Source organism: Podarcis raffonei, chromosome 7 (genome assembly GCF_027172205.1).
Source record: "Podarcis raffonei isolate rPodRaf1 chromosome 7, rPodRaf1.pri, whole genome shotgun sequence".
In the NCBI taxonomy this organism is placed as follows: Eukaryota; Metazoa; Chordata; class Lepidosauria; order Squamata; family Lacertidae; genus Podarcis; species Podarcis raffonei.
The window spans coordinates 37,872,635-38,160,992 of record NC_070608.1 but is presented as its reverse complement, the minus strand read 5'-3'; the positions used below and the strand labels follow the sequence as shown (position 1 = coordinate 38,160,992).

At 41.2% G+C, this 288,358-nt stretch overlaps 11 protein-coding genes and 1 non-coding gene across 42 annotated transcripts in view; 5 read left to right on the top strand and 7 right to left on the bottom strand.

Moving 5' to 3' along the window:
- Positions 1 to 14,447: 14,447 nt before the first annotated feature.
- Positions 14,448 to 19,748, bottom strand: LOC128417452 (transmembrane protein 68-like). The gene is made up of 6 exons (XM_053396133.1): positions 19,392 to 19,748; positions 18,113 to 18,277; positions 17,545 to 17,735; positions 17,065 to 17,125; positions 16,455 to 16,594; positions 14,448 to 15,178 (listed from the first exon to the last, which is right to left on the bottom strand). The coding sequence occupies exons 1-6, from the start codon at positions 19,669 to 19,671 to the stop codon at positions 15,074 to 15,076; spliced, it is 942 nt and encodes a 313-aa protein (XP_053252108.1). The 5' UTR covers positions 19,672 to 19,748; the 3' UTR covers positions 14,448 to 15,073.
- A 31,720-nt stretch (positions 19,749 to 51,468) lies between these two features.
- Positions 51,469 to 59,041, top strand: LOC128417449 (transmembrane protein 68-like). The gene is made up of 6 exons (XM_053396129.1): positions 51,469 to 51,953; positions 52,989 to 53,153; positions 54,035 to 54,228; positions 54,773 to 54,833; positions 56,527 to 56,666; positions 58,148 to 59,041. The coding sequence occupies exons 1-6, from the start codon at positions 51,770 to 51,772 to the stop codon at positions 58,250 to 58,252; spliced, it is 849 nt and encodes a 282-aa protein (XP_053252104.1). The 5' UTR covers positions 51,469 to 51,769; the 3' UTR covers positions 58,253 to 59,041.
- Positions 59,042 to 63,778: 4,737 nt separating this feature from the next.
- LOC128417446 (transmembrane protein 68-like) lies at positions 63,779 to 76,522 on the top strand. 4 transcript variants are annotated; one of them, XM_053396124.1, is made up of 7 exons: positions 63,779 to 64,163; positions 64,991 to 65,369; positions 67,534 to 67,698; positions 70,176 to 70,369; positions 71,823 to 71,883; positions 72,451 to 72,590; positions 74,549 to 76,522. In XM_053396124.1, exons 2-7 carry the CDS (start codon positions 65,051 to 65,053, stop codon positions 74,645 to 74,647), a joined length of 978 nt encoding a protein of 325 aa, XP_053252099.1. In that variant the 5' UTR covers positions 63,779 to 64,163; positions 64,991 to 65,050; the 3' UTR covers positions 74,648 to 76,522. The 4 variants fall into 4 exon arrangements, with proteins under 4 accessions (XP_053252099.1, XP_053252101.1, XP_053252100.1 ...); XM_053396125.1 differs by lacking the exon at positions 63,779 to 64,163 and adding an exon at positions 64,208 to 64,353; XM_053396126.1 differs by lacking the exon at positions 67,534 to 67,698 and having other exon boundaries at positions 63,783 to 64,163.
- A 5,732-nt stretch (positions 76,523 to 82,254) lies between these two features.
- TGS1 (trimethylguanosine synthase 1) lies at positions 82,255 to 106,566 on the top strand. Of its 2 annotated transcripts, XM_053396119.1 has the most exons (13): positions 82,255 to 82,466; positions 86,510 to 86,574; positions 88,332 to 88,516; positions 88,997 to 89,828; positions 91,563 to 91,689; positions 93,405 to 93,491; positions 94,912 to 95,086; positions 95,921 to 96,263; positions 97,142 to 97,312; positions 97,520 to 97,663; positions 98,266 to 98,484; positions 101,264 to 101,340; positions 106,265 to 106,566. In XM_053396119.1, exons 1-13 carry the CDS (start codon positions 82,348 to 82,350, stop codon positions 106,379 to 106,381), a joined length of 2,661 nt encoding a protein of 886 aa, XP_053252094.1. In that variant the 5' UTR covers positions 82,255 to 82,347; the 3' UTR covers positions 106,382 to 106,566. The 2 variants fall into 2 exon arrangements, with proteins under 2 accessions (XP_053252094.1, XP_053252092.1); XM_053396117.1 differs by lacking the exon at positions 82,255 to 82,466 and having other exon boundaries at positions 86,280 to 86,574.
- A 17,801-nt stretch (positions 106,567 to 124,367) lies between these two features.
- LYN (LYN proto-oncogene, Src family tyrosine kinase) lies at positions 124,368 to 165,466 on the top strand. Of its 4 annotated transcripts, none has more exons than XM_053396122.1 (13): positions 124,368 to 124,667; positions 140,395 to 140,460; positions 144,202 to 144,244; positions 144,341 to 144,449; positions 145,040 to 145,138; positions 145,236 to 145,339; positions 147,325 to 147,474; positions 148,855 to 149,007; positions 153,862 to 154,044; positions 156,946 to 157,022; positions 162,887 to 163,040; positions 163,758 to 163,889; positions 165,247 to 165,466. In XM_053396122.1, the coding sequence occupies exons 2-13, from the start codon at positions 140,401 to 140,403 to the stop codon at positions 165,447 to 165,449; spliced, it is 1,467 nt and encodes a 488-aa protein (XP_053252097.1). In that variant the 5' UTR covers positions 124,368 to 124,667; positions 140,395 to 140,400; the 3' UTR covers positions 165,450 to 165,466. The 4 variants fall into 4 exon arrangements, with proteins under 4 accessions (XP_053252097.1, XP_053252095.1, XP_053252098.1 ...); XM_053396120.1 differs by having other exon boundaries at positions 140,395 to 140,523; XM_053396123.1 differs by lacking the exon at positions 124,368 to 124,667 and adding an exon at positions 125,744 to 125,845.
- A 1,253-nt stretch (positions 165,467 to 166,719) lies between these two features.
- Positions 166,720 to 190,906, bottom strand: LOC128417448 (kinesin-like protein KIF20A). The gene is made up of 18 exons (XM_053396128.1): positions 190,658 to 190,906; positions 189,904 to 189,981; positions 188,769 to 188,888; positions 187,476 to 187,614; positions 187,210 to 187,394; positions 183,732 to 183,828; positions 182,903 to 183,076; positions 180,984 to 181,095; positions 178,320 to 178,391; positions 175,613 to 175,756; positions 174,210 to 174,378; positions 172,260 to 172,430; positions 171,381 to 171,520; positions 169,935 to 170,100; positions 169,283 to 169,388; positions 169,146 to 169,201; positions 168,341 to 168,460; positions 166,720 to 167,887 (listed from the first exon to the last, which is right to left on the bottom strand). Exons 1-18 carry the CDS (start codon positions 190,766 to 190,768, stop codon positions 167,624 to 167,626), a joined length of 2,424 nt encoding a protein of 807 aa, XP_053252103.1. The 5' UTR covers positions 190,769 to 190,906; the 3' UTR covers positions 166,720 to 167,623.
- Positions 190,907 to 198,244: 7,338 nt separating this feature from the next.
- On the bottom strand, positions 198,245 to 203,054 carry RPS20 (ribosomal protein S20). The gene is made up of 4 exons (XM_053396116.1): positions 202,928 to 203,054; positions 201,409 to 201,508; positions 200,177 to 200,250; positions 198,245 to 198,469 (listed from the first exon to the last, which is right to left on the bottom strand). Exons 1-4 carry the CDS (start codon positions 202,928 to 202,930, stop codon positions 198,287 to 198,289), a joined length of 360 nt encoding a protein of 119 aa, XP_053252091.1. The 5' UTR covers positions 202,931 to 203,054; the 3' UTR covers positions 198,245 to 198,286.
- Positions 200,319 to 200,382, bottom strand: LOC128418134 (small nucleolar RNA U54). Its single transcript, XR_008331672.1, has one exon. It is a non-coding gene; the product is annotated as a small nucleolar RNA U54 (small nucleolar RNA).
- Positions 203,055 to 210,151: 7,097 nt separating the features above from the next.
- On the bottom strand, positions 210,152 to 212,432 carry MOS (MOS proto-oncogene, serine/threonine kinase). Its single transcript, XM_053394943.1, has one exon. It carries the CDS (start codon positions 211,332 to 211,334, stop codon positions 210,309 to 210,311), a length of 1,026 nt encoding a protein of 341 aa, XP_053250918.1. The 5' UTR covers positions 211,335 to 212,432; the 3' UTR covers positions 210,152 to 210,308.
- An 11,818-nt stretch (positions 212,433 to 224,250) lies between these two features.
- PLAG1 (PLAG1 zinc finger) lies at positions 224,251 to 254,113 on the bottom strand. 22 transcript variants are annotated; one of them, XM_053396095.1, is made up of 9 exons: positions 253,897 to 254,113; positions 246,205 to 246,338; positions 243,791 to 245,046; positions 241,534 to 241,610; positions 240,618 to 240,872; positions 235,058 to 235,167; positions 231,127 to 231,289; positions 226,499 to 226,857; positions 224,251 to 225,968 (listed from the first exon to the last, which is right to left on the bottom strand). In XM_053396095.1, the coding sequence occupies exons 8-9, from the start codon at positions 226,738 to 226,740 to the stop codon at positions 224,705 to 224,707; spliced, it is 1,506 nt and encodes a 501-aa protein (XP_053252070.1). In that variant the 5' UTR covers positions 226,741 to 226,857; positions 231,127 to 231,289; positions 235,058 to 235,167; positions 240,618 to 240,872; positions 241,534 to 241,610; positions 243,791 to 245,046; positions 246,205 to 246,338; positions 253,897 to 254,113; the 3' UTR covers positions 224,251 to 224,704. The 22 variants fall into 22 exon arrangements, with proteins under 22 accessions (XP_053252070.1, XP_053252075.1, XP_053252076.1 ...); XM_053396100.1 differs by lacking the exon at positions 240,618 to 240,872 and having other exon boundaries at positions 243,791 to 243,913; positions 244,971 to 245,046; XM_053396101.1 differs by having other exon boundaries at positions 244,971 to 245,046.
- Positions 254,114 to 254,255: 142 nt separating this feature from the next.
- Positions 254,256 to 262,020, top strand: CHCHD7 (coiled-coil-helix-coiled-coil-helix domain containing 7). Its single transcript, XM_053396115.1, has 4 exons — positions 254,256 to 254,454; positions 259,089 to 259,180; positions 260,490 to 260,588; positions 261,648 to 262,020. The coding sequence occupies exons 2-4, from the start codon at positions 259,127 to 259,129 to the stop codon at positions 261,750 to 261,752; spliced, it is 258 nt and encodes an 85-aa protein (XP_053252090.1). The 5' UTR covers positions 254,256 to 254,454; positions 259,089 to 259,126; the 3' UTR covers positions 261,753 to 262,020.
- A 15,183-nt stretch (positions 262,021 to 277,203) lies between these two features.
- SDR16C5 (short chain dehydrogenase/reductase family 16C member 5) overlaps positions 277,204 to 288,358 on the bottom strand; it is an 18,645-nt gene continuing 7,490 nt past the window's right edge. For all 3 annotated transcript variants that reach the window (XM_053396089.1, XM_053396091.1, XM_053396090.1), the window contains exons 4-7: positions 284,657 to 284,756; positions 282,904 to 283,048; positions 280,997 to 281,122; positions 277,204 to 277,696 (exon numbers count right to left, since the gene is read on the bottom strand). In XM_053396089.1, coding sequence (XP_053252064.1) covers positions 277,585 to 277,696; positions 280,997 to 281,122; positions 282,904 to 283,048; positions 284,657 to 284,756 — 483 coding nt within the window. In that variant the 3' untranslated portion in view covers positions 277,204 to 277,584. The remainder of the gene's footprint in view (positions 277,697 to 280,996; positions 281,123 to 282,903; positions 283,049 to 284,656; positions 284,757 to 288,358) is intronic.

Here is a 288,358-nt window from a genome sequence, read left to right as displayed (position 1 = left end):
AGCAGCCCCAGGAACACCTGCAACTCCGTCTTGTTCTTTGGGATGGGGGCCTGCTGGATAGCGCGGATCTTGGACGTGGTCGGGTGAAGGCCGGAGGCGTCGATAAGATAGCCCAGGAACTCTACCTGTGGCACAGCGATCTGGCACTTCTCCCTCTTTACCTTGAGCCCGGCCTCTTGGAATCTGGTCAGCACGGCACGGAGGCGCTCGAACAGCTGCTGGTGTGAGTCTGCAGACACCAAGACGTCATCAAAATATGGTACCACGCCCGGAAGCCCTTGCAGGAGACACTCCATAAGGCTTTGGAAGATGCCAGGAGCCACACTCACCCCGAACTGCAACCGGCGGCAACGGAATGCCCCTCGGTGGGTGACGATTGTCTGGGCTTCAGCAGTGGCATCACCGACGTGCAGTTGTTGATAGGCTTGGGCAAGGTCCAGCTTAGCGAAGACCTTACCCTCACCCAGGGAATGCAGCAGGTATTGGACAACAGGAACCGGATAAGCGTGCTGCTGAAGTGCCTTGTTGATCGTGCACTTGTAGTCAGCGCAGATTCTCACTGACCCGTCTGGCTTGACAGGCGTGACGATGGGGGTTTCCCACTTGGCGTGGTCAACCGGCTCCAAAATTCCTTGGGCGATCAGCTTGTCCAATTGTTCGTCCACCTTAGCCTTGAGAGCAAAGGGAACCCGGCGTGGCTTTAGCTTGATGGGGGCGACTTGTGGATCAAGACTAAAGGAGATGGGCGTACCTGTATATTGCCCCAAAGTGCCATCAAAAACCTCGGCAAAGTCTTTGACCAGACCCTCAGTCTCTGCGTTAGAGATGAAGTTGATGCCGGTGACTTCCAGGCCAAGGGCATCAAACCAGTCTAGCCCTAGGAGGCTTGGCTGCTGACCTTCGACCACCACCAGCCGGAGCAGGCCTGAAAAATCCTTGAAGGCGATCCGGAACCGGCCAACGCCTACCACGGGAATGTCGTTTCCCTGGTAGTCTCTCAGGTGTACGTGGTGAGAGTCGAGTTGCCTTTTGGACACTCTGGGTACCAGTCTTTTGATGGTGCTCCAAGACACGATGGACAGGGCAGACCCGGTGTCGATCTCCATGTCACATGGAGCTCCTTCAATGAGCACCGTGACGTTCAGCTTGCGTCGCGTAGGCAAGTCGGTTTGGCCAATCGTGGTTCCAGACGGGCAGCGGCAGTTGGTGAGAGCGAAACAGCTTTCCTTGGCAGACTGGAGTGAAGACTTGGACTTGCGAGTCGGTGAAGGGGGGGTGTCAGACGGAGCCGATCGGCAGACCTTAGTTCTGGAACACTTCCGACAGATGGCGTCTCTGAATCAACACTTGGCACGGGAATGGTTGCCTCCGCAGCCGGCACATTCCGGTTGGCCCTTGGACTTCTGTTGGAACTTCCTGCACTCCCGCTTTGTCTGGTGCACGTCATCGTCTTCACTGGAGGATGCCTCATCACTGCTGGCCTCTTCGTGATGCACTGGAACTGGCTTCCTGGCAAGACGCGGGCTGCTGGACTAGCAGATCTCCTGGGCGGAGCGTTCAGCAGCTTCTGAGGCCACAGCCTCCTCAATGGCTTTCTGTAGGGTCTGGCTTGGTGAGAAGACGCCGTTGCAGATGGATGTCCCGGACCCTGCAGACGATTCGATCCATCAGGGCATCGTCTAAGTCTCGGAACTCGCAGTGCATTGCAGCCTGTCTGAGGGCAGTGGTGTAGTTGTTGATTGACTCCCCCTCTGCCTGGTTCCGGTGGTAAAACGCATGGCGGGCAGCAATCTTGGACGGCTTTGGCGCATAGTGGTTGCGGAGCTTCTCTTGGATCGTGTCCCATGGTGTTGCCTGGACTGCTTCAGGCGCCACCAATGCTCAGTCCGTCTCAAACACCTCAGGCCCACAGCGACTGAGGAATAGGCCCTGCTTCCGTTCCTTTGATACTGCTGTCAGCTCGTTGGCTTGGAGGTAGCAGTCGAATCGAGCGAGGTAGGAGTCCCATGATTCAGAGGCTGGCGCAAATGGCGGTGGAGGCACAAGTGAAGCCATGATTCCGATGCCGGCGTGAAGGGCGATGGATGGAACACAGTGCTCTAGCCAGAACAGTCTGCTCTGAATTGGTTCTGTCCAGTGATTTCGCTCAGTGATTTCGCTCTGTGATTCAGCTCAGTGATTCAGCTCAGTTCAGAGGATGGCCACATCTGGCTGTGCTCTGATGTCCATCGATCCCACCTTTGTCGCCAGTGTTAAGTTGTGGGTTGACATAGCAGACGACACAGCGATTTCTCCAAAGCAGCTCTTTATTTTGTAAGCTGGAACAGAACTAAGCTGGTGAGCTCAGTCAGCCTGCTTATATAGAGCTCCAGAACAATGTAACTGTTGCCATTTTCTAAAACTATCCAATCACTGAACGTCACTTTTCAATCCTTCATTTGCATAACTATCTACAGTATCCCCCTGCTGGCCCAGGGTGAGAACTTCAGTACATAACAGAAATATTGCCTTGCAAGCTGTTGAGTCCCTTCCAGGCACTGTTCTACTTCATCGCCAGACACTCCTGAGAATATGAGGGAGCCCTGTTTGCTTCAGTGTTGAGGAAGGCACTTGAGAGTGTTGAGGATAATACTTAAGAGCCAAGCTGCCAAGTGCCTACCTTATTTCACGATTCTATAGCAAGATTTCGACAGAGGTGGTGAGCATGCCAACTTGAAAATTCCTGAGAGTATTCAGGAATCCACCAGATGCCATAAGTCTCTGGGAACAGACCACCTTAATGGATCCCCCCGCCTTATAGAGGGGCACTGCATCCTCACTTCAAATTTCACCATCAAATTATCCATCTCAGACAATGGGCTCAGCACAAACCTCCCTACCAATGAATCTCTATCTTCCTACAAGAACCCCTCCTCATTAGAATTGTCGGTTGAACTGACCCAAGCAGGATGATTAAGGTCTGTGTGGAGATAAACTTTAACCAAAAGTATGCTTTATGGAGATCGAGAAGCAATAAGAGCTTTTGGAATGGCGCAGCAATTAATTCGGAGTCGCCATCTTGCCAAAGGATTTATAGCCGGGAGGAGGAACGGACTTATTTTCAGACTGCATTCCTGGTGAATCTCCTCAGAGGTTTTGAGAAAGGAGGCAGATTGGTGAAGATTAATGACACTAAGACTGTTTTGATGTATGGAAGTGATGTTATATGGAAAACGTCTGGATATGGCTACTGGGTAAAAAAAAAGAAATATCCACGCAGGATTACAAACTGTTCTAACCAGCTTGTGGAGACTATCAGAGGTCACAAAGAGAAAGGAACAATATATGAAAATAACAACAAGAGATGTGGAAAAACAATAAGAAAGGACTGGATAGTACTGTGAACATCATAAGGTTAGATTTGTGGACATTAAAACAGCAGTAAGAAGCAAGGAGTTGATTGGATCTCCTTCGGAACTTGAAATATGGGTACCCCCAACAAAAATTTAAAATTCGGCTGTGTAATTTGGAATTTATGTAATTTGGTTTGATTTGATGTGATTGGTCGGTTAATAAAATATTATTCTTAAAAAAAAAGAATCTCTATCTTCCCACTCCCTTGGAGAGACCTGAACTAGGGTATGTTCCATCTCATATTGGCCCTTTAATTTACTGAGATGGTCTCATGGTTGCCACAGAGGCCATGAAGTCTGAGCTGACCCAGGACCTACAGGTTTTATGGTTTCTTCATCTGTATGAAGAAACCAAGCATTGTGAAAAAGACAGAGTGCTTAGTGACATAATGTATGGAGTCACACCTGTATTAGGATTCATATTTCAGAATAACATATTGTGTAACATAACTCCAGTTATTGTCTAAGAATTAAAGGTAGAAGCAATTACAATTAAAAAGAAAGATAAGGAATTAGAATGGGTCACATATAAAAATCTGATTATGAAAAAGACAATAAATTGGTAATTAAAGATTATGAGGAAATTAACCAATACCTTACGGGTTGGATCCAATACCATCAGTTGCATGAAATGTTCAGGACAGATAAGAAAAATGGTTTCTCAAACGAACCTTCATTATTAGAAAAAGTGTTATTATAAAACAAAACCAAGGTAATATCAAAAATGTATGATACATTATTGAAGTTGGAGGTCAAAGACGTCAAGGAAGTAATGATCAAGTGTGCTTTAGATATTGGGAAAACCATTAACTTAACAGCATGGGAAAAACTATGGAGAAAGAACTAGAAATTTACAGCCTGTGAAGTATTGAGGGGAAACCTAATCAAGATGTTTTATAGATGGTACTTTAACACCTACCAAAATAGCTAAAATGTATAAGACAAAAACAAATCTGTGCTGGAGGTGTGGTAAAACAGAGGGGACACATACATGTTTAGTGGACCTGTGAAAAAATCAAAAGCTTCTGGAACACAATATATGACGAGCTTAAAAAAATGTTTAAGTATAACTTTATGAAAAATACAGAAGCTTTCTACTAGGGATAATGGACACAGGTATAGCAAGAAAAGATCAGAAACTATTCCTCTATGCCACAGGAGCAGCAAGGATCCTAATTGCTAAAAACTGGAAAAAAGACACACAAAAAGAATGGCAAGACAAACTGTTAGAGTATATTGAACTGGCTAGATTAACAGAGGAAATTAAAGATCACACTAGAAAAGAGTTTCAAAAAGCATGGGGAAAATGCAGAGTATACTTCACAAAACAGTGCCCTAAAATACATACCTGGACTTGTTTCGATTAATGTCTGCAGGAGACTTTGTGGATATTTAAGTTGTAATTAGAAAAATCTTAATAATTATTCATAAAGGAAACAGTTTATAAGAAGTAAATAAGGAGGCCAGATACAGGATAAAGGAAGTCTTTTGTTTTGTTGTTTATATTGTTGTATGTTATGCTTACTGTATGTTATGTTCACATTTAGTGAGGGTGGATTGTGTATTGGGGGGTGGGGGGTTTATGTTATGTTGTAAATAAAATTCCAATAAATTTTTTTTTTTTAAGGTAGGATTTGTGACAAGTGTGTCACCTCCCTTTCCTGGTAGCTTCTCCCCCTTCAAGTAAGGTACAAGCAGTGCCGGATTTACAATATTGAATCCTAGTGCCTAAGTAAAAGCTCTTCCATTGGCACTTGTCTCTTTAATTCTACAGCAGCCTGCATATGTGGATTTCATCAACACCTTCTGTGTTTGAATACTGAATCTCAAGTAATCATCCTCAGTAATCTATCCTACTCCAATAAACTGAAAGCTTAGAACTATAACACATTCTTTTGAAAAGCAGGTTTCTCCTTTTCCTACTTATCCTGCTCCAATAAAGTTGACCAACCACTTGCTGGACCAGGGGTTGTGCTCCCTAGTCCCCAACCCAGATAAATAAGAGACCAGTAAAATTGGTTTGGATCAAAACAGGTCACAACTTTATTGAATACAGATGAAAGAGGTTTGGCTTGGGCATGGGGCAATCAAAATATTTCCAGCCCACCCGCCAGAAGTGACACATAGGTCAATCCAGATGGGGTTTCCTAAGAGTTACATCAAATAGGGTGAGCATCACAGGGACCGCTGTCTGGGGGAGTGCCAGTGTTTGGAGGGGCAGGTGAAGACAACGGATTGCCCCAATGCCCAGGAGAGGCGGGTCACCTGTGGGCCGGGACCGCCCCTGGCCTCAGAGAAGATAAAGGCCAGTTAGCCCAGTCCCAGGTTGCAGGAGCAACGACGTTGGAAACCTGTTTCTGCCAGCACCCAGACCTGTTTTTCCAGAGTTCCCAACCACGCCCGGCTTCTTCCTTTGGACCCCGCTTCGCTCATGGTGGACAGTCTCCAGACCCTCGGCCCAGGACTGGACTCTGACCACGCCTCACGGTAACCCCCCCTCCCAGGACCAGCACATCCAGCATGCATTTGTCAGTTGTCAGAGCAATGTTTGCATACACATATGATGGTCTGTTTTACTCTCTTTTCGAGAGGAGAGATATTCCTTGTAACAGAGAAGTAGTATTTTCCTGCATTAAGTGTGATTTGTCAACAGGGGAGAAATAATGTGATAGCTTCCCAGATCCCATTAATGGGATACACCAGTCTTTGGAGGGGCAGGTGAAGACAACGGATTGCCCCAATGCCCAACTGAGCAGACAGCTTGCCGAAAAACACATACATCTACATCCACGCCCTAATACCTTCAATTATATCTGGCAACCAAATATTGTTTTCTGATAAGGAAAGATGCGCGCCATCCGGCCTAAACAGGGTCTCATCTGAGAATGTGATCTTGGGGTGGTACAGGTTGTGCAATGTCTGCAAGTCCTCGATTATAACCCATGTTAGATCAATACCCTTGTGTTGGCCCACATCGTTTCCCCCCAAATGAATGAGCAAAGCATTCAGGGACCCTTGGGACTCAATTCTTGCCATGACTAAGAGCATAAATTCTGGCAGGTGTGGGCTGCTTAAATGGCCAGGGGGTGGACCTGAAGGAAGCCTTTCTGCTCCATCAGCACTGCCCCCTGGCACAGCCCAAGTCCCAGCCTGCATCCTCATTCACCAAAGCAGGGTGCATGCCAGGATCCGGCTCCTGATAAGCCCCCGCCACCTATCAGGAAGGGCACCGAATGCATGGTTCCCTCATTGGGGCCCCAGTGGATTCCTCTACCGTCCTGCAATGCTGCCACACCAAAAGGGGTGAATGGACTTGTGCTCCAGGCATTATCTGAGATCTCCAATACCATCCATTTGATAGTTGGAATTAAATTATGCTTTGCTGATTTTACTACAGACAGGTCGTCAAGAAATTTGAAGCATTGCCCCTATTAAATCTCCAGCAGCTAGATGCCATAGACAGCCCTTTCCTAAACAAACGTAGTCAAGTACAGTAAATTCTAAATAATATTTTTTGTTGTATGAGTCTTAGTCTAAGGTCCAGAGACCCCCATGTTGTAGAACTTAGCACAGGTTCTCATTGCTTGGCCAAGATTGACATCCCTAATTCATTATTCCGCTCCTCTCTTAATATTTGCCTATCAAACTGGTATGCTTATAAACACTTCTATAAGGTTATAGTGGTTTGTTTGTTTTTTGTTACATGTGAGTTGATCAGCTGTTTTAATAATTCTGGAACCTCTGAGGCTGTAAAAGCTGCTGGTCCATAGATGGTAGCTATGGAGTTTTATGCCAGTGTCAGTTGAGTAGGTTCTCTTTCTGTATATTTACTGGTTTACATTGATGATGAGAGAAGATTGGGGGCAGGCCGTGTTTATTTGCCTTTTATTGCCTCTGATGAACTGTAGTGAGATTTGTTTGAAGTTGGGGAAGGGTGTGTGTGAAATATTAGGTCAAGTTAGCCATATTGATCTGAATGCTGTTGGTATATCCCTGCTATCACTGTTGTCAGTTTGAACTGTGTGTGTAACAAAAGGGAGCCATACCAGAGTGAAGGTGTCCTCTTTTTTTTTGTCTTCATGTCAGTTTTAGTTTGTCAGTTAATTTTTCAGTGTCATAACTATGACGTTTCTGGCTGCTGAGAGTAGGTGGGTTATAAGCTCTTTGTGGTGTAAGTGAACATTATTGTTTTGGAAAATAGGGCCAATTCTGGAGTGGGTTCCAATACCTCCTTAGTTATGTTACATATTTTTTGAAGGACTGCTGTCCAAAAGGGTTGGATTCGGGAACATTCCCACCACATGTGAAGGTATGTGCCTGTAGAGGTACAGCCTCTTCAGCATTTTGATAAGGTTCCTGAATGTATTAACACCAATTTCCTCAGGGTCAGATTCCATCTATTGATAAGTTTCAAAGTGAGTTCTCTTCTTTTGGCTGAGATGGATTTAAAGGGAGGTTTGGACCAAATTGTAGTCCATTGGGTAGAGTTTATTTCGTAACCTATGTCAGGTTCCCATTGTTTTTTAATTGTGTCAAGTGAGATTGCGGGGTTGTGAAGTAGTATTTTCTATATTGCAGATACCACCCCCCTACCATGTCCCTCTGCTGACAAAAGAAGGCTTTGTTGTTGTTTAGGAATGTGTGCAGTTGATGGTGCGTTAGCCAGGAAACTTAAATGCCTCCTAATTTATCCTGTAATTCCTGTGTTGATATGGGTTTATTGTTTTTGTAGAAGTCTGCAAGACAGTATTGGTTTGCCACGTTTCTATGTGAAAGGTTTGGGCCGCATGACTGATAATGGATAATGAGACAAGGGGATTAGTGGGGATGGGGTTGGTGGCAATGTGACTACTTTTTCTTTCCAGGCCTTAAGCATGGATAGTGTGAATCCCCCTTCAATGAAGGAACCTCAACTCAAGCAGCTGTGATAGGTGGCCATCCAACCTCTCCCATAAGGCAGCCAGTTTGAATCTTCCCCCTCAGTTTACCCCATTTCTCCCTTTTGTGGCACAAAAGCGAGAAACTCATGTCTGGGAGAGGGAAGGCAATCCTGCTTTCTGCCTGCCATAGCACGCGCTCTATCTCACTCAGTCTCTCTCTCACACACACAAAAGTGGAGACGGAGCAGGACAATATTTTATTTCCTACTTTTAAGTAAATAACTGTTGATTCTTTTTATGGCTGTGGCTGCAGGAGGCAGGGGAGACTTAAGAAGGGCTGTGTAGAGGAGCGAGCAGCATGCACTTTAAAATCACAGGCAGCAGGTCCTCCCCAGCAATTGCCTCTAGCCCCTTGCAGTGGCTGGACTGTGGAGGGGAGGGTGTGGGCAGGAGTGTTGGGATACTGCCAACAACGAGGAGTAATCAGGAAGAAGGGAGGAGGCAGCCCATTTGTGAAGGATGGAAGCTGCAGGCAGGCAAGCAAGCAGGCGAGTACCTTCTCAGGCTCCTTCTGGTGATATGTCACAAGCTCAAAATGGTCATCGGGATATGCTCTTCAAACTGGTTTCTAAAGATTTATTGATATATTGCGCAACCCTACCTACCCCACATACAAACTGTTCAGCTATGTCTGCCCCCTGCTCTTTCTCTAGCACCCCACTCCATCTCAGATTCTGATCCCAATTTCAGTAATCCTCAGGTTTAAGATGCAAGTCTGGGACAGTTTTCTTTAGCTGTATAACTGCACGTGGATTGCCGAGACTCAGATTCAAAGCTGAGTTGGCTGTTTTTGTTAGATCAGTCACTTTTTTCACCAAGCCTGGCTATATTTTTATGTTCTCTACTTTTCTTGCTATTTGTTTATGAAGACTTGCTTTATAAGAAAAAGCGTTCGATAATGTTTCTTGGCATTTCATGAAAGAAAACTTAAAAGTATTAGGAATTGGTGAAAATTTTTTGAGAGGTATTGACACGATTTATTCGGACCAAAAAGCAAAGTTAATAATTAATTACAACATATCAGATAATTTTGAGATAACTAAAGGTACTAGGCAGGGATGTCCTTTATCTCCCTTGCTATTTATTACAGTCCTAGAGGTCTTGAACAAGAGGCTAAGAGAATCATCAGAAGTCAGAGGCATTAAGGTGGGACGAAAAGAATTTAAGTTAAGAGCCTTCGCAGATGATCTAGTCTTAACGTTGGAAGAACCAAGACAAAGTGTGAAAGAGGCAATAAAAAGAATGGAAGAGTTTGGGAAGGTATCAGGGTTTAAACTCAACAAAAACAAGACGAAAATGCTAGCAAAAAATCTGAAGAAAGAAGAGATGGAATAATTACAAGTAGACTCAGGAATTGCGATAGCTAAAAAAATAAAATATTTAGGAATTTGGATGACAACAAAAAATATAAACCTGTACAAGGACAACTATGAGGTGGTATGGAAAGAAATTAAGAAAGATATGGACATATGGAGCAGACTAAAATTGTCATTATTAGGAAGAATCTCTGTGATAAAAATGAATATACTACCTAGACTGTTATTTTTATTTCAAGCAATACCAGTGGTAAAAGGGATAAGACAATTTAAGGATTGGCAAAAAAAATTAGCGAAATTTGTCTGGCAGGGGAAAAGGCCAAGGATAAAAATGAAGATACTAGTAGATAAAAAAGAAAGAGGAGGTTTTGATTTACCAGACCTGACTTTATATTATGAAGCTTCGTGCTTGGTGTGGTTAAAAGATTGGCTGACTTTAGAAAATACTGACCTATTAGATCTAGAGGGCCACGACAATAGATACGGTTGGCATTCGTACCTATGGTACAACAAAGTAAAGGTACATAAAGGTTTTCTAAACCATGTGATCAGGAAATTTTTATATGAAGTATGGGATCGGAATAAAAACCTCCTGGAAAGAAAGACACCGTGGTGGATATCACCAATTGAGGTGCTGACAACAAAAAAAGTAAACATGGAAGGGGAAAGAGTAACATATGAGGATATTACTAGGAAAACAGACCAAGGGATAAAGCTCAAACCATATGACCAAATTGAAAAGATGTTAACAGGGTGGCTGCAATACCACCAGATCAGTGACTTATTAAAGGAAGATAAAAAGAGAAATGGGTTCGAAGACAAAAAATCGAAATTCCAAATCGAGTTAATAGACTGTAAAGATAAAATTTTATCAAGAATGTATAGCTTATTGCTAGAATGGTATACAAAAGACGAAGAAGTAAAGGAATCAATGATAAAATGGGCAATTGATATTGGGCATAACATTGAATTGGATGCGTGGAAAAGATTATGGAAGGAGGTGTAACAGAGAGGTAGTATTTTCCTGCATTAAGTGTGATTTGTCAACAGGGGAGAAATAATGTGATAGCTTGCCTTGTTTAATTTGTTTGACATGATTAGTTTATTCTAACTTTCTCTTTCACAATCTTCTAATGATTATTATTATTCACTCCCCCCCCTTACAATCCTTTATCACCAGCTTTTCAAGATTTCTGAGCATTAATAAAGCATCTCACCTTCCTTAGCCGCAAAAATGCTGTGTCTGCAATTCATGTCCCAAAAACATTAAAATCAAATATCCATGGGATGTAAAAGGCAAATAGAACTGGGACAATCTTCCCCTAGTCACTTCATGAATCACTTGAAGAAGAGTTAAAACCAATTAAAACTCATTAAAACCACTTAAAACCTACTAAAAGGCAGATAAAAACCACAGGCCTTCCAGAGAGAGATGTTGCTGGCCCAGGGGTTGTGCTCCCCAGTCCCCAACCCAGATGAATAAGAGACCAGTAAAATTGGTTGGGATTAAAACAGGTCACAACTTTATTGAATACAGATGAAAGAGGTTTGGCTTGGGCACGGGGCAATCAATATATTTCCAGCCCACCGGCCAGAAGTGACGCATAGGTCAATCCATATGGGAGTTCCTAAAAGTTACATCAAATAGGGTGACCCCAACAGGGACCGCCATCTGGGGGAGTGCCTTCAGTCCTGGCCCCACCTGGGCACGCAGATATAACCACACTCCCCCCAGATCCCATTAATGGGATACACCAGTGTTTGGAGGGGCAGGCAAAGACAACGGATTGCCCCAATGCCCAACCGAGCAGACAGCTTGCCAAAAAACACTTACATCTACATCCACACCCTAATACCTTCAATCATATCTGGCAACCAAATATTGTTTCCTGATAAGGAAAGATGCGCGCCATCCGGCCTAAACAGGGTATCATCTGAGAATGTGATCTTGGGGTGGTAAATCACTCAACAACCCCACTGTAGTATGCAGCACCTCACTGCGCGATTAACCTTTTGCCAAGCCCGGTTGATGCCCACTGAGTCTGGGTTCTGCCATTGTCTCTCCAGCATCTCGGACTAGCCTAGGCTTATGGAGGGGTACAGGTTGTGCAATACCCTTGTGTTGGCCTAAATCGTTTCCCCCCAAATGAATGAGCAAAGCATCCAGGAGCCCCTAGGACTCAATTCTTGCCATGACTAAGAGCATAAATTCTTGCAGGTGTGGGCTGCTTAAATGGCCAGGGGGTGGACCTGAAGGAAGCCTTTCTGCTCCATCAGCACTGCCCCCTGGCACAGCCCAAGTCCCAGCCTGCATCCTCATTCACCAAAGCAGGGTGCATGCCAGGATCCAGCTCCTGATAAGCCCCCACCACCTATCAGGAAGGGCACCGATGCATGGTTCCCTCATTGGGGCCCCAGTGGATCCTCTACCGTCCTGCAATGCCGCCACACCAAAAGTGGTGAATGGACTTGTGCTCCAGGCATTATCTGAGATCTCCAATACCATCCATTTGATAGTTGGAATTAAATTATGCTGTGCTGATTTTACTACAGACAGCTCGTCAAGAAATTTGAAGCATTGCCCCTATTAAATCTCCAGCAGCTAGATGTCATAGACAGCCCTTTCCTAAACAAACGTAGTCAAGTACAGTAAATTCTAAATAAAATTTTTTGTTGTATGAGTCTTAGTCTAAGGTCCAGAGACCCCCATGTTGTAGAATTTAGCACAGGTTCTCATTGCTTGGCCAAGATTGACATCCCTAATTCATTATTCCGCTCCTCTCTTAATATTTGCCTATCAAACTGGTATGCTTATAATAAACACTTGTATAAGGTTATAGTGGTTTGTTTGTTTTTTGTTACATGTGAGTTGATCAGCTGTTTTAATAATTCTGGAACCTCTGAGGCTGTAAAAGCTGCTGGTCCATAGATGGTAGCTATGGAGTTTTATGCCAGTGTCAGTTGAGTAGGTTCTCTTTCTGTATATTTATTGGTTTACATTGGTGATGTAAACCTTTTTTCCCCCCTCTATATGTCAGTTTTAGTTTGTCGGTTAATTTTTCTAATAAGGTCTTTTCAATTTGGTACCAGTGGTCCATGCTTACTCCAGACAATTCTCTCCAGTGTCTAACTATGACGTTTCTGGCTGCTGAGAGTAGGTGGGTTATAAGCTCTTTGTGGTGTAAGTGAACATTATTGTTTTGGAAAATAGGGCCAATTCTGGAGTGGGTTCCAATACCTCCTTAGTTATGTTACATATTTTTTGTATGACTGCTGTCCAAAAGGGTTGGATTCCGGAACATTCCCACCACATGTGAAGGTATGTGCCTGTAGAGGTACAGCCTCTTCAGCATTTTGATAAGGTTCCTGGATGTATTAACACCAATTTCCTCAGGGTCAGATGCCATCTATAGATAAGTTTCAAAGTGAGTTCTCTTCTTTTGGCTGAGACGGATTTAAAGGGAGGTTTGGACCAAATTGTAGTCCATTGGGTAGAGTTTATTTTGTAACCTAAGTCATGTTCCCATTGTTTTTTAATTGTGTCAAGTGCGATTGCGGCGTTGTAAAGTACAGTGGTACCTCAGGTTACATACGCTTCAGGTTACAGCCTCCGCTAACCCAGAAATAGTGCTTCAGGTTAAGAACTTTGCTTCAGGATGAGAACAGAAATCGTACTCCGGCGGCGTGGCGGCAGCAGGAAGCCCCATTAGCTAAAGTGGTGCTTCAGGTTAAGAACAGTTTCAGGTTAAGAACGGACCTCCAGAACAAATTAAGTACTTAACCTGAGGTACCACTGTAGTATTTTGTATATTGCAGATACCACCCCCCTACCATGTCCCTCTGCTGACAAGAGAAGGCTTTGTTGTTGTTTAGGGATGTGTGCAGTTGATGGTGCATTAGCCAGGATACTTGAATGCTTCCTAATTTATCCTGTAATTCATGTGTTGATATGGGTTTATTGCTTTTGTAGAAGTCTGCAGAACAGTATAGGCCTTTGGTTTGCCATGTTTCTATGTGAAAGGTTTGGGCCGCGTGACTGATAATGGATAATAAGACAAGGGGATTAGTGGGGATGGGGTTGGTGGCAATGTGCCTACTTTTTCTTTCCAGGCCTTAAGCATGGATAGTGTGAATCCCCCTTCAACTCAAGCAGCTGTGATAGGTGGCCATTCAACCTCTCCCATAAGGCAGCCAGTTTGAATCTTCCCCCCTCAGTTTACCCCATTTCTCCCTTTTGTGGCACAAAAGCAAGAAACTCATGTCTGGGAGAGGGAAGGCAATCCTGCTTTCTGCCTGCCATAGCGCTCTCTCTCTCTCTCACTCAGTCTCTCTCACACACAAAAAAAGTGGAGACGGAGCAGGACAATATTTTATTTCCTACTTTTAAGTAAATAACTGTTGATTATTTTTTTATGGCTGTGGCTGCAGGAGGCAGAGTGGACTTAAGAAGGGCTGTATAGAGGAGTGAGCACATGCGCTTTAAAATCACAGGCAGCAGGTCCTTCCCAGCAATTGCCTCTAGCCCCTTGCATTGGCTGGACTGTGGAGGGGAGGGTGTGGGCAGGAGGAGTGATCAGGAGGAAGGGAGGAGGCAGCCCATTTGTGAAGGATGGAAGCTGCAGGCAGGCAAGCAAGCAGGCGAGCACCTTCTCAGGCTCCTTCTGGTGATGTGTCACAAGCTCAAAATGGTCATCGGGATATGCTCTTCAAACTGGTTTCTAAAGGTTTATTGATATATTGCGCAAACCTACCTACCCCACATACAAACTGTTCAGCTATGTCTGCCCCCTGCTCTTTCTCTAGCACCCCACTCCATCTCAGATTCTGATCCCAATTTCAGTAATTCTCAGGTTTAAGATGTAAGTCTGGGACAGTTTTCTTTAGCTGTTTAACTGCACGTGGATTGCTGAGACTCAGATTCAAAGCTGAGTTGGCTGGTTTTTGTTAGACCAGTCACTTTTTTCACCAAGCCTGGCTATATTTTTATGTTCTCAACTTTTCTTGCTATTTGTTTATGAAGACTTGCTTTATAGGCTCAAATCTTGGAGCACCCATTTATAAACATAAAAGAAGTGCCACTGTTTTAATACAGGTGATTTATAGACATTACTCCTTCACATGTAATATTATTTTATGTTTCAGTTAAACACTCGCCTTCCCGTTATACTCTTTGATTCTGCCCCTACTAATGCAAGTTCCCACAAAAAGGGGATTCTGGGAGTATTGCAGGATAGGGCAGGAAAGCACTTGTACCTCTTCCAAACCTAGGACCTTCTGCACACACAGCAGGTGCTCAGCTACTGAGCTAGGGACCCTTCCAAATAATTCATATACAATCCAGCACAATTCTATGCATGTTAACTTAGCTTTAATTACATAATTATTAATTTTTCCTATTACAAACATATGGTTTATTTTATTTAGACTAGTTGGCTTTGTCATGCTTATCAAATCGTTCTAAAAGAGCTCTTAATATATTTCCTGGCCTCTTTTGGTGTCTATCCCGAAGATTTTCAAGTGCAGTCTTTGCCTGTTGAAAGAAAAACAAAGGACTACATTATGTTGTTGCAAAATAGATATTCACAGTTATTAATATCAGTGGGGAAAATGCTAAAGGCATCAGAATCTGTGGCATCCAGAATCTCCTTCTTTCCAGCAAAAATGTAAATGTAAGCAACTGAATTTATTTTGAGGGACGATGCTGCAAATGTAAATCCAGTCATTTGTATTCAGAGATGTGTTGCGTGAGAGGCCTTGTGTATCAACACTCAAGAGCGGCTTTTTAGGCATGGAGGGTTGAGCAAGAGGAGCCAGGGCCAGCAAACTCTACATTACAACCGCGCATCTCTCTGTGAAACCAGCCCATTGTATTCATGTTTACCCTGGTTTTCTCATTTAGGAAGGCCCCAAAATTGATGAGCTTAGGAAGCCCTAACCAACAGCAATCTTTAAGAATGAGTTATTGTCACATTATAATGTAATAGCAGAGTTTATCGTAGAGATGGCACCTGTGTTTAAAATTGTCTTCTGTGAAACAGCATCCCATTTAGGAGATTGATAATGCACAAGCAGTAACTAACGAAAAATGTGTTGGAGATTCAGGGCTGGTAGCTCATTGGATTGGAATCATGGCTGTTAAAGAGAGCTGTATCCAACAGTGCAGGTCGGCTCATGCAACACACATCCACGTGTACAATGAATTGTCTTCCTCTTCAGCCCTCTCACCACCCTCAAAAATTGGCACTGGGGTGACTTAGAGGGACCCTCTGGGACCCAGTTCTGGGGCCCATAGTGGGGGAGAAAAAGTTCCATTGTGTGAGCAGATCTCTCTTTGTGCTGCACTAGATAAAATGCATAGTTTCTCCCATTTAATTAGTCTGAACAAGTTAAGAAGAAGGAAAACTGAGCGAGAAAAATAATGCACAAAAGTGTATATAATGAACCCTATCTCTGGTCGTATAGAATGAGGAAGTGAATACAGTGGAACCTCAGGCTGCGAACGTGATCCGTGCGGGAGGCACGTTCCCAACCCGTAACATTTGCAACCTGCAGTGCCGTGTCTGTGCACGCACAGGTTGCGATTTGGCATTTCTGCGCATGTGCAAAGCGCAAGCGCCGAAACCCAGAAGTAACCCGTTCCGGTACTTCCAGGTTCGGCGTGGTACACAACCCGAAAACGTGTAACCTGAAGCATCTGTAACCCGAGGTACCACTGTATGCAGAATACAATTTAGAACTGAAAGAGAGAGAAACCAACAGAGAAAAAATATTCTGCTTCTTTACTTCCAAGTGTAGGGTTCACTTACTTTTTCAGCCAGCTCTGTGGCAGTTATATTTGGATCATATGGGATGGGTTCTCCAACATATGTCCTCAATTTCACTGGGAACCCTCCATAAGAGGGAAGGAATATACATCGAGTTTTCTCATACAGCCATTTTGTCAGCCCTGTGTATGAAATGGAAGAAGATTAGGAAAGAATTTCAAATTAGTTGGCATTCTGAGTATTTAGCAGTTACAATCCATACATTGCAGCGTGGAAGAGTTAAATAATATAAGTGCTTGGGGAAAGAGATGCAAGATATTCAGTCAGCTCTTCTCATACTTTGCAATCAGGGTCATAGGTTGTGCAATAGACTGCAGAATATGGTTTGTTTCCTGCTCAGTTCCCCTCCATGTTAGGGTTGCTACCACATTTATCTATTGTAGCTTTGTTTTAAATTTAATGGGAAACTAAGCAAGGACATGTTCACTCAGTTCTGAGGCAGGCAGCACAGCTTTTTGCAGATAAGTGTTCATGAAATAAACTCTATTAGTAGGTAATAAATAGATGTTCTTTTTTTAAAAAAATGCTAAAATGTTTATTGCCTGATATCAGAGCACTTGGTCAACCAAGGAACATAGGATATTTAGCTCACTTGTCTTTCCAATGGTCCTGTATGCTTCACACATGTTTTGGGTAAATATAGGGATGATGGGCTAAAAGATAAAAGATGGAATAAAAATGAAAAGAAACGCGAGAACTGGATAACTACTTCCCCCCAACCGTCCTGCCTTTATTTTTGTTAAAGACTAGGAAGAATGCTTCACATTTGGTATTATAATGACAGGCAACTCATAAATTATTTAATTGGCTTCAATTCAAATATCTCAGATGAAGAAACTTCACAAGCTAGCCCCCAGATTTTCAGGAATTGAAGAGAAAAAAGAAAGAAAAGCTGTTTTTCTTTCCAAATGCCATTGATTTGTGACTCTCCAGATAATCATTTGACATCAAAACAGGATGTTTGCCATTCTTGGCTATTTAGGATGCTAGATCAAGGATTTTAACACATTACATCATACGTCATTTCCAGGATAATCTTGAGGTCAATGCAAATTGCCCAAAGGTCACTCACCACTTTCGCCTCCAAAGCTATCCGAGCAAAACCTGTGCGGTTACCCCACATTAAGCTGTAATCAGTACTAAAGTTTGCTTCTCTAGCTCCACCAGGTATAATGCCCAATAAATAGCCTTTCTTCAGAATTTCCACACATTCAGCATTCGTGAAATCTCTCAAGAAGACAACATCACACATCATCTTCATCCCTAAAAAAATAAATCCCAAACAGAAAAATGCACTTTATATAACTCTTATTTAGGAAATAGTGTGAATAAGTGTCGTTATTCAAATGATATTGCACTATTATGGATCACAAGTACAGCTCTCTGCAAATCTTCTTCATGATTTCATGAAAGGTGACCTTTATGCTAGTTCCTCTTTTGCTCACATGTTCTTGGAGTAATCTTTTTCTGGTAAGCAATAGAGTGAGACTGAGTGCAATTTCACCTATTGGTGGTATTTTATTTTCTGTTGCTTTTTACCTGCTTGCCTGATGCACTGTTTTATATTTAATCACTTTGTTTTATGTCATATTTTATACATTTTTATCTAATAAGGCATGATTTGAATTTAAATCATTTACCTGGCGTCCAATACAACATGTGATCAATTACTGAATGGCAGTGTAACCCTGTCTTTCTATAAAGTTTAGTCAGAAATAATATATAGTTGATAGGAAAAGGTGGATGGTAGAGAATAATAATCCCTGGACCTTTAGGGAGACGTTCCATGTCCATAACTTCATAACCTGAAAATAATACAAAGTTTAACAAATAAATATTGCTTTGATGAAATTAAATACGATATCACCATCTTTTAGTGGAGGAAAACAATGTGGTTCAGAAAAACTAAAGGTCAGGTAAAAAGCTCTGCTATATGCTCAAGCATTGTGGGTGCTAGGTTGTCATCCACAGGAAACAGAGCTTACTCTGTGGTGGTCGCAGAATTAAAGAAGGGGAACACCTAATCTCCTGAAATGTTCTTTCCTTGCTTACGTTTGGGCATAGGTGGAAACATTTTTTGCCCAGCCTTTGAGACAGCTACAGTGGTACCTCAGGTTAAGAACTTAATTCGTTCTGGAGGTCTGTTCTTAACTGAAACCGTTCTTAACCTGAGGTACCACTTTAGCTAATGGGGCCTCCTGCTGCCGCCACCGCCGCGCGATTTCTGTTCTCATCCTGAAGCAAAGTTCTTAACCCGAGGTACTATTTTGCTGCTTCTTCCTCCTCCTCCCTCACTGCTGCTTCCCGTGGCTGCAGGGGAATCCTCCTGGAGGTGCTTTGGCATGACTCTTACAATGGCCAAAGTGCCTCGGCTCTGGCATGACTGCAGCCGAGGGAAGCAGCAGAGATTTTGGAGGAGAAAGCGGCAAAGGTGCAGGGGGAGTGAGTGGGGGATGGGCAAGTGGCAGCAAGATGGTGGCAGGGGAAAAAGAGGTGGCAGTACAACGTACCGATGATGCGTACCGACAGAAAAAAAGCACTGGGTGTAAGCAACATTCTCCCAAGTTTCTTTTGGAGACGAGACATGCTTTAAATGTGATTAAATGTATGGTGTTTATGCAGTCACCAACTGACCCTTTCTTCTGTGATATGTCTTAATTTCATACCTCATAAAAAGTTTTGTATTTCTTTATGATTGCTTATTACATAAATAAATATTGATGGCTTTGTTTTGATCCTTATGAAGCCAAACCAAACTTGTAGCTGTTGTGACCCCAAGGTGGGTTCAGAGCTACACTCCTGATGCACTGTGGCAACTATTGTTCCAGTGCTTGAAGCCTGAAATTCTGATGCTCAGTACTATGAAAGTATAGTGGCTCATAAGATGGAATAATTGGTATGAAAGAAACCTTTACTCACCATGCCATATCTTTCCATATGTATCTACAACTTTAGCCATAACTTGCTTTGGCTTGTCCCAAAATTTGCTATAAAAATCATTTTCTTGGTGGTTATTCATCTTCTTGTAAATATATAACAATAGTGAGGTACAAGAGGAAAGAAACCAGAAAACCAATATTTCTGAATAAAACAACATCGGAAGCACAAAAAACCACAGAAGGTGAACCACCGAGGTCAGGTAGTCTTCTAAATAAGGAAAACTAATCCAGTTTTCCAGCATTTGAGTAAAGCAGCTCATTGTTTCCTGATCTGAAGCATCAAGTGTATGCCAATGAAAGAAAGAAATCAAGTGGAATTTTCCACAGTCGTAATGGTTTTCCCACCACCACCACCACCATTTACCTGGAAAACAGAAAATGCAGTACATTAGTTTGAATTGCCACCCCAGAGATATTCATGAAATCTCATGCTATTTACTATTTTTCTAGTTCTCACATTATAACTTGCCAAGTAGACATATTGTTTTTTCAACATTCATTGCTGGGATGTACAATACAGTGGCACCTCTACTTACATGCCCCTCTTGTTACGTATCCTTCGGGATATGCACCCAGCAAACCCAGAAGTATATTTCCGGGTCTCGCCACACACGCATGCGCAGAAGTGCTCTGTCGCACCGCACGCATGCATAGAGCACGCATCTCCGGTTGCAGAAATCTTGGGATCTAACTGGAGCTCCGGAACAGATCCCATCCTCAACCGGAGGTACCACTGTATTAGTAATGTATGATTCATCACATTTCAATCAGAATGCAGTTCTGGCACCTCTCAGGTGGGCGCCATTGTGAGCTGATGCTCCTTCCACCTGCTTCTTGTCTTTATGTACTTCTGAGAAGCCCCAAACGAACAATTCGAGTCAAAACAGAAGCTGGCCAGCGTGTGCAAGTCTACCCCTTTTTTAAATCTATGACTCCACTCCTAGCCGTTCCTAGCCACAATTTGTCAAGCTACATGGAGGGGCCAATTCGTATATCCTTTTCACGTGTACTGGTGGTGGGCTTTAAGCATTCCAGTGAAGCCTCTACCATTGCACTCATGTGCGTTTATGCAAGGCCCTTCTGAGCTGCTCTCGTCATCTGCCTGAATCTAAGAAAACGAGGGGAGGTGGGGGCGCACCAGAACTGTTATGTACTGAAGTTCTCACCCTGGGCCAGCAGTGGGATACTGTAGATAGTTATGCAAATGAAGGATCGAAAGTGACGTTCAGTGATTGGATAGTTTGTATGCAAATGAAGGATTGAAAGTGACGTTCAGTGATTGTATAGTTTTAGAAAGTTGCAACAGTTACGTTGTTCTGGAGCTCTATATAAGCAGGCTGACTGAGCTCCTCAGTTCAGTTCTGTTCTGGCCTTTGAATAAACAAGAGCTGTTTGAAGAATCACTGTGTCGTCTGATATGTTCGCCCACAACTTAACAAGAACCATGGAGAACTGGCATCTGTTCAGGGTTGCCCTGAGTCGCCCAGTGACTTACTGTAACAACTTCATGGTTGGGTTCTTTCTTGGGAAAGAGCACTAGTCACAAAGCAAGCTGGTTTCATTCAACTGCTGTTCCATTTTCCCCCGGTACATTGCTCTCTGTCCTGCTATTTTCTATGGAGGCTTTATACATATGTATTGTCCTCTTTTTGTCATCATTATAAGATTTAAAACCAATTGCCTTCTATGTGTGATCACAGATGTCTGGAGGTAGCCCTGTTAGATTTTGGCAGCAAAAATAAAAAAATGAGTGTTGTGACACCTTAGAGATAAAGTTAATGGCTGCAAAACAAACCCCGTCTACTCAGAAGTGAGTACCACTGAATTTATGAGGATTCCCATCTCTGTGTTGGAAACCCTGCACATTAGTAAAGCAGCTCCCTTCACACTAGAGTCTTGCTGTTCAAATGGAATGCCCAATTAAGATTCAAATATATTGATGACCAGATTACCCTATGTCTAAATAGCTAGTTGAGTAAAAATATGTGGCATTATATTACTGCAGAGTTGTATATTTCTTCTGCAGATCTGTGTACAAACAGCTTCCCCTATGTAGCGCCCCCCCCCCATTTGTGGACCTTAAGGAAAGAAGCTTGCAGGGGGTTATACCAGATGATCCTCAGGGTCCCTTCCAACTCTGATTCTAAGAGACATGGGTGGTGCTGTGGTCTAAACCACTGAGCCTCTTGGGTTTGCTGATCGGAAGGTCAGCAGTTTGAATCCGCGCAATGGGGTGAGCTCCTGTTGCTCTGTCCCAGCTTCTGCCAACCTACAGTAGCAGTTCAAAAGCATACCAGTGCAAGTAGATAAATAGTTACCACTATGGCAGGAAGGTAAACAGCATTTCCATGTTCTCTGACTTCCTTCACGGTATTCCATCGCACCAGAAACAGTTTAGTCATGCTTGGCCATATGATCCAGAAAGCTGTCTATGAACAAACACCGGCTCCCTCGGCCTGAAGCAAGATGAGTGCCGCACCCCATAACCACATTTGACTGGACTTAACCATCCAGGGGCCATTTACCTTCTATGATTCTACTGGTATTAGAAGAATGATAAATTCCAATTGTGACTAAAACAAAGTGTTTTATATTGCATATATTTAAGTCTGGGTTTGCTCTGCATCCAGTGCTCTCCTATTGCTGGTTTGGAGATCTGTTTACTCATGACATTAGCCACCATCTATATGTGGCTAATGTCATGTTATTTCTTATGAAATACTGTATATTGGTTAGTTTTCCCCTAAACCAATTTCAGATAAACCCTGATTGAAAAAAGAACACCCTAGCTGTGTTTTAAGTTGACAGTTTGTAAACAGGCTATAGTTTTCATACAACTGGTTTTTACACACACACAAACATTCTGCTGACCCCTGTTCACGGACAGACAAATAACACAACTGCTAGCACATTTGCAATGCTTAGCAGGGTCTGGTATGGTTTCCAGTTTGACGGGGGTCCTTGTACTGAGATTCCTTGGGGTTCCTTCCAACGCTACAAGTCTATGAAACACAAACTTTTTACTTACGTTCCTGATAAGCCTAAATTCCCTTTACATCAGTTACCTCTCCATGGGACCAGCAGAAGTTCTCTCGTGGTTTCTTTCATAGGCTGTTTCACTCCTAATGCGATGCATCCCTTTGTGATATTTAAAGAGACTCTGATGGGTGTGACACCCTATGAAGAAACGATACAACTAGGTTTTATTCCCATATGCAGTTAAACATGCTGTGCAAGGTAATAGCAAGCATTGCATAGTAGCATGGTGAATCACATAAAGCCTGTTCTTGGCAAAGGATAAAAGGTAGTAATTCTGACAACTATGTTGTCTCCCTTTGCTTATAGCTCCCTTCTGCCTTGAACAGAATGAACAAGTCAAGGAACAAGCTACTTACACCATCCACCGTCAAGAAAAATACAACATTGATACAAAAGTCGGGTGCCTGCCCCCTCTCTGCTGAGGACTGGCAAGAGCCCATTGATTCCCAGGCACGCACACAGGGTCTGTGTCCCTTTGGAGAATAGACAGTGGAGATTCTCGTACTTTAATAAATTTGGTTTATTCACCTATTTACAAATTAACCCTAATGGAGGAAGTCTAGATCTTACAGCATGGCTCACAGCAGTCCAGGGAACCTAATATGTGGGGTTAGAAACTGAGAGAAATCAAAAATTGACAGATTCAGCCTACTCTGTTTGCAGCATATACCTTTTCCAGTTGACCCAGCCTCAAGGTAAACAGGCAATGCTTCTTGCTTTGCACACTGAAAATGAGCTATCCCAGAATCCTCAAATGAAACGTGTAGGAAAAAGAGATGTTTTAGCAATGTTATCCTTGTATCATCGTCTTCCAATCTCCCTTGCTGGGCTTTCAACCATAGTGTATTTCAGTCAGGATATTTGGAAAGGGAGGGGAAGATAAGTTGAATATGACCCAACCAATTATTTCTTCATCCGCCTCAATTTGTGTAATTTAAAAAACAAAAACAAAAAACAATTTTTGTTGGTTTTTAAACAAATACGAATACATTAACAATTACCATTAAACCCTTATCCAGCAGTACATCTAATAATGTTTGTTCTTTCCATTGACTTTAGACATAAGCTCACACATTCAGTGTTCAAACCTCTCCTCTGAGAAGATTGAGCAGCTGGTATAATCAGGCCTTGATTTTTGTCATTAACAGAGTTAAAGAAAGAGCTCCACATTTCTTGGAAAGTGTCTCTATTTGTTATGCCTTTAATTGCCCTCCTGTCTGGTGAGATGTTAAGGCATCACTGTATCTCAGATATTATTTTCCCATATGTTCAGGGGAATTTCTTCCATTGCTTGTCATGGCTAAAAATTGGCTGCTGTTTCTTTAATGCTAAAAGAACTAAGTCAGCATGAGTCAGCGGTCTACAATGACTCATGCAACCTTTCACCAAATTGTACCTGTATATATAGAGTGGTCAATGTTAGGGTTGGGTGTGGGTTGGTTGGAAGCTGGTTGCATTTAGTGTGTGTAAAAGCTGTCAGTCGTGGTTGGAAAAGAAGACTTTTTAAGAATAAAAGCAGCAATACTCTGAAAGAATACTCTTTCTCAAAGACTCTTTTGTGCCAACTAAGGTCTGAGGACTAGGCAAAGGAGTAAAAAGGAGGTCAGAACATTTTCTTTTTCAAACACTGACAGGTTATGGGCCCAGTGTTTCTGAGCGTGTGCAGAGTGCAAAACAACTGACAGCATCTGAGCAGGGAGCTGGTGAGTCCTGGTGGTGTATGGAGTCAGTGGCTGTGTGTTGGAGGAGTTGGTGGCAAGCTGTAACTGTCTGCAGCGACGCTGGAGTGGCTAGGATCTGAGGATGAGGAAACCACTCAGTGTCAGCTACTGGAACAGTTTGAACTGCTAGAGGACCACAGTAGGTGACTCACAGAGTGGCTACACCAGTTGCAGAGGCAGGCGGGACCTGAGGGTCAACAGAGGCAGCAGCTAGAAGCTGGTGAGTGCCACCCAGGACCGTCCAGTCAGACTTTAAAGAGAGAGTCAGAAGAGATTGCTGGAGGCCCCACAGAAGGGGCTCACCAAGCACCAGCAGAGATGGCAGATTTCCAGTCTTCCCAAGTCATAAATCTTGGGGGAGGCAGTCCTTCTGAACTTCTCTGAGAAAGCAACTGGCTGAGTTGGTTGATAAAAATGCAACAGTTGCTAAGAGATGGTTTGTGCGACTGTGTTGAAACTGAGGTTTCGAGCCGGGACTCTGATGAGAAAAGATGGCTGAATGAAAGGTTGTTGTTGTTGTTTAGTCGTTTAGTCGTGTCCGACTCTTCGTGACCCCATGGACCAGAGCACGCCAGGCACCTCTGTCCTCCACTACCTCCCGCAGTTTGGTCAAACTCATGCCGGTAACCTCGAAAACACTATCCAACCATCTCGTCCTCTGTCGCCCCCTTCTCCTTGTGCCCTCCATCTTTCCCAGCATCAGTGTCTTCTCCAGGGAGTCTTCTCTTCTCATGAGGTGGCCAAAGTACTGGAGCCTCAGCTTCACGATCTGTCCTTCCAGTGAGCACTCAGGGCTGATTTCATTAAGAATGGATGCGTTTGATCTTCTTGCAGTCCATGGGACTCTCAAGAGTCTTCTCCAGCACCATAATTCAAAAGCATCAATTCTTCGGCGATCAGCCTTCTTTATGGTCCAGCTCTCACTTCCATACATCACTACTGGGAAAACCATGGCTTTAACTATACGGACCTTTGTTGGCAAGGTGATGTCTCTACTTCTCAAGATGCTGTCTAGGCCTGTCATTGCCCTTCTCCCAAGAAGCAGGCGTCTTTTAATTTCGTGGCTGCTGTCACCATCTGCAGTGATCATGGAGCCCAAGAAAGTAAAATCTCTCACTGCCTCCATTTCTTCCCCTTCTATTTGCCAGGAGGTGATGGGACCAGTGGCCATGATCTTCGTTTTTTTTGATGTTGAGCCTCAGACCATATTTTGCGCTCTCCTCTTTCACCCTCATTAAAAGGTTCTTTAATTCCTCCTCACTTTCTGCCATCAAGGTTGTGTCATCTGCATATCTGAGGTTGTTGATATTTCTTCCGGCAATCTTAATTCCAGTTTGGGATTCATCCAGCCCAGCCTTTCGCATGATGTATTCTGCATATAAATTAAATAAGCAGGGAGATAAAATACAGCCTTGTCGTACTCCTTTCCCAATCTTGAACCAATCAGTTGTTCCATATCCAGTTCTAACTGTAGCTTCTTGTCCCACATAGAGATTTCTCAGGAGACAGATGAGGTGATCAGGCACTCCCATTTCTTTAAGAACTTGCCATAGTTTGCTGTGGTCGACACAGTCAAAGGCTTTTGCATAGTCAATGAAGCAGAAGTAGATGTCTTTCTGGAACTCTCTAGCTTTCTCCATAATCCAGCGCATGTTTGCAATTTGGTCTCTGGTTCCTCTGCCTCTTCTAAATCCAGCTTGCACTTCTGGGAGTTCTCGATCCACATACTGTTTGAGCCTTCCTTGTAGAATTTTAAGCATAACCTTGCTAGCGTGTGAAATGAGTGCAATTGTGCGGTAGTTGGAGCATTCTTTGGCACTGCCCTTCTTTGGGATTGGGATGTAGACTGATCTTCTCCAATCTTCTGGCCACTGCTGAGTTTTCCAAATTTGCTGGCATATTGAGTGTAGCACCTTAACAGCATCATCTTTTAAAATTTTAAATAGTTCAGCTGGAATACCATCACTTCCACTGGCCTTGTTATTTGCAGTGCTTTCTAAGGCCCATTTGACTTCACTTTCCAGGATGTCTGGCTCATGGTCAGCAACCACACTACCTGGGGTGTACGAGACATCCATATCTTTCTGGTATAATTCCTCTGTGTATTCTTGCCACCTCTTCTTGATGTCTTCTGCTTCTGTTAGGTCCTTACCACTTTTGTCCTTTATTATGGTAATCTTTGTACGAAATGTTCCTTTCATATCTCCAATTTTCTTGAACAGATCTCTGGTTCTTCCCATTCTGTTGTTTTCCTCTATTTGTTTGCATTGCTCGTTTAAGAAGGCCTTCTTGTCTCTCCTTGCTATTCTTTGGAAATCTGCATTCAATTTCCTGTATCTTTCACTATCTCCCTCGCATTTTGCTTGCCTTCTCTCCTACGCTATTTGTAAGGCCTCATTGGACAGCCACTTTGCTTTCTTGCATTTCCTTTTCATTGGGATGGTTTTCGTTGCTGCCTCCTGTACAATGTTACGAGCCTCCATCCATAGTTCTTCAGGCACTCTGTCCACCAAATCTAAATCCTTAAACCTGTTCGTCACTTCCACTGTGTATTCATAAGGGATTTGACTTAGATTGTATCTTACCGGCCCAGTGGTTTTTCCTACTTTCTTCAGTTTAAGCTTGAATTTTGCTATAAGAAGCTGATGATCTGAGCCACAGTCAGCTCCAGGTCTTGTTTTTGCTGACTGTATAGAGCTTCTCCATCTTTGGCTGCAGAGAATATAATCAATCTGATTTCGATGTTGCCCATCTGGTGATGTCCATGTGTAGAGTCGTCTCTTGTGTTGTTGGAAAAGCGTGTTTGTGATGACCAGCTTGTTCTCTTGACAGAACTCTATTAGCCTTTGCCCTGCTTCGTTTTGATCTCCAAGGCCAAACTTGCCAGTTGTTCCTTTTATCTCTTGCCTCCCTACTTTAGCATTCCAATCCCCTATAATGAGAAGAACATCCTTCTTTGGTGTCACTTCTATAAGGTGTTGTAAGTCTTCATAGAATTGGTCAATTTCAGTTTCTTCAGCACCAGTAGTTGGTGCATAAACTTGGATTACTGTGATGTTAAAAGGTCTGCCTTGGATTCGTATCGAGATCATTCTATCATTTTTGAGATTGCATCCCTGTACAGCTTTCGCCACTCTTTTGTTGACTATGAGGGCCACTCCATTTCTTTTACGGGTTTCTTGCCCACAGTAGTAGATGTGATGGTCATCCGAACTGAATTCGCCCATTCCCGTCCATTTTAGTTCACTGATGCCCAGGATGTCAATATTTATTCTTGCCATCTCATTTTTGACCACCTCCAACTTACCTAGGCTCATGGTTCTTACATTCCAGGTTCCTATGCAATATTTTTCTTTACAGCATTGGACTTTCCTTTCACTTCCAGGCATATCCGCAACTGAGCATCCTTTCGGCTTTGGCCCAGCCGCTTCATCAGCTCTGGATCTACTTGTACTTGCCCTCCGCTCTTCCCCAGTAGCATGTTGGACGCCTTCTGACCTGAGGGGCTCATCTTCCAGCGTCATAACTTTTATATGCCTGTTGTCTTTGTCCATGGAGTTTTCTTGGCAAGGATACTGGAGTGGCTTGCCGGTTCCTCCTCCAGGTGGATCACGTTTGGTCAAAACTCTCCACTATGACCTGTTCATCTTGTGTGCCCTGCTCGGCGTAGTTCATAGCTTCTCTGAGTTCTTCAAGCCCCTTCGCCACGGCAAGGCAGTGATCCATGAAGGGGTGAATGAAAGGGCTCGTGCCCAAATTATGCTGTGTTTGAGCAACTCTGTTATTGCATGTAGCAAATGCCAGCACAGTGTTTGAGTGCTAGAATTAAGGACAATGCATGTCAGAGAAACTGCTGGAACTATAATTTCTCTGACCAGAAGGCCAGTTATGAAAGAAGTTGAGAGTTTGGCAACTCATCTTCAAACGCTGAAATCTCTGTTTCTTCAACTACAGCAGAGAGGTAAGCGTTATGATGAGACTGACCAAACATACATTATCCTTTCAAGTTTGCCTGAAACTGATTGCCCGTGATTAACAGCATGGAGAGTATGCGTCCCTGAGGTCTGACCCTTGAGTATGTTGTCGGAAGATTGACCGAAGAAGCTGAAAGAAGGTCAGATAGACAGGCTGAACTCCAAGGGCAGAGAAGTTGCAGCTGAGGGGGCCAGCGCCAGAATCTGCCAATGGAGCAACACCAAGGTTTGGACTTGGCCATGGCAGTGAGGAGGTGCTATAGATGCAACCAACCCGGGCATCTCCAATGTCAATGCAGGGCAAAACCTCCAGGAGACGACATGGAGCAGAGACAGCAATCGACGCAGAAACATAAGCAGAAGGGGTTCTCTTCAGGGAAGAAGAACACGCATTCTGCTCAACTTGTGTCTGCATTTTCTTGAGAGGAGAGGAAGATACCTCGAGGAACATGGTTGCTGGACTCTGGCAGCAGCAGGATTATCTGCAAGAGTCGGGATGACTTTAAGACCCTGGGGAAGCCAGCCGACGGAAAAGACTCAATTTATCTTGCTGATGGTCGTAGAAGCAAGATTGATGGCCAGGGAATATGTTTCCTGCGGTGTTTGAACACTACTCTACCAGAGACTCTGTTTGTCAGCAGTTTGGACTATTGTTTACTGTCTGTAAGCTGTTTGATTAATGCAGGGTATAGTGTTAAGTTCATGCAGGATGGTTGTCTGATAAAGAATGGAACTCAGGTATGTGGCCATGCAAAGATGGAAATGGGCTGTATGTAATGCAGGACAAGTCTCTTAAAGCAGCTCAGATGGTTCAGGAGAATTTGTCGGTTCATAAGGGGTGTGTACATGAACTGCATAGAAAACTGGGTCATGCAAATTTTTGTGTGCTTTCTGAGATGCAAAAGGTGTGCAGGAATCTAAAGGCAAGAATCCCGACACAAACACATTGAGTTTCTTTTGCCATCTCTTTAGCTGAAGAGGATAGATGGGAATAGGCAAAACTTGAAAAAAAAATAGGAATTTAGGTAACACTGAAATTTTAACCACAGGTATTCGCCCAAGCCAGCTAAGGCTGAGATGTATCCATTTCCTAAGTTCTTGTTGAATGCCTTTATTCAGTCCCCTATAGTTTCTACATCCCAGTTGTCTTGTATCTGCAGTAAGGCTAATACCTAAGTACTTAAATTCTCCATGCATTATGACAAATGGAGAGTTAACTAGTAACCAGTCTCTCATAGTGTCGTCTAAATTGATAGGAAGGAGGGCAAATTTAGAATAGTCAGTTTGCAATCCTGCTACCCTGTGATACCTTTCTAACTGTTGCTTAAGTGGCTCAAGGGCTGTTATTGGATTTTGCAAAAATAAGAGGGTGTTATCTGCAAACATATTCACTTTGTGTACCTCATCCCACAGGATGACCCCCTCTATGGAAGTGTCTTTCTGTAGTTGGATGATTAGTACCTCTATGACCAATGCAAACAACAATGGTGACAGAGAGCAGCCGTGTTGGTGCCACTTGAGAGATCTATAGCCTGAGCATCAAAGCCATTGATTGAAATGATTGCCTTTGATTTGTAGTTTAGTTACTTAATGAGGTGCAAGAACTTAGATCCAAATTTCAATTTGTTTAGCAGGCATGACAAAAACAACGAATCAATTCTATCCAAAGGCATCAAGAGAGAGTAATATGCCAGTGCTTCTCTTTCTATTCAACTCACGTATAACGTTTACTAATCTTCTGAGAACACCTGAGATGCTGTCAGTGTTTGTAAAAAAAAAGGGGGGGTTCTGACCTCCCTTTGTTGCCTCAGCCTGGTCATTGGACCCTTGTCGGCATAAAAGAGTCCATGTGAAAAGTATCCTTGCAGAGTACTTTCTGCTTTTATTCTTAAAAGTCTTTCTACAAAAGCGACTGACCAACTGTACACATCAACACTACCAGCTTTCACCAACCAACAAAACCAACCCAACACCAAACTAACATTTCTCACTCTATATATACAACCCGGTGCAGGCCACTGACTCATGCTGACCCAGCTTTTTTAAGCATTAAAGAAACAGCGGCCATTTTAGCCGTGACACCCCTTCTGTTTCTTAAATGCGAAAAACCCCAACAGAAACAATACATACATACAATACATACATACACTATATACATAAACCCAGTTTTGTCATCAATTCATTGTGACATGTTGCTGGCAAAGGCTTGGTAAACAAATCAGCAATATTATCTTGTGATTGACAATACACCAATTTGATTACCCCATTCTGTACACAATCTCTCACATTCGCATGACGGATAGCAATATGTTTTGATGCGGATTTCATTCTTTCCGAGCCCGCTAAGCAATGCACGATTGGCCATCTTCATACACTTGGATAGGCAAATCTACTTTACAATCTAGATCTTTTAGTATCTGTATAAACCACATGATTTCATTGCATGCTAGCGACAGGCTCCCATATTCTGCCTTACAGGATGAGGTCGCAACAGACTTCCGGGGGCGGCGCGAACGGCAATGGCGGTCCCCTTTCACTTCTGAAGGGGAAGCTCCGCAGAAACGGGTCGTCCGCTACGGCGAAGCGGAGACCCTTGTCGGAAACCCACAGGCAGTGATAGCCTGTGGTCGTGGGACTCGGCGGGCACCTTCAGCGCCCCCCGAAAATGCAAAGGGACCCCGCAAGGGGCTCCAGAACGTGTCGGGGCTGGCGCGGTGCTGTGAGTCAATCGCTCTTTTTGCGGAGTGAAGCCGCAAAGCTGCTGTCGGTGAGCGCTGACCCTTTTCCTGGGACCATTCGGCTGAAAGAAAACTACTACCCGTGAGTAGGTGATCAAATTAGGACTAAAAATAAATTAATTTGGCATACAAGCGGGAGACGCAATCAGGAAGTCCGTCTCTCGGCTTTGTTTAAAGACTAAAGCAACGACGTTTAAACAACCTATGTTTTGGAAACTGGGAGTTTAAAAGAATTAAACTTCCACATCAAGCAGAAGACCCCACCTCAATTTATTTGGGGTGGAGAAGGTGAAAATTGACTCTTTCCTCTTTGTTTTTGGATCTATAAAATAACTGGACCCCCGGTTACCGGGCTGTCAACTCTGGAATTAGAAGGCTGTTTGGAACTGTCATTTTGTATCTCGCACTTCTCTTTTTGGGACATGGTAACTCTCCAAGAGTAACTTTGTGAAAATTTAAAGGAGTAAAACGATTCTGAGGGTCTTCTGGTAACTGGCTACTGTTATTTTGTTGGGGGCACTTCGTGACTTTGGGGAAAACTTTTACTAACTGCGACATTTCTGAACATAGTGTCCCTCTAGTGGAGCATTGAAGTTTGACAATATACTGGGGGAATTTTCCATCTGTGGATTTGGGGATTTTCATGAGAAAAGCAGACTGTGGGACTGACCTTGACGCTTAGACAAAAAGTGGGATGAGTGGGAAGACAAGATCAGCTAAAGCCAAAACATTGCAGACTACTATAACTTCACAGCTACGCAGATCATCTGTTCCCACGATTTTTGTGACACAAGAGGAAGACTTAGACCAAACTAGGCCTGAAGGAATGGCCTCAGGAGGGGACTTTACCTCAGTGTTAAATAAAATCTTTGAAAAATTGGAGGGTTTAAGCAACCAAGTGACCGATCAGTCAGCTAAAATAGACCAAAATACTGTTAGTATCAACAATCTGACTCAGCAAGTCAACCTAAATGCGCAAACCATTGGGAAACTAGTGGAAGACACTACTGCAAACCGTAAAACAGCTGAGGAGGCTAAGCAGAAAGTTGAGGAAGTTCAAGAAGAAATTAAACCTATGCGTAAACAGATAGGGGAACATCAGGCACTTCTGTCTATGATAGAGTTAAAAAATAAAGAAAATAACCTGAGAATAAGGTCAGTACCAGAACTTGATAAAGAGGACCTAACTAATTATTTGACAAAGGAATTTGCAGAATTTTGGTCTCTGGAAGAAGAGAAGGACTTTAAAATTGTAAGTGCATTCAGATTGGGAAAGGGAGGGAGGAAGATTAAGTCGAGAGACTGTCTGATCTCCCTCAGAACGAAGGAAGAAAGAGATAAGATTCTGAATGCGCACTTTAAGACGCCTATAGAGATCAAAGACTCAAGGGTGGAAATTTACAAGGATATCCCGAAGCATTTACTTGACCTCAGAGCGAACTACGGAGATTTGGTGACACTACTGAGAAGTAACAGAATTATCTTCAGATGGGAATTCCCCCAGGGGATGTCTTTTACCTTTAGAGGGAAAAAAGTTAAAATCAAATCTGTAGAAGACAAGGAAAAATTCTTGAAGGATTACGGAGAAGACCTTCAGAAAGGGATTGAAGAAGAATCAAGAGACTTAGGACCTGGACTATTAAGCTCAATACCTACACCTGGGGGATTGAAAGATCCGGAGGAAGAGACACCACTTTTGGGAGCAACAGGAGGAAAATAGAACTATTTCAACATGTCTCTGCAACTACTAAGTTGGAATATCCACGGTTTGAATTCCCCTGAAAAGAGGAGGAAAATCTTTCATTTATTAAAAAAGGAACAATTGGACATAATTTGTTTGCAGGAAACACATGTGACTAGGCTTCACAGGAAAGTGTTAATTAATAAAAAACTAGGCCAAGAATTTATTTCATCAGACAAAGTAAAGAAGAGAGGAGTGGCTATTTATGCAAAAGAAAGCCTATCACCAAAATTTCTTTTTAAAGATGAACAGGGAAGAATTTTGGCAATTGAAATCCAAACCCAAGGAGAAAAATTTTTGATTCTAGGAATCTATGCACCAAATGAGGGGAAATCGGAGTTTTACAAGAAGTTGCATGAGACAATGATGGACTTTATGGACTATAATAACATCATTATGATGGGAGACATGAATGGAGTGGTATCTACGAACATGGATAAAGCACAAAGACAGACTGTAATGAAAGAGGGCAGACTACCGAAAACTTTTTTTGAACTGACTGACAATATGGACTTGATTGACATTTGGAGAACCAAAAACCCCCTAGGTAGAGAAGGGACTTTTTTTCTGAAGCCAAAATGACATGGACTAGGATTGACCAAATATGGATAACTAGAGGACTGGCACCTAAGATAAAAAAGGTGGAAATCTGCCCAAAAACCTGCTCCGACCATAATGCGGTAAGGATGGAAATGAAACTAACACCCATCGGTTCCTTCAGATGGAGGATGAATGACACCTTGCTAAGAGATCAAGAGATTGTAAGGAAGGCCCAAAAGACCTTGAGAGACTACTTTGAGGTAAATCTGAAAACTACGGTGGAAAAAAGAGTAATCTGGGACGCAAGTAAAGCGGTCATGAGAGGGTTCTTGATTCAACAGAATGTAATAAAAAAGAGATCTCAAAATGAGAAAAAAGGGAAAATTTTGGAGAAAATAAAAGAAGGAGAGAAGAAGCTAAGATCAAAACCAAACTCAAAAGAGATTTTAAGAGAAATTAAGTTATATCAGGTACAATATATGAAACTGATTAACCAAGAAGTAGAATGGAAAATTAAACAAATGAGACAAAAGACTTTTGAGTCAGCTAATAAATGTGGAAAACTATTAGCGTGGCAATTGAAAAAAAGACAGAAGTTAAATACGATTACAAATCTTGAGATTGAAGGGGAAAATATACAGAACCCGGTGGAGATTAGAAGGTGTTTCCAGAGATATTTTAAACAACTCTACACGCAAGGGCCGCAGAAAGAAACCGACATAGATCAATTTTTAAGAACCAATGGATTACAAAAAATATCTCAAGAAAATAAGACAACATTAAACTATCAAATTACAGAACAAGAAATTGAAGGTGCCATTCAGAATATGCAATTGGGCAAGTCTCCAGGGCCGGACGGGCTAACCTCCAAGTATTACAGGACTTTGAAAGACTATTTAGTTCAACCATTAAAGGAGGTTTGCAATGAGATTATGGAAGGAAAGAAGGCGCCGGAGTCGTGGAAAGAAGCATACATCACATACATCACATACATCACATACATCACAAGACAGAATCTGAAAAGACACAACTAAAGAACTACCGTCCCATCTCCCTTTTAAATGTGGATTACAAAATTTTTGCAGATATTTTAGCTAATAGACTTAAAAAAGTGTTAGCTGAAGTAATACATAAGGACCAGGCAGGCTTTCTTCCAGGCAGACATTTATCTGACAATACAAGGAATATAATTGACATTTTGGAGTTGTTGCAAACGAATATTAATACAAAAGCAGCATTAATTTTTATTGATGCGGAGAAGGCCTTTGATAATATTTCTTGGAGTTTTATGAAGAAAAATCTTAAAGGAATGGGAGTGGGACAGGGGTTCGAAAACGGTATAGAAGCAATCTATTCAGAACAAAAAGCAAAATTGATAGTAAATAATGTGGTGACTGAAGAAATTAAGATAGAAAAAGGAACACGTCAGGGCTGCCCTATCTCTCCATTATTATTTATTTCGGTCCTGGAGGTGCTGTTGAACATGATCAGAAGGGACCGGTCTATCAAAGGAATTCAGGTCGGAGCTAAACAATATAAATTGAAAGCTTTTGCAGATGATTTGGTCTTGACAGTACAGGAGCCAGAATCTAGTACGAAAAGGGCTTTGGAACTGATTAAAGAATTTGGTCATGTGGCAGGATTTAGATTAAATAAGTCAAAAACTAAAGTATTAGAGAAGAATTTAACATCATTGGAAAAGGAGAGGTTTCAGAATGAAACAGGTTTAACTGTGGTTAAGAAAGTGAAATACCTAGGGATCAATATGACTGCGAAAAATTTGAATTTGTTTAAAGATAATTATGAGAAATGTTGGATAGAAGTTAAAAAGGACTTAGAAATATGGTCAAATTTGAAGCTTTCCTTGTTGGGTCGAATTGCAGCTATAAAGATGAATGTTTTGCCAAAAATGTTATTTTTGTTCCAATCATTGCAAATTTTGGACAAGATGGATTGTTTCAAGAAGTGGCAGAGAGATATTTCTAGATTTGTCTGGCAGGGCAAGAAGCCTAGAATAAAGTTTAAAATTTTAACTGATGTAAAGGAAAGAGGTGGGTTTGCCCTGCCAGACTTTAAATTGTACTATGAATCAGCAGCTTTTTGCTGGCTGAAAGACTGGCTGCTTCTTGAGAACACAGACATTTTGGATTTAGAAGGTTTTAATAATGTTTTTGGGTGGCATGCATATTTGTGGTACGACAAGGTTAAAGCACACAAAGTATTTAAAAACCATATTGTCAGGAAATCATTGTTCAATGTCTGGATAAGATATAAAGATTTGTTGGAGAGCAAAACCCCAAGGTGGTTGTCGCCAATGGAAGCTAAGTCTCAGAAAAAGCTCAATATGGAGGCCAAATGGCCAAAATATTGGGAAATTCTGGAGCAAGAAGGTGACAAATTGAAATTGCAGAGTTTTGAGAAATTAAAAGATAAAGTGCGAGATTGGCTTCATTATTACCAAATAAGAGAGGCCTATAATTTGGATAAAAAAATTGGCTTCCAGGTGGAGAAATCAAAATTGGAAACAGAATTGCTAGAACCAAAAACTAAGATTTTGTCAAAGATGTATAACTTGCTGTTAAAATGGAATACACAGGATGAAACGGTCAAATCAGCGATGATTAAATGGGCACAGGACATAGGTCATAACATTATGTTTGCTGACTGGGAGCAGTTGTGGACCACCGGTATGAAGTTTACGGCATGTAATGCCTTAAAGGAGAATATTATGAAAATGATTTACAGGTGGTACATGACCCCAGTTAAGCTTGCAAAAATTTATCACCTGCCTGACAACAAGTGTTGGAAATGTAAAGAAGCTGAGGGAACATTCTTTCATCTTTGGTGGACGTGCCCAAGGGTTAAGGCTTACTGGGAAATGATATATAATGAACTGAAGAAGGTATTTAAATTTACCGTTCCTAAGAAACCAGAGGCCTTCCTTTTGGGCATAGTCGGCCAATTGGTGCCAAAGAAAGACAGAACATTTTTTATGTACGCAACAACAGCAGCAAGAATACTTCTCGCTAAGTATTGGAAGACACAAGATCTACCCACCATGGAAGAGTGGCAGATGCAAGTGATTGACTACATGGAGATGGCAGAAATGACTGGCAGAATCCGTGACCAGGGAGAAGAATTGATGGAAGAGGACTGGAAAAAGTTCAAGAACTATCTACAAAAATATTGTAAAATGTTTGAGTGTTAAAATGATGTGGGATGTGAAGGTAACATGGCATTTGGGATATGGTTAAAAGAGTTATGAAAAGAAGATTTTTTAAAAAAAGAGAAGGGGGGTATGACTAGAATAATATTATGTCAAAGTATATAAGGTGGAGTAAAGGATCAAGATAAGGGAAATTAGAGACATAATAAGTTGAAATATATAATTACAAACGAGGTTGGAAAAAGGGTTAGAATTTGCTGAATTTGATGGAATAAAGAGGAACACAAAAAAGGGAGATGTGAGGAGGTCAGGAAAGAGGGATGTGGAATGTTGAAATTTAAAAGTGGAATTTTCTTTTCTTTTTTCTTTTGTTCTTGTTAAGTGTGTATTTTTTGTCTGTTGTTATTGTTCTGTTGTATGTGGTGTGATTTTCTGTTTTTTATGTTTTGTAAAACTTTAATAAACATTTATTTAAAAAAAATACAGGATGAGGTCGCAACAAATCCTTGTTTCTTTGACCTCCATCCAATTATGGAATTGGCAAACATCATAACCATTCCACTTGTAGATTTTCTGGTAGCTACACAGCTTCCCCAGTCCACATCAACAAATACTTCTAGTTTTTCGTCTTTTGTACTAGATATCTTCAAACATACATTTAATGTCCCCTTTAGATATCTGATAAGCCTTTTCAAAGCACACCAATCGGCAGTACTGGGTTTAGATACACGTTGGCTCAGAACATTTGTAGCACATGCAATGTCTGGCCTTGACCACTGGCTTAAATACAACAGTGATCCTATTTTTGAGTGATACAATTCAGGCTGATCAAATTCATCATCACACACTGTCTTTGGGAAATCTGGTGTCAGCACTCAAACACTGTGCTGGCATTTGCTACATGCAATAACTGAGAGTTGCTCAAAAACAGCATAATTTGGGCACGAGCCCTTTCATCCAGCCGTTTTTTCTCAGTAGAGTCCCGTCTCAAAACCTCCGTTTCAACACAGTCCCACAGTCCATCTCTCCTTAACAACTGCTGCATTTTTATCAACCAACTCAGCCAGTTGCTCTCTGAGACAAGTTCAAAAGGGATGCCTCCCCCAATATTTACAATTTGGGAAGACTGAAAATCTGCCATCTCTGCTGGTGCTTGCTGAGCCCCTTCTGTGGGGCCTCCAGCAAGCTCTCCTGACTCTCTTTAGAGTCCAACTGAACACTCCTGGCTGGAACTCACCGGCTTCTAGCTGCTGCCTCTGTTGACCCTCCAGGTCCCACCTGGCTCTGCAACTGGTGTAGCCGCTCTGTGAGTAGCCGACGCTGAGTGCTTTCCTCATCCTCAGATCCTAGCCACTCCAGCGTCGCTGCAGACAGTTACAGCTTGCCACCAACTGCTCCAACGCACAGCCACTGGCTCCATACACCACCAGGACTCACAACCTCCCTGCTGAGATGCTGTCAGTCATTTTGCACTCTGCACATGCTCAGAAACACTGGGCCCATAACCTGTCAGTGTTTGTAAAAAAAAAAAGGTTCTGACCTCTCTTTGTTGCCTCAGCCTGGTCATCGGACCCTTGTCGGCATAAAGGAGTCCATGCGAAAAGTATCCTTGCAGAGTACTTTCTGCTTGACCATTATTGCTGTGAACAACTTCGCATCTGCATTGATGAGAGTGATTGGCCTACTGTATATGACTCTACTCTCATAGGGTCTTTCCCTGTTTCAAAAGTTATATCAGTTTTTAAGAACGCCATATTTATGGTATATCCCCCAGTTCTAGGATTGAATTGTGCACTTCCATTAGACATGGGGCAAGCTCATTGCAAAAGCTTAATAAAATTCTCCTGTAAAGCCATCCAATCCCAGAGACTTTCCAGATTTAAAATTCTTAATTGCTTCTAGGACTTCTTCCTGAGAGATGAATTGGTTTAGGTGCTGTCTGTGCTCATCTGTTAGTAGCTGAAAATCTACCTCAGAAAGGTAATCATCTATTAATTTTTGGGGTGGGTTGTCAGATCAGTACAGAGAAGCATAATATCCTCTGAATATATTGCTGATCTCCATTGTGTCATTACATATCACCCCTTCGGGGTTGCAAATCCCAGTAAATAGATTTCTATTTCTACAGTTTTTGACAGTAGTTGAGATGCTTTGTTGCCAAATTTTTGTTTTTATTACTTTTCTTTCTATTTGTTTATAAAGACCTGCTTTATGGGGTTCAGATACTGGAGTACCCTATTATAAACATAAAAGAAATGTCATCATTTTAATACAGCTGATTTTTAGGCATTACTCTTTCAGATGTAACATTATTTCATGTTTCAATTAAACACTCGCCTTCCACTCTGTGATTCTGGCTCTACTAGTGTAAGTTCCCCAAAAGGGGCATTCTGGGAGTCCTGCAGGATAGGGCAAGACAGCACTTGTACTTCTTCCAAACCTAGAACCTTCTGCATGCACAGCAGGTGTTGAGCTACTGAGCTAGCCACCCTTCAAAATATTTCAGATACAATCCAGCACAATTCTGTGCATGTTAACTTAGCTTTAATTACATAATTATTAAAGTTTTCTATTACAGACACATGATCATAAACATTACAATTGTTTTATATGGACTAGTTAGCTTTGTAACGCTTATCAAATCATTCTAAAAGAGCTCCTGATATATCTACAGGCTGTTTCTGGTGTCTATCCCGAAGATTTTCAATTGCAGTCTTGGTCTGTTGAAAGAAAAACAAAAAACTACATTATGGGTATTGCAATCCAAGCCAGCTGCTCTCTCTTCCCCAGTGTGCACCCTGGTGCCATGTGCCTTGGCCATGCTTCACACTCCACAGCAACAGTGGCATGGGGCCATGGCTGGCTGGCAATGGCAGGGCATACGAGGGCAGCCCTGAGCTCTGCCAGCATGGGTGCCCACCAGCATGCCACGCACCCCCAGACATTGCCACTGCCACCTGTGCATTGCTTGGCTGAAAGGGAGGGAGGGCAAGGAAGGAAGGTGCCTGGGGGGAGGGGCCACTGCTCACCAAGCCCCAAACTTGCTGCATCTGTGCAAGGTGGTGCTAGCAGTCCTCTCCAGCCTCCACTGCAAGGAGCAGCTGAAGATGACTGAGGCAGTGAGAGGCTGAGAGGCAGCCGAGAGACTGAGCCAAAAGAGTGTGTGGTCACTGCCACCAGCAGCAGCAGAGCCGAGCCATGTGCCTCCAGGGCTCCGTTCACCCTCTGCACAGTCTCTCTCTCCAACTATATAAAGCTAATGGGTCTTCTGCAGGGCTTTTTTCCAGGGGGGAAATCACTGGAACTCAGTTCCGGCACCTCTCAGGTGGGTGCCATTGTTATTCTAAGAGAAAGAGGGAAGTGTTCATGGTGAGTTCCGGCACCTCTTTTCCTAGAAAAATAACACTAGTTCCAGAGACTTTTCAGGAGATAAAAATGCAGTAGTCTTGTGGCATGGTCCCCGGTTACCAAAATGGAAAGGATTTCTAGGGCCAGTACTATCTGTTTTTGGTTCCTGGAGGTGGAGGCAAACAGCATTTCGTCATACCTGGCAGCAGACTTGTTATCCCACATGACACCCCCAGAAAGAGGCACTTTGTAGTGCACTCCAGGATACTTCCAGCCTTCTGCTCACCGTTCTCCCCACCATCCCTCTCACCCTATTCATACGCATGTCCCTTGGAGGCCCTGGCCCAAACATCATGCACTGTGAAGGCTTCTTTCCTTAAGGCCTACAAAGGGGTGACTACACAGGGCAAGCTGATTGTACACAGGTCAGCAGAAGCAATATCAAGCAAGAAGATCCTATCTCAAGAATGTATTGTACCTTTCTTGAAGCTGGATGGTGTAAGTAGCTTGTTACTTGACTTGTACATTCAGTTAAAGGTAGAAGGGAGCTATCAGCAAAGGGATATAACATACTTCTCACAATTACTTCCTTTGATACTTCGGCAAAAACTGACTTTATCATTATGCTACTCTGCAATGCTTGTTATACATGTCACCCCACTTCATGTTTTATTGCAAATGACAGCCTGTATCTATCTAGTTAAAGGCTGTATATATCTCTTCCAGAATCTTCATAGAGATGGCACACCCATCAGAATCTCTTTAAATATGATATAAAGGGATGCATCACAAGAGGGCTGAAAATTAGCTGATGAAAAAGCGCACCAGACAGGACTTCTGCTAGTCCCACGGATGTAAAGGCAATTTAGGCTTATCAGGAACGTAAGTAAAAAGTTTGTGTTTCATAGACTTATAGAGTTGGAAGGAACCCCAAGGAATCTCAGTACACAGACCCCCATCAAACTGGAAACCATACCAGACCCTGCTAAGCATTGCAAATGTGCTAGCAGTTGTGTTATTTGTCCATCCGTGAACAGGGGTCAGGTGTGTGTGTGTGTGTGTGTGTGTGTGTGTGTGAAAACCAGTTATGTGAAAACTTTAGCCTGTTTACAATCTGTCATCTTAAAACCCAGGGGATCACAACACCACTCTGAACTGGTTTGGGAGTCTTCTCTTTCTAGACCTCTCCCCTCCTGACTGAGATGAAACTCAAGTAGATTGTGATCTCCTGGCACTGCCTCAGCCTCCTGGAATTTTGGCTTAATACTCTCACAGGATGTTACACACTGTCCTTCTCATTAAGCTCAGAAACTCCTTTCTCTAGCTTTAGACATTTTCCTCAAAGTGGATGTTTCTACCCAGAACCAACTGTCTCTCTCCCTTAAGCCATCACCCGCTCTGCCTCTCAAACTAAACCCTATCTCTATGTGAACTCTCTCTCAGAAACTGCTCCTTTTATTCTCTCTCCCAAAGTGCTGCTCCACTTTTGGCTTGCTGTCTTGGTAGCCAGTCAGAGAGAGGCTCCACCCCACTGGTGGAATTCTGAGGCATTGCACAACCAGATTCTGGTCTGGCTCTGCTGTCTGTCACACAGCCCTTCATCCGAAGAACTCGGGGCAATAGTTCTCAAGGTTAAGATACAAAATTAAAGCACAAAATAAATAGTCAAAACAAAACAATTACCTCCTCTCCCACAATCACATTTAAAAGGCCATATAATATTAATCAGCCAAGGGCCTGGTTGAAGAGGAACATTTTTGCATGACACCTAAAGATGCATAATGAACGTGCCAGATAAACCTCCCTGGAGTGAGCATTCCACAAACAGGGAGCTGCTGCTAAAAAGGCCCGTTCTCCTGTTGCTACTCTCTGGACCTCTCATGGAGGAGGGACACAAAGAAAGTCCTCAGATGATGATCGCAGAGAGCAGGATACTTCAATCTTTGCACATTTCGATGACCTGCACACTTCTTTCCCTTTTGATTCTTTTTTCCAATTTTTTTTATTAATTTTCCACATTTATAACAGAAATAACATACAAAACACACAAAAGAGAACACATTACAATACTAAAGAGAGAAAAAATAAAAACCCTTATTGCTTCTAAAACCTAAATTAACTTTCATTGTTAACTGACTTCCTCAAATCCCCCCTAACTGAATTTCATTGTATCACCTTGTAACAGTTCTCCAAAATTATATTTCTAATAAAATTAACTCCTTCAATTTACTATCCTCTTCTCTTTTCTTGGTATTCTAATCCTTAAAGCTTTACAATTCATTCTTCTTCTAATCCTAAACCTAACTGATACTTCAAAGTATCTTCTAATTATCTTATGTTACAATATTTTGACAGTCAGATTTTCAAGTAAGTATGAGGGCATTTACAGATGACCTGTTCATTGGGCCTTCATCCTGATTTGTTTGCAGGGAGGTTATATTATGTTATGTCAAGCAATTGCTTTCCCACATGTCCAGTGCACTTCCCTGTCACTTTCTGTATCGCAAAAAAAAATCTGATTTGGGGAGGAAGAGGGTTTGTTGTTTAAGAGGGTCAAATCAGTTTTTTATGATTTTCAATTTTATATATTTCAATAATTTTATTGAAATATATAAAATCATTTTTATTCAATTTTCCACTTTAACCATCCAATCAAATCACATTAAATATTCCAGATTATACATATACATATCAAATAATCTGAATATTCTGACAAATTATAAATTATAAAGTTCGGAGGGTTCTATCTCATACTTTTACTGCTTTTCATAGTCACTTCCAATAGTTCCTCTAATTCTTTCTGTTGTTAACCTTCCTTCTTTCACAGCCTCTGAGTTTTTCCCACAAGTGAGTTAAAACAAGCAATAATGTGTTTCTGTGTGGATTTTATGTCTAGGATTCCCCTCTAAAAGTTTGCAGCATCTCCTCACACACTGGTGTTTCTGCCAAATCAATCCAAAGGTCTTTTCGCTGCTGGCAGCCGCCATCTTCACTCACTTCCGATGAAATCAAGTCTAAGCGTCTGTGATTATATTGTATCCATGTATCAGGAAGCGATCAGCAACTCCTGGCTTGTTGCCCAGGAACATCCAAAGACAAGGGAATGTTTCTTATCACCCTCTTTTTATTCATTATTTACAGATAGAGGCTATAGAACCCAGCCTCTTGATAATGGCATTGCCCTATGTACTGCCTAGAATGTTGTTTTTGTTTCAAACATTGCAAATTTTGGACAAAATGGACTGTTTCAAGAAGTGGCAGAAAGACATTTCTAAATTTGTCTGGCAGGGCAAGAAGCTCAGAATAAAATTTAAGATATTAACTGATGTAAAGGAAAGAGGTGGATTTGCCCTGCCAGACTTCAAACTTTATTATGAATCAGCAGCATTCTGCTGGTTGAAAGACTGGCTGCTTCTTGAGAATACAGACATTTTGGATCTAGAAGGTTTTAACAATGTATTTGGGTGGCATGCATATCTGTGGTACGACAAGGTTAAAGCACACAAAGCTTTCAAAAACCATATTGTCAGGAGAGCATTGTTTAATGTTTGGATTAGATATAAGGATTTATTGGAAAATAAAACTCCAAGGTGGTTGTCACCAATGGAGGCTAAGGCTCAGAAAAAACTTAACATGGAGGCCAAATGGCCAAAATACTGGGAAATTTTAGAACAAGAAGGGGACAGACTGAAATTGCAGAGTTTTGAAAAATTGAAAGATAAAGTGCGAGATTGGCTTCATTATTACCAGATAATGGAGGTTTACAATTTGGATAAGAAGGTTGGTTTCCAGGTGGAAAAATCTAAATTGGAAATAGAATTGTTAGAATCCGGAAGTTGGCGCCATCGTCTAATGGCGGATTCCCTCCGAGCTCCGGAGGGAATCTGCTCAACAGGGGTCGGGTTCTGCCGCAGCGGCGACGCGGGGACCCTTAGAAACCACAGGCGCTGAAGCCTGTGGACCTGGTGACTCGGTGGGCACCATTTGCGCGCGCCCCCGACCCACAAAGAAGCCTTTTTAAAGGCTTCGGAACGGGGGACGGAGGGAGGTGTGGTGCTGAGAGTTCGACTGCTTCCCCTGCTGAGTGAAGCCGCATGCCATGGACAGAGAGCGTTAACTTCTTCTTTTGAACTTTTGGATCAAAAGTAACAACCCGTGAGTAACACGGTAATTGGACTTAAAAGGGAAAATTACTTCTGGGAATTCGGCAAGATCGGGTAAGGTGCTAAAAAGGAAGTCAATCTGCCCGCCTTGTAAACATCGTAAAGCAAGGATTTTGTTACTAAGGTTGTGTGAATGTCTTTTTTTGTGTGTGGAAAAGTGCAATTAACTTTATATTGGGCCAATTTAAGTGACTGTGCTGGAGGATAAGAGAACAGAATTCACCCCTCCCCCAAAACCCGGGAGCGATCGGGGAGAGAGCCTGTGGAAGAGGTTTATAGAATTTGACAGCTGTCAAATTAGCTGTCAAAGCTGGGGGAAAAAAGGAGAACTGTGTCTTTGCTGTCTTTGCTGGTTACATTTGATACAATTTGGTAACAAATTGTTAAAAACAAAGAAGAAAAGGTTAATTTGTCATTAAGTAACTAGAATCCCTCTAGAGGGGGTTCAGGACATTACAAAAATGGCTGTAAGTGGAAAAATACTGGCTGAACTTCCGTCTTTTGGGAAATCTACAGAAGCAGACAGATGTTTTGACTATGAGTATAATAACAATGAAGGGAACAGTAAACAAAATTGCTGAACCTGGAAAGGATGTGATTCAAGCTCCTGCAGATGAACAGGGAAGTGTTGTTGCTGATACAAAAATCCTTATAGCCAAACAGGAGAAAGAGTCTGAGTCATTTGAGATGCCATTTAAAGAATATGAGAAAGAAGGAGGCGCTGGGATGTTGCAGATGGCTAAAGAGAGCCAGAGGCCTGTTAAGTTGGAAACAATTGAAAATAAGAACATGACAATGAAAGTTTGGCTGGAAGAGAAGAATGGAATCTGGAGAGATCTCCTCTTATGGGGATCTGAAGACATATGGAATATAAATATGGACAGTACAGAGTTTGGAGCCTTTGGGACATTTGAACTTATGAGAAGCAAGAAACAAGATTTTGGCTCCATTGTTAAATATGGAGGTCTGGCTGGAAGAAATATGGATTTTACTGGAACAGAGCCTCTTCGAGATTCGGAATTTAAAATAAAGGACTATCAAGAAAACCGGCAGAGAGAAATTGAGAGAGGGTTAAGTGCCTCGGATGTGAGATCGCCAGGCTGATTTTGGATGGACTGATGGACTTTGGTTGGGGATCGAAACCGGGAAAGGGGGTGGGAGGGCTTCGGGAATTTAAAGGGTGTAAAAATATGATTCTGTTTTAATTAAGTTGGCTTTTGCCACTAACATAAAAATGGGGAATTTGGGGAGAGATTTGGGGCCGACCTTAGCAAAAGATTATCAAAAATAAGTGTTTCGTGTATAAAGATTGGGATTTTTAAGTTTAAATAGGTTAATTAATTTGATGGAGGAATTTAGGGAAAGTATGTTAAGAATAAGTTTTGAAATATAAAGATAGAGGTTTAGAAGTTAAAATTTGTTTAAGATAATTGAATTAGAGGAAATAAGGTAAAGTGGGGGGGATAAAAATTGCTGAGCTAAAAATTGGAATTGGAATACAAGAAGGGCAGGTGTGGGGAAGTCAAGGAAATTGGGTATGGAATGCAATTATGGTAAACTTTTTAAACTGCTGTTTTTCTTTTTCTCTTCTTTTTTCTTTTTCTCTTTTCTGTTTTCCTTTGTATTCTTTTTTGAAAATTTTAATAAACATAATTAAAAAACAACAACAGAATTGTTAGAATCCAAAACTAAGACTTTGTCAAAAATGTATAACTTGCTGCTGAAATGGAATACCCAGGATGAGACGGTGAAATCTGTAATGATTAAATGGGCACAAGACGTTGGACACAATATTATGTTTGCTGACTGGGAACAGTTGTGGACCACCGGGATTAAATTCACGGCATGTAATGCCTTAAGAGAGAATATTATGAAAATGATATACAGGTGGTACATGACCCCAGTCAAGCTTGCAAAAATCTATCATTTGCCCGACAATAAATGTTGGAAATGTAAGGAAAATGAAGGTACATTCTTTCACCTTTGGTGGACGTGCCCCAGGATTAAGGCTTTCTGGGAAATGATATATAATGAATTGAAAAAGGTATTTAAATATACCTTCTTGAAGAAACCAGAGGCCTTTCTCTTGGGCATGGCCAGCCAAGTGGTGCCAAAGAAGGACAGAACTTTTTTCATGTATGCTACAACAGCAGCAAGAATACTCATCGCAAAGTATTGGAAGACGCAAGATTTACCCACTCTGGAAGAATGGCAGATGAAACTGATTGACTGTATGGGATTGGCAGAAATGACGAGCAGAATCCGTGACCAGGGAGAAGAGTCGGCAGAAGAAGATTGGAAAAAATTTAAGGACTACTTACAGAAATATTGTAAAATTAAGGAATGCTGAATGATGTTGGATTGAAATTGAGTGGTTTCTAGCTGTAATGATATAAAGGAACATGGATGAAAAAAAAGGGTTTGGATAGAAAATAAGGTGATATTATAAGCTGTAATGCTTTAAATTAAGGATTTGCTGAACAAATAATCTGAAATGGAATACAAGAAGGGGAGGTATGAGGAGGTCAGAGAAATTTGTTATTGAAAAGTATGGTTTATGAACTATATGTTTGTTTTTAATCTCTTTGTTTGTTTTTTGTTTGTATAAAAAATTGGAAACTTTAATAAATATCTTTTTAAAAAAAAAAGATAATGGCATTGCCCTGAGTGAATTTCCAAACACCCCTCCGTCTCTCCCACTTCCTCATTCATCATTTCTATGTGTGCTGCTTCGTGCCCTCTGTCTTTGAGCTCTTTGCTCTCCTACTTTCAAGGCTCGCTGGGTTCTGAGATAGGGGGGTCTGGAATGTTTTCTAAAGACAGTGTGTCCGTCAGCTGTTGCCCCCCTACTGTTTCCTCCTCCACCACCTCTCCCTTTATTTCCTGTGCTGTGCTAGCTTAAAGAATAGGTACATCCACACCTCCAACTAAGCTGGTGTGGTTTTGAAATGGGGTGACACACCCTACTAAGGTGATTTCCGCCCTTGCATGCAGGAAGTTTCACTATATGGGCAGAAGTTAGGTGAGAAGTTCAGAAGGAATTGGTGCTGCTTTCCGAGTGAGACGTAGGCAAGTGACAGTCAGATTTTCAAGTAAGTATGAGGGCATTTACAGATGACCTGTTCATTGGGCCTTCATCCTGATTTGTTTGCAGGGAGGTTATATTATGTTATGTCAAGCAATTGCTTTCCCACACATCCAGTGCACTTCCCTGTCACTTTCTGTATCGCAAAAAAAAAATCTGATTTGGGGAGGAAGAGGGTTTGTTGTTTAAGAGGGTCAAATCAGTTTTTTATGATTTTCAATTTTATATATTTCAATAATTTTACAATCATTTTAACATTTCGAAACAACTTCCTTCTCCCTCTTTCTGTGGCTCCTTAAATTTATTTTGTATATTCTCTGCATATTCCAAATTAACTTAACTTACTCATATCCACATCTATTTTAAATATATACTCTTATAAAACTGCAGGTTATCGCAATAATCCTGCCAATGTTCTAATCTGTTTACCGTTTATTTGTAAATATTCAATAAATCATTTCCATTCCTTTATAAAAAGTTTCTTACTTTGATTTCTTATTTTTCCATTAAGTTTCGCCATTTCTGAATATTCCATAAATTTTTGTACCCGTTTTTCTTTCATTGGAACTTCTTCTTTCCATTTTTAGGCAAGTAATATTCTTGCCGCTGTAGTCGCACACCTGAATAAATTTCTATACAGTTTGGGTAGTTTTGTCGCTATAATTCCCAAAAGGAAAACTTCTGGTTTTCTTACAAATGTTACCTCTTATTTAATTCATTATATATCATTTCCCAGTAAGCTTTTTTTTTAAAAAAATCATTTTTATTCAATTCCCCACTTTAACCATCCAATCAAATCACATTAAATATTCCAAATTATACATATCAAATAATCTGAATATTCTGCCAAATTATAATTTTTTAATAGGACTTCCCATGCTTCAAGTTTGGAAGCTTCTATCTCATACTTCTACTGCTTTTCATAGTCACTTCCACTGGTTTCTCTAATTCTTTCTTTTGTTAACCTTCCTTCTTTCACAGCCTCTGAGTTGTTCCCACAAGCGAGTTAAAACAAGCAATGATGTGTTTCTGTGTGGATTATATGTCTATGATTCCCCTATAAGTTCACAGCATCTCCTCACACGCTGGTGTTTCTGCCAAATCAATCCAAAGGTCTTTTCGCTGCTGGCAGCCGCCATCTTCACTCACTTCTGATGAAATCAAGTCTAAGTGTCTGCTCAGTAATTTTCCCAGACCAGTTGCATCATATCCTATCTTTCTTAAATACTTCATTGAAATGATGATATTGTATCCTTTTATCAGGAAGCAATCATCAACTCCTGGCTTGTTGCCCAGGAATGTCCAAAGACAAGGGAATGTTTCTTATCACCCTCTTTTTATTCATTATTTACAGATAGAGGCTATAGAACCCAGCCTCTTGATAATGGCATTGTCCTGAGTGAATTTCCAAACACCCCTCCGTCTCTCCCACTTCCTCATTCATCATTTCTATGTGTGCTGCTTTGTGTCCTCTGTCTTTGAGCTCTTTGCTCTCCTACTTTCAAGGCTCACTGGGTTCTGAGATAGGGGGGTCTGGAATGTTTTCTAAAGACAGTGTGTCCATCAGCTGTCGCCCCCCTACTGCTTCCTCCTCCACCACCTCTCCCTTTATTTCCCAACTTTCTCCCTCATCTGCCTCTGAGTTGTGACCTTACTCAAACCCCTCTTGTAAATCTAAATTGTCTTCCTCTTCCTCCTCCCTGGAAAGGTCAGGCTAGGGAGGCAGTCTCCACCATTCCTCCTCTGCCCAGTCCCTGACACCATGTTGTTAATTTTCCTGATAAATCCTTAAATTCTTTTAATTGATACTCCCCTCCCTCTTGTTTTAAGAAATTTCTATAAGTTGTCCAACCTTCTATCATATTCTTTTTATTTACCACTATGGCTTCCAATGGTGAGAGCCAAAGTGGTGTTTTTGCCTCTAATAGATTTTTGTATTTATTCCATACTCTGTACAATTTTTTCCTAATTACAGTGGTACCTCGGGTTACATACTCTTCGGGTTACAGACGCTTCAGGTTACAGACCCTGCTAACCCAGAAATAGTACCTAGGGTTAAGAACTTTGCTTCAGGATGAGAACAGAAATTGTGCTTCGACGGCAGCAGGAGGCCCCATTAGCTAAAGTGGTGCTTCAGGTTAAGAACAGTTTCAGGTTAAGAATGGACCTCCGGAATGAATTAAGTACTTAACCCGAGGTACCACTGTATATTTGTAAATCCTTTACGTACTTTCACCTTTCATACCATAAATAAGTGTGCCAACTGAAAATATTATCATGACCTTCTAAGTTTAAAATATGTGAATTCTCCAATGTCATCCATTCCTTCAACCAACAAAGATGCTTCATAATATAGTCTCATATCTGGCAGGGAGAACCCTCCTCTCTCTTTTGCATCTATCAATATTTTATTCTCATCTTTTCCCCTTGCCAAATATATTTAGAAATATCTTTTTGCCATGTGTTGAAACAATCTGTCTTGCCGATGATCAGAACTGATTAGAACAAAAATAACATTCTAGGTAATGCATTTATTTTTATAGTCGACTCTGCCTAATAGTGAAAGATTCATTATGTTCCAGGGTCAAATCAGGTTTAATTGTGCAACCTGAATTTGTTGGTATGTGAATGAATCCCACTTGAAAATTGCAACAAGTATGATTGATTTTCCCTTGACGGGATCTTGATCAGTGGATATTTCCTGTGGATATGTCTGCAGATTTCATTATTCTGTGTGGCTTTTGCACAGGACCCCTGGTCGTTCCATAGACTATTGACCCTGCACCACTACAGTTTATCTCTTCCACTGTCACCAACCAGGTTTCAGACTCAGTCAGGTTGTAACTTATTAACAAAGATTCCAGTTTATTGTGAACGCAAACAAATTTTAAATACTTTGAAGAAGAAGAAGAAGAGAAGAGTTTGGATTTGATAACCTGCTTTATCACTACCCGAAGGAGTCTCAAAGCGGCTAACATTCTCCTTTCCCTTCCTCCCCCACAACAAACTCTCTGTGAAGTGAGTGGGGCTGAGAGACTTCAGAGAAGTGTGAATGGCCCAAGGTCACCCAGCAGCTGCATGTGGAGGAGCGGAGACGCGAACCCGGTTCCCCAGATTACGAGTCTACTGCTCTTAACCACTACACCACACTGTAATCCAATTCACTCTCTTTGTCTCCCCTCTGTCTCTAACTCACTCTGTCTCCTATGCCTCCCACCCATAAGAACCAACCAAACTAACTGCCAAAGCCCCTGTGTTGAGCCTTAAACACAGTTAGGCTCCACCCCTGGGCTTTCTTATTGGTCAGCCTATTAACCCTTTCTCTCCCCCCCAAGTACGACATCTCCATTTAAACTATTATAATCCACTGTGGGACCTGCTGCTTTAGGGTGGATAATTAATTCAATAATAGTAGTAGTAATAGTAATATAGAAGCATTATATATCATTTCCCAGTAAGATTTAACCTTACTACAAGACCACAATGGGCAGGGCGGTGCAGCCTTTTTTGCTGCTTGAGGAAACGCCACCCTGCTCTGCTGCACCACCTATCCTTCTGCCTCCACTGCCAGCACGGCCACTGCATTACCCATCTCCACTGTCCCCACTACCACCCGCATTGGTGCCGATTATTGGTGAGATCTCACAAGGTATTTTACCATTAAAAGTATAAGCCAAACTGTGTCTTTATTTGCAAATAAGGCTCATGGAACAAAGTGAAACTTTTTTTAAAATCATTTTTATTGATTTTCCAATAAAAACAGCCAATCAACATATCCACATCATAATCCAATTAAAAACAAGAAACTGAAATTTAAAAAGGACCAAATTGTAATCCAAATTGTAATTATTAATTTTTCCGGGCTCCCCATAGTCTGGACCTCTAAAGCATATCTCCAAATCTTTAGTCCTGCCTCTTCTCATTGTTTTCATATTTTCCGCCTTCTGGTCTTAACGCTTTAAAGTTCTCCATTCCTGGCTATGCGATTCCCAATCATGTCAAAAAATCATATGTCCTTTCATCCACCGAATACAGCTTTATTTGTAAATATATATTTTTTCAACTGTCTATTTACCAGCGCAGCTTTTCCTGACTTCATTACAATCTTCCAATCCAGGCTGTTGCCCAAGTTTATCCTTTGAAGTTTAACGACGCAGCATCTCGCAAGTTGTTAAATCACTCCAGAACAGAGTGAAACTTAATACCCCAGTATGTCTGCTTAGGATTGCAGCTTAAGCCAATTGGATTGTTGAATTTCAGAAAGAGCCATTTCTCGTTTGACTCTTTGTATTCTAGTACAATCATGAGTGGGTGGGTGGGTGGGTTTGTTCCCCCCCCCCCGCCGCCCCCAGCAAATACATTGCAGTTTTGACTGTCAAGATCAGCTATAATTGAGCAGGTTCTGGAGCAGCAGAAAGCATTTCAGGTACATTCTAGCCCACAATTAAAATCAGCTAACTTATATTATTGTCTATAAACAACTATGTATGGAATTGTTTTAGAAAGGTGTTTTTGTTTTGGTTTTCTGCGGAAGGGGAACAAGGTTAAATAGCATAGAATTCTGTGTAAAAATTAATGCAGCCTCTGGGATGACAGTTCAAAGTTATAAATTGTCTTCTGTTTTTTTCTTGTAGAAAAGTGAAGAAGCAACATCACTTTGGAGTAAAAATAATCATTTGTTTTTATTTATTTCATTACAGTGGATGAAATTATTGCTATCACACCAGATGTTTCAGGGCAAGAAAATGTGGCTTGGTTTACTCACGTGCTGAAAAACTGGATTGGTTTCGGATACCTGGGAGAAAATGCAAGCTACGTGGGTTACATTTTCGGACTGCTATTAATGCTTTTAATGCTGTCACAGGCAATATATATCTCCATGTTTTGCATGATGTACATTTTTAGCTTTCTTCTCTATATTTACAAGAAAATGAATAACATAGTTCAAGACACTTCTACTGAAGCATGGGTCACACCAAGAAGGTGGCTTACAAGTGCTTTGGATATAATTGGAAAGATATGGCATGGTAAGCAAGTATTTCCTTAAATAACAATAGTGACAATGTTATCAGTGCAGGTTTGTCCTTTACACCAAATGAGGCTCTGTCCCAGCAGCCTTAGTATGCCATCAGCCAGCCCACATTTTCCTGCCTTCTTACTTATATCTAGTCCAGAGGGTGGCACAAGCTGCCAGCTTCTTCTTTCTTAGCCCCAGCGTTACCATGGAGCATAGGGCCACTCTTGACCTCTCTGCCTTCTGCCTTGGCAGTTCAAACAGGCACAAGTAACCACTGAATGCTATAAACCACTTCACTTCAGAAAACTGAACTTCAGGATTAAGCTCTGAAGCAAAAGCATGAATATTGTCACTGTGCAACCAGGAACTCTGGGGTCAATATCATCAGCAGAAAAAGAAACCTCAGCTTGAAATTGTTTTTATAAGCCTGACAAAATGAATAAGTCCATACCTGTGATTAAATTACAATAAACGGGGGGCCAGATGAACCTTCCTGATAAGGGTATTCCACAAGTAAAGATACTCTCTGAAGTTTCCATTTGCTTCAGCTTCTTCTGGTGGAAGGAGGCTTCCTTGACAAATATCTCAGCTCACAGGCAGACTGCTGCAAGGCCGCTCAGCCCTAAACATTTTAGGGAATATCATGAAAGAAGGGAATCTGATTTTCAGTAAAGGTGTTGTAGGTAACAAACCTGGGGCCATCACATTGAAAGAGCTGCAGGACAACATAGCATATGAAAAGATGAGCCATATAATCTGATCCTAAAACTCAGTTCTTCTTAAAGCTGCACCAAAACCCCCACTTAACTTCATTTTGCAATATCATTCACATGTGGCAAAATTGGTGGACATTTTGGAGATGTGGCAGGGATCGAAGCAAAAGGGAGTGAAGAAGTGTGATGGCAGAAGCATTTCTCTAGGTGGCTAGTGGCCTCTATTTTTCCTCCACAAATCCCCTGGGACAAGTTGCTAATTGTTTTCCTCCAATCATTATGTAACATGTATGACAGCAATAGTAATCTGTTGCATTTTGTGCTCTTTTCAGGTTATGAAGTTATTGGCACAGAGCATATACCAGAAGGACCAGCGGTAATTGTTTATTATCATGGAGCTTTTGTTTTGGATTATATGCTCTTTGTAGCTAGATTATATACACTGACTGGAAGACACATCTACAGTGTAGCTGATAATGGGTTGTATCTACTACCAGGTAAAATACTTTTACTTTATTTTTAGAATTAGAATATTGAAAATGACTCTAATACTGTGATGCGTCATAAAGAATATCTATCTGTTGACTCTGTAATATCATTTCCGCCCTAGAAAACTTCCAAATCCAAAGTATGAGCTTCCACTGAAAGGATACAATAAAGTGTTGTTAGGGCAGACAATAGTCAACTCTAATTCGCAAATACAGTGGTACCTCGGTTGTAGAATGTAATACATTCCGGAAGACCATTCAACTTCCGAAACGTTCGACAACCAAGGTGCAATGGGCGGTTGGCAAATTCCATTGAGAAAATTGAGAAACTTACCTCGGAAGCCGTTCGACTTCCGAGGCACGTTCAAAAATGGACGCATTCACTTCCGGGTTTTTGGCGTTCAGGTTCCAAATCATTTGGCTTCCAAGATGCTCAAGAACCAAGGTTCCACTGTAGTATGTTAGACCCGGTGGTGGCTGGTAGCATTTTGACTTGGTAGGGCAACAATTTATAACCTTGCTGTTCTGGACACATACAACACTTATTTAGATACATGTGCCATTACATGTGCTGAGTATAGTTGTATAGGATTACACTGTAAGAAACGGGTGGATACATTTGCATTGTAGCATGTACCAGAGTATTACTCTCTCATACTTATATTTCAGTTAAACAATATACGTCAGAAAGATTGCCTACCATTTTTGACTTTTCAGAAAACTTGAGAGAATGGAATAAATGTCTACAAAGTCTACACATCCTAATTATCTTACTTTGAAAGACTGCCAAGCAGTCTTAATGGGGCCACATCACTGGAAACTGTATAATATCTACCTATACTATAAATAATACTGATAAAAATGTGATTTGTTTTGGGTGTATTTTTCAGGTGTCAGACCACTTCTTGAATTATTTTTTTGCCTAAAAGGCAATAAAGATGAATGTGTGAAATTTCTGAAGAAGGGCCATTTATTGGGGATTGCACCTGGTGGACTTAGAGAAGGAAACTTTAGTGATGAGAACTACAACCTGGTGTGGGGTAAACGTACAGGTTTTGCACAAGTGGCTTTACAGGCCAAAGTGGTAAGTAGACTATTTGTAGTACTAATTATACATTGCCTACAGTATTGTTGATTGTGTGCAGTCAGTTGGTATTAAAACACACTTGTACTGAAGAAATATGGCACAAATTTTACAGACATGGAGACTGAAATACATGGTTGGCTTCCAGTGAGCAGTGAGTTCACCATTCATTTCTAAATAGTAGCAAAAAGTGTTTTTACAGCTGGGCTTTAACACATTATTGCCACTACAAAGATAAAGTGTTCAATTAAGTTGTACTGGGTTTTTTAAAAACTTAATATTTTGTTGACAGGTTTTTTTTATGTGGTTCTTATTGCCAAAAAGTTTTTGCCAACTTTTTGCCAACCGTTCAGTTTCTGAGCACTTATTTTCATGGATTTATCACTGCCAAAGCCTAAAACTGGGCTTCTTGCGGTCAAAAATATGTTGAGACGACTTTTTCTGGGCCAGCAGAGCTGGGGAGGGTCTTATAATTTTAAAATTTAAAAAGTCTAGGAGCCAGTTAAAATGTTTAGTTTTTATCTTTCCTTTCCTTTTTTGAAAGCCCATCATTCCTATGTTTACACAAAATCTTCGAGAAGGATACAGAACATATGGGAAAATATGTGAGCTTCACTTTTTATGTTCCTTTCTATATATCATTGTCACCCTTAATGTAACTTCTGCAATGTACTTTATCGTCCTCATGAATTGGCAACATATCCCATTCATGAAATCTATGTATATCTGATGTATGCTGCTTCTGAGTTTCATTAGGAAGTAGAGTTTGAATAGGTTCACTCTAAAGACCACCTAGGACAATGCTTACTGTCCATCATGAATCAGTGGTAAGCTGAAGTAGCTAGCAGCTGACACACAGCAACCGATGAAAAGCGTTCAGGATCACTCTTGGTCAGTGGAGATTGCCAGGGCTGACCCAAGGCACTTTGCTAGCTGAAGCGAGAGGCAAGATTATGATTCCATCCCTTTGGTCTTGTTCAGAATCCTACTGAACTGTCAGTCAAATCTTACCTGGTGTGTCCTCCACTGCACCTGAGGATATCAGAGTAGCTTATTATTATTTATTTAATTTGTTGGTAGTTTTATCTTGCTCAGGGCAACCCAAAGTGACTTAGTTTAGAGGTTCCTGGGCTGGCTGCAGGTGTACACAGCTGCATCCTTCACCCCTTGTCAACACTCATCTGCAGCTCTGCATGGTGCCTGAATTCTGCCCACTCACAGAGCTGCACTGCGACATCTGCAGGTGTTTCATGAGCAAGGTGATACATGCACAGTGTTTGCTGGAGTGTATGGCCTGTGCTGGCTGCATGTGTGCTTGCTTGCTTGCTTAGTCAGGAGCCGTTTCCAATAGCACTGCCAGTGGCACATTGGAAGGAAGCAACCAGCCAGCCAGCTCAGCCCAACCACTAGCATTGCCATTGTTAGGGCACTGGTTCAGGAGGATGAGAATGGTGGAAGTGCAACTGCATTACTCGGCCTAATGATAGAGCTGAGCTTAGAGGTTGTATTTGCTTAGTTCTGTGTGATGTGGCCCCTAAGACACTGTGTGGCTTAGGGTGCCGGCTGAACCTAGGACCGTGGTTAAGCGATCTCCTTCTTAATCACAATCTGTAGCCAGTAACAAATATTGGCTACAGGTCATGGTTAAGGAGAAGGCATATCCTCAACCCCAGACTCAGACTGCTCGCTAAGCCAAACCTTGGTTTAGCTGATGCCACACACTGAGTTAAAAGATCAAAGCTGCAGTGAGAAGCCTGCATGTTTGGGCTAAGGCGTGGTTTGGCAAAGTGGCTTATATACCGTATTTTTCGCCCTATAGGACGCACCTAGATTTGGGGGGGGGGAATAAAGGGGGGAAATTATTATTTTTTCCCCCACAGGCGCGGGGCTGGGGCGGGGGAAGCCCGAGCTTCCCCCGACCCCAGACCCAGAACGGAAGCCAGAGCGATGCCGGAGCTGCACCGGGCTCCGGAGGGTTGCACGGAGCTGCGCTGAGCCCAGGAGCACAGGCAGCTCTGCACAACCTTCGGGAGGCCGGCGCAGAGCTGCACGGAGCCCAGGAGTGCAGACAGCTCTGCGCAACCCTCGGGAGCCCAGCGTGGCTTCACGCCGGGCTCCCGAGGGTTGTGCAGAGCTTCCTGAAGCCTGTATTCACCCCATAGGACGCACACACATTTCCCCTTCATTTTTGGAGGGGGAAAAGTGCGTCCTATAGGGCGAAAAATACGGTACATAAAGATTTCCACATCTGTGGGAACTCATTTTCTCTCTCAAAGTATTTTTCTCTTTCAAATGCAGCACTACTGAAGTGGCTGTATGAGAAGACTCGGATATTTATCCTTCCCATTTATGGAGGGTTTCCAGTCAAATTCCGCACATATATTGGAGAACCCATCCCATATGATCCGGATATCACTGCTAAGGAGCTGGCTGAAAAAGTAAGTTACCTCTACACTCAAAAAACTGTCCACATATATTGGTTTCTTGTGCAAACCACAATTCAGTTTTGAATCATTTTCTGCATATGAAGTTACTGCTTATATAAGACCAAAACCTGATATTCATTTTACGTATTTTATGCATGTTTGTCATTCAGCCTCTCTTTTTTATTTAAGTTATTGACACTAAGCAAAAGCTAGCTAACCCAAAGAGTTCTATAACTGACTAAATGGACCCACAATCTGTAATTACAGAACTTTTAGCTACATTTCTGCTTAGACAGAGATTGTGCTCCTCAGGACTGCTTTACAAATAACAATTTCATATGCAAATCCATTTGCCGCTTCTGGGGAACCAGATCATTATCTTTCCCCACCCATTGGGACAACTTTCACAGGTGGGTAAGGTTACATGGTGATGACAGCAGGTGACTGACAGGTGAAGAGTCTTGCCCACCTGCCAAAGTTGACCTGCAGGGTGAAGAGGAGGGGCCTGCTTCATCAGCTCATTCCCTGCAGAAAGCATGTTGGTGAGATGGCATCCAGCAGGATTGAACCCTTGCCAGTCAGCTGACATCACCCATGGGCAAACCGGACCCCCCTCATGGCCAAGATTGGCCTGCAGGCTAGAGGATCCTCACTCCTGTAGAAGAAAAATGGCATTGCACTGTAAAGTATGGCAAATGCACACATATATACAGTGGTACCTTGAGTTACAGATGCTTCAGGTTACAGGCACTTCAGGTTACAGACTCCGCTAACCCAGAAATAGTACCTCGGGTTAAGAACTTAGCTTCAGGATGAGAACAGAAATCGTGCTCAGGCGACATGCCAGCAGCAGGAGGCCCCATTAGCTAAAAGTGATGCTTCAGGTTAAGAACAGTTTCAGGTTAAGAACGGATCACCAGAATGAATTAAGTTCTTAACCCGAGGTACCACTGTATTGGGTTGCATATACACTTGTGTGTGTGCACAGCATAGTGCCCACTGAACAAACATACTTCATTACTACAGAAGTCAATTGCATTTAAGTAATACTCAGAGTCCATCAATTTTTATTGGGTCTACTCCAACTTAAGTGGATACTGCCGATGCTTCTGCAGATGAAGGTGATTTTATTTTTTGTTCTTATGCAGAAAAATTCTTACTTTTCCATTACAGTCGTACCTTGGTTGTCGAATGGAATCCATTCCAGAAGTCTGTTCAACTTCTGAAAACGTTCGACAACCAAGGTACAGCTTCCGATTGGCTGCAGGAGCTTCCTGCACTCAAGCGGAAGCCGTGGGAGCCCCATTGGATGTTTGGGTTCCAAAGAATATTCGCAAACCAGAACACTCATTTCCAGGTTTGCGGCTTTTGGGAGCCAAAACATTCGAGTCGCAAGGCATCCGGGATCCAAAGTACAACTGTAATGATATTGCTACCTGTGAATACCATTCTTCCAAATACTGAATATAATTTCATGTCTTTTCTTTTAACAGACAAAGATTGCCCTTGAAAATATTCGAAACAAATACCAAAAGAGACCAGGAAATATATTAAGAGCCCTCTTAGAACGATTTGATAAATATCACAAAGAGAACTAGTCTGTCCGCTTTGGATGTTCTGGTGGATGACTTATGCCAGGAATGAGACATGATGTGTGTGTCCCTGTTGGTTCTGCTGGACCTCTTGGTGGGTTTCCTTGGTGGTATGCTTCTGGGCAGACTTGCTGATATGGGACTTGGAGGCACTGTTTTACAGTGACTGTTTCTTCCTGGAGGGACGAACCCAGAAGGTGGTGCTGGAGAACTCCTGTTTGATGCCTTAGCTGTTGGCCTGTGGGGTCCCTCAAAGTTCTATTCTGTCCCCCATCCTATTTAACATGTACATGAAACCTCTGGAGGAGGTTGTCCAGAGTTTCAGGGTTAAGTTGATGACACCCACCCTCTGTCAAGGATGCTGTAGTTGAGATTCCTGCATTGCAGGGACTTGGACTATATGACCCTTGGGAGTCCCTTCCAACTCTACAATTCTGTTTCTCCTTTCCACCTAAGGAAGCTGTCTCAGTTCCAAACCAGTATCTGTCATCAATAATTGAGACGTCTGATTTGGCCACAGTGACAACATGCCTTAGTTACATCCCTTTTGAATTACTGCAACATGCTCTACCTGGGGCTGCCTTTGAATAGTGTTCAGAAACTTCAGCTAGATAAAGAAAACTGCAGCCAGATTGTTGACCAGGGCTGGTTATGGGGAACAGACATTCCCTTGCTAGAACAGATCACTGGCTGCCGCTATGTTTCCAGGTGCAACTCAAAGTGCTGGATATGAACTTTAAAGCCCTATACAGTGGACGCTTGGGTTGCGAATGTGATCTGTGTGGGATGCACGTTTGCAACCCACAGCATTCGCAACCCGCAGCGGCGCGTCTGCGCATGCGCTGGTTGCGATTTGGTGCTTCTGTGCTTGCGCAAAGCGTGATTTAGCGCTTCTGTGCACGCGTGGCCGTCGAAACCCCAAAGTAACCTGTTCCAGGACTTCCGGGTTTCGGCAGTCTGTAACCCAAAAAAACGCAACCTGAAGCATCTGTAACCTGAGGTATGACTGTACAGCTTTAGGTCCAAGCTATCTGAAAGACTGTATTCCCTCATATGAAACTGCCTGGATTTTGAGATTTTTCAGGAGATGCCCTTATGGGCCTTTTGTGTGTTTTAGTGGTTCTTATTTTAATTTCTAAGCCACCTTGAGTCCTATCAGGGGGGAAAGTGGGGTATAGATAAAATATCATCATCATCATCATAGAATTGTATAGTTGGAAGGAACCCCAAGTGTCATCTAGTCCAACCCCTGCAATGCAGGAATCTCAGCTAAATCAGACATGTCAAATGGTCATCCAATTTCTGCTCTAAAATCTCCAAGGAGAGTCCACCACCTCTCATGGGAGTCAATGCATTGGGTTGTATCCCACTGAAATTAATAGAACGTTGTACTACCCATTAATTTCTACTCTTAGTAGGACTAGCATTAGATGCAGCAACCTGCTTTATCTTATAAATTAATCTTTCATTCTTTTAAAAAGTACCATTATGCAACCACTGTACGTTTTGAAACTATTAAAATGTGTACTTCTCCCCAGCTTAAGGCTATTATAAATTATGCAACAGAGCACTCATGCCACGTGATTCCCTGAACTCTATCTAGTTTAGATATGAGGTGTGAAATTTTCTTGGGTAGGCAGTCATTATAATCTGTTATCAGTATCAGGCTGTACTTTGCAAAGAAGCAAACAAAACAGCTATCCATACAATTACATCACCAAATTATATGATGCAGTTGGAATTAAGGTGTGCTTGGAAGTAACATCCACCAATTTTTAAAGGAGTGGTTGTGCAGTAGAGCCAATGTCTTAATGGGTGTGTGTAGGATTGCAGCCTTGGATTTGAGCTGCAATATTTAATTTCTAAGCCACCTTAGAAGTTCAAAAGCATGTCAAAGTGCAAGTAGATAAATAGGTACCGCTCCGGCAGGAAGGTAAATGGCGTTTCTGTGCACTGCTCTGGTTTGCCAGAAGCGGCTTAGTCATGCTGGCCACATGACCCGGAAGCTGTCTGCGGAGTTGTCCGCGACTGGATTTAACTGTCAGGGGTCCCTTTACCTTTAAGTTTCCTAAGTATTTCTATGCATGCATTTAAAAGTGAAAGCTTGATTTATTGGGTTTAACTAATCACAATTTAGTCTATCATCAACATGTTGCTTACAAAGGTCTGTGCCAATTGATTCTGTTGACCTTTTCAATAAAGATCCTATTTTTAAAAAACAAATGAACTGCTTGAATATTCAATTGTATTTATTCTTTGACTCAATAAATCCTCAGAGTGCCAGTTTCACAACAAGCCCCACTCTCAGCATATTTGTATTGGCTAATTTAAGCACAAATTTGACTCATAGCTGTGAGGCATTTGCGAGCTTTTTTGCGGAGAAAGTCCTGTTGCCCCGCCGTGACCTCCCTGCCAATTTAGATAAAGTAATAGAACTGAAGGCCCTCTCAACTGTCTTCGGGTCCAGTATTGGACCATTTCGATCGGATACTCTCTGCTGACGTGGATAGATTCCTCCGAGCTGGCAGGCCCACCACTTGCCTCCTCAATCCGTGCCCGTCTTGGCTGATTAGGGCATGCCCAGACGTTGTGTGGATCCCCCTGGTTGAAATTATCAATTTGTCCCTTGGCATGGGGACATTCCCAGGGGAGCTGAAGGAAGCAGTGGTGTATCCGCTCTTGAAGAAAACTTCATTAGATTCTTTAGATCTATTCAATTACCGCCCAGTTTCGAATCTTCCATATCTGGATAAGGTAATTGAGAGAGTGGTTGCTGAACAGCTTGGTAGGTTTCTGGAGGAAACATTGGCTTTAGATCCATTTCAGTCCAGTTTCCATCCTGGTTTTGGGACCGAAATGGCTCTGGTTGCCCTAACGGATGATCTCCGTAGACAACTGGATCAAGGTGGGTCAGGACTGCTGATTCTCTTAGATTTGTCAGCAGCCTTTAATATGGTTGATCATGATCTTCTGGACCACCGCCTCACCGACGTGGGGATACAGGGCACAGCCCAACAATGGCTGTGCTCTTGCAAAAAACACCATGGTGGCTGTCACCAACGAACGCCATTGGTCAACATGAGGGACAAGTGGGTAACATATAAATAAATTCTCTGGGAGGAAGATAATCAATTACAGCTTAAACATTTTGACGAGATAAAAAAAAAAAGGTTACAGGCTGGCTAGAGTATTACCAAAATACATGAATTATTCAAACAAGATAAAAAGAAGGGATTTGATCAAAAACTTTCAAGATTCGAGAAGGCCCTGATATACAATAACCAGAAAACTCTTATCTAAAATGTATAAAATTTAGAATAGTTGGTAAAGGATGAGGAGGTAAAACCGGCTATGGTGAAGTGGGCAGTGAACTTAGGTCATAATATACAGTTGTCAGAGTGGGGGAAATTATGGAAGGAGGACCTTAAATTCACCGCATGCTACACTATTAAGGAGAACTATATGAAGATGTTCTATAGGTGGCACTTAACACCGAGCAGACTTGCTTTAATGTATAAAAAAAAAAATGGACAAGTGTTGGAAATGTAAAGAAGTGGCGGGCACAACCTATCATGTTTGGTGGACATGTAAAAAGATGAAGGAATTTTGGGAGGTATTTTATAACAAATTTAAAAAGATGTTTAAAATCTTATTCTCCCAAAAACCCGAAGCATTCCTCTTGGGGATCATTGGGAATGAAATTCCAAAAGACTTTAAGAAAGTATTTATGTATGCCACAACAGCAGCAAGTCTTGATTGCCTAGAATTGAAAAATGGAGACCTTGCCGACTAAGAGAGACTGGTTGATCATATTGATGGAGTAAGCGAAATTGGACAAGCTGACAGGTCAGATAAAACAATACAATTTTTTTTTAATGATTGGAATATATTCAAACAATATTTGAAAGACTGATGCACATAAGCTCAGCTAACTAGCCAGGCTAGAGGCCTTGTGCCTTATCTTGTGCTAGGAGCAGCTTTACTCCCAAAGTTGTAAACAACATTCCTAAGTGTCTACATTTGACAAGAGAGAGTCCTTTGTTTCCTTGCCTAATGAATTGGTAATGAAGGAAAGACCATACATGGTACAATTAGTATTGTGTTGTAACTTTAGATTGGGGGAAGTTTAGGCATATGTATTGCTTTAACAGATAACAGCTATGTACCGTATTTTTCGCTCCATAGGGCGCACCGGACCATAGGGTGCACCTAGGTTTTAGGGGGGGGAATAAAGGGGGGAAAATCCCCCCCCCCAGGTCCAGGAGCGGTGGCAAGATTGCGCACAACCTCGCCGCCGCTCCCGGAGCTTGCGGGACTAGGGGTGGGGAAGCCCAAGCTTCCCCCGACCCCAGCCCCCAGAACAGGCAGCTATCCGCCAGCCTTCCGAGCACGGTGGGAACTCCCGCTGCGCTCAGAAAGCTTGCGGATGGCTGCCTGAAGCCTGGTGAGCGCAGCGGGAGTTGGTGCAGCGCTCGCCGGGCTGCGGGCTGCTGCCCGCAAGCCTTCGGAGTGCTCCAAAGGCTTGCAGATAGCTGCCTGAAGCCTGGAGAGCGAGAGGGGTCGGTGCGCACCGACCCCTCTCGCTCTCCAGACTTCAGAAAAAGCCTGCATTCACTCCATAGGACGCACACACATTTCCCCTTCATTTTTGGAGGGGAAAAGTGTGTCCTATAGAGCAGAAAATACGTTATATAAAGCAGGCCCCACCCTTTCGGGCTTTGCTCAACTTTTGGAGAGTGATCCCACTGGGCCTTTATTGCCAGCAATAAACACCCTTTTGTTATTCCTCAATGCTGCTGGAGTTTTTCCTTTCAGTCCAGACGTTTATTTTGCTACAAGACCATTATGGAGAATTTTACTTTTTGACTGGTTTAGGATAACTCCTGTAAGGAAAAAAATAGTAAAATACAATGAACTAGGTTACTGAATAAATGGCTGTGTTAGGAGGGGCAGTTAACTAAGTAAAACTGAAGCCCCAAGTAAGAAGGGTAGGAATTCAAATGCTAATGGATTACAGATGAATCAAATAAATAAGTATGCATTTGTGTGTGTGTGTGTGTGTGTGTGTGTGTGTGTGTGTGTGCTTTCCCTTTTATTGTGTTTTAAATATATATATTGTTTAATTACAGGAAAATCAAGTTGTTACAGTGTGGTATGATGAATGTATGTCTAAAGAAACCAATAAAAATGAACTGGGGGCGGGGGGGGGGGAATACAAGCTGTCCCATACAGGGCTGATTCACTTCTTCTTAGAATCACTTCCCTCTCGTTTCCTTCTCTATTCTCAGTTGTTGTTTTATTGGCTCTGCCGCTCCTGTGGCAATACATTGCGTGGGCAGGACCACTTCAGGCTGCAGGTATGTTTCAATGCTACAGAGCAGCTACATGCCAATTAAGTGGGATGGGGACCAGGCTGGGCTGAATCCGCCTCTTATGTTATGATTTTTCCCCCCCTGCAAGGGGCACCGAAAGATGCCAACCTCCACCTGCCTTCTGAAGTGGTACAGCCCAGCGCGGGTAGGGGGGGGGGGTTCATATTATGTTTCACACAAAGCCTTTCTCCGCCGTATCAGTGGCGCGTGACGCAACAGGAAAGCTGGGAAGCTGCCGAGAGGCGCAGCTGCCCCTGGTTGTGAGGAGAGGTTTCCTCAGAACGTCTCCTTCCCCTTCTGCAACCCGACGACGGCGCGTAACGTCGCACTGCATTGCGGCTCCCCCCCACACACACACACACTCTCTACCGGCCTGCAAATTCCCCTACCTGCCCCCCGCCCCGCCATAAAGAAACCTGCGCTGGGCCCAAGCGCGCGACAACCACTTGGCGAGGCCCCTGCGCGCGCCTCGGCGTCTCCGCCGCGCGCCAGGAATGGTGGGGTTGAACCTTTGATGGAGCGCCGCGATCCGAAGCCGCGCGAAGGTGAGTCAGCGGCGAGGGCGCGACACTCGCGGAGCCGAGGGGGAGCTTGGCCGGCCTCTGGCGCGAGGGAGGCGGGGAGGAGCCCAGCTCGGAGAGAGAGGGATGCCGAGGCGGAACGAAAGAGACAGGGACCTGAGGGACGCGGTGCGGGCTGGAAGCCGTTTCCGCAAGGCGGCTGCTCAGGAACCAGGTTGAGACCAGCCTGGGCGTAATTCCCACGGAACTCAGTGGGAGTAACTTACGAGTAGGCACGTGTAGCATTGCACGGTCATCCGTTCCCTGGCTGGGGCTGTTGAAATTGGACACCATCGAAAAGGGATAACAAACCACGTCAGACATGATGCTTCCAAGTTGGCCTGCCTGGCGGCTTGCAGGTGGCAGTTGTAAGGCCTGAATCTTCAGCTGGGTTTAATATTACTATTACTAGTTTTAATTGTTTTATGATTATTATGAAGCCTCCCAGTTGGCCTGCCTGGCCTCTTCCAGCTGGCAGGTGTAAGGTCTGAATCTCCAGCTGGGTTTATTATTATTAACAATAATAATAATTAACAAGAACAATAGCAAAACATTAAGAAAACTGTGTGTGCAGTTTACAAATTTCAGCTGGGTGCAAATAGAGGTGATCTGCCCTTCTCTACCCCCCTCTCCCAATTAGCCTCTATCTGCAAGGCTGCCCTGTGACATCACCAGGGGCTGGGCACTGAAGTGTCAGGGTCTGGGATACTCCTGGCCTGGCAGTCCTAAAAATGGCCTTGATTTTCTTGGCAACATGACACCTGCTGTGATAATTGCACTGCATTAACCGCAAGTTTCTTTTCTATATCTAGGGCCAACATTAAGAAACTTCTTTTTCGGCCAAGTTGCTTTTCAAAATTTTTAGACTGAAGATGATCAGTTCATTTTCTTATTTTGAACAAGAAGAAGTGACGTGGCTCATGGACCTCCTGAAAAATTGGATGTATCCAAATAATTATCTAGGGATTTTCACAGATTATACAGTGTACCTCTTGGTGATATTAACACCATTCATAATTCTGCTGTCACCTGTCTTAGTCATTCTTGGATGTATTTACCTTTCTAATTTTCTTCTGAATATTTACAAGATAAAGATTAAGGTAAAAGGAGATGATTATCTCAGTAAGTCATGGGACACTGGAAGGAGGGCAGTGCTTTATCTTTGGGACATGTATGGCACAGTGTGGCATGGTAAGCACCATTTTCTCCCCCTTTCAAATTGCACAGGGACAACTTGGGTAATAGGATTATTTATTAATCATGAATTTTAAAAGTATTATTTATTAAAGTTTTTGTTAGAAATACTGCAGAAATCGATTTTAATAATATTCACTTGTATCATGCAGTTCAAGTGTTTGCATACTTTTATCTCAGTAAGCTTGACAACAGCCCTGTAAGCTGAACTGGTAGAATTATTGACTTACCTAAAACTGCGTAGGCAGCAGTCTTTTATATGTTTACCTGGAAGAAGTCCTGCTGACCTCACTGGTTCTTACTAATAAGTATGGGATTGTATCACTAGGCTACAATTCTATTCATACTCACCTGAGAGTTAGCCATATTGAACTCAATGGGTATTAGGAGTAGACCTCTATCTAGCTACTATTTATTTATTTATACCCTGCACTTTAGCTGAAAATGTGAGTAGACATCCATTTATTTATGTTCCCAGAGTGGCTTACAACAGTCACCAGCAAAGCCGTCCTTTTCCTCAGACACACAACTTCAAATGACAAAAACAGACAAGGAAAAAGGCATGAGGAGGGAATAGTTAAAAGGCATGTCAAGTATCAGTTCTAACAGTTACATTTCTTGCAGTAACCGGCTGGGATGAAAGGTAGCTTGATAAGAGTGGCTGCCAATGAGTGACACTTGAGGAAGGGCCAAAGAGGTGACAGAATAGCCCTGTTTCTCTTCTCTCCCTCTGCTCTGCTTTATGGCACTTTGGTACTTGACTACATGGAAAGGGACTTGGGTTATCATTATTGTATGAAGATTCTATGCATCATTAAAATCTTTTCTTTTTTTTACATGATGGAATGGTAATTTAGTAAAAGTACTGACATCCCTGGAAGTGAAAGCATCATTATTCAAACCACCACAAGATGTGTACCAGATACATCTAGAGTCCCTGTGCTACATTAATATAGGGTCTCAGCAAATGCAGTGGGTTTCACTTCCCAGGGTGGAACAGTGGAGATACCCAGCAGTAGGTCTGTGCACCACCTGTGACGGCGAGGCATCCCCATTCCCAGACTAGAAGCCCCAAATTCCAGTTTCTTTGGTTCTAGGCTGGCTCTCAGAGCACCCCTCACATGCAAACAGCCAAGTGCCATGGAAACAGGGGAGATGGCAAGCCAAAAAGGAGTTTCATACCTGTCAGCAGATTGCCCAGTTGGCTGTACTTTTGGCTATTTGAGAGGTGTGTAAGCTTCTGCCTTGATCATGACTGGGCTGAGAAGCAAGAAGGGGTGAAGTGTCTGAGAGGAATTCACTGTTGGGCTTTTACAGTTGCTCTGTCAGCACAAGTATTTCTGCCTGCCAGTTGGAATGATCCCTCCTCTCCTCCCCACACATGATGTTCCAGGGCTTCTTTCGACCCTCCAGAGTAGATTGGTGGAAGTAGAACAAGGAAAGCCCCATTGCACTAGAGAAGCCCTTGTGGTGGCTTCCACTAGAGTGTCAGGTTAGTTGCATCCAGCCCTGTAGGTCCTTTATAAGCCTTGAGTGAAGTTTTTCATTTCAAAACCAACAGCTCCTTTAGAGCTCCAGGCTCACCTTTCATGAGCTGTAGAAATGGGTAAGTGTGCAACTGTGTCTGAATTTTAAAGAAATTAATCACAGGCACAGGAACTGATGATAATTGGGACCAAAGCATGTGGGAAGGAGGTTAAATCCTTCCCTTAACAACCACAATGCCAATGAGCATTTGCCTCTCAATCCAAAAAATACCAGCAATGAGGTGGGGGGGAGCTACTGGTGGAAGTTTCTGCCCTAAGCCTCATACCTGTCAAAATCATTGCTGGGAAAGGAAGGACCACAATGGAAATCTAACATCATCATTATTATTATTATTATTATTATTATTATTATTATTATTATTTTATTTTAAGCACAGATGTAGGTGCTCACTGTGCAATTAAAGTATCATCTGATTCGACTGTCATTGTAGTGAAATAGGGGAATGCAGGCTACTCAACACTGTTAGACTAAAAAATTAATTTGGAGTCCATTTCTGACTGCAATAACTCTACTAACATTTGACATTCCTTGCAATTTCTTCTGTTGCTTTCTGCTAATCTTAGGGGCTTGATTGAAGCAATGCTAAAACTCTTGTATTCTGTGCTTTGAACAGGTTATGAGGTGCACGGGATGGATAAAGTACCAGAAGGACCAGGGCTTGTTGTATTTTACCATGGAGCCTTTCCTCTAGACTATTTCTACTTTGTATCTAGACTCTATTTGCAGACAGGCAGACTCTGCCAATCAGTGGTTGATTACCATTTTTCCAAAATACCAGGTAAAATGTAGTGGGTGTGCATGTGCATTGTGTTGCAAAACTTTAAAATGTACACCATAATTTTAAAATGCTAGTCCTGAAACACAGGCATATCTGGCTACTGTTGCACTGCTGATAGGAAATAATATGCATCTTGCCTGGACCAGTGTTAGAAATGACCAGTCTCTGGGGCAATTTTAGAAACCCCCAGTCAAGTCCCTAGGTATGTCATAATTGACATTTCCACTTGCTGTGTTTACATTGGCATTAGTTTGCTTCTACATTTATATAGGTTTATCCAGATGTGCCCAAGGACTAGGGTTTCTCTATAACCTGGGGATGTCTAGGATGGCTCTTTCAGTGTCTAGTACCCCTCTGAAAATACAAAATAGGCCAAGATTAGCGCTTTATGTAGTATCTCCTGGAAAGTTATTTGAAGGATTCAATTACTTGCCTCAACAAACCAAGAATAACTAACTGCATATACTGCCCAGAAGATGCCTTACAAGATGTGCTAACCTGCTGATAAAACTACAAGAAAAGTCTAGAAAGATGCACATAGAAAAAGAACACGAATGATGGACTCCTCCAAAGGGATACAGTGGTACCTTGGTTCTCAAACTTAATCCGTTCTGGGAGTCTGTTCGGCTCCCAAAACCATTCGAAAGCCAAGGCACAGCTTCTGATTGGCTGCAGGAGCTTCCTGCACTCAAGGGGAAGCCATGTCGGACGTTTGGCTTCCAAAAATGTTCACAAACTGGAACACTTCTGGGTTTGCAGTGTTAAGGAGCCAATTTGTTTGACAACTAAGCCGTTCGAGAACCAAGGTACCACTGTATTTCACTTTCTATGCTCCCTGGGGCCATTGCTGGTTTGCCAGCTCTCAGCTCTCCTTATCCAATACCTTTCCTTCTCCCCTCTTTTCTAAACAATCTGCTTCCTATGTTTTCTAAATTTCAAAGCCTAACTATAATGTCTTGTCTTGTACCGCTGTGTATTCTAACTACCTGAATGCTGCCTGCTGATTCAAGTCTTGTTGCCTTTGCGGGGTTTTTGTTGTTGCTGTTGGTGTGTTTTAAGCCCACATCCATGAAGCCCAATTTGTTATTTTAAAGAGCAATATTTTTGTTTGCCTCTTTCAGAAAATAAGTTTTGACCTTGAAAGCTTTTAGATATGACTAGTTTATGTAAGTGTTGAATGAACACATTTTATTTTTAGTGATTTGTTTCAGCTTCTCAGCACTCAGTTATTAAGTATCAATTATTAAAGAAAATCTCAGTTTAGTAAGAGATTTGTGTACTTGTGTCTATGTGTGGGATGGTGCCCTCCAGAACAACAAGGTAACTATCAGTACTGCAGGAGTCAGTGTGCTTGTGCTCCCCTCCCTGTCTCTCATCCCCTTCTGTCTCTCATCCAAGTACTAACCAAGCCTGATCCTGCTTAGCTTCCGAGATCAGACAAGATTGGTCGTGTTTAGGATAGTATGGCTGTAGACCCACTTTCTCTCTGTCAAGTAGCTAAGGAGCACTCTCAGAGTAGGTAGAACTGATTATGTGTTAGAGAGGGGAGGCAGCTGTGCTGTTAAATTAACTGTGGGTTTCTATGTTTGATACATTTGCCTTGGATGAAAGAGGAAGAGAAACATTGGAATCTAATGCATTTATAAAAACACATTTCAGAACACTGTTATACAGTATGCATAATTAAGCCCTGGTAATCCATTTGCAATATCTAAGGCTGAAAACCTTGGAAACTTAGGACAACATCCAATGGTGCGCAATGGATTTTGGGTTTCTTGTCTACATCCCTAGCCCACGAAATGCCCATAAATTCTGTTTCAGAGGATCCTCTGATCCTCCAGAGCAAATTATGGGGGTATGTGGGAGGCTTTACAGCTGAGGAAGGTGAAGCTTCTTCATGTTACTGAATGCTGCTCATGCTATGTTGGATCTTGCCCTTAATTTTGAGTAACTTTTATTGGACTCAGTAGGAGTTATTTACATAGGAGCAGGCTGCATGAATGGCGTGTAGATTTGCTTTCAAATTAAATGTTAGATGTTGGGAGCAGAATAATATATCAAGCTTTGGTTTCTTAATGTGTCTATAAAGATTTTGGTGTTCCAAAAAAGGATGTGCAACAAGCTGCATGTTTGCATGGATGAATTAATGTAATGCTCAGAAACACAAATGGATGCTTTCTGTTAGCCCTGCAGTCTCATGCCTTTTCTGTCCACAACTGATAAACATAATTTAATTTTATTACATACAAGACAGATGCCAACTTTTAGGCTACAGTCCTACACTTACTTACCTGGCAGTGAGCCTCACTGAACTCTGGTTCTGGCTTCTGAGTGGAAGTGTATAAAATTGTGCTGTTGCATTTGAACCTATCTTTCATAAAAGATGGCAAACCGTTCATTTTTTTATGTCTAAAATGTGCAGGATGTACTTGTTTTATAGAGTGTGTTTTCCCTTTAACATAGTATTTCTCCTGCAGGTATCAAACTGTTTTATAAAGTACATGGCCTTACACATGATGGAAGAGAGGAATGTGTTGAAATTCTGAGAAAGGGATACTTGCTTGGAGTCTTACCAGGTGGAGCCCGAGAAGCACTTTTTAGTGACGAAAACTACAGTCTCTTGTGGGGTAGCCGCAAAGGCTTTGCTCACGTGGCCAGAGATGCAAAAGTGGTGAGTGGCCAGGTGCTGTAGATTTGAAGTGTGTGTTTCTGGTTTTTGTAGTGTCCCTGAAAAAAACGCATTTGCAGCAAAGCCGTAAGAGAACCTTTCGAAAGATCAGTGATGCTACAACCGTTTTATCCATGTGTGGTGAGAAAATGCTGGCAGGTTGTCTGGACGTGTCATGGGATGAGAAATCTCATCTGCTGGACAACTCCACCTGATACACTAGTAACAGGATAAAGGCTACAACCTTTCAATAGGACAATGACCAGCAGTGCCTGTGCACCAGATGCATTTAACTTTAGAGGGAAGTTAAACTTACTTGTGGAGGGTAAAATACATTAACATGATCCAAAGGGGAGGGGGTTGGATCCTTAAAGCAAAGGTTTTTCCTTTTGTCTTATGCACTTGATATTTTCTAACTTCAAAAAACTTGTTAGGTGGGGCATAAGAAAGTTAAAGAAATGAGAGTTAACTCTTTCCCACTGGAAATCAGTGAGATTTAAAAGTTTTTTATCTTTGGGCTCATGCCCCACGACAGCTGAAGAAATATAATTTATTTATTTCCTTTCATTTCTATACCACCTTTCTTCCACCGTGTAACCCTGGGTGGTGCCCATGTGATTCCCGGGTGGTGGCCAGGCACACATCAGTTCAGCTTCAGCAAGGTGGTGGTCTCATGTGGCTCCAGACCGCACCCTGGGATGATTAATGAAAGGGAATCCCCTCCTTTTTTCAAAACGGCAAACAGATGCATGAATATTCTCACCCACTCATTTTCTTAGTATTAAATTGCTGAGTAACTTGCTCTAATTTTCATTGGCAGTGACATTACTTTTATCACTACAGTATGTGAATGAGTCTCAAACTCTTGTCCCTCCCCTTCCCCAACTAGGAGGGGGAAACTGGAAGCTTTCGCTTTCATTTTTAACAAACTTCAATGTAGCATTATGCCTGAAATTGGTAAGCTGTTTAGTTAAACTTCAAACATTGTTTCAATAAAACATAGTTCAGAGTTTACTTGACAATGAAGTGAAAGCTTCTGATGATCTCACAGATGCACCAGAGTAGCTGGGTTTCCCCAGCCAGATGAGCAGGGTATAAATAATAAATTATTATTAAAATTATTATAACGCAAAAAGCCAAAGCTTATTAATGTAAGGACTAAACCATAGTTTATCATTACATTGAGATGTGTCGATTTCAGTTTATGTAATGAGCTTAAAATACTGATGCTGAAATTTTGAGAGACATAGGTGAAGTGATAAGTTTCATTGGAAAACTGGTTTCAGAATTGTGGCATCTTACCATACAACACCTTTTTTTATACATGGAGATAACATCCATGAGATGATTTCCTTTTTGTGCATGGAGGATAACTATGATATCAATACAAGATCTTTAAGTAGTGGAGGCTGAACTACTGCCCTAATTGTGGCTACTTTTCTCCCACCTTCCTCAGCCTATCATCCCTATATTTACAAAAAATCTTCGGGAAGGATACAGAGCACTTGGAAAAATATGTAAGATTGATTCCCCTTGCATCTTCCCATATCAGCTTATGCCCTAGGGCTAAACACATTACACATAAGTAAATTCCACTGGCTTCAGTTGGGCTTCTGTATAATTGTGTTTAGAATTTTTCTCCTGGAATATTTTTGTTGTCATCTTGAACTTTATGCTGTCATACATCCTTCTCTGCGTTGCATCACACTGTCTTATCCTAGCTCTTTTTCCTTTACCTGCTCCATCTCTGTTTGTGTGGTTCTTCCTCTTCAGTTTCTTTGAATTTGTTTAGGTGTCCAGTTGTGCCTGGTCCATGGCCGGGTAATGCGGATTTACTTGTATTGTAGTCTAGTATGTATTTGTGCACACATTAGCACATTGAAATCAATGAGGTTTAAAATATGTATAATTATACAGTGGGTTGAGGCTGCTTATTGTGCATGACAATTTAGACATACCTTTTGCACAGTTAGCACCAACTGCATGGCCTTTGCTCATCTATTATTAAGGCTTCTTCTGATTCTTAAGACTATATCATATTACCATATATTAAAAATGAGAATTTTTGAAAAATTTACACACAGGGCCATTTAAGTGGCTGTATGAACGTACCAGATGGCCAATTGTTCCTGTATATGGAGGGTTTCCAGTCAAATTTTGCTCCTATGTAGGAGATCCCATTCCTTATGATCCGAATATAACAGTTGAAGAACTAGTTGAAAAGGTAAGTTTGGTGTACTAGGTTTTATTAATACCTATGTTCTAAAGTACAAGGCATATGCGTAATGTAGTACTCTGGGAGTGCAATCCTATGCACACTTTTCTGGGTGTACATCTTACTGAGTTCAGTGTTTCTTGCTTTTCAGTAGGCATGCATAAGGTTACATGGTTAGGATGCAATCTTACACCCATTTACCTGAGATCGATTCAGCTGGACTTACTTCTGAGTAGACATGTATAGGTGTTCACTTAAACTCCTCACTGGAGTATCAGGAAGTCCTGGGGAAGAAAACAGAAGAGATGCATTGCTGAAATATTGGACATAACGGAAGAGAAAATGACAGTGGCCAAAAAATGCTGAGGTAAAATACTGGGCTTATAGAAAATAATGGAAGGGACCCAGCGTACCCCAATTGCCTAATATGGTTTTTGGTTTTCAAAAGAGCATTACAGATAAGAAACCAGTGTTTCAGGTTCACACAGTGAAAGTATCAACACTTGCCTGAAGACAGAGAAAGTGTAACAGAATTAACCTACGGTAAAATTGTCTTCTGGGTTTCAGTGAGCCTCTCCTGTCATTTTCTGATGCGTTCTTTTGTGCACACCGGGAATTTGAGAAAAGGGGAAAATTACAAAACTCGGGAGGGTGTCCTCCAGTGTGCTTTATAGTGGTATAAAGACATTAAAAATAGATTAGATTATACAGGGGAAAATATTTCCTCAAGTTTATTTTGAAAGATTGTGGGGTTAGTTTCACTTTCCCATTAATTTCAGTAGGAGTAATTAGGTCTCCTGGTGTGAATTCCTACGTGGAAAGGGGTGGAGAGAGGCATTCCACCTTTAAAGGCCTGCTGGCTTGGAGCAACCAGGCTAGAAAGTGGGGCGGTGCTGAACTTACCTCCTTCCACCCCACTTGTGTCTTCCTCCCTGCTTCCTTTGTTTTTAGTGAGAAGATAATTAGTTGTACCAGCTTGAGGTTCTTCCCTGGAACATTCTGTTTCCAGTCCTAATGACAGCTACCACTGGAAGATCACTGGTAGTACATCTATGCAAATAGAGTTTTCCATGGGTATAGCAGGAACATACAACTCCCTTGCTACAACAGCTTCACTGGCCTGTCGGTCTGTTTCTGGGTGCAATTCAAAGGTTATGACCTATAAAGCCCTAAGTGGCTTAGTTCCAAGCTGACTGTATTTCCCCTATACAAACCAACTTGAGTTTTGAGATCTTCAGGGGGAACCCTTCTCCTGGTCCTGCCACCCTGACAGGCCTGCTTGGTAGGGACTCAGGTGAGGGTCTTCTTGATGGCTGCTCCTGGACTCTGGAACTACCTCCCTAGGAAAGTTAAACTGGCTCCCTCCATGTTGTACTTCTGCTGGCAGATGAAGACTTTTTCATTGCAACAGGCCTCTTGAAATTGATTGCTTTTAATGAAAGAAAGGGCTGGTGCAATGCTGGATTTATTGTTTTAAATAGATTTGAGAGACAGAGAGTTTTAATTCTATCAATGTTTAATTGCTTCTTTCTGATATCTGTAAGTCATCTTGAGTCCCTGTCAGGGGAAAAGGCAGGGTATAAATAAATGAATAACAATAACAAGAATAATTCTATGGTGAACATGGGTTCTCCACTGGTAGATCATTAGATCTAAGGACAAGGGGCACTTCTATGCCATTCTCCACCCGGTAGATTTGGATTTAGGATTGCTCTCCTCATAAATTAAATGTAATTTGCATTTTTTTAAAAAAAATTAAAGGGAGGGGAGAAAAGATGGAACACAACAGGACACATGACCTCTGAGAATTGCATGGAATATTAAGTGACAGAGCTCTACTTAAAAATTGGACCTACTAGGGTCCACAGCCACTCTGTTGTGTAGAAGGGTTAAATACTTACACTTGCATTTATATATTCTGAGGTTATATAAAAATAAACATGATATTTTCTGGATTTTTTTTTCAGACAAAGACAGCAATAGAAGATCTCAGAGATAAACACCAAAAAATGCCAGGTAGCATACAAAGAGCACTGTTGGAACGATTTTATAAGATTCCAAGTTAATAGGGAAATTCTTTTGAAAATGTATATATTTCCTTCCTAACAGTCTTGCAGTATTTTTTTATTTATACAAGCATCTCTTTTGTTGAAAAAGCATGGCTAATGTTTTGTATCACAGAAACTGCATCTTTCACTCTAAGAAAAGTGCTTGAGTTGAGTTTTTGCCAGCTGTTTTGAGGGGGGGCTTTTTTATTTATCCAATTCAATTGGAGTTTAAGCCTGGTTTTGGCATTGAAACTGCCTGGGTCACCCTGATGGGGGTCTTTTGCTGGGAGAGAGTCAGGAAGAGTGCAACTGTTGATTCTCCTGGACCTCAGGGCACCTTTTCATACCATGAACCATTGTATCCCTCTTTCCAAGTTACTCCTGGGTAGCATTGCTCTTCTGCTCATACCATCTTGGCATACCAGGTAAAGTCCTACCTGGACAGAGAGTCTGGATTCAGTGTTCCATGTGCTGGTTACCTCCTGTTCGCATCACTGTGATGCATTTTATATGAGGCAGCCTTTGAAAACTGGCCAGAAACTTCAGTCAATACAAAATACCAACTGGGACTAGTCATCTTCACTGGATCCCTTTATACCTTTAACACAAGAAAATAGCTCATCTAGTCTAGCATCTTTTTATTGTGGTGGCCAACCAGAGGCATATGGGAAACTGAAAGCAGGGCCTGGACACAGCCCCAAATTCCCCTACATGCCAATTTAAACCCTTTGTGCTCTGAAGCCTTGGTATCTGAAGGCTGGCCCGCATTCCACATATATCTGCCAGGACCAAAAATAATCATCAGTAGGATGTTTCAGAAGGAAACGTGTTGACTAGAAAGAGAAGGTGAGGTTCCCAGAGGAAGAAGAGAGCTTAGTGATTTTGTGGGACATTGGGGAAGCTTTTAGGGCAACAGTCAAAAGAAAGCAGGCCAGAGACTGGGGGCGATTCTAGAGGGTAGGCTAGGAGTGAAATAAAGTTCTGGTTTTGCAAAAGAGTAATAGTGTGAGGGGTGCTATGGAAAGCATAGGAAGGAGAGTATGAGATACTGGAGCAAGAAAGTCAAGAATGAAAGAAAGGACAGCAAAGGAAAGAGAGCAGGTCACCCGAAGAAGGAGGGGGAGGAAAGGTTCACAGGAATATTTGGTGCAAGGAAATGAGATATTGCTGTCATTCAAAAGGCTAGAGCAAAAAGAATTGTTTTGATGACTGAGATGGAAGTGGGTGAATTAATGATTAAAATGAAAGCCCAAACCCCAATTTTCCTGTCTTATCAAAGTCATTGAGCTGGATTCAAGTAATGTTATGCACTAATGGAAACCAACATAAGGAAGATCCTGTCCCTTCCTAGGCTAGCAATAAGAAGATAAAAATCAGCAGGAACTGTGCCCATATCTGTTTGCCACTTGTAAGCTGATTTTGGTTGTGGTGACGCAGGCTGGACTTTCAGCCTTCTAATCCATCCAAGGCTCTATCAAAGTGATAAGTGATCTCAAAACCGTGTGAGAAAGCCTGTTCAGAATTGATCCCTTGGCGATGGAACGCCATCATCAGAGATGCACACCATACAATTGCTTTCATATCTTTCTGGAGCAAGACAGATACCTTTTTATTTTCTCAGGCCATTTAAATTATGTTCTACATTGGTTCTACTACTGGATTTTATTCCTCTGCCCTGAGTTTCATAATGAATTATTGCTACTAAGTCTCTCTGCCCCATTCTAAACCAACTTTCCTTTTTTTAATATATATGTATATATATAATGGTGTGTTGTTGATTTTTTTATGTTTTGTTATTTTATTGGTTTTAATCCCTATTTGTCATCCTGAGCGTTTTGATTATAAGATTATACATTGTATGTATCAAAAAAATAAATTCAGCTGCCCAAATAAGGTTGGTGTATGATTATATTGCAGCTCAAATCCATCCAAAACTGCAATCCTACATACACCCATTAAGACATTGAACCTACTGGACTATCACTCCCTGATAGACACATGAAAACTTGTTGGATATATTGTTCTATGAGATTCCAAGTACATCTGTCTGTAATTCCAACCACCGTACATAATTTGGTGATGTAATTAGATAATTTATTTAGGCATTTATTAAAGTGTTTGGGCTGCTGCTGTTTAATGGCAGATTGGCCCATAATCAGACATCTGTCATCAGCTTCAACTGGCCGGCTAAACCAGGTGAGGGTAGCCAATGAGTATGAAATCTTTGGTGAGTTAGGGACTTCCACTGCATGCAAAGACGGGCTCCAGCAGACTTGAGTGGACAAAACAAATCCAGATTGGAGTCCCCAGGTTAGCTGGATAGCATCTTATATGCCTCCTTCTGGAGACACAGGGTGGATCTTCAGAGAGGTCAGAGGCAGGTGGAACACTACCAGGTTGATCTGCATCCACCTCGAAGGCACTGATATGCTTTGGGTTCAACTTCTTACGCAGGGCTTTCCAAGGCAGATCCTGTGTCGAGAGCCAGACACAACCCCCCACTTGGAGCAGAGTTCCTGGTTGCCTGTGCACATCAGCTGTCCTTTGGTATGTCACTTTGGTGCGGTCAAGTTGCGCTCATAGCAACTGTTGAACTGCTTCCAGCTCTTCCAGTGTGAGAGCCAGTATGGTGTAGTGGTTAAGAGCGGTGGACTCGTAATCTGGTGAACCGGGTTCGCGTCTCCGCTCCTCCACATGCAGCTGCTGGGTGACCTTGGGCCAGTCACACTTCTTTGAAGTCTCTCAGCCCCACTCACCTCACAGAGTGTTTGTTGTGGGGGAGGAAGGGAAAGGAGAATGTTAGCCGCTTTGAGACTCCTTCGGGTAGTGATAAAGCGGGATATCAAATCCAACCCCCCCCTCCTCCTCCTCCTCCTCCTCCTTCTTCTTCTTCTTCCACAACCTCTGCTGCAGCCAGCACTGACAAGAGGGGAGCCGCGGGTCTGGCAGGTGTGAGGATGATATCCATTGTTCACAAGGGAGTTTGCTTGGTGGAGGCATGCAATGAGTTATTGTATGTCAACTTTGCTAGCTAGAGGAATGCCATCCAATTGTCCTGCTGGTAATTGACATAGCAGTAGAAATATTGCTGCATAGTTGATTTCCTTTCCTCTGCATTGCCATTTGTAGCTGGATGGTGGGCAGAAGAGATGCTCAGCTCCAGCCACTGCATTGAATGCCTTGCAGAACTGAGCAGTGAAGTGGGTTCCTGTGCCAGAGACAATCTGCTGCGGTAGCCTGTGCAGCTTAAAAATGTGGTCTACAAACAGCTGTGCAGTTTCTCTGGCAGTAGGGAGCCCCTTGCATGGGATGAAATGTGCTAGATAACCATTGTGATTCATTTACTTTCAACACTGTTCAAAGGAATTAGACATTATTTGCTGGCAGCCCAGGCTGGAAAAATAGAAACCTGTCTAGTTATACAGTAGATAAGTTGTGCAACTAATGGCTCTTGTAAAATAAGCCTTGTGTAACTGAATTTTACATAATAAGTGAATGCCACATAAAAGTTAATTTCACATGACTTACTTATTGCACAAATTTTAATTATGAGTTTCAGTCATGTGCCAAGTGATTTATTATGTATGTATTTATAATAATTGGGTTTTGTGCAATTAGATTTTGGACAGTTTAGTGTATAATGTATACATGGCTTATATGCAATAGGTGGCTTCTTTTCAAGCTAAAATAATTGGGTCATGTACAAAGAAGCTCAAAAAGGAGAAAGTATGAATATTAGAAAATGATGAAAAATTAAAAAAAACTAGAGAAATTACTCAAGTGGAGTTAAAGTTCTGCAGTTCAGATTTTGTATGTAAGGTGTATGCATTTTATATGCATGTCTATTTTTGTACGCTTTTCAGTGGGGTTTTTTTTTGAAAATACGGTACATACAGTATATTCATTTTGATCCAAAACTTCACTGTAGAATTTGGAGAAGGATGCAATACAATTGATAGCTGTGTTCAGCTCTGCAATTCAGTCTGGGACTGGCAAGTTGTTTTAAAATGCTGACCATTTAAAATGCTGACCAGATAAGGAGAGTATGTTTAGCATAAAGAAGCTAGGGGTCTGAAGGGAAGGGAAGGATTTGGGGCTTGCAGTTCCAGTGGTGAGCTAGGAGAGGTGCAGAAGAGGAAAGAGGCCACTATATTGTTATGTGTTGGGGAAGTAGGCTGTATGTCTGAACCGCCTTCTAATTCCTGGGATCAGCATAGGTTCAATTCCTGGAACAGCCTGGCTAGCTTCCTGATGAAATAATGGCTCTCTAAGTATGCGCCATTAAGGTAACAAAGGGAGTGTCTCTGTGCCATAAGACAAATAGGATGGTGACAAAGGCCAAAGTTGCACAGTTAAGCCACTTCCGGCATGCCCAGGAGGTGGGGTTGCGGGCTTCACGCCCACCCCACGTGAGCGGGGGCTGGTTCCAGCCCCCGCGAGAGCAGGGGAATCCCGGCCAGGTCTGCCCCCCCAGCCAGCCAATCAGCTGGCTGGCTGGGGGGGCATGGCCTGCCCTATTTAGGGCCGGCGCGGAGGGGGCTCGCCCTCTTTTCGCCGGCTCGCCCTCACATTTTCCCACCCTCCCTCCCTTTAAGTAGGCTTTAGGTAGGTCTTTGACTTTGCTATGGACTTCGGTCTGTCACCGCAAGGTAGGAATTTTTCCCAATTGGCAATTTCTGGCCTTTTGGGTTTTCGCCTACCTCGTAGCAACTCGTCACAACTTCTTGGCATTGGCGGTAGGCATTGGTAAGAAGGGGTTAAGAGGATGTGGGGGGGAGGAACGCCATCACCTCCCCCCAGCGAGCGAAGGGTGGTCCGTTAAAGGACTCCGGGGGGCGTGGCCCTGTCCAAAGCCTATGGAGGTATGGGCCAAAGGCACACCCCAGAGCGGTGACCCGGGAGAGCTCCTAGTCGACGTGCCTCAGCAGGAGACTCCCCCAATATAGTGTTAACCCTTCCCCGTGTCTCCAGCAAATGGGCTGGAGCCGGATAGTCGTTAGGACCAATGCCTAAGCCAATGCCTCTCATACCTGAATTCAAAAAGTTGTGGCCTAATTCGCCCAATTAACCTTAAATTATGGTGTCTCGTGTCTTTATTTATCCTGGTGGGGGGCGGGAACTCACCATGCAATGTGAGCTTAAAGGTAGAAGCTGGCAGGCTGTAGGTTGGGCAGCCGGGAGACTGAGCAATAAAAAGAGCCTGTTGAAATAGGAGAAGCAGAAGTGCTCTGGTCCATAGGGTCACGAAGAGTCAGACACGACTAAACGACTAAACAATAAGGAGAAGCAAAACCCTCTTCGGGTCTTAATGATGTGAACCCCTTCATCATAGGTTCGGGTTGTGTGTGTGTGTGTGTGTGTGTGTGTGTGAGAGAGAGAGAGAGAGAGAGAGAGAGAGAGAGAGAGAGAGAGAATAAACCATATATCATAAAGACCCCACAGTCTCGACTGTCCCTCATTCTAAAGGAAACACATACCCTGGATAAGCACTCATGGAATCACACACCTCTCAGATATTGGAGTTGTGTGCAACAGAATTATAAAAAGAGCCTATCAAACACAGTATTGAAAAGTGTACCCAACTTTTCAGAGTAATGGACTCTGCAGGAGGTAAGACACACTCTGATGGTCCAGGAGACCTTGGGTGGGTACAGGTTCTCACATGTCATGAGTGTCTTTACAATTCTGAGATTCTGCTTTCTATGTGTCTATCATAGAATCATAGAGTTGAAAGGTATCCTGAAGGTCATCTAGCCCAACCCCCTGCAATGCCAGCAATCTCAACATTCAGTCCCCCATCCAGCTTGAAAGCATACCAGATCCTGTTAGCTTTGTACATGTGCTAGCAGTTTTATTGCTGTATCACTAGGAGGTTGTTAACATCCATGTATATGGGAGAGTGGAGCCCTATTCTCACATTCATTAAACAGGGTGAGGGATTGAACTGATTGGTCCCACTCAATTTCAGTGTGTTCAACAGAAGGTGTGAGCAGGGCATTAAATTCATACAGCTGTATACATCTTTCACTTGAACTTGTGGAGGTCAATGATGAGGTCACTTGGCACAACCCCATTCCTGTTTTCCATGCCTTCTGTGAATGCCATTCGAAGCTGAGAGCAGGGCTCAGCACATCTCTCAAAATATCCTCCTGAGCAGGCTCTCTATAGGTGCAAACTTAAATTTTTCAGATACATGTTCTAAGAATCGGAAATATTAACAGTGTTATTAGAGCAAACGACAAACTGCGGTACTGTATAAGGATCACACTAGACATGATAGGAAACAAAGACCACTATCACTCTTTGCTTCTTTGTAACGGCCACATTCCCTTGGTGTAATCAGGTGGATGTACATGGGTGGGACTGAAGTCAGTGGTAGACAAAGCTACATTTTCTCTTTCTGCCACCCCAGTTCCCTCACTCAATTCCTCCCCCTCCCCACATTCTCTCTGGGCTGCTAGCGGATAGACAAGATTGGACAGATTGTTCTTCCAGAGATCTGGCCTGTTTAGGCTTCCTATTTCCTCCCCCAGTTCCCCCCTCCTGCCCACTTTCTGTTTCACTGGGCTCCTCCAATCCGTATGAATTTGAGCCATGGGCTCCATGAAATTTGGACCCTCATGTTCCCCATCCCTGGTCTAAAAAGAACAATGGGTAACAACTGTGCATTGCACATTCTTCTTTCTTGACTGATCAATGTGACACAGTGTGGAGAAGAAGGGTAGTTATGTGTCTTTGCTCATGCATTATTTTTATTAGACATGATGACAAGGATGCCCAAGTAGAGAGAACAGGGGGCAACTGTGGTTCTGTCTTGGTTTTAAAGAGACCAAATGAGAGCCAACGTGTGTCTGGTATGGTAAAGAGTTATGGGGTATTTGTAAGGGGAAAATAATTTCTGATAATGCTCTTAAGCACAACAACAACAAAATCCAGAAGACACCACGACATGAAACATGTTTTACTGCACAGGGGTTAATTTGATCTTTTCTAGAGATTAGCTTTGGGACATGTGAAATAATAGCAGCGCTTTTGAGCACGAGTACAATCTCCACGAACGCCTATTTTGCATCATGGCGAAGTGCTTCCGTAACCGAGGATGTGGTTTCTAGGAAAACTAGTAGCCTGTGTGGCAGCTCACATTTTAAAAATAGAGCACTGTGGCTTTTGGAAATGGAGGGCGTGGATTTACACACACAGAGAGAGAGGGAGGGAGGGAGAGGGAAAGAGAGTTCCTTGTAACATGGACAACATTAGAAAATGGGAGACGGGCTGTCGTTAAGGATTGATGTTGCGCCATCCAGCGGGATAAAGTTGCATTTCTTATGACACAGCCTTTTTTTTGCCTCTGCCTTCCTGTGCCGGAGGCGGAGAGAGAGGGGTGAACCGGCCTCGAGAACACCTGGCAACAGCACAAAACAACTGCACGGCTGAAACAGGACAAAATCTTTTATTGTAATTGTAGTTCAAATGTCCGCAGAACAGGGAGGTGTTCCCCACCTCCTTCCAGCCTCGCCAAGCAAATTCTCTCTGCTCCTCAAAGCGGCCCCGCGCGCCATCGCCTTTTCCCCCCCGCCGGACTCTTATGGGGTGCAACACTCGCGGAGCCGCACTTCCGCCGGAAATACCCGTTCCCGTTTGGGTCCGCCACGCTCTTTCTTCCACGGGGTTCTGAGCCTTGCTTGCCTCGAGTCCTTTCGAGGGGCAGAAGCGGCGGCATGTTGCGCGAGGTGCCGCAGACCCTGGTGGTGGCCGAGCTGCTGCTCACGCTGCGGGGCGAAGGAGAGGCGGAGGCAGGAAGCGACATCCTCTGCCTGTGCACGCGAGCCTTCGTGGAGTGAGTCGGGGAGGGGGCGAGGGGGGGGAGCCGGTGTGAGCGGCCAGCCTGAAGGTCTCACTCGCTTTTTTTGCTTGCTCGTTTATTTCCCGCCTTGTTCCCTGACAGGGATTCGAGGCGGCTTAATTGCGGGAGAAGTGGCGCCGAGGCGTGTCCTTTTGAATTCCCGCGGCTTCTGAGTAGTAGCAACCTGGTGATGATGATGATGACAATGGGTTAGATCCACCAGTTCACTGTTTCCCACCAAACTTAGAACAATAACATGCCGCTTTGGAGAGCGCAACCTTTACTGGTGTAAAGATCTTCACAAGCGGAGATATATAGGGGGGCAAGGGTTAATAATACTTTTCTATCTTTGAATTGTTTTCTGCAGCACCCCAAAAAATCACATTGAAGTGGGGAGGGGGAGTCATGCACCCATTTATACCCCCAGGGGTATGCGTACCACACTTTGGGAATGGGACATGTTAGTCACAACTAAGTCTCACGTACTTTAGTGGGGTTCCAAGTTCAGCTAATTTAGCCTGGATTTTAGTAATTATGAGGTTCTGCCACACTTTTGCAAGCTAACAGTGGGGTGAAATGCAAGGGGTGCCCCCCCCCCCAGTAAAGTAAGGTAAAGCTGCTATGTGTAAGACTTCTCATGTTGTTGGCATTTGTCTGTCTCAGGATACAATGGAAGTGTGTGTCTTTGGGGGTAAAGTCAAACTTTTGGAGAGTTGCAGCACCTGCTGTGGCTGTAGAGACTGATATGGAACAGGCATGTTTTGTGGCAGATTAGGCCGTCTGGTTTTGTTGCTCCAAGTGCACCGTGGTGTTTCTTCTCTCTGTGCTCCTCCCAGTGGTCATTTCTCCATTGGTCACTGGTGTGGATGCACCTGACTGTCCGTCTCCAGGCACCGTGATTGTCTGGAAAGGATTCCCATACTACGGGGTTACTGTTGCCAGCCTTCATGTCACGTTTGCAGGCATCTTTGTAATTTAGAGTTGGTCTGTCAACAGGCCTGTTGCCTGAAGGCAGCTCTCCATAGAGCACATCCTTGGGGATTCTGCCATCTTCCATTCTGTGTACATGAGCAAGCCAGCATAGATGCCACAGAGACAGAAGTGCAAACATGTTGGGAATGTGAGCTTGGGAGAAAACATCTTTGTTTGAGACTCTGCCCTGCCATGTGGTGCCCAAAACCTTCCTGACGCAGCACTTATGGAAGGCATTGAGGTGTCACTCCTGGCGGGTGTAAGCTACCCATGACTCACTTCCATAAAACAGGATGTTGGTCTTTGTCAGGCTGCTGGTGAAGCCAAACTCCATGTAGGCTTGGGGTTGATGAGTAGGCTGGGGGTTGATGAGTCTCTGCAGAGTTTCCTTGCGCTGTCAAGGTTGCATTATCTACAAACCACATCTTGTTGCATTTTTTGTCTTGGCATGGAGACGTGCCAGGTTGAACAGACCCCTGCCACTTCTTGAATGGAAATACAGTGGTGCCTCACAAGACGAAAAGAATCCGTTCCGCGAGTCTCTTCGTCTTGCGGTTTTTTCGTCTTGCAAAGCAAGCCCGTTAGCGGCTTAGCGGATCAGCTGTTAAGCGGCTTAGTGGATCAGCTGTTAAGCGGCTTAGCGGATCAGCTGATAAGCGGCTTAGCGGCTTGGGAAAAGGGGGGGGAGGGAAAAAACCCCGCAGGAACTCGCAAGACATTTTCGTCTTGCGAAGCAAGCCCATAGGAAATTCGTTTTGCGGTTAGCGCCATCGGCTAATGGCGGATTCCCTCTGAGCTCCGGAGGGAATCGGCTCCGCAGGAACCGGGTCTTGCCGCTGCGGCGACGCGGGGACCCTCAGAAATCACAGGCACTGAAGCCTGTGAACTTGGTGACTCGGCGGGCACCATTTGCGCCCCCCCCCGACCCGCGAAGGAGCCTTTTTAAAGGCTTCGGGACAGGGTGAGCGGCGCGGTGCTGAGAGTCGACTGCTTCTCCTGTGGAGTGAAGCCGCATGCCATGGTCGGAGAGCGCTGACGACTTCTTGTGAACAATTGGACTCTAAAAGCAACAACCCGTGAGTAATACGGAAATTGGATTTGTAAAGAAAAAAAAAATTTTGAATTAGGCACGATCGGGGAAGGCGCAAACAGGAAGTCCGTCTCCCCGTCTTATAAATAATCTAAAGCAAGGACTAGCTAACTAAGGTCGAGAGAATTTCTTCTTCTTTATTGGGTAAAAGACATTAATTTCACAATTTGGCAGTATAAGTAATTTCACTGGAGGATAAGAGCTAATTTTAAGAGCTGAAGTGCCGCCACCCCCCCCGGACCCGGGAGTGATCCGCGAGAGAGCCTGTTGAGGAGATATAGAAGAGTTTGACAGCTGTCAAATTAGCTGTCAAGAAGGAAAAAGAGAACTTTGTTTCTGCTGTCTCTGCTGGATATATTTGCTACAATTTGGTTATATTTTGTTGAAAACAAGGAAGAACTGATACAAACTAACTTGATTTTTGGATTTGAACTGGAAGGAAGATAAAGTAACCAAAATCCCTCTAGAGGGGATTTTGGGACATTACAAGAATGGTTGAAGGAGGAAAAATTCAAGCTAAATTGGACAGAGTGTTTCTTCTCTTGGGAAAGTTACAAGGCCAAATTGATGTTTTGGCTACAAATGTTGCAACTCTGGACTTAACAGTAAACAAATCCATTGAATTTGATAAGGACTTGACTCATGAAGTCCATGCAGCTGGACAAGAAGAGAAACTTGAAAGATTTGAGAGTGTGGAGAAAGAGATATATGTTGTTTCTGAGGAAAAGGAAGGAGGAGATGTAATGTTGCAGATGACAAAGGAGAGCCAGAGGCCTGACATGATGGCTACAAAGGAAAATAAGTACTGGATGATGAAAAACTGTTTTGAATTGAAGATTGAAGAATGGAGAGATCTCCTTATGTGGAGATCTGAAGACCTATGGATTACAAATTTGATTAAGTTGAAAGTTGGAGCTTTTGGGACATTTGGACTTAAAAGGAGTAAGAAACAAGATTCGGGCTCCACTTTTAAGTATGGAGGTCTGGCTGGAAGAAATATGGACCCTATCGGGGCAGAGCTTCTCCGAGATCTGGTGTTTAATATTAAGGACTACCAAAAAAACCGGCAGAGAGGAATTGAGAGAGAATTAAGAGCCTCGGACGTGAGGTCTCCAGGCTGATAGTAGACTAAGACTGATGGACATTTGTTGGGGATTGAAACCGGGAAAGGGGGGGTGGGGTTTGGGAATCCAAAGGGTGCAGAATTATAATCTTTTTTTTTTTTTTGTTATTAGTATGAAAATTGGGGAATTCGTGAAAGGGAATTTGGGTCAACTTTAGAAAAAAGTTTTAAGAATGAGCACTGATGTTTAAATACTGGTGTTTATAAGTTAAAATTGTTTTTTTTTTAATGAATTAAATATAAAAAGGTCAAAAATTGGGGACAAGAACTTGTTGAATTAGCAATTTGAATTGGAATATAAGAAGGGGAGGTGTGGGGAAGTCAGGGAAATATGTTATTGAAAATAAGGATTGTAAACTTTATGTGTTTTTAACTTTTTTGATTTTTCTTTTTTTGATTTTTTAATGTATAAAGGTGGAAAAACTCAATAAATATCTTTAAAAAAAAAAAAGGAAATTCGTTTTGCGAAGCACCTCCAAAACGGAAAACCCTTTCGTCTAGTGGGTTTTCCTTCTTGCGAGGCACCACTGTACACACCGTTTTCAGTCAAGCTGAAGGCATATGAGAGCAACAGAAAGAAGAATATGCCAAAGAGAGTTGGGCTATCTATACCTTGGGACAACATTTCATACATTTGATGAAATGGAATGTAGCCCAAGAAATAAATTCTTTAGTCTTTAAGGTGCCTCAAGACTCTTTGTTGTACATGATGACTAGTTTCAGGAAAACTAAAATTATAGCATGTTGTGTAAAGAAGGCCTTTTTTGCATGCTTTCTTTGTCATCTGCTATTTTACTTCCATATTTCATTGATGGCCTTAACAGTGACATGTATTTTTATTTTATTCCCTAGGGATCGAAAACTTTACAAACTAGGCTTGAAGGGATTTTATGTCAAAGATGAAGGTGACAGTATAGGTAAGATATGCTCAAAATGTTGAATTAACATTGTGTGCATTGCAAAATAAGTTGTAAGCTAACCCTGTAAGGTAGAGAAACTTGAATTAACAAATTATAGTTGTATCCTTGCTATTAATTTATCAACCCAATGGTCAGATACAGATTTTTCAAAGTCCATATAAGAAAATGTAGGTGAAGACTTTTGGAAAAGTGAAGAGAACGTATATATGGAAAGTGTTGCAACAGTAGTTTTGCTTGAGTAAATATATTGTTCCAAACCACATATGAAATCTGCTTGAGAATCGGCAAGATAGGGTGTCTTTAGGTATGTGAACCAATGTAGTATTACTTATGAACTACATACACATCAACCTGGGAGTGAGCCTAGATTAACTTACTTCTGAGTGAACGTGCACAAAATTCCACTCTTAGTGTTACACATGTATGTGAATAAACATGGATTCAAATCACTGCTAAGCACTTCTACCCAAGGCTATCCAATACAGTGGTACCTCAGGTTACATACGCTTCAGGTTACATATGCTTCAGGTTGCATACGCTTCAGGTTACAGACTCCGCTAACCCAGAAATAGTGCTTCAGGTTAAGAACTTTGCTTCAGGATGAGAACAGAAATCGTGCTCCGGCGGCGCAGCAGGAGGCCCCATTAGCTAAAGTGGTGCTTCAGGTTAAGAACAGTTTCAGGTTAAGTACGGACCTCCAGAACAAATAAAGTACTTAACCCGAGGTACCACTGTATCTCGTAGCCTGATTCTAGTGATTCTTATTAGATGGTTACATCAGTACCTGAAAACAATTATATCTCAGAACTCGCATCTAAAAGCCCGCAGCCATAAAACAGTAGGAGACTGACCAACAACCAGTTGGTAGGGCATCTCAGCAGTGCCCCTTTCCTGCTTTCCCCCTATCCCAAGAAACTGCTGTACAAACTGCTGCATGTGAATTCTGTTTAGGTTTCTTGACTGTTTCCACAAATAATTATTCATTTTAGTTAGTTTACTGTACAATTCATACTCCACCTGTCAATGAATTTTTGTAGTGATTGTAGTGCTGCCCTGATAGTATTCAGGGCAGCATTGCAATCTCTACAGAAGTTGAATGATAAAAACAGCAAGTTGGTAGCAAGAGCAAAGCAGCAGTAAAGAACATAGCAGCAACAAGAACAGGCTAAAAATAATTTAGCTGATATTTGTAAAAGGCATGGGAGAATAAGGAGGACATGAGAATAGGTGCCTGTGAACCTTACATGGAGATAACATTTCACAAACAGGGACATGGACAAGGGAAACATGGTATGGCTGCTGGCTGCCTTCTTTGATACATAGTTTTGCATTAAATAGAATTTCAGGCTTGAAATGTTTTGCAGCTGGGTTCTCATATAGACAGTTGTGTGCCTTTGGTATCTAGTCTTCATGACTGTGAGATCCTCTGGTTCTTTTCCCCCTTGTATTTGTGCCTGTAGGAAGAAATCGTGTCTGCAGTAGGAAATTGTGCTTTTAATATTTTATTTAAATTCAAGCATTTTGGGAACTTTAGCTTTGGACTAACAGAGTTAATATAAGCATCTAATACAATTTGCTTTAAGGGAAATTAATCATTTTTCCTAAGGAACTTGGTGTACTCTTTTGAAACGACTGCCGCAGGATGCTTGTTGGGGAAAATAATTTGGTATTGTAATTCTTCTGCATTAGAAATCTATGACTGACAAAAGTAAGAATGAAAATACAACTTTGTAACTTAGTATTGTGGTTTACAGGGGAAGATCAAGTAACCACCGAGGATGAAGAAAAAGACAAGAAACATAATTCCTTTGGGACTGCTGATTTATCTAACAGTCATGCTTCTGGAGTGGAAGACATTGAACTTGATTCAGAGGCTGAACTCATGAAACGCATGGGCTTACCTGTTCAATTTGGCAATGCAGCAGCCCATAAGACATTGGTAATAAAACCCAATGTATTTTCTATTCCTTTTTGCTATTTAAAGTTATTGGAATGTAAAGTAAATTTAGTATGTTGGATTAACAAACCCCACAAAAGAATTTTCAGGAATACATTTCTTTTTCCTCCTGGCTCTAGAATTAAAAACCAAAGTTAAATGAGAGAGGGAATAGGAAAAATGGGCTTTTAAGAAGTGTGACAAAAGAAAAGTTGAGTTGGAAATAATAAATTGGAAGGCAAATGCATTCTTGGCTGTTAATCTAAGAGCACACCAAATAAGATAGCAGTTGAATATTATGGGGTAGAATCATAGAATTGTAGAGCTGGGTAGATGTGTCATTTGTGATTTTCTGGCTGGGTTACAACCAAGCTATAACATGAAAATTTGTGAAATGAATTAACTAGGTAACCATATTGAATCAGAATCTGTTGAACAAAGTACATAAAAATTGCATTTATGCTTTTTCATGCTGAATTTCAGGCACTTGAGAATATTAGTAAGAAAAGTAAGAAAGTGAAGAAGAAGAAAAAGAAGAAAAAGAAAATGCTGCAACAAGATATTTTCACAGTAATGCAGGAACCATTGAAAGAAGATCTTGATGAAGATGACCTGTCTCTTTCCGATGATCACTCTTCAATTAAAAAGGGATCTGTGAATGATAAGAGCTGTGAAAATGGAGACCTTTTACTTGATGAGTTTCATATGAAAGAAAAATGGGAAAAGTATTGGAGTGAGTATGGAGAAGGACTTCTGTGGCAAAGTTGGCAAGAGAAAAATTTTGAACTTTTGTCTATTACTGAGCCTTGGAATAATCCTGAAGTAAAGGAAAAGTGGGAGCAGCACTATAACGAACTATACTGGTATTACTGGCAACAGTTTCACTACTGGGCAAGTCAAGGTTGGACTGTTGACGCCACACATAATAGTGACCTGCAAAATAGTGCAGAGGAGCTGGAAACCAAGCAGCCAGCAGAAATGCAGAACATTGGTATAGACAGTGTTTGTGTAGAAGTGCTACGCTCCAGCCTACATTCTCAACTCGCGTCCAGTGCCAGCTGCAAGGAAAATCCTTCTCCAAATGATAATCACTGTAATAGTGACATTCTTCCTGAAATTAGTAAAATAAATCTAAACTCTGAAGAAACAGAACGGTTCAAATTGGAAAATGCGGATGATTGTAATGGTCAGAGAGAACTGAGCGTAACAAGCATTGAAAGGCGTTGTCCTTGTGATACTGCTCAGACTGCGAAATGTGATGAGGGAACAAGAGAAAGTAATGCGTCTTCTGAAAATGGATGTTCAGACAAGCCAGGTTGGTATACTAGGTTCCCTTTCCCAGAAGGCATAAGACCCTGTGTTTGCAAAAGCTAGGAAAGAAATTCCCTTGCAGCCACCCCATATTCCGTACTGTGCATTTCTCCATTGAGTGGCACGTATAAAAGCTGTATTATTTTGGATGTTTTATTCCACATTCTTTGCAATCCTGTTTCCCTTTCCCTCCCCTTTTCCCCAATCCTGCAACTCACATTCTCAGCTAAAGACGTGTAGATGACACATCGAAGACTTTATGTCAAGAGCTGAACACTTTGTCTTTCAAGCATCCTAGACTGCTTTGGAACACAGGTATAAAAAGACCCTCTCCCTGTGCTCTCAGTTGACACCACACATAATAGTGACCTGGAAAATAGTGCAGGGGAGCTGGAAACCAAGCAGCCAGCAGAAATGCAGAACATTGGTGTAGACAATGTTTGTGTAGAAGTGCTACGCTTCAGCTTACATTCTCAACTCGCTTCCAGTGCCAGCTCAGAGATATTGCCTGTCTACTACATTCCTGCACTGAATCCAGTAGAGAGAAAATAAGTGTGCATAAGCAGCTACTTCTGCAGCCTGGAATTCTACCTATCATTTCCAGGGCAGGTAGGGATTAGGCATTTCTTCTCAAAAGGGATATGTTTTGTACTCAGAAGAGTCACTTGCAAAATGTGAATGGTCTTTAGAATATTGTTTACAAAGTAAGCCTCACATCCATATTGTGGTCTTGGGTTTCAAAGGTTATTCAGTACCCAGATGTCTCACTTTGAAAATATTAATCTAATAGAGTGATTGGTTCCATTTTGCAAGATGTCTGTGGCCTTTAGTCTGTGAGGTGATAAAGGGGCAAAGGGTGTGTGTGTTCCATCCACATGCATTTGTCATTCTGAAGGGAAACTATTGTTCAGTCTTCACTTAAGACAAAGCCCAACCTTGCTTCTCTGAAACACCCCTAATATCCTACCCACAATTCCTCTGATCTTTCCACAGAAATGTTTGGTTTTCTTACTAGGCATTTCTACCAGTTTGAGGTGCTATCAGAACATACTGCAGTGCCCAGGTACCTCCCAGCCCTGTCAGTATTTCAGAAATCCGAACATTCCTGAGATGCTGATGTTTTCAATTCAGAGCTGGCTACTTGGACTTTGTTATACTGTTGTTTGGAAAGAGGCTCTGAAAGAATGGCTTTCTGATATTTTTGAATTTTAAATGCCTAGATCAGATATTCAATGAAGCAGAGGCTTTCAGATTGATGGTAGATTGATTTGTTTTGCCAAATGCACAGTCAACAGTTTTGTCTCAACACCAGATAGATTGATGAGTGCAGTTGGGTTCCTAATGAAAAGCAACTGGAAAATAGTATTTCCACTGTGAATTTGGTGAAAATGTAAAATTTTTGATTGAAGTTGCTTTCCTCATACAGGAAATGAATGACTGCTTGAAGATTGCTGTTTTATTGTATTTTATTATATTTTGCTGTGTTTTGTATTATTGTTGGCCATCTTGAGCACCATTGGTGGCATACAAATTAAGCAAACAAACAAATAAAATTCATTAACGCAGGGTTGAGGAACTTGCGGCCTTCCAGATGTTGTTGGATTTCAACTCCCATCATCCCTGACTATTGTCCATGAACGATGGAGCTGATGGAGTCTTAAAAACCTAGCGGCAAACAAATTCCCCACCAGTGTATCAAAGCAATGCTTTCTCTCCCCCCCCCCCTTTTCCTTCTTAGTTTCACAGGGGTCATCTAGATCTTGTTCAGATGCCACAGGAGGTAGGGGATCGCACAGTAACAGTGATGGTGATGATGGTGATGATGATGAGCCGCCTGAACGCAAACAAGTCAGATTAAAGAGGAGGCAGGTTATCTATCATATCTTTCACTTCTCCCATTCACATTTGGGTGCCTATATGATTTAGTGTACAGTCGTACCTTGGAAGTCGAACGGAATCTGTTCCGGAAGTCCGTTCGGCTTCCAAAACATTTAGAAACCAAAGTGCAGCTTCTGATTGGCTGCAGGAAGATCCTGCAGCCAATCGGAAGCCGCAGAAGCCCCTTCGGATGTTCAGCTTCCAAAAATAGTGTGCAAACCGGAACAGTCACTTCTGGGTTTGTGGCATTCGGGAACCAAAACATTCGAGAACTAAGCTGTTCGAAAACCGAGGTATGACTGTACTTACTAACCCTTACTGGCTGCTGCCATATTGCCTTTTTTAAAATGTTGCTGCTTTCATGTTATTACTAGTGATTTGAATATTCTGTGAAATGTAAGGCTGTTCTCTTGGGTCTATTTCTATTGAAGAATGACTCTCTATAGTTTAGATCAGGGGTCTGCAGCCTTTTTCTGTCGGGGATCACGTGTCAGTGTTGGAAGGTGCCAAAGCCAGCATGGCCAGGCATTTCCTTCTCTTCTCCCTTTCTGCTCTCCCTTCTCTGTCTTTTCCATGCCCTTCCTTGCTACTCAGCAGGCTGCTGATAGACAGACACGGTTGCTCTGGCCAGGGGTTTGAACAGATTACAGAACAGATTACTTGTACTTTTGAAAATGGGCCAAAGGTCACAGACAGTGGCCTGTGGAGCAGCAAAAAAAGCTAGCACTATTCTAGGCTGCATCCACAGAAGTATAGTGTCCAGATCCAGGGAAGTAATAGTACCACTCTATTCTGCCTTGGTCAGACCACACCTGGAATACTTGTGTCCAGTTCTGCGCACCACAATTTAAGAATGGTGTTGAGAAGCTGGAACGTGTATAGAGGAGGGCAACCAAGATGATCAAGGGTCTGGAAACAAAGCCTTATGAGGAGCACTTGAAGGAGCTGGGCTTGTTTAGCCTGGAAAAGAGGAGACCGAGAGGAGATATGATAGCCATTTTCAGATATCTTAAGGGTTGTCACATGGAAGAGGGAGCATGCTTGTTTTCTCCTGCACTAGAGAGTAGGACTCAAACCAATGGCTTCAAGTTACAAGAAAGGAGATTCCGGCTAAACATTCAGAACAACTTTCTGACAGTAAGAGCTGTTTGGCAGTGGAACAGACTCCCACGACTCTCCTTCCTTGGAGGTTTTTCAGCAGAGGTTGGATGGCCATCTGTCATGGATGCTTTAGCTGAGATTCCTGCATTGCAGGGGCTTGGACTAGGTGGCCCTTGGGTCCCTTCCAACTCTAAGATTCTATGAGTTCTATGAGTCCAAGGTTGTCCCCTCCCTTCCTGGTAGAGATAGCCAGACTAATGGTTTTGTACAGTTACTTTTTACCTTTCAAGCAAAAGGTCTTTATGACAGTTTCACTGAAGACCCTAAGTCTCAATTTGAAACAATATTGGGCACAAAACTTCGGGTAATGCTGAGAAGGCATTTATTAGGCATCATTGGGGAACCCGGCTGTGCGAATTTCTGACCTTGTAAACAAGTGATAAAAGTCATTATTTGAATTCAGTGGACACTTGTTTCTTTTGCTTAGCTGCTTTATAATCGTTTAGAAATCGACTTACCCTTCATTTGAAGTCAAAATAGGCAGCTGTTTTGTCTCAACTTACTGTGAACTGTAGTGACAAATATTTTTGTTCCTTTCTAGCCATGAATTGGATGCTGAAGAACATTCCCAGGCTGATCCAGAAAAGATTTGCTGTCTTTTGGGACTCAAACATGGCAGAGGACAAAAGTAATAAGTGTTCTAATGGTTTCCTTAAAGCAGGGGTGAGGAACCATTTCAGCCTGAGGACCACCTTGCCTCTTAGGCAACCTGCCAGGGGCTGCATGCCAGTGGGTGGCAAAAAGTGGGTGGAACAACAGGTGTGGCTCTTGCCTTTTTACAGTAGGCTACATTCAACCCATGTAAAATCTAGAGGTTTCTACACACCTTTGCCATTCAAGCAAGTAAGATGCAAAAGCACTTCAGGAGCAGGCAGAGCAGGGTCAGTGAGAGGTGTGACTTGGAAACTATCCTGAGGACCAGATAGAGAATTCTTGAGGTCCACATTTGGCCATCAGGCCTAAGGTTCCCCATCCCTTCCTAAACGTGATGCTGCTGATGGTTGCTGGTTTTATGTGTAGAATATGTCCTTTTCCTAGGTTGCTGTTGAAATACTATGGGTGTTCACTTCCTGCATCTTCTTGATATACTAAAGTTGTCACAAATGACGGATACTTAACCTTGTTCATAATTACAAAAAAAAAAAAAACCTAAGACCATGCGGAAGAATGTTGCTTGTTTATTGTAAATAGTTTTCTTTTTCCACTAACAGTTCCTACGCGATCCATTTAGATCAAAGGTAGAGAACTGGATCTGGCCAGTGGGCCAGATCATGATCTCCCTCGCCCTGGGCAGGCAATGTTTGGTAGCTTACTTGTCAATCACTTGGCTTCACATTGATGTTGGGTGACATTTATGCCCTCCATATGTCTTGCAAAGTGCTACTTGGTACCCTCTGGAGAAGCCCCTTTCAAAGTACTGCACAAGATAGCACTTTGTTCACTGTTGCTAAGTCCCTTTCAATCATCTGATCAAGGTCTTCTGTTGCTAAGTCCCTTTCAATCATCTGATCAATGTCTTCTGGAGTGATTTGAAAAGGACTTCTAAGCTCCTTTCAAAGCACTTATACTTGCATTACTTTGCATAAACTGATTGGTTGTGCCTGCAAATCACCTTTCAGCTGAGCCGGATTTTTACCTGTCCCACCCCCAACATCATATATGACATCAGGTATAGGGCATGTGAGCATGGCTTGGCTAAAATGTCATTGCAGACCAAATGGGGAGACTTGATGGGCCTAATTAGCTAGGAGGCTTGCAGGTTCCCCAGGCCTTATTTAAATACTTGAGTGATTCAACACAAGATATATTCGTACAAAATGCATTAAAGCCTTTTGGTAAGCTATAAATGTATCACAGTATGTATAAAAGCAAAGTTTACTGCTGTGACTCCATTAATTTTTTAGGCCTATTTATGTGGCAATGTTGGCATGCTTAAAGGGGGCCTTCAGTTGAAGAAGGCACAGCTAATAAACATACTGTGAAGCTGAGCAAAACTTCTTCCCCCTCACTGAAAAGGTTGTTTTTAACTTTTATTCTGTTTTCTCCAGATACAGAGACATTCCTGACTTCAGTGAAAGAAGAGTGAGTCATCTTAATAAAAATATGAAGTTTAAATCAAAATTCTTGGACATGCACAGAACAGTCAAGACCAAAAGGAAACATATATTTTTTACAGAAGAACCTGAGACAGGGGCAGTTAAAAAGAGCAGCATTTTGATTAAGGTCAGTATTGTATATGGTATATTAATAGTCTTGAATTTGGGATTCTGATGTTAAAACCTGTGTGTCTGCTGGCTCTTAAAAATAGTGCAAGATTGTGTTCATAATTTAGAATGCTCTTAGTTGCTAGTGAGAGAAAGAAAGTAGGTACAATTTTATGTTTCTTACTGTATAATAGATTATGTAAGTGATTAAATTCATATTAGTCTAGTAAGGACTGTATCTTAAGAAGAGACTTCAATGTTTAGGAAGGACGCAGCCCCGTTATACCATCTGGGATTGTTCCCGGGGCATATACAAGACCTGAGATTTTACCATGTCAAAAGCTCCCTACATATAGATACCGTGCAGCTGCCAAGGTCATCTGATGTAGTGGTGCATCATGTGATGACTGTACTGCATGTCCATCCTAATATTTTCGTTGGTTTGCATATGCACAGTGAAAGAAACTGCAACACAATGTACCCAAGGACCAGTTTACGCAGATAAAACAGCTTGTTTCTCTCTGCAATGGCATTGTCCGCTTACATCAAGGTTCATTGTAGACATAACATGAAACTATCAGGATTAAGGCCGAGCCATAATTTTTCAGCAACTTGGATATCACAGTAAGCAGTGGTGGAGTGGAGGAAGAGCCCTTCCTGGGGGTGGAGGAAGTCTACAAGCCTGTGAGGTGAATGCTCCCGAATGCCAAAACGTAGTGTTCCTTTGTAGGGTTCTGTTGACTTCTTTCTCCTTTTACTTAGATTGCTGAAGGTAGTGATAATCTCCCTTCAGTAGCAAGTCACATTTCTGCAATTGTTTGAAATGTGGTTCTGTAATACATGGTCTTCCTAGGTAGAAAGCTTCTTGAAACAAGTGAATGAGCCTGCGGAAGAGATGTCTCAAGACAGAGTTCACCCTCCTTCTTCCAGTAGTGATTCAGAGGAACAGGAAAACATTGCTGGCTCACAAAATAATTTGGATTCTCCTAAAAGTGACCTGCCATTCTCCAGTTCAGATTCTGGTAAGCGTGGAGGAAACAGCACTGAGGAAAAAGGCAAAGAAAATCTGGTAGTAGCAACAAGTGACTGGAAGTTCCAGGAGCCTAAGGAAGAGGCAGGAAGAGAAGATGCACATCCTTCAGGAAGAGAGTTAGTTCCTGTGGATATTCCGGACTACCTGCAGGTGGAAGCAGAAGGTATGTGATAATTCTGAGTAAAAGCTTTAAAAAGTGTGTGTCTGTGTGTATGAATGAGAAACTGTTGATAAGCCCCCAAAGCCTTAAAAAACCAAAATTAATCCCCTTTTTATTTGCAAGAGAGATTGTTTGGTGATGAACAGAGTGCTACTTCACCAGCTACTCCTTTGAATAAAAATACAGGTAGCAACAACTTCTGCTGGAAATAAATGTAGCAGGCTCATGGGGGAGCATGGAACTCTGCCTGCTTCTGTGAGTTTGCTTTACAAGAGAGCAGTTCCAACCTATAGTAGAGATCTTCTTGGTCAAATGAGCAGTTTCTTTCTCATGAAATGTTATAGGATAAGCAACATAGGTGTTAGGGGGAGTTTTGCGTAAAAGGTTTTGTTGGTTGGTTTAAGAGAATTTCTGTGTTCTCTTAAATTTCTGAAATCTCTGTGGGAGAAAAGAATGTTTTGGTTTTCATTGTACTAATTTTTGTTGAAATGTCTTTGTATGTTTTCAGATGCTTCTTTTGCTACTTTATTTTTTTATTTCTTATTCCCAGTGAATAAATTTGTAGTGAATTTCACATTTGATTACTACAGTAGATGCAGCAATAAAGCAGATCTCTGTGGCTTTTTTGTTTCCCTGTTGTAATATCAGCAGCTGAAGTGAACAATTACACTAATATTTATTTCAGTTTAATGGCTTTTATTGTATGTTATATTTTGCATGCTGTTGTCCCTGTGATCACTTTGGGACTCCTCCTGGCTCTCTGAAGCAATGCATAAATTGAACTGAAATGAGTAATAAAAGTAGTTTAGATTTTTCTTCATGTTCCTAAATCCATTTAAGAGAAATGAGCTAATTGCAAAGTATGGTTTTCTTTGGTTTAGGTGAAGTAAAAACTACAAACAAGAGGAAAATCAAGATAATACCGAAGATGACAAACAGGTGTGGGCAGCCCCTGCCTCCTGAAATAGTTGCTGATCCCGAGTTGGCTAAATACTGGGCACAGCGGTATAGACTGTTCTCTCGATTTGATGAAGGAATTCAGTTAGACAGAGGTAAATTCATATATTGATTGGAAGCTACTTTGTTTTGAAGTGATTGGCAAGTTCTGTAATAGACCATTCTACACATGTAGATCTTCACTTGATACTTCAGTTGCTAAATGATGATTGTGCATGTGTGAGCTATATACTTCACTGGTTTTTATGTTCAAGCTTGTCCTTTTTAAGTACAGAAATATGACTACTGCTTTCTTCCATTAGAGGGATGGTTTTCTGTTACGCCTGAGAAGATTGCAGAGCATATTGCGGATCGTGTAAGCCAGTCCTTCAACTCTGACTTAATAGCAGATGCATTCTGTGGCGTAGGAGGAAACGCTATTCAGTTTGCCTTGGCAGGGAAAAAAGGTAAACATTTCTGTTTGCTTCTTTTCTCTTATCCACTGTGTGCGCATTAATATGCTAGCGTTGTGGTAGATATATATATATAGAGAGAGATTGTGTATGTGTGTGTTCTAGTTAAAGCTAAAGATTCTTACTAGGGGACAGATCTAGTCTTTGCAATTGGCTAAATTCCTCCTTCCAGTTCCCAGTGTCACTTTCCATGTTATCTTGAAAGTGTTGGATACTGCCTCCACCCTCCACTGTGTGGATGTAAGAGGAGGGAAGAATCTGCAGAAGTGCCTTTCCTGCTTTCACTAGTGAGATCCTCCAAGAGATGGAGTCTTTTTTTCCATGACGATCTGAGTTCAGCCTTACGCTTTGCTTGCTTAGAAAAATCAAACCATTATCAGCTTAGTTTAGAGTGACACAATATACACCGGCCAAAAATATTATACAAACGCAGAGAAAATATAGTGGTGTTATTCCAGCTTAGGTGATTGGTTGTTTATGTGGCACAAGTACTAATTCCCACTGCTTCCTTGCTTTTCAACATACATGACTGATTGAATTATTATTTTAAAAAAACACACCTGTATTTTAAAAAATACCTTGTTCATTCTTTTTAGTAATCGCAATCGATATCGACCCTGTGAAGATCAGTCTTGCTCTCAACAACGCAGAAGTCTATGGAGTAGCAGATAAAATAGAGTTCATTTGTGGAGACTTCATGAAGCTAGCATCCAGTTTAAAAGCAGATGTTGTGTTTCTGAGCCCTCCGTGGGGTGGGCCTGAATATGCTGCTGCAGAAATCTTTGATGTTCAAACTATGATTTCTCCCGATGGATATCCTTTTTCAAGTCACTTGTTCCACAAAAGTAAAACAAATGCTGTTTTTTCTTACAGGGTGACCGCATTATCACATATTATGCTTTCTGCCATATATCATTTCATCTTATACATTAAATTAATACCCCACCCTTCCTCCCAAAGAATTATTTCCAGAGAACAGGGTCCTTTCCCCCTTTCTATGTAGTTGCAAGGGGCTCAGATGATCTGAAAAGTGTAGTCTTAGTTTCAAGTTGCTTATATTAAGCTTTATTGTGGCGGGTTTTTTTCATGACACACCTTGGATAGGAATTCCAGTGTCATGAGTTAAGATTTTTGTACTGTTGAATGATTGGTGATGTCCTTCTTCAAAGCAGCTGATGACAGTGTTGCAAACTGATTCTTGTAAATCAAATGTTCATTGCTGTTTCTCTCAGGAGAGATTTGGGTACTCTGACTAACAAGAGATTTTATTTTAAAAAGTGACTTTCTTTTCAGAATTGGTCCTAATTAGGATGTTGCCTTTATAATGCTGACAACCAGATTTCTGTTGTTGAAGAGGTTTTGTCTGAGTTGGCATAAAGTCTTGTGTAATCTGGGAAATTTCTGTAGTTGCTTTTAAAAAAAACACCACCACATTTTGACAGTTCCTTGTTCTTAGTTTTGACTGTCTGTTAGACAAAAGATGTTAAATTGGTTCATAGACTCCTAGGGCTGAAAAGAATCAGATACTTATCAAATCTCACTCTTGGTCCTGTGGCGAGATCACCTACTAAATCTAATAATTCCTTCCGGGTTAACATTTCTGAGTTCTTATAGGATGACTTTACATGTGTCCTAGATGATTCAGTAACTAATTCCCACATTGAGGACCTAGTGTAAAGGGCAGTTTCAGGTTCCCAAATTCATCGCGATCATCCTTTCAGATGTGTTGTCCATATGGTATGAGTGAGGGTTAGAAACAGTTCTGTCTCTGGAGAAATACCTTCTTTTTCCTTGGCAATCACTCGTAGCCGAGTAAGATTGTCTTCCTTGAAAATGGTCTTAGCAGTTTGTCTGTAAGTGACTGTGGAGATTGATTCTGGATTTGCACATCCTTCCATAGTGAGGACACAGGTTTCCGGGTGAGAGTTACCGTATTTTTCGCTCTATTGGACGCAGTTTTTCCCCTCCAAAAATTGAGGGGAAATGTGTGTGCGTCCTATGGAGCAAATGCAGGCTTGTGCCATAGCCGCGCGCAACCCCTCCGGCAGGGAGAGGCTGCACGGGGCTATGGCTTCTTTAGCTCCACGCAGCCTCTCCTGGCAGGGAGAGATTGCGTGGGGCTAAAGAGGAAGCCAAAGCAGCGAGCTTGTGCCATAGCCGCGCGCAACCCCTCCGGCAGGGAGAGGTTGTGCGCAGCCTGTACGCTGCTCTTTGGGGCTGGGGGGGGGGAGATTTTTTTTTATTGATTTCCCCGTCTAAAAACTAGGTGCGCCCTATGGAGCGAAAAATACGGTAGATCACTGTGAGGATTTGCCAAACGTTTCTCCCTTTCGGCCTGAGTTCATGCTTCTTCAAAGTCCATGCCGCCTTTGGTAGAGGCTATTCTCCAACTGACGGGCTCTTTGTCACCAGTTGTTGGTGTTTATACTACATTTTTAAGGATTTACCTTGAGATAATCTTTAAACCTCTTTTGCTGTCCACCAGCATTACGCTTATCATTCTTAAGTTGGAAATAGAGTAGTTGCTTTGGAAGACGATCATAAGGCATCCGAACAACATTTGACAAGTTGTTTGGGTATGGTCAGTACATGCAGCAGAGAAGCTGGGAATTAGGTTGGAGAGACCTAAAGTGGTTGCATGGAATATACCACTTAAACTGAAGAATGAGTGTTAAATTATCTGTTGGCTGTATAAAATTGTTGGGAAAATGAATAAAAAATATTTTTTTAAAAAAACTGCAAGGGGTAGGGGGAGACATGTTTGAAAGTGATTAACAGCTCTAAATTGAAAATTAGCATAGCAAGAAGAAGGCTAATCTGAACAATACTTCTTGCTGATTTGTTAATACTTTGTTTTCATTTTTATACTTGCAAATAGTTGTGTTTTGCTTTTTACTAGAATATTTAAAAACTATACAGTGGTACCTCGGGTTACATACACTTCAGGTTACATACGCTTCAGGTTACAGACTCCGCTAACCCAGAAATAGTACCTCGGGTTAAGAACTTTGCTTCAGGATGAGAACAAAAATCGTGCTCCGGTGGCACGGCAGCAGCGGGAGGCCCCATTAGCTAAAGTGGTGCTTCAGGTTAAGAACAGTTTCAGGTTAAGAATGGACCTCCGGAATGAATTAAGTACCGTAAGACGACTTTTTAACCCCGGAAAAGAAGTTAAAAAGTCAGGGGTCATCTTATACGCCGGGTATGGGCGGAGCGGAGCCTGCTCTGCGCCGGGCGGCTTTCTCCCGGTGCAGAGCTGCTCAGTGTATTAGGCGACTGGGCTTATAAGACGAACCCCAAATTGCAGCTGCCAATTTGGGGAGTTGTCTAATACTCCCAGTCGCCTAATACGTTGGAATCTACGGTACTTAACCCGAGGTACCACTGTACCTATCTTGCATTCTGAAGTGGTACAATCCGCTCTGCTACCTAATCCTGCTGCTCGTGTAGACTAGGGCCCTGATCAGAATATCACTCATGGTATTCTGTATATACCTGTGGAAGAATGTGTGTTACCTTAGGGGAATGTCTTACTAAAAGAGCCATCCCCATTGAAAAAGTATTTGCTTTTTCTTCCTTAACACATCTGTACATTTGAAATTTTCAAGCTGTCGCAAAAGATTACCAGCAAGATTGTGTACTTTCTTCCTCGTAATGCTAACATTGATCAGGTAAGTTTTAATTTGCAGGCTCAGGAGTAGTGCTGTACAGTTGCTAATCTAGAGATGTAGGGTGGAATTCAGTGTTGCGCATTTGCAGCTTGCCAAAAAGAATGATCCCCCCCCCACACACATACTCTGTTCTGGGGACTCTCCCCACACCCACTCAAGCCATTTTGGGGGGCAGAGGTGGGGAAAGCCCTGTTGCACAAGTGAAAGTCCTTAAGCAAGGCTTCTGCTGACTGAATTCTGCCCCTGAGCTGCGAACAGACATTTGACCTCTGCCCAATGGGCTTAAGTCTCTGTCTTTCACCTTCCATTTCTTCCCACCTCCATCTACAATATGGCGATAACACTGACCTACCTTACACGTTTGTTGTAAGGAGTACTGAGAGCCTATGTAGAATGTGGAAAGATTGAATATTATTGTTATCAAGCTTTCTCCCTGTATAACAAGGATGGGGAATCAGGTGGCCTCTATATCTCCAGTCCTTCCCGACCTTGCCCCTTACAGAGTGGAGCTGATGGGAGTTGGAGTCCAATACCTGGAGGACTACGGGTCCTAGAATGCTAAGCTTCTTCTGTAAATATTTTTGTTGTAAAAAAAAAGTAGGCTCTTTGACATTCAATAACCTTAGAAGTTTGGGCAGAAAGGACCGAAGGGAAACATGATAGAGGTTGAACAGCATAGACAGTATGGATAGTGTTTATCATTCTGTGCTAGAAACTGAGGTCACTCTGTGAGATTGAGTGGCGGAGCAGACAGAAAGAAAAACATAATTTATATCAGTGAGTACACGAAAAGTTAGCAAGGACCGCTAGCTTAGATAGCATTTTTAAAGGGTTAGGCCAGTCCATAGGGGCTAGTCTGTTAATGACTATATAAATGGAATCTCTTTGTTCTGAGGCAATGTAACCCTAGATACTAGTTGATGCAGAGCAAAGAACTCAAGAGAGCTGGACCAGGTGTAATTTTTTGGCAAAGACCATCACTAAATGTTTTGCTGTACTGGGCTGGTGCAGCTGCAACTTTTCCAATGCTAGTAATTATTTAAAAGTTGGAAATTGGATTATTCGCTTTCTCACTTAGCACTCCTCTTTTTACTTAAGGATTTTTGACATCTAAGCATTCTAATCATGGTTAAGGGTGTTCCCAAGCCCTGGTCATTTAGCACTAAAACCTTGTTTTAGGAATATCTTCAAGCATGGCCAGCAATGAAAGGCTTGCAGGCTGCACATCAGAGATCCTGAACTATACCTGTTACACTACCTTGTACTGGGGTCTGACATCACACTTCAAAAGTTTGTGCACCATTACTTTGCATTTTCAGTTTTCTTACAACATTTACATTGCTGTAGATGTAGCAATATACAACCCCCCACAAAGTTTAATAAAAGCAGTTAATAACTAAATCGAGCCTTAAAATGTTGAAGATATATAAACACTGCCTGAAGGGGCAAAGGTGATCAAACTTGAATTATTGTCAGTTTCTTTCTACTACCTCTAGAGGGAGCAGTTATACCAAAAAGATACAGATAGCATAAGTAAATTATGCACGCTGTGCTTTTAAACTAAGCAAAGAATGAACTGTTTGGTGTTTGCTGCTGGCTTTCTTTATACACTTTTCAGGACAGAGTTTTCAGGTTGTGGGATACTTGCTTGGCATGAAAGTATTTTTGTTTAAAAAGCTCAGAACCACAAAAGCAAAGTGAAGGTAAACTAGGTCAACAAATGTTTTTGTGGTGTTTGTTATTAGACATTATTATGTTTGCTCATGATGGGGACTTAATAGCAACTTGCAGTAAAAAGTACTACTTCAAAGGCAATTTATATGGATGTACACACCTACCCTGGAATAGGACAGACTTTTATTAAAAGTTCATTGTATGTATGTTTACACACACACATCCATACCACTATTCCCAGTGTGCTGTCATTTCTGGAACTGATCTTTCTAGAAGCTGAACATTTGGGCTTACAATCTAAGTCATTGTCTGTTCTTCAGTTGCAGTTCTAGGTTTGTTGCAATAACAAAGTATGTAGAGAAAAGCAGATACTTATCCCCTCAAGATCATGAGCCTTTTCCCAAGTTTACATAAAAGTCTGCTGAAATATTGCAGATTCCAAAATTCCAAAAGGTTCCAAAAATGTCAGATCTTGCTAATGTTAACAGAGATAAAAACTGGTAGCACATGAAAAAGCATAACTTAAAAATGTCAGTGATAGCTTGTACAATCAAATAGGAAGATGGTCTCAAATGGGCAGGTGTGTCAAGTTAGCGGGATGTAATCACAGGTAAATGTGCATAGGATGGCATCTTTGTGGTGAGGGACCTGTCAAGTTTGGGATGCTCAGATACGTTTTTCCTAAGTAATCTTTGCTGCACAGACTAGACAGATCTCATCACTGATAGCATTATTTGCACAAGCATAATGGATATCCCTTTCAAATATCAACACAGCTTCCACATCCAATTCTATCCTAGGAAGCAGGAAGATTTGTGTGTGTGTGTTTTTTTTTCTTTTTTCAGATATGTTAACTCAAATTTAAACCATTGGAGATGATCATGAACAAGTTTGACTAGTAGTCTATAGGCAGGCACTCTGGAACTGTACATCTCCATGTCCTGCAGATAGAGAACATGTACACTGAGAACAGAAAGAGTTGTGAAATTTATTCCATTAGGCACAGCCCAGGCCGTGCTGCAAATATGGGGATTTCACTTTTAGATGCTCAAATTTGTGAGAAGGTCCCATTGAGCTTTACAGGACACACATTGTCCATCTGAGGCTTTGAGATGAGGGTGTCCTCCAGACCATTTTGAAAATTTCCATGTAGCACCTTGCCATAAGCAGCTGGTAACTGGAAGTGACGTATATTTGAATGACAATCCCTCCTTCTTTCAATTGATGGGGTGAACAGAAATTCATTTTCTCTAAGAATGTTTATTTTTATTTTTGAGAGTTGCATCTCTTAAATATAATCCAATCTGTTTTTCCCTAAAAGCCTGCTGTGCTGCCTACATGCACATGTGTTTTAACAAAACAAGTGCGCATAGGACAGGAACTGAGTAAATGCAGTTTCCAGAAGCAGTTAGATTGTATTGAGGGTCTTGTGTAATCCAGTTTTTCCCCTTAACTCTCAGGGTTCAATGAACTTTAGAGAAATCCACTTGCAGTAATATAACCAGTCCACACAAGTAGATCATGACTCCAGTCATTTGTACAAAAGCAAAAATGGAAACTGCTGAGATATTTTGGGGAGTCAAGATAAGTTAGTAATTCCTTAATGAATCACTGCACCACAGACAAGATTTTCCCTTATCTAGCAAGGAGGTCAAGAAGTAGCACTGGGAAATGGGAGGGTTTTAGTAAACGTAGGTTTGTCAATGGGAGGGTTTATATTCAATCAGATATGCTTCCTTCCAGTTTACTCTTTTACTACTTAAGTGCTTATGCTGGCATGTCATGAATTGATATTCTATCCAAATACAGCCATGGGAGGAGGCATTAGCCACATTCACATGTCACATGGTTTGCAATGCACAAATGAGTCACAGCTGCTTTCCTTCTCCCTCTGAGTGTTGGGAGAAAACAAACCATCATTCTGGTTTGTGTTTCATTTGAACCAGGGTTTGTAGGTTTGTTTCACTCCCAAATGATCTGGCTACAGATTGTGGTTTGTTAGGGCTGAGACAAACCACGGTCCCTGATTTGGATGTAGCACTAGGCGAAGAATGTGATTTGCTTTCACCTAACCATAGCAGGGTAGTAGGCGTGATTTTTGTATGCATGGTAAGCTATGGTTTGTGCTTCACAGTGACATGTGAATGTGGCCAATTGGTGATGGAATTGGCATTAATACAGGTACCACATAATACAGGTAGTCGGTTTAAAGATGCCAGTTTAAAGGACTTGTCACCCTCTTTTTGCTATAAAAGGGGGCCATAGGTCACTGGTAAAGCATCTGCTTTGCATTCAGAAGCTCCCAGGCCCCAGCCACAGCACCTCCAGGCAGGGCTGGGAGAGAACACTCTCTGAAACCCTGAAGAGGCGCTGCCAGTCAGTGTAGACAATGCTGAGCTAGATGGATCTATAGTCTGACACAGTATAAGACTGAGCTTCCTGTATTCCTAAGTGTCAGCAGACTGGTTCCATTCTAGTTCGAATGGAACATATCCTCTTTGTACAGGCCTTGCTTGCCCCAAAATGTTCCCCACTTTTGAACAAAAAGACACACCATGGCCTTATCAATGAATAGAGCTCCTTAGCTATGCCTTCCTAGCTGTCCCTGTGTATGGAACAGGTAGCATTTATTTCAACTTCTTATGGGCTTGATTATTTCCCCAGCAGAGGCTCATAGTCGCCTATCAAAGATCTTGTGGTAGTGGGTTTTCTGAAACAGGTTGGGCTAGATGAGCCTTCCCGCTTATACTACTACTACTACTACTACTGCTACTACTACTACTAATAATAATAATAATAACAACAACAACAACAACTTGTTATTTATATGCCATCCATCTGACTGGGTTCCCCCAGACACTCTGGACAGCTTCCAGCAAATTCAAACATCAAACACAGTAAGACATCAAGCATTAAAAACTTCCCTGAACAGGGATGCTTTCAGATGTCTTCTAAAAGTCAGATAGATGTTTATCACCTTGATATCTCATGGGAGGGTCTTCTGCAGGGCGGGGGCGACTACTGAGAAGGCCCTCTGCCCAGTTCCCTTGTAACCTCGCAGTGAGGGAACTGCCAGAAGACTCAGAGCTGGACCTCAGTGTCCAGGATAAGTGATGGGAATAGAGACACGCCTTCAGGTATACAGGGCTGATTATGTTTAGGGCTTTTAAGGTCCTGAATCTATTACCATCTCGGTGTCACATTTTGAGTTATTTAACGGTTGTTGTTTTTCTTTCTTTTTACTTTTTAGGTAGCTTCCTTAGCTGGGCCAGGAGGAAAAGTTGAAATAGAACAAAACTTTCTGAACAACAAATTGAAAACCATAACTGCATACTTTGGTGATCTAATAAAAAAACATGCACCCTGACTTATTTATGTGAGTGAACCTGCTTGTCAAGGCAAAATGTATTATCCCAAAGCTTTGAAGAATACTCCCTTTGCCTGTTATATATTTTACAATCAGTGGCTCCTCTAAAATATTGTCATTTTGTTAATTAATGAAAAATGGTTTAGAATGCCTGTTGCAGTTATCAATAAAATATTTTACAATAAGTCTGAAGGACTTTCTAAGTGATTATCAAAGTAAAGTGTGAAGTGGATTAATAATTAGACTTCCATTTACATACACAGAGCAGTGAGGCCATTTCCCAAACATATTAGCTAGATTAGCCTCCAAGGATAGATAGACCATCTGAACTTCCTGCCCTCTTGCAGATGGGAATAGTTGCTGCAGATACAAACTTCACCAGGAAGTAGTCAGACTATAACAGAGGGGCAATGTCTGCCCATATTTCTAGACCACCACACCTCACTATTTGGAACAAAGGCCAAATAAAAAGTTATCTGTGTCAGGCAGATAACCACTTGAGACAGCCCATGATGAAATCCTAAACTGGGCCTAGAGCATGGATTTTGGCATGGATGCCAAAATCCTCCAGCACTATGCTGGAGACCACCTCAGTTTGGGAAGCTGTTGGGAAGCAGGGTCCCTAACCTGTCTGACCCAACACCAGATACAGGCCTTCTACTCCTGCTCCAAAGGGTTTCCTGGTGATGGAAAATGAATTCTGGTGGTCTACAGCAACTCCCCCTGCCAAATCTGAGTAGGTTAGCAGGCAGAGCTGCATCTGGCCCACCCAGGTCTTGATAAAAGGTCTGCTCATCCACAATTAAGGGGTCCACATGATCCTATGGCAAACAGACCCAGTCTTTTAACGGCACCACCCCCAGACAACAGTGGTCACAGTGGTGGAGCATCAAGAGATACCAAGAATGGAGAGGAACTCAATAAGGGACCCACCTTGCAAGCATCTGTAATCCCTCTGGTGTGCCCTACCCTGGCCATGCTTGCCCCTCCCCCTGAAAACTGAGTGTCAGGGACTGGAAGGGCTCTGAAGAGTGTGGTGGAGGTAGGGGACAAGGGGAGTGACCCAGAAGAGGGGACCAGTGATTTATGCGAGGTGGGGTGATTCTGCCTGCAAGGCAGGAGCTGGGGAGGAGGGAAAGTCAGGGCAGAGGAAGGTGTGCCAGATGTGGAGGTGGTTCAGCTGACAGTAGACTCCCACTTTTCCCCACCCCACTTTCTCCTAGAACCAGGGGGGGAGCTTGAAGTGGGAAGAGCAGCGGCACGTTCTGTGCAGGAGAAGCCTCAGGTTGCAGGCACGCAACCCATCAGGGTTGCAATGTAAGCTGGAGGAGAGGAGGGCCCCCACTGTTGCTACAAGTACTCCATAGGGTCCAAACCTGTGGACAGCTGCTTAGAGGCTAGAAATGTGTGGTATCTGGAGCACCTTGGAAGCTGCTGTGTTTCTCTTGCCAATAAACAGTTAATTATCAGGCATGTGCCTTCCTTCTCTGGGACAGGCCTGACACGGAGATAGACTGCCCTAAGATTTACTCCCTGAAGGCACATTCCTCCTACAATCCACCTCAAAAATAGTCACAGGCAGCTATATACACTACCCACAGATGACAACCCAACCACAGATGCACTACAGCCAGTTCACATTAAAAGGACATAGCATAATAATTTATAGCACCCATAGTATAAATCCTGTTCACAGGCATTCCACTCTTTCACCTGTAGTATTGCAAACATGCATCATTCCCTGGCTCATGCCCAGTGGGTGCTAACTCGTAAATCACAACTGTCTTACACACTGGTTATCCCAAGGATCACACTTAATCCTATGGGTGGTCAAACAACCCACATACTGTACATTTCTCCAATTTCCCAATCCCATACAAGAATTTTTTTGTTGTTGTTTAGTCGTGTCCGACTCTTTGTGACCCCATGGACCAGAGCACGCCAGGCACTCCTGTCTTCCACTGCCTCCTGCAGTTTGGTCAAACTCATGTTGGTAGCTTTGAGAACACTGTCCAACCATCTCATCCTCTTGTCATCCCCTTCTCCTTGTGCCCTCAATCTTTCCCAACATCAGGGTCTTTTCCAGGGAGTCTTCTCTTCTCATGAGGTGGCCAAAGTACTGGAGCCACAGCTTCAGGATCTGTCCTTCCAATGAGCACTCAGGGCTGATTTCCTTAAGAATGGAGAGGTTTGGTCTTCTTGCAGTCCATGGGACTCTCAAGAGTCTCCTCCAGCACCATAATTCAAAAGCATCAATTCTTCGGCGATCAGCCTTCTTTATATACTACCAGCAACGTCATACTAGCAACAATAACTTTCTAATTGCTGCCAAATTCCTTTGGATTGCTGCACTGGACCAAAGGAGTGACCAAGCTGATCAGTACAAGATGCTCTCTTTCCAGAGTATTAGTGAAAACTGACAGGGGGCAAATTGAATCTGAACCATCATTAACATGGAATGATTCCTGGGAGTGTTGTTAATAAATCAACAAAATTGTTGGTTCCTAATAGAGACCTCTGGTGGCAAGTGCTGCTAGGATTGTAGCCAAAACAGGGCCACTGAGAAATGAGAGAGGTAGGTATCCACATGTTCATGGGGATCACGTGACCTGCTACTAAAAGAGCAAGACAAACTCCGAAACAATGAAAACTGCATGCTCAGTAGCCTGGGAAAGTAGCTGGTAAAGGGAAAATTGGAGGGAATGACTGACCAGATTCCTAAACTTTTAGGAGGGAGGACATTCTGCAAAATTTTGTTGCAGTCCTAGTTACAGAGTTTTGAACTGAACAGAATGAGCATTGTCATATTCCGCCGTCATTTAATTCAGGGTGGATCTATGAAAGCTGCCTACATGTCTCATGCTCTCTTGTAGTCTAAGAACCAATAGCACTTAGAAACAGAGCTGCTCTCCTCACACAGCCCTGTGTAAGACAGTATTTATGGTAGCTGCTCCTGCCGCTCTTCTCACTGTGGCAGTGAAAAGAGAATTGTTACAAGTAACCAGCCGAGTGCTAAATTACTGAGCTGCATTAGATGATTATGATTTGCAGTTGAACTTAGAACCATAGAATGCATTGAGTCAGGCATCCAGCTGCTTTTTATTGCTCTATTGAAAACATTCAATCATTTGTCATGATTAGCAGCAATAAAACTAGGCTAGGCTGGCATCTTATCTGTAGAGCAGCTGAAAGCGTAAGACTATTAATGGCTCCTAGACACAGTGTCATATGTTCTACCTCCACTGTCAGAGGCAGTATGCTGGGAATCACAGGCGGGGAGGGTGCTGCTGTGCCCAGATCCTGCTTTTAGGCTTTCCATAGGTTGGCCGCTGTGAGAAATGGGATGCTGGACTAGATGGGCCATAGGCCTGAGCCAGCAGGCTCTTCTCATGCTGCTATGTGCTCACACACGTGATCCCAGAAAAACTCGCTTAATAAAACTAGCAACTAAAGCAGCCAAGGGACAAGTGATCATCACAATCTGTTGTGAATTCTCCAGGATTACAGTGGTACCTCGGGTTAAGTACTTAATTCATTCTGGAGGTCTGTTCTTAACCTGAAACTGTTCTTAACCTGAGGTACCACTTTAGCAAATGGGGCCTCTCGCTGCCGCTGTGCCGCTGGAGCACGATTTCTGTTCTCATCCTGAAGCAAAGTTCTTAACCCGAGGTAATATTTCTGGGTTAGCGGAGTCTGTAACCTGAAGTGTATGTAACCCAAGGTACCACTGTACTGGAAAGCTTACCTAAATGCAGTAGAATCTGCAGCACTTCTGACAGCTTCTTATGGTTATCTAGCACTGCAAGAAATAAAGATAACTCTATTTGAGATATATTTGAGATGGGAAGCAGAGCCTCTATCTGCTCTGCTAAAAGACCAGCTCCAGGCCATCAGCTTCCTCCTTTGCTCCCTCAGTTGTCATGTGGCAGCAGCCATTCCACTTGGCTGCAGCTGGAAGAGATGCCCCTTCTGGCTCCTCCTTCCCATGACTTGCTTCTGTTCCAGAAGGTTGTATTTAACACACACACACACAGAGAGAGAGAGAGAGAGAGATAGAGAGAGAGAGAGAGAAATTTTAAATGAGCAGAAAGCTGCCCAGTAGGGTCTGGTTATTAAACAGTTTGATGAGTCATGTATCTGACTTTGCTAGATAAACAGAGCAGGATATCCTGATATTGCTGCCCAGTTTTTCCTTTCACTTCTTTGCTCTCCCATCTGATGAGCATGGATGGAAAACAAGTGGGGGAAGGAAGGAGAGAACCTTTCATACTTCAGACTCTCAGCACATCACTGGAAGAAAGGAGAATATGTTTCAAAAACATCATAAAATGTTCACATTCATGTCTGCATTTGGACAGCTCCCCCCCCCCCAATGAAACGTTTTAATATAGTTTTTAAAAGGAGCCGGTCCAGAATATTGCACTTTAAACTTCTATCTCCCAAGCAAAGTGCTTAGTATTGTCAAAGATGATTGTACAATTTGTCATGATATGCCCACTCTCCCAGAAGGGAAAGCAAATAGGACTGGGCGTGACATCTGGGTCTCCATCAAAGGAGACTTCATGTGTATGCTCTGTGTGTACGAGTCCTATACATTGGGAGGCTCCACAAACTGAACTCAGCCCAAACGCCAGCCTTGCTCAGTCATGACAAGAGAATGTGGTCTAATTTGTTTGCTTGATTCTGAGTTTTATGGTATTGCATTTAAATATTTTGAATATAGGCGGGGAGGGGGTTTCATTAGTGTGAAAGCATCATATGCCTTATACTGAGTCAGAGAATAGATCCACTGAGCGCAGTATTGTCAACACTGACTGTGTCTTTCCCCAGCCCTACCTGGAGAGATCATGGATTGAACCTGGGACTTTTTGTATGCGAAATGTGGACTCTCCCACTGAGCTGCAGTGTGGTGTAGTGGCTAAGAGCGGTAGACTAGTAATCTGGTGAACCGGGTTTGCTTCCCCGCTCCTCCACATGCAGCTGCTGGGTGACTTTGGGTTAGTCACACTTCTTCGAAGTCTCTCAGCCTCACTCACCTCACAGAGTGTTTGTTGTGGGGGAGGAAGGGAAAGGAGAATGTTAGCCGCTTTGAGACTCCTTCGGGTAGTGATAAAGCGGGATATCAAATCCAAACTCTTCTTCTTCCACATACATCTCTCTTACTGTGAGAACTCAACCTATTAAAGTGCATTTTCCTCCCTGGTCCTTCTCATTTTTCTGTACATGCTGTGTGAATTGTGTCCAGAAGTTCTATATTTTTGTACAAGACGGGTATGTGAAAGGGCAGTGCTTTGCTGATGGTTCTGCTTTAGCGTCCCATACTGTTGGGAGCCTTTGAGCTCCATCCTGTGGTACTAGGCTCACAGGATCTGGCTCATTCCTTTTCTGTTAATGGCCAGGATGTGGTTGAAAACAACTATTTCACACCAAAAGCTGTGGGGTCATTTGCAAGATTACTTTGCACCATCAAATTAGAAGTACAGAAGAAATGATATCTAGCAAATTTTCAGCATCACAACTGTTATACAATTTCATCTTTAACGTTCAAATTATCAAAGAAAAACTCAAGATGATCAGATGGGGAGTAGGAGGAGGGAGGGGGCACGTAGGTTTTGAAGGGTGGTATCTTTATCATTTTATTTGTTAGAGGAAACACACACACAAAAGGAGTTTTTTTCAGCTTTTCTATGCTGAAACACATTGGTCATATTTAACAAACACGCCATCATTTGTGGTATCTTTGAGACCTGTTTATCCTTTTGTCCTATGGCGGGGGTGGGGGGGCTGAAAGGAAAACCTAAGTGGTTTTCCAGCTGCTTTTGCTATGTGGAAGCAACTCTTCCCGCTAGAGGGGGTAGTTTATGGAAGAGTGCATTATAACTACAGTGGTACCTCAGGTCACAGACGCTTCAGGTTACAGACTCCGCTAACCGAGAAATAGTACCTCGGGTTAAGAACTTAGCTTCAGGATGAGAACAGAAATTGCGCTCTGGCAGTTTGGCGGCAGCGGGAGGCCCCATTAGCTAAAGTGGTACCTCAGGTTAAGAACAGTTTCAGGTTAAGAACGGACCTCCAGAACTAATTAAGTTCTTAACCTGAGGTACCACTTACGGGCTAGGAGAGCTTCTTGGGAGATTGCCCACACATTGTACCACACATTGTAATTGGAGTGCTATTTTGTATCATGCAGCTTTTCAGACTGATGAAGCGTGTAGCGAAACCTGTAATACATTCGGAGAACAGGTCTCCTTTTGCCAATTTGTGTTATTCTCACCAGGGTGGTGGCTTTGATTTGCCTTCCCGTGATTGATCCATGCATACGGCTTTGTGTTTCCAACTCAAGACCTATTGAAGAACATCTCATCCAGCCCAATCTTTGAAAAACAGCTTTGAAAAACTTTTTCACATTCTCCAGTGTGTTACCCTTGCCGTTGTGGCAGCACGGGGTTGTCGTTCTGTGATTGGACTTACGCTACTTGTTGAACGATTCATTTCTCCAGTCTGTATAACATTCACTGCACATGTAACTTGTTAAAATACAGTTGTACATTTATCCACTCCATGTTTACATTATCTCCAGGCTTTGTCTTGCACATGGCATCTTAGTATGTTTGTTGTTTGAATGGTTACAAGTCTATCTCTATTCTAGCTATTATTCTAGTAAATTTGGTTTTATACTTATAAGCCAGTTTGTGGTGGTGGTGGTGTTTTGTTGTATTATTATTACTGTCACCACATTTGATACTTTGTGTATATACATCAGTATGCAGATGATACCCAGCTCTACCTCTCTTTTAAATCAGAACCAGTGAAGGCGGTGAAGGTCCTGTGTGAGTGCCTGGAGGCGGTTGGAGGATGGATGGCGGCTAACAGATTGAGGTTGAATCCTGACAAGACTGAAGTACTGTTTTTGGGGGACAGGGGGCGGGCGGGTGTGGGGGACTCCCTGGTCCTGAATGGGTAACTGTGCCCCTGAAGGACCAGGTGCGCAGCCTGGGAGTCATTTTGGACTCACAGCTGTCCATGGAGGCGCAGGTTAATTCTGTGTCCAGGGCGGCTATCTACCAGCTTCATCTGGTACACAGGCTGAGACCCTACCTGCCTGCGGACTGTCTTGCCAGAGTGGTGCATGCTCTAGTTATCTCCCGCTTGGACTACTGCAATGCGCTCTATGTGGGGCTACCTTTGAAGGTGACCCAGAAACTGCAATTAATCCAGAATGGGGCAGCTAGACTGGTGACTGGGAGTGGCCGCCGGGACCACATAACACCGGTCCTGAGAGATCTGCATTGGCTCTCAGTACGTTTCCGAGCACAATTCAAAGTGTTGGTGCTGACCTTTAAAGCCCTAAACGGCCTTGGTCCTGTATACCTGAAGGAGCGTTTCCACCCCCATCGTTCAGCCCGGGCACTGAGATCCAGCACCAAGGGCCTTCTGGCAGTTCCCTCATTGCGAGAAGTGAACCAGAAGGGAACCAGACAGAGGGCCTTCTCGGTAGTGGCGCCTGCCCTGTGGAACGCCCTCCCTTCAGATGTGAAGGAAATAAGCAGCTATCTTCTTTTTAAAAGACATCTGAAGGCAGCCCTGTTTAGGGAAGTTTTTAATATTTAATGCTGTATTGTTTTTAACACTTGATTGGAAGCCGCCCAGAGTGGCTGGGGAAACTCAGCCAGATGGGCGGGGTATAAATAAATTATTAATTATTATTATTATTATTATTATTATTATTATTATTATTATTATTATTATTATACTGTGCATGCAACCTTACCAGAAGAGTTGTGGTGACATTTGAAGCAGGAAAAATATGAACGGTAAGCAGTGATAATGTGTTCAATGAATCAAAGAGGAAGTTCCCTTATGAACATGTTTTAAAATACAAAATACTAGCGTAAGGTTATGATTCCTCCAAAATTAAGTACAATGAAGTCCAATTTATTTGTATTTCTTTCTTTTTTTCACACCCTCACTTATTTTGGGTGCGAGGTGGTTAAGCACAGAATTTTCCTATCACAGTAAAAGTGCTGGGACTCACAAATACTTAACTTTGCCTAACTCATTCCTTAACCACGTTAGTTCTGTAAAGGATTCTGAACAACACTACTGCTCCTTCAAAATACTGTAATCAATATGAGCTGGTTGGGGGGTTTTTTATTAGAGGCTTTAAAAAGCTGTTTGGTTACTTAGTGAGTTGGCTTCAAATGTTTGCTTTTGCTTCCTGTGATAGTAATCTTCTATTATGCTTTCATCACTTACCGTTGTCTACTTAACTGTAACAGTCCTTTGCTTCTTTCCTTATAATAGAATTCACCTCAGGTAACCGGTTCAGGAATGTGTGATTATGAACAAAAGACTCTTGATAGCAAGGCAGCTCACAAAAACAAAGTGCACTTCCTTCTTCCGTAGGAGAAAAGTATTTAAGGTTGACTTCATGTAGTATAGTTTGATTCTATAAGCTGAAAATAACCTGATTTTTTAAAATGCTTTAAAACAGTAACCATCATATTATCTCTCTCTTTCAGAAAAAAAATGTGTTGAGAATGTTGTAGTTTAAGAAGTTGGAAGCGCTTTGTTTAAATCTCAGGTCAGCTATTCACTCAATGTAAGTTCAGGTCTATGGTCTCCTAGCTTTACCCTTCTGACCTTCTATAATATGGGGATCACACTAGTCTAGTCTCTACAACCTGCCTGCCTTACCTGGCTGTATTACTGAGATAATACATGTGAAGCCTTCTGAACATTTAGGAAAGCTCCTATGTAAATTTGCATTACATACCAAATGTACAAAGTGAGGTCATACATTCCAGTCTGCGATCCAATCTGCAGGATATAATGCCTGCAGGACAGAGCATGGTTTTCTAAGTCAAAGAGAGGACATCTGTGTATACAATTGGAATATTTCAAGGCTGCCTTTTACCCTTCTTGTTCTAGGATGGTGAGGGGGAAAAGAATGAACTGATGCTCCAGCCCACAATTTGTTGCTTGCATACATTACTTTGGATCCTATCTTTCCTTCCCTGAACAAAACATATTCACAGAATGGGGCTTTCTCACCTCTCCCTTCCAATTGCATTGCCCTGAAAATCTGCTCCAGGGGCCTCTGAATGTTTTGAATATGGAATGGGGTGTAGGCTGCAGATGGAACTAAAACTGGCAGAAATAGGGCCTCCTTATAGAAACGAAGGACTAGCAAGGCGGTGGTCTAGGAGTTCATGATTGACCATGTTGAAGGCTGCTGACAGGTCTAGAAAAATCAGCAGCCCCGACCCGCCTCGATCCAGCTGCCTGCGGAGATCATTTGTTAGGGCGACCAGAGCCGTCTCGGTCCCATGACCAGCGCGGAAGCTGAACTGGAATGGATCCAGAGCCGATGTTTCATCCAGAAACCCACCAAGCTGTTCAGCAACCGCTCTCTCAATCACCTTACCCAGGAATGGAAGATTCGAAACCGGGCAGTAATTGGACAGATCAAAGGGATCTAATGATGTTTTCTTTAAGAGCAGGTGCACCACTGCCTCCTTCAGTTCCTCTGGAAATGCCAAGGGACAAATTGATGATATCCCCTAGGGGGGCCCGCACCTCGTCTGGACACACTCTAATCAGCCAAGACGGGCACGGGTCAAGAGGACAGGTGGTGGGCTTTCCAGCTCAGAGGAGTCTGTCCACATCGGCTGGGGATATCCGGTCAAAGTGGTCCTATACTGGGCCCGAGGACAGTCGAAGGGCCTCCAGTTCCTATGGACTATATGGCTATATGGAAAGCATTTTTTTCAGCAGCAACTACATCACTAAAGCACCCAGATTCATGCATCTTTGGCCGTGCAAATACCTGCAACCGGTTAAACCTGCATTTGTTGCCTCTACCTTTATGGACAGGGGTACTTTACAGAGTTTCACTGTTGAAAGATTGCTGTCTGCTGCATTATCCTGGATTATGCTCCTTTATTCTGCATTAATGAATTCAGAATTACTATTGGAGTGAGCCTGTAGCTTGATGGTAAAGCAGCTGAGGGTCCGAGGTTCAGTTCCTGCTATCTCACAGGCTGGGAAAGTTCCTTGTACGAATCCCTTGGAGAACTGTTGCCGAGAAGAGAAGACATCATCAAGCTAAAATGACGTATGCACTGCCTTGGTTTTAGGCAGCTTCATGCCCAATTCCACAGTAGCATGGATTACGACATACACTCCACCAACATGACTGAACAATGGAGAGCCATAACTGAAGGAGACTCTCTTTGGATTCACCTGGACTCTAAGCAGTGCATCCATCTGCTATTCAGCTTCACAAATAAGAGCTCGGTGATAGTCAATGGGCTGCTCCATCCTAGGAGTTTGTCAGGCTCAGTGTCTAAGAGCAGCAGGTTTCCTGCCCAATCATTCGCTGGATCTGATGGGCAACACTACAAAGCACAGTGACTTTGTAGTTTCTGAGCCAGAAGGGGAACCCCAACCTTATAGGCAGCAGTGACTCCTTCTGTTCAGCAGTCATATAAGAGGGGAAAGGTGCAAATAATAATAATGATAATAATAATAATAATAATAATAATAATAATAATAATAATAATAATAAATAATAATAATAATAATAATAAAGCACAAGAGGAAATAAAGGATTCCATTGCTATGAATGAATTGAGACAGAGGGAGGTAAATTTGAGACTGAGGCAAGTTCCAGAGGTGCAGAATGAAAATATAAGAGAGAAATTAATAAAGGAAATTGCACAGTGGTTGGACTTACCAGAGGAAGAAGTTGCAAAAACAGTACAAAATGCATTCAGAATGAAAATAAGGACAACTAAAACAAAGAAATTTCCGGGAGACTGTCTGATTACATTTAAGGACAGAGAGATGAGAAATTTGATTTTACAAAGAAATAAGAGAGAAAAGGCTCTATATAGACGGGAACTACATAATCATTTTTAAAGATATACCAGTTAGACTGTTGAAACGAAGAGAAGCGTACAAACCACTTGTGCAAATCCTTAAGAAGAATAAGATTGACTTTAGATGGGAGTTTCCGGAAGGAGTCTCGTTCTTTTATAAAGGTATGAGAAGAAGACTGACAAGCCCTGAAGAAATAGGGAAATTCATGAGAAGATATAAAGAACTACACACGGGAGAGGAAGAGGTTAAGGGAGCGGAAGGAGGAGTAAGACCATTGGGAGAAGAAGAGGAACAGAATGGGGAAAAATCGGAAGAGGAAGAGGTTGAAGAGGAAGAAGAAGAGGTAGATAGATTGTAAGAAAATAATTTAAATTTATTTAATTTGAAGGAAGAATGGCGCTAAAATTTTGGAATTGGAACATTAATGGGATGAACGATAAGAAGAAACGCAATAAAATTGAACAATATTTAAAAAAGAAAAATTTGGACATTATATGTTTACAAGAAACTCATGTGGCAAAAAGACACAGGAAAATTTTGATTAACAAAAGATTAGGGAATGAATTTATCTCTTCTGGCAAGGACAAAAAAAGGGGAGTGGTCCTCTACATCAAAAATAAAATTGAATCTCACCAACTGTTTAAAGATGAAGAAGGAAGAATCATAGCTGTTCAAATCAATTGGCAAGGCGAAAAGTTGATAATTGTCGGGATCTACGCACCAAATGGAAACAAGACTGATTTTTATAGATCATTGGAAGAAAAACTATCTGAGTATGTGGACCAAAAAATTATAATAATGGGAGACATGAATGGTGTGGTATCATTGGAAATGGATAGGCAAAGAGAAGTAAAGAACAATGAAGGGAAATTGCCTAAGACATTTTTCACAATGACGAAAAACTGTAATCTGATTGACATTTGGAGACTCAAACACCCATTGGAGAAGCAATTTACATATTATTCAGAACCGAATCAGTCATTATCAAGAATAGATCAAATTTGGGTTTCGAATGATTTGACTCCAAGAATCCAAAAAATTGAAATTCAGGCTAAAGTTATTTCGGATCATAACCCTATAGAATTGGAGTTAAAAGGTTTTGAAGAAAGAACTTTCAGGTGGAGATTGAACGATAATTTATGGGACGATCAGAAGATGGTGGAAAAATCACAAAAGAAACTCTCGGAATATTTTATGGACAACATCGATAAAGGTACGAAAATGAGTATTGTATGGGACGCAAGTAAGGCAGTAATGAGAGGATTTTTTATTCAGCAAAACTCATTGAGGAAAAATAATAAAGAAAAAAGGACAAAAGAGATTCTAAGACAGATCATGGAAAATGAGCAAAAATTGATCAAAAAACCTAACAACTTGAAAATAAAGCAGGAAATAAGGACTTTACAAACTCAATTTGCAATGATAATAAATAAAGAAGTTGAATGGAACATTAAAAGGTTAAGACAAAAAAACTTTGAGTTTGCAAACAAATCAGGAAAATGGCTTGCGTGGCAACTGAAAAAGAGAAAGGAGCAGAGTACAATCAATAAAATTAAGATAAATGGAGAGGAGACAGTTGATCCGAAAGAAATAAGGAGAGGTTTCTTGGAATTCTACAAACAGTTATATAAAAATAAAGAAAGGAACAATAAGAAGAAAATAGAAAGATACCTAAAAGAGAAAATGGTGCGGAAGATCCCGACAGACCAAAAAGACCAGCTGAATGCCCCAATAGGAAAAGAAGAAGTAAAGGAAGTGATAAAGGAGTTGAAGAGAGGGAAAGCTCCGGGTCCGGATGGGTTTACATCGAGTTATTATAAAGAAATGAAAGATGTGTTGGTGACCCCGTTGACTGAAGTTTTGAACAACATTTTAAAAGAAAGAGACATTCCAGAAACGTGGAAAGAAGCGTTTATTACATTAATTCCGAAACAAGATTCGGATTTAATTCAAGTTAAAAACTATAGGCCTATCTCATTATTAAATACAGACTACAAGATCTTTGCAGGAATTCTTGCGAAGAGATTGAAAAAGATATTGATAAAACTCATACACAAAGATCAAGCAGGCTTCCTACCAGGCAGACAAATGAGAGATAATGTAAGAAACATAATTAATGTCATAGAATATCTGTCTGATAGGAGCGATAAACAAGCAATTTTAATGTTTGTAGATGCAGAAAAGGCCTTTGATAACGTGATTTGGGAATTTATGTTGAAAAACTTAGAATATATGGAAGTGGGACAAGAGTTTTATAATGGTATAAAGGCAATCTATACGGAGCAGAGAGCAAAATTAATTGTGAACAATGTTATTACAGAAGATATTCAAATATCCAAAGGAACAAGACAAGGTTGCCCACTATCACCACTGTTATTTATAACGGTTCTGGAAGTCTTTCTAAATGCAATTAGACAAAACAAGCAAATAAAAGGGGTAACAGTAGGTCAAAATGAGTATAAAGTTAAAGCCTTTGCCGATGATTTGGTACTGACTATGGAAGAACCATTAGAAAGTGTGAAGGAGGTGTTAGACGAAATGGAACAATTTGGAACGGTGGCAGGATTCAGACTGAATAAGAGAAAGACCAAAATTATTGCAAAAAATATGGAACAAAGTACGATTGATTTGTTGCAGCAACGAACTGAGATAGAGGCGGTGAAAAAAGTTAAATATTTGGGAATTTGGTTATCACCTAAGAACATTGATTTGTATCAAAATAATTATATCCCGGTTTGGAAAGGAATTAAGAAAGATCTGGAGGTGTGGGCCAGAATGAAATTATCATTCTGGGGAAGAATATCTACGATAAAGATGACGGTGCTACCGAAAATGCTGTTCTTATTTCAGACTATACCCATATTAAAGGGTACAGGAACCTTCAGAGAATGGCAAAGAGTGATTTCAAGGTATATCTGGCAGGGGAAGAAGCCGAGAATAAAATTTAAGTTATTGACGGATGTAAAAGAAAGAGGAGGCTTCGCCCTGCCAGATATGAGACTGTACTATGAAGCAGCATGTATATGCTGGATAAAGGAATGGATAAAGCTAGAAAACAATGAGTTACTAGATCTTGAGGGTTTCGACAACAGATTTGGGTGGCATGCGTATCTATGGTGTGATAAAAAAAGGGTTCACAAAGGATTTGGAAACCATATCTTCAGAGGTCCACTAATAGAGGTCTGGGAAAGATATAAAAATATATTAGAACCAAAAGTACCACATTGGTTATCTCCGCTAGAGGTATTGAGTGTTAAGAAGATTAATATGAGAGAAAAATGGGGTACATATGGCGAATTGGTAACTAGTGAAGGAGGAAAATGGAAATTGAAGCCATATGAGCAAGTTAAAGAGTATATGAATGATTGGCTGCACTATTTCCAAGTAAATGAAACATTTAAAAAAGACTTGAAGGATAAAGGATATGTTGAAAAAGAATCAATTTTCCAAAAAGACATAATAAATAATGAGTATAAAATTCTGTCAAAAATGTATAAGATATTGTTGGAATGGTATACTAAGGATGAAGAGGTTAAATCGGTAATGATACAGTGGGCAAGGGATGTGGGGCACAACATTCAATTCGAAGAATGGGAAAAATTGTGGAAAGAGAACATAAGATTTACGGCTTGTACGTTACTGAAAGAGAATGTGATGAAAATGTTTTATAGATGGTATATGACACCTGTAAAATTAGCAAAGATGTATAAGGTTGATAACAAATGTTGGAAATGCAAAGAAAAAGAAGGGACGTTCTTTCATCAATGGTGGGAATGTAAGAAAGTGAGAAGCTTTTGGGAATTGATATATAATGAGTTGAAAAAAATGTTAAGATATACTTTTGTGAAAAAACCGGAAGCTTTTCTTTTAGGGATAGTAGGAAAGGACATAAGAAGGAAGGACTGCAAGCTTTTCCAATACGCAGTAACGGCAGCCAGAATTGTGTTGGCCCAGAAGTGGAAACTAGAAGAAATACCGACAGTAGAAGAATGGAGACTAAAATTGACAGATTATGCAGAACTGGATAAACTAACTGGGAAAATTAGATATAGTAAAGATCAAAAGTTTATTGAGGACTGGGAAAAATTTGTGGACTATCTGAAAAATACATGTGGAATTAACACAACACTAGCAGGATTTCAAGAGGCACTGTAAAAAACAAATAAGTATTGTTTATTAGAAATATTAGGAATAAGGAGGAACATTGGCAATACGAAAAAAGGGAATGTGTATTAAAGGTATAAATATGGATGATTGTCAGAGACGCTGAAGGAAGTCCAAAACAGCTATGATTTGTTATATTCGAGATGAAATGTACAATTTGATGAAAACCAATAAAATTTATCAAAAAGGAATAATAATAATAATAATAATAATAATAATAATAATAATCCTATAGTAATCCTTGTGTAATCAAAGCCTGATCTGAGGCATTCCAAAGCTGAATAGCTATTTTGTTTGTCAGTTAGAGAGTTGGCTATGTAATTAGATGTTTGCCATGGCATCCTTCACAAGCAGTACAGAACTGTTTTGAACAAATTTTTGGAGTTTGTGTTTGGAAGGCAGGAGGGAGGAGGGAGGAAATGACAGCCTGGGCAGTGTGGGGATTCTGTCAGTTGATAGTTGGAGGGAGAGGGAACAGGGTGGGGAGCAAGAAGGGATCAGCCGAGTGGGAAAGGGCTTAGGAGATGGTTAGTTATAATCACGTTATTTCCAGACTTCAGTTTACGGTGCATTTGTTTTCATTGTTCCTCAAATGAATGCTCTGCCCATTGATCACCCTGGGCAATTGTCAGTGACACCCAGCCTTAAAGAATTTGAACATCTACCGGTACTCTGATCCATGCATTTTGCTCTTAGCACAGTAAATCTATGACATGTTTTTATTATTTTTCTTTACAGGGTTAGCCCACAGCAAACATTTTAACTCTGTCATTGAAGGGCATTATTATCAGAAATCATACCTAAATTATGTATTTGAATATAAACATTTCACAGGACAGCTTTATGCAAAGCTTTATTTGTATTTCCCACCAAATTCTTACAGCTGATGTCTATAGTAGGGCATATTAGTCAAGGAGTCAAATGTTCTAACTGAAGTGCCACATTCTGCGATATTTAAAAATTGTTGTTGTTCAATTCTTTTTCCCTGTTGCTACTCTTTTTATCCCCCTCCCCAGTCCCCTGTAGTGGGAACCCCTGATGCTGGGCATTAATGAAGCACAAGTGCATTGACAAACATATTCAGTAAGATGTACTCATAAATCATTGCTGGCTCTGTTATTATACATATTGTTAGTGTGAGTGATATATACATGAATAGCTGGAGGATATTTGCACACTTCTTCAGATACAGTTCACGAAAGCTCATACCAATAACAAACTTAGTTGGTCTCTAAGGTGCTACTGGAAGGAATTTTTTTGTTTGTTTCGACTATGGCAGACCAACACGGCTACCTACCTGTAACTATGTATTATTGTGTTGTTTATTTATTTATGGCTTATTTATCCCTCCCAATCAACAGTGTCCTCTGGGTAGTTCAAAATGAAAACACACACACAATCAATCAATCAAATACAATGACAATCCAAAACCCTTGTTAATTATTCCTGGCTTTTTATACAGCAAAAAATTGGGAACAAATGGGATACCAGCAGGGAAAATATTCCTGCTGGTGCTGGATGCCTGACAAGCTGCTTGTTTGTGCATTGTTTCCATAAAGGTATTTGCATGGCATGTTTAATATGGAATGGAAAGAAGAACGTGAACAGCTCTTGCAGGATCAGAAGATCAGGCCAAAGTTCTGTTTCACATATTGTTGTTGTTTAGTCGTTTAGTCGTGTCCGACTCTTCGTGACCCATGGACCAGAGCATGCCAGGCACTCCTGTCTTCATATGCCTGTTGTCTTTGTCCATGGAGTTTTCTTGGCAGGGATACTGGAGTGGCTTGCCGGTTCCTGCTCCAGGTGGATCACGTTTGGTCAAAACTCTCCACTATGACCTGTCCATCTTGGGTGGCCCTGCTCGGCATAGTTCATAGCTTCTCTGAGTTATTCAAGCCCCTTCGCCACGGCAAGGCAGTGATCCATGAAGGGGTTTCACATATACAGCCTCCAATACTTGGGAAACAGATGTTCCTGTGAAGCTCACAAGCAGCAGCAAAACTGAGAGAGCTTGTTCCTGACAAGTGATTATCAGGGGTACACTGTTCCTGGACTAGGAGGCTCCATTTTTATAACTAAAGGTTTTCAGTAGACTATGCTTCTTGTCTAATCCATTTTAAATGCCATCCCACCTAGTGACCATTTTTGCCATACATGAGCTACATGTTGCATGAAACAGTTTGTCTATCTTGAAATGATGGCCACTCAGCTGTATCTACACAGTGGTTAATGCCTTCAGATTAGCAAGACTTCCATTAGCAGAAGTTAGCAGAAGTCATGCCGATTCCATTGGCCCTAAGGAAGCGGAACCCTGGGGAAGCACCAGAACCCCTTGCATTTCTCCTGGCTCCGAGACTGGGGTGGTGTAACGCAGCACTGGAGCATGTGGCTAGAGTATTGATCTTCAGAGGCCTTCCTTATGCAATCAAGGTTTCTATTCCCCATTTCACTAGAGGGGTCTAAAGGCCGGAAGGCCCTGCTTTGCCCAGGACCACGCGAGCCAGACTTGGGCAGGCTTCTTGGGGGGAGACTAGGCCCCGATGGAGGCTCGTTTCCGAGGCTGGCGACGGCGAAGAGCTGGGACCAGAGTCCACTTGGCTTGGCTATTTTTATCCCCTCACGCACCGGGTTGCTTCGGTCAGAATAATTACTCCCCACCCACAAGGAAGGCGCTGCTGCTTTCCTTGGGTTGACCGAGCTCGGAGCCGCGGGCCGAGTCCCCTCCCCTCCGCCCCCTCCGCGCCGTGGGGCCGGCTGCCCTCAAGATCCCCGGCTGCGAGCGCGAGAAAGAGCGAGCGAGTTCTCCCGCTCTCGGAGCGGGTGTGTCCGCACTGCCACTGCCCTTGGAGCGCCTCGTCGCCGTCCCGCCGGGACCCGCCTTTCGGTTTCCAAGAAAGATTCCCCCCCCCCCGCCCGCCATCCCGGCTCCCCCCCCCTCGCCGGCCGGCCACCTTCCCGACCTGCTATGCAAATTTCCCGGGACCAGGAAGTGAGCGGCGAAGCCTCAGTCCCCGACAGGCTGCGAAAGCCGCCCAAGTTCCTCTCTGCGAGGGAGCAGGACGGGCGCTTGGCAGGAGGCGGCGGCTGGCTGGTTCCCCTCGGGCGTGCTCTCAGTTCCCCTGTGGCCGAGAAAACGGCGCGGCTGCCGGCGAGGCGCTCCCGCCGGGCTCGGGCTCTATCCGGGCCATTGGGCTGAAGCAGCGAGCGTGGACTTCCCAAGCTCGGGACCCCGGGGAAAGTAAGTGGGCTCCCCTCACCCTGTCGGCAAAGCCCCGGTTGGGTGGCGTGAAGGAGCGGCTGGAAGGTGGCTTGGCTTCCGAAGGACGAAGCCTGGCAATTTGAACTTCTCCCGCCGCTTCCGAAGCATTTATGCCGCTTCCCCGCCGCGCTTCGGGCTAATAGCGTCGGTGTTGCTGCTGCTGCTTTTAGCCACGTAGCAAAGTCCTGTTGCCCTGCAGAGAGAAAGCTGAATCTTCGCTGGTTGGTTCCTCATAATTTCCTCCATGAGGTAGATGCCCCCTGTCTAAAAATCTGTGGGTTGCTTTAGTGCAAGGCTGCGACGTGCCTACTCAAGAGTAAGCCCCATTGAGTTCAGTGGAACTTACTCGCAGGTAAGCGTGCATAGGGTTGCAGCGACACTGATGTCGCCCAGGGCAGGAGCACCTGGGCTCGTGCTTGGCCAAACCTGCGCGAACAGTGGTGCAGCTCTTTCCCTTGCATTTTGCCAGCCAAACATAACTTTCGCACATACAAAGACGGTCCTTACTTTCGAGGGGGGAGAAAGGCTGCGCGAGATAAGTCCCGAACAAGGGGAAAGAAGGCGTGGCCATAGATTTTTAGGTCGATTACAGGAGTATTTCTCTATCGTGAAGTGGCGTGGGGGGTGGAGATCAGTGAGTAGAGAGCATTGCGGGAGATTGGGATTCCTATCAACCGTGAAGTTTCCTGGGAGGAGGGCTTTGATAAATCCCTTTCTCTCAGCTGCAGCCTTTCGGGCTTTTGTATCATTTTTAGATAACCACCTTGCATAATTCAGCTGCGGTAATATACCAAGGGAGCTTTTATTTTTCACCAATAAGCCCTGAAATCTGATAAATGCTCCTTCCCTCTGTGCGCTCTCTTTTATTAAAATGAAAATTATTAAAGTGCTGTATTGTGAACCATACGCGGAGCACATTTTTAAAAAAGAGGAAGTGTGGTACTAATTGGACAGTGCGCGCGCCTGACCCCTAGAGGAGCTTCTATCTGGACCCCAGATTAAAACATGTTACAGTAGTTTAGTTAAAAGGAAGTAGCGTTATTTTCGCAGTGGCTCGCTTTTCCTTTAGCCTGCGGGAAGGGGCGTTTATCCGGCCTATTCTCTCATGTGGTGCTGATGAATTCTTAAGGTCATCTGACTGGTTGTTTTAGTCCTTTGTAAGTACCGCTCACATTTTCCTGCCTTCTTGTTACGATCGGAGTTTGTTTGCTTAAGGAAAAATCTGATCTTGATGCATTAATGCATCTGATATTGATGCATTATAATCTATTGTTCCCCACAGGCACTCTGATGACTTTTCTTTTTTGTTAAGCTCTGTTAAGTAATCAAAAGGTTTAGTAAAAGTAAAGCTTGCAATGAATCACCACAAGTGCTAGTGTTTTGTTTTGTTACCATTCATGATTAATTTGTCGGATTTAGAAATCTGGGCGGAACTAAAGTTAACAATTACATAAAAAGGAATCCTGAAGCAAACAGATATGATGCTGAATAAATTAAAGTTTTCATTTGTTTTATTCTAAGCTTCCCCAATTGGTATTTCACAAAGTTGGTATTTTCTCCAAAACCGGAACAGCTGCAAAAATGGCTTCCTGTCTTCTTAGCCACGCAAAAGGGAACCAACCAAATATATATATGTATTAAGCACTGGTGCCTTGGGAAGCAAAGGCAGGAAACTAAAGTGTTTGCTTTGTTTGTTTACCCCAGAGTAGAGAGCATTGTGATATTAAAGTCAATCAGCGATCAGGTCTACACATACTTAGCTGCAACAATGCTACATCACAGGTATCCACAAACTGTTCTCTGAATAGTAAGTAGTTTAGTCCTTGGCTATATAAATGCAATGACTATTGTACCATTTGGGAGTCACATCTAGTAAATGTATTTGCAGAATGATCTGAAATAAACGTTGAATGCCGTGGAAGCTGGTCTATTAGGGTAAATGGGACTCTGTCTTACTGACCAGCCTCAGCCAGGCCTTACCTACCTACTTTCTTAGTTATAATCAGCTTCTTCCTCCGTAGTCTCAGTTTTCCTCCTATAAAACTCAGCAGGGAAGGAAGCAGGATGGTGAGAAAACTAGAATGAGTTGCCTCTGCCTACCATTCTCCTGCCTCACCAGTTGCAGGAGGCATCAAGCCACTACTGGTTGAAGGATAGTCATGACAAGATGGGGACTCTGTACACACACTCCATAGAAGACAGAATGATAAAGTGGACACAAAGATTGTGCCAAAAGCCCACGCAGCATCTTGTGCTGTAGCTCCCCACGGGGTGCCCTCCATGCTACAGTGGCTGTTGTAGTATTCTGGTTTGAAGTAAAGTACTGAAGAAGAAATAGATTGCTGCTTTTGATAAAGTTTTGAATCATGCAGAGTTAATTTAAGTAAGGGATGGCAAACCTGTGTTGCTTTTGTTGGACACAGAGTGGAAAGTTAGTTTTATTCACATTTTAATAAAGAAAGGCTTTGCATATTCATAGCTGGTAGTGACCACACACTTCACCAGAAGAACAGACATTGTCAAAAGGTTTTCCGCTCCAGAAGGGACAACGTACTTAAAATGACATACCCTTTTGTGGCATCGCAGAAGTGTATCAAAATATATAGATCTGATTATTTTTCACCTAGGTCAAAATTAATTACTTTCTTTTTCCATGGCAGTTTTTGTGAGATAAATCATGACTAGCAGCACACTGTGCTTTAGAAGAGCGATTCTTTCAGCCAGCAAAGAGTTAAGAGGTTATGCATAATGGACTTCTAAATAGAAAGTGAGTGTGCTTCCTCAAAATAAAAGTCGGATGCTTGTTTAAAGGGTTGCATGTAGAACTAGAGGAATGAACATGGGTTCTAGTTACCTTTGCAAGTGAAATAATTCCTCAGGGGCTTCTGCCAGTGAACTTTTGGCTTCAAACTGGCTTTAATTACTCAGCTGTACTGCAGTGACTTCCCTTTTTTTGTATTTCTGTGGACATTTTTTGTTTCCAAATTTCAAATGATTGACACTTGAGAGGTTTCCGTGCAGCTGTGGTTTGTACAGTCACAGCTAAGGTGATTTCATCATGCTTGGAAAGAAACCCCAAGACAAGACAAGGCATCTTACAGTACTTTAAACCAGGAATTGAGAACCTGTGGTCCTCGGGACCTGATGGATTTGCCATGCTGGCGGGACTTATAACAGTTGGAGTCTTAACAACATCTGACTATCTACTATTTAATGCATGGCTGCACTGTTGAGTCAACTTATTTTGTCAAAAGAACCTTAAGCTATCATACATGGGGGCTACCATTGGCTCATGGGACTTGATACAAAAGAAGTTTCCATGCTTTTAATAGCTGTGTAGCAGCTTTTAATAATATTTATAGATAACACAGGTATAGACAACATGGTGACCTCCATTTATTGGACTCCAACTCCCATCATCCCTAGCCACTGGCCATGCTGGCTGGAGCTGATGGGAATTGGAGTCCAATATCACATGGAGGCTATATCTGACACAATGGGTAATATATAATTCCAGTGCTTTTTTCTGGGGGTACCCAGGGATATGCATACCCCTAAACATTTTCTGAATCTAAGTTTGGCCTCATTGAGGGGCAGTATTTCAATATGAGCAGGAAAATGAGAGTACCCCTAAACATTTTTCAGAACAAAAGCACTGTATAATTCTATATATTGAGGTACCTGCCAAAGTGACAACTTCTATACATCTTGCCTATCTTCCTTTCTATCTGTTTACCCAGGAAGCTGTTTACCATTTGTGTACTTGCCATGCTCTAGTACTTTGAGACTGCAATCTTACACCTACTGAAGTGGAAGTAAACCCCACTGAACTCAATGTGTCTTACTTCTGAATAGACATGTAGCAGATGACACTTCTAATCCCATTCCACAGAGTGGCTGAGGCAACCCAGCCAGATGTGTGGGGTATAAATAAAGTATTATTATTAAATTATTATTATTATTTTATTCTACTGCTTCAAACATCTGGTCAGTTGTATCATCATCTGGTAGAGTGCATGTTCTGTTGAAGGGACCGTTCCGCTACCCGGTTGCTAAAGATGGTGCCACAGTTCCTTTTGTTGAGGTTTCATTATTTCATGCAGGAAGTCTGTTTTTTTAAAACAATTTCTTTCAGCTACATTGGCATTAGAAGGCTGAATAATTTTGAGGGAGTGCTATGAGCTCCCTGTTCTCCAGTGGTTTCTCTTCCCCCTCCGCAGGGGATCGTTTCCCCAAAAAAAGACAAACGCAAAGAGAAAACAGAAACACTGCTCTGCTTTTCCAAGGCAGGGGTGAGGTTGGGAGAGTCTAGATCAGAATCAATAGAATTAATAATGAAATATATTGAATTTGCAACACACAGTTCCAAAAATACCGTAAATGCCATTTAATTAAAGCTTACATTGGCAGACTGCCAATATAAATATATATACCGGTATATATATACCGGTATATATGAAATCACAGATCCGGTTCTTGCCAGAACTGCAGGAATGTTGATGCAAGGCATCAGTTGTCATGGGTCTTCATTTTTATTTTACATAGGATGATGACAAAACACCTAAGAAATCTGCTTTTCATGATAATGCACCAGGGGATGTCCTCTAGGGAACCGTTCTGCATACAGTCGCTGTGTTGGTGACTGCAGCACTATAATGACTCCTCTTCCTCTCCTTACTCCCTTTCTTCACTTTTCAGTGGTGATTGTTTCAGTTTGGGAATGGAAACTAGCTAGAGCTGCATGCATGCTTACGAGCTGATCCCAACTCTGATGATAACATGATACTATACATGCACTTCTATTTTCATTCACAGGATGTCTGTCCTGCCTTTCTCCAGATAGTCTCAAAACAGCTTACATTGCAAAGCACTAAAATACAATAACCAACACACATGAAACAGCACATAAAAATACATAAAATGTAGTCGGCAATTAAAAGCCCTAATAGAGACAGCACTAAAGGCGATTAAAAGGATCTCTGATCCATATAAATCTATTAAATGTACAAGGGAACAGAATGAGCTTTGCTTGGTGCCTAAAAGCTAGCAAGCAAGAGATGTTATAGCTTAAACCTTCCCACTGGAGTCAATGGAGATCCCAAAATGAAAGCTTCCCTGCACATCACCTTTTATATCTCTCCGTCCCCCATTCCCCTAGGATTTCATGTCAGCTAAACATTTTCTATTAAGCTACCACTTCACATAGTGGTAGTGGTACCACCCCATGCTGGCCGATGTGACTAGAATCCTTATATTTGACTACTAGTGGATAAAGTGGGAGGGAAGATGCTATGTTGTAGGCCTGGCCCCCCAGAGAGGCTCTATGAGAGTTCCTTCTCTGGTCTGCTCCTGTATCTCCATAGGGTACAAATTGAGCCCAAACGTCTTATAACCCATTGCTTACCTTTCTCTCCTGCCTCCAGCAACGATGTTGCTGAAGACTTCATTCTTGTACAAATGGCTTCCTTCCCTTTACTTTGCAAAAAGCTAGTTCTCCTCACACAGGCACCCAGCATGTTCTATTTAGTATTGTTGGTGTTTACTGTGTGGAATCACTGGCACCGAAACAGGAATTGAACCCTTTTCCTGAGAAGCTTCTGGGTTCTACCTGTATTTGCCTTCTGCCTGCTGGGGCCTCTGGTGGAGGAAGCCGAGTTTTCTGTTCCTGGTTGGCTGGCAACTTAGAAATACTAGCTAACAGAAATAGATCTCAACACAGCGGAGACGGCTATAACCAGGTGACCTTTGTGCCTGCTCAGTCCAGGTGCTGTTGGAGGTCAACTTTGAGGATTCTGAGAAAGAGAACCTATCCAGTTGACGCCAACACAAAACCCTACACGTACACTGTAAAGAAATATAAATTTCACCACCACTTCTCCCCCACTATTCTTCTTGACCTTATACTTGACCTTATACTGTACTCTACACTAACGTGTCATAACAAATGTAACTGATCTATAGAAAACCTGAACTGTACAACCTGAAAAATGAGACAAGGCATGTACTTTTGTAAACCAAGAAAATCTTTAATAAAAAAATATTATTATTTAGGATTCTGCTTTCCCTTCTTAATGTTCTTTATCTTTAAACTTGGTCCTTCACATAGAGGGCTGTGTTTTTTGCCAGCCCTTCAGATAAAGGGTTGTCACTTGTAAAGAAGGACACACACTCACCTTTATTTCTGGGAGCATAGTTGTGCACTGTGTGTGAGATGGGTTTGCTGCTATGGTGCTTCTGTTATCACCATGTGCTGTTGACTGGTGGCATGCATGCATAGCTAATGTGCAGACGTCCTCAGCATGCAACGTTTTTAACAAGCTGCTGTCTTGCGGGGGTGTTGTTAGTTTTTGTTTCCACAGGTTTTGAGTTGTTTGTTCTGCTGCTCTAAGTTTGTACAACACTCTTCCCCACTCCCCACCACCCCCACGTCATGTATTGATATGATAGCTTGCACACTGGAAAAAGCAAATTGGTGGCCATCAACTGCCAGTATGCAATATTCATGGAAAGTGGGAAGAGGGAAGGCAGGCATCATCATACTGGGGACGCCAGTAGCTTCCTAAAGATGCTGTGTGCTACTGCCTGACCTGTGTTTCTTTACCAACAATTAAATGGAAGGGTGGGGGACCTGTGGTCCTCCTGATGTTCCTGGATTATCACTTGCAACATTCCTGACCATTGGCTTTTGTGTCTGGGGCTTATGGAATTGGAGTCCAAACATCCAGTGGGACACCAGATTAGGTAGGGAAGGCTGATGTAGAGCAATGGAATGAACTTTCTCGAAAGATGGTGGGCTCTCCTCCATTGGAAATCTTAAAGCAGAAGTTGGTTGGTCATCTGCCATGGATGCTTTAGTTGAGATTCTTTCATTGCAGGGGATTGAACTTGATGACTCTTGGGGTCCCTTCCAACTCTATGATTCTGTGAATGATGTTCTGAACAACTTCAGCTTTGTCAATGTATGCTAGCTATTACCAGTTTATTCTTTAAAACAGCCTGCGGCCATGCTGGACTCCATCCTCCAGTTGTAGTTCAAAACATTTGGAGGGCACCAGGTTGAACATAGGAAGTGCCTGCTGGATCAGGCCAATGGCCCATCTAGTCCAGCAACCTGTTCTCAGCGGCCAACCAGATGCCTGTGGGGACTTGCAAGTAGGAGACCTGGGCACAAGAACACTCTCTATTTCTGTGGTCTCCAGAAGCTGGTATTCAGAAGCATCTGACAGTGGAGGTAGAACATACCTGATATAGCTAATAGTCATTGAAAAAGACTGCTCTCAAGTTTTAGAGTCTAAAATAGGGTTGGGGAATCGGGTATTACCAAATTCTTATTTTCCCAGTGCTATTTTTCTAGAAAAAGGGTGCCAGGACTCACCTTGTTCTCTTATAATGTCAATGGCACCCACCTGAGAGATGCTGGAATGGAGTTCTGGCTGAAAAAAGCCCTGCCCCTAGCCATTGTGGCTCAAATTTGAGGTGCGGGTGGGGCAGGGCTTGTAAGCTACCACATATCAACTCAAGGGAGGTGACTTCAATCCTGTTTTTTTCAGGGATTGGCTGCTTGACGAAATTATCCAAGAGGGATTCAGTTGTGCAGCTGATCCAGCACTAGCTCATAGCCAGTGACTCAAGCCTGCTATCTGCAGGGATCCACTGTGGGGAACTCATTTGTGCAGCTGAGTCACCCATGTCCAAACTGGGACCCATGCTGGGCTAAATTTGGTCTGCAGACTGGAGGTTTCCCACCCCTTTAGAATATTCTAAAAGAAAAGTGAGAGATACTATGATACATAGGGTGCTAAGGTGTGTGTGTGTGTGTGTTTTCACACAGTAGCTCTGTTACTCTAGTAAAGCTTTGATAGCTTTCATAATGTACATCTCTGGTGATCTGAAGATTTAATGTATTAATATGTTATGTTTTTATAAATGTCAAATCTGTGACAGTAGTTAAAGATGCTACTTCATGGGTGTACCCAGGGGGTGCAGGCAGAGGGGCAGCTCCCCCCATCAAGTTAATAAATAAAAATACTTAACTGACTAATTGAATTACAGATAACTTGGTTCTGCCCCCCCCCCAAAAAAACAGAAAGCCTGCCCCCCTTAAAATAACCTTTATGTTTTAGGCTGTTTATTGTATGCACTTCACATCCCTCAATCCTGCTCTTAAGCAGATATCCCATTCAGAATTCTCTGGTGAATCATCTGCTACAGGCAAATATCTCGGCTTCCCCCACCTCCAATGATAGGGCTCAAAGCGTGACTCCAAACCACCTGACTCCACTACCTGTTTCAGGGATGGGGAATCTGTGGCTTCCACATGGGAACTGAAGTTTGTTAAGCATTCTGGTTTTGCCTGCAGAGTCTGGATTCAGAAAATCTCTCCCAGACTACCACTACACCTAAGTCCCTCTGGTTCTATGCAACTTAGACAACATTTTAAAAGAGAGTAAATTTTGATCTTGGAAAGCCCTCTGAGTTAAATAAGAGGTGTGTAGACTTCTAGTCTGTGTACAATAAAACTTATGGAAGGTGTGCATTGATTGGATCTTCTGAATGGAATCTACATTCACATGTAACTTTTGGGCATGCAGCTTCTCATACTTATGAACCTATAGCTTTGTAGATATACAGAAGGTAGCACATCAATGTTTTCTTAGCACGTAAGAATCTTATACTGGGCAGGAGCTTCAGTTGAACACAAGTCTTCTCTGCCTTGGGCTTACTGTACCTCTATTATGTTATTCTATTTTCCCCCAGGCTTGGTACCCAATATATGTATTTTTAAATTGAGATATTGGCAACTGAACTTAAACGCTTCTAGTGCTGAGCTATAGTTCCTCCTGTGTGACTATTAATCCCATAAGAATTTAAGAAGAGCTCTGCAGGATCACACCCAAAGCCCATCTGTTCCATCATCCTGTGCCTCATAGAGACTTACCATATTTTATCCATACCATCCATAATTATGTTCACCTGTACCACGTCCCTTTTTACTCTGCTCCCCCCCCAAATAAAAAGCCCAAAACATTGAGGATGAACGTGTAGGATGCCTTTTTATTCACGTTTTCTAGTTCTGCATTATCCAGGGTTGTCATTTGTATTCCACGTGTAGTCACACTACAGGTTTAAGGAAAGGCCTTGGGCAGTTTTGTTTTTCATCCTTTTCATAATGGTTCCTAACATGGAATTAGCCTCCCCGCCCCCCAATGAAGCTCAGTCTGCCTTTGAGAAGTTTCTTGTTCAATCTGTATCAGCCCTTGACAAGATTGTATTGTTTTCTTCCTGCCTTCTCTTAGTCGCTGAGATTTATTACTGAGTGCAGACATGCGGGTGTCATGTCATGTTTCCTATAACGATGTTATGTTGTTGCATTTTGCTAAAACATTTGTTTTAGAGAAATGCAACAATAAATTGTTGCCATTGAATAGAGTTTAGCAAAATATTGGAGCTAGAAGAATACATTTTCTTTGGAATCTCCAGCCATCTCTGATAACTGCAGGTTACAAGAGATGCCTTTTTGCCAAGTCTCTTCCACCTCAGACTTTCTGTTTAAATGATTTATTTGCAAAATGAAGGTGGGAAGCATAGGTTGAAAGATGCTGGAGATTCAGATGGGGAGTGAAAGTTCTTGCCATGAACGGGAAGGAGGAAGTGAAGAAATCTATATTTGGAGCTCAGCCAAGCTAATGGATGCAGAATTGGTAAAGCAGTAACTGCAGTTGTGACCAATTTAAATTGGTTTAAAAAGTATGCAGGCTTTAAGTAATAGAGAACATGAAGTCACCCTTACATTACTCTATTTCATGGGTAGGCAACTAAGGCCTGGGGGCCAGATCCAGCCCAATCGCCTTCTAAATCCGGCCTGCGGACGATCCGGGAATCAGCATGTTTTTACATGAGTATCCTTTTATTTAAAATGCATCTCTGGGTTATTTGTGATGCATAGGAATTTGTTCTTTTTTTTCTTCCCCAAAATATAGTCCGGCCCCCACACAAGGTCTGAGGAACAGTGGACTAGCCCCCTGCTGGAAAAGTTTGCTGACCCCTGCTCTATTTCATTGTTGAATGTCCCAGGAAGTTGTCCCCATGGATATTGACGGTTTATTGCAACGCTCAAAAGTCATCCAACTATACATAGACAGGAAGTAGCTAACAGTTTCCACAGGCGTATCTGGTACTGCCCCAGACAGACATGTGAATCTCCTATGATGCTACTTTCTTTCGTACCTCCAATGTACATTGGTTGCCTATAGTTGAACTTAGCAACACATAAACCTCTTTGGCTCTCATCTGGCTTGATGTGTGATGCTAGTGAGCAAAGGGTTTAGAAAACGGTAGAAACTGAATGAACAATATTTATTAAAATATTTGTATACCACTGTGTGAGGCAGCCACATGCTCCTCAGCCAAGCAGGTTAAAGAAAAGGAGGGAGTAACAAGCTGAATCGGCGCCTGGCCCCCTCCATCATTTGATTAATGCACTTTTATTTGCATCTGACTCCGGTCCAGTGTTGAAGGCAGGACGGAAGAGAAGTGTGGGGAACAACCAACTGCTGGGATGTAATGGGTGGGACAGACATGTTATGACAGACTCCATCATGTCTAGTTGTGACTTCCATTTAATGAATAATGAACAGTCTCATGAGCAGCCTCTTGCCCCATTGCCTGCTGCCTCTTTTTTTCCTTCCTGTTGCTCCCATGCACACACCAAGCACATGCAGTGGTTTCATCTGTGTCTTTTGCTGCATTTGCAGATTCCAGTCTTTAGCAACTTTCACTTCACTCCTGCACAAGTACAAGAACAGAAAGCAGACTATGATATTCAAAGGCCTCCCCCTTTCTTTGTCTGCAATAAGCAGCTCACAAGAAATATTTCTGGGAAGAGTGGGAAAGCATTTACAAAAACATGAACAACTAAGTAAGCAGGCACCTCTTTTAACCCAGGCTTCCCACCTATAAGGCTACCTAAGAAGAATTAAACAAGAAGCACCAGAGAGTGGCACTTCTTACAGTTGACCACAGGGCTGGCCCAAAACATTTTGGTACCTGAGGCAAACCACAAAATGGTGTCCCCTCTCCCCACCAAGGAATAAGGGGTGAGTAAAGATCTACATCAGGAACAAGGACAGACTGCATTGTGATCTCTGGCCCCTATGGATTCTGCCACCTGAGGCGCTTGCCTCACCTGATGTGTGGACCGGCCCTGGTTGACCAAGTTTATCACTTTTACTCAACTGTCACACATGCAACACTTGCAAGCCCTTCCCCTCCAAGTGATGGTTTTAAATAGGAAAGCACTAAGAAGAAAAACAAGTTGCCTTATTATTATTATTAGCATATTATTAGCATATCAGATACATAGTTTGTTTCACACACTAACTTCCTGACAAAATAAATAACCTGAATGAGAGTGGGTTCTTTCATCAGGCCTGCCTTAGCCTGAACCCTTCAGACAGAAGGTGTCAGTTTCTTGTCCACCAATAGTTTTCTTCTTAAGCCTTATTTTCTTTCCCTTCCCTGAACTACATTGTATAGCACCTATTTGTTGAGCTTTGCTTACTGTTCTGCTAGGATAGGGCCCATTCAGTTGTCTTCTTTATTGTGCATTCATGATGCTTTGTGCTTATGATCATAATGTGGTGATTATAGATGTTCCTGCTTTCAATACTGTTTGCCCCTGCCAGTGTTAGAAACTAAGGTATGAAAGCTAGGAGCTAAATGGCACCTTAAACCTAGGTTATGGGTGCAACAATGGAATGTCTAGGCGCGCTTTTTTATAACAAGAATACAAAGCTGAAAGTGTATGAACTGCAGTTAAAATATTATGTTCATTTTTCACATGGTCTAGTCCTCCCCCCCCCCGCCGATATTCTTAAGAAGGTCTCTTCTTCAGTCTTCAGAGAGCAGATGGAAGTGGGGGCAGAATAAGGTCCTCCTTTCCTTCCACTCTGCAGTTTTAATCAGAAATCTTTGGCGCAGTACTGTGCCCAGAGTTCATAAACTGCTTGTGCTAATAAAAATGCGCCTAGAACAATGGGAGTTTCGAACACTGGCCCCTGCAACCACTTTGAGAAGTTACACTTCTTCATCTCCAAACAGTGCATGCCTTATAGCTTCCTGCTGAAATCCAGTTGCTTTTCTATACCACAAATGTTTTGGGGGTTTGTTTTTGTCCATATTTTGTTGTGGTATAGCACTAAGGTGCCCCTCCAGACAGCAGTAATGTAATATTGAGAAAGCACCTTAGAACACTTAATAAAGCAGAATTATGTGTGGAGCATCTGGTATAAATTCACCCCTAGTGCACTACTGTATTATTACTTCAATGACCATATTACAGAATACACTCAGGAAAAAAACACCAGGCTGGAGGGGCCCATATGTGCATAGATGGCTTGAACACTTGAACACAGAGTACACCGTACTGTATTCTTCTACTGGAAAAAAGAAGCAGAGTGATGACAGATCTGTTGGCTTTAAGAAACAGGCAAATTACTCCCCTTGCCCTGGGCTAGGAGATCAGATAAGCTGAAGAGTATTACTGAGAGGGTCAATTGGTTACGCAGGCAGTTAAGTGGTGCATGCAAGTACACCATGCATTTGTTGCAATCTTTGCTATTGCAACAGGATAATTAGTGCTCGCTAACTATGGCTTTAGGGAAGGGAGTCAGTCATAAAGGGAAATGACACAAAAAATGTTAGTTCTTGAAATAGGGAAGTACACAGCTTTTAGGAGCCTCAGGCCTTTAGAGCCTATTCCCCCACCATCTTCCACCCAGACAAAAAACGTCAGATGCCTTTTCAAGTTGTGAAACTCAAACTACAGTAGTACTTAATGGGCTGGTAAAGGGCTCCTGTCTGAAATCCTGGAGAACCGTGGCTAGTCACCAGTGGTCTCAGTACCTGGTCCTACAGCTTGACTTGCTATAAGGCAGCTTCTTGTCTTCTTATGAAATGCATGATCAACTTTGGTGATAACATAACCTACAGCATAAGCCTGTTCGGTATCTGATGAGAGAACTCTTGCCGTGTTGACCTACCACTTTGTGGCTTAGCACAGGAATTATATCATTTAATTACGCATATAGACGTGGCAGACTCCTGAAACATCTATTTCTGGATCATGGTTGAAATATTTTTCCTTTTCCACTTTCTGTTTCACTTAAAAAAAACCCCCAACAGATTCCCCTTTTCACATAATTATTCAGTCCAATGATCTGTTAAAAATGAACAGTAAATGACGACCCTTCCTTATTAGTGCAAACTCCAATGTGAAATCATCACACTTATATACTGAGTATTTTTCCATCCTCCACACTTCATTAAGTTGTATTTAATGGCTTCCATTCCCTAAGAAACTACAAGAGAAGAGGAACAGAAATTCTTGATGTTACAAATTCACACTTGTCTCTGAAACTGAGGATTAGGAAGTGGTTATTTTTACAGTTGCATACAGATAGTGAAAGATTCAGTGGGATTATTGTGATTTTGACAGGATATCTGAAAGACTACTTACTCCCTTATGGGTTGCTTGTAGGCTACATTAATATTCAGAGACCTGATTTTTAGCTAAATATGTTTGGTTGGTGGGAACATGAGGCAGGGCCTTCTCTGCAGCAGTCCCTTGTTACTGATTTCATTAGCCCCATCCCTACTGTTTTTTAGGTGAGCAGTAAAAAAAAAATGTATTGTAAGCCCCAAAAGTAATATAAATATATTCTCATTATTAAATAAAAATGTCACTGCCCAGGGTAAGTGACCCTGTACATTGCAAGAAAAAGGGGGATAATTCAACATGGGAATGCCATTGAAAGCATCGTTCTCTCAGACATCTGTAGTGTTGGTTTTGACACATTGGCTCCTACCCATTGACAAAAGGGGAATACTTTTTAGTGCAACCAACTAAAATTTCACAAATTAGTGTGTGAGCTTTTTAGTTTATAGAACTCTTTTTCATACGAAAAGGGAGACAAAGCACTCCATGATGTAGATGCCTCAAAGTTTTCCAGTTGTAAAAGTCTTGAGGAGTGAGTGGAGATGGAAATAAATCTTTGAGCTTAATTTGGGGTGGATAATTAATTTTAGTTACTCCATGTGTAGCCTCCTGCTTACAACTTCCAAGTCTTCAGCTTTCTCCCACAGCTGCTTCAGATTTGAAGTATTTCCTCCTTGAATTTCACTGGTGGGGCATTCCATTCACTTTATGCTCATTTATGTAAGAATAAGCAGATTTTGTGAGCAAATAAACTCTGTGCTGGAAACTGGTGCACTGCCACCACAGCCAATCACAAACAAACAACCACACCCTAGGCCAACCCCAACCTCTCTCACCACCAAAGGAACACAAGCAAGTAATAAAGAGAACCCGCACAAACGATGCTGACACAAAACCCCACACATACATTAAGTAGAATAGAAACATCCCCACCCGACCCCACCCCCACTCACCATGCCCCCCTCCACCTCTTTCCCCCTTTTCTTCCTAAGGTAACACTAATGTCTCAACAAATGAAACTGATCTGTAGAAAATGTAACTTGAAAAAAGAGACATTTCACATACTTTTGTACACCAAGAAATCTTTAATAAAAAATGTTTTTTTTAAAAAAAATAAACTGGTGCACTGTTGCTTACCACCAAGTTTTGCCAATTTGGTTCATTCCAGATCAGCATTGGAACATAATTTCTCTGGGAAACTTTGTACGTGGCAGAAATAAATGTTACACAGCAGAAATAACCCTAGCTGTATCATGTCCTCATTTGAGAATTTTAATAGACTTTGCTGCAAAACGGCCTAGAAAAATTGTCAGCCAGTGCATAGGAAGGTTCCCCCCTGTAATTTGTAGATAAACCAGCATGTCAGAGGAAATAGGAAACACTTACTGTGTTAGAGATAAGGCCATTAATAGCTAAGTTTGTATTTATGTCTGAACTGTCCAAGATGAGTCAGCATTTTAGCCTTTTTTTAAAAAAAATTAAAGCGAAATCCTTGCAGAAGCCTTTCTTTCTAAAATCATTTCTTTGCTTTAAAAACAACATTAAAATATATTGCTTTTCTTTTTCTTGTGAAGGAATACAATCCTATCTTAGGTAAATATGCACTTATCTATATACATTCATACATACAGAGAGAGAAACTTGGCTCACGGTAAGAATTGTTTAAGCTCAGTCCTTTATCCTCCTCTTTAAATCCAGTTGGTCAAAATCAACAATCTGAAGATATGTACACCCAATTTCTAGAAGTTGTGCAATACATCTTAGTGTGGGAACAATTTTATGTATTCATTCTATCTTGTGCTGCCCTCAAATCTGATACGATGAAGACGACATAGAACATAAGACCAATACAACGAAAAACAAAATGGCATAATATACTGCATCAAGGTTTTTAAGCACTGCTGGTTTAAGAAATGCTTTTAAACAAAGAAACAAAGTGGCAGATAAACTCATTAAACAAATGTAAGATTTGTTCATACCAGATCAGTTTAAATGGTCCAGCAAATGAAAGCGTTCCTTGCCCGCCACTACAACATAGTGAACTTGTTTGGGGAGCAGATTCCGGAACCAAGGAACAGAGGAAATCCCTATCCTTTCTAGATAATCGCTGCAGCCCCGATAGAAGAGAGATTGAGAGAAAGGCCTTGGAAGATTTTTGCTACATAACCTAGACAACATTGATTTTTGCTTAATTCTTATTTATTCCAACAGGAAAATATGGGATGTATAAAATCCAAACGAAAAGACAATCTGCAGGGAGATGTGAAGACCGAACCAGTACGTAAATCTGAACGAACTATTTATGTGAGGGATCCAACGTCCAATAAACAGCAAAGGCCAGTAAGTAGATTAGTTTCAGGGAAGAATTCCCAAGAGTGAGATCACAGCACGACTGGCATAATTAAATTTTTTATTTAAAACTAGGAGCTGCCTCCCTGCTCGCACCATTCACCAGCCTCCTGCCGTTTTCCCCACATTAACCCCACAGAGCTTCCCTTCCCACCCTATGCAAGCTTGCTTTCCACCTTCGCAACCTCATTTCTGAAGCCAATTCCATTCTGTAGCCCCCTATTTTCACCTTCATGCTCATGTCAATGCCTCTCCACTTCTTTTAGGCAACTCCTGTTGCACACAAAGCACCCCCATGGTAACCTCCTATGTCTTCCTCCTCCCACATATTACATCTACATATTGCACCATCTGCCCACTTATGAAACCACATTTCTGCAAACCCTTTCATGCCCCTGCTTTCATCTATAACCCCATCCCCATGCCTCATATGCCCTTTTTTGCAACTGCCTTTTTCCCTCTCCCCTTCCTTTTCTTAACTCTCCCTTGTACACAAATCATGCCCCTATCTCCACATTTTCTCCTTTCTATCATATTGTTCAGCCAACTTTGCACACAAACACCATTCTCACCTACACTCCCCTTTTCCTTGCCTCCTCCTCCTCCCTCTCTTTTTTCAACCGTCCCTTGCACACAAACCACCATTCCACACTTCATCCTCTCTCCTATTCTACAGCCCCCTTTGTCCACACACTCCATGATGGTATATGTTACTGTATCTGTAAGATCTGTAAGATAACTAGAACAAGCCTGTCAGTTAGCTTGTTCAGTTATAGAAGTTCAGTTCAGTTGATGGATGTTTTAAATATATAGATGTTTGCTTGTTAATAAGATACATATTCTAAATTACTGCAGTTGAATCTGAAACTTAAGGCAACACAGAGTACCAGAAGTATTATACATTGTGTACTATGAGTATTTAAGGGTTCACCACCCTTTATCTCTCTCAGATGAGAATGGAAGAGAGAGACATTGAGTACAGTGAGAAGGGAGTAACACTGAAAGGAAAAATATCTGTTTTAAACAATGGCATAGGTGTGAACAAAGCAGAGATGGAGATGCACTGAGGGGTTGTTCTTTAAACAAACAAACAAACAAGTTTTAATAAAGAATAGCAGAGATGGCTGCAGCACAGAAACTAACACCCAAAACTGCTTTGAGACCCTCTCCCCAGGGATGATGGGAGCTGTAACCCAGTAGCATCACTTGAGAGCTATGCTGCCTTCTCCTTTTTAAAGAAAGTCACAAAAGTGATTGAACCAGCGGCGTAGCGTGGGTTGTCAGCACCCGGGGCAAGGCAAGTAATTTGCGCCCCCTAACCCGGGGCAAGGCAAGTAATTTGCGCCCCCTAACCCGTGGATTTGCGCCCCCTAACCCTACAAATCTATGCCTATGAATGATGGTCCCTCTCTCTCTCTCTTTCTCATATTCCAATTGATTCCCATTTCCGCCGATCAATCCCCGAAGCTCTCACCCAGCGAAATTCGTGCGTAATTACGCTTCGCCATCCCTAATCCTGCCGCTTCCACCGGGAAATCATGACGGTGCGTTTCTCCTCTCCAAACTTTCCCCGGCCCTTTGCCGGCCGGTGCAGCCCTTTTGGCTACGAGCTCCCCTCCTTCTCTGCCCGCTTCCGACCACACCTCCACGTCTAGCCTCCCTACCTCCTGAAAAAAGGCGCCGGCGCCGAGCAGGACACCCCCGCGGCCATCGGAGAGAGGCGGGGCCGAGGGAGGCAAGCCAATGGGCGAGGCGGGGGTAGGTGGCCACGGGGGCGGGCGCTGCCGCAGTCCTCGGGTGGGCAAGGTAGGAGCAGGCGGAGGCTGGCCGGCCGCTCTGAGAATAGGGGCGGGCCGAGGGCACGACGCGGCTGGGCCCTCTGGACTCGCGCCCCCCCCAGATGTTGCGCCCGGTGCGGCCGGCACCCCTGGCACCCCCCACGCTACGCCACTGGATTGAACAATGTATCTTAAATGCTTCCAAGGCATCACTATTTCAAAGGCGCATTGTACTTTATGAGCCCAGGGGACTTGTGTCTATAAAAGAGGCTCTGTGTCTGTTAAGAAGATTTTGTGCACACCCATAATCACATGGAGAAATACTAAAACATACAAGTATGAGTGCCTGGTACATTTTTCTGAAATAGCAGGAATATTTTTTTTCCAGTTGCCAAAAGCAACTCTGTGTGACTGGATCTATATGCATCTTGCTTCACGGTAAACTGAATCTGAGTGATGGAGTTGCAACCATAGATCCACTGACATTAACAGAGGATTTTTCTTCCTGACAGGCCTGGAGTCAGTGCATGGTATCTTTAGGCAGCCATGGAGCCCCACTTCCATGGCTGGGCTCACTGTTGACACCTGCCCTGGTCTCTTCCTTAAAAAAATAATTAAATAAAAGTAGGTAGCTGTGTTGGTCTGATGCAGTCGAAATGAAAATAGAAAAATAAAAAATTGTCTAGTAGCACCTTATAGACCAAATAATTTATTTAAATAAAAATGTTAGTGCTCTCCAGTGAACACTGGGCACCTTATCTGAGGACCTTGTCCCTTTAAATTTCCCACTGTTCTCCAGAATGATGGTACATCAGGGTCATTTTAGGAAATTTAAACAGTGGTTCCTCCTGACCCAAGTGCCAGGTTCTTATTGGAGGACTACTGCAGCCCTCTGCTAGGTAAGCCCACAGCATCACTGACCTAGCAGAAGGCCCATCAGAGGTTTCTCCGCCACTTTTAGTAGACCATTGGAAAATTAACTAGCAATTTTCTATCTTAAATTTATGAAGAGGGTTGTTTTAAAAGTAAAAGCAGTTTTGTGTCCTTTTGTGCAGCTGTTTTGTTTTTTGTTTTTGTTTTTTTAAAAACCCTCTCAAGCATTTATTAAGCATCACCATACTTTCAAAACACAGTGGTACCTTGAGTTACAAACACCTCAGGTTACAAACTCCGCTAACCTGGAAGAGTTACCTCGAGTTGAGAACTTTGCCCCAGGATGAGAACGGAAATTGTGTGCTGGCAGCGCAGCAGCAGCAAGTGGCCCCATTAGCGAAAGCATGCCTCTAGTTAAGAACAGTTTCAGGTTAAGAACGGACCTCTGGAATGAATTAAGTTCGTAACTAGAGGTACCACTGTATTCAGTTTTTGTTCCATGCTTGCAACAAGTCTTTTTCAACAGTTAATGGTCTAACTGCTGCTAGGTTGCCCAAAGGCTGGTTTCAGACAATCTAGAATCCTGTGAGCAGCTGTCTGCAAGGGAGTCCCATTCAGCACAGTGGAACTTGATTCTAAGCACAAATAGGATCAGGCTGCAAGTCACCCCTTTCAAGAAGCAATTCTGGATTAGGTATATTAATAAAGCACTTGTCCCTTGATAAACATAGAGCAGTTTCCCAATTAGCTGTATTTCAGAGCATGTGCCTCTTCTCCTGTAAGCTGCAAAGGTGTTGACTGCCGAAGGCATGTAAACCGTTACACTTTGTCTTCTAAGAATTTCAGTGTAGATGCTATAAATTATATCTAAAAGCTGCCAGAGATAACAGAGTGAGTCATCATTAAAAAAAATAGTATAGTTATGTTTTAAACATGTTCTAATTTTATAAGTGTGCCTTTATATAAATATGATAGTGTTATAAAACAATTTTTTAAACTCTTCTTCTTGTTTTTCAAGGCAACTGATGATATCCTTCTGCCAGGTCAGAGGTTTATAGAAGGTATGTTTCTAAAAGGCTGTTGGTTACTACTACAAGTTGCTGTTTTGATAGACTTGAAAAATGAGTAAGAATATCTTGCTTGAATTTCTGTATTAGCAAAGGAAAAGGAACATCAGGACCTTGTGGTAGCCTTGTATCCTTATGATGGCATTCATGAAGATGACCTGTCCTTCAAAAAAGGAGAAAAAATGAAAATTCTGCAGGAGTAAGTATTGAAATTGTCACTGCTCTGTTTGTTGCTCCTAGATCACGTTTATGTGTGTGTTGCCACCTAATAACTAGCATTATGCTAGTTACTTATACATATGCACACAAGCTTTCTATTTTGAAGTTCCCTGCTTGTCCAAAGCCCCCAAATGTCTGTCTTGATAAAAACTACTTATTGAGGTTAGTCTGACTAGCAGTGGAGAGTTTTGTGGCACACTATCTTAAGACTTGTGTTAGTTTTTGCTCCAACTGCCTCTCTTGTGTTAGTTTTTGCTCCAACTGCCAGACTAATATAACTGCCTCTCCAGAAAATACTAATCAAAATGCGGACAAGTTGATGCACAGAAGAATGGGCTGAACCTCCTTGTATTTCTCTGCTCTGAATCATTAGAAATTTATTTTTATAATTGCATGATCTAGAATTCAACTTACAGCCTTCAGCAATATGGGCATGTTTTTGGAGGAGTTGATTCCAGAAATGTTTGGTGGAAAGCAACATATTTCTCCCTCCGGTGAAGTCTAAGCCTTTTTGGATGGCACTGAATGTGATCAATACATCTTTACAAAATATTCTTTTCTTTTTCTTAGACATGGAGAATGGTGGAGAGCCAAGTCCCTTTTGACCAAGAGAGAAGGCTTTATCCCAAGCAACTATGTCGCAAAAGTTAACACCTTAGAAACAGAAGAGTAGGTTCATATGTTGTAAATATTTGATTTTCTACTTTGCACTGTGCACTTGAGAAAGACAAAGAAGGTGTAACTTTTCCCCCATAATACTTTACAGATGGTTCTTTAAAGACATAACCAGGAAAGATGCAGAAAGGCAACTTCTAGCACCTGGGAATGCTCCCGGGTCATTCCTTATCAGAGAGAGTGAAACATTGAAAGGTGAGCTTTCTGTATTTCATTTGAATTAAAAGGAAACTCAGCCTTCTGCCTTGATGAGCTCAGATTTTTGCAGTAAGTTCTCTTTACTGTTTATGTATGAGTGAATTTACTAATTATCTGTCACCAAAGAATGATGATAGCATTTTCAATTTACATTCAGCTTTCCCACCATTACTAAAAAAATCTATTAGCCTGATAAATGTGGCTAATCGCACCAAATTATTATAGAGGAACGGGCAGGCAAAGAGGGAAGATAACTGTAGACCAAGAATTTGCCTTAAGCCGTGTTATTCTTTTTATATATATAAATAGTTTTGATTGGTTTTTACACATATTTTCCAGCATATCATCCTTTTAAACATCATTTCAAAATCTTTGGCTATCTCAGCCTAAGACTTCCTTCAACCTCAACTGATGGTTTTCTAAAATCCTTTCTAATTATGCATTTTGTTACTACAGTTATTGCTATAAATTCAAATCTTAATACCTATTCTCAATTCTTTTCACAATAATTTATATATTACTCCTTACAAAAGTTATTTTAACCCTACAAGCGATGTCAATTGGTTACAGTTGCCTTCCAAATACGTCAAAAGCTTCTTCCATTCCTTTAGGAAAGTCTGGTCCTGCTGGTTCCAAATTTTCCCGATTAATCTCGCCATCTCAGCATAGTTCATCAATTTCTCTTGCCACTCTTCTTTAGCTAGCATTTCTTCTTGCTTCCATCTTTGGGCTAACAATATCCTTGCTGCAGTTATCGCATATAAAAACATTTTTTAATCATTAATATGAATTTTTGTACCCACAATACCCAGTAGAAGGGCTTCTGGTTTTTTAACAAATGTAGATTTCAACATTCCCCCCCCCCCCGCAATTCATTATAAATCATTTCCCAGAAGTCCTTCGCTTTCTTACATTCCCACCACATATGGTAAAAAATACCCTCCTTTTCTTTACATTTCCAACATTTGTTATCTGTTTTGTACATTTTAGCTAACTTCACTGGTGTTATGTACCACCTGTACATCATTTTCATAATGTTTTCTTTCAATGCACTGCAAGCAGTAAATTTTATTCCCACTTTCCATAATTTTTCACAATCCTCTATTTGTATATTATAACCAATATCTGTCGCCCAATGAATCATAACCTATTTAACTTCCTCATCTTTGAAATGCCATTCCAATAGTAATTTATACATTTTAGATAATATTTTAACTTTGTTATTTAATAATTCCAATTCAAATCTTGATTTTGTATATCCAAATCCATTTTTGTTTTTGTGTTATTCTTAGATATATGCAGAAACTGGGATATGATGCCTGTGTAGCCTTTGTAAATAGAGAATAGCTATGGGAGAAACTCTTGTACAAATATTGATGAGACATTGGGCACTGGTGAAGGGATTATATACTAACATGGATCTATGTGTTTGCACGGGGGGAAATTTAGACTTTATAGCATAGTATAAAAAGTACTTATACATAGTATAAAAAGAGACTTGTTCTGGTCTTATCTAGACCTCTTTTTCACATCAAAACCTTGTTGAATCATTTTTGGAGTGCCCAATTCGATAATCATACAGCCAGATATATTACAATGTTAATGTGACCAGTACCTGCAGTATTGCAATATGGAGCAATCTGGCTCTGACACAGTGACTGCATCCAGATGCCATGGTAAACAATGGTTTGTCATAACCAGTGGTTTATCGTGATGAGAATGAGGCTATCCACCCCTGTAGTTCCCCTTTCCCCTCTCCTCCAGGACATCCACAAGGAGAAGGTCAGAATATTTCACTTGCAACTTCACTTCAACCAGTTTGAATCAGGCTTGTTTTATACAAATCATAGTTATGATTAACCACATTTTGTTGGATTCTGATAATACAGCAACATGAAAGCAAAACTCAGATTTGATGCGGCTAGTTCTAACTCCGATTTAACCTGTGGTTATGATTATTATTTTTCTTTTTTTGTACACAGGTAGCTACTCTCTGTCCATGAGGGACTATGACAGACAACATGGTGATGTCGTCAAGCACTACAAAATCAGAAGTCTAGACAATGGAGGATATTACATCTCTCCAAGAATTACTTTTCCCTGTATCAGTGACATGATCAAACATTACCAAAGTAAGCCAGTACCTTTACTGGACTATTATTAAAATGCAAGTTGTTATCAAATAATTATATAAGAAAAACTACTGCTGTATTTCAGATCACTCAAGTCAAATGCATTCTAACTTATAGTGCAGATTGTGTAAAGGTGGACATTGATGAAAGTTCTACACAACTCTCTCAAGGGTGGGAACTAAATGTATGTCAGCTTTGATCACAAGATTTTACATTAGCCTGAAACTGAGTTGATTGTATGAGAAATATCAGCTCAGTGTAAATGGGAACACTTTGCTTGCCGAGTATAAGCAATATTTAAACACCAGTATGGACATAGTGATAAGCTGAGAAGTTATCGGCATTGTAATTATTGTGTGCCAACACGGTGGCAATCTTGTGAACATATTTGATGTGGGAAAGTAAAACCACCAGTGACATTTAAAATGAACATGTAGCTCATGCATAGTAATGCATTATACAGAAGTTTGCTGAAAAACAACAACCCATGAAGCTGTTTTCATTAGCTGGGAAAACCATACTCAACCTGATTGCAGATCTTAAATACTTCAGGGCATGACTTTTAATATATGGCATTTGGCAAAAGAATGATCCTTGGTTTAAAACTATGAGCCTTCACTTCATATGAGTGTATTTTCTGAGGTTAAAACAGGTGACAGCTATACTTAAGAAATTCCTTTTAATTTAGATCCCACCATTTGTCCTAAGAGTTCTGGGTGGGTTACAACAACACATATATAAAGCAAATTCATTAAAACAAAAAGAATGACACTTAATCTATGAATTCCTGGGATCTTGGCATGCTCTATATTCAGAAACCTAAACAATATTTACTTACCCCAGTGACCAAAATAGGTTTTCATAGGACACATATCAACTACAGCATCTACTGGTGTAGTTAAAGTTATCCTTCTGTTCATGGCAAAAGGAGGCAAATATGCATTTAAAACTGAGAATCATGAAGGGTATGCCTCCCACCAGTACTTGTTGCCATATACCAGCCTTCCTCAACGTGGTGCCCTCCAGACTGCAACTCAGACTACTAGCCATGCTTTCTGTGGCTGATTGGAATTCTAGTCCAAAATATCTGGAGGACACCATACCAAAGTGAGAGAATATTTTGTCCCAGTAGCATGTATCTGTACTACTACACCATGTTGCTTCAAGGTCAGAGGGAGAAATCCAGTGCAGCAGAACCTATGGCACATGCTGTGTTGTTTACCAGCAACAAGAAAATAGTTTTGTTCCTGTTGGGTTTTCAAAAAATTCTTGCAAGGAGATTTTAAAAGAAAAATTAAATCTCTGCATGTATATTGTCCTTTGTTATGCACTTTGGTGTTGCTTAAGATACAAATGTAAGGATGTTTGTCTCTTAAACAGAGCAGCCAGATGGATTATGCAGAAAATTGGAGAAGGCATGCCTCAGTCCCAAACCACAGAAACCGTGGGATAAAGATGCCTGGGAGATTCCACGGGACTCAATCAAATTAGTAAAAAAGCTTGGAGCTGGTCAATTTGGAGAAGTCTGGATGGGTAAGATATTTGTTCATGTGGATAATTCAGATATTTAGCGACATGTGTGACACCACAGTACTGACATGCTAGGTTGTTAACTATGTTCATGTTCAGTAATGCAACATAAGAAATGAACTAGGTTCGTTCATTTGTAAAAATGCCCCATTTTGTTTGAACTCCTAGAATGGGGAAGGGCCATATGTGTGCATTCACATAAAGATTTATTCCCTTTCCCCACTCTGAGGAAATTCTGTGCTGAATTCAACTAAACTGCATGAGTCCCAGTAGTGCATCAGTCTTTCCCCCCATGTGCCCCCACAGATTGGCTCTGGGAGGTGTCAGTAGAACCCCAGAACAGCACACAAGGGAAAGGGAAATAATTCCTTCTGGCAAGCAGAAATGCTTGCCCTGACAGAATGATGTAATCAAGGACCAGACCATGAAGTTAGCTTATTTGTGAGAGGCAAGAGTAATACTACTTAGTGTATATATAGCTGTGTTGGAGCCTACAAATGCTACAGAAGGTGATCCACACTGTGCCTTAGTTTAAAGCTTAATTCCAATGTCATACTAACTCATTGCAACTTTCATCATCCCTGACTGTTGACCATGCAGACTTGAGTGATGGGAGTTGGAGTCCAACAACATTTGGTGTGCCATAATTTAGCCATTTCTGGTTTAAAATGTTGTGCATTAAATGATTGTTGTTAAATGTTTTGTGAATCCCACGCTGTGGGACAGAAAAAGTGGGATATCATCAGATAAACTGTGGGTAGGGATAATATCCAAATGGTCGAACATGCTTTCGATTTTTCTGTAAACCAAAATGTGAATTGACCATTTGAACAGGGCTTGCAAATAATTCTTTGCATGAACAATGGCATCTGCTGTTGCTCTTTCTCCAGGCTCCTGTCCACCATAGTGATGGGAGTGCTCCATGGACAGAAGCTGGAAGCATAAAAGTAACCTTTTCATCTGTTGTTCCCTAAGCACATATCCAATGTTGTGGGGACAGATAGAGTTGCACCAGGGAGTGCAGGAATAGTAACCGCATCCCTAGCTTGACTCCCATTTGACATAATGAAGCTGAGGCCCATGTTGTACTTGGTGGATACTGTTGGGACAGGGGCAAAGTCTGTTCCCTGGCACAAGGAGTCTTGGTGTCCACTAGCATTTCACTTGAGCTGCACTGCCTGTGCTTTCTTAAGTAATGCACCTTGGTATGCTTTGGTGATCCCATCTTCATGAGTTCCTCCCTTCTCTACCCACCATATTGGTTGGCCACTTTGTGAGTGTAATAGAAAACGTGCCTTCATTTTCTGGGGATGACATCATCAGGGCATTTGCTGTTTAATGAGCCCATATGAAAACAGTTTGCCTACTGAGCTAATATGCAGGGGTTATTGAAGCACTGTCAGCTGCAGAAGAAAGAACTAATTTCAGGAAGTTATGTTTCTGCGTATGTGCTCACAAAGGGTAGAGGGGGAGTGTTTCTGGTTCAAGATGTTTCCTCTTGTTTATGTGAGCCTCTTTGACGTCTAAATTTGGCTTGGTCCTCTGTGGGTTACTTTTACGTTATGGGTAAAATTACTGCACTGTGAAGCCTGACTACATTCTTCCTTTCCCTGCTACAAGTATGAAAAGCTGATTTGCATGATGGCAGACCTTTTTTGATTGGAACTAAACTGCATGCTTTGGTAGAGTTCCAGTTGCCTTTCTCCCTGGAGGGCCCAAGAGTTCCATCAGCTCCCAAGGATTGCATTTACTTAGCACTTCTTGTTTCAGAATGATTTCAGGATGGCAAAGGAATGAAAAGAAATATATTTGTAAAAAACTAGGCTGTTCTCACATTACATTGCAGTGAAGTTACTGTTTTCCCCGCAGTGAATTTCCCAGCTCTTTCCCCTTAGCTGTTCACATTGGCATAGCTTCATTAGCGTTCTGTTTATTTCTGCTTGTGTATGGACCAGGGGGCACTGATGGGGTGGGATGTCTTTACCCTATTTAAAGGTGTTCAGACCTTGGCTGGAGACGCACTAGAAATGGCTTAACAACTCTAGTGATGTGAGCTGGTTTGAGAAACAACACATTGGACAGTAGTATTTTATAACAAACTACTGGATGCATATGCATTTTGGATCACATTGTGTGAACATGGATTAAAAACTCAGCTCTGGAAGCACAGTGACTGCACAGAAAATGGGAGTGTGATAAGAGAAGGTTTATGTTTGTTTTTGTTTTGTTTTGTTTTAGGAAAACATTTTAGAATAGTGGTTGTGTTTGTACATAGTACTAAACCAGCAGTGTTGTGGGGCACTTTATTATGCTTTATTTTATTTATATCCTGAGTTTCAGGATGCAGATATTTTCAAGGTGGATTATAACTCTATCGTGTTATGAGCTTCCATGGGCAAGAGCCTACTTCGACAGACACAGGAAATGAAAGGGATGGAACTGTTTGCAAGAGGAGATTAACAATGAAATTGGAGAGATGATTTCAGTTGATCAACTGGAATCAACACCCCGCCCCATCCCAATCTGTGTCTTCCGTCCTTTTAACAGCATAGGCAATATTTCAGATCCAAATTCTATCATCCACAGTATAATAGTTCATAGACCTACACTTTTTCTAGTTTAATATACACCATTAGCTTGGCATAGTTCTTGCTGTCTACCTTCAGTCCCTAATATGGCAAGATTTGTTTCTGGTCATCTCTTGCCATAATCGTAGACCAATGTTTCCCAAACTTGGGTCTCTAGTAGCTGTTTTTAGACTACAATTCTCATCATCCCTGACCACTGGTCTTGCTTAGCTAGGGATGATGGGAGTTGTAGTCCAAAAACAGCTGGAGACCTAAGTTTGGGAAGCACTGTTTTAGACCAACCAGTTGTGCAATGTGGGTCTGTTCACCATCTTTCATAGTGTGCCCGAAGGAGCAGGGGATTGAAAGGTCCTCAAAGAGCAAAAAGTTCTACAAGGCTCAAGTAAGCTAAGTAATATGCTCTAAAGAAAGGTACTGTCTAAACCTGTCTGATCAGCCAGATAATGCTAATTTTGTCATGTGTCCTCTGCATCTTACCATGTGGACAGGGAACTTTTATCCTGCTCTTTGGCTTAAAAAGTTCCCAGAGCAGCTTACAGGATCGGTCCTAGGCCAGTATATGCTTTGGGGCTTACAGTCTGAAAGACATCATTTATACACAATGAGAAAGGGATGTGGAGGGAAAGGTGGGGGGGGGGGACAAGTTCATGCACCAGTTCCTAAAGTTACAGTTTTAGAATGACCAGCTGAGAAGGAAGCCTGATGGAATGGCTCCTGCCAAGTGACAGTTGAAGCAGCTGATCTCTCAGCAGGGGCGATGACATGGCCATGCTTCTCTAAAAATGAAAATGCTCAGGGGAATAAAAATGTCTTTGGTGCACAGGTGACATCAGATTAAGGCAAGGCTCCCTTGGGAAAGAATCCCACTTGAAAAGGAGATAAATGTTTTCGCAGGTACAGGGTGAGCACTCATTGGGGAAACAGCCAACTGAGGCCTCCTGACTCATGTCAACCCATATTATGTCCACCATGAAAACATTGGGATTTGAAGTCCTCTTCTTTGTAGCAGCTTATTCTTCTGCAGTGTCAATCATCACAGAATATTAAGCTTGCAGGAAGTTGGCAACCATCAAGTTTATATTGGTTAATGACTGTGAAAATATTTCTCCCACTTCTGCTATGGTGTGCATTCTTCATTGACAGGATTAAATCTCAAAGTTTAATTCCTGCCATCAAAATGTATTTGTGTATTTATTTTTTCACAAAATATTATTGAAATAAATGTGCAGTGGGGGGAATGGAAAATGAGGTCATGTGTGTCAGGCTGTTCTGTACATACAGTATTCAGCCTTCTTCAACCTGGTGCTCCGTGGCTGGTGGGTCTTGTAGTCCAAAACATTTGGAAGGCACCAGGTTGGCAAAGACTGAAGTACAGTTTTCTAGGCCAATATAGTCGTACTTCAGAACAGCTTGTGAGTCAAACATTTTGGCTCCTGAACGTCACACACCTGTAAGTGAGTGTTCTGGTTTGCGAACATTCTTTGGAAGCTGAATGTCTGACACAGCTTCCACAGCTTCTGCTTGAGTGCAGGAAGCTCCTGCAGCCAATTGGAAGCCACGCCTTGGTTATCAAACGTTTTTGGAAGTTGAATGGACTTCCAGAACGGATTCCATTTGACAACTAAGGTATAATAATGATGATGATAATAATAATAATAATAATAATAATAATAATAATAATAATTATTATTATTATTATTATTATTATTAATACCCTGCCCATCTGGCTGGGTTTCCCCAGCCACTCTGGGTGGCCTCCAACAAAATATTAAAATACAATAGTCTATTAAACATTAAAAGCTTCCCTAAACAGGGCTGCCTTCAGAGGTCTTCTATAAGTCTGGTATTTGTTTTTCTCTTTGACATCTGGTGGGAGGGCGTTCCACAGGGTGGGTGCTACTACCGAGAAGGCCTTCTGCCTGGTTGCCTGTAACTTGGCTTCTCGCAGCGAGGGAACCGCCAGAAGGCCCTCAGCGCTGGACCTCAGTGTCCAGGCAGAATGATGGGGGTGGAGACGCTCCTTCAGGTATACCGGACCGAGGCCATTTAGGGCTTTAAAGGTCAGCACCAAACTTTGAATTGTGCTCAGAAATGTACTAGGAGCCAATGTAGGTCTTTCAAGGTACGACTGTAGTAGCATTTGTTGGTGCCTGCTTGTAAATACATCATTTATAAATTTATTGTTAAAGATCTCTCATGGTAAGACATTTGACCTCCACATTCAGGGCTCTGGATGTCTCTTCTCCTATAACTATCCCTTTTGTTCTAGGTTACTACAATAACAATACCAAAGTAGCAGTGAAAACTCTGAAGCCGGGCACCATGTCTGCGCAGGCATTCATGGAAGAAGCCAACCTTATGAAATCACTTCAGCATGACAGGCTGGTCAGACTCTACGCTGTAGTTACCAAAGAAGAACCAATTTATATCATAACTGAATTCATGGCAAAAGGTAGGTATTACTGAATTCATTAACCAGAAGTACCATTTGCATGTAGGAAATGGTGTATGGTACAATTGCAACAGGCACTTGTAACCGTCAATTCGATAGCCATTCGTTATGGGACTGTAGTAACTTGAGTATTGGTTAGTAGTGTCTCGTACCCTGGACAAAAAATATTACACATCAAATTAAGTATCATAAGAGGAAGAGACTTATAGAAAGAAATAGGTCAAGTGGAATACACTTATAGAAACAAATAGGTCAAAGTTTCATCTGTTCTGCAAATAGCCAAAGTTGTGCTCTCCAGACGTTGTTGGATTCCAACTCCCAGCATCCCCATCCAGCATGGCCAGGAATGATGAGAGTTGTCATCCAGAAACATCCTTTCTTTGCACTAGAGCTTTAAGGGGCCACGGTCTGCTGAACTGCCTTCTGCCATCATCATGAGGAATTGGGGGGGGGGGTGAACCTGTTCTATGGATTATAATTAAAAAATCATGCAGCAGGTTACATTTGAACTTTGCAATGGGTAGGAGATGAAAGCTGGAGGGCGGTTCATGCCAAATTCGGGATAGAATAGATAAGTGGCTTATTTTCAACCAATTCACATTTGTTTGTTTGTTTGTTTTTATTTCCTAAAATTTATAAACCACTTGATTTTTAAAACCACCACCACCCTCAAAGTGGTTTACAAAAGAGAAAACAAGGGGAAAAAATGCATACTTTAAAATGCTGAAGCAGATTAAAATTAGCTTAACCTTCTAATCACCTGGGTGGGCTGGTCTAGACAAGGGTGTTTTTAAGCAGGCACTGAAAAGAATATAGTGAAGGTACCTGCTTGATGTCAACAGGCAAGGAATTCCAAAGTGTAGGCCCTGCCATGCTAAATGATTGAGTTCTTACAAATACAGAACTGGTATGTGGCACCTATACCAGTACAGTGGTACCTCGGGTTAAGAACTTACCGTAATTCATTCCAGAGGTCCGTTCTTAACCTGAAATGGTTCTTAACCTGAGGCGTGCTTTTGTTAATGGGGCCTCCTGCTGCCGCTGCACCTCTGGTGCGCGATATCCGTTCTTATCCTGGGTCAAAGTTCTTAACCTGGAGCAACCACTTCCTGGTTAGCGGAGTTTGTAACCTGAAGCATCTGTAACCCAAGGTACCACTGTACCAATTCCACCAATTGAAGCAACTGAGTGGGCACATGCAGGGTAAATATTTGAATGGCTGGCATTCTGACAGGTGCTGCAGATTTTCCCCATCTCTATAGATTTTTTTGGGCTGAAGCAAAGGAGAATATTTCTCTGTTCTGCATGTTGCATTAGGTCAAAGGAAACATTAGTATGTACTGTTACTTTGGCAGAAGCGGAAGTGTCTGTAGTTTTTACTGAAAATGCAGTTCCCCAACCATTTCAGCCTACGGAGAAAATTTGAAAATTCCTACATGTGCTGAGTATAAGCCACTGCTGCCTAGTAATCACTTGAGAGGGAATTCGGGCCTCTATATAGCCTTTTGTTGGAATGATGCCAGGGGAAGCAGATAAGAGGTTGCTCCTCCGCTGTCTGGAAAGGGCTAGAACAGGTGTTGAAGAAAATTAGGAAGAGAGAGAAACAGTCATTTAAAAGTAACAACAAATTAAAGTGAAGGAGGTATGAGAAAAAGTGGCAGTTTATGAGAAGTGGATAAGTTAGGTATGGAAGAGGGGGAGGAGTAAAAACAGTTCTGAGAAGCTTGGTGTGGGGAGATGAAAATATAAAATAGGAAGCCCTCTCTGCTTAGAGTCTTTGGATCAACATCTTCTTCCTAAAATGGAAAGCTGAGTCAGAATGCCCCCATACCTAATGTATGTATTTAACTCAAGGAAACTGAACTGTGGATCTGCTTGCTAGAAAGAGAACAGTGTGGTAAAGACTAAAAGCAATTTCCAAAGAGTGATCATAAATCAAAAGAAAACAATGTCAGTGTCAGCTGCTCATGCTGGACACTGCTTTGATATGTCACCATTTTGTGACTGGAGGGTCTCAATAATTTCCAGCCATCTCAAGAGGGCCCTTTGAGTACAAAGTTTGGTAATGCCTAGATTAAGCAGCTAAAGACATTATAGTCTTGCATATTCCTCTCACTTTTAAGTTAGGCTCCCTGAACCCACATTCTTTCAGTTTAGCAGTGGATATACAGTAGAGGGTGGATAGTGTGTCCAGCAAATAATTTAGCGGTCACAACTTTTCCAACACTTAATACACACCTAATAATTTCTGCCTCATGCAACAAACTGCACTGTGCGCCCTCAGCACAGCAACTTGTAGTGAACAGCCAGGCACAAAATTCTAAAGGCACCACTTTCCCAGACACTTGCTGCACATGCATCTGATGAATTTTTCCTGGACACCCCCCCCCACACCATGCACATTAAGCCCTATGTCAAACTGAAGGACCAATATATTTCTGTAACCTTTGAAAAGTTGCTGTGTTTTGTGAGTTCCTAGCAGGATATGGCAAGTCCTCAGCTATTTGCATTGGTAGAGTTCTCATAGCCTACTTGTTTGGCTGCTTCATTTAAAATAATAATAATGGGTGCAAAGTGAGTGCAGATTTGTCATGTGCTACTGAGATCTTTTCCACTGCACATAAGCCTGATATGTACACACTATGAATCTCTTGCCAATTTCTTAAAGCAGCTTTTAAACTAATCTCATAAAATCAATCACCCTTGGCATGGTTTTGCAGAAAGCTGAAATGTATTAGTGTTGTTAAAAGGTAAGTTTCCCCATCCATTTAAATAGAGATGATTGCTTTCAAAAATCTTATTCACTCACAAGACCCCCAGAAATATTTTTATGGCATTCACTCACATCTGAGTTTGAATTGTTTCTTACCACCTTGTTCTTGCCCTTCCTTTACCACACAGGGAGCTTGCTGGATTTCCTGAAGAGTCAAGATGGTGGGAAATTACTACTTCCAAAGCTCATTGACTTCTCAGCTCAGGTAAATAATTTATTTTTATTTTTGGTACTTGGCTGGCTTGGCACTGGCTATGCTTCATTTTCACTGTTGTCTGGAAACCAGGTTTACTGAGACAGGTTTTGGATGCTGAAAGTTTGGTTTAAAGTGGATTTCGCCTGCAGATGTGGCAAGAGAAAATTGCTCTCTGAATTGCTGGAGCCCCAGGCACATTGTGTTATCCCCTACCATTTGTGGCTTAGTCAAGTCACATCTGGGTCCATTTTGAGGAGGAAGTGGCAGGTCAACTATAGGTGGAATAATAGAATGATGTGCCTGGGTTGAACTATATAAATATAGCTACCCCAGTGCACAGCATGGGGAGATGTAACTGGCCTCATCCTGACCCTAGGTGTGTAAAGGTAGCCCTAACTGCAGTTTATGTACAATGCTACCTTTACTGTGAAAACTTTGCTTAGTTACGAAAGTGTCATTAATTGTATTTAGAGGGCTGCTGCCTGTTTGTCTCTCTAAATGTTGCCTGAGTTGCTGTGATGTCATGGAATATTCACAAATATTCTAATTAGCAGGGGGAATTGGCAAGAGAAGAAATAGATTATTCTTGTGCTGTCTGGAAGAAGGCTGTCATTGTGTTTAGTAAAATAAATTGCTGCTTGCTACTGCCAAGGAGAATACAATGAATGTTGCCCAGGCCAAGGTGTTGGACTGGCTTAGTACGGTGGCAGGGTTGTCTAAGAGGCTGATGTACAACCTCTGATGAGGATTGCTCCTAACCAGGAAGAAATGGGAGTGAATGAAATTTCCAGTGACAGATACTACTTCCTGTCAATGATGGGTAGCCCCAAAGAGTGTGCAGCAAATTCAGAAGTATTGCTCCTTATTCAGAAGTGACACGTTGCGAGGGATGGGCATCCACTGGCTCAATGCATCCTGGATCGCCTTGCTGGTGCTTGGAGCTGTGTGAAATTGTAACAGGCTCCAAAATTCCACAAACCTTGGAAGACATATCACAGAGCAGGAACCCATGCAGAATGGTGTTTGTAGTCCCTTCCGTCAGTTTAGAGAGTGCTTCCAAGTAACTTGCACCCTTATTTTCCCCAAAGCATTAAAAGGAGCTACAAAAGTCCCTGTAGAAACAGACCCCATGACTATGGAGTGGCTTCATCTGCACCATGCAATTAAAGCACTATTATACCACTTTAAATAGTCACGGCTTCCACCACAAAATCCTGAAAACTGTAGTTTGCTAAGGGATCTGAGGATTGTTAGGGACCCCCTATTCCCTTTACAGACCTACAATTCTCAGAAAGAGGAACTGATTGTTTAAGCACTCTGGGAGTTGTAGCACTGTGAAAGGAATAGGGGTCTCCTAACAACTCCCAGCATCCTTAACAAACTACCGTTTGTCTAAAGTAGTAGAATGGTGCTTTAAATGGCTGGTGTGGATGTGGCCAGAGACAGAAGCAGGGAAGGCAAGTCAGATGAGAGTCAGAGCAAGCACGTTGCATTCTGGTGAAGGTTGCACAATAGCTTGCTCTTGGTTTCGTCTTCCTTATTTTTGCAAATGGCTTTCATTCTCTTTAGAACAAATATCAGCTGGTTGGAATATGCTATGCTCTATTCATTGCTCATCTTCAAAACAATGGCAATGAAAAGAAAAAGTCTATGTGGAAAAGGGCCCACAGTGCTTGGGTGGATTTTAAACAAAAACATTTAAATCCTGTTAAATCAATATTTACCAGAGGGCACAACACTACAGAGCAACATGTCCTGTACCAAATATCCTTTGAACATGACCTTAATTTCCTGTTGCAAAAGTTGGCCTCAGTCTGGCTGAAAATGGTTGTAATAGTAACAGACGCCTTATATCAACATCTTTATCTATGTCACATGCCATATTAGCAACGATTAATATCTATCTTCAGACTGTGTTACAGTTGCTTTCTTTTTCGTGGTGATTTCTTTACTAACACTTGTATATTCCACATTTCTGTTTTAAAACACACAAGTGGCTTCACAATAACACAGTTTTGAAACAGTGTAATATAGAACTTGAGAGTTTTAGCTTCAAACACGACCCAGACATGGTTTAAAATAGTATTTTTCCTCATGGAAATTTTCATTTCATGGAATAGATGCAGACTGTGAATAAATATTGAGCATGCCTGGTAGTTTTAATTTTTTTAAGCTCTGATTACTAAATATAAGAAAAATAAATATGCTATATTAGATCATTCTATAGGGCACCAGGAGCATTTCCAACAGAAGTATTTTTATTTTCTCTGATGCAAGTTACCATATGCAGTAACCTTAATCTTACAGCACAGAACATCATTGGTTCAGGAGTAGTGATACAACCATTTGTTAGGATTGCAAGTTGTGTTTAGAAGTTCATTCTTGGGGAACATCTGGAATGCATTGCTAGCCATTAAATGTCTGGGGGGTGGGGGGGTCATATCTGGCATGGAAGGGGAATCTGTCATAATTTTTTTTCTGCACTAAATTGTAAACTATGTACCTGAACTTCTTGGACATGTGGAGTAGATAAAGTATGTGACCATGAGTCAATTGGAAAAGAGACCAGAACTCAGAGGTAGAAGGCATGCTTTGGGTGCAGAAGGTCCTAGGTTCAATCCCAGCATCTCCAGATAGGACTGAGAAAGAAACCCTGGGAAGGTCTTGCCAATCATGGTAGACAATATTAAATAGGCCAATACTTGGTATAAAGCAGTTTCGTGTGTTCTTATCTCCCTTCCAGTGTATGTGCAAAAGTAGGCCTTCATATACTCCCAATATGCCAGCCTTTACTGAATCAAATGGTTTGGACTACAACTCCCATCAGCCCCAGGCAAAAGAAATGGCTTGTCTCTCTGGCCACTGGTGCTTGCCGGTGGAGCTGGCATCAGCATCTGACACCCTTAAGCAACTGTCAGGAACCTGACACCTGGACTGAGCTCACCAATGATGCCTGCTTCAACCCCCCTTAACTTTTTTCTGGCCTGCTACTCTGAGTTGTGCCAGATGGCTGGATCTAACTGCCATTTTAATTTCCACAGTGCTTTTGATATCACAACACTGGGGGCATTGTGGGAAATTAAAATGGTGACTAATCCAGCCATCTGGCTTTGTTTATAGCACTGCCACCAGCAAAAGGAAGGGACTTACCCAAGACTGCTTTGCTCAGGGACCCCCCACAACCTTGGAATTGGCCCCGTTTGCCTGAAACCAATCCAGCCATTCAAGCAAACTCTTCCATTGTCAAGGAGCAAGTCTGCTTCACAGTTAAAATGTGATTTTGTGGCCAGGGGTGGGCGGCTTCCTAAAATGGACTGGAGCAGGTGCTGATGACACACCTTCTCTAATCCCTCCTCATGGGTAGCAGAGCACATGCTTCCCTTGAGTTTAAGTTCCAAATTTATCTGCTGGGGGTTTACACCTGTGTGCTGCACTCTGTTGCCAATGTTAAAGAGTCATGCTCTAACTGGGATTTTGGTTGGTGGGAAGGGAAGGGACCTAGAGAGGCCTTTTAAAATAACAAGAAGTCTTTGGGCATACCTTGGAAGTTCCCACTGCTGATTCCTCTTCTCTAGACCCACCCAAGGACTGAAAGTTGGTCTAAATTTGCTGCAGTTAGCTCATCTACTTGTTCATTTTCTCTCTCTCCAGGATACAATACAATAATTGTTTCCTTGCAAGGGGAGAAATATCTGCAAGGTACAAATCCTTTGCACAAGGGCCAATCTATGCTTGGTGTCAGGAAGCATGAGCCTTCCTTTTTCTCCTCCTGGCATTATTTGTACCAACTTTATTGAGGTTTTCAATGCAGTTCCAATCTGCAATGGGTTTGTTTGTCCAATGCAGCCTTTCGTGCCCCCATTTCATCTCAATTATTTTTTTTTAAGTGACCTGTTGTAGGCTTCTTGTCTTTATAAATCCCTTCAGTCAACAGGCTTCTTATCACACTTTGACAGATCTCTTAGCCTTAGCCCTCCTGGTAGAAAAATTATATTTATAAAAATAAGAGGAAAGCCTTGTTCAACAACAACAGATCCTGGGGGATGGGAAATATTTGCCACTAAGGGAGTAGCTACATCCTCTGGGTACAAGAAGCCCTACTTTCTGAGCCTTCTGCACCAGAGAGAAACTGCTGGTGCTCTTCAAGGGCTTAGCTTTTGTGCAATATTTCTCTTCACAAAAACTGTGTTCAGCACTTGTGACAGTGCAGTGGGAAGTACCACCATGGGTATTTTTCCATTGCCTGACCCACAAAAAGAGGAACAAAGCGAGTGTGCAGTTCCCTTTTTTAAATAGATGCTGATCTGCATATTGCAACAGGACTGGTACCCGAGACATTTGAAAGAGTGTGCAGACATTTATGGTATCTATTAATAGCTCTGCAGTCCCTTGAACAGCCAAAACTATTTAAGCCAAATAAGTCCAACTGACTTTAAAAAGAATGAAATCTGGTTTGCGTGTGAAAACTTAAGACAAAAGTGAGTTGCTCATCAGGCTTGGTTGGGCTGCGTGTTGACAAACTTGCTCAACAAAACTAGGAACTGATACCTTTTACATGTTGCATTGTTTTAGAAAATAGAAAATAAATATATAGCTTGGAACTGAGCTGAAAACTTTTAGCTAATGCAGCCCTGAAAAACAATGATTAGTAGCTTTTCCAGTCTGCATCTGTCCTGGTCTCTCTGGATTAGGGACCCCTATGTTTGTATCATAACAAAGAGACAGGTGGCATGTTCTGGAACTGTGTTACAAAGGGACAGAATTGGCTGCACCCTGACAGAAGTACTAGGAGTTGAGGAACAGAAGCGGGGCAACTCTGATCTGAGCTGTGTTGTCTGTCTTCTGACATCTTTACCTTGCCATGCAGAGACATTACACCAAGAGTTGTCAACTGGGTGTCTCCATGCCCACCAGTGCCTTTGATGGTGCCCAGGATAGGTTTCAGTAAACATCACTTCAGAAATCCACAATGCAATTGGGGGGAGGCATGCCTGAACCATTTTGTGTTCCTGCCTCTTCTCTTTTGGCTGTGGCCACCATTTTGTGTTATGTGACATGCACCATGGTAGCCATTTTGTGGTTGGCACTCAGGGCCATTTCTCAAAATTCCAAATGTTCTCACTGGCCTTAAAAACTTGGCAACCCCTGTCTTACACAGTCCTCTGCCCCTACTGGTTGAGGTGCAACAGAGAAAGAAGGGAGGCAACCTGCCATCAACTTGGGGTGTGAGTGAGCTGCAAGGAGGGGAGGGGAAAGGAGCTGGAAATATTATTAATGATAATTATTTCAAGCAAAGCATATTTGTAGATGGGAGCTGATTCATAAAAAGCTAAATATTTGTGCTAGCACAAGGATTAACACAACACAAGGAGTAAACCAACAGAAATTGCTCCCTTTTCCCCCACTGTGTGTACCTCAGAACAGATTTAAGGAACCCACAAGGGGAATGTTCCATTGCACAAGAAAAAGCCTAAATAGTTAACAAACCATATAGCAAACCTATACCAAATGCTGTCCTTGGCTGTATGTAAAGGTACTTTATTGCACTTCTGTAAATTGAAAAGGAGGAAAACCTATGAATGTTGACCAACCCACTCCCCACTTCCCTCCTCTCCCCTCCATTTGTAGATACAATCTACCATTGAGCAATGAATGATATTTAATGTAAGCAAAGGGGTGTTATCAGTACTAAAGTGTATCCATATTTTCATTTTTTAAGCACTGGAGGCTGTGCATATCATGGCTAATGTGTAAAAATGATATGTTAAAAAAGGAGTTTCCCAGACTGTTTACAAATATTATTTGTGTGTGTATAAAAGTACTTACAAAAAAGAACAGTACAAAAGTTAAAGATATTTTATTTGTTGTTGCAGATTGCAGAAGGGATGGCATATATAGAAAGAAAAAACTACATCCATCGTGATCTGAGAGCAGCTAATGTTCTCGTTTCAGAGTCTCTAATGTGCAAAATTGCTGATTTTGGACTTGCTAGAGTAATTGAAGATAATGAATATACAGCCAGGGAAGGTTTGTATCACATTATAATTTTAAGCCCTATAAGAATAATTCTGTTAATAGCCATTTGTTTCACTAGAAATATCTAAATGTCAACACACTCTGTTCTATCTCTGCTCTCTGCCCCTGGGATTTCCTACTTTGCTACTTGGTTTGCACTTGCATTTCTACAGAGAGACATAGCAGACCTCCACATTTTTCTCACGGGCTCCTGTCATAAAATCATAGAATTGGAGGAAGCCTTGTAGGCTGTAGAGGCTAACCCCTTGCATGATGCAGGAAATCCAGAGCTAGAACATCTCCAGAAGATGGCTTTAAGACCTCCAGAACAGTGTCTGTTGCAGATGTCCAATGAGGGGCAGCCTTCTAGGCAATTAGTTCCATTGATCTTGAAACCAAGAAGGTTCTCCTAACATTAAACCAAAATCTACTCTTCAGTAACTTACACCCTCTGGGGCAGCAGAGAACAACTCTTCAGGTATTTGAAGAGTGCAAATTTGTCCGTCCCCGTCCCCACCCCCCCGTCTTCCTTCCCAGGCTGAACACCAGTTCCTTCAACATTTTGTCAGAGTTTATTTTCCATACTATTGAAGAATCTTCATTGTCACTTCCAATTTTTCAGTCACTTTTCCCTTATGAATCACCATCTGAATCACCTTATGAATAGTTTTTAATGGTTACATGAATGAAACTAGATTTAAAACAGTGCTGTGGTTTTCCTCTCTGTAGGTGCAAAATTCCCTATCAAATGGACAGCACCAGAAGCCATTAATTTTGGCTCATTTACTATTAAGTCCGACGTGTGGTCCTTTGGAGTGCTTCTGTATGAAATAATTACTTATGGGAAAATTCCTTATCCAGGTATGTACTTTTTATTTACTGCTTATTTGCCCTCAGTTTATACAGGTACCAGAGTTAATAAAATAGGTGCAAACATGCAACAAGAGACATTTTGATAATTAGAAAATGTGTATTGGTTGCTGTACTTAAGAAAGTGTCTTCAAAGTACTCCGTTACAGGAGGAATGTGGGTTGAAACCATGCGAGTCTATGGCCTCCCTGCAGCATTTAAAAAAATGAATTAATGAATGAATGCCTTGGCTTCATTCAATGTAAGAAACATATTCTGCAGCAACAGCAGCACGTTGTGCGATGATAGTCTTTGCTGTGTGTTTGCTGTACAGTGGTAACTTGGTTTATGAACTTAATCCGTTCCGGAAGTCCATTCTTAAACCGAAAACGTTATTAAACCGAGGCATGCTTTCACTAATGAGGCCTCCCGCCGCCGGTGTCCTTCCACTGTTCGGATTCTGTTCTTTGTTGTTGTTTAGTCATTTAGTCGTGTCTGACTCTTTGTGACCCCATGGATCAGAGCATGCCAGGCACTCCTGTCTTCCACTGCCTCCAGCAGTAAAGTTCTCAAACCGGGACCTTATTTCCAAATCGTTGTAAACCGAATCGTTCTTAAACCGAGGTACCACTGTATCATAACTGGAGTGGAAAGCTGAAAGCAGGCCCTGGGGGCAGAGCCGAATGTTACAGGTGATGAAACTCTGGGGATGGACTACAGATCCTTAGTACCTTTGGGGGGAAATTGTGCAGATCTCAGATAAGATTGTCTGCTGTTGATGCAATGGCCCTGGCAGGTGATTACCTCTCTAGGGAAGGTCACTGAAAGGCCAAAATGCAAACATACAGTCTGTGAGAACACAGGTGACCAGTTTGGCTTTCTGCTAGGTAATCTTTGGGTCCTAGCTGCCCAGCATCCTCTTTGATACCACCCACTTTTTAACCCAGCCAGCATTGGAGATCTGGCATTGGAGGGCAAGGGCATCTTGAGGTTTTGTGGCAGCAGGTATGGAGATCCAACCTAAGGTCTTCCTCTCTGACATCAGAGAGGGGGTTCTGATGTATCCTACCAGGGTGTAGTGTAGGGATGCCTTGGATCAGCTGACATTCAGTTTACAGTGCAATCAAATACATGTTTACTCAGAAGTAAGTCCCACTGCAGCACTTCATTGGAGCTGACTCCATAAATTATCTTAATTTCCTACAATTGACTTTCTCCAGTAACAAAAGCTTGACTTATTCAATGAATGAATTTGATATATGTATTAGAAATGCATGGGTGGAGGAAGGTTTAGGATTGTTTGGGTTGTTTTTTTAGACTGACATAGCCAAATTTGCTAGTGGAAGAAAAATGTTTTTTATTGTTTCAGGGATGAGTAATTCTGATGTCATGATAGCTCTTCAACGTGGGTATCGCATGCCACGCATGGAGGCCTGTCCAGCTGAGCTCTATGATATTATGAAAACATGCTGGAAAGATAAAGCAGAAGAGAGACCAACTTTTGAATATTTACAGAGTGTCCTTGATGACTTCTACACTGCTACAGAAGGACAATATCAGCAGCAGCCCTAACAGGAAAAAGGAGGAGCTCCTGGTGTAGACCTCTTAATGGGACATTGTGGTTGCGCCAGTTACTTTTATGCATTAGGATATCCTAACTGCTTGTGGATCCTGAAACTGAAGCTCAAGAAAACGTTGCAGGTGACCACTATCCAGCTTAAGGCTTTACTGTCCTCTACTGCTGGCACTTTCTTTCTATTTTTCTTAAGTACCCAGATTCTTTTGACACAACAGAAGATCAAAATCAAACTGGAGACAGCTGCAAATGTAATGAAGAGAAACAGCAACAACAACAGTTCATGACAGCAACCAGAACTTAGCCCCACATCTTCCAGTCATAACATGCATCTCAAAAAAAAGGTCTGTTTTAGGGCCCATCTATATGCTATAGTGAAGCATATGAGCTCTCGCCACCCGTTTATTTTAACTGAAAAGCTTTTGAGGCTGTGGGAGGGGAGGCGGGAGGACTGCAGAGCCATCATTTATTTCCTCAGAATTGCATCTTTTGGAATGGCTTGCCCACCTGCAGCGTAAAAAACACAGGAATGGCATCTTTCTTAGCTTGGAGAGACAACTTTGACTGAATAAACAGTGGCAGAGAAAATGTTTAATCAGTCTGCCCACTCATCTCTTCCCTGGTCACCACTGAGGAGCTCATGCTAGCAGCCTGCTGCAATTGCTTTTTATGTTAAAAAGACATCTCTTTTGTGTTTTGCCTTGTAAAAGTGGATTGGATGAAGGGGCTTAAACAGTAAAAGCTGCTGTAGTCTCTTTACATAAGTATAGAGCAAGGTGGAATTGGCACAGTTGAAATGAAGTGAACGAGACATCATAATAGAGTGGTTCCCCCCAACCCCCAGGAGCTAACCATGATTTTAAGCAAGAAACAGTCTTTCTGGCTCACATTACCTCCCTTCAAAGGACCTACCTGTAGAATTTGAAATGCAGTACATTTACCTGATGATCTAAAGGTATATTGTATATGGCTTTATAGTTTGTTTTCAAGTAGGAATCTGATAGGGATTAAATGAAGTGTACCCTAGAGTCATGCCAGAAACCTTTCTACCAGTGTGGCTCATAAAGCTGCCCTTTTTAAAGGCAGCACTTTAGTTCTAACATTAGGCAATTTAATGTTTAAATTTAAAAAGCACAACTAACACAACATTCCCATCAGAAAGCACAGCCAGCTACTATTATAACCAAGTCTATACAATTTGTTGCACATATTACCTAAGTAGGATGCGGGGTGGGGGAGACACTTGAAAATCAGGTTTAAGGGCACTAGTTATAAACAGGATGCGATCTCACTACTCTGTGCCTCAGCTTTCTACAAAAGGGTTGTTTTTTTTCTCTATCATGCTGAGACTTTTCCAAAATACTTATTCACAACTTGGTTACTATAGGAACATTGTGATTCTAACTATGTTCAGTTGCACAAACCAATATTTTTGTAGTACACATGATATTTACTCTTTTTAAATGAAGGAATCCAGTTGACAAACTGGCAACCAGGCTGTCAACCTGTAAATACTGTTTTCATTTTATTGTGATTTTAATAAATAAGCATTCTTGAAATTTCAAACCTGGCAAATTTTGAGTATTTTCTAAGTTGTTATCCCCTGATAAGGAGACAACCACAGTATATGGCAGCAACTATATTAAGTCTATGCTTCCGTAGACAATTGTGTTTAGTTCATTTGCTGCTGCTTGTCAAGTATTGGTAAACATTTTTATTAGCAAATGTATAAAATGGCTGCTTTACACATTTCCATCTAATTTCTTCATACAAGGAAAGCAATTCAATCACAGAATTCATGTAGCTTCATTCTATACATTTTTACAATGGTCCTGAAGCTGAGATAATGGATATTGTGATCTGAACATTAAGTATATTTCTTAAAACAAGGGAACTTCCAAAATTTATCCTAGTACAAGAAAAACATAAGCAATGGTGTGTTTAATGTGTTCTGGCATTCTTGATGCAGATAGCACTATACAGCAACAAGATAATCTGAGGCCACATTTAAGCCATGCTTAACTTAACTTTATGTTCAGCAAAGCATTTTATTTTCAAACTAGAAATTGCCTCCAGTGCTTTTGCCTTCTCTGATTAACCACCAATTCAGTACCTGTACTAATTCAGTAGCTGCATTAAATCCTCCCCAAGAAGGATCCTAATTACTCTCTTACTTTGTGTGTTGCTGAGGTCCCTTGTGAGAGCTTGTAGAAGATGCCTCAGGTTTTTCTGAGTCTTTGTCACCGAGTGTTTTAGGAACATCTGCTAGGGTATGTTTCAGATTTGCAAAGAAGCCCTTCTTGGATTTCTGATGCTTCGAATCTGTGCTTAGGAGTTTTTTGCTTTCATGTAGCTCCTCTTGTAGAAGAGACACTGTGGCTTCAAGCTCATTGCCATGCTTAGCCCGGTTTTGAAGACCCTTGACTTCTTCTTCCTGTTAAGCCATGGAAGGATGCATTAGAGGTAGAATGAGTCCTGGCATTTACTGATTTTAATAGATCTCACTGGCATCCTCTGAAGGTGAGCAGCCAAAATGAATACGTAGTTAAACATTTTCTAATAGGTTAGAGGCCATCTTGAAATCGCCAGTTCTCAGTCAAGACGATACCTCTGTTGCTTAGCTGGTATGTACAGCAATCTACTTCAAATATAATGAAATGTATTGTAAGACCTCATTATTTTCTATATTTGCTCACCAAAAGCTTGAATAGGAAGAGAACACAAAACTGCATTTTCAAGTTAATCTTCTTACCCTGATAAATTTGAAATATAGACAGTTTCAAGTCATGCAGGAGGTTAAGACTAACAGGTATAGCAGTCATAAGCAGGAGAAATAGCTGAGAGAGAGAGAACAGTCAAATGCAGCTTTAGTAGCCATGTGACTAACCTTATGCATCATCACTTGCTTAAGTCTATTATTTTCTTCCATTGCTTGTCTGTAGAGTTCATTGGCATCTTGCAACATTTCATTTAATTTCTCTACTTTTAAGTTCAAGGATCTTATTTGCTGCAAAACAATCTTATTGTTACAATTAGTGATTAAAGGGAGAGTCATGTTGGTGTAACTCTCTGCTGCAACCTTTGACTGACCATGATTTTGCTCTATTGTAGGGTCAGGGTTCAAATATATAAAAGGATGTCATGTTCAAATATATAAAAGGATGTCACATAGAGGAGGGAGAAAGGTTGTTTTCTGCTGCTCCAGAGAAGCGGACACGGAGCAATGGATCCAAACTGCAGGAAAGAAGATTCCACCTAAACATTAGGAAGAACTTCCTGACAGTAAGAGCTGTTCGACAGTGGGATTTGCTGCCAAGGAGTGTGGTGGAGTCTCCTTCTTTGGAGGTCTTTAAGCAGAGGCTTGACAACCATATGTCAGGAGTGCTCTGATGGTGTTTCCTGCTTGGCAGGGGGTTGGACTCGATGGCCCTTGTGGTCTCTTCCAACTCTATGATTCTATGATTCTAGGAATCCGGTAGCCCCCAACCCTGATACTGCTGGACTCCCAACTCCCATCAGTCCCATCCAGTGGTCAGGAATTGTGAGGGTTATGGTCCAGCAACAACCGAAGCACCACAGGTTCCCCATCCCCACCTTACTTATTTTACCAGCCCCTTGATCAAAGAGCTCTAAGAAATATTTTGATAATGAAACAGAATTGGGAGGGACCGCGGAAGGAATCAGGAAGTTACCTTGTCTCTCTCATCACATCGTCCCTGCGAAGCATCTGAAGCATTGCATTTAAGATCTGTGAAGCAAAACAAGGCTAAGAATATTTGGACCACTTTTCAGGGGGAAAAACTTAAGCTCAAGAATGCAGGTTGCTTACCTGGATCAATGTTCCCTTCTGCAGAGTCTAAATTAGGACTTTCTGAAGGCAAGGTATTGAGTTTACCAAGTTTTGCTTTCAACTCTAGTATTTTCATTTCTCTGTCCTGAGCAACAAGATGAATTATAATAGTTTTGAATCATAATAATTTACTCAAATGGTACATTTTATTGTAGTAACAGCATGTGCTTTAAAAAAAAAAAAGCTTAGCTGTTCTTCTCCCCTGCCCCACCATCACTTTAAGCAACAATTAAGATAACTTTTAGCACCTATTTCCTTATCCAATATGATGAGCTTTGGAAAACAAACATATTTGTGTCACATCCCACTTTGGTCTAATATTTAAATATATTTAGGAACCCTTTCATGTCTAAAACTTTATTGGTATACTACCAGACAATGTACTTTTGGCTGACACCTGTCAAAATATTTTGGGGGCACACAACATTTCAAAATACATAGGCACATCCAAAGTCACGAGGATTAACTAACATCACTCTCTCCCACAAAAAACCACAGCCCAATATAACCTCTTACCTTTTCAGAGCTTTCATTTAACAACTTAACCTTTTAACAGAATTACTGCAGATACCTTGGAAAGAATGCCAGCGTGTACAATGGACAAAGATAACAAGCTTTAGAGAATAAGTACCTCGACCTTTGCTTGTTCAGCAATGAACTCCTCTACTGGCACATAGTGGTTTTCAATTTGATCCATTGCACACATGTATGCATGCTTCTTTATGGCCTCCTTGTACATTTCAAATTTACTCTCCATTTTTTCTTCATACCTTTCTTTCAGATCTTCTAAGCGTTTACTGGATAGTATTAGCAACGAGAGACAGACAAAATACTTTTAATTACTAATTATCTATACTAATGATTCAATTAACAAGCCTACATAGGGGTGGGTACAAAATGCATCCGTCTCCAATCCCAGCACCCTTTATCTATCCTGCACCTGAGGTCAGAAGATCTTCCCTCTGAGCAGTAGCACAGAGGAATTGTCAAAATATGTCTCTTATCTCATTTCTATTATATAGAAGCCCTCATTTCATTTAATGGGAAGAACTCCAGTTCCAACCCATAGCTAGAAATCACAAATTATGTCCCATGCATGTTTCCTGGAGGTTTTCTGTACGAATAAGGACTAACCTCATAGTAACTGACATCTGGCCAACCCCTCCTCCCTTTACCCCTCCCTCCTTTGCCTATGCCCTCACAGGCTGCCCAAGCCTTCCCTCACAGCTATGCCACCTCCCTTTCCTTATAGCTCAGCCCCTCCTACTTTAAAGGAGGGTAGGAACACTTCAGAGAGCAGTTTGCAAAATTACTCTCTGAAGTTCCTCCGGATCTCCTTTAAACAGCTTCCCTGGTCATCAGCCTGCTGGTCTGCCATCATGCTGGAGTTGCTGTGGCCACGTGAACTGCAGCATGAAGACAGGCTTATAATTTTATTACATAGAAGTAAAATCAATTTACTACAATATACCTTACTTCCTAGTAAACGTGCACTGGATCGAACAGTGAAACTCAGATTTCCATTCAGAAAGAAACTAGAAATGTGAATGCCCACCATTTTCAACAGAATTAAACCCACTATTTATTATTTATTGTTATTATATCCTATCACTCTAGTAGTACAGTCCCATTGCTGTTGGCCTGATATAAACATTGAATTAAGCTGAAGGATGGCTAATAGAATTTCTTATATTGGCCATCCACTGTATTGTGCAAGACACATGGTTCTTGGTTCCATACAAGTATAGTAGTACAAAATCATTTTAGCTAAGAGGACTTGAGACAGTAGCAGATGTCTCTAACACTTGGATGTTATCACAGAATATATTTAAATGATTGCTAGAAAGCTATTGCACAAATATTTGGAAAAGCAAGGCATTTTCAAACCAACTGCTTTGAAATAGTCCAGCATGCAACACAAAACAGAAGATCATGGTACATCAGTGGTCTGTCCTAGAATAAGGCATCCGTAAAAATGATGCCTTATTCTAGAACTGATGATGTGCTAAGCCATGCTTGGAGTGGTGGGTGCCTGGGGCCTTTCAGTTCCTCACAGCTACAAAGTCTTTAGGCTCACCTCCAGGCTTCTTCTGTTTCCATCAGTTGCTGAAACATTGCTTCGGCCATCTCCTTGCGTATTTGCACCTCAAGGAGCAGCTTGCCTTGCCTCTCTGCAATCAGCTTGCTCTTCAAGATCTCTGTCATTTTCAAGAGATCCTGCAAGAATGAAGTCAAATTAAGAACGTGGAATCAAGAGCAGAAGACAGCATGAGGTGCCTGAGCTAACATTTGCCATTCATTAGAGTAGGACTGGGAGACCATTCCCCCCCTCCTGTCAAAGGCCTCCCTTCCCCAACCTTGTGCTCTCTAGATGTTTTGGACTATGTCTCCAATCAGCCCCAGCCAGCACAGACTTGTAGTCCAAGCATCTGGAGGGCACAAGGTTGGGGAACATTGCCCTAAGGGCTAATCAGCCAAGGTTGGTAGGGCTAAGAAACCCATTACACAACTGGGAAAATACTTAGTGATTTCTATCTGCTACTAGGGATGGAAGGAACTGCCAGTTACGGTTCTCTCACTTTCTCATTTTTCTAATTTTAAAAAAGTTCTCCATATTTTTGCAGAAATTTGTAAAACCTTGTTTGTTTGAAGAACCGCATCAAAAAATTCGGATAAGTGGAAAAACTGAAGGACTGTGTTTTAGTTCTCATTTTGTTTCAGAAAGTGTGGATTTGATAAATTCAGCTTTAAATGCAAACTGAATTTAAATTCTTCCCCGTCCCTAACCACTACAGTCTGTTAAGGATTTGGGCCAGGTAACACAACTCAAAACAGTCCAAACAAAGTATTATATTGATTTAAGAATCAATCCATTAATTTTTAACACTATTAAGATGATTTATCTCCAACTGAGTAAACATGCACCAGATCGTCTGAAAATAGTTTTAAACATTACCTCATGGTTCATAATAGTTATATCTATTTCCTCTTCTTCAGAGGAGATACAAGAATCCTCTGGAAGCTGCTCTGCAGATATGTCATGAAAGTGCACTATAGGCCTATCATCCCTTCCAATATATTTTTTGGGAAAATAATCAAATATTTTGTGTTGGAATGTTTGAATAACCTGAAAAAGAATACTGTGTCAGTGGTTTAAATTACAAATAAGAGCACAATTTCACAATAAATTGTAGTTTTGCGTTATCTGCCCTGGAAGGCCACAAAGGGAATTTTTAGAACTTTGGGAAGTACACTGCAATGATTATAATTGAGAAGCAAGTTGAAAAGTTCAGTTGTCTAAGGAACCAAGCTTTAAATGCATTTCTCATGGCATATCTGTTCACAGTTTACACTGCAGCTCATATACACACATAGAACTCAAGCATGTGCGTGCTTTTGCTGAGGCCTTCTAACATGCATGTCTTCTCCACTTACACAAAGAGGAGGTAAGGTTAAGATTTAAGAGACAGAGAGCAGTAAGGTATGCTCTTTTGTTTCTTAAATTTGGACTCTCCACCCCTCTATCCTCCTTTCGGAGTCTGAAAGCTCCAACAAGTGCAAATGCAGCAGGTAGGTGGCTGATGTGTGCAGGCAGCCAACAACATAAAGCATCCCTGCTAAAATGTTTACACTGGCTGCTCATAGGTTACTGGGCCAGGTTCGGTGTCCCTATATTAATATGTCAAGCCCTGTACAACTCGGGTTCAGGATACCTTGAGCCATTTTATCCCAACTCAGTCTCTGGGATCATCCAGTGGAGTCCTGTAGTTGCTGCCTGTGTTTTAAAAGCCTGGCCAGCTCCAACTATAAGCCAGGCATTTAGTGTCGTTGGCCCCATGATGTGGAACACACCAGCAGCAGCCATTTGGCAAACAGCCTCCCTGCTAACTTTCAGACTCCTCTTGAAACCAAACAGGCCCATTCAATTGTTTCAACATTTTTTCCAAGATGAGCAAATTACAATTATTTTGTGCTGTTTTATGGTATATTATATTTTATTGCATTTGTATACGCTGTTGTATACAACCCTGGTATTTTATATGAGTGGGTGGTATGCCAATAATAATAATAATAATAATAATAATAATAATAATAATAATTCATTATTTGTACCCTATCCATCAGGCTGGGTTTCCCCAGCCACTCTGGGCGGCTTCCAAGATTAAAAAGACATTAAAATGTCACACATTAAAAACTTCCCTAAACAGGGCTGCCTTAAAACTACAAAAACACCACACACACATATTTGCTGCTGTGAGCTGAAGACTCAGAATATCGACAGAAGACATGAGAGTCTTAATATATATCAGGCATGTTATATTTGAGGTTGTAAGACTAGCTGCTACATTTTTTTATGTTGTCGTGCATTACAGTTAGATGGCCCAAGCAAGTAAGTGTTCCTAGTAAAGAGGTCAGGATCCTACAGGCTACTTGGCATGGAGACACCTCAGCCAGGAAGCATTGGCTCATAAAGAAGATAATTTCCAAACGGTTGTCTCCACCCCCATCGTTCAGCCTGGACACTGAGGTCCAGCTCCAAAGGCCTTCTGGTAGTTACCCCACTATGAGAAGTGAGGTTACAGAGAAACAGGCAGAGGGCCTTCTCAGTAGTGGTGCCCACCCTGTGGAACACCCTTCAGATGTCAAGGAAATAAACATCTATCAGACTTTTAGAAGACATCTGAAAGCAGCCCTGTTTAGGGAAGTTTTTAATGTTTGATTTTTTTATCGTATTTTTAATATTCTGTTGGGAGCCATCCAGAGTAGTTGGGGAAACCCAACCAGATGGGCGGGGTATAAATAATAAATTATTATTATAAATTATTATTAGTAGTAGCATTCACCCAGGAAAAAACAAGGTAATGGTGCTTGGGGTATGTTGTGAAGGGCACAGCCTTTTACTTACTTGCTTTGCTACAGCAGAAAACTTCATGACATGCAATGTCTCATCATAGGTAGAAGCACACTGGTTAATATTGACAATCATGCAAGCTTTGCCTTTACCACAGAAGAATGGCTGGAAGAGGCGGGTCAGCTTACTCTCTCTGAAGGGAATGTGTGCTGGCCTTAATTTTAAGGGAAAGTTGTATTAACATTAATTTCAACATGTGCATGATTTGTAAAAGCAAACATGAATTCAGACATGTGTGATTGCTATCTGCCCTTTATCTGCACATCAAATACTTATTAGGACATAGCTGTTTTCACACTCAACAGATTGGTCCCATATTCATTCATTCATTCATTCATTTTAATTATTGCCAACAGACTATTCCATCTACTTATTTTTTAAAAACTAAAGAGAAGAATAGTGCTATAACACTATATTGCAAAAATGTTAAACAGTTGTACCTTGGTTTTTGAACAGCTTATTTCCCAAATGTTTTGGCTCCTGAACGTTGCAAACCTGGAAGCGACTGTTCCAGTTTGCAAACTATATTTGTAAGCCGAAAGTCCGATGGGGCTTCTGCGACTTCTGGCTGGCTGCAGGAGCTTCCTGTAGCCAATCAGAAGCCGCAATTTGGTTTTCAAACATTTTAAAAGTTGAACAGACTTCTGGAACGGATTCTGTTCAACTTCCAAGGTATGACTGTAGTACTATAATGTTATAGCATTATGGTGTTACAGCACTATACCTCTTTCATTTAAAATATACGGTAATTATAGCCATGAAATCATTTAGCAATAACTAAAATAAAGATTAAAACAAAATAAAATTGAGTCATAAAATAGCAAGGGTCATAGTGAATGCCTGCTGAGAAGTACTAGGCTGATTTTCTTAATATGTTTTGACCATGTCAAAACCCCCAAAAGACAGAAAAGGTGTGCTAACGGCATCTATACCCAGTGTTTTTTTTCTGGGGGGGGGACGCAGGAGTACACATGCCCCTAAACATTTTGTAAATCTAAATTTGGCCTCATTGAGGGGCAGTATTTCAATATGAGTAGAAAAATGAGAGTACCCCTAAACATTTTTTTAAGAAAAAAAGCACTGTCTGTATCGATGAAGGCTGTGTTACTTTTCCTTTCTTCTGAAAAAACACAGAGATTTTTTGAAAACAGAGAAATGGCATAAGCAGCACAGAAAAAATGCAGGCTGTTAATGACTGGAGGACAGCATAATGTGGCTGCCTCATAAAAAGTGTGCATACAAAAAAACGAAAATAATAATGTTAAAATATGTTTTCAGCACTCTTAACCAATGAAACAGACACCTTGCTTCTTGGGGAATATAAACGTATAACAATAGGTTAGACTAAACAGTTTTATGTGAAACTGGTGTGAAGATTTACTTTTGTCACTTACTTAGGGTTTTGATTTTGCTTTAGAGCTGCAATGCATTTTCCAAGAATAAGAAGAGAATTATTAATATTGCCTGCTTCTTTCAGTCTGTCTCCAAAGGTTTGTGCTTTATGGCATCGTTCTGATCCAGCCAAGTCACAGAGAGAGAGTCTGTACAAAGAATGCAGCTGATTTTAATATCATTCTTTCTTTTGGAATTAATTTTTATTCGCGTTTTTACATACAGTTCAAAAAGATTAAGTAAAGAATAAATGGAGAAAATGAAAACAAAATCACAACAAACCAAAGACACAACACAAAACATCTAAGGACTTCCTATCAATCTTTCAATCCATCAATCAATATTTGAATTTTAGGTAGCCTGGTACAACACAGGCTCATAGTATTTTTAACAAGTAAAATACACACTGTCAAGTAATAACTTTTATTATTGACCCTGTATTTTTACTGGGTTTAGGGGTAGGTGTGTTCCAATGGCCACCTTCAGCTGTTGATAAGCATGTCACAAAGTTATGGACTACTGTGACAGTAAGAAGCTGCACTGAACTGCCCCATCCTATCAGGAGGAGGAGTTTCTAAGCTTTTACTGTCATTTTGTTCTGGAACCATAGACTGTGATCCACACTTACAATTAATTTGAAGCAAATCAACTTCAAACCACAGGTGATCAAATTGGCTTGGTTTTTTAAAAAATTAAAATCTCAATAAAATACATACGTATATCAATTACGAAAACAGAACAAGTAAACATGCAATACAGATTGATGCGATATTTACAGTAAGCCTGCAACTTATGCAGGGGTTACGTTCTGGGGATCGTCCCTAAAGCCAAAATTGTGTATGGTCAAAATACATTGGGTTCAATGGTGGGTGGGATTGCCAAGCTCATTTCCCTCCAAATCCTGTCCCGTTTCAAAGAAGAAAAAGAAGAAGAAGAAGAATAATAATAATAATAATAATAATAATAATAATAATAATAAATAAATAATAATAATATTATTTTGCCATGCACATAAAGTTGAATACACACAAGTTAATTGCATGTAAGTTGTGGGTTTACTGTATATTAATATCCCTTGACACCTTAAGACAGTTTCCCTTTTGTAGCACTGTTAATCTGTTACTTAACTGAACAGTTAATGTTGACTGCAATTCCACAAACAGAGAAAACAGCAAATTGTAGCTAACTAGAATTTGAAGTGAATGCTTCTGATTTCCCAGCTGCATGGGAAAGAAGGTATGCTCAGGGACTTAGCTCACTTCAGCTTGTTCCTGGCACTAGAAACCAAGGTGGGGAACCTTTTTGGCTCTGTGGGCCAGACTCTTATAAAATTCTAGGCTTGTAGACAAAACTTGATGCAGGAGGCTGCCCACCTGTCAATCAGCTGATATCATAATGATGTCGGGTGGTTGGGTTCCAAAATCAGGACTTCAAAGTACTACACAGCTCTTGCAAAAAAACCCCCATGTGATGCTTTAAATGCCCAAGGCTTTGACTATTCCACCCATCTGTTGATGAACGGTGAAGCCAAAGTGTCAGAGACCAGACTGAGGATTACAGCTTTGATGAGGAATTGTGGGAACCTCCCCCTCTTCCTGCTCCTAACCAGGATCCTGAAGCTACCCAGGAACAGTGGAGCAGTATAGATTTAGAGAATTGGTTTGCAGAGGGACATAGTTCGGAAAACAACAGCTGGGCAGAGCTGAATGGGGAACAGCTAGGAGAAGCAGAACAGGGAGAGAGAGAGAGAGAGAGAGAGAGAGAGAACCGACTCTTCTTCGCTGGAAAGTGTCCAGCCTCTCTCTCCAAGGGTAAGGAGAGCTGATAAGGTTGCTACACAGAAGGCTCCAGTGGTTGCGAGATCAGGTTGCAAGAAGGGGGAAGTGACGGAGATGACTTGGGGGGAAGTAGGAGGAAAACTTAATTGGGAGCACCTTTACTCCCAGAATAGCTGCGTTGTTCTTTTGCTGTGATCATTAAACACTTTTAAACTGGCAAGGTAATTGCTTTGTTCTGCTGATGCATGGCTAAAGGGGGGGGGGAGCCATACCTCCGAAGCCTGACACAAAGCCTGCTTTCTGCAAACATTGGAACTCGCTAGTGCAGCCAGTTCAGCAGGCTTGAAGTTCGCTTTCTCTTGCCAAAGCTTGTGCACTAGTAGGTGTGTTCTCTACCTGCCTCACACCTGACACCACATATGATGGTTTGGAGAACACAGGTGGTTTGGTGAAAAACAGCCTTGTAGGCCAAATATGAACTAATGGCAGGCCTGGCCTGGCCTGCAGGCTGAAGGTTCTCTACCTGCTATAAACCTTGGCTTATCATGACATTCCCATACAATCAGTTTGTGTACCGAGTTACCCTGTTCACCTTGATAGATGAAGCTACACAAACACAAGGAGAAAAAGATCTACATACTGCAAAATCAAAACACACTGTGGCATTTGTACAAGCACATTTACAAAGAAGAAGATTTTGTCTTCACTCAACTTTCTCTGCACCAGGAAAGCAGTGAGACCTACAAAGCAAAGTCTCAACATTGTTCCAGTGCCAAAGACAGGAGCTCCAACCATAGGCCAGTAAAAAAATGCTTGCACTTTAGCATAGTTTAAAACTGAGAACACTATTTTGTCTTCAACAACTGTGCTATAACTCCACACAAAGGAAGATTCACTGTAGTACATATTTAGCAGAAGCAAAAAAACCACTTACTCAGAGACTCCAAGAACTCGTGGCACACTCTCATCACTCAAGCTGAGCAGTCGAATAGAAAATATACTGTGACTGGAGGAAAAGAGACACAAGTTCAATTTTTTAATCATGTCATTATTTAATTACTTTGTATTATGCTCTATAGGGACGCGGGTGGCGCTGTGGGTAAAACCTCAGTGCCTAGGACTTGCTGATTGAAAGGTCAGCGGTTCGAATCCCCGCGGCGGGGTGAGCTCCGGTCGTTCGGTCCCAGCTCCTGCCCACCTAGCAGTTCAAAAGCACCCCTAAGTGCAAGTAGATAAATAGGTACCGCTTTATAGCGGGAAGGTAAACGGCGTTTCTGTGTGCTGCGCTGGTGCTGGCTCGCCAGATGCCGCTTAGTCACGCTGGCCACGTGACCTGGAAGTGTCTCCGGACAGCGTTGGCTCCCGGCCTCTTGAGCGAGATGGGCGCGCAACCCTAGAGTTGGACACGACTGGCCCATACGGGCAGGGGTACCTTTACCTTTACTTTATGCTCTATATTGTGCTTCTTTACTTTCTCCTGTGGGGCTTAACTGATGTAGTGCTTGAATCAATTCACATATATATTTGTTTGACATCTGTCTGGAAGTATTAATATTATTTAGAGTTTTTTATTCCTTTTTTATTACAAAGTATATAGCTTTAAAAAAGTAGAAGATATAAAGAGACGGTATCTCAAAATGGGATGGGGTGGGGTGTTTAAAAAAAGAGAGAAGAGAAGAGAAGGTATCTTACAATTAGTCATATTGAGATAATGCATATAAACTTTACTTAACTGAAATTTTGGCATACAGCACACAAGCAACTTACGAACATTTAACTTTACAGGCTTGGCCAAAATGTGTTATACAAAATTTGAAAAGTGTCAGAAAAGGGGTGGGCATCCAGAGGTGGAAACTTTGGCAATCCCACCCACCACTGAACCCAAACCCAATGTGTTTTGACTATACATAATTTTGGCTTTAGGCGTGATCCCCAGAACATAAGCCCCATGAAAGTTGTGGGCTTACTGTTTAATAACACAGCAAGCCACCCATAGAAAAATAGATTTCTTTATATCAAAACATCAAGACTCCATAATGTGCACTGGATAACATATCTCCTGTAATGATCAATAAAACATTTTTGCCTGAAAATATCCCAACTTTAATTTTGTCCTTTGAGTCTGATAAAGGAGGTCAATTTAGCCATTAAAGTAGAGTCCCAAATTTTACCATACCATTCTATAATTGATGATACACCTCTGCCTAGAATTATATTCAGATGCCAAAGCTTCATAATACTCTTAACGTGCTGTTCTTCAATGTGCACAGATATTTAACATGCAAAAGCATTCATCAGAAAAAAGTTAGCTATGTCTAAGGTCCACACAGATCAATGGGACAAATTCAGAAGTCCCATCATTTCCCCTAAGATGGGAAAAGTCCCATATTTTCCAGACTTTCCCCCGGTTGGAGGAAATATTTGGAAATTAACTTGGCATGTGGGTATATCCCATATGCTTATTTTTTTAAGCTAATTATAGAGAGGTTAAGCGGTTATGGTTAAGGCAATATATTACTTTTTCTTTAAATTAGATTATGTAAAAAAAACCCAACACACCAAATACAAAGTAATCTTTAAAATTGGCAGCTAGATTCCAGAATAAATCTAGTGCCAGTAGAAAGGATAAAGAGCAAGGGCCAATAATGCAGTGTTTAGGATATCCACATACTCTCTCCAAAACCAAAAATGGCTGGACACTGGGTGTGGATGGCCATGCTCTAGTCTTGTTTATCTATCAGGGCTAGACAGGCCCCTTCTGCAATTAAGAAGGGCTAAGTCTCCTTCTCCAAGTCTCCTAGGAAACACCACAACACAAACGAGTTGCAGCAGAGTGATCATTAACGAACAGATAGTTCTCAACATTAATGATTGATTTTTCCACAAGCAGAGATCCTTCTAGCCAGGAAGTCCAAAATAGCATATGCTTCTAGGAACAAGAAAGGGGCATTGCTGTCGCAGGATATGAACCAATTCACCCTCATTTGGGTGCTGCCAGTGACTTGCACACATCAAGCAGGTTTTAAGATTTTGATCTAAACAGCAGCCCCTAGTGCTGTATAAAAAACGGGAAAATCCAGGTGTGCAACTTGCCATGGGCACAGAGAGCTGCTATTTGAAGAATGCTGTCATCACCCAGTAGCATCAGCTGGTGGACAGGTGTGCTTGCTGTCGGGGAAATGGCCTTATGGGCCCAAACTGGCTTGTGAGCCCATAAATCATAGAATCAGAGTTGGAAGGGACCCTGAGGATCATCTAGTCCAACCCCCTGCAGTGCAGGAATATGCAGCTGCCCCATACGGAGATCAAACCTGCAACCTTGGCATTATCAGCACCATGCTCTAACCAACAGAGCTATCCACCCCTGGTTTAAAACCCTACATAGTTAATTGTGGTCTTAGTAATGCCATTAGCCTCAATTTTTATTATTATTTATTGAATTTATAGAGCGGCCTATACTAGGAGGTCTCAGGGCGGTTCACAGAATAAAATCAAAATATAAAACCACAAAATACACAATCAAAACCAAAACAACAACAACCCAATAACCACCACCACCTCCTTAAGGAACAAGAACATCTAAAATGAGACCGCAAACCTTCTGCTTGATTGTTGGTTCATCCTGGTGCATGCCAAACTTCTGTTCTTATTTCCTACTTTAAGAATTTTGCAAGCCTCATCTGTACTCTTTATACTGATCCACTTTAGGTCTGGGGAAATAAGGTATTTTATACAATTAAGTATGCATAACCATCAGAAAAACAGCAGTATGTAAACATTTTGGCACGTTTACAGCATACAGCACTTTTCTACTTGCTTACACAAGAAACCAGACCCACTGAGTTCAAAAAGTTTTACTTATATACATAAATGGGTGTAAGGTTACAACCTAAGTGTGAGAACATAATGGAGATCAAGATAGATTTGAAACAGCGGCAGCCTAAAGCAAGGGTGGCTAACCTGTGTGACCTTCCAGATGTTCTTTGACTCCAACTTCCATCAGCCCCAGCCAGGGATGATGGGAAATGTAGTCCAACAACATATGGAAGGTCACAGGATAGCCACACCTAATGTAAAAAAGCAATAAATATTATTGTTTTTAAAATTATACTGAACTGGAATCAAACCAGAATTTGAAGGACCACAGATATAAAGTATGGATTTTTGGATTTTTGAATAAAAACAGTAATACATAAACAAAATGGCATATTTTTAAATACATGTCTGTCTTCACGAGTTGGAGCAGCATAGAACTATTATTTTTAGATGCAAGATGAACAAGATTTTGGTGATCAATAACTGATCTCGCACCTCTTAATTTGCTTTAAAAGCAGCTGGCAGGGAACAGGGGAGGGAAGAAAACGGATGTGTGTTGGCTTTGAATTCAGAAACTCCTTCACCAGCACTACAGATGCCCCTAGGTTCTCCTTAACAGCACAAATAGCCATGATATAAAAATGGTGGGGGAAGGTTAACCATTCTCAAGCACATGGAGCCATAACTGGCCATCTGTATTCAGTGACTATAACCAAACAGCTCAAAGCAATCCATCCGTGGACCCTTTTCAAGATAAAACATAACAAAAACATGGGCTAACTTCATTACACCTTAGATTATTTACAATGGAAATCAAGGCTTACAAGTGCATTCTGTACATTTATTTGGTCTTGCAACTACTTGCTAAATTTGGCTGAGAGTGGGAAAGCTGCGCCCCCTGGTGTCAAGACCTTCCTCATGCAGCTGAAGCTGTCCAAGAAATAGTACAGTGGTACCTCGGGTTACATACGCTTCAGGTTACATACGCTTCATGTTACAGACTCTGCTAACCCAGAAATAGTACCTCGGGTTAAGAACTTTGCTTCAGGATGTGAACAGAAATCGTACTCCAGCGGTGCAGCAGCAGCAGCAGGAGGCCCCATTAGCTAAAGTGGTGCTTCAGGTTAAAAACAGTTTCAGGTTAAGAACGGACCTCCAGAACGAATTAAGTACTTAACCCGAGGTACCACTGTATTTGGCTAGATCAGTGGTTTTCAACCAGCGTGCCATGAATGATGGTCAGGGATGCCATGAGCAACACTGTCCCTCTCTCCTTACCTGCCTCCTCCGACACCCTCTTGCATCTCTGCCTCCCAAAGGCTTGCACAGCTGTTTATTGCATCAGCCCTGGCTGTAAGTTCTGCAGGCAAATGGTGCCTCTGAGAGACACCTCTATTTGGGGCGACGGGGGGGGGGGAGCAGCTCAGAGACCAGGGATGGCAGCAGCTGCTGCCCATAGGAGTCCCAAGGAGAGGGGAGAGGAGGGAGGGTGCTTGACAAGTGTGAGAGGCTGCCAGCTCTGGAGGCGAGGGGTGACATAACTGGGCTCCTGAACCCCACAGGGGTGCCACAGAAAGAAATGTAGTTGGTCAAGGGAGCCGTGGACTCAAAAAGGTTGAAAACATCTGGGCTAGATAGATTCTTGAGACCCAAAAGAGTAATTATTCCTTTGAAGCAGTACCACCAAAGTTGCAGCATTACCTTTTACGTAAGAGTTTCCTCCCTGATCTTCGCATATCCTTAAAACTTTGCGCTTCTGATTTTTCGATGCAGGCACTACATCCAGTAGGTCATAGATGTACTCATTGTAGATTTCAAAGAAAGAAACCCAAACAGATGCTAGGGTCCTGGGGCACTTGCTATAAACCTCAGAATCTAAACGTTCAAGGATGGTGAATAAAGGGAGTGTTGTTTATTGTAAGGTTAAATTTATTTAACTGCCCTTTGCCCTAAGGTCGCGTTCCAACATTAAAACACAGTATCAGAAACAGTTTAAAACAACTTACAGCAGCAGAAGGTATGTGCTATTTTTGTTCTCATTTATGGATACTTCCTTCCAGGACAGCTATTGCACCATTCTTGTTTAAGCATTTGGTGCAAGGCACATACTTTTGCATTACTACACATTATTGCACTAAAATCATTGGATGAGGTCTCCTGGTTGCATTGCGATTCACTTAGTGGTAACCAGGAGGGGGGGCTTTTCAACAGCAATGCCCTTCCTGTGGAACCACCTCCCCCTCTGACAACTTTGGCACATGCTGGAACCACATTTATTCCTGGAGGCCTTTGCTAAACATCAGTACCAGCTGGATTCTTTTAAATGCCTGCTCTGAATTTAATCATTTTATTTTGTGATATTGCATATGAAAGTCAATATACAAATATTTTAATAAATAAACATAGGGATATTCTTTCCCCAATATCCTACAAAAATTAATCCTGTTTTTATACGATTAGTAAGCAATGCTATAGCGACCATTTCACACAATTCTATATGCATTTTTAACCACAAATATTCACCCATTACCTGATTCATTCAAAACAAAACTTGGTGAGCTACAGCTACTAGAAGTTGAGCCTGATGCACTTGAAGATGTGATAGACTTTGAAGTATTTTCAGTATCCTTGATGAAATACAAAAATGTCAAGGTTATGTTGCTGACTCTGTATTCACATCTTTTAATTTCTACAGGAGGCAAGCTATCCACCAACCAATTAAGTTTTTTAAAAACAAAGCAACTGGTATAGTTTCTAATTAAATCAATTTTGAATGGGATATTCCCAATAATTCAAGGTAAGTGCATTTTTGAGATTATTATTATTAATAATAATTAAATCTGTATACCACCCTTCACCCAAATATCCCAGAGAGGTTCACAACAGGAAAATACAAAATGAGAATACAAAATATATAATAAAACAAAAACAAACCAATAACCTCCCTCCCACAAACACATTTTTAAAACTATAGAATGTTAAACAGCCAAATGCCTGGTTGAAGAGAAACACTTTCATCCCCAAGAAGAATTCAAGATGAAAGTCAGACTTTGGTTGAGACTGAAAAAGATATGTAAGAAAGGGAAAGTATGTTGTGGCCCTCCAGATGTTGCATGAACTACAACTTCCATCATTCCTGACTATGCTGACTTGGCTGATGGGTACAGGAGTCCCGGAACATCTGGAGGGCCACAGATTCCCCACCCCTGATCTAAGGGATTGAGAAAAAATCCATAGTGGTATTTATCTTATTTCTTCCTTCCTTCCGTAGACCTCCATGCCAAACAGGAAAATGCTTTGAGAAGTCCCCTTGGATGCTCTGCTGCAATATCATAATAGCTAAAGATTCCTCCTGAAGTGAACAGCATGATTCAGCACTCAGAACTACCACACCTTAGAAATGCATAAGACTAGGAGAATAAAGCCAACTTGTTGCACACAACATGCACAGCAGTGGCATGAGTGCATAAATGCACAAGAAGCTAAAAACACCAGTCATGCATGTTTCCTGCTTTCGGAAGTGGTCTCAAATGAAGAAAAGAAAAATCAGAGTATTTATTTATAAATTACTTTCATTCCAACCTTTCAGAAGCATCTTACAGAACAATCACTTTAATTTTTATATATATATATAATAATATTTTATTAAGTTTAACAATAAAGAAAATCCAAAACAACAAACAAAGAACAGTAAAAACACAGGGGAAATATAAAACACAACAATACAAAATTTCACAATACAAAAGTACAAACATTTAACCTAACAAGGAAAAAAGAAAAAATCAATAAACACACAAAAAAAGAAAAACACAAATCCCTCTTTTCTAATTGCTCATCTTTGATTAACTTATTTTCCTGACTTCCTCACGCCTCCCCTTTTTTGTATCCCTCTTTGAAAGTTGGTTCAGCAAATTCATATCCTATTACTTTATCCTTAATTATTTTACCTCCCAAATCTATAATTTCAAATTTTTATCTATCTTGTTGCTAGAACCCCTTCATTTCATTTCAATGTCATCAACATTCATACATTTTACAATGTTTCTGTAGATAAATTTTAAATTTCCTCCAATCTTCTTCCACCGACTCTTCTCCCTGATCTCGGATTCTGCCAGTCATCTCAGCCATTTCCATATAGTCAATTACTTGCATCTGCCATTCTTCCAGAGTGGGTAAATCTTGTGTCTTCCAATGCTTTGCGATGAGTATTCTTGCTGCTGCTGTAGCATACATAAAAAAAGTTCTATCCTTCTTTGACACCAATTGGCCAACTATGCCCAGGAGAAAGGCCTCTGGTTTCTTCACGAAAGTATATTTAAATACCTTTTTCATTTCATTATAAATCATCTCCCAGAAAGCCTTAATCCTTGGCCACGTCCACCAAAGGTGGAAGAATGTACCTTCAGTTTCTTTACATTTCCAACATTTATTATCGGGCAAATGGTAAATTTTTGCAAGCTTACCTGGAGTCATGTACATCATTTTCATAATATTCTCTCTTAGGGCATTACATGCCGTAAATTTAATCCCAGTGGTCCACAACTGCTCCCAGTCCGCAAACATAATATTATGTCCTATATCTTGTGCCCATTTAATCATAGCAGATTTTACCGTTTCTTCCTCAGTACTCCATTTCAACAGCAAATTGTACATTCTTGATAATATCTTAGCATTGGGTTCTAACAATTCTGTTTCTAATTTTGATTTTTCCACCTGGAAACCAATTTTTTCGTCTTGGTTATAAACCTCTCTTATTTGAAAATAATGTAACCAGTCTCGCACCTTCCTTTTAAGCTTCTCATAACTCTGCAATTTCAGCTTGTCACCTTCCTGTTCCAAAATTTCCCAATACTTTGGCCATTTGGCCTCCATATTAAGTTTTTTCGTAGCTTTCGCTTCCATAGGTGATAACCACCTTGGGGTTTTACTCTCCAGAAAGTCTTTATATCTTATCCAAACATTGAATAGTGCTTTCCTGACAATATGGTTTTTAAATGCCTTATGTGCTTTAACCTTGCCATACCACAAGTATGCATGCCACCCGAATACGTTGTCATAACCTTCAAGATCTAAGATGTCAGTATTCTCAAGAACTTACAGAACAATGACTTTAAAACAAGCACGCAAGCCTTCTCTGTGGATGTTTTTTGTTGTGGAGGGAGGGGGTAATTAAAAAAACACCAATCCTCCTATCAAACTGGGAATATCTCCTCACTCACACAGTACAGGATATTCCACCATTATTCATCAGAGTTTCTTTTCTTTCAGTATAGTAAGCGGCTCACGTATACGTTAAATAAAGTTTTAATAATAAAGAAAATTGTAACACAATAACATACTGTCTGAGAGAAATTAAAACAACACCCTGAGGCAAGAATGACAGTTGGTTTCTCTACCTCAGTGATGGCCAAACTTGGCCCTCCATCTAACTGAACTGAACTGAACACCCAAAGGGAGGGGCCAATTCCAGAGCACAACACTTAAGGCCCTCCCACCAGATGACAGACATTCTACTAATCAAATTATGCCCCAACGCCTTTCTTACAGTTATGAGAAGCAAGGCCACCACCTCATTTGCATTCGGAAGCTTGAGAACCTGCTCTCCAACAGCATAATGTGGCAATGGTGGAGCCAACAGCTCCCATAAAGCCCCATAACCAGTGGTGCCAACCTCCTTTCCAAAACATTTTAATCTCACCCACATTTTTCAAAGATGTCCCAGTGTTTCAAAGAGAAGTGCAAGGTTAGGTGGCTATCTCAGGATCCAGAGGAATTCTGGGGAAATTAAGATGGCTGTAAACCAGTGCCCATCCTTGCCACTGTTTTCTGCGGTGTTTCCACCCCACATAATCTAACCCAAAGAACTACAGCAGTGCTATAGTCCAGAACCCCCTTAAACCAGCCCCCTTGAGAGGCTGTATGAATTTGTTGTTGGGGTTTCCAAGGAATGTGTAGTTCTACATGGTGTGGATTTTAACGCAGGATCTGGAAGGGTGCTTGCCACTAACCTCTTTCAGAGAAGCAAGAAGGGCAGCTTTGATGGAGTCTTCTTGCTTAACCTGCATATCATTTAGCCTCTTGGTAAGATTGCTGAAGCATGGTTTTATGTCCATCTTTGGATACTGTCTTCCCCTTACATGGTTAAATATGAGATCAAGAGAGCGGGGAAGGATACCACCGTCTTTTGAACAGCCTGCAGAAACAATGAGCCTCTTTTCAATACATGCCATTGTTAGATCGTTTGTATTTGACCCCATGAAGAATAATTGGATACCTTGAACTGTGAAACTTTTGCCTGCGTTAGTCACACCATAGGTAAACACAAGTCCATTCACTCCGTTGATACAAGTTTTTACTATGTCATTCATTGTGCCTTCAAAAAATTCACTTTGAGAAGTCTCTGGTCCAAACACCTAAGTAGAGAATAGGAAAAAGTTTTACAGGGACAGTGAGGAGCAAACTGTACACATGAGGTGTGAGTGGGATCTCTGACTAACTGAAGTGTTAATAGTAGCATCCATAGGGGCCTACTTCAAGCTGGGACCATGGAGTTTAACGTTTTCTCACCACCAGTCCTTCCCTCTCCTACAGAGTTGCCATTTGCCTCATGAAGTCAAATGATACCTATATGGTTTTCCCCATGAGGCAAATAGCAACTTTGGGGAAAGGGTGATTAGAATGGGGAACGACTTGGAGGGGAAGGGTTAGCCCCCAAACCCAAGTGTAATTATTCTGATCCAAATTAGAACTTTCAGCAGCTACTGATAATGTTTAAAAAACCGCCATAGAATATGTTATTTATAGATTCATGTTGCATCCAGTTTGGCACAGAAAAGTAGTTTAATTGCTTTGCTTATAACAAGTCATACCATGCCACGGCCAATTTGATCCTCAGAGCAATGCACCACTGAATCCTCTTAAAAGTATTATTGATATTTTATTAGAAGAATTTCATTTATTGAAAAGTGGTGAGAAGGGAAAAAAAGAAAAAAGTGAATGAAAATTCAAATTAAAGAAAAATACTTCATTACATTTCCACAAATATACAAATGTGTATAGTCTTATTATCCTAACACAAATTTCTTTAACAACAACCTCATATATTCTGTATAAAGTTGTTACAAATATCATTATATTTATCCAAAGAAAGTCTGTGTCCATAGACAGTCTGCTCATATGTTGCTAATATTGTCATGTTTGTCAAGCCACTGATTAAGCGGAATCATATTTCTATTCCTCCAGTTCAACAGTACTGGTCTCTTAGCCACCATTAGAGCACATAGAATCCATTTTCACTGTCCCACTGTCACTTTCCATACAATTGGTATGAAGTTCAAAAGAATAAACACCTTTAAGAACTTTACTATACAGTACAGGAAAGCAGCGTGCAATTAATGTAATGGTGCACTTTAAGGCTGAAGTCCTGTGCATCTGTTTGGGAGTTAGCTCTATTTTGCTCTGAGTTCTCTGAAACAGGAGCAGCTTGCACTAAGTGTTCTAATGTAGACTGCTTTATGCACTTTTATTTATTTATTTTCACTGAAACTGGCCGTGGTGGAGAACTTACCTGTGTAAAGGTGAACTGATGCACCGATTGTCCAATTCCCTTTTCACTGTTCTTCATAGCAGTAGAGTATTTAGGTGCGTGAAGAGTCACCGTTTCTTGATTTTCAATAATCAAACAGTCCTTAAGAGCACACAAGTTATTTAAACCAGGTTCCTAAAACATTTTTGCTTACTAAATTGCATGCTACAAACCTGTTTTACACTTACTGACGTGGTTTCATTTGTGAGCTTTCGGTGCATGCGATTCTGCCGCTGTGTAAACACTGTACCTTTCAAGTGCATTTAAAGCGGGTGACTTCTCCCAAAGAATCCTGGGGCCTGTAGTTCACCACTCACAGAGCTACAATTCTCAGCACCAGGACCAGCAAAAAAACTTGGCACTAAAATGGCGTCCCCCTCCTCACCAGATTAGAAGGGGCGAGGGAAAATCTACATCAAGAACAAGGTGATCTGTTACCCCATGCAGCTTGAAGCTGCCGCTACACCTTGCCTCCTGAGTGGGCCGGCCCTGCTCAGCACCCTTAAACTATAGTTCCCAGGATTATTTAGGGGCAGTCATGTGCTTTAAATGTGTGGTATGCATGCAGCGTCAGTGTGCAAGCTGCACTTTGACGTAGTGTAGTTAAATGCAAAGTTTCAAACATTACTGTAGATCAGGGGTATGGTGTTCCCTAGATGGCATTGGACTATAGCTCCTATCATCACTGACTATGCTGGCTGGGGCTGATGGGAGTGGGACTCCCAACAAACTCTGAAGGTTACCACATTGCCTACCCATGCTCTGGTGCAAGAGAGCCAGTTTTCTAACAGTCTCATTGGAGCATTTCAGTGGTATAGTTATCTAAGCATCATCATCTAAAAACCTAGACTGCTATATATGTCATGCTTATTCAGCTGTTTTAGTGTCCAAATCTTGTGAAGGGTGACTCACAGCAAGTATAAGCAAATTAACTATATGCATACTAAGGCAATGTAACCTCATTGTAACGATGGAGTTTGGAGAAGGGTAGGTAAGGACCACCAAACAGCATATTACAGACAAAAAAATAGGTTAAAGATTTCTATTTCCCAAACTGTTTTTGAATCCAATTCCCCACAAAAGATTTTAAAAAATGATGCCATATTTCACAACTAACCTGGTTTTCATTGTTTTCAAGCTCTGCCTTAGAAAACGGCCGCACTCTCAAGTATACTTTCAGTGGCTGATACATCACCTTAAAAAAAAGAATAATAAATTAAGGCTGAAATTGTGAAAATATTAAAGATGGTTCTTAAAGTTCTACATGACTACTTTATACTTCAGTATTATCAGTCTTCAATATCCTGTCATTTGTCTTCTTGCTTTGCCTAAGCTTTGACTTCTGCTCAAAGAGATTACTTCTCCACCTTAAAACTTTCCTTCTCTTTAACACTCAGATAGTCTCCACCCCTCCCGCCCCTGAGAATACAATTATAGAACTGCATTTTTAACCAAGAGTGGCACAGTGAGGGTATTATATGTCTTGCAAATCCTATTTGAACTCAGTGAAAACGCCAATAAAATGCACATATCCAACACCCGACTGCTTCCCCTACTTAGTTCACTGCAAAGTTAAAACTGAGGGAAGTTTTAAATTTCAAAAGCTGTAAAGTCTTAATAGCTGCGTCTTCATTTGATAAATTTCTAGCATTTAATACAGTCCATTTTAAATAAACTGCCCCCGTTTGCCCTAGTCAGCTTGTCCATGTTGGTATTGATAAGTCAATGGCTATGCCGAAGTCTATTGCAGATTGGTTTTTAGTCTTTGAAATAAATGTCTAAAGGAACAGAGTTTTCATACTAAGTATTTGCTATGCACAACCAATAGAAAACCACACAAATGTTTATGAAATTAATAGCAAGCAGCCCACCTCCTCTTCCTGCTCATCTCTGGTGTTGGATACTTCTGATGAGTCCATAGACATCAATTCTGCCATACCCTCAGAAGTGGATGTTATTCTTTGCCTTTTCTGACAATTCATTCTTTTACCGTATAAGATGGGGAAAAGAAATAGCAGGTCTGTACACTATCCAACTTTTAAACAAGACACAAGTGTATATATACATATTTTATGGACAATAGATCACTTCCTGGTGAAGTCAATGGGTTGTATCTACAACAACTACCGTATTTTTTGCTCTATAAGACTCACTTTTCCCTCCTAAAAAGTAAGGGGAAATGTGTGTGCATCTTATGGAGCGAATGCAGGCTGCGCAGCTATCCCAGAAGCCAGAACAGCAAGAGGGATTGCTGCTTTCACTGCGCAGCAATCCCTCTTGCTGTTCTGGCTTCTGAGATTCTGAATTTTTTTTTCTTGTTTTCCTCCTCCAAAAACTATGTGCGTCTTGTGGTCTGGTGCGTCTTATAGAGCGAAAAATACGGTAAGTTCTACTTCGGCTGCACTGAAATCAGCATGAGAAGTTAGGTGTAACTAAGGGATGTCTCATTGATATAAATGACTAATTCACTCTGGATCCAACTCAATATTACAATTCTCGATGTTTGCTATGTGAAGGCCCATTTTTATTTAACATCTATGTTAACTCCCTGGTCACTTGTTGCCGTGAAATCGAAACCCACCCCCCCGTGTTCTCTAACAGCAGAAAAGTACCAGTTTTAATGTATGCGGATGACGCTGTTCTTCTCTCTCAAACCAAAGTGGGTCTGAAACGTGCCTTAGGAAAGTTTAGTGACCAATGTAACACTGAACTGTTAACAATTAATTTTGCCAAAACCAAAATTGTACATTTTAACCGCTCCTTCAGGAAAGATAATTGGAGCGTAAAGGGAAACGCCATTGAACAGACTAAGACCTTCCAATACTTAGGCATTACTTTCTCTTATAATGCCAAATTGTCAACACACCTGACCACATCAGCTATATCAGCAGGAAGAAGTGCAAATGCCATCCTTACATTATTCAGAAGGAAAGGAGCTGGCTTCCTCCCGATGGCCCTAAAAGTCTTTCAGGCAAAATCTTTAGCCCAACTCCTGTATGGCTCTCAAATTAGCCCCTCTGCCAACCTTAAGACCCTTGAAACAGTACAATCAAAATTCTTAAGATCATTATTTGCTACCCCAAAGTGTACACCTAATGCAGTCTTAAGGCAAGAGGCAGGACTGCCCAGAGTGGAATTAAAAGTCTGGGAGCAAGCAATATCCCTCTGGCTGAAAATCCATTACAATCCTAAGGGACTGTTACCTTGCTTCCTGGCCGCAGTTCCCTATCCTCCTTGGCTTATGCAAATAACTAATAAGATCAAACAAATTGGCCTAAACCCTGAAAACCTTCTTATTGGAACTCTGAACAAGGCAAAAGCAATTATCACTCAGAGACTTTACGATGTCGAATTACAACAAGAAGACGCCCTACTCCCGGAGACATATAGATGTTTAAAAGCTTGGCCTAATTTTGCAACTGCCCCTCACTTAACTAACATCACTAACGAAGCTTATAGATGGGCTTTCTCTAGAGCCCGCTTTGAGACAATGCCCTCAGCAGTGCTGTACGGCAAATTCACGCGGGTACCAATGCATGCGTGTCTCTGCCCCTGTATGTCTAATAAGGTAGAATCTGTCACACACATCCTTCTATTTTGCGAATTTTATAGTGAAGAGCGAGTTCAACTTATTTTGCCGCTTTTATCAAAATTTATACCCCTACAACATTATTTGGAATCCTCCCCCGAAATTCTACGAAAATACCTTCTGGAAGATTCCTCAAGCTCAATATCATATGAGGTGGCCAAATTTTGCACTTTAGTAATCAGGAAGCGTAAATCTCCTCTGTTGAATGGCACACTGCGAAGTTCCCTTGTGTAATCCTTTTTTTTTTCTTGTCTGATGTTGTTGTTGATTTCTTTTTGTTTGATCTTGTGGTGTTTAGTGTCACTGGCTTTTGCCGTAATAAAACTTGGAATTGGCTATGTGAAGGAAATCCACCCACATGGATTTTAACCAAAAAGTAATAGTAAGTGACAAGGAATTTAGTTCTCAGAGCCTTTCCAAACGATAAAAAACCACAGCCAGGACAAGGCACCAAAGGAAGATCACTATAGTGGTACCTCGGGTTAAGAACTTAATTCGTTCTGGAGATCCGTTCTTAACCTGAAACTGTGCTTAACCTGAGGTACCACTTTAGCTAATGGGGCTTCCCGCTGCTGCCGCATGATTTCTGTTCTCATCCTGAGGTAAAGTTCTTAATCCAAGGTACTATTTCTGGGTTAGCAGAGTCTGTAACCTGAAGCGTCTGTAACCCAAGGTACCACTGTATTAGCAACGACTGCTCCTTCCCCACTCATTTGTCAAGGTTTAAAAAATGAGTACAGGTATATGGCAGATCTGGAATTCAAGTCCAGGTTCCTGGTTCCACCTTCCGCACTTTGCTATCGTTCCAAGAAATTAAGGGTTTTCTTGTTGTTTTGTTTTTGCTCACCAGAACATGAACAGGCTACAAGTAGCCATGTTAACGAAGCACAGCGGCAGCAACCAAGTCTCAACAGGTCCACTATTGAGCCAGGCAGCACTGGAACATAAGGGAGGGCCTTTTAGTGGGTCAGATCATTGGTCCACCTAGCTCAGCATTGTCTACACTGACTGACATCAGCTCTCCAATTGGTCTCAAAAAGAGAACAATTCCCAGTCTTCCCCAGAGTTGTCAGAAATTGAACCTAAGACATTCTGCATGCAATACAGATGCTCTGCTCCTGAGCTACAGTCTTTTCCCCAGCCTCTGATGTTGAGCAAGAATCTCTTAATTTTACAGATCCAGAATGACTAAAGACATATCATCGAACCCTACAAAATGAGTACATGACGTCAGAAAATGAATCTGGACCCACCATCAATGTCTATTCAGCATGTAGAAGAGTAGTTCAGTGCATGCACAGAGTTACCGTATTTTTCGCTCTATAACACGCACCTGACCATAACACGCACATAGTTTTTAGAGGAGGAAAATCCGTAGGCATGCCACCCGTAGGCATTCCCTCCATAACACGCACAGACATTTCCCCTTACTTTCTAGGAGGAAAAAAGTGAGTGTTGTGGTGCAAAAAATACGGTAACGGCACCTGTACTAACAAACCTATTCTTTTCTCAAGCAGGAAGATAAAGGCATGGTAAACAGCACTTCTGAGCTGGCAAAAAACTGTATTTCAATTGCCTCCCATAAAAAACACAAATTCCCAGAATGTGAGATAAAAAGAATTAGCTCCTGGTTCTGAAAACTTACTTAATTACTAACTAAACTTGCATATGCACAACACTTTACACCTATCAATACTTTACTTCAAAAAGAAAATGCCTTTGTTCCATTATTGCCTCCTCTTTTCCCTCATATACCTAGTTTTACTTGCAGCTTGATCCTGAAAGGAGAGCTTAGGCCCATTGATTCCAATGTTCTCAGGCTTACCTAACATTGAACAGGGTCAAGCTAAATTGCTGCAATCTTCTGCACACTTACTTGGGAGAAAGCTCCATTGAACAAAACAAACTTACTTCTAAAAGAAGGGCATGCATGGAATTGGGCTGTTAGACCCTTCCTATACCTGCATTCAGACTTTTCTTTATTCTTAGTCTTTATACACATACTTGTTTTTCTTACCAAATTAACTTTTTTCTATCATGAACGTTACATTTTCATCATACATACCTGTTTTAATACTCCTACAAACACCGCTAGCTTCTTATGTCTTTGCTAACACAGACAAATTGTGCTTTCTACTACTGCTTCAGTCAGACCTACTATGCCCTTCCCCCAAGTTTTATAGAGAGGCTGTTGACCAATGAGGAAGAGACAAACAAACTGCTACACAGGCCCCTCAATTAACTCATAATTCCATTTTCCAAATGACTCAAGAGCAACAGGTGGACATACCAGCGATCTGTAGCACACCTGAGAGCAGAGAATTTTTTTGGTTTTGGATTTTAAATGGAACAAAACTGCATTGGAGGCAGGCAGAGTGACTCACCTCTCCAAACACAGGGTTGTAATCCTGTGCCTACTCACTTGGTTGGGAGTAAAGCCCCATTGAACTCAGAGGCACTTGCTTCTGAATAAACACAAATAGGATTGGGCTGCACAGCTGCTATATCATTCACTCTTAACTGGAAGCAACTCCCATTGAGCAAAGCAGTACTTACTTCTGAGAATCCAAATGTGAGCATGGCAGTATCAGGATCACATGGAATGGGACAAGTCCACAATCCTGAGAAGTCCTATGCCTAGGAAGGAGCAAAAATGAGTCTGTGTTGGCTTGAAACCAAACAGCTGCATAAGATAAGCCATTAAGGCAGGGGTGGGGAACCTGTGGTTCTTCAGATGTTACTGGACTACAACTCCCATCACCCCAGAGACTAAAGCCATATTGGCTGGGGTTGATGGGAATTGGAGTCCAAGAGAGTTTGCTGTCATAAGGCTTGCCACACACAGAGAGAAGCTCTCAGATTTGAGCAAACAAGATTTCATAAAGCAGGAGGGTCGGAGAAACACTAGAATAAAATAAAGATGAGCTCTGGCCTGCAGAGCAGGGGTAGCCTACATGTTGTACTCCAACAGTATCTGGAGAGCACCAGCTACTTGTGTCATAGAGGAACCAATGAACAAGCTCTGCTGTCTGCTGCTCACCTCTGTTCAGATGAACAGTGTTGGGAGGGCAGACCATATAATTATATAAAAGAAAATGTGGTGTACACATCCAGGATGATGGAGGCTGGCTTTAGGGGTGAAGCAGCAGCAAATAAAGCAGCTTTGCCACTCCTCCTGCCCTCTTCCAGATCTAAGGAATCCAGCACAGCATTGCCACTTATGCCCACTTTACTGACTTTCCAAAGGCATTTCCGAACACCTCTAGCTGTCTGTGCAAACCTATCCCAGCCTCACATGGAGAGAAACACTCTCCCTGATTCACTCAGGACTTGGCGTGACACACACAACACATGTGAAGCATGAAGACTTCAGTGCAGTCTGTGGCAGGCAGCATGCTTGCTCTCAACAACCTTTCTCAGTTTGTTTTGTAACTTGAGAAAATCTTTAATAAAAACTAATAAAAATTAAAAACCACCTTTCTCAAATCTGTTGGCAGATGGTGGGGTTCAGGACAGGGGAACCATAGTGAGTCATTGAAGAATAGAACTATTTATTATTTTATTTAATTCCATAAAAAATTATATACCACTTGACTGGGGGGGGGACCCTCAAAGCAGTTTACATGCTACCCTGCACCCTCTAAGCTAGCCAGTGGTCACCATCATGTCAGTGATGAATTAAGGTTCAGCTGGATGTGGAACGGAGGAGACACCTTCTTGACCTTTGACTCAGGAAGGAAAATGCCCTGGGCTGTCCATACCAGACTACAGTTCAAGAATGCAGTGGTGAAATTCTGTTTCTTCTCCATCCTCACTGCCAGAGAGTAAGCTTGATAATGGTTGTATTCAGTTTTCTGACACCTGTGTTTCAGCCAGGAGTCGGCAATCTTATTAGGCCTATTGGATTTTTGATCAAGTGATGGGGCTGCCACCCACTCTGGTCTACATGTTATTGGACTCCAGTTCCCATCAACTGTGTCTGCTAGAATCTTATTACTACTATATTTACAAAATATCTCAAGATCAGGTACAGTCAATGTGCCCTTCATATGCTATAGGTCTGCCATCAGCTAAGCCCCAACTAGCATTTTCCAATAGTAAGCAATAAGGGTAGTTGGAGTCCAGCAACATCTGGAAGGCCACAGATTTTTTGCCCATTTAAAGTTATGCAGGGAACTCCCATATGCCAAGCAGATTATATCCACACAGGAACCTCAACAACCTTGAACAGGCATTAGAAGCACACATCCCCATTTACTACTGGGAAACTTTTGTCCTGGCCTTCAATATTGCCTCTCAGGGCTTCAATCTGTAACCCACCCACCCACTCTTTGAATTCCTCATCCCTAATACTTAACCCATCTACATGCAATTCTTGACCTATCTAGGAGCTGCAGGACCATCCAGCAGAATGCTTAATGTATACAGAGATGCCCAAGTTTTAAAATAATCACAAAGGATACTTTTCAGTAGCTTCCACCACAAAACTATCTTGATAACTTTTCAGAAGTGCTTAATGCTACATTTTGTGTGTTTACAATGGTGCATAACTGCTTGCAAATAAGCAAGAGTAAAATATATATTCCAATATGGAGAGAAACCCTAAAGCACCACTTTTACATAGTTATAACTTCTGGATAGCAAAATATCCTTTTGAACTTTTATCCACACACTAGGTGCATGTTTTGCATCTTAAGTGCAGGCTAACCAAGGTATGTATCCAGTGTGGATTACTGGAAATTAAAATCACCCTAAATGTAGCTAGCTGACTTACCTGGATTTGAGTCTTTCATTGCTGCCATTCCAAGTGTTCTTGTATAAAATAAAAAAAACTTCTTTAGAACTTATCTTGTTGGATAAAAAACACAAATGCTACTTCTAAACTGAATGCACACCTTTGGTGTTTCACCTTATACTTACAAATACACGCAAAAATACTGTGCTTTTACAATTGCAGCTGTTCTCCAGCAGAGGGCATTAGCAAATGCCTTCTCCCTCATTATCAATCAAACGTTAAATGTAAACGTTAAATCAAAGTTAAATGTAGCCCTCTTATTTTTCAGACTCCTACATAGCCATGATTTATCATAACTCCTTACAAGCAGTGGTCCGGGCCTAAAATTCCATTTAGCATTCTTGTATATTTTGAATAAAAATACTTCAGTGACTTTTTACGTCAAATGTGCTATGTCAAACTGTGGACACTGTGTATTGAAGGATGTTTAACCTCATGTTAATTTTACTGATTTCCACTTCCTTGTCACATGGAATGAAGTCTGATAAACAAACACTAGATTTGGGAAAGATGGAGGGCACAAGGAGAAGGGGACGACAGAGGACGAGATGGTTGGACAGTGTTCTCGAAGCTACGAGCATGAGTTTGACCAAACTGCGGAAGGCAGTGGAAGACAGGAGTGCCTGGCGTGCTCTGGTCCATGGGGTCACGAAGCGTCAGACATGACTAAACAACAACAGATTTGGCTCCTGGAGGCAAGAATGCAACTCCCAAACTAGCCAGATATACCAACAAACTTCTTGTGATACAAGACTTTGGTTCAAGTGCTACATAGTTAACATTGACTATATACATGATCAACAGGAGGAATCTAGCACATAATTACATACTAAAAACAAGAACAAACCAATAACCCCCTCCCTTAACCCCACCTAGTCTACTCACACTGGTACGCTTCATTTGTTGAATGAGTTCTAAAAATCAGTTTAATCAGATACCTGATAATTACCTGATAATTAATCAGATACCTGATAATTACATACTGTGTAGGCTTTTTAATTGTGGACAAGTAGAGGCTTTTGATACTATTCATAATTAAAGCAGGAACACTGCCATAAAGCACACAACAAAAAGTAAAAGTTGATATTAACTTTTATTGAAGCAGATGACAATCATTTAGGCATCAGCAATGGTAACCTCAACTTCTACTCCAGGCTCAATACTGATAGAAGTTATCTGCTTGACAATCTCCGAAGGACTGTGCAAATCAATGAGACGCTTGTGAATGCGCATCTGGAAACGATCCCAGGTCTTGGAACCTTCACCACATGGTGTTTTCCTTGTGGTGATTCGCAGAGTCTAAAATGTGAGTAAAATGTTTATTTTATATATTTAGCAAGGTTAATAAAAAAATGAGGTATTTACATAAAATATTCATTCAAAATAGAAATAAACAGACATTAAAACATTAGGTGTAATAAAATTATCAAAATATACATAAAACCAAGTTATAAAAACAAATATACATATTAAAGGCCTGCCTTTGAGAAATATGGGGTGGGGTGGGGTTGCAAGCATAAAAAACAATACAACCAAGTACCTTCCCTAATATCAATAGACAAGGCATTTCAGAGATTAGTTGCTGTCACACCAAAATATTCCTTAAACTCAAGGAATGAACATGATGCGACACTTGCTTAATGCTATGTTAGATGTCTTTAGAGCTTTGCAGAAGTTTGCATCCCTGGGGAAATCAAGGAGATAACAGAGCAGTTGATCAACGTTACCTCAGCAAATAGCCCCTTTATGAAGGACTGAAGAGTTTACAAGCATCATATTGCTATGTTGACTTACCAGTAACTACAGACTCATTTATACCACACTATCGTAGCATCTTTGGTTAAAGACAAGTACCACAGGTGCTTACTAGATAGTTCCCAGTTCAGGTACTATGTTGTATGTACCTTCTAATGTTTATACATCTCTAACTTACAGTGGTACCCCGCAAGACGAATGCCTCGCTAAACGAAAAACGCGCAAGACGAAAGGGTTTTCTGATTTTTTAGCCGCTTCGCAAGACAAATTTTCCTATGGGCCTTTCTCGCAAAATGAATTTTTTTTTGAGTTTTTCCCCACAGGCTCCCTCTAAACTTCAGCGGAGCGGGGCGGGCTGGGAGGGAATCCCTTGGACCCCCGCCGGACTTCCCGAAGCTCTTTTGAAGTCCGGCGGGGGTCCAAGGGATTCCCTCCCAGCCGCCCGCGTTTAAAAGCACTCCGGGGAAAGCAACAAAGCGCGCCGCAGCTCTTTTGAAGTCCGGCGGGGGTCCAAGGGATTCCCTCACCGCCGCCTGCCTTTAGAAGCGCTCGGGGAAAGCAGCGTGCTTCGCTGCTTTCCCCAGAGTGCTTTTAAACGCGGGCGGCGGTGAGGGAATCCCTTGGACCCCCGCCGGACTTCCCGCAGCTCTTTTGAAGTCCGGTGGGGGGAGAAGGGCTTTTCTTCCCACCGCCAGCCTTCAGAACAGCCTTCTGAAGGCTGATGGTGGGAAGAAAAGCCGTTCTCCCCCGGCCTGCCTACAGAAGAGGTTCGAGGAAAGAGGCGAAGAAGCGCTGCCCCTTCACCTCTGTCCCCGGAGCTTGCCGTTCTCCCCCAGCCTGCCTTCAGAAGAGGTCCGGGGACAGACTGTCCCCGGACCTGGTCTGAAGGCGGTCTCCATAGGAACGCATTAATTGATTTTCAATGCATTCGTATGGGAAACCGTGCTTCGCAAGACAAAAAACTCGCAAGAAGAAAAAACTCGCGGAACGAATTAATTTCGTCTTGCGGGGCACCACTGTATTTTTTAAAAATCTATTCAATACTATACTACACATTACTATACTAGTTCTGTCTCCTTCTCCATCCCTAACCAATATATTCACTACAAAGCAAATAAAATATGATGCAATGATAGGCCTTATTAAGAGATCTTCCATCTGTAAAAGCTATGAAGCAAAGGAAGAAGTGATGTCAAGAAAGAATTTAAACTTAAAAACATTCAGGATAAGAATGTGCATGCAGTTACATACCTTGGTGGGCATGCGGACAGGTCCTTTCACTTTTAGGTTCTTTTCCTTAGCACCTCTGATCAGATCTGCACAGACTATAAAAATGAAAATTGAGTTTTTAAAAAGTTGTGTGTTCATCAGTAAAAAAAAAAGGCACTATAAGTGTTGGCTCAGAATAGCGTATAAATTAATCAAAGTAGTTCAGTGCACTTTTGTCGTCATAGCCAACAAATGTAGATAAAAGTTTCCTCCTGTGAATTGCCAATGCAACAACTGACTAGAAGTGACGACAATTTAGGATAACTAATTTCATTGCTCTCTTTTCTATATATTTTAATGGGCAACATTCTCAAATTTCATAAACATGCCCACTGCAAACATTTTAACTTATGCAACATAAAAATTACCTCAATCAACCTAGACTTTATCCCCACCCCTGCACTTAAAATATGGAAGCAAACCAGATGGTACAAACATGCAAATCTACCTCAATAAGAAAGATAGCTAACTTCAACAGACCACAACTAATGAGTCTATAGAAGAGTCCTTATTCCCCCAATTTCAACTGAAATCGTCATTTAATCAAGCATGTCCTCACCATTTTTAAACATTAACTACATTAACAGCTCAATACGATGTCATAAGGCCCAATGAAATCAATGGGCTTAGAAGCACCAAACTGTACAGGATGAAACTGCCAAAACAGAAAATTGGGTGGGAAAGTGCACAGACTTCTGCCAGCCGTTTAGAATTTAAATACAAATCTATGCTGTGACCACATTTGGAATACTGAAGACAGATTTGGTCACTTCACCTTAAAAACGATATGGGAGACTAGGAAAAGGTGCAGAAAAGGGCAACCAATATGATCGAGAGGAGAAATTTCCCCAAAGCAAGGTTACAGCAACTATGGCTTTTTAGTTTACAAAAAAAGGAGAGTATGAGGCAACATGACAGAAGTGTTTAAAATCATGCATGGCATAGAAAAGGTTTTCTTCATGCTCTGATAACACTAGAATCCACAGGCATTCAATGAAACTGAATGGTGGAAGATTCAGGACAGGCAGAAGAAAGCATTTCTTCATACAGCGCATTAGACAAAGAAGATAAGGCTATCAATGGCTGAACTATGCTTCTGAATATGCACCCAGGTCCTGCCTGTGGGTTTCCCATGTGAGACCAGGATGCTGAACCAGATGGGTCACTGGGCTGATCTATCAGGGTTAGATCCTATCAGCTATTTTGCTACTTACCTTTTTCAAGTGACTTCACATTGCGACTTGTCAAGGTGATTCTGATTCGATGAATTGCTACCTCCTGTTCTACAGGTGCTTTCCCAGTATCTTTAAATGCCTGAAAGAAATGGGTTGTAATGATAAGTTCTGGCATTCGTTTGATGCTAGTTTTGCAACCTCAAAAACTAATTCAAATCAATCTTTAAAATCATAAATAAGATCTACCGCACATATTGGACTCTTTCCCTCCACCATTACAGTACTAAGCAGAAATGAAGCATTTAGCACTCTGCACATCATAAAACAGTAAACACACATAGGAAGGCATTTTCTGCATCATCTTTGCAACAGCAACAACTTGCTCAAACTCAAGCATTAATTGATATATATTAGCCTTTTGTGACTAGGAATAAGTATAATTATTTACACTTTCAATGCCAAAGAACAAAACCCCAGGATACTCAGTAAAGAGTAAGTTTGTAGGCGTACAAGTATTTGTCATGAAAGGTGTCCCATGACCGCCTTCTCAATATAGGACTGCACAAAAAGCTTTTACTGACCACTTGGGCTCTGTTAAAAGACCCAGGCAATACACCATGTGTCCCTTGAATTTGAAATTAGGATCTAGCAAACCTTATTCACTGACTACAAAACTGCAAGTTTGATGAAGAGCTATTTATTTTCATAATGCATATCCTGCTCTTTTAACAAAATGTTCCATGTAGTAAGAAACAATAAAAGTAAAACAGAAGCAAAAACATATATAACAAGAGCCCCAGTGGACAACGAAATCGAAAATGTTCAAAGTTAAGAATCTTTGTAGTTCTTAAGGGCCTACGAAAACATCTCTCCACCACGCGAGTTAACAGCGAAGAAAGAGGCCTTTTCTCTGCAGCACGTGGACACAGCCGTCCTACTTGGTTATAAACCTCGGTATAACCAAGCAGCCGCGAATCGGTATTTTACGCAGCCCGATCCTATCTGTGCATATTTATTCGTAAATCCGACTTTGTTCTACGGGGTTTACTTCCCGAGAGCTGCAGCTAAAACGGCATTAAAGCTTGATCTGGTGAACATACCGAGGAACATCAAAATGGGATCTTACGCGTGCCTCTTAACAGCAGAAGCCCTATCTTTCTTGAGACGCGGGAATGGAAACGTATCCTCCACGCCTATTCCCATTATTTATTATAGTTGTATACCGCCCTTCTTCGTAGGATCGCAGGGCGGTGCACAACATAAAAACTACAAAACGGTAACAGAAAAACACGTAATAAAAACAAGAACGAACCAATAACCCCCCTCCCCGAAAGAGGGCACGCCTCTACCCACGGTGGGCTTTTAATGAGGCATAAAGGAAAGAAGAACCGAGAGCCACGACCTCGGAGCAGCTAGTGAGAGCGCACGCGCGAGGTGGGGTGGGTCGGGGAGGGGGCCTTAGGAGCAACCGTTAAATTCGAACGTCTCCCACATCCATGGCAACCCGTCGGCGCGATGGCTCTTTCCCGGGCGCCTCCTGAGGCCCAGTCTCCCTCACCATGGCCGCCGCGGAGCCTTCCTGACCGACTTATTCCTGGCCGAAGCGCGCGAGGCCCGGGGAACAGCGGTGAGTCAGGAAACGAACGCCTCGCCGAGACACGGACGCAAAGAGGGCGGCTGGCGAGGCGGCGCGGGTTTTATAGCCTCGCCGAGGCACACACGCCCCGCCCCTTTCTCTCCCCCTTCGCCCCGGAACCGATTCGGGTGGGTGGATGGGGAGGAGAAGCGGCGACGGCGAGGGCTGGGTCTGCGAAGCGGGGCAGGGGCGGAAGTTGTTCCTCAGGGCGGCGGATCGGGGGAGGGAGGGTAGCCGCCATGGCTGTGCGATGTGCTTTAGGCTTATGCCGGTAGCAGAGTACTTTTCCCTTTTCCCCGAGGGAAAGCGTAGGCTCTCGCTTCTGAAACTCTAAAACCTTCCTTCTGAAATGTGGAATTTCCGATTGATCCAGAATAAGACACTCCCGCCCCCCTCAATCGAAGGGTAAACATATAGTGTACTCACAAGGCGTCTTCTTCTGCTGTAGCCTTTGCTTCTCTGAGGCAGTTTATCCAGGATGCCAAGCCTCGTCTGTCAAGTTAGAATTTAGCCCCGGAACCTCCCTCGCCCCCTTTTAAACTATTTATCTATATCTCTAGCTCCAGGCTGCCTTCCATTTCAGCAGTAATTGACTCCGATCAGCCCCTCGCCCATAGAATCCATATACGTACAGTGGTACCTCAGGTTGCATACACTTCAGGTTACAGACTCCGCTAACCCAGAAACAGTACCTCGGATTAAGAACTTTGCTTCAGGATGAGAACAGAAATCGTGCTCCGGCGGCGCGGGAGGCCCCATTAGCTAAAGTGGTGCTTCAGGTTAAGAACAGTTTCAGGTTAAGAACGGACCTCCAGAACGAATTAAGTTCTTAACCCGAGGTACCACTGTAATTGTAGAGATGGAAGGCACCTGTGTTAACCACGTTGCTGGAGTTGGGGGGAAGGAAGCCCCACTGAAGCCGATGAGGCTTAACGCCCAAACAAGCATGTGTGGGATTACTCCACTGAGCGCTGGTTTTACTCCCACAAATGCTCAGAGACCAAAGCTTTGTTTCAAAGATACTCTGGGTCAACCAATCTGTTTTAGAGTGATGGAACCCACAGCATTCTTAGACTTGCAGTCTTAAGACTTCCACTTACTTAGATGTAATCTGCATTGAACTCAAGGGTACTTATTTCTGAGCAACTCTGCACATTTGGGTGCAAAGCACGGGGAGGCAATCTGCAGTGGCAAAATGGTGCTGGGAGCAGGGAGAAATAGGATCACTCCCCAGTTGCTGCAAACTGTGACTTCTATTTCCAGACAAAGACAAACATGGGATAGATAGTGATGTATTCAACGTTTTGTCCTTAGGTCTCTCCTTAGGGAGACCTGTTATGAAGTATTGGAAAGAATGAATCACTTTTCAGTCTTATAATTGACTGGTGCGGCAGTATATGAATATTTACATTTTAAATAGGATGGTTCAAAGGCAAGACACAACCACATAACCAATGTTCTGAACATACACAACTAGGGCAGAATAATTTATCTTTGCAGTATTCCTTGTGTTAAAGATCTGCCAACTTTTAACTTTATTCTTCCTCACAATCAGACACATTTTGGAATTAGGATATACTTTCTTTGGAACAACTTCACCCTTACACGTATTAACCCCTTAGTCCTCACCCAAGTTCATTTATGGTGAGCCTGTTTTTAAGCAACAGGCTTAATGGAACATTTTACATAATAATGAACCGAATGCCTGTAATAAGGTACTATAAAATCCTAGTGTGAACACATGTTCTAACAACAAATAAAGCAAGAAAAATTAAAAGTAGTAGGTGACTATACCTACTGTCTAATCATTTTGTCTCCAATAGAACCATTCATATGACCATTTTACCACAATTTTGTACCTGTTGGACAGCAAAAACCCTCTCTTCTGCTTTGTACAATGATATATCCAACCAACAGTGCAATCCTAACTCTGTTTACTCCCAGGAATGAGATTGTTGGGGTGTGGGGAGGTGACAACTCACCCTGGAACAATTTGGTCTTTATTTTGAACAAAAGTCAGAATGCCTTCAGGAATACAAATGCAAAATAGGCATATCTTACATCGCAGCAATATAGGATTTAATTCCTTGCTTCCATTAGCAGGGCTTCAGTAATCATGTTACTACTTTTACCCATCTAGTAGGATAAAACAGCAATGGAACCATTTTTATCAGGTATTTGTTTTTATCTCTTATATAAAAGGTTTTTATTTTAAAAGACGAAGGTTGTAGATAAATTGAAATGGATAAGCCTATTTCATTTCCACACTCACATTTTTGTTAAGAAGGTTGGGTAAGTGGCTGAAGCTAATATGAATACAAAACAGATTTGATGGATGACAAAGGAGATTAAATATCATTGGTGGTAGTTTTGCAATAAGACATGGAGGATAGGGAGGAAGAAAAGATGCCATCCATATTGAGCTTGAGAAAACAATTCCTTTTTAGTAGGATCTTAGTATAATAATTATAAAGAATTATTTCTGCACAGCAGTGTCAACAGTTGTCATTGGCAATATACATTAGCCTAGCAAAGCTAGGATAACAATGCTGGCAGTGGGAGATAAATCTTTGACCTAAATTTAAAATCTAAATAAATAGAATCAAAATTGCTGGAGTTAAATTCTAGTTCAGTGATGTAACACTTTGAAGCAGATTTGAGATGGGAGTCCCATACAACTTTGTAATGTGGTGGCAAAAAAGTGAAATAAAAGTCTGTTGGTGGAATATTTCCCCAAACATGATTTAGGTCTTAAACAAGAAAAGGGCATTCTGTCTCACTAGAGGTATAAAAAGCAACTCAGCAAAGCTAACATGATAACATTGATTCCTGCTGTTGTAAATAATCATTGCGCTTCTATTGTATTGTACTATTGTATGGAAATGTTATGTATCTCTTCCATTCTACAACTTTTTGCCCCCCCCCCTTTTCCCACACTGTAACCATACATCTGTTTACTGTTTACTGAATAACACTCAATGCGTGAAACCTTTTGTCACAGTAATTTTCTTGGTGTTTAGAGTTCTGCAGCACTCATTTTTTATCCTTTCTTTCTCAACAGAAGGGGATTATCATATATACCTATTCGCTTCTTCTCCATTGTAGATAAGAATTTTCTATCTTTTTCCATCTAGAGAGATGCTAAGGAGTTCATATTATGGCAAAAAGGAATAACTTTTTATTGACATTGATTCTGTTAGGAACCAGGTATAGCCCTCCTCTAGCATCTCTTATAAAGTATACTAACTGAACATGTGAACTTCAATTCAGATCAAAGTTCGGTTACATTCTTAAAACAAAACAAAACAAAACTGAAACATAAAACTAAGTCTGTAAGATAAGATACATCCAACTGTTACATCAGCCCATCTCCAACTGTAATAGGACACTGCACACCAACACAGATGTTTAGAACTAAATCCAGGGGTCTAAGATGCAATAGAAGGAGAGTTGACAAAAGGCAAATATACAACAGATTTTTATATATATATTTATATTAATGTGAGCATCTAATGTGAAGGTTAGTTATTATTGTTAAAAAAATATGATAGATAGCAACCCATTTATGTTGACACACAAGCTACGTCTTTGTAAATAATACATTAAAGTATGTTATGTGTGGACTACCCAGCCTATTTCTGTTCCATGATGGTTTCTCATACGTGCAATAATGCATTTGAATACATTCTTAAAAATCCATGGGGTTCTACTAAAATAAAGGTAATGTATTTATAAATTGGTCTGAGGACTGCTTATGGAAGCAGCTATCTTTTTCTCTGGACAATTCCCCATGAAGGGACCACATGCTTTGTTCCCTAGCTGCATTAAACTTTTTTTTTTTTTTTTACTTGCATGACTACAGTGAAGTTATTAGCTGCTCTAAGCTAGCTAGCTTTTACCAGCTTCAGCTAAAACAAGGATACCTAAAATATAATATCACCCCTTATATGCCTAACCAACAATTAGAGTATGCAGCATAAGGCATTTTGCAGATACCATACTGCCAGGAATGATACGATCTGCATGATACTGCATGATACTACAATGGGCCTTCTAGTGTGCCAGCACCTGTCCGTTAGACAGATGTCACATCTCGTCTTTTCAGCAAAAAATCATTTCCTCTTTCAACAAGCCTTCTAAATGGTTATGTATTATGAAATTGCTTTGAAATACTTCACAGAAAGCAGTTCATAAATGAACTAATAATTAGTATTGTATTGATGCACATATTGGTTCACAAATTGTGGTGACTAATCCACATACCTATGTCCTGATTTGCACATTGTTGCAGGGGACATGGTAAAATAATTTGGCTCATCCCAAAATGTGGAGAGAATAAAATTTTTCCCACATCCCTATTGCAGTCTTAGTTCTTAAAAGTGAGTTTGTGTGGACAGGTAACTTGATCTCCTAATTAGCGCTCATTTAAAGTCTCAAGGCAGCAATCTGCATATAAAAGGGAAATTTCATCTAATAACAGCTATGAATCCTTGTGTTTTGATACCTTCTGGAATTTTTGTTTTATTATAATTGATAGACACTATTCTGGAAAAGCTGTTTCTGGGGTCTAGTAGCTAGATACCGTGTTTTACAATTTTGGAAACTAGTTTCACAGTGGCAACACAACTGCATAGAGAAATTCTCAGGCCCATGTTTTTGTGCACATACATAGGTTGTAATGAGTGAACCTGAAGGAAACATGTTAATGTGGGAGATAGAACTTCTTACTTCTGCAACTGTAGCCCTATCCAAGTAAGAGTATTTCTGGACCCCATGATATTTCTTCTGTACAAATACAAGCAGGTTTGATCCCAATAATGTTCACTTTCACAGTGGTGAGCATTCAGTTATACTATATTAAAAACACTACTTCTGTTTATTTGTAGTGTATGACACATATCCAGTTGTCAAGTTATAGATGCCTCAGACTTTGCCATATATATATATATATATATATATATATATATATATATATAGTTTTAGATGTCGTAACAGAGTGTCGTTCTGTCAGCCAAACAAGAAAGCTAGAGAGTTCTAGGCACAAAGTCAGGAAGCATCAGCAGCTGTTCTGTGTTTTTAAAAATACTCTGCTTATTTTGGATTATTGTTTAAATGGATACAATTGAGAGTGCTATTTTAAACTTCCTTATATCTTAATCAAAACAGACTAACTTGGCAAAACTTGACTGCTGGAAACAAGATTTTCTTATTGTGAGAACGGGAATTGCATTTGCTCCCAGCTGTGTTCCTAAAACAGCCTATCCTATAAGCTTATGTAACTTAAGCCACAGTCTATTCATATCAACAAATACCGCCATAGTCATAATACAGAAATCAATATGATTTACCCCCCACAAACAGCAGCATATTGTAGCACAGGGTAAGTCTCTTGGAAGTTTGAATGACTGTTTGAAGCAGTTTGAAGCAGTCCCCACCATCATCATAAGCCAAAGTCCATAGTGCATACGTGACCTAAAAGAGCTCTCTGAACTGTGACCAGAGTATTAGGATGGTAGAGAAACTGTTTTCAGAAGTAGCTTTGATTATTATTATTTTATAATAAACTTCAACTTGCACTTCTTAACATAAAAGAAAATTGAAGTTTTGTGGGGGGTGGGTGGGGGTGTGTGGAGATGAGAGCAAGGCTTAAATGTTAAACACAAACATTTAAGAACAAGGTAGCAGAAGACTTGCAACAACCAAAATGGGAACATTGACATTTGCATGGAAGTAAAATTAAACAAATCATTATCCATAATTCAAAGGTCATCTGAGAGGGTGTTGCAATAAAATAGCAAGGATTTCACCATATCTTTAGATTTAGTTAGAAAACTATCGCAGTCCTCCAGTCTCCTGCTTCATTATCAGTGGGGCATCTGAAAGCAGCCCTCTTTAGGGAAGCTTTTAATGTTTCATGCATTACTGGAATTTAATATTTTGTTGGAAGCCGCCCAGAGTGGCTGTGGAAGCCCAGCCAGATGGGCGGGGTATAAATAAATTTTTTATTATTATTATTGTTATTATTTAATATACCACGCTTCACCCAAAGATCAGATGATGGTTTGCAGCGTAACTCACACACCACATATTAAAAGTACATTGTTATGAATATGTATCCAAATCTTTTTGCAGTACCATTGTTAGAAGTTAACTATTTTGTGTTGTTCTTGGTTTCCCCAAGACCGCAAATAAGGTTTTATCATTTTCAGAATGCTTGTAATTCACATAGGGGCACAAAGCATGGAAACAATTCAAGATCATTCTTTTTCCTTTCCAAACAATACTAATCTGGGAGAATAATGCTTGAGTATTCATTCTAGGGTGGCTAGATTCAGGACAAGCTACACCTGCTGAAATTCCAACTTCTACATTACTATTAAAGGTGCAGGGTCCTGTTCTCTATTGTGTCTGGACACACTTTAAAAGCAATCACTAGATAGTTAAACTTAACATACTCTTACATTTATGACCTTTAAATGACCGCTTGTGAACTGCAGTTGTATTTGCCTATCAAGGTTCAGTCTCTGTTTTGTCAAGCCTTTTGCTATCTAGGTATAGTTAAGAAAGTATCTTCATAAACTGTACCACCTGGTAATGGACAGCTGGATGGTTTATCTGAACTGGAGACAAACTAGCGAGCCAATCTATTATTCATCATTCTTATCAGTTCCCCCCAAAAATGCATGAATATGTTACACATACTGACACCTTGTTTGTGAGCCTATTTTGACCATTGAAATCATGTCACTGTGGCTTAGCAAATATTTAAAACAAGGAAAGAAATTATATAACTTATTTGTAGCTCAATCCACACAGATATATCACCATTTTCAAAGAGAATAAAATAACAATCACACTGTTACCCCCCCCTTTGTTCAATACTAGTTTGATATATGACACTGGGAGTATGACAATTGTTACATTTTTCTTGGTATGCATTCCTGTTAGGAAGCTCCATTATCTTCAATGGACCCAATTCCCACCAAAGTGTGCCTAGGATAGCAACCAAGTCTCAGATCTTGAGCATATTTAACCTATGCAGATGCTTAGGACAAAACAATAAACTGAATACAGTTAATAGCAGTCTCTGAGAACCATCAAATACAGCTAATAGCATTCTCTGAACACCATCAAACCTACTACTAATTTCCTGTAATGAACTTTATTTATAGAAAATTGACCACCAGCAACATATATATTTTTAAACTTCTTTTGCATGCAGAGAAGAATCAGTACAATAAGATACACAAACTTAGCAAGAGATGATCAACAATAAAAATGAAGGGGGACAAGACAAGGTCTTTTATACTATTAGAGACAGGGACTGAAGATTGTGAAGGAGAAGTTCTGCACTAGGACGCTCTGCTACATCAGCTCTCCAACAGCTTCCAATTATATTTTCAAGCCTTTGGCCAGTGGTTGATTCTCTAAACACAGCTGCAGTCAGAGAAGGGCGCAGGTTATAAGCTACAACAGAGTAGAGTACATACTGGCGCTCACCCGAATAAGGCTCTTGCTGTGTAACCATTTGCCAGAGGGTGATGGCAAAAGAGTAGATGTCTGCCTTGGGGTTGACTCGCTCACCTTTAAGGAGTTCAGGAGCACGGTGGGTGTATGTTCCCCCTTGTTGACAAAGTTGTGGGTCGGATGCAGCATTCTGTAGCTTTTGGGAACATCCAAAGTCTCCAATCTTGCAAACATTGTGTTCAGTGATGAATATGTTGGCAGGTTTCAAATCCAGATGCACAATCAAATGTGAATGGAGAAACACTAAGCCTGCCATAATGTCACAGGAGTAGCCTAGACACTGAGCTATACTCAGCTGATCATCTTTCTTTTTAGCTGTTATACAGCCAGTCCCATAGATAACATGGTCCAGAGTCCTATTTCCTACATACTCCATTATTATGGTGCCCAAACTATCCTGATTGCCAGGGGCACATGTGCTAGCAGCTACTATACGCACCACATTTTTGTGATCAAGGCGTGCTGCATTTAGTTCTGCCCAGAAGCTCTGCCGTGATGCCAAACGGTTCTTACTGCATTTTTTTACCTGCTTTACAGCCACTGTAGCTCCATGGTACGTAGCCTTGTAGACAGAACCAAAGCCACCAGAGCCTAGGGGGTGCAGCAGGCACAACTGATCCCAGTCTATAGAACACCAAGCTACACGAGAGGGTAGCCGACGAGCCCTAGGCAACGGACCTTCCCCCAAAAAGAGCTTTTCACGTTTGGCAGGAAACACCAAGGGACTACTACAGGGTCGTGTTTCCACAGATGGAGAAAATTCCAGATGGAGAAGACGACTATGTGGAAGAGGGGATGGCATAATTATTTCAAAAGAAGGTTAGGCAACACAGTTTCTTCCAAGAGAAAGGATTAAGTAGGTTTTCTTGACTTTGTTCTCCTTTTGCCTCCAAGTTCATGTTTCCTTCTCATAAATAGCTGCATTTAATCTCACATGACAAACTCCAATCAGCTTCAGATGATTCCAATTTTAATAATTACTCTAGTAACTTTAGCCTGTAAAGGGAATTGATATTGCAGTCCTAATCCTAAACATACTTAGAGCACAATGCTAAACATCCTAAACATGTTTACTTAGCAGTAAGTCTCACTGAGTTCAGTACAAATTATTCCTACTAAGTGATTTTAGTGACAAGCCTTCCATTCATGGAAATCATGAAAGGCTTATTCCTAAGTACACTTGCTAGAAATATTTAATTTGGATCTTATGTTAGGTTCTTATGCTGTTCTGGTCCTGTGTATTGCATTTGAAGGCTGTAGCTAAATAGAGCGATTTCTAGTGAAGTTTAACAACTGAATGACAGGTAGAAATTCAATAGGCACTGTACTCTTGATGCTAGGAAGAGTCATAACTTAAATTTCTGCCCGTTGTTCAGCACATTAAAGACAGAAGGGCTTTCTCAGAGAAAAGTTGCAACCTTGCGAAGCTATATGGCTCTGAGCATAAAACCTAAGAGCCTGCTGAATCAGCTAATGGCCCATCTAATCCAGCATCCTGGCCACTGCAGTGGCCAGCCAGATGCCTGCAAGCCAGAAATGAGTGCAACAGCACTCTGCTCACCTGTGGTTTCCAGCAACTGGTACCCAGTAGCAATCAAGGTTGATTCAGTCCCAAAATTGTGCCTGAAACCAGATTGAGGCGGATCTAAATAATCTGTATCCCCCAGGAATTTCTGCAACTGCTCAGCCATTACTTTCTCCACCACCTTATCCCCAAAAGGGGTACAGTGGTCCCTCTGGTTGCGTACTTAATTCATTCCGGAGGTCCGTTCTTAACCTGAAACTGTTCTTAACCTGAAGCACCACTTTATCTAATGGGGCCTCCCGCTGCTGCCGTGCCGCCGGAGCACGATTTCTGTTTTCATCCTGAAGCTAAGTTCTTAACCCGAGGTACTATTTCTGGGTTAGCGGAGTCTGAAACCGAAGCGTATGTAACCTGAAGCGTCTGTAACCCGAGGTACCACTGTAATTGCAACTGGGTGGTTGTTATTATAAATTATAGGAACCGGAATGGGCTTCTTCAGGAGTGAACACACTGCCACTTGTTTAAGAGAAGCAGGCATCATTCCATCACATAAAGATGCACTCACCACAGCCTGGTTGTGCACATGGTTCATGAGAGCAAGAAGCACATCTTTGTAAGAGTCTTGTCCAAATCATTGGGCCATGCAAATTGAAACTGATCCCACAGAGCATGGGAAGGCATTATATATGACACCTCAGGTGGAACTGCAATGACGGTGACACCCAAGGCACTATGGAGCTGAGTTACTTTATCCTCAAAGTGCTGTGAAAACTGATCACAGCATGCTGCTGAGGGCTCCAGAGGTCCGTCTACCACTTCTGGTAATGAGCAGCCTTTGGACTATCCAAAACAACTCTGCCAGACAGCTCTTTGAGGATGCAATACAGGCGGCAAAGTAATTCTCTTTTGTCACCTTCACTGCTGCTTGACAGGTAGCATTCTGTGACTTAATAAGCATTCAGTCAGCTTTGGAGTGAGTTTTCCGCCACCTGCACTCTAGTTGTCTCCCATTGTGGGTCTTCAGCATGAAGATGGGTCTTCGGCATGATCCAGTAGGGCTGATCTTATGTTTGTAAGTGTATTCAGGATTAGATCAAGTCATTTGCCCTAGAAAGAGGCTTATTAAATTAGCTTTTTAAACTTGCCATAATATTACTATGAACTTGTTAAGATTCATTCCTACAAGGAGCCCTCATTTTTCAACCCCCCCGTCTTAAAAAAATTCTTTTCCTTAAGCTGCTTCACTGAAAGTATTTCCCTGCTTTTCAGCAATTGCTTGCAATTATATCAGAATGAGTGGTTATGGAATGCCACATAGAATTCATTATCAATCAGAAATTGTACCTTGCTATCACACTGCAGCCAAGGAAGTGCATTCATACTGGGCTCTTTCACAAAGTGATGCTCCATGCAGATTTCACCACACCATGAGCAACAAATATAATTGTGGGATGATGACACAGTTTAGGTGTCATTTTGTGATTTTCTAGATCAGCTGCTACAAAGCTGTGTATATTCAAAATGCTTACTTGGGACTTTCAGATGAGCATTAACACAAGTTAAACTTGTGTGTGATATGACACAGGCATAGTAAATGCCTGGTCTCTATAGATGAATACAAGTTTCAGTTTCTGATGTTACTTTTGAAATGACAAGAGATTGTGTGTACTGTACTTTTCAAATTGCTTTCAACTTTGCTAAGTAACAATTTGTTTTGCTTTATTTTTTCTTAACCACAGGAGGCTTCTCCAAGGCCAAAGCAGAATTAGAGCTAGAGAAATGTGTGGCAAAAATTAGTCAAAAAATTGCAGCATTTTAAAGACAATATGCAATTTCAGTAGATCTCCCAGAGTGTTGCACAGCATTCAGTTGTTCTGTTACCAGAGCTGATCTGTGTAGTAGCTAAGCGTGAGAGCTGTGTGCTGTGAAGTCTTTAGGTCATTCTCACTTCTGCAATATGTGGTCTTGGGTGAGTCACATTTCCTCAGTGTCACCCTTCTTCCCTTACACCTGTCATTATAGGATAACATGGCTGACCTATCTTACAGGGTTCTTGTAAGGATGCTGCAGTCCTGTGCGCACTTAGTTGTGAGTTCCTTTGAAATAAGCGGAGTAAACAAAAATCCAACCCGGCTGTGGGATAATGCACCTGAATCTCTTCACCCACCATATATACGTATGGTAAGCAAAATGCATGCATATTAGAAATGTACACATAAATTAGTATTTTGCTGCTTCAAAACCTGCCTTCTTGAATTGTATAAAGGAGGCTGCCTTACCTGAGAAAGACACCACACACCTGATCAGGTCCTTTTTCTGTGCGTTCTTTCTCTGCCAATCTTTCTCTATGGGCATTTGAAATTAAGGCTAATGGGCTTAATACTGAAAGTACTGGGGTTTGGGTGCTCACACTATGCTGCTGAAACCCACCTCTCCCCTTTCCAGCTAATGTCAAGAAGGCAGTGAAGGTTCCAAAGTTTATGTCTAGATACAATGATTGACTAGATATGGCAATACAGAGGCGTTATTAGGCATTAGGAAAGCTAATCTGGGATGAGATGTACACTGGATAGAACTGTACTCTCTTTGAGACATCCTTTTGGCAGTTCAAAGGTACCCAGGATAAAGTAAAATTGGCTACTATCATGTATGGTCGAGTTTATCAAGAAGTTCTCAAGCCAACCTCACCTCTTTTTATTTTTTGAGAGTTACTAGTTGCCCAGATCATGGCAATGCCATAGACCAGGATTAGCAAATTTGTTGCCCTCCAGAAATTCTTGGACTAAAATTCCAAAAACATTTGCCAGTAGTTGACAAAGTTATGATTTCCTCATTGACAAGCTGGTAAAATATGGACTGGACACAACTACTGTTGGGTGGATCTGCAGCTGGTTGAAAAACTGACCGCCCCTTAAATTTATTTAATATTCTGTAGCAGTCTGGAGTTCCACAGGGCTTTCTTAGGCTCTGTGCTATTCAGTATTTTTTATAAAGACATATAAAAGACTTTAAAGGTGTTGAGGAGATGCTTTTAAAATTTGTAGACGACACAAAGCTGGGAGGGGTGGCCAACACCATAAAAGCCAGAATCAATATTTAATAATACATTGACAGGTAGGAACATTGTGCCAAAACCAGCAAGATGAAATTCAACAGAAAGAAAAGCCCTGCATTTAAAGCATCAAGAATTTATGACACAAATATAAGATGGGGGACAATCTGCTTTAAAAATATGTGTGTCTTCACCTTAAGTTTTCAATATTACTTTAAAAACTCTGAATGCTTTTTTTGAGTGCTGTATTTGAGGATTGCCTCTTACCATGTGAACATGCCTGTCCAGTACGTTCATAATCTGAGGCCTTGCAACACATCCTGTTACCTTCAGAAGTTTGGCTGGGTGGGTTGCAGCAGAGGGTCTTTACCGTTAAGTCATGGAGGTTGCAGAACTCCCTTTCTGAAGAGGTTTGGTTGGTCTCTTGTGGTTTTTTAGGCAGGCTGAAAAAAAATTCTTCCAATGTATATTGATAGCTTTTTAAAAAAATGCTATTTTTGATGTATTTGTAAATATATATTATAGCCAGGGCACTTTTTATGGATAAAAGGAGAAATATAAATATACACAAGTGCTGGTGTTAACCTTTAAAGCTTTAAATGGCTTGTGGTCCAGTTCCTAAAAGCCAATCTCCTCACATATGTATCTGCCCTGAGATTATTTTCTGAGGCTGAGACCCTCCTGTGTGTATCCCCCCCCCCATATAAGGCAAAATGAGTGGCTAGTAAGCAGCAGATACTTTTGAAGGGATACCTCAGTACCTCAGGCTGAAAAAAAATTCTTCCAATGTATATTGATAGCTTTTTTAAAAAATGCTATTTTTGATGTATTTGTAAATATATATTATAGCCAGGGGCACTTTTTATGGATAAAAGGAGAAATATAAATATACACAAGTGCTGGTGTTAACCTTTAAAGCTTTAAATGGCTTGTGGTCCAGTTCCTAAAAGCCAATCTCCTCACATATGTATCTGCCCTGAGATTATTTTCTGAGGCTGAGACCCTCCTGTGTGTATCCCCCCCCCCATATAAGGCAAAATGAGTGGCTAGTAAGCAGCAGATACTTTTGAAGGGATACCTCAGTACCTCAGGCTGAAAAAAAATTCTTCCAATGTATATTGATAGCTTTTTTAAAAAATGCTATTTTTGATGTATTTGTAAATATATATTATAGCCAGGGGCACTTTTTATGGATAAAAGGAGAAATATAAATATACACAAGTGCTGGTGTTAACCTTTAAAGCTTTAAATGGCTTGTGGTCCAGTTCCTAAAAGCCAATCTCCTCACATATGTATCTGCCCTGAGATTATTTTCTGAGGCTGAGACCCTCCTGTGTGTATCCCCCCCCCATATAAGGCAAAATGAGTGGCTAGTAAGCAGCAGATACTTTTGAAGGGATACCTCAGTTGTGGACTGTTCTCCCCAGAAAGACTCACCAGACCCTTTCAGTGCCAGGTTTTATTTTCCAGGCTTTCCAGTTAAAACAAGCATGTGCTCTTTGTTTCTGGTGCTTTTATACTTATATATGCTTTTTCTGTACATCAGAGAACTTATTTAATGGGTAGTATTAAAATGTTGTTCATAATATATAAATGTATATAATGAGACTGGATATTTGCTTCCTGAGTCTTCTGAGATCTTGCTGTCATAGTCAAAAGTTAGCTAGGAGAAGTTATATAGTTACATTTAATTTCACTTATTAGTGGCAGAAAATGTGTTAGAAAGTAGCTAGGAGTTCAGATGTCAAAGATGGCTAATAAAGAATTGGGACTTTAGTTATGGGAACGGATAAAAATGTTAGGAAGTAACACTTTATACGAAAAGTGACATTAACTAATTTGGACTTATTATAAATAAGCTTAAGTTACTGAAAAAAATGTGGCCTATACAGATAATATGTAGCATGCTGAAAACATTGTTAGTTAAAAAATGGTATTGAGCAAGTCACTGTAAGACTTCTTACTGCGTGCTTAGTAATGTTAACAAAAAAGACTGATACAATGTATCTACACAAGGGGGCAACCTTGTATTTTGTCTGGCTTGAATTTTTGATGAAACCGATTGATGAAATCAACAATTTAAAAGAACTATACAATTCCCCAGTTTTTTAGTACTCTTTTCATCAGACATGAAAAAATCATGTATAAATTTGTATTCTAGGAACAATAGAACCCACCCCATCTCAATATGGTTACATCCAAGCATTGGATAGTTTTGAGGTTTTATTCAGAAATATTTTAAATGGACTGCTCTGTAGAACAGGTGATGTGAGAACCACCAAAACAAAAACAAAAGAGAACAAAGTTTATAAGTACTATATTAAACACTTGCTATGGTGAAATACAATATAGTTTACTGTCTATTAAAACATGTCTTCAAGTCATTTGCAAACAGCAAAAGGGCTTTGAAACTGCTGCAGATTCCCAAACATCTGACCACTAGCAGCTTGCTGAGCACTTCGAAACCCCATGCAAGGGATTTTGATTGGTGGGCAGTGGTGCCCACCTGCCAATCATCTGGTGTCATGTGATTGACAGGTGGACAGCCCCACCCACCTTTCCAGTTTGGCCTGAGAAACTGATCTTTTAAGGATTGTTATATCCATGTCAGACCATTGGTTCATCTGGCTCAATATTTTCTATACTCACTGGAAGCAGCTCTCTTTCACTCCATCCGAAGATGCCAGGACTGAATATGGGACCTTCTGCATACAGAGTATGTGTTGTACTACTAAGCTCCGATCTTCTCCATATCTTCAGCATGTAGCTTTTGCACACATTAACAGATTTGAGCAAATGGTTTTCAGGCTGTGCCCTGGGGAACTGTTTCTTATAATGAGGTGCTCAGTAGCTGAAGGGCAGCTAGTCTACCACTACTTCTCTTCCTGTATAATGCATGGCTATATGAGTGTAGAAAGTAAGTTACACAGCAAGACTCAGCAGACCTGACTTAGTACCACATTATGTACGGAGTGGGTGTTCTACCATAATCTCTGCAAAGAGAAAGTCAATATGATTTCAATTCAAAAAGTTCATGCTTTCTATATGGAGTTAAAATGCTACAAGCCAACATGAACAGTATCTGTGATAGTTAGTTGGAGAAATGCAGTACCGCAAATGGTGGCTACTGGTGTTTCTGCTAGGAGGCAGTGGCATCCAGTGATAAGGAAAGAAAGTTGAGAAATGGTACCAAACATTACAAGGAACTTTGTAATGAACTTTGCTGGGTTTCCTCATTCAGCATACCAGATGGATGTTGCTCTTAGCAGAAAGAAGGCAGACAGGCCTAAATGTTAACTGTTGTCCCATGCTTACTAACTGCAAGAGTAGGTATCTGTAAGCACTATACAGAAAACCTGTGTTTAGGAAGCATTTCTGGCAATGCACTCAGGAAAGAGAGGAAGGCAGCTATGACTTTGTCACCCAAGGAAACCTATGAGCTATACCACTGTTATGGCTTTGAAGATTACTATGCACAGCATAGTTCCATTGCTATAAAATGATTCATAATCTATATTTAAAAGGGTAATGTTTTGTAGCATAATTCTAATGCTGTAAAGTATGGGTGACTAATTTGCAACCCTCCAGATTTTTTGGACTCAATTCTCATCAGCCTCAGTCATCAAGGCCAATGGTCAGGGATTATGGAAGTTGTAGTATAACATCTGAGAGGGCCACAGTTTAGTTACTCATATTATAAAGAATTACTTAAAGCAACAGTAATTTTAACCAATGACTTATGATGAATTAAAAAATGGTGAAAATGGTTCAGATAAACCTGTCAGTTCCAGACACAAAATCTTGATACTGCCTAATTTTGGAATGATGTCACTACTTTGCCAGAGACATTTTTGACACTTGTAATATAACCAAATTTTGAACTGAGGGTACCCATAAACTTGCATTAGCTGTCAATTTACTGTCAGCAAATAAGAAAGGTTGTTGGAATATGTTAAGTTCACAGCCTTTTGCATAATCACACACACACACACACGCACACACACACACACCATCATACTTAATTCCAGGCATATTTTGTACATAACTAAAACCATTCTGTTTTATTGATATTTTGTGGAGTTCACATATTTTTGTACAGCAAACATAACACTGTAGGCCACAAGAAGCTGCAGCACTATTGTTTAATAGCAGCAAGTTATATTTTTATCAGGGTATGTGGACAATAAATAGTCTGTTTCTTTGGATATGAATGTCTAAAATGAATTTCTGCTGCAGCTTCATAATGTGATAGCTATTTTACAGAGCTTATACACAAAAATATATATGCAATCTTTTGTCTATATTTTATACAAATACAACAGTAGTTTGTGAATACATTTTAAAGTACATATACATGATAAGCAACTCAATTTCCCATATCACAGGATAGTAATTTTAAATGAAATACACAAATTCAGTCTGGAATGCATTTTTCTATTTTGACTCAAAATCTGTATCATTAAACATTTTAGCACACAAGTCCAAACATTTCTCACTATCTAAAAATATAAGTTTCAGCAATCCAAGTCAGGTTCAGGTGTCATTCTTTTTATATTTCCCCCCAGTTTGTTAATATTCAAAGGGCTCTTAAAAACAAGTATGTTCTTCACTTCACACCATATCAAAAGCCCCCCATTTCATCTATCATCTTCTAGTTTTGAGAATAGGTTCATTTGGGTACAAATTTACATGTCCAAGTTTCTCCTTTTGCAAGTGCATATGAATACATGGTGGTGTACAAAATTCATTAATGACAAATTAAGTCACAGTATAAAAATATATCATACATCTATAAATCTAGTATAGGCCTTTCTCTATGGATAAAAATACATCAGTCTGAATGAGACAGGGAGGTCTGTAGCACCATGAGAGGAGTTGTATCCCAAGTTATATTAGCAGCATGATCCACTATAATATATTTGCATGAGTGTTTCTGAGAAAATAAACATTCATTCTGGTTCAACTGTACCACTGAAGCTTATACTGAAAAGTGTTTGCATGCAGTTAGCAATAGTTCTGTGTCAATTTTAGGGTTAAATACTTTAAAAAAAAACCATGGCCTTCCAGCACATGACCACCCCTTTAAGAGTTAGGGGACTATAAACACTCTTTTTTTTATTACTGTGACATCACTTTAAATTGTCTTCCTCTATAGTATCAAATAAGTGGCTGTTTTCATTGTAATATGACAGAATGCAGATAGGCAGCTGAACCTACATGGCATACTTCATAGCAAACAATGTATAGACTTTATTACTAAGAGGCACGTTATTTTAAGCTGCTAAACCAGTGTATGAGACAAATAATTAAGAGCTTAAGTCTTCTCTTTATACTAAAAGGCACAGGATCAACCCTATGTTGAATTCCAGCAGCAGCATAGCTATGGTAGGACATATCTTTCCAATACTGCATCTTAAATGTTCTGAAGGTTACAATCCTACACGCACTTACTTGGAAGTAAATTCCATTGAATTCAGTGGGTCTTCCGAGTAAAATACACATAGGATTGAGCTATAAGGCTGTGCTCCTGTGCCTAATTTCACACATGTAATTCCCACTGAAATGTATGGGACTTACTTAGCATTAGTGGGCACATGACTGCAACCTCTAAGATTTCAGAGTATACACTTAACTATTGTTGACTATTCAATTTTTGGACTGGTATGAAATGGCAGTAGAAGACTGCAGTAGAAACATGTAAACCTAGGAATCCACTGTAAAACCCTTTAAAAAGACACACTGGTTTTGTGCAATATAGCAAATTGATACAAAAACATTTTTAAGATGTACCTGTTAAAAGTTACAATGTTTACCATTCTGTACCCAAAGCATTATACCAAAAGGCCCACGTATGTCATCTAATGGCACTTGAAAAATTATAATAAAAGTTTTTTTTAATAATAGAAAGCATAACCTGTAAGAAATTCTCTTTTATAAGATTTAGGTTTTCTTTTTGAAAGTGCTATATCTTGTATTATGTGTAACACAGAAGTTGATCGAGCTTTAGTTAAAAAACAACAACAAAAACAGCCTACAATACATAGAGCTCACTAGGCAAAAATCCTGAAAATATGTACTCTTAACATTCATTATTAGCTTAATAAAGCAATCAGGTCTGGCTCATGTTTTTAGTCAGTATATGGTTTTTGAAAACCTCTACTGCCAAATGAATAAATCACTCTATTCCACAATTCACTACTAATAAACACAAGCAAATTATATATATAATATTTTTTTAAAATCCATAGCAGAAGTTTAGAAGTTGCACAAAGTGTGGTGCATGATCAGCCAGCACACACCACACTCCACTCTTAAGAATTAACCTGGTAACTACAAAATAGGCTTTAACATTGACAGTTTTAAGTTGCCAATAATGACTTTGCCTAAATGATAGTCATAAAGCACTAATGCGTAAATATTGCCTACGCGGTCATTCTGCTTCCATATACTCCCACACCTTACTTCAGTGACAGAAACACAAGGTGTAGCCATCTGCTGAAGTACTAACTGAATGAGGTTCAATATCTTGTCAGAGGTCTCTACTACTATAATTGGAAGTGCACCTGTGTCTCTAATTAAAACCATCTTACAACCTGAGGGAACTGCCGTAACAACATGGAGCCTTCATATGTATTAAGGAGTACTGGAAAAACTAGTTTTTATTTTTTTTAAAAAAAAAACCAAGTTAACCAGCAACTAACACTGAAAACAGATAATATTGTCGTGACATGCTTTGTACATACCATCCCTGTCAAACACCATAAGCAATGTAGTGGTAAGCCTCTATTAGAAAATAAAAGGTTAAATCTAGTTCAACTCACTTCTGAAATGGGTGAACAGCTTTTTCAAATAGTCACCTGCTGGTGTTTCCCCAGTAACACACAAAACTACTGAGTGTGTGAAAAAAATGGGACAGAGAAGGCCAGTCCCTCAGGTACCGATTCTGAAAGGTGTTGAATTCCTTCAACATCTACCAAAACAGCATGGAAGGAGGTATACTTTTCTCATAGGACATGACTCCTTTCAAGAGATAGTATTTCCATCTTTTCTACTACTACTACTAATCATAATCACAATTAAACAATTTTCTATTTGCTTTGTCATTTGGACATAAAGTAAGTTTGTAATATTTCCAATTTTCTTCTGATGTGTTCCTCTCCCCTCCCTTAAAATGATGGTGCTAAAAGGCTGGAAAGCAATATTGAACAAGTCATTCCACTAAAGCTGTATTTAAGCAACCTGTTTCATAGAAACTAAAGGAAGCAATCATGCAGCAGAGCTAACGTCTACTTTGAGAAAGTCTTCTCCCAGCATATTGGAGCAGCTTGCAGAATTTTGAAACTGTATTTTCCTTATTAATACACCCCTTTTTAATGCCTTTGGAACATAAACATTTATAAAAAGTTACCATTCAGTAATAAAATTTAAATACATCAGTATAAAATAGTAAAATCACACTTGCATATTGTTCCTACGATAAAAAAGTAGGAACTAATGATACAAATATTGGGAGCCAAAGCTCCTTAATGGGAGCAACTTTTGTTTCTGTGAAGTATATTAAGGTCAACCACTTAAAACCTTGTATTCATTTACACAAATGATTGGAGATAATTATGCCAAGGAATAGAATGTTACCAAGTTACAGCAAAACTACATTTTGCATTTATATATCACAGTTTTCCCCTCTTTTGGTTATTGGGGTAGGGAATATAAGAGGGCATTTTGAAAAGCAACAGCACTTTGACATACAGCATGAGTAGCCATTTTGTTGTTAGTTTTCCCAAACACCCTTTTATATTAGGTAAAAGTGGCATAAGCAATATGCTTTTACTTCACTCCTAAGAGTCCTGTTATTAATTACTGGCAGTGAGAAAAATCACTAGCCAAATACCCAGGCGTGGTAAGTGTGATTACCATCTGCGTTGTTACTTAGGGTGACATTACACACCATGAAATATAACTCAAGAGATCTGCTCCAATGATAATATGGAAAAATGTATTTGCCAGTTTACATTCATTTTTTGACTGCAAACTAAACATCAAATTGACATCATATAAAAAACTTTCTGTCTCGACTTCACCCCATCTTTCTGATGAGACTGGTAAAAAAGATTATGGAAAAGGTAACGTTAAAATGGATTTTATTTGATGCTTTCTGCTTACTTACTGAAGGAATTAGTCAGCAGAACTGGAATAAGGCACTTGTTAGCAATTCCTCGTTCCAGTGCAGCTTCCCTGCCCCACAATGGTTGCTGTAAATCTGGTCCGGAGGGTCTGGCACAGATGGTGGGGGGTGCAGGGGAGTTCAGGGAAACTGAAGGGGAGAGAAGGAAAACTGCCACAGATGCTTCCCTCCTCCATTCTGCTGATGGATTTCTTTCATCAGTGAGTGAGCAGAAAGCATTGGATACTTAGGATATTCATTGGGTACCCAGTGAGCAGTATTCAACCATGTTTGACTCAGAATAGTCCTATTGAAATTAATAGACCTAACTTAATCATGTTCTGTGGGACGCGGGTGGCGCTGTGGGTAAAAGCCTCAGCGCCTAGGGCTTGCCGATCGAAAGGTCGGCGGTTCGAATCCCCGCGGTGGGGTGCGCTCCCGTTGCTCGGTCCCAGCGCCTGCCAACCTAGCAGTTCGAAAGCACCCCCAGGTGCAAGTAGATAAATAGGGACCGCTTACTGGCGGGAAGGTAAACGGCGTTTCCGTGTGCTGCGCTGGCTCGCCAGATGCAGCTTTGTCACGCTGGCCACGTGACCTGGAAGTGTCTCCGGACAGCGCTGGCCCCTGACCTCTTAAGTGAGATGGGCGCACAACCCCAGAGTCTGTCAAGACTGGCCCGTACGGGCAGGGGTACCTTTACCTTTAATCATGTTCTATAATTTCAAAGAGTCTACTCTGAGTAAAAACTTAGTTGAATACGATCCAATATTTTTATTTGAAGGTCAGCTCTTACATTTTGTCTCTTTTAAAACTACCCAATCAGGCATACTTTTCTTACCAAATTATAATACTTTGTAATTGCACTTAAGTGAGAGGTTTCTTCCTCTCTATTATTGTGAAGTTATTTAAGCGTAAGTGGTAGGTCCTTCAGACCTTTGAAGAAGACTACACATAAAAACTTTCTCATACAAGAGTAACACATTTCCTTATTTATAAATCATGATTTTTAGTTCATGAACAAGGCAAAAATATTCTGAATTTTTCACAGACATCTGTATTAACAATAATGTTTTGTTCCTAGTCTTGAAAGTATCAAAATAGCCACAATTCCATTGACAAAGTGAATTATCAGATCTTAATGAAATTTTAAACAAGGGATACATAACTTTTAGTGGGAATGGTTTCCTTTTCCTTTTTTAAGTGTGGGTCTATTGGCAGTGAGAATACAGAGACTTAAAAAAACAACACAGAGTAAACAACTGTGAATGAACACATTCAAAATATTTTAAAAGTTAATTTGAATTTCATACTGGCTTAATGAGATTGGTACTGTACAAAAGTAGATTTACAAATGACATAGTAGGCACTACATTAATAAAAGTAATCTAAGGCATTTCTACAAATAAACCTGTCACAAGGCAATTTTTCACCCTATTGGAAAGCTTGATGAAAACGTGGTAAGGTTGTGGTTGTGTTTAAACTGCTCGTGAAAGCTGCTGATAATGAATGCAAAGACCCAAGACCTATACCATTACCAGGGTCATGTGGATCTTGTGCCTGTGGAGGAAGCTGCGTCATAGATGAATGTGCTTCCTCTTGCGTGTAACTCATTCCAAGATTTCCTACAGAAACAGAAGGATTAAAAGGAGGTCCATTTACAGGTATAAAATTGAATAACTGAGAGAAGTCCAGTGATGGGGTGCTTAGAGGTTCACTAATAGAAACTGAACTTTTCGAAAGGGAAACATCCCCAGATCCATCATCTAGTGGCCCTACTTGAGGATCCAACCCTAATTTAGATGAAGATGCTTGAGAATCTTGGGATGAAGAAGGCATACCACTTTGCAGTTCCATTAAGTAACTTTCAATTTCCCCTTTCAATGGCTGCTCTTTATCAGTCATAGAAACTGTATATGAGGTAGAACTGAGTGGATATTTTAGAGAGAGCTGGTGAGAAGGATGGACAGATTCCATATCTATTGGACAAGGCATTCCTAAAGGTAATGATGTGGCAACCATTTGGTGTGCAGATGTTGAGCTCTGCATGGACTGAATCTGAGTATTGTAGAGATTTAATTGCAAAGTGTTTGTAAATGGCTTTGATGTCAGTTCACTGGAAGATAAAGACATCACTGGAAGTAACTCGTCCTTTATAGGCACAGAAACATTGCAAGGAAATGGGTCTAGTAGATCCATTGGCTCCGTTTTGACCTTCAGAAGTTCTTGGTTGTGACTTTTCTTCATATGCCGTGTTAGGTGATCCTTCCGGCCAAATCTCTGTGCGCAATACTGACAGAGGAAGTCCTTTCTTCCAGTGTGCACTACCATGTGTCTTCGGACATCCTTTCGGGTGTAAAACCGACGATCACAATGTTCACACTGGTGCTTTTTCTCCTTCACGCCACCTGATGATTTGCCTGCATGAGTTTTTAGGTGCTCCAGCAACACCCCTGTGCTTTCAAATGTCTGCAAACATACTTTACAGGTGAGGTCACCACTTGTTGCAGCATGCAAAGCCAGGTGACGCTTAAACCCAAGCTTCGTGTTGTAGTTCTTTCCACATTCTTCACACTTAAAGGCCTCTTTATTGGGATTATGGGTATGCAGGTGATTCTTTAGGTGATCTTTTCGATGAAACATTTTCTCACAATAATTACACTTGTGGGTTTTCTCAGGAGAATGAGTAGCCATATGCCTTGAAACACAGATATATTCTGTAAGTAATTATTTTGATCAAAAAGTACACGTGTTCATTTAATGGCAGCTAAATACTAAACTATTTTTTTCAAACAAATATTTTGCAGAAGACATGTCACTATAGACATTAAATGTCATACTTAAATATACCAAATCACACATTACAAGCAATTTCATTTCAATTGACATTTTAGTTTGATGTTTAAGTTATTTTAATAATATATTTCATTATATATGAATATTTCAATTATGCCCATAGCAAAAATGCTCAATTCATACACTTCTTTGCAACATGTTTATACAACTGAAAAAAGCTTTAAACTCCTCTTTGAAAACACACACAAAGACTGAAAGATATTAGCTTGTAAAACTATGCACTATAGTTTATACTTCTACAATCTGATGTCTAAATTAACTAACATTTCCTCCCTGCAAATCAGCTGAAGTGTACACAGATATATACGTTTACAAAGCTTAAAATGGCCAACAAATGATAATATAATCTGAAAAATAAATAGAGTTTAATACCTTAGTAATTTGTACTTAGAAACAAAGGCCTTGGTGCAGTCTTGTTGTGTGCACTTGTAGGGCCTCTCTCCTGTGTGAGAGTATGAGTGAACCTTTAATTTCTCAACACTGTTAAAGGCCTTGTCACACAGTTGGCAAGGAAAGTTTTTTCTTGGTTTGGATTCACCACGCTTACGTTTCCCTGAAGGGACTTTCTGGGTATCTCTTACTTCTGACAAATCACCAGGAATGACAGTGGCCATCGCAGCCTAAACCAGGCCTTCTTGTTGGACACTTGGGAATTGCCCAACTCCACTAAATGATTTAGCTTTAGATGGCTTCTCAAGTTTCATGTGGTCGTTAAAGAAAGCAAAAGGGGACTGGAAAAAAAAATAAGAAACAACTATTTGTAACTACACTTAATTTTGAAGTTTACTTGCTATGTGATGTTTTTGAATAAAGCTTATATAAAATTAGGTTCAGCTGGTCTAATGTAATATATGTAGGCTCATTTAAGCTATTTATCACAGCTCATAATTCACTGCTCAGGATGGACAGAACCACATATGTGCTGAAACTACATCTTGCCATTCTTTTGAGGTTCTTGAGGCAATGTAGTAGTACTGCAAGAATTTATCTAAGCCTTAAATAAAAGTAACTGTTCCTATATTTCTGTAGAAAACAGTTTCTTATCTTGTATCAAATCAAAGTGATATTGCTAAGTGAGTGCCATCTACTGAAGAAAAAAAAGCACAATTCAAAAGGAATCTAGTCTGAAGCAGCACTGTAAACTGGACTAAAAATAATGGTGCATGATACAGCACTCTCATGACTATACTACTACAGAACTTTGAGGGAAATGCAAGTATGAATAGCCTTACATAAAATTTTTTATTGCCTGCGGAATACAAAATGCCAAGGAAAAGTCCCTGTGAACAGATAACTATAATGTCTAATCTAACTCAGTGTCTTCTGACCTTAAAGTTATTTATGCACAGAGACTTCAAAATACGATGATGATGATAATAAATGTATTCAATCATGCAAATCCTCAAATTGCATTCCAGAGTGCTATAGTCCTGAATGGTCTGTACCATGCAATTGTTCATCATGTGTAGAAGACCCTAATATTAGCTACATAAGGATCTGACTGACAGCCAAGCTGTGGTGATTTAGTGCTCAGGAATTATATGGGCACAAGTATGTCAACATCTACAAGAGTTATCTAATCCTTGCTTTTAGTAACCATGAGCACTCTGCAATCCTCTATTCCTAACAGTACTGTTTTTCAAATATTAAAACTAAGCTGAGATCATAGATAGCAAGGCCAAAGAAGCTATTAAGGAAACAGATTGGAGGCTAGATATGCAACTGACAGATACTAAAGGTTTATGAGGAAAGACAAGCATAAGCATAGAAGGTACCGTAATAAGATTTACTCAGTGGTGTAGTTTGCATGTCATGGTAAAGCAAACTATGGGCTTATTGAAACCAAGTGAGCTCCTGGAGAGAAGCTCACACCTGCTTTGCTCCTCCCCAGGCCTTTTAGAGGTATGGAGTGGCATCCCAACCCAAGATCATGATGTCTCCTCAACCACGATCCCAGGTTCAGAAGACACACTAAGCTGAACCTTGACTCAGCTGTTGCACCACTCTGTGCTAAAAGGTTGGGGGAGGAGCCAGGCTCTCTTCTGGAGCCAACATGTTCATGCAGTTGCAATAAGCCACAGCTTGGGTTACAGTGATATGCAAACTAGGCCAGTTCCTCCTAACTGAACGATTGTCCGTAAAATCTTTGGTGCTTTCAAACAAACCATGTATTCTAATGAACACCTAGTTATCACCCAAATATTTAATCTGTATATAAACTTTTGAAAAACCTGATATTGTTTTAAAAACATCTATCAGTGGATAAAAAAATAAACCTACTACTTGGGGGACTGGGAATGGCAAAATGTATAGATTAGCCTAGCATGTTTTTTATTGTTTTATTGATTTCTGCACTTCACATTGTAAAAAGAAAATAATTTTGCTATTCATAATTTGTGCCAATTTCTTTCTAAACGAACTAGATAAATGATATAAGAAAAAAAATACCTCCCTTTGGGAAAAGTGGTAATAATTATCTCCAGGATGTTTTATCCACATGCTAAAACCTGGTAGTAGCAGATTCATCTGGTTATTTGGGGAGCAACCCTCTACAGACAGTAAATTCTAGATTTTTAGGCTTGGCTACCACTACACTTTAACATAAGGAAGTTCACAGACAGCAAGTTTCCTGTCCCTTCCACCCCCTTCCCTTCATGAAAAGCCTTTCTGGAAGTCATGGAAGTGGTGGTGTTCATCTGAATGCCCCTATTGTACAGCAGCCTTATCATGGCTGTATAGTCAGGACCAGAATGCAAATTTGTGTGCTCCTGTCCTCCTGAGTGAGCATCCCTAGCCTCCGAAATTTAGGGCTTGCTAAGATTGATTTTATGCCTGCATCAGCAATTTCATTAACCACACTTAGCATCAACCACATTTTATAACCATAGTTAAGACCATTTTTTATAAAGTGGCTATTGAATATGTTGGTGCAGTTGCAATACCAATAGTTAGCCCAAAACTGATAGAGGGAGCCAGACCCACCTGAGAAGGCTCAAACCTCAGGGTTCAAGTTCTCGGGAAACTGCTGATCTCTCATGTACTCATGGTTAGGCCACTGGGAAAGCCCAAAATAGTTCTAAGAGCTTTTTAACAGCAGAGAGGAAAGGGCAACTATGAAACTCACAACTGACACACTATCTGGGGGTGGGGGATTACATTTTTTGAGAAAATGGTACATTTTAATGCATCTTCCACAACAAATTGAATAACATACCCCTATTTGTTGTGCCAGATACAGATACTCTGAGGACGTCCTAAGTGAAAAAGAACTGAAGCTGTTCCAGTGACCAATTGTTGTGTCCCTTAATTAGCAACAAAAGCAAACAAGTGCAAGTCAAACTATAAATGAAAAATAAAGCACATTTAATTATTTGCCTGCCATCTTTCTAACCCTTCCTTATTGGTACCAATAATGTTTAATTAAGAAAATATGATTAAGTAGGAACTGGGAAGCAGAACATGCATTCCCAAAATTCAGTTGTGGGTCCCTATAAAAGTACTAAGCGAATGAACTGCAAAACCTAAGTGAGCACAAAAAAACAATAAACTACAAGAAGCGTTTATGGAAATACTTAATGAATTCAGAAAGAAAGCATAACATCTCATGGTGATTACTGCTTCATCATAATTCCGTAGCCTTATGGCATCTTCAAGCCCTATAAAAGAAGCTACATCTATAGTGAACTGCAATTTTATCTACCCACATAGGTTTAGTGGTAAGATTTTCAAGGATTTGTCTCAATACAGTAATGACATTGAACGAATTGTAAGGCCTTAGAAGTACCTTGGAAAAGAACTAGAACTACTGCCTTTTGCTGTCAGGAAGTTGTGAGTAGGCTCAACCATATATGTTTGTGCATGTGTGTGTAATTGCTATACTTAAAAAAAAATTGGGTGAGACTATCTCAAGACCCTACATATAGCACAATCACCTGCACCGTGGACCACAGGTAGTGGTGTGTCCAGCTGTACAGCAGGAGGGGTATGACTGAAAGAGGAAAACCAGTACGAGAAATGCTGAGCCCTTGCCCCAGCAACAGGTTTTTGTTCTTATTTTTGGCGACCAAAACCAGTCCCCCTAGCCACGTTTCATTTTGGTCTATGAGTTCAGCTACATGTAATGGATTGTGGGGCCCAAAAGCTAGGGACAATGAGTTCAGCAATCCTCTTTCACCATCTCTCTTTCACTTTAAATATACTGTGCTTTAGAGTTGCACTGAAGACCCATGTTTGAATGCTCAAGTCTACTGCTACTACATCTAACTAAGGCCTCAAGAACATTTAATTTAAGGAGTTGAAACTATGTGCTGAATAAGAAAGATCTTTATTGCTCTGGAATCTAACCACTGAATTCATTACGATGATGCAAATGCTAATAAATTAAGTGCAGCTATGTCCTCATATAAAAACAGTTTCAGCAGGCAGGATCCAAAGAGGCGTGTGCATGCATGTAAAGCACTTCCAAGAGTACCGGGGTGGGGAAGTTGATCTTCCCTTACAACTGCACCACCTTGTGCTCACTGAATTCTCTCCAGAGTGTGCCCTAACCGTTAGAAGCAGCTGGGAGGAGAGAGAGGGAAAGGAGAGGGATGCACGCAAGGAGCTTCAGTAGAAAGGGAGGATCAGTAAAGCCCTAGTGCACACGTAGAACATTGCATATGGTCCTCTGGAGCCCAGCCATTTAAATTTGGTTATGCTAGTCCTGGAATAAATTTCTGATTAAACCACTCACTGGCTTATTATTTCTAGCTATCTAGATAAGCTAATTCAATTGTGGATGTACAGGCTGAGCAATGCAGACAGGATTTTAACATTAATGTTCAAATATTACACTTCTCAAAGACCAGCTGAAAAATTTTTGAGTCACAATGCCTATTTTCAGCTTCAGTATATTATTACTTATTCATATTTGTTCTTTCACAACTATAGGATGGATGATACAGTTATTAGAAACCATTTAAAATCTACGTTAAAAAACAATACTTTTATATATTTTGTACCATTTTAAAAGGTGTTCATACTCAAAACAGATTTATGGTAGCCTCTGTTCAGTGCACACCTGGTGATGGATAACGAAGAAAAACCTTCAGATTTTGGTCTTAACCAGTTCCACTGACATGTCTAGGAGCAAACCAGAATCCAGTGCTTCCCATTTTTGCTGATCTGAAAAACAAAGAAGAAGGGGCTAGACATTAGTGAAGAGGTTGACTTCAGAAAACTAGATATCAATGGGAAAGAAAAATAGCCTGTGCTCATACTTTTTATGTTATATAACAATAATTAACAGTAATCATGATCCAGATTTTCTGCATGCAAAGAACAACATATCTTGTCTCTAGACAGGACTAGAAGACAGCAAGTCAGAAGAGGAGATAAGCTAGAAAGCTAATATAGTCTTCTCCCACCCTTGGTGCTAAAACAACAGTGTTGCCCAACAGTACACTCCTCTTTCTGGCTGGATGCAATCTTCTAGTCTTCAGCAGACTAACAGCACCAGGAGCAGTTCTGCACATAGGATCCAAGTAACTGAATGTGCCCAGAGGAAGAATGTTCTGTGAGACACTGCCATTACATGAGAACCAAGAGAGATGATAAGTCAGATGTAATCAATCTTCACTACTCTTCTTGTTTGCGTCCTCATTCCCTGTTCTGCTCCTTCCCCTTGATTCACTCACTTGTTTCCAGTCCTTTGCACATGGAATCAACATACTTTACAATGGTCAATGCATACCAGCTTACCATTACTTTTTAATTTAATGCACGTAACTGATAATGGTGAATTACAAAAGGTAAGTAATTCCATAAGCAACGGCAATACCATAAGCCAAATGACTCCAAAGATGAGAGTACAAGTGTTTTGAGTTCCACTTTGAGGTGTGGGTGCATGCATGCATATGATCTGAATGAAGAAGTATCAGTTAGAAGAATAGTTAAGCACTCTTCCCCCATCCTGTCTCTTCACCAATCATACATGTCCCTGAAGTGGGGCTTCCAGTTATGAAAAGGGATGATGGGCAGCCATTAGACGCACTTATACATAACTTGCTCCATCGTCTGCAAGTATGAATTGCAATATGGATCAAATTCAAATTCTTTTTTTAAAAAACAAGGATCCACCTTATTTCTTTAATTTTAAGTACTGTTAAACTGTTTTAATACTGTGTTTTAATTGTTGTAACCTGCCCTGGGACTTTGGGTGAAGGGCTGCTAATAAACTGTAGCAATAATAATACAAACAAAACAATTTCTCAATCCATTTACATTAGAGAGAACAAATTGAGAAGATAAACAATGTTACTTTTGATGTGTTGGACAAAGATTATCTTTAAAATGAAAAGATTACTGTATTAGTTTCAAAGGCCTATTCACATATAACACTAAGCCATGGGTTATATAGGCAAAGTGTGATTTGTTCAGCCATCTGAAGCATGCCCAGCAGACTAACTATGGTTAGACTAACAAAGTCATGGTTTGTTGTTGGCATATGAATCATGATTTGTTTTTAACTATGGTTTGTCAATATGTCTAAACCCTGCAGCCTCACCTAACCATGGTTTGTTTGACAACCCCACCTCAGACTCTCACCAAAAATGGTCATCCCACCATAGATACAATCATAAAATATAAAACTATAACATGCAATCTAAACAAGTTTTAATAGGAAGCAAGAAAAAACAGAGCAGACAATGTCTGGGAAATGTTAGAAGTACTGAAAGAAATAACTTATTTATTTCCACTGGGGATGGGCTAGGAAATTTTAGAATACAATCAAGAAAACAAATCAAAAATATAGTTACTGTTGAATTCACTATTGTTGTTTACTTTATACAAAAGAGATACTGTTCAACATTTATGCATTGATATTGTGTATGATTGACTCAAGAATAAGTTATGCACAATATCAGAGAGTATTCTCTCTTCCCACAACTTAAAATAGAATGAAAACAGCACTTATCAAAGCGAACACTTCCATTCAGACAGATGTTCCTATTCTAGTTGGTTTCATATCAAAATTGTTTAATTAGGGTGAACACATGAAGACCAAAATGTAATACTTATTCCAGTACATTTTTATTAATTATTTACAAAAAAGTTTCACACATCAAATACAATTTATATGTTCAAGTTAGCAATGTATTATTGTTAATACATTGCACATATTTAGTGTACTTAATAATAGTGATGGTAATAATAATAACAATTTTAATATTTATACCCCGCCCATCTGGTTGGGTTTCCCCACAATGCATCAAAGCCAACATTGAGATAATGGCGAAAGGTCATCAACACACACGTGTCTGTGATAAAAGTCTTGATTTTTTTTAGATTTTTGCAGGTGTAGTACTACTATCTGGCACCAGCACAGCCTGCAAAAAGCAATCTCACTGAAGCTACTATTCAGGAGACATCCCAGTCCTCTGGACAGGCTTTTCAGAGAATCATAGAATTATAGAGTTAGAAGGGACTGTGAAGGTCATTTAGTCCAACTCCTTGCAATGCAGGAATCTTTTGACCAAAAAAAGAAAAAAGAAAAAAAAGAAAAACTCTGTTTTGTGAGGTTCCTCCCACATTTGGTTATCAAGATAAAAACACAGTGCCCTTTTCTCTCTCTTAAAATGATAACATTGTAAAATGAAGTGTATAATATCAAGTTGTGATTTTATATCTAAATAATCATTTCCCTCACCCCAATGACACTTGCACTTTGTTTGGATATAACTTTTAAACTACAGGGGAATCCCCACTTTACACGGGGGTTCTGTTCCGGGACACACACAAGTGGGGATTCACCCATTCTGCCCTGCCCTTTTTTATCACCATTTTTGGCACGTGTGTCCGCAGGAGCACACATGCTGATTGTGCGCAAGTTGGGAGACATCTGTATATTACTGAAGTTGCTTCTTAATCATATATTTCAGTTTAAATTTTTTTGGACATATTTATTAAGGCATATTTCTGCAGGGTTTTTTTGTTTTGCTTTTAACAGACTGGATCAAATGCCAGTAAGTTTATAGAACCAGAAAGTTTTCCTGTTCAAAATATTACAAAACAACCCACAACACTGGGCATATAAGAGTATTAACAGACTTGTTAGATCAAATGAAGTCTAGTGCAGCTTTGTTTTCAATGGTGACTAGCCAGATGCTTCTGTTCACAATCAAGACATGAATATGATTCTATTTCCCACCTGCAAGTGTCCCTAGCATCCAGTATGGAGAGTTATACTGTCTCTGAACGTGGGTTTAGATATTATGGTTGATAAGAGGTACCTTCAATTCACAGAGCTGTGGTAGAATACTAAAAAAGATCCATGTAAAGGTGTGGTTAGGGGTAGTTTGACACGACTGGTAGGGTTTATAGCATTCCCACTTCTGAGAGGCATCAGCCATCCCTGCTTGTAAACGTGGGAATGCATCTATAATTATAAATGTGAATAAAAGTCAATGTACAACCTAAGAGCTCGTCCACTTGTTCTGTGTCTAAAAAAAATGGGGCCGTTCTGAGTGGTATTCTGCTTGTCCCGAGCGTTCTAGGCCTGGGTCTGAATGGCTATGTGTTTGCCCCCCAGCTTTCGCCTAGGAAACACACTCTTGACTGCAGAATCGGAAAAAAACAACAATCCACAGAAAACCCAATTGCAATTTGGGTTTCTCTGGGGGAAAGCAGCGGGACAAATGGAGGTGTGGATGAGACCCTAAAAGGAATCATGATATGACGTGTCATGCTTGGACGAAGGAGACCAGAATCCTAAATCAGTTCTGTAGTCTATTTAAAGAATGAAATATTGTGCCCATTTTTCGGTCAAACACACCTGACCAGATTTTTGTAAGCATGAAAGGAATCATCCTGAGGAATACCGGAGTACATATGTAATAAAAGTTTGTTAAAGCAAAAACATAAAAAATAAAAATAAAAAAAACCTTCACCCACCTTTCAAGCCAGACATGTAAATAACCACTTGCCTAGATATGTAGCAGCTCACAGGCAAGTGGGAACTCAGAACTCTTGATTTGCAGTACATCCACATCTCGTGTCTAGCCCTTTAAAAATAAAATAAAATTCCATCGCAGAGGGCTGAGGAACCTTTACACTTTCCAGGTATCAGAACCCAAAAATGCCTTTTACCAGTTCTGTCTGGTTCACCAGCTACAGCTTTTCTTGCACAGTGATAACTTAATAATAATAATTTATTACTTATACCCCTCCCATCTGGCTGGGTTTCCCCAGCTACTCTGGGCAGCTTCCAACAAAATATTAAAAATACAATAAAACATCAGACATTAAAAACTTCCCTAAAGAGGGTTGCCTTCAGATGTCTTCTAAAAGTCAGATAGTTGTTTATTTCCTTGACATCTAGTGGGAGGACGTTCCACAGGGCGAGTGCTACTACTAAGAAGGCCCTCTGCCTGGTTCCCTATAACTTCGCAGTGAGGGAACACCCAGAAGGCCCTCGGTGCTGGACCTTAGTGTCCGGGCTGAACGATGAGGTGGAGATGCTCCTTCAGGTATACTGGGCTGAGGCCATTCAGGGCTTTAAAAGTCAGCACCAACACTTTGAATTGTGATCAGAAACGTACTGGGAGCCAATTTAGGTCTTTCAGGACCGGTGTTATGTGGTCTCGGCAGCCACTGCCGTTATATGTGTTGGTAACCTAAAGGCTGGATTACTGTAATGCATTCTATATGGGGCTGCCCTTAGGGCTGCTTTGGAAGCTCCTGATTTGGAAGCCCATACAGATAGGGGTGCATGGCCGACACCGTGACACCACCGTTAAAACATTTTCACTAGCTGCCCACTTACTACTACATCATGTTCATTGATTCGCAAAGCCCTGGACAACTTGAGAGATCCAGGGTACCTTATATTTCAGCTCAATCACTGAGTTCATCTGCAAGAGCATTGTTAGTCATCTCCCAAAGTTGGTAAAGCTCACCTGACAGCAATAAGAAATTGCACTGACACAGTTCTAGAATGCTCTGCCAATAAAGATTCAGCAGACAGCTTCTATTTTATTTTAATTTTTACATTTCCACTGAAAAGCCCCCTGCTTTCTTTTGCAAATAGCACTGCCACTTTATCTTTTTTGTACCTAATGGAGACCTGGTAATTGACCACAAAAATGCAACAACATGTACGCTAAAGCTCACAACTTACACACTTAACTTTCCATACTTGGAAATTTTTTTTTGCCAAGCTTTCCATACTTGGCAAAAAAATTAAAGAATAAATACCAAGGGGGTGGATATCCAGAAAAGACTCTGGCAATGCCGCCTGTCATTGAATGTGATGTGTTCTGACTATACAGGCAGTGACCATTTTAGGCATGTCCAATATGTGTGTGACTGCGCATGTACACATCACACCAAACTCAAAGTGACCCAAAAGTCACAAAAAGGGGTAGAATGGGGAGTTTGCAGGCTTTTTCAATGGGTGTTCTGACTATACACAATTTCATGTAAGCGTGCAGTACCTTGGAACATAACCCCTGCACAGGTCACTGCCTGTATTTAAAATGTAATTGAACTTAAAGGAAAGCAATGTTGTAAATTAAGATTTATAAGCAAAAGTAATAAACTGGTTTGAGAAATATAACTGATTGATCAATAAGAATGATTGTGAGGTGCTTCAAAGCCTATTTAGTTAGCTTGTCAACTATAAAGTTTCAGCATAGCTGATCACAGATAAAAATTACCTTAACAATCTAGTGTTAGGAAATATAGGAAGTTAACATGTGAGAAACCTGCTTAGGAACTGTAGGAAAACTGAAATGCACCGGAAGGTCTGGTACGTGTGGGACATCTGTGTGCAGAATGGTGTCCCTATGGGCTAAATATTAACCACTTTAAAATGTCAATCTCTGTAGAAAAACAAATTCTGAATACAGTCAGTGCCTGTAATGCTGGGATAATATTCCATAGGTTAAAAGAATTCTAACATCAACTAGTACATTGCAACAATGAGCATGCTATATATACCTCATTCTAAATAAGTATTTGGTCGTGCCAGTTCTGGACTTCTTGCTATGCCCATGTCACCTCCTTTCTTAAGGTGCTGGGAGTAAAGGGGGAGTGTCTAGGTTTTAGATGGGTTTGGTTACTGAAGAAGCAGGCAAATTTCCTTGGGGCTAGGAATTTGGGCAGGTCTACTGTGACACTGGGTTCTTTGGGGTCTGCAACTGGTAGTGGCAACATGCTTGCCCACTGGTGGGTGGAGGGAGTCCTGCCCTTTTTGCAGTGAACATAACAATTTGTGTACCCAGATGCTCCCCCAAGTTGCTGTATGGCTAAAAGAGCGCGGCTAGAAGGGGGCCAGTTATGAGAATCATAGAGGAAGCAGCATTGTTATTTGCATGTCAGGGTCCAGCAAGGAGACCTTATAGAAGGGGACCTGATGAAGAGTGTGTGCAGCAAGTAAGCACATATCCCCAGGTTACACTTTTGGGGCAAGGTAGGTACAGTGCACTTAAGTACTCAGGATGCTGAGTCATAATGTGAGTGGAGTTCATGGGCAGAGGTGGTACAGTTCATTCAATTTCCATGGGAGAACTCTTCATGCAGACTTCAGAGCAGGGCATCTGCTACTTGCAAAGTCATATTCTTTGCAAAGTGTCACACTCCTCCATGCTTTGGGCCATCTTTCTTCCAGGGCTCACATGCTCACTTTGCCCTACTCTGCACATGCAAACCTCATGAGACTCTCAGAGGACACTGCTACCACCGGTCTACATGAAGCTGATCGTTAGATTAGAAGAGGGAAACCCACTTAAAGAATTGAAAAACTGACCCTAAAGAAGGCAATATGCTGAAAACAGAACCCTGGATGACTGCAACAGAAAGCAGAAGGGTAAGTGATAACAGAAAAGAAGTACAGAAATAAATAGTACTCAGGTGGGTGGGTGAAAAAAGAGAATGGTGGTCAATAGCATCAGAGGCTAGTTATAAATCAATAATGGGGAAAGGTGTCAAATGTCATAGGGAGCACTCACCCTCATGGCATAGCTATCTTAATTTCCCCGGCTTTACCACTGTGTGTGAAATAATTTCCTCTGATTTAGAATGCAAACTCTTGTCTCTTTGTTTTAGCACAGAGCAGAAATCTCCACTTGTCACTGCCACCAGTCTCTGTGATTACTAACTCAGATCAGGCATACCCTGGGTCAATACTTCAGACCAATTCCTATACAGAAAACCAAGATCTTTTTACATGAGATGGAATATAAAGTCAAATGACTGAACCAGCACCACACTTAAAAGTTTTATACCATTAGATACTATTACATCTTCATGATCCCAAATAATCTTTCTGACTGCTTACTGTCCCCACAGAGCTTCAGCATAAAGTAACTGGACAATATAATGCGATCTCCAGCTGTGCTTTTAGTTGGCCAACCAAATGACAAATATAGTGGTTTAGTGTGAAATTCCTTTTGATGGATGAGTTTTGGCAGGTAAGCTGTTCCATTCAATAGGCTTCCTCTCAAAAAACCCACAATGCGTTTAATTTGCAGGGGAATTGTACAGCTCTATTTTAAAAACTGGTGCACATAAAAGTGAATATGGTATCAAGCCCATATTTTCTATGGATGTGTCATCACAACTGTCAAATAATTTGCAATTAGCAGAAAGGTATGTGATTTTATTTTACCCCCGATGTTTTATACATGCCCTGCAGAATGCAAGTTCAAATACATTTTAAAAAGATACTGATGCTTACTTAATATTTGCATCCATAGTTCAGAATCAGTTATACTAGGATGGTATAGCCTTCAGTTTCAGGAAAGAGTCATGGTGCTTATACATTCACTCAAGCGTGGAAATAGATATGACACCTGATGAGCGCCATACCCCATAGTTGCTTTTGACTGGACCTAACCATTCAGGGGTCCTTTACCTTAATTCCATACTACGTAAGTGCTACACTTTCCTACAGTCTCATATTGTGCTTACATACAGATCAGTATTTATGCATCCACATTTCCCCTTGATCTGTGAGCAGACTAGATCTGCAGGTCAAAGTAACCTAATGAACTAATCCAGAGGCTGAAAATCAACTAAAATTATGGCAGCTGCTATCCTATATACCCCGGGCTCTCACTTTTTCACACAAGCACAATACCACATTAAAATAATGTGGTATAAGTTTATTGAAAGAAGCTTGTGGGAGTTAGATTTTAAGAACTCCTAAAATGTACATGTGTGCTAATAATCTAAAAAGGAGTACCACAGATAATACAGAAAACTGCAGTGCTTTTCTTTCAGAAGACTCAATAACAGTGCCAGGAGAATTGTCAAAAGTGGTATTTCATTCAACTTGTAATTTTAATTAGATAATCCTCACAAGTTATACTATTGCTAGGGAAGTGGCAAAGAAGTCTTAAAAGTTTAGAAATTCATGCCAATAACATCCAAACTTAGGACTGAACTTAACTAACAGTTCCTACTTTTAAAAACATTGGGTGGAATGCAGCTAGTGTCTCAGCAGAGGCATCCTTTAATGGTTTAATTAAAGCAAGAAACTGCTAGGAGCTCCAAAAGGTTCTCTCCAATCTGGAAGAATGGGAATTAAAATGGCAAGTGCAATTCAGTTTAAGTGTAAGGTGATACAAAATTCCTAACTTATATATGCTAATGACATCTGAATTGGTGGCAACTGATCAGGAATGAGACTTTGGAATGAAGTTGCCAAACCAGTGTTCAGTAGTTATGAAAAAGGGTGAATTCCACCTTGGAGATAATTAGGAAAGGGACTGCTAATATCACAGTCTATGGTACAACTACACTTGGAATACTATATACAGTTCACCTCAAAAAAGATATTGTAGAGTTGGAAAGGTTACAGATAGGAGCAGCCAAAATGATCAAGGATCTAGAACTACTAACAAAAGGTATAAAGGTGAGTAAATGGGGACATAATAGAAGTATACAGATTTATGTATGATGTGGAGAAAGCGGACAGGGAGAAATACCCTCTCTTTCATAGTATCTAAGGCCATCCAATGAAGGTGAATGTTAGAAGATTCAGGACAGATGAAACAATGCATGCACTTCTTCACACAGTGCACAAGATGCAGTGATGTCTTTTAAATATTAAGCAAATTCATGGAGTATCAACAGCTACTAGCCCTGATGGCTATATACTGCCTCCAGAGGCAGAGGAAACATGCCCTGAATACCTGTTGGTAGGGAGCTTAAGTGGTGAGTCCTACTGCACTCAGGTCATGCTTTCAGGCTTCCCTTGGCATCTCATTGACCACTACAAGAACAGGATGTTGGATCTGATATGCCTCAGGTCTCTTACATTCTTCTATTTAATCACTATTGGTATTATCAGACTAAGTCACAGTCGGAGTAGAGCTATTGAAAACAACTGACTTTAGTTATGATGAACTTAAATCCATTGATTTCAACAGGTCTATTTTAAATATGACTTATTCTTATATCCCCTATTTCTCAAAACTTACAAATACACATGGGAAGCAATACCACTTACCATTCCATAAGCAATCCTGAGACCTCAGATCATTTCAGCTCCTCCTTTTCTGGAACTGCTTCCATCCCAGCCAGGTTGGGTTTTAATTTAAGTTTTTTTGTGGGGAGGGGGAACTCTTAAGATGAAGGCGTCTTTCGGTTTGCTTTTTTACCCTCTTTCTCATCCCCCTTCTGTGCTACATTTTTAAGACTGTAAGCCTGAATTTTTTTTATTGATCTGTAAGCTCTTTTGGCTGAATATCTGGTTTTAAAGATGCTTTAAATAAGAAATAAATATTAGAGAACAACACTAGGGAGGATGACAACCAGCAGCTATCCAGGCACAAAGCATGGCAAGCATCAGATGTTGACAACACCACCCTCAATGAAGGAATTATGGGAAGTAATGCACAAAGTATTGCCATAAATAAGTTGACTGTAATTTGTTTATTGAGCTAACTACAGTATCTACAGTAGATACTTCTGTAAGATGTTATGGTGCCTACATGCCAAACAAGGTATCTGGTCTGCAAGGTCCTTTGGTACCCCAAACTACTATCACACTATCTTTCCATCACCCACCTAGAGATTTATAAACATCACTAGTCAAAGAGTAAATCTACATTTCACCACTCCCCACCCCCATCCCATTGTTGTTACTTTTCAAGGTAAGTGGTGAACTGTAAGCAATAAGAAAAAACTTGGCTTTTGTTAACATGCCCACATTTGTTGTAGCCTTTAAAAAAACAGCAAAGTGGTACCCAGTCATAAATAAAAATAAAGCCATCTAAAAAAAAAGAGAGATTTTAAAATAAACAGAACTAGGCAAGATTCCATACAAAATCAAGGATACATAGCAGTTTTCAGACATCAGTAAACACTCTCAATAAAAATTTAGCCCACCAAGAGAAATCTAACAGAGATGAGGACAGGTATACCTTAGCTGGCAAAGTGTTCCACTACGTGGGCATCACTGTGGAGAAGGTGCAGCCTCATGCCCTTGCAGCACTCACATCTGTAAAAGACAGGGCATGGAGGTGCTTTTAGCACTTGCTATTCATACCAGCAAGTTCCAAGTGTGCATTTTGCTTAAATGGTACAAGCTTATCAAAGCAACAAAATAGGCAACTGTCTTGGCAGCTGTTTTAGAAGCCTGAGCATATGCTTAGTTGGCAGACACTATTTTGAAGGTTATGTTAATCACAGACTTTTGTAATCAAGTACCAACCCCAGTCAGATACTAGCCCACAAAATGTTTAAATATTATCAGATTGCAAACTAATAGAACCATTTGAACATTCTGTGAGCTAGTTTATTTCATTATTGAGAGGTCAGTGGCAAACATTATCTGACTTGAATTGGTCCATCAACAAACTATGAAGCACAAATTAAATTCCTGTATATTTTGTATGTGTAAGACAGGATGGTGATCAAATGGTGAAACTTAAGCTGGACTTCAGCTGCTCTGCAAAACTCCAATCAACTATCTTATTTGAACCATATAGTCTCAGTAGCACTTGGCAAATTCACAATGCTTGGCAAGTTCAGAGACAGAGCTATGAAATATTCTGTAAGTTTATAACCAAGTCTGTAACTCAGGAGAGTTCATCTGTAAGGCTCGAAAATGTGGACAAGGGGCTTGGAACAGTCAGTGCAACCATTTGCACTCTGGATGATGCTTATGGAGTGCTCTTCGGCCCCATGAAACTTTCAATGTGGAGTTCCTCAGGATTCAATCCCCACCCTTAAGCTACTGAAAACCACTGAGTGGGATTATCCAGAAGTTTGGAGTACATTGTCAGCAATTTGCTGATGACACACAGCTTTACTTCTCCTTTACATCTGTAGGTGCGACTGTGGATGTGCTGGACTGCCTTGATAAGGGACTGGGTGAGAGCCAATTCACTGAAGCTCAATCTAGATAAGACCAAGGCAATGTTAGTTTGGTGGTTCCCTAGACCAGATGGAAGCAGTGGACACACCGCTGTCACTTGAGGCTCAGGTGGTCTTAGTGGCATGGAGTGCCTTCCATCAGTTTTAGCTAGTGGCCCAGTGCACCTCTATTTGGACAGGAATGGCCAAACTTCTGTTGTCTATGCTCTGGTAAACTCTAGGTTAGATTACAATGGGCTGCCTTTGTAGGTGAATTGGAAATTTCAGCTGGGGCAGAATTTGGTGGCTAGGTTGTTCACCAGGGTAAGAAGGTTTGAGCATGTTACAACAATCCTGGCCCAACTGCACTGGCTGCCAGTTAGTTTCCCAGCCCATTTCAAAGTGCTGGTTTTTACCTATACAGTCTTACCTCGGGCTGAAGTAGCTTTGGGCTAAGTATTTTCAGGCTGCGTGCTGCGGCGACCCGGAAGTAACAGTGCGTGTTACTTCTGGGTTTTGCCGCTTGTGCAGAAGGTCAAAATGATATCACGCGCATGCACAGAAGCGGCAAATCGCGACCCGCGGGTTGCGTCCGCTTCTGGATGTGAACGGGGCTCCGGAACGAATCCCATTTGCATCCAGAGGTACCAATGTAAAGCCTTAAATGGATCAGGACTGCAATACCTCAAAGACCACCCTCTCCCCATATGAACTGGCATGGACCCAGAGATCATCCTCTGATGCCCTTCTTCATGAGCCTCCTCCACGCAAGGTCTGGAGAGTGGCAACACGAGAACAGGCCTTTTCTGTGATGGCTCCCCATTTGTGGAATGCTCTTCCCAGAGAATCTGGCACCTTCAATACATTTCTTTGGATACTGGGCAAAAATGTTTCTCTATAACCAGTCCTTTGGCTGATTAAATGTGTTTGTGGAAGGCAGAGTTATTGGGTTTTTAAAATTATGTATTGTTGTCATTTTGTATTTTTATGTTATGAACCACCATGTGTTCTTCAGTTGAAGGGCTGTATACTAATAAAATAAAAACATTAAAAATAATATCTCACACTAGTCAGAATTAGCATGTATACATTTTCTGTGAATAGGCTCACTATTCAATTAACATTAGTTCTGGCATTAAAATCTAGTAATTGAAGATGGAAACATCTGAGCAGGTAACCACATGGAAAAGGTTGCATGGATATTTGATTACTCTCTTATCTAACACTTAGAATGGTACGAAATTACAGTGTATTTCTACAAATGCATAGACACATGTAAACTTTTAGAAGGGCTATAAGTACCAGATTCCTTTAAATTCTTACTGAGGCATGTGTTTGATGAAACTTGGATAAAAACATTTGTTTCTGTTGAAGTAGCAGGTTTCAGTTTATTTAGTGAATCTGGTGGTGAATGTTGAACTATTTTCTTAAACGCAAGTCCCATTCCTGCTGAAAGACATCTAGGATTTCAGGTTTTTGTATGCATACATGATGTTATCACTGTCCTTGATTAAAAAGCATACAAGTTAGAAAGCACTTGGAATAGTGTGGCATAGCTGAATAATCTAACAATAAAAATGCTCTGTAATGAGCTTCTTGATAAGTGGGAATGTCAACCCAATTCAGATTTGTCACTTAATTTCAGGATGCTGGGCCCCAAATTCATTTATCCTCACAGAAACATTTGACACAGGTTGAGAGGAAAAACTTGCCTAAGTTAACTTAAACAAGCTTCATGACTTTGCAGGACTTCAAGCCTTGGAAAACTCACTTTATTCATTTATTACACAATACCAGTCAAAATTATACACATTTCTTTGATCATAATGAACACATCAAAATTATTTGCCCTAAGACTGTGTACTATTGTAGACAATCTTTCAGGCAAAACAGGGACTTTTTCATCATCAAGTGAAAGGGAGGGGCACCAACTGGATTCCAATTCATGGCTTCAACCCAACTAAATCACTGCAAAAATGAAACAACTTCTGTTAGTGCAATGACAGTTCCCTTCCCTTTCATCCAAATACCTCCCAGATCTGCTCTGTGGGGTTCCCTCAGCCCTCTGGAGCAGATTAGAGGATGTTGTAGGGGGAGGAGAGTGAGAAGTACTGTTGCACTTGTGGAAACCATTTCACCTGCACAATGATTTAATTGGTTTTTATGACCTATAAGATGTAAGTGATCATATTGCAAAACGGAGTTATTGTGCACCAAAATAAACCAATTCCAATGGAATTTGGGACTGAATTCACTGGATTGTAACAAATATTTATAGACCATCCAATCAATATAATTGTGAAAAAGAATAGGGCACCTGTTCGATCTCAACTAGAAGGCAGTTCTACAAAATTGGCTTTACAATACTGAATGCACAGTTCATGGTGGATAAAAACCATGCATTTGGGGACTCATTGGGCTGAAGTACCTCTAGTTGCACCATGGATCTTAATGGGGGTCCCATCGTTGAAGGGGGAACTGGTAATATAAGATCAAAGCTTACCAAGAAATGGTCTGACCATAACAATGGGGTTATCAGGACACCTTTCTCCATTTCCAGACTCTCACTCCCACCTGCCCTGAATCAAACACAAGATTGAGGGTGTGATCATCTCTGTTTGCCAATGACAAACAGTCAGTCATGGAAGTTATAAAGCCAACATGGATATTTAGTGCTCAGAATAACAGTTCTTCAACACCACCTTAGCAAACTCAGTCCAGAAAGGTTAGGGGTACACAAGCAACATTCCCAGTCTGTCTGGATGGCCAAATAGTAGGCTCTCAAAGCCCATTCCAGATCAGGGAGGTTTATTAGCCAGATAAATTAATTATATGGACTATAACAACTCCAACTCGCACATGTGTGTTTATCCGATTCAGCTGGTGCTGTAGAAAGTACATAGGTGAACACACTTTCTTGATATCTAGCCCACATATGTCTCAGAAACGCATCCCAGAATGGCTCCCTCGTGAGTATGGTGTTATTGCGAACTGAACTGGTGTTAAACAGCTTCATTGTCGGAGCAGAAGGCCCAACAACCAAGCTACTAGCAGACAAGAGATAAGGGAAAGATCAGAAAGGGACACAGTCTGTACATGGCTGTGTCCCTTTTTCTGCAAATGGTATGTCTGCTCTCCAGTGTCATAACTACTTCTGCCTGTAACCAATGGAATCAAGGAAAGCCTACTGACCTCCCCAGGCACATCCCAGAAAACTATCATGACTCTGCTCCATCCACCCTGACAATATTAATTCTCAATATCCAGTTAAACACATACAGGATTACCGTACCAACATAAAAACACTCAACACAATCTCATCCAACCACTACCAGCCCATAATCCCCAAGAATATCTATACAAGCTAACTTTTCATCAATCACTTACTACCACCACCTAGCAGTCAATGCATCAAACCTATTCCTATCCCATCCTATTTCCACAACCGCCACACATACTCTCAAGCCACCCAGCACTCATACTGTAAACAGATCCCAGTTGAATCCTCCACCCTAGCTGAAGGATTCCATTATCAAGCTTTCACCTGGTCATAGGTGTAGGTCCTATCCCAACACTCAGAAGATTTGTATTCCAACTCAGGAATCCTTCAAATGGGCACATGCAGCCACTAAAACCGAAAGAATAGTGCCCTTGCACCTTCCTAAAGCAGAACCCTTGCTTTGGTGTCATACCCTCTGGGGTTGCCTCTGCTGCAGTACCCCACCACTGCAACTCACTGTTTTATGGAAGTGCCGCTTATATCTCCATGGGTCCAATATTCACCACTGCCACCTCTGCTTGGTAGTTCTCTGGCAAGCGTTGCTATTTGGCAGATGGTCTCAATCAAGAAAGCAATGACGGTTATCAGGAGCTAGGGTGGTTAGGTGTTTAAACAAAATTAGGTTACTGAAACAAATCAGTAAGCATATTGGATACAGTTGACCTTTTTATTAAAGTAATTTATTTTCTTGTTTCAAACTAATCTTTACTTGGTAATGGATCTGGACTTTAGTAGCAATCAGCCCAGCCACAGACTCCTTGAGTAACTGTGAGAAATCATTTAGCCTTCTGTAGGTTTGAGAATTAAAAATATTTCTTCTCCACTCCAAGTCTCAGGATCAGAGCCTGCTATAAAATCACAGTTTTTATTAATGATAACATTAAAAGGCAACTATCAAGCTATATGTATTTAATTACTATTAAAGTTGCTTGTTTGCTTGCTCAAACAACAACAGTATCCTCTCTCAATGGATTGAAATGCATTTTCTATCTGTTTATGGGAAAGTTCTTATACTTCAGTCTATACATATTTCTAATGTTGACACTGAAAAAAATACATGATCCAACTGAACTGGCATTTTCAATAAGCATGCAATGCTGTATCTGCTCTTTAGATGCATGGTTCATAGTTTCTTAAAAGTCCCCTAGAGGAAAGCGATTAAACCTGCATCAACTACACTCTTTTCCAACAAGCACAATCAGCTTTAACAATATCTGTTTGACTTGACAGAAAAGTTTTGTTCCAGAAAATTTTTTAAATTGTTTGTACTTAGTAATGTTACTATTACTATGACTAATCTATTCTGAACATGCAAATAATAGTTTTGTGCTAGTTAAGAATACTAAATGATTTGCTGTGTAACCTCAATCAAAAATGTCAGCATTTTAAAGAAAACTTTTAGTATCAAAATATATACAACTATTTAATACCCAAAGCATATTTTAAACAATTATTTACACTCCAAATAATATTTAGAACATAATTTACCAGTTGTAAAGTTAACAACTGACATTTAATATTAAGTATCAAAATATTCCTACTCTTTTAGAACAAAAATGTTTTGTATGATTTTCTATCTATCTACACACACAAACACATATGAATGAGGTTCTCTTGGCTGAACAAATCTTGATCACCAGTACGTAACTAAAATATCTTTAAGAGCCTTATGATAACAGTAGCATAGTATATTCAGGATACATTATATGCTATCATACAATACATATAACTTTATAACATATAATATATATCTCATACGCTAACATAACAAAACAAGTTTTTTTCACTTCTCAAAATGTAATTGCAGAACATTGCAGCCATCTCTCATTAAGGAAACATATTGAAGAAAGAAACAACTATTCAAGAACATATTTAAATAAGCTTGGACTATCCCTATTGCAATTGTCAAATGGAAAAATACATTTTGTACTTTATTAGTTACTTGACCAGCACTTTGCAAAATTAACATAGTAGCTACAAATAAGTAATTGCTTTTGTAATTAAAATCAGAGATCCATGCTTAAAATCTGCTTAAATGGCAGAAATTCAATGTAACCATAGTAATTTTGAGTTTGATGTTACTGTGGGAGGGACATTATCACAGTATTCAAGATTAAAGATATGTTAAAAATTAATGAATCCAGTTCACCTTGTCAACATATAAATCAGATCTTAGCTTTTATAAAAGTAGTATTTGTCCATAAAAAAGCTGATAACTAATTCCCATTAAACACTTTCTAATCTGATTTCTAGGGATATTCTCCACAAAGCGACACTTTTGGCTCAACAAGTGCAAATAAGATTATAACAGCTTATGGCCAGACACTTTCTCCCCATGCTGAATTTCCTAATTTTTCTTTAAAAGTATATTTTTCTTAATTCTCTTTCTGTTTTCTTGTTAAGTTCTTAATACTTCATTTATTTAATGCAAGATGTATGAATTCCATTTTGAATATTATAGCTTAGTCTTAGAACACATTCAATTTAAAAAGAGCTGAATTAAGAAATTATGCTGTCTTGCAAATAACCTGCTTCATTTTCTTCTTGGAAATTATACCAGTTATTACTATACTCACACATTTTAACATTTAATGGGATATAGATCTGGCAAGAGATATGCATACATATGAAACATTCTGCTACTATGTACATTCTTTAATACAGCAAGTTCAGAGAATATATATTTAAACATACTGAGATAGGTAAAAAAACCTGTTTTTATAGACTAACTAATGTTAATATGACTGCATCATCTTTCCTACTTGTTGAATTCAGCTTACATATAAAAAATCCCAGCACTCACATTAACTTTGATAACAATTTTGAAGCAAATTAAAGCACAATCCATAGATTATATGAATTCTAACAATTGTTCTGATCAAAGAACATGGCACTTTCAACTGATATAAACACTTTTTGGAAACTGAATTCTTAGGTATGAGATTCCAAAAGTTATTTTTGCCAAGTCCTAAAACATACTGAAAAATATATATGCAAAGGATAGGTAGCTAGTATATAAGATACCAATCAAACAATTATGTATAAAAACAAACATTAATGTTTTAAAGGCTGACTTAGTGCTGGGTAAGACAGTGCACAGAATATTCTAATTGCTACTTATGCAATAGCAAATAAAATCTTTGCAATAGCAAAGAAAAATACTAAAATTTCCAATAAAGAAGCAACATATTCAGTCTACTGATTCTATTCACAAATCCATGACATTTCCAAATCAAGAACTGAACTACAATTATATATATGTTTTCTTCCTAATATATTATCTATTACTGAAATGTTTTACTTGTTTAATGCAGCAACCATCCATCATGTGTTAGATTTCAAACACATATTGTATGTCAGATCAGTACAAAATATTACGTTGTTCACATACTTGAATTATTTTACATTGTTCTGAAAGGCTTTCTAAATAGTTAGAAATTGGTTAAAGATGGTCAACAGCTCATTTGGACAGCTATTAAATCTTTCTACTAAAACAAATGAATGGTATCTGCAGATATTTGCTTTCAGAAGCATACCATCAACATATATTCAGATTTTCCTTTTAGCACTACAGTATAGTGAACCACAAAAGGGGTTTGAAGACTATACCCCAAAATATAAGTTTCTTATAATCAAAGTAATGTTTCAGTATGCTTTTATGGTATATCATTAAGTGCATAAAATTGTCACTATTAGTAGCAGAGGATTTTACCACTACAAGGTGCTTTTCTAAGAGTACTCCAACTCCATAGCAAACTCTCAACATGAATAAATCAGCTGAATGCAATGAAGTGAGCAACTTCAAATATATGTATTAACAGAGTAAAATTGTGGTGGTGAGTCACCATTTTGACAAAAAAAAATGCTTAATAAGAAGATGACAATTAATTACAATTATATTTTTATACACCAACATTTAAAACTTACAATGAAAAGCTCAAAAACTACTTTAGACTTCAAAGGTTTTGCTTAAGGCAAGTAGTGTCACAAAGTAGTTTGGCCAATAAGATTTACTCAAGACACCTTGGAATCTGTCTGCAGAATCTATAGTATATAATAATGGATCTACATTATATGAATTATAAGAAATTCAACTAATTTCATAGAACATTGTTTTAACCAATCAACTAAAATTATATGCAAGTGCTCCATAGTTTTAACAAAATAGTTCTCAAAGATAAATACAGCTTTATCAGCATCCATAAATTCAATGTTTCAGGCTATTTTTCTACTAACAGTTACTTTTCTCAGTCTCCTTACTGTTAAATGTATTACTGGAATGAGTTATTCAAACTTAAAGGCATTAAATTTGCATATGATGGAGAACTTTCATGACAGAGGAAGAAAGCAAAATTGTAATTTGTGCTTTCAGAAAAATGTATTTCTTCCACAATGCTTTTACCATGATACTTAATAATTGTACAGCAGATCTGTATATACATCTAAAGATCCAAATGCAAGTTTTGTACTTCTGTATATCTACAAAATAGCTTTAAAATTTAGATTAGGAAAAGCCACCAGACTTCATGTGTTCTGACTTCTGAGCTTAACAATTCATGCCACAAACTTATTGTTATGGTTAATGCCTGTGATAAAACGTGCATGCTGTATCAAATGTATTTAGGATAAGAACTGACTACAAGCTAAATTTCTGCTTATTATGCTAGGTGCACTTATGAACCTAGTATCTTAACTGGTAGATGAAAATGATCTACAAACACTAGTAGTTCATGTGACATTCTTAAACCATATGGCATGCATCAGCCATTTGCCAAGTTTGCTTTCAGATATTTTCTATTTTGATTTAAATGATAACGTTTATGCCAAAAATAGAGTTGTTTTCAATAAAAAATAAATGTGTATACAACTCCATGTTAACAGATCAATGTTCCCCTTATGAGCTGATTATTATTATTATTTATTAAACCTGTATACTGCCCTTCACCCAAAGATCACAGGTGATTCACAACATAAAAATACAAAATGAGAACACAAAATACAATAAAAACAAACCAATAACCCTCTCCCACAGACACATTATTATTACTATACAATTTGTATAAATCCATTCTCTAAGAATAAATGACGCAGTTTAATTTTGGGGACTGTGTCACTGGAAAACAAGGTGCTTTCACCTGAAGCCACAGGATTATCCAGGACAATAGTCCACTACATAATGCAATAAAGGTACAATACATCTATGATAACAAATGATGAAATCTTATGTACACTGGAGAATCAAGCCCCTCAACACAGTGAGACTTATATAAAAGTGAATAGAAACAGGTTACACATTGAGCAGAAAATTGATTTGGTATATAAAGAACAAAAGAAAGTATAACTGATGGAGTTTCTCTCAAGATTTGGTCCATCTCTTTGAGCAGAATACGTGCTAGCAAGAGTTTAATTTAGATTTAAATCAAGACAGTGAAAGAGCAAATCACTTGAAATGAAAATGTAATTGTGCATAAGAAACACAAGATCTGAGACAATAGATTTCCGAAATACCATTCTACTACCCAGCAGCATTTTAAACATTTAAGCCAAGTCTTTATAGATAACATTTCTTATCATGGAAGTCACACATTTATAAGTCAAAGATACAGCAACATCTATCATAGATGCTCTCTTGGAATCTGTTTCAATTAACAAAAATTTACTGTCCAACAAATAATAAAAGCACAACTATGTAAGATTTAACCTAAAATTAGAATGTATTTCAATAAAACCAAATCTAGAGACATTACACAAATCTGTAATAGCGCAATTTAGAACACTGCATGTATTCTAACTCCTTCAACATTGCAGGTTTGAAATTCAGATCCTTTGAACACTACTTGCAGGTTTGAAATATGAACAGGTTTGTATTTTAAATCAATGGAATGAAACAGAAGATATCCAAACAAGTTGTCAATGTCTGCAAAATGGCTTTAAAATTATACCATAAAGTCCACTATATGTCTTGTGTTCTTCCAGCAACTTGAAAACTAGCAGAACATTATTATAATTTAGGCTATCTCTACACACACCATTCTAAATCCAAGACACAACAATGAAATTAAAATTCAGCCACCATACCAAAATCTTGAGTTGCATCACAGATAATAAATGCTAGGTCCAAACAATATCCACCAATTTCTCCTACAAAAGGGGTAAGCCAATCACTGTTTACACCTCAACAGCCCCCTTGGATTTAATGCAATCCACCAGGATAAGTAGCCACTGGCTTGCCTTCAGAGTTTGATTTATGACTTTACACTTTAACAAATCCAAGCCAACTTTAGCCAGAACTTCTGCATAGGTGAGCATAGCTAGAAGAAAAGAGGAGCTGTCTCTTTAAGATACCATGCTCTGTCCCTGATCCCACGTGGAAACCAACATCAGCAGCACTTTCGCGTTTAGTTCTATGTGATGCAAGTTGAGGCATCATTTTTTAATAAACATAAGAAAATTGCAGAATACATTCTTCCCCGGAATACAAAATAGGTGAAAAAGCATGCTAAAGTAAGCCCCGGTTCTCCTCCAAAAGTGTGGTCTCACTATGTGTATTTTTCTTTTTTTTCTCTACGGCACGTTGCTTCCAATCCATACTACTCTAACAGAAAGCACTTCACAGACAGTGGACACAAACACCGGGATCCTTAAGCAACGAAAAGGTACTTCATAAATCGGAAATATTTGTTCTTTTTGCATTACATATCATAATTGGGTCGGGAGAAAAGCAATGCATAGGTATTACATTTCGCGCCACCTCCCCCCTTTCCCCCCACATGTGCCCCCCCAAACAAACAAAGGGCACAAAAACGAAGGTACAAAGTTGGCAAATGCAGCATTTATCTCCTGTGCAATCGCTCCTCGTTGCCCCAAAGTTGTGCAGCTCGTGCATTCCCACCTCCCACCACCATTCAAGGGAGAAAGGGGATTTTCACGTTCTCGCATTGTCGGGAACGAGCTGTAAAAGAGCTTTTGCCTTTCCAAAGCAGTCATCAACAACAAAAATAGGCATCAGTTTTAACTCCTTGCTCTCTGAGAGCTGAAACCCCGACGTGAGGGGACGCGGGGTTCAACCTGATCTCTTAGGGGAGAAATCGGGGGACGGAGACGATTTGGGGCATTTTTTAGGATTTTTGGGGCTATTTTTTATTTTGTTATATGCCTCGGTTCTCCCTCCATTTTGGTTGTTTATGATACTGACAACAAGCTGTCCCTGCTCTCTCTCCAGATCTCTCCTGCTTCCAGTTAGAGGAACCCCCCCCCACCTCCCCAATACAACCCACCCTCCAAACTCCTTCCCCAAACTCCTCTCTCGTACCCACGCAAGAAGGGAAAGAAAAGCCTCCGCGGCCGGTCCAAGTCAGGCGGGAGGCAATCTAGTCTCTTGATGGGGTGGGGTGGGGGGAAAGGAGAGAAAAAAACTTTTGTCCAATAAAAAGCGGGAGGAGAAGGGCGCTGCACGCCCCAAAGCGACTCGGGAGCCCCCTAAAGCTTTGGCCGCGGGGTCCCCGCCGCCCCGTCCCGAGAGTGCAACCCGCCCGCGACATTTCTGCGCAAAATGTGGCCGCTTTGGTGCTACGGCTGAATTTATATTAATTTTCTCTCATTTTTTGGGCACCGCGGGCTCTTAATGTCTTCCGCTCCCTCCTCGCTGCTGCTGCTGCTGCTACTGCTGCTGTCACTATATTCAAAGCACAAGCTCCGGAGCTCGGGGGGGGGGGAGAGATAGAGAAGAGAGAGACTCTGAGCGAGGAAAGCGGGGTGGGGGGCTGGGGGCTTCTCAAAAAAGTTTCTGCAAAACCGCCTCCCCGTTTGTATAACAAGAAACGAGGGGGAAGAAGGAGGGGGGTGCGATCCTCTCAGTGAAAACCTCACTGAAGGAGTTGGGGGGGGGGCGGAGGAGAGGAGAAACTCTAAGTCCGAAAGCTGAGGAAAGCGAGGCTTTCTTTCGAGGGGCTGCTCCTGGGGACCCCGCGAGAAGCGCGACGCAGCCCAGGAGTGCAGGGGAAGGAGATGGAGCCGCACAAACTTTCCCTCATCGCTGCCGCTCCGCTCTCCCCCCCTTCTCCTCCTCCTCCCCCTTCAGAATTTAAATAACCCTAATATTTCCCTGCTGAACCCCGGCTCCTGACCCCCAAACCCGCAGCAGACTCACCGCGGGAGCCTCAGCATCCCCTCAGCGCCCTCTTCCCGCCTTTTACAGGGTTCTCCGATTTTTCTGTAATTTTTTCCCCATATTTCGGGCTGGACGCGGCGGGCCTGGAAATTGTTTGCTTTCCCCTCTTTCCAGCAGCCATTGTAGTGTATGCGCTGCGGTGCAGCTCAGCCTGCCGCACACGCCGCGCCCACACCGCCAGCCGCCCACACGCGCCGCGGGTTGGACACCTCCCCCTGTCACTCAGCACTTTGGCCGCACCCTGGAGGCGGCCACTTCGGGGCTCGCAGCTCGCCCCGTTGGTTGGACGGGACGCCGCTCCGGGAAGGGAGAGGAGGAACCGCGCGCGGATTGGCCCGGCGGCGGCGGGCTCTGAGCTGTCTTTCAGAGCGCCTCAGCGAGAGCGATTGGGCGCCGGGCCTGTCAGTTTCGGCAGGGCTGCGGGGCAGTAACGGGGTAGGCTGCGCCGCTTATAAGGTGGCTGCCCAAGCCGCTGACGTCTTTCGAATTGGAAGCGAGTCCCGAGCCCGCGAGTCGGTTTCCCTCACGGCGGGTGAGGTGAGTGTCTCCTCCCGAGGAGCCGCCTGGTCGCCGGGCGCCCGGTCCGGCCTCGCCGTGGCAGCGCCAACCTCCCGCCCGCTCCCTCCGGCGCCTGGCTTCGTTGCCGGGCGTGCGAGTTGGGAACGGAGCGCGGCGGCGTCAGGCCCCGCGGCTCCACGCGGAGCAGCCCCCGATAGCTGTCGCTAGGCTAGAGGCTCGTGGAGGGCGGGCCGCGGCGGCGGCGGCAGCCCCGTGCAAGGCGCCCGTGGGTGCGCCCAGGTGCGCCTCCTGAGGCTGCTCCGCCCATCGCTGCCCTTTCTGTGGCTGGGCCAGGAAGCGCTTCCTTCTCCTTTTTGCCCTCGGTGGCTCCTGACATGGCAGCTGAAGTGGGTGCGCGGGGTATGGGTGTGTAAGAGACACGCGGCATGTTGTAGCTCCCATCCCTTATAGCTAGCTGCTGCTCCAGGGCTCGGGGTGGGTTGGGCGCTGCAGCATCCACACCCTCCAGCCCATCCGCCGGGTGAGACAGGAACTAAAGAGATAAGGGTGGGGGGCTTCGACGTCAAATCTAAAGCGGTTTGGCTTCCCCGCCCCGCCCCTTCATTCATTCATTCATTTTTCTTTTTGCACCATTCTTATGTTGCATCGACTCTTTTCTATTCCAACTCTGGCATCTGTAGAGACTGCCTTGAGTTCTACTGTTTCAGTAAATGGTAGGGAAAGCAGCTTTGCTGGGCCTCCCTGAAATCACTTGGTTGGAAAGGGACAGTATGTTAGACTGGAGGGGGGGATCCTCCAGATTGGCAGTCTTCTGTGCATTAAGGTAAAGGTAAAGGGACCCCTGACCATTAGGTCCAGTCGCGGACCTCGCTTTGTTGGCCGAGGGAGCCGGCGTACAGCTTCCGGGTCATGGCCAGCATGACTAAGCCGCTTCTGGTGAAACCAGAGCAGCTCATGCAAACGCCGTGTACCTTCCCACCGGAGCGGTGCCTATTTATCTACTTGCACTTTGATGTGCTTTCAAACTGCTAGGTTGACAGGAGCTGGGACCTTCTGATAGGCAAGCCCTAGGCTCTGTAGTTTAACCCACAGCTCTACCCGCGTCCTGGTAATAGTGCATTAGTGATAGCTTTATTCTGTGATGTTTCTCCAATGCTACTGTATTATTGTTGTCCAGAGGGTTTATTATAGTGCAACAACAGCAACCCCAATTATGACTAAATGTTTTAATTGTTAGTGTCTTGGATTTTATTGTGTTAATTCTTCTTCTTAGTGGGTTGTGAAAAGTTCTATTCTGAACATTTTTTTTGAAGGGTAGAGGGCACTGTGAATGAGGTTAAGAATCAAAAGGGTGGTGTCCCAAAAAATTTGGGAATCACTGTTCTAGATGAACATCTAGGCTACTTAAGCTATCGGTGCCTTGGGTTGTGTGTGGCCTTTCACTTTCAGGAAACAATCTATTGGTGTTAAAGTGTGGCAAGTTCTTTTCTCCAACCTTCTATATAAGGCAAACCTGTCAAAACCACATTGAGTTGTTGTTTTTAATTGACATGGTTTTGTACTTAGCACATTATTTTTAGGCTTTCCCCCATCCTTATGAGAGACAGACACCTTCATTGTAATCTAGAAAAACTTGGGACTGTTATCCAACAGTTGAAAAAGTTGCTTGTGAGAGAGAACTAGACAGATAGCATCATTTCGATGCAATGATAAACTAGAGTTTCACACTCCAGGAATGAGCCTTTGCCAGCTTTGGACTTTAGCACACTCCCATCTGTTCTCTTCTCCATTGCAGCCACAAGGAAGAGATCAAAAGCATTTGCTTCCTGTCATAAACTAACCAAGATTTGTCAGTGTGCACTGGGATACACTGGGATTCATTTTAACTTCAAATTGAGGCTTTACAATCCTGGCTTGTTTGGATTTGGATAGAACATAGTTAAAACTAGCTTCAGTTCTTTGTATGGATATAACAATGCACAACAATTGAAAATGAAAGCAAATTCTTCTGAACTGGGTGAGATTCAAGTCTGAGGCTCATCAAGGTCTGTTTCCATAGCACTGAACTATGGTTTAGGCCTTTCATCCAAATAAGGGCAGGGTCATGTACCTTGCCCCTTCTGTGGGAAAACTGCAATTTATTGGGATTTGAAACTGGATTTCAAGTGCTAGTTTAAGAGCTGCCTTTTGAGGGATGCAGTTTTCAATTTAGAGGTGTGGTTGGCAGATGTTTTAGCTGAAAAGAGGAACTTGCTGAATGACTACTTTAGGGAGCTGGTATAGTAGAAGATCCACTCCTCATTCCTAAAGTGTGCCAAGAGGGATAGGACTATATGTAGTGTTTAGCCTCCATAGACAAGGTTATCCAGTTGAGGAAGCTGTTTAATCTTTTGTGATGACTGCACGAAAAAAAAAGCCTTGTGGGTTCCAAAGCTTTCATCTTTACTGATAATACTCTACTAATAATTATAATTAATGACTGCCACCTGAGAGAAGCAAAAAATATTTAGGTGTTTCAAAACAAAAAAGACCTGAGGTGTAGAACAAATGTAAGAACAAATATATATTGTCAGCACATTAGTATGAATGGCTGTGTTAAGAATTTAAATTAAAATGCTTAAGGAATTGTAAGAAGGTAGATTTGTTCCCATATATCTAGACTTGCATGCTTTTAAAAAATGAAACCAAAGCTTAGAAGGTGAACCAGGGTTAGAGAGCACCATTGATGAGAAAGTGGTTTACAAATTTAACAAATATTCAGATTAGCTGGTGAACAATGTATGTATTTTAACCAAAAGTTCGGAATTGTACTCATTAGAATACAAGCCTCCTTGGATGTGTGACTTGGTCTAGTCATACTGGCCAAAAAATTAAATCTAAATTCTCTCTGCGACCGTACTGTTTCTTGGATGCCTTGCAGATGTTAGTAGTATCTTGCCAATATTATTTCTGGTAAGATTATAAAAGTAAGCAGGTTTTTAAAAGTGCTGTTCAGAGTGTTTTATGAAAGTGTATTTAGTTCTCTCATAAAGCATACTGAGTCATGGATTTTTAGATGATGCTGTGATAATGATGGGAAAATCTGAAGTGATGTTGTATTGTAAAATATGCTGCTGGCACCTAGAATCTGAAGTATTCTTCCTTTTTTCTAAAACATGATTTCTATTAAATATTTTCCATAATACAAAAAAATAGCAGCTACAAAAGATACAAATAGCACAAATAAAATACAGAGTCCTCTCTTCAAAGTAATTCTTAGCTCTTACCACTCACAGAAGCTCCTCCCAGCTGTTGTCTAGGATCTTTGCTTTCTCCCCCCAGCCTCTCGCCCTGAGAGACCAACATTTTTCTTATTTGAAGTATTCTTCCAGCTCTACTTTGAGGAATCATTTCTAGCCAAACTGAAGCCTATATGTTTCTAATTACAAATATCTACATTCTCTTCAAATAATAGTTCGGTCTTACGTTAGTAATATGTTTGGGGCAGGGGTGAGGAGCCTATGACCCACCTGATGTTGCTGCACTACATTTTCAAATTTCACTGGTTTTCCACTGAATGCAGTAAAGAGAAATGTGAAATCTATGAGAAGTAAGAGGAATGAATCTTCTGTTATATCAAAATCTTGCCACCATATTGCGGGAGGGATATGGTTTGCACTCTCCCTGATTACATTTTTTAAGAATTTGAAAGCACTTTACTTACATAAGTCCTAAAAGTATTGCTCATTCAGTACAGCATCACAGTCATAATTTTCATAAAGACATGGTTTGTAAAAACTTGTGTTGGGTCACATACCAGCTGCAAGGGGCCACCAAGTAAGGATATCGTTCAGACCATGGCTTTAAGCTGGTTAACTTAACAAACCACAGTTCTAGCACAGTTACAGTTGTTGTTCAATCTCACAAAGCTGTTAGACCTTGAAGATTGGAATGAATTTATGAATGCTAAGCAGATGGAAAATGAAAGCAGACTGACAGCTTTAAACTATGGTTATGAATCTTAATCCTATAAATTCTAACAATAAAGTAAAAATAGTGGATTTCCTATTGTACATTTGTAAGTGCAAGCCATGGTTAGCACAAAACCTGTGATAACATATCTGCATTGAGCCAGGAGCAACACTTTAATCTCTAGCCTTACTATTGTTAAATTATAAGAGATTTGCAGAAGTATGAATTGGCTGTGAAACAGTAATTTAAAACATTGATTTAAAACATTAATTCAACTTACTGAAAGACAAAATAATTAATAATGGGCTATTCAGTTCTGCTTTCTAATTTTTCAGTTTCAAACCATGGAAAAATGGGATTCCGCCCCAGTTTGAGAGTACCCTCATGGCTCTACATAGAGGTGACTTGGCTGGAACTTGTATTTTCCTGCTCACCTTAGCAACCCATTTAGCTGCTAGCATTGGTCTGCATTAACACATAGGATAGCTTTTGGAAATTTGATCTCTGGATTAAATCTATAGTTTTGGTGGTGGTATATGAAGATAATATTCAAATGTTAAATTTTGGGATGAGAACCTATGTGCTTCCCCCCACCTGCAAAAAAGTACTGCTGATAATATGCACCGCTCCTTGGAAAATGCCTTAAATCCTAATTAAGAGAAAGCCAGTTTTGCTTTTTAAAACCTCCTCCTTTCTTCTAGGTGTTATCTTTAAAGTACCACCACAAACCAATATCTTTATGCCTAGAAAACTGCAACGTCTTCGAGATCATGACATAAATCCCTGCCTTGTGGTAAGAATGTGAATTGTAGTAAGCAGATTCTTTTTGTTAGTATTATTATGTCGTTTGAAGCTTGCAAGTTATTTCAGTTGGCTATACACTATTAGGCATTTTAAAACATTGGAATAGTTTTTGTATTCTTGTAAAGTTCCATAAATAGAACCAATTTGTTGCCATCTGTCAAAAATGCAAATGTACACCAGGATGCCTTCTTAAGTACAAACTAGTACAGAATTGTTTGTCACTATGGATATTTTCCTTTTCATTAATAAGGTATTTAAAATTTGTTATCAAAAATACCAGCCAGCTGGACAACAAAGGATACATACGTAAAGAATCAAGATTTTTTTTTTGTTCAAGCCACACAGTCTTGATATTTTTCTGTCTTGTAGTTTGAGGTACTGATTTCATCTGACAACACTGAATCATTAAATAGTTCACCAGAGAATAGGATTTATTGTATTTAACAAGGACATATGTCCTAATTGTACATTTTTGAGACAAGTCAAAGGGAGAAAGAAAGATAATCACATCTGTGGTCCTTAAAAAACCACACCCCAAACACCTATTAGTCCTAGGAAGGAACATAGTGATCCTTCATCATTCATTGCAAATGAGTGAAACAGAGCTATTTTTCTCCTACCCCACATTCTGTACTAACCTTTTTCTTTGTTTTGTACAGTTGTTTTCTACAAACTTTAATGTGAGGGATAGGATCCCATTAAATTATATAATCAGTTAGTTTAAGGCATTCTTAGTATTATATGGTCTGAAATACAGAATGATTTGATTTCTTGTGTGCTTGGTAGGCAGATTGGATGATCCCCTGGGTTAATAAGTTTTGGTGGTTTTTTGTTTTTTTTAAACAACCATCACTCTTGCATTTGCACATTAGTTGAAATGTATTTCTTGGCACAGATTGTTGGGGTTTTTTCCATTTGGGAAGTAACTTAGAGGCATCCTGACTGCTGTTAATGACCTTCATCTAGATGGCTGAGCACCAATCTATTTGAACTTAAAACTGCAAAGCAGTTGAGAGTCCTTTCTTCATAAGCTTCTCAATTTCAGGGTAATCCTAATGGGCATTTCTCTCTTAGGTACTCAGTGTAGCATGACTTTCTTTCTTCTAAATATGCTTAGGATTGCAGTTTTGAACCAATCTTCTGAGGAAGCAAAATGAGTACCACTTAGTTCGTACATACAGAATTTCAGCTTCGTTGTTCAGCAGCATTTCAACCAGTATGTGTGGTATTTAAAACATGTGGGAAGTTAATATTTGTCCCCTATTGGCTTTTTAAGTGTATCTTGTTTCATATTCAAGGAAGCAGATGCCTCTAGCAAATGTATGGATAAGAATAACTACAATAGAGATGCATGCACCCTGTTCTTTTTAAAATACAAGAGCTGCAAAAAGTTTTGGGTAAGTAGGCTAATCACACTGTAATCAGAATGTTTGTGGTTATCCGTGGTATTTTTTTATATCTGAACTTGCAAGTTCATGGAAATGGGTTTAGCACATTAATTAGCCATTGATCCTGGAAAAGCTGGCAATTTTAACGAGGCAAGATATTTTAAGCACAATTATGATGGTGATACTCACATAATCCAATTTCTAGAATTTAGATGCAGACCCCAGTCCCAATAAGAGTACAAGAGTTGCCTTACCCTAGGCCTGCAGGAGCATATGCTTTTGCAGCCAACTTGAGAAATAGATCAAAACTAGATAGCATTGACTTCATGTGAGACAGTGGACTCACAAAGTAGAGCTAGCCAGATGCTGTTATTCATTACAGCAACAACACTATTTCCATCTTTGCCCAGGTAGTAGCTCTTCAAGCTTGACATCCTTGCTAAAGCTGCTAGCACATCTCCAGCTCTTCCTTGGTAGTAAACTAAATGCCCATGTATGGCTAAAGAGGGAAAGTTAAGGCACAGTGCTCTCTAGGCAGTTCTAGGAAGTGCAAACAGTCCAGTTCAGATTTGTGCAAGAAATCATTTCAGGACCACGTTCCATTTCCAAACTGCTCGATCGTTGCTAGTGTGGAACATTAACAGTTCACTTGATTGAATTTCACTTTAGATATCTGATACCATTCTCCTTTAACCTGCTTCGCTTTGAATCAGTCTTTGCCATCTTAATGGGCATAGCTATGCAGGAAGTTCACAACTATTTTGAGTTAACATGACTTCTCCAACTTTAGACTCTAATTAAGCGGAATATTTTTAGCAGAGAAAATGCTGCTTTTAAATTGGCAAATACATTGCATTTTATGTGCAAACTGGTTTTGGTAGGTTGTCCCCTTGTACCTTTGTATTGCAGCATAATTCTTGTAACCCAGTGAAACAAGTAGGGGAAAGTTGCCAATATATCAACTTTGAAGACAGCTAGACTTCCAGTTATCTAAATATTTAAAATACTTATTTTGCTAATAATGAAGATAATTTAATTCACTGCCACACTGATTCTCTGTATTTCTAGAATGGGATTGTGATGCAGAGAAGAAAAGATGGAATCAAACCAGATATGCCTACAGCAGAAGAGAGAGAGAAGATCCTGGCATCAATTGGAAGAATACCATACTGATTGTGCAGTGTTACAGTGGTGTTGTTGCAAGCAAGGCATTCTGGAAAGAATGTTGAAAAACACCTTTAGACTAGGTGGCTATTGTTGCCACCTTCTTAAACACCTTTGTACAATACCCTTCTGAATAATAATTTAGGCTATTGCCTCTATAAGCTGGTTTTTATTGAAACGAATGCAGAAACCTGAAGCCTTGATGACTATCGGAAAGTAACTTACATGGCATGTAAGAGAAACGTTTAGTAATAAATCAGCCTTTTTAATGATGAAACTATGGTTTTTATTTTTTATGCTATTAAAAAGCAAAAAGTTGAATCTTATAAGATTACAAACAGTGGCAAATAAGAATTTAATTTGAAAGAAAAAGCCTAGGTTATACCATATTAGGAGAAAGAGTGAATATTGTTCTGAAAGAAGGAGAACCACTTTTAGTTAGATTTGCTTTACATAATTGGGGGATTCTCTAATTTGTCTATAGTAAATCAGTTTTGCAATTCTATCAATATTGCACATCCTGAAAAATGAAACACTTAATTGGTGTTATGCTATTCTTCATTTCAATACTGTATTCTCACCACAGTAACAGATCTAGTTACAACTTCAGTATCTCCTTTCACCAAAGATTGATTCAAATAATTCAGTAGTATAGGCTTCTGATAAACTATCACAGAACTTCCTATAAACCAATACTATTTCCCACCAATTATTACATCACAAATCTGGAATTGTGTAGAAGTTGAGGTACGATTCAGCATATCTCAAACTGTAATCAGTTTGCAAATTGTGATGCATCTTTAGCATGTTTCCTATTGAGTTCATAGAATCATAGAATTGTAGAGTTGGAAGGAACACCAATTCCTTCAGTGCAGGAATCTCAACTGAAGCATTCATGATAGGTGGCCATCCAACCTCTGCTTAAAAATCTCCAAAGGAGAGTTCTTCTGAGGGAGCCCACTGTCAAACAGCTCTAGCGGTCGGAAAGTTTTTCCCTAATGTCTAATTGGAATCTCATTTCTTGTAATTTGAAGCCATATGTTCAAATTTCATTTTGTTTGGACCCAGCTCTCCAGTTTGTTAAGCAGTTAAGGTCATTTTGATTCTCAATTCTGTCTTCTGCAGCATTAGCCACCCCTCCCACTTTACTGTCATCTGAAAATCTGATGAGCATCCCCTCAGTTCCTTCACCCTAGTTGTTTATAAAAATGTTGAATAACAGCTGGCCCATAACAGAACCCTGCAGCACCCCACTTGTCACTTTTTTTCCAGGAGGAACCATGGACTTTGTCAGGAGCCTTACTGAAATCAAGATACACTACGTCCACAGCATTCCCCTGATCTACCAAGCTTATAACTCATATCAAAAAAAGAAAAGGATTTATCTCACATGGCTTGTTTTCGAGAAACCACATCATCCTTATCTAAGTGCTCACAGATCTCTTCTAGGACCTTTTCTGGTATTTATGTCAAGCTGACCGGTCAGTAGTAGGTTGTAAAAAAGTGGCATGTGGAAGCGCCTCACAAGATAAACACAGTACCAACAGCTGCAGTCTTAGCACTGATACAGCATGTTGCTTAATCAACTAAGTTCAGGCTTAAAGCCAGGGCATATTTTCATTTGACATTACATAATATTATTCCAAAGTTACTGTACTAGTCACAGCTGGCAAAACTGAACAATAGTGGCTAAACTGTGACCCTGTAAATATGGAACTGCAACTCTCATCGACCCTGACAATTGGCTAGGGTTGATGATAGTTGTAGTTCAACAATATCTGGAGGGCTGGAGGTTAGCCATTCGGACTCTAAACAGTGCAGAAGCCAGAATGTTATGAAGTTACTGCAACACATTGTAAGAAAACAGAGACATTTTCAGCTGCCAAAGACTGAACTGACACAAAATCTTTGGAGTGCAACATTGCAACAAGTTCAAAGAAAACCTGATACAACATGGCCTAGCTACTTCTACACTTTTACAATCCCTAATATGCCTACTTTTGCCTGCCCGTACATGTTGCATCCTACTTCTGTTTCTGTTCAGCTGCTAGCTTTATTTTTCATTTCATTTCTCTATTGCTTTATATTTTTAGGGGTGGTGGCGGGCGGAATCTCAAAAGTGGTTTACAACCTACATTCAAATATTAAATACAACAATCAAGAATAAAACATCACTAACTAAAATCAAGTATACATTCCAAGCAACATAGTGAACAGGAAACTAAGATATTATCTTAAACGATTTCAAAATATTACAAAGGAGGTCAACTATAGAATGCGCATTTAATGCAGCAAAGTGAACAAAAAATGTATCTTAAACATTTCAAAAAGAACATTACTAAAGGAAGTCAAATATAAAATGCACATTTAAATTAGCAATAAAATAAAAACATATAACGCTGCAAATGCTGCCAGTAGTGGGTGGTGGTTGTGGAAGCTCTGGTTGGGTCTCTGCTGAAAGACAGTGGGGAAACATTGTAACCTGGAGGTCCAACGTATAAGGGTCATTAGGAATGCATAAGGGAATTCCCCAATGTATAAGGGAATTAGAAAAGGAAGAATCCAGTGTGTTAAACCTAATATGCCAGAGTAGTAAACCCGCTTTCAAGGAACCTCCCTTCAGGTGACTTACTCATAATAGTCTAGTCCCTGTCCCTTATTCAGACCAGTATGTGCTGAAGAAACAGGGCTGTACATTGGTTTCCTTCTAGTGTTCCTTTAGCTGTTAAGTATGATTTGATTTGAGTGCCTTTATTTCTTGAATGCTTGTTAATTGATGTACTCTACAGCAATGGGCACAGATTTCATACAATGTTTTTGTGAAAAAATAAACTATTTCCTCTGAAAACTTCAGCTGAGTTAATAATAATTTGTTGCTTGTGAACAGTGGAACATAGAAAGTAAAGGATAACATTAGGAATCAGCAGATTTATGAGACTTATTAGTCATTTGTTGCACAAAAGTCTTCAAGCAACTTACAACATGTTTTAAAAAGCACATTGTGTGTGCGCGTATTATACAAATATATGAATATTATCACATACAAAAACAGGTACAAGTCATAAAAATATATAACACCCTTCATAACAGCCTCAGGAAGCTTTGGAGCACACAAACAGCAAAAACATCTTAGTCCATCCAAAACTTGGGGGGGGGGGGGAGTAAGTTTTTACCGGATGCCAAAAAGAAATTTGTGAATGCAGCAGGTGGAGAGCATTTCACACATGGGAGCCATAATGGAAAAGACCCTTTCCCTTGTCATCAACGTCTATGTCTCCTTCAAATAAGGAACCTGAAAAATGTATGTACTGTGGTGGTACATTTCCACTGAGGGTTTAGCCTTCATTCTTGGGACGAACTGCTGCATTTTCTAACTTTGCTGGGAATCATTAGTGCAGTGGTATGACTAGTCAGCTTTGGCAGTGTGTAGGCTGTTTGCTGACCGCTGTGACTGGTTGTATTTTTTAAAATAGTGTTTAATTAGCCTTCCTCCAGCTTTATCCCTAACGCAGCCACTCTTTGTGCCAGAAGCCACGACCCATCAGAAAACCTTTACCTGTAACTGAGCATCCAGGGGTTCTGTTTCTTAATTATTCAGTAGGCTGGTCCATGCTTTGCTTTTTCTTAAGCCTGCTTGACCTTGCTCATGTCTGCAGGAGCAATTCTCTTTAGCCTTGGCTAGATCCCATCTGCTTGCCTCCCTTATAACCTGGCCCCTTAGCAATAATTTTTTTATGGTTAGCCAGGAGCCCTCCATCTATTTCTATCTCTATTGTACAAACTAACTAAGTGTGAATCTATAGGTAAATTCAGCAATAAACGTTTGAGTAGCCTGGTTATTGTTACAACTGATTACCTTGTAACAACTAACCAACTTGCTATTCTGTATCACTGCAATTGGCACATCAAGCTGCTAATATATTTTACTCACTGTCTCCCATTTGGGCAGAAATTTAGACTAAATAATATTTATGGAGAAATTTATTGACTTTTCTAATTCCTCCAAGTATGCAATAATATTTTGACTTTGGTAAACTGGTATGAACAATAGTAGCTGCTTTGTGCGGCGAAATGGAACATAACCAGAACTGCTTCCATGAGCACACAAGAAACAAACAAGTTCATATATGAACTGAGAAAACTGGAAGCCTGGGAGGCACTGAGTAAACAATAAAGAGCAAAGTCGTGGTCTTCATGTTAATTAGGCAACACACGATAGAAAACCTCAATAGGAGTCAAACTCTGTAGCATTATCGGATGGCTGGAAGGCATATAACACTCTCGCCTCAAATATTGCTTCTTCAAATGGTGGGCTGCCATTTCCCTCTAGTTTCAGGATCTCCCCTGTATGATTAAAGTTAGTATTCTCCAACACACACACACGAGAGGGAGAGAGAAAGTATAGGCCCATGAAGGGGGAAAATACTGAGTGGGGAATTTATATAAAATATAGAAGTGATATAGAATATAAAATCACAATATTAAATAGTTAAAACAAATTACAATTGGAAGAATAGTGTGGGATATAGGGTAAAGGTAAAGAGGCCCCTGACCATTAGGTCCAGTCGTGGCTGACTCTGGGGTTGCGGTGCTCATCTCGCTTTATTGGCCGAGGGAGCCGGCGTACAGCTTCCGGGTCATGTGGCCAGCATGACTAAGCCACTTCTGGCGAACCAGAGCAGCACACGGAAATGCCGTTTACCTTCCCACTGGAGCGGTACCTATTTATCTACTTGCACTTTGACATGCTTTCGAACTGCTAAGTTGGCAGGAGCTGGGACTGAGCGACGGGAGCTCACCCCGTCACGGGGATTTGAACCGCCAACCTTCTGATCAGCAAGTCCTAGGCTCTGTGGTTTAACCCACAGCGCCACCCGCGTCCCTTCGGAATATAGGGTACTCATGCTATATGCACCTCTCTGGGGAAGGGATTCCACAGAGAAAGACATGTCCCAGACCACCTGCACCAGAACTACCTAAAGGCCCTCTCTCTGTTTATCTTAAGAGCTGAAAGGGCATGTAGGTTTCAGCTGTTTGTGGCTTGTTTATGGCTTTAAACACCAACAGGAGCACCTTTAATTGGATAGGTTAACAGGTTATTTGAGCCCTAAATGGAACCCTGGCCAGTAACCTGAACAATGCATTTTGGGATGGTTTAAGTTTCAGAAGCCTTCAAGGGCAAGAGCGCAAGACAATCCGGAAGTTGCATGGAATACAGTGGCCAAGCCATCTCTGTGTAATAGGGTCTGACTGGAAACAGGCACTCCAAAGCCACCGAGGCCAACATTGGCTCCAGGAATATACCCATGACACGGACTTTTTTCTTGCAGAGGAGTGCAAGGCTGTTTAGAACAGCCTCTCTACTCACTTATCAGACAAACAAAAATGTCACAAAATGGTATTTTGTTTAACATCTTGCCTGATGGGGGAATTCTGCAAAACTCAAAAGCTTGTTCACTATTTCATGACATTTTAATTGGTCTTAATAAAGATATTTCCTTAATATGGCTTATAATTGTCACTTTCTGAATCCAGAATTCCAAAGAGAACTCAGGATTAAGCCAGTTTTTCATAAGTGCAGTTACTAGAATTGCCTGCTAAACCTAACAGATGAATTCATATTGTGTCTTAAGTAAACTTATAATGTACCTTCACGCTGCCTTACTGGTGTTTTAAATGACATTTTATGTATACTTATAGATTGTTGTTGATATGTTGTAAGCTGCCTTAATATGTTTTATGAAAAGCAGATTGTGAATTTTAAAATAAATAAATCTTAGTATACCTGTAGCAACATTTTATCTATGAAACCTGCCCCCCCGAAGTTGAGTTTCTGTGGTGAAATCATTTTCTCTCAAATGATTGGGTATGACTTTTCTATCTTACTGAAGTTAGTAGCTCCTCACAATTAGCAAGCTCCATAAATAAAATATGTATTATAGAGTGAGAAGTGGATACTGTGGAATGCAAAGTTCAACAGTGGACTTCTGAAAATATATACATTCTTCTGGTTCTTCCATCATTTCCTGGTTACTGAAGCTGGAACAAAGCATCCTTTTGTTGCCAATCACATGGTTCTCATTAGGAGGGAGCTTTGATTTTTGTTCTCCAAAAAGCAGAAGCATGCATTTAGTAAATTGGAGGTATTTGAAAACTTTACCTCCTGTCTAAGGTGCTGTTGGTAACCTCTGGAGAGGAGGCAAAACAAGCAAATTTTCCTGCAATGAAATAAATTCAGTTTACGGTCTTCCGCTTTTGGAAGAACTGTACCTTAATAAAAGGCTGTATAAAGTGTATAAAGTGTCACTACTTGTCTGTATCATTCATATGGTTTCTGTACTGTTGCCTCAGATGTTGCCTCTGTAAAGCAAGTGGTTGAATGATTGCACTTCTAGAGTTGATGAATTGTTTTCTTTCTTTTCTTTTCAAAATATGCAAAGATCTGAAAGATAAAAGGCTGATGGAACACAGTTCTAAATTTAAACTGTTGTTTTTATTCCTGTACCTTTTACCAGTTAACCCAATTTAGACAATTATCACATCAATGAAAGTATTCCCACTATGGATTTCTGTGCAGGAAAGTGATTTATTTGCTAAACTTACATATCCAATGGCTACTAAAATCACAGAGGTAAGCCTGGGAGGGGTAAGGTGGCAACTCTTGCCGCTACTCTAATTTTTATTTAAACCTAGAACTACCATCTACTCCTAGAACCAGATGGGAATAGATTGTTGCAAAGATAAGTAAGCATTACTTCGTGTCCTTCAGCTTTTAGATTGGTTTCCGGGTGAACATATGTGGCTTGGCGCTTTTGTTAATCCTTTCTGTTTTTAAAAGCAAACCTTGAGGTTCATGGAAATTTTTTATCTGTGTTTCTCAGGGCTGAATGAGGGATGGCAGAGTTGCACGAGCATAAATATCTAGTAATTAGAATTTAAGAAAAGGTTTTGTGAAGAGAGAGATATATTGGGAGCTTTTCACATAGCAACATGGGAACAGATGTTTTATCTAGACAATGATTGTTGGGCACAGAATGTTGGGCTATATGGAACTTGGGCTGAAAAGTGATTCTAAGTTTTCAGAAAGTATAACATTTTATTTTACAGCAATAACACAAAAGCATTGCAATGGGAGATGCTAAGCTTCACACAGACTGAAACTGCTCTATATAGCCAAGCTTGGTTTCAGTAATAAATCAGACAAGACTGAGATAAGGCTAGTCTGCAGCTTCTACAAGTGTGAGTCAAAATCACAATGTTGCTTTCATCTATTCAGAGTCCCGCCCCCCCAAACATAACCAAGAGTTAGAATGGTAAACAGAAATTGGACACTGGAACGTGTGCAACTAAGTGTGTGTAGCATGTGGAATTTCCAATGCTGAATTAGATGACCTGAGAGGGCTTTATGACGTTTGGTCAAATATTCTCCCCTCTCCATCTATATGTGAGTCTCTGCATTTGTGAAGCATTCCAGGAGTCCTTTACCAGAGAGGAATGATGGACTATGCTGAAATGGCAAAGTTGACTGGAAAGCTCAGGAACCAAGAGGACAAAAACTTAAAATTTATAATTTATTTCAGAGACCTCTGCAAGCACATGAAAAATTAGCAGGATTTTAATCTCACTTGTAACAAATATTATAGACAATATGGATTGATATAAAGCATAGACTATGGAATAATATGCAGTTGTAAATGTTGACAAAAGGACCCATTGGGGGGAAGTCTCATGATTCAGAGTAATTTCTATATATGGATATGAATTTAGATTGTTATAATTTTATATTTGTAAAACCAAATAAAATGATTTAAAAAATAAAAAATGAGAGTGTTGCATCTTGGGTGTGTTATTTAACACGCATGCTTTGCGTTCATGCAAGCATTTGGTTTGTATACTCTACATAAATGAGGCAGAGCACTAAAGATTTTTTGTTCATAATATTTAAGAACCTGGGAATTATTCAAGTAATTTCTAAACTGTAAAAGCTCTGAAAAAACAAGCATTTGAAAATTGATAAAATATTTTTATAGAAAGGTTTCAATTATGACTACTGTCAGAATGGGATAGTCACCTTGGGCCAAAGAACATAGGATAAGTAAATTTCTTGAATATATGAATTAATGGAAAACGGTAGTCATGATACATTTTAGTACAGTGGTACCTCGGTTTACGAACTTAATCCATTCCGGAAGTCCGCTCTTAAACCAAAACCGTTCTTAAACTGAGGCATGCTTTCCCTAAGGAGGCCTCCCGCCACCGGTGCCCTTCCACCATTCAGCTTCCATTTGTAGACCGAGGTAAAGTTCGCTAACCAGAACACTACTTCCGGTTTTGCAGAGTTTGTATACCGAATGATTCATAAACAGGGCTGTTCTTAAATCAAGGTACCACTGTACAATTACAGTGTACAGGGTTACAGACGCTTCAGGTTACAGACGCTTCAGGTTACACACTCCACTAACCCAGAAGTAGTACCTCAGGTTAAGAACTTTGCTTCAGAATGAGAACAGAAATCGTGCTCCGGCGGCGCGGCAGCAGCGGGAGGCCCCATTAGCTAAAGTGGTACCTCAGGTTAAGAGCAGTTTCAGGTTAAGAATAGACCTCCAGTACGAATTAAGTTCTTAACCTGAGATACCACTGTACAAGTTTTCCTAAGATGCACATTGTTCTATGCAATTCATCTAAATATATACATAGTTGCAAAGCATTCCCCCCTAATATATTGTATTTTTTTTGTATTGTACTTTCTTTAATATATGCATTTATATGCACACTTATGTGCATTTTTTTACACTTTACACATTACTTGGCTGGAGAACTGCATTGCAAAATTCAGAGAAGTGTGAATGTCAAAGGGTAGCTTTGGTTTCAGGAATGCTTTGAAATGCAAACTGAATAAAATTTTCTCTTCCTGCAATGGAAGCCCATGTGTCACACCAGTAAAGAGTGGCTTTGGACCCAGGACGTGCAAGTATGCAGGAAGCACACTTGCCTTTTTTTGGGTATTTGTAATATCTGATTTGAAACTTGAAGTTTAAAGTGTAAGCTTTTCCCACCTTTTGGAGCTTGTAAATCTTGTCTATGTTCCATGCGAAACCTCTAGAGGGCTCTGGCTTACCTGAGCGATCATAACGCAGCACCACTGTGCATCCATCCCAGTTTTACCACCAGTGTTAAGTACGGATTCTGGCAACAGACACTGACGCAGCTCCGAGGAAACTGGCCGCTTGGCAGGCAGACATGTTGCTGGCTTAGAAGGACGGAGCGAGTTATTTAGGAAAGCAAACTGGTGCCCTCTAGAGGCTTGTCTTAAAACGTACAAAACACTTCTCCACAGAGAAAGATGAGCTGTACAAGTTCTGCATCGCATGTCAAAGGGAACAAGCCTACGAGCCAGACTGGCACCATCACCTCAATCTTGACAAAATGTGAAGCAGCCTGTATTCCAAATAAGCCTCTCATTGAATTCAATCAGCCTTTGCCAACCTGGTGTATTTTGAACTATTTGTTTAGGGACAAAACACCCTATAAACCACTACATAAAAGAATAAGCAGTGTACCAAAAATAATGATCAGCAATGCATAGCTAAGACCAGCAAGATATACATAACAAGTATACATGACTAAATCATATATACACTTGCTGGGGAAAAGGTTTTTTTAGCAGAAGTCTAAAACAGTGGGACTGGGGAACCTGCAGCTCATAGAACAAATTTGTCCCATCAGGGCTTCCCCATGAGGCCATTTCCCCCATACCCCACATAACTGCCTATAAAAAAAGGTAAAGGACCCCTGACAGTTAAGTCCAATCGAGACTGGGATTGCGGTGCTCATCTCACTTTACTGGCCGAGGGAGCTGATGTTTGTCCGCAGACAGTTTTTCCGGTCATGTGGCTAGCATGACTAAGCCGCTTCTGGCGAAACCAGAGCAATGCACGGAAACACCATTTACCTTCACGCTGGAGCGGTACCTATTTATCTACGTGCAGTGGTGTGCTTTCGAACTGCTAGGTTGGCAGGAGCTGGGACCGAGCAATGGGAGCTCATCCCGTTGCAGGGATTTGAACTGCTGACCTTCTGATCGGCAAGCCCAAGAGGCTCAGTGGTTTAGACCATAGCACCACTCACATCCTATACCTGGTATTATATGTGGCATCAGGTGTGGAGCAAGGGGAGATGCAGCTGCCAATCCCTGCAGAAAGCAGGAGTGAACCCTCTGTATCCATACTGATGTGCTTGGGGTTTCAGTGCAAACCCCTTTGTGATCAGAAAGGGGGTTTGCATTAAATCCCTTGCTAAAGTGAAGGTGTTCCCTCTATTTTAGCGGGTGTTTCAACTGCTCCTCTAAGAACCACGCACGCCCACACTGTCTGCCTTCTGCCAGGAAGAGGTTTTCCTTGAAACTGCCATTAACATGGAATAAGAAATGCTGGTTTTAGTGGTTGTTTCTGTAAAAACTGCTCCACGCTCTTGGAGAAAACCCCCTGTTAGAAAACAGGCTTGTGTTCTCCCACTCCTTGGTTGATGGTGGGAGAGCCAAGCCTCCTTTCTGATGGATGGTGAGCCTTGCTGTGTGTGAGGTGCTTTGAAGTCTTGACTTTGAGACTTCAAAGCACCAAAACATCTGACACTATTGTGACATCAAGTGATTGGCTGGAGGGCGCCCCTACCCACCTGTCAAATTGGGCCTTCAAAGCCAATCCTACTAAGAACCTGGCCCATGGAGCCAAAAAGGTCCCTGCAGTGCAGTATGGATGCCTGCCTAATATGGAAAGACAAGGATTTCCAAAGTGTAGGTGATGCTACAATTCTCACCCCCCCCCCGGCCAGCATGGCAGCATACCAACCAGCTTGGTAAAGGCTGGCTTAAATCTTCATGAACTTAGGGAGCAAATCCTCAGTTCCCACACAGCCTGGCAGGGCTACCACCCCATTTGCAGCTCTGCCACACACAGCAGCCTGGAGTTTGTGCAGCAGTTGAGTCTCATGGCATCAAGCGATGGCAGTAGGGCTAAGTTGGGATTCAATGGGTCCTAGGCTGGCTCAGCCCCATCCCGAACCTTCCTGCCAATGGGACTTCCACCCCTGCACATTTGGTGGGTGGAAGGGGAATCCACCGCAGAAATGGAGTGATGGACATAGCTTGACAGACAGCAGACATTGGAAAAAAACACAACACATAGAGTGCACAAAGAGGGCCAGGATTGCTCTGCTAGATGATTCATAGCTGAAGCAAACATATCACAAAGCACAACTTGCCACACATGTTCAAGACAAGTAAATACGCAATGTTCATGTGCAAGTCTAGTGTCAAACAAGATCTGGGGCCACCCGATACTAAGAAATAACTCAAATGTATCTCCTTGCTAACTGTCTGGGATTGATCAGAAAGATAACTTTCCTATTTTCATTGTTTCTTGGAGTAGTGTCTTTCGGTGAACTGTTTTAGATAAAAATAGAAAACACTGTTCAAAAGACGGTTTTGCTACAGCACCGTCTGCTAAACATTTAGCCCTGTCTTCAGATATTACCATATCAAGATGAAGAGACCAGCTTTTATATAAAACACAAACCAGACTTCCCCACAATGAAAATAAAGAAGCAACTCCTATTTTGGAAGTAAATCTCTGTAACTAATATGTGGCAAACAGGGGCGGGAGGGTGGAGGCTGAAAGGTTCGCACAGTCTCTGGATAAATATAAAACAAATGTATACATCAGACAGCACATATGATAATACGGGGCGCCATGTGGTGCTTGTTTCTCAGTGGGAAGCCATACTTGCGCATTGGCACCCAACATGGATCTAGGGATCTTTCTCTCTGCTTTAACACATCAACAGTCATAAGAAACAGCCTGAGAAAATTTCCTAACTTCCCTGTCAAGCTACAGCCATCACATAGTGATATGTGTTTGAAAACAAGACACGTTTTGTCTTTTTTACTGAAAAAATAATGGGTCATATCCATCTAAATCCTACTCACAGTAGAAACATTAAAATCCATGGGTATTGAGTTCCATGGCTCTACTCCAAGTGGGACTAGCACGGGATGCAGCCCAATGTAATATTGCCCAACGTTTTGCATAAGGAGCAGCAATTAATTTTAGCAACTAGATCCTATGATTACTTACTTAGAAGCAAGTCCCACTTAAATTTAACGGTGCCTAAATTTAAGTGGGCTCGGGGTTTTAGCTTTTTAGGGGAATATCTTGTGCTTGAATTACAGCTCCTTTCATCCCTGGACACTGGGCATGCACATTGAGGCTGATGGGAGTTAGTTCCCCATCCTTGCAGAAAGCCGAGAGAGAATATTCTCCAGACTGGTCAAATTTTTAAACTAGCACAGAAAGCCCAACTGAAAAGGGCAGTATCAGGCATGCTGCTGCCCATTTACTAAACCATCTTACTTGTGCTTAAGCAAAATTAGTGAGCCTTTCATAGCCAATGCAGGTGAGAGTTGTAAAATGATACTTCACACCTCACAAAAAATTGGTTACAGGCAAGTGAATTTAACTTAATTTTCTTATCCTAACTATCATCACCCTAGCACACTAATTGGAGGTAACTCAAAAAAGCTTGAGGTTTCCATATGGAAACACAGACATATGCATTCATCTGCCAGAGTTGCCTGACAGTAGTTGCTGTCTTTGGATTAAGTGGTTTGGGATTTTAACTCAAACATTCAGTGTGGATTTAACCATCTACATTTGCCATTCACGAGGCAATTCAGTGTGAGATTTTGATACATCAGCACCTTGTAAGTGATTCCTTCCATAGTAGCACTCTATGAAGTTTACCTTGTCTCTCCTGACCTTTTGTGTGCACTCCTCATATTAAGACCCTATAAAAAAGGGCTTTGAGATTTTCGCTCAAAAAACATTGCTTCCCAAACCATCTCCCCCATGAACTTAGGATTTTTCTTCTTCCTGTTACAGCAATTGTAACACACTGTACTGGATGCTGTATGATTTTTAAATAATCATTTCTTATATTGTATTTTAGGACAATTGGAATTCTGTGCAAGTGTTCTTCACCTCAACAAAACTTGTGGACCAGTTTGGGAATACCTGCTCTTTAAGAAAGCTGACTTTAAAAATACATTACTTTTAAAAGTGACTCATCTGCAGCATATCAAAGTTTGTATTGATGGGTTCCCCAGCAGAAAAAAACCAACCCCCTGTACACAGGTAGAGCACAATGGTGTTTCTGTACCGATTGTATCATCTGCCACAACCATAGGTGGGGCTTGAATGAAAAAGAAAAAAGAAAAAAGAAAAAAAGGAGGAGGAGGAATAGAAGATGTACTCCCTTTAATAAACCGTTTAGCCTAACTTTTATTTAGACTCTGGCTCGTTTACAAGATCAATTTGCAAACACTACCATCAGCTACTATTAAGAACTCATATAAAGATGAACTAGGCAGCGTCAGCGCTGTGTACTGTTTTTCCACAGAGAGGGATGTGAACACATCATTCGCTCAGAGATGGTTTTCGAGTTCGTAGTGCAGTTCATTGCCTTTAAACGGTGTGAGACTTGCCAGGGCCTCACCCCCACAATCCTGACGTTTTGATTGAGGCAGTCGTGCTTACAAATACCAGTTGCTGGAAACCACAGGAGGGGAGATTGCTCTTGGGCCTAGGGCTCCTGCTTGTGGGTTCACTGCAGGCAACTGGCCAGCCACTGTGAGAACAGGATGCTGGACTAGATGGGTCATTGGCCTGATCCAGCTGGCTCTTTTTATGCCTTATCCAGTGCTCCCTTGCCCAAGTGCAGGGTTGGGTGTGGAGCAGCATCTTGTTACAGGATGCACAGCTGGCCCTGCCTCTGATATTTAGATGCTCGGTGAAAAATGGTACCATTGTGTCACACATTCAGGATGGATCTCTTGATTCCCCCTTCCCAGTTTTGCTATAGTTGCTACTGAGGCAGTTTCACAATAAGGGCAACCAAGGCACGGCTTTGAAAGAATTGTGTGTCCCATCTTCTCTCCTCCACATTGCACCACTTTCCATTTGGATTGTGAGGAGTGGCAGGATGCTTTGTATAGTAACTGCATTCTGTTTCACTTTGCTTTTCCCACAGATGATTATACTGAATAAGGATCTTTGGAATACATTTTTAACTTAGATTTCTGCTGTTGCTACTTGGAAGTAATCAATTCAGTATTAAAAGACTTTTAGCTGACCAAGTTTTACAGAAATCAAGGATATACAGTGGTACCTCAGGTTACATACACTTCAGGTTACAGAAGCTTCAGGTTACAAACTCCGCTAACCCAGAAATAGTACCTCGGGTGAAGAAGTTTGCTTCAGGATGAGAACAGAAATTGTGCTCTGGCAGCACGGCAGCAGCAGGAGGCCCTATTAGCTAAAGTGGTGCTTCAGGTTAAGAACAATTTCAGGTTAAGAATGAACCTCCGGAATGAATAAAGTACTTAACCCGAGGTACCACTGTAATAGATATCCTAGTCTAATCATATCCTCAACTTTGCTGTCCATCTTCACCAATTAGAATGCTGATCTTATTTGTAAACCTCATATAATTTATTTGCTTGATGCCACACTATAAACCATTGCCCAGGATGGAGGATAAACTCTTTCCCCCTTGACACCTTGTTTAAGGAGGTCTTATTTATCACAATATCCTAAAAACTCACTCGTTCTATGCAGCTACATTGTGGTCATTCACAGCTTATGTCAAAAGACAAAATTATGGCTTTTAAGTTTCTGCAAAGTATAATTTTATCTGGATTCTATTACATTCCAGGACTTACTATTGATCATTCTGTTGTGCTTCCATAGAATCGTGATCTTATTATTCATAGCATTGTTTTTAACTCTCTGCAATAACAATTTTGCATCATTTTCTTTCTTAAGCTGTGGAACAGATGATGTCAAACAGGCAAGTCATTGTTATTTTTGTATCTCTGAAACATTTGCATTGTTAAATGTAAGAAAGCAAATTAATTGAAAAGAAAAATAATTGTAGCTGTTACTTGTACATAAACAATGTAAAGTAAAAATATACCACCAACTCTTAATATTAGATAGTTCAGACAGCGACTATTTTGCACAGGTGTTTTGTTCCTGGTTCCCGCACGTGTTGGTGGAGTGTGCATAAGCTTGCTCCACCCCCCATTCTGCCCTCTCTGAGGTCCAAAAGGACCCACACATTGGTGGTCACATGTCAATGGGACGTGTGCAAAATGGTCTCTGCCTGTAAGTAATGGGCAGAGAGGAGAGTTGGTTCACAGAAGGCTCAAGATAAAGTTCTTCTTCATCATGAAGCTCACTAGGTGGCTCCTGCCAACTGAACCTCACAAAGCTGGAAGACAAAATTAGATACACAAATGGGTACATCAATATTACACTATTCTGTTACCAAAATTACTGCTCTTCCCATTTCACCCATATTAAAAGTGTTAGGCCAGACACACAAAAATACACAGGATAAATATGACTTCAGGAGTTAGAGAAATAATTTATTAAGAAAAACAGTTTTAAAAATTATTGCTGCTGTTTAATTTGTACATGAAAAAGTAAAGCTCAAAAAGCCTTAATATATACAAATTTGTTCCAAGATTTAATATTTTATTGCAATAAAAATCACTTAATTCACAAGCTACATACAACAAGGACATAGCAGCAGTTCTAAAAAGAGTTGTAATTAAAAATCATTCATATTCCACCATCAGTGAAATTTAGTTCAAAAATAATTTTATTTCTTACTAACAAGTCATGCTATCTTTGATGTTTCAGGCACACATTAAGTATTGGCATTATAGGAGTTCCACACATCTGACACTCAGGAGGTAAGTCAAAGTTGGAATTTTTGCTGCTGTTCACTGAGATTTATTGTCTTCAATCTTATTTGCACGACCTATGAATGTCTCCATAAAATGGAAATACCCCATATAGTCTCCGAGAAGCATACCAACTTTTGTAGGTATTAAACTGGGGAAAAAGAAAGAACGAACACAGGCATGATGAGTGTCAAACTTTGAGATTCTCTTCTGCTCTGGCACCATTGTTTTATTTCCTTTCCCACCTTTCCACTAGCACATAATGCTCAAGGTGTCCAACAATATGCTCATTAAAGCAAACTAAAAACACACAGACATGCCACAGAACTGGAAAATCAAAAGGCAGGTGATTAAAAAGGCAAGCATCAATACATAACCTGGACAGGTTAATAATAACAACACAAAACCATCTGGAACCAGATGAGCCAAAATAAGTTGAGGGAGCAGAGGGCCTTCCTGTGGAAGAGCTCCACAACTAAGACATGCCCTCAGCCTTTCATGTGTGTACCAGCCCGTGCAGGGCCTGAAGAACTTTCCCAACAGAGCACAGGCAGGGTGGCATGGCAGTCTCTTAAGTATCCTGGACTCCTGCCATGTAGGGCTTAATAACCAGCACATCCGAATGCTCCTTGGAAACTTAACAGTAATCAGTGCAGGTGTTCAGGAAGGGCAACAATATGCTCTGAAAACCCTGGCTGCTGCATCTCAATACTTTCTGGAGATGCTTCAAAGGCATCACTGTCATGTTAATCCAATCCTGATGTAACCCAAGACACATGTTACTGGGGCTAAGTAAGATCGTCCCAGACTAAGGTGCAGAGAAATCACCAACCAGCGTGAGCCAAAGGCTTTCTTGGCTACAGCTGCCCTGGGCGTCCAGAAGCAGGAAAAAGAAAGCTCTACCTGTCACACATTTCTCTTCCACAACCACACCCTCCACAAACCATAAGAACTACCTAGCTCATGGGTAGGCAAACTAAGGCCCGGGGGCCAGATCCAGCCCAAATGCCTTCTATATCCGGCCCATGGATGAGTGGAATGTGTCATTTTATTTAAAATGCATCTCTGGGTTATTTGTGGGGCATAGGAATTCATTCATTTTTTTCTTCAAAATATAGTCTGGCCCCCCCACAAGGTCTGAGGAACAGTGGTCCAGCCCTCTGCTGAAAAAGTTTGCTAACCCCTGACCTAACTTCTCCCTCTGCTGTTCATTTTATACAGCCCTTATTTATCATGTCTATTTCTCTCTTCCAGGGATATAAGGCAGCTATTATGAGAAGCATAACTGTCAAAAATTAAGGACAGAAGCATATTTATTCTGTCTGCAGAGCGAGTTAATTATAATAGGGCAAAGTAATTATATCAGGATATTTATTCAACAGATAAAATTTCCTCTGCTTATGTATTTGTTTATTAATGAAATCCTGTTTTTTATGTCATAGCTCTGTTTCTAGGAGTATTATCATTTTTATGTTGGTATTTTTGTATACCACTCAGGCATTTTAAAATACTGAGTAGTTTAGAAATGCTTCTAAACAAATATATAAAAAGAAATAAAGGCAGCTTCTCCTGCTCATTTCTAAAAGTTGTGTGATTTTGAAGAGACAGGAATCCTGCAGGAAAGCAGGCGTTCAGACATATGTAAAAATAATGCAATAAAAATAAAAATAAAAATAAAAATAATAATAATACCTTTCTATTCCTTGCATTTATCTCATGTCAGTACCTGCATATTTACTTCCCCTCCTACAAAAGGCACTTGAATCCTTTCCAGATAATAAATTCAGTGCAACATTTCACAATCCAGAGGTATTCACTTGCAGCAGGAAGCTGCCACACCATGTGGTCTATCTAGCATGCTTCTCCCCAACCTGCTTTTTTAGAACTTAAGGTCTTCCTCAACTCAAGTTGCTTGCATTCTCACAGAGGGGAAAAAGGATTCAGACACCTATGCATCACCCCACCCCCTTCAAGGTCACAGAGCATTGTTAGGAAAGACTGAGGATTTAGAGATTGATGTGGCTAAACCACAGAGCCTAGGACTTGCCAATCAGAAGGTCGGCAGTTTGAATCCCCACGACGGGGGTGAGCTCCCGTTGCTCGGTCCCTACTCCTGCCCACCTAGCAGTTCGAAAGCATGTCAAAGTGCAAGTAGATAAATAGGTACCGCTCTGGTGGGAAGGTAAACGGTGTTTCCGTGCGCTGCTCTGGTTCGCCAGAAGCGGCTTAGTCATGCTGGCCACATGACCCGGAAGCTGTACGACAGCTCCCTTGGCCAATAAAGCAAGATGAGCGCTGCAACCCCAGAGTCGGCCACAACTGGACCTAATGGTCAGGGGTCCCTTTACCTTTACCTAGCAAAGCATGGGGAATGTGGGTTGCGTTAACTGTCCCTGCAGCTTTGCCTAAGCAAACTGACGTCTTCCACAACTACTGAGTAAAGTGTTTGGAGTCCTAACCATTTTTATTTAGCTTGCTCCTGAAGTCACTCCTCCTGCCTTCTTTGGGGCCTGTGGACAAGGCCAGGGAAGGTAGTTTGTCACACCAAGATTTTAAGAGTAAAAATTGCCAGACGAGTTTTTGCCTTAACACCTGCCTTTCTTTCAGATTTCTACTGACACTTGTTCAAAACTCCTGTTTTGAAACCAAATTCTTGTGAAAGTAAGTCATTTCCACCCATATCTGTCCCAAGTCACCTTGCTGTCCGAAGCAGCTGCATCATACTGTTACAAAACTGGGGGAGGACGGGTTTCCCCCTAAACACTGAAATTAATAAGCGTTAGGATTTTGGGTTATTTGTAATACAAGGGGAGAATATAAACTGTGAAAGGAATTCCTGGGTAGCCTGGCCAAACTAGGGCCCTTAATGTTAAGTTGTGGGTGAACATATCAGACGACACAGTGATTCTTCAAACAGCTCTTGTTTATTCACAGGCCAGAACAGGACTGAACTGAAGCATTCAGCCAGCTTGCTTATATAGAGCTCCACTAGAACGCAACAGTAACCATTTTCTGTAACTATCCAATCACTGAACACCACTTTCGATCCCTTATTTGCATATGTGGACCTGAACTATCTATCTACAGTATCCCCCTGCTGGCCCAGGGTGAGAACTTCAGTACATAACACCTAAGAAAGCCATTGTGGGTCGTTAACAAGACAATAGACCTTATTGCCCCAGGTGTGACCAGAGATTGGAGATTTGGAACAATAGAGAAATGAATATACCAAAAACTCTCTGAAAGAATTGGGAGATCCTGGCACTCATTTGCCTGCTGCTTTGCCTCTAAACACAATGCTTAGATTTCCCCATATCACTGAGAAGACCCTTTTCAATCTGTTAATATTTTAAATATTTTTATGCCCTAACAGTTCTCTTGACTGCTGCCAGGCTTCAGAGCAAGAAAGAAATGTACAAAAAAAGGATGCAAAAGGAAATGACATTCTTACCCTTTCAGTGCAATCAAAAGGGTTATGCTACGCGGGATGTAGACATACACCTGATTTCGCAGAATACCAGAAACAATTCTTTCAGCTGCATAGTCTGGATCCATAACAGGCAGGAACCGTGGCCACCTGAAGAGATAAAGCAGGTAAGAGAACTTCTCAATGGTCAGGACTTCCCCACAGTTATCACCTGTGCCAATGCGTTTCAGATATGAAGACTGCTGCCTAGTACAGCACCATTCCGAACAGGGGGAAAATCATTTATTCTTTCTTCAATATGATTTCCCCTTATTACTTTCAAAGGGCATTTTTTTCAGGGCAAATATTTGAGAAGACCTGTCATCTGAAGACCTCTATCATTTGGCGTGAGGGTTGAGACTGTATACAGGTGGAGAAAAACCAGATCCTCACAGAAGAGAGTGGGAGACTCGACGTATATAGCCCCTTCTTAATCACTCCCCAGTAGCCAAGTTGATCTGTCCTATCTGATGGTATTGTTTTGAAACATCGGGTCAGCCCACAAAAAAACCCACAACTTGGCTAGGAGGCCAGTTCATCTGGGATCTGGGTTTGTACATGATGTCGGGCTACAGAGGCAGGACAGGGATCTTGTGGGTGCTCCCATCCACCCCACTGCCCAACCATCTTCAGGATCGAGCTGGTGGAGACAGTATGGTGTTAAAGAATCCCAGGACACGAGTCTTGGGTCTCTTCAATACCCATGCTGAGTACCTTTTGCTTGGGTCCACTCAGGACTTCATGGCTGCCATGACCATCAGGTCAACACTTTGAACAGCTGACACACATTGCAGGTCATACCCTAGATCTGGTATTTGCTACAGAGGATACTGGGAAAGAACTAGTGATTGTGTGAGAGACGGGGGGGGGGGGGGAGAGATCGAGATCATCACGCTGCCGTCATGAACAGATCATTCTGTGGGGAAGTCTGGATTGCCTGTGATTGATCCTCACTGTAGAGGAGGGGGGAACAGTTAGATTGGCCCACCTCCGGAGACAGGAGGATCTTCTAGGCTGCAAATTTTTAGATACAGAATCATAGGAGTGTAAAGTTGGAAGAGACCACAAGCGTCATCTAATTCAACCCCCTGCAATGCAGGATTTTTTTTGTCCACCGTGGGGCTCAAACTCACGATCCTGAGATTAAGAGTCTCATGCTCTATCAACAGAGCTATCCCTCTCGTTTAAATGTTTAAAAGTTGTTTAATAGTTTAAATAGTTTTAAATACAGTCATACCTTGGTTTTTGAACAGCTTAGTTCTTGAACGTTTTGGCTCCCTAACGCTGCAAACCTATTCTGGTTTGCGAACTATTTTTGGAAGCCGAAAGTCCGATGGGGCTACCGTGGCTTCCGATTGGCTGCAGGAGCTTCCTGCAGCCAATCAGAAGCCGCACTTTGGTTTCTGAATGTTTTGGAAGTTGAACGGACTTCCGGAACGGATTCCATTCAACTTCCAAGGTACGACTGTAGTATACTTTTATACTGCATATTGTTTATATTATTTTATTGTTTTGCTGTGTGCTGCCCTGGAAGGTAGGGTTGGATAGAAACTTAATAAATAAAATACCATCCTCAACAATTATCTGTCAAATGCAGAGTGACACAATAGGCACAAATTCAAGAAGTGCCACTTCTCTCAGCGCATATATTCTATTATGGCGAACCTGCTGTTTAATTTATGTATATCATGCAGATTTGAGCATACAGGAACCCAGGAAGCAGCCTTATAATAGGGCAGATTATTTTTTTGGGCCCCTTGTTGTCTACTCTAAATGACAGTGGCTCTCCAAGGCCTTAGGTTATGTTTCAATCAATCTTCACCATTTCAGCATTTCTCTTATACAATTATTTTAACATTATATGGACACAAATATATAAACAGTTAACTCACTTGGTTTGACAGCCATCAAACATTCCCGTGTTTATGAAAAATGGACAGACAATTGTGGATTTAACACCAGTCTTTCCCAATGCCAACATCTCTATAGCTAGAGACTCAGCGAAGCCAACTACTGCAAATTTACTTGCACAGTAATCTGTGAAACGAGAGGAAAGATCTAGAAACATTGCAGCAGGACAATATCTGAGTAAAGCAATGTATTAAAGACAGGACTTTTTGTGACATGGCCTACATGCAAAATAGTTGGCAATCCTGGTTTAATGGTTTCAACAGTCTCATGCAATTATAGGTGGTATTTTTTTAAAAAAAACTGATTAGAGAGTAATGTCGAATGAACTCAGAACAACTCTATGAGGATGATTACATCAACAGAGATTGACTAGCCCAGTGACACATGATCAGCTTCATGGCTAAGTAAGGATATGAATTCAGGGCTCCCTGGTTTAAGTCTGATTTTCTACAGAACTTTCTATAGAACTAGGACTAACACAGAGATTACTGGGAATGAATTTGAAAATTATGAACACACTGAAAGCCACCTGTGCCATTGATTGGCTCTTCGCTTGCAGTGGCGAAGCGTGGGTTGTCAGCACCCGGGGCAAGGCAAGTAATTTGCGCCCCCTAACCCGTGGATTTTAGCACTCGAGTCTCTTCCACTAGATTAGCGCCCCCCCGATGTTGCACCCAGTGCGGCCGGCCCCCCCTGCACCCCCACGCTACGCCACTGTTTGCTTGCATGTACAGTGGACGCTCAGGTTGCAAACGTGATCCGTGCGGGATGCACGTTCGCAACCCACAGCGTTCGCAACCCGCAGTTGCGTGTCTGCGCACATGTGGGTTGCGATTTGGTGCTTCTGCGCATGCGCAAAGTGCGATTCGGGGCTTCTGCACATGCGCGACCGCCGAAACCCGGAAGTAACCTGTTCCGCTACTTCCAGGTTTCGGCGGTCTGTAACCTGAAAAAATGCAACCTGAAGCATCTGTAACCTGAGGTATGACTGTACACCATTTTCTCTATGCAAGATCCTTTCCCGCACAAACATCTATGGCCCAATGCACAAGTGACAACACAGGTGCTGGCAATGATTATTGGTAATGTTCTAACATTTCTCCACAATCATCATTCAAAAGCTTCTAGCTTTCTTCAGACGGCAAGCACATTCCTCAGTTATTTACTGCAGCCTTGTCAGTGCATGCATTTAGGGGATAGGGGAACCTGTGGTCCAACAGATGTTACTGGACTGCAGCTCCCCATCATTCTTGACCATTAGCTATGCTGGGTGGAGCAGATGGGAGTTAACATCAGGGGAGCAACATGGTCGCCATCCTCTGAGTTACACTCTTCCTTGTCCTTTTTTGGTAAAGTATTTCCTTTGCTGGTTCCCACCTCCCAGTTAACTACTATTCCCTAACGCTAACATACGACAATTAATCTGAAGACTCAGTGTTCAGAGGCCTATCTGCACCCATAACCTGGCATGCTAGCCTTAGCAGGAATGTTTAATGAAACTGCTTCTGCTACTAACGTCTCTGCACCTACAATCTAATCTATCATTACTGGTGTCATCTACAAGAGCAGCTCATTCTTGGCTCTCCCCAGTTGCTTCCATATAGCTGTGTGAGACTTCTATTTCTACATCAGAGAAGCCCCTGTTTATCCACCTGTTGGACCACATGTCTAAAATAGATGAAAGGATCTGTGGTTTGTGTCTTTTGTTTATCAGTGCATCTGATGTGTACTAACCTGCCAGTCCTGTAACGCCAACTAAGCCAGCTGCACTTGAAATAGTTACCACATGTCCATGATTAGAAGCTACCATGGCTGGAACAAATGCTTTGGCAGTCTAGAGAACAAACAAACAAAGATAAACAATCATACGATAACAAATAAATATACAAGGATGCATTGTGCTAGCGTGGTGAACAAACTCCCTCTAGCAATTTCACCCCAGCCAGGACCTTCCTGGGCAATCTTGGGCACAGGACTTCTGCTGTTGCTACTTTAGCATCAGTTAGTACTACGTGTTATTTACTTGAGGCATCTACAATCAGCTTTTCACTCAAGAGTCCCAGGGTGATAAAATTAACAACAAATTACAAACAAAACAGGTAGCAAAAGCAATAAATTATCCATGCAGTGAGTTTTTATCAGCCATCTTATTGAAAATTATCGAGAGGCATGTTGTATGCCGGAGGAGAGGCTATTCCTGTAGGCCGTACAGGGTCAATGTTTATAGAAATAGCATTTATGTGGGAAAAGGCAAGATGTTCTACTCTTTTCATCATCATCATCATCATCAACATCGTAGCGGTTTACATTTCATAGTACTGTACCTCGGGTCACAGACGCTTCAGGTTGCGTGTTTTTGGGTTGCGCACCACACCAAATCCGGAAGTACCGGAACGGGTTACTTCTTGGTTTTGGCGCTCACGCATGCGCAGAAACACTAAATCGTGCTTTGTGCATGTGCGGAAGCGCCGAATCGCGACCCACATGTGTGCAGATGAGGCGCTATGGGTTGCGAATGCTGCGGGTTGTGAAGGTGCCTCCCGCACAGATCACGTTCGCAACCCGAGCGTTCACTGTAATAAATTACAAAAACCAAGCACAAGTAAGTACAGTGGTATCTTGGGTTAAGAACTTAATTTGTCCATTCTTAACCTGAAATGGTTCTTAACTTGAGGCGCGCTTTCACTAATGGGGCCTCCTGCTGCCGCTGCACCACTGGTGCGTGATTTCCGTTCTTATCCTGGGGCAAAGTTCTTAACCTGGAGCAACCACTTCCTGGTTAGCGGAGTTTGTAACCCAAAGCGTCTGTAACCCAAAGCGTCTGTAACCCGAGGTACCGTACAGTAAACATGCTACTTTCCTACATCCACAGCTTCGCAAGGGTAGGGAATAATAAAAAAAAGGAGAACGTGGGAAACTCGCCATTCCCCAATCTCCATTTATTTATTTCCCCCACCCAGTGGATTTTCCTTGCTTACTGGGCTTTCAGAAGGTAGCACAAGGGCTCTGGCAGTGTGACACCGCATCCCCAAAGCCTGGTAAGTGAGGCACCACTGTACGGAGAATGAGGTGTGAGGGCTCCAGGATGCTGCCAAAGTCCTCACATCTCCTACAACAATATCAGGCCTCCATCTTGTGGGGTGGTGGCGGTGGTTCCAGAGATTGCTGATTATGTGGTTTTGGCTTTGCACCCCTGGAACATAACCCTTACTTAACCTTGGCAGGCCCACTATCTTATTTCAACACTGTAACTCATCTTCTAATGCTCAATAGTTTCCTTATCGCCAACCCTGCTGACATTTGAACAACATGCCATACATTTTGTAATCCAACCTTTAAAATGTGGAGTTTTAGTAGTTCATTAGTTTCTGGCAGTGACAGTCTTTGCTGCTGTTCAGTTTCATTACCTTTATTAGATTAAATATTTCTCTTTTTTCTAATCTAAGAAGCTAAATACTGCAAGTTTATTTGTTATTTCATGCTCAGAAATACCACATAGTTTAGTCTGTGGATTTCACACGTGCAAGAAATTTTTCTTCTTCAAAAGTTTCACATCTAAACTACAGACTTACCATTTAATCAAAACAAAAAAAACTTGCTAGTAGTACTAGATGCCTATTTTTTTTTTACAAAGACTGTTCTGCTGAAAAACTTACCACAGTTTAGTCCCATTTCCAATTATAGCAAGTGAATACATAAATTCAGATTTTATACAGAACTCTTTTAATTTCTACTATTACTTGCAAACACAAAACACTTTTCAGACAACATCATGTTGAAGTGCACCACTCCTCTACATGCATCTTACATCCATTTTCCATTGCTCACCAATCCTACTGGGCCTTTTAAGCACTTGTTTGCACCACTGAAATCAGAACTTCTTCCAGTTTCTAGTAAAAAATCAATAGCATCATACCCCCAGAACAAATTCCAACTTCTGTTTTTTTCTGTAGTTAAGAAGACAGAAGCAAAGTGTGAAAATGGGGTGACATTCCCAGCATGGTGTACATGGTTTGAAAACTGATGTTAAAAGTTACAGTAAAAATACAACACCAAAACAACATTCTCTAAATTGTTGTGCTAGAGGGAGCCAGTGCAAAAATTTCTGCTAGCAACCTAGGCCTTCTCCTCCCCCTGTGTGTACCCCACATCCCTTCCCATATCTGCTCCAGAGGGTTGGGAGAACCCTCAGAACAGCACACAGAGAGAGGGCATTATACTGTTGAGCAAGCAGAAATGGAACAATCTCTTTAGTGCAATGCTGAATATAGCCCTCTGTCCTGAAAAACAAATGCCCCACGGTGCAGGGAATGTAAGTTCCACCATACTTTTGAATGTGTGTCTGTCTTCACCCTGACATTAAAAAGTCACCCTGTCTGATCAGGCTTGAGGTCTACAGGTGCTCCCAGGTCTCAATGATATGCAACAGCCCCATTGGTTATACCTTTATTCAGTATTTTAAAATAAATGTTTAAAAGGGTGGAGTGAGGGTGGGGAATGCTGTATTCAAATTATAACACTTCCAAACGTCCAACTAATTATACAAACTAGGACTGCAATACTGTGCACACACTTGCATGGGACAAAGTTCCATTGAACTTAGTGTGGCCTATCAGTGTGAACAATCAGGCTCAGTGTGAACAATCAGGCTGCAGCACACCCTGAGCATGTTCATGCTCTCCTGCCAATAATGTTACATGTCTGATGGCAAACTAGATGACCTTACAGTCAGTTTCAAAATGCTTGTTCATTCTGCAAGAGGTTTTACACAGTGCTAGAAATCCTATCAAGGAGAAAGAGAGATTTAATACAACCTGGCTCTGATTCAAGTCTTAAATTTACTCACTCTGTTTTAGCTTGCATCTCACAAGCAACAGTTTGAAATCCAAGGATTAAAAAAACACACATGCTTAACGCTGTCACTTTTGAGGGAAAAGGCATACTACGAAAGAGCAAAAAGCAAATCACTGTTTCCTTTTCCCAGAAGAGTTGGAGAAGGAGGGGTGTCACCTGAAACGCCCTACCTCCTCATCAGCCCCACCTCCACTGAGCTCTGCCACTTCCAGGGAGGGAGCCATGCAAGGAAGAAGGGGGCCATGGTGCTGCCCAGAGAAAAATAGCAAGCAGCCTTCACCTGCTCTCTAATCCTTCCTCTTTCAGTGTCAAGGCATAGGGAGTCAGCGCTGGAAAAATCAGGCACACCCTCCTCTTACTTGCTCACCTGAGCATAGCAGACAGGGCCCCACTCCACCGCCCAGTAAGGGGGCATGTGGGAAGATGGGGGAGGATACTCCTTGCTTCTCTCTCAGCTGCAAAGAATAGGGAAGTGAATGATCGCCACTGCCTCTGGTCACTCTCTTGCTTTCTTTCTCTGAAAGGCTCCACCCGTCCCCTTTCCCCTTCTTGGGCCAGTATAGTGATAAGCCCACTGGGACC

What these genes read in the sequence shown, in the direction of transcription:
- LOC128417452 (XM_053396133.1), bottom strand. Translation starts at nt 19,671, where the DNA reads ATGAGCTGCTTTACTCAAATGCTGGAAAACTGGATTAGTTTTCCTTAT. An exon ending in CAGGACCATTGGAAAGACAA is followed by an intron (nt 16,595 to 17,064) that starts GTGAGCTAAATA and finishes TTTCATACACAG; the next exon opens with GGCTGACAAAATGGCTGTAT. An exon ending in CCACAGAGCTGGCTGAAAAA is followed by an intron (nt 15,179 to 16,454) that starts GTAAGTGAACCC and finishes TTCTTTCAACAG; the next exon opens with GCAAAGACTGCACTTGAAAA.
- LOC128417449 (XM_053396129.1), top strand. Translation starts at nt 51,770, where the DNA reads ATGCTTTTAATGCTGTCACAGGCAATATATATCTCCATGTTTTGCATG. An exon ending in AATTGGAAAGATATGGCATG is followed by an intron (nt 51,954 to 52,988) that starts GTAAGCAAGTAT and finishes TGCTCTTTTCAG; the next exon opens with GTTATGAAGTTATTGGCACA. An exon ending in TGGCTTTACAGGCCAAAGTG is followed by an intron (nt 54,229 to 54,772) that starts GTAAGTAGACTA and finishes CTTTTTTGAAAG; the next exon opens with CCCATCATTCCTATGTTTAC.
- LOC128417446 (XM_053396124.1), top strand. Translation starts at nt 65,051, where the DNA reads ATGATCAGTTCATTTTCTTATTTTGAACAAGAAGAAGTGACGTGGCTC. An exon ending in GTATGGCACAGTGTGGCATG is followed by an intron (nt 65,370 to 67,533) that starts GTAAGCACCATT and finishes TGCTTTGAACAG; the next exon opens with GTTATGAGGTGCACGGGATG. An exon ending in CCATTTTTCCAAAATACCAG is followed by an intron (nt 67,699 to 70,175) that starts GTAAAATGTAGT and finishes TTTCTCCTGCAG; the next exon opens with GTATCAAACTGTTTTATAAA.
- TGS1 (XM_053396117.1), top strand. Translation starts at nt 86,295, where the DNA reads ATGAAATGGAATGTAGCCCAAGAAATAAATTCTTTAGTCTTTAAGGTG. An exon ending in CCTGCAGGTGGAAGCAGAAG is followed by an intron (nt 96,264 to 97,141) that starts GTATGTGATAAT and finishes TCTTTGGTTTAG; the next exon opens with GTGAAGTAAAAACTACAAAC. An exon ending in TGCCTTGGCAGGGAAAAAAG is followed by an intron (nt 97,664 to 98,265) that starts GTAAACATTTCT and finishes CATTCTTTTTAG; the next exon opens with TAATCGCAATCGATATCGAC.
- LYN (XM_053396120.1), top strand. Translation starts at nt 140,401, where the DNA reads ATGGGATGTATAAAATCCAAACGAAAAGACAATCTGCAGGGAGATGTG. An exon ending in AACACCTTAGAAACAGAAGA is followed by an intron (nt 145,139 to 145,235) that starts GTAGGTTCATAT and finishes AATACTTTACAG; the next exon opens with ATGGTTCTTTAAAGACATAA. An exon ending in ATTTGGAGAAGTCTGGATGG is followed by an intron (nt 149,008 to 153,861) that starts GTAAGATATTTG and finishes CTTTTGTTCTAG; the next exon opens with GTTACTACAATAACAATACC.
- LOC128417448 (XM_053396128.1), bottom strand. Translation starts at nt 190,768, where the DNA reads ATGAATTGTCAGAAAAGGCAAAGAATAACATCCACTTCTGAGGGTATG. An exon ending in GAAACAGAAGAAGCCTGGAG is followed by an intron (nt 170,101 to 171,380) that starts GTGAGCCTAAAG and finishes AATACTATCCAG; the next exon opens with TAAACGCTTAGAAGATCTGA. An exon ending in AGCAAGTGATGATGCATAAG is followed by an intron (nt 167,888 to 168,340) that starts GTTAGTCACATG and finishes ATGGCTTAACAG; the next exon opens with GAAGAAGAAGTCAAGGGTCT.
- RPS20 (XM_053396116.1), bottom strand. An exon ending in TGTGAAGTCACTTGAAAAAG is followed by an intron (nt 200,251 to 201,408) that starts GTAAGTAGCAAA and finishes TCATTTTTATAG; the next exon opens with TCTGTGCAGATCTGATCAGA. An exon ending in CTGTCCGCATGCCCACCAAG is followed by an intron (nt 198,470 to 200,176) that starts GTATGTAACTGC and finishes CTCACATTTTAG; the next exon opens with ACTCTGCGAATCACCACAAG.
- MOS (XM_053394943.1), bottom strand. Translation starts at nt 211,334, where the DNA reads ATGCCATCCCCTCTTCCACATAGTCGTCTTCTCCATCTGGAATTTTCT.
- PLAG1 (XM_053396095.1), bottom strand. Translation starts at nt 226,740, where the DNA reads ATGGCCACTGTCATTCCTGGTGATTTGTCAGAAGTAAGAGATACCCAG. An exon ending in TCTAAGTACAAATTACTAAG is followed by an intron (nt 225,969 to 226,498) that starts GTATTAAACTCT and finishes CTGTGTTTCAAG; the next exon opens with GCATATGGCTACTCATTCTC.
- CHCHD7 (XM_053396115.1), top strand. Translation starts at nt 259,127, where the DNA reads ATGCCTAGAAAACTGCAACGTCTTCGAGATCATGACATAAATCCCTGC. An exon ending in ACATAAATCCCTGCCTTGTG is followed by an intron (nt 259,181 to 260,489) that starts GTAAGAATGTGA and finishes TTCATATTCAAG; the next exon opens with GAAGCAGATGCCTCTAGCAA. An exon ending in AGAGCTGCAAAAAGTTTTGG is followed by an intron (nt 260,589 to 261,647) that starts GTAAGTAGGCTA and finishes CTGTATTTCTAG; the next exon opens with AATGGGATTGTGATGCAGAG.